The sequence below is a fragment of the Schistocerca cancellata genome, chromosome 2 (assembly GCF_023864275.1).
Source record: "Schistocerca cancellata isolate TAMUIC-IGC-003103 chromosome 2, iqSchCanc2.1, whole genome shotgun sequence".
Classification (NCBI taxonomy): Eukaryota; Metazoa; Arthropoda; class Insecta; order Orthoptera; family Acrididae; genus Schistocerca; species Schistocerca cancellata.
Genome location: NC_064627.1, coordinates 786557962 through 786828723, shown reverse-complemented (window position 1 = coordinate 786828723; position 270762 = coordinate 786557962). Strand labels below are relative to the sequence as shown.

The following is a 270762-nucleotide window of genomic DNA, read 5'->3' as shown; positions in this document are numbered from 1 at the left end:
TCTCTGTCTACCTGAGTTCTGGTATGTAGCCATTTTTGATACGCCTTCTTTTTCCTTTTACAGGCTGCCTTGACTGTGTCATTCCACCAAGCTGTTTGGTTCGTCCTACTTTTACACTCTACTGTTCCAAGACATTCTTTAGCCACTTCTAGTACTGTGTCCCTGTACCTTGTCCATTCCTTTTCCAATGACTGTAATTGACTACATTCAACTAACTGGTACCTTTCTGAGATCGCTGTTATGTACTTGTGTCTGATTTCCTTATCCTGAAGTTTCTCCACTCTTATTCTCCTACATATGGACCTGACCTCCTGCACTTTCGGCCTCACAATCCCAATTTCACTGCAGATTAAATAATGATCAGTGTCATCAAAGAATCCCCTGAATACACGTGTGTCCCTCACAGCCTTCCTGAATTCCTGATCTGTTATTATACAGTCAATGACAGGTCTGGTTCCCCTGCCTTCCCAAGTATACTGGTGAATGTTCTTATGTTTAAAAAAGGAGTTTGTGATTACTAAGCCCACTGGCACAGAAATCCAAGAGTTGTTTCCCTTTCCTGTTGGCCTCCATATCCTCTCCAAATTTACCCATAACCTTTTCATACCCTTCTGTTCGATTTCCAATCCTGGCGTTAAAATCACCCATGAGCAGAACACTGTCCTTGTCCTTTACTCTAACAACTACATCACTGAGTGCCTCATAAAATCTATCCATCTTATCTTGATCTGTCCCTTCACAATGCGTATATACTGACACAATCCTAATTTTCTTGATAGACACTGTCAAATCTATCCACATCAGTCGTTCGTTTACATACCTTATTGCAACTACGCTGGGTTCCATTTCTGTCCTGATGTAAAGCCCTACACCCCATTGTGCTATTCCTGATTTTGACTCCTGACAGGTAGACCTTGTATTCTCCCACTTCCTCTTCTTTCTCACCCCTTACCCGAATGTCGCTAACAGCTAAAACGTCCAGCCTCATCTTACCTGCAGCCTCTGCCAGCTCTACCTTCTTCCCAGAGTAGCCCCCATTGATATTAATAGCTCCCCATCTCATTACCATTTGTTTGCCAAGTCGTATCTTAGGAGTCCCTGGTTTGTCAGTTAGGGGTGGGACTCCGTCACCTCCAAAGGTCCGAGGCATTTTGCTCTGATTGTTGCCATCATCATATTTAAAGTACTAGGGAAGCAGGTTGCTAGCCTTACTTGCCCCGAGTCCCATTGGGTTTTACCCCTAACGGTTGAGGGACTAACCGGTGGATTTGGTAGTCTTTGCCGTATGAGCACAAAGGTGACCACGACTCAGAATACGTCCGAGATGCCCAGCCTTATTCCAAAGTAACTGGTATCCAACTGTCGGGATTACTTACTTGGCCACTCATACGTTGCCCATAGTTCATGAACTAGGACATGACTACAGGAACCCACACCATGAACCATGTTTATGACATTTAAATACAAAAATGGCTAATATTTTACAGCTTGCAAAAGAAATGGGCAATGGTTATATCGTGTTTTATTTTAACTAATGTTGGAGTAGACACGCTGTTTAAGGCAGCAGACTCGTTTTGTGGAGGAATCGGGTTCAGCTTTCAGTTCTGTTTTCCAGATTTAGGTCTTGCGTGGATTCTCTAAATCACATGGGACTGCAAGGATGAAGACACCACGTTCATTTCCTGCATCATATTTGTTCAATCCGAACTTTTGCTCCATGTACACTATATGCTCAAAAGTATCCGGACACCCCCAACACCATATGTTTTCATATTAGGTGCATTGTGCTGCCACCTACCGCCAGGTACTTCATATCATATTAGACATCGTGAGAGAGCAGAATGAGGCACTATGCCAAATTCACAGACTTCGAACGTGGTCAGGTGATTGGGTGTCACTTGTGTCATACGTCTGTACGCAAGATTTCCACACTCCTCAACATCAAATGGCTCTGACCACTATGGTAGTAAAAATCTGCTGTCATCAGTCCCCTAGAACTCAGAGCTACTTAAACCTAACTAACCTAACGACATCACACACATCCATGCCCGAGGCAGGATTCGAACGTGCGACCCTACCGGTCGCGCTGTTCCAGATTGAAACGCCTAGAACCACTCGGCCATACCGGCCGGCCTTCAGCATCCCTAGGTACATTGTTTCAGATGTGATAGGTAAGTGGAAACGTGAAGGGACACGTACAGCACAAAAGTGTACAGGATGACCTCGCCTGTTGACTGATGGAGACCGCCGACAGTTGAAGAGGATCGTAATGTGTAATAGGCAGACATCTATCCAGACCGTCACACAGGAATTCCAAAATGCATCAGGATCCACTGCAAGCACTATGGCAGTTAGGCGGGAGGTGAGAAAACTTGGATTTCATGATCGAGCGGCAGCTAATAAGCCACACATAACACCGGTAAATGCCAGACGACGCCTCGCTTGGTGTACGGAGCGTAAACATTGGACGATTGAACAGTGGAAAAACGTTGTGTGGACTGACGATTCACGGTACACAATGTGGCGATCCGATGGCAGGGTGTGGGTATGGCGAATGCCCGGTTACGTCATCTGCCAGCGTTTGTAGTGTCAACGGTAAAATTCGGTGGCGGTGGTGTTATTATAGTGTAGCCGTGTTTTGCATGGAGGGGGCTTGCACCCCTTTTTGTTTTGCGTGGCACTATCACAGAACAGGCATACATTGATGTTTTAAGCACCTTCTTGCTGCCCACTGTTGAAGAGCAATTCGGTGATGGCGATTGCATCTTTCAACACGATCGAGCACCTGTTCAGAATGCACGGCCTGTGGCGGAGTGGTTACACGAACGACAATAACATCCCTGATATGGACTGGCTTGCACAGAGTCCTGATCTGAATTCTATAGAACTCTTTTGGGAGTGCCAGGGCTCACGACCGACATCAGTACGTCTCCTCAGTGCAGCACTCCGTGAAGAATGGGCTGCCATTCCCCAAGAAACCTTCCAGCACCTGACTGAACGTATTCCTGCTAGAGTGGAAGCTGTCATCAGGGCTAAGGGTGGGCCAACTCCATATTGAATTCCGGCATTACCGATGGTGGGTGCCACGAACTTGTAAGTCATTTTCAGCCAGGTATCCGGATACTTTTGATGACATAGTCTATAGTGGCATCGACGTAGATGGGATGTTAATTTATAATTTTCTTTCTTCTTTTATTCCTTCAGAATTTCAACAAGCCCGTTTCAAATTACCACAGCTGTTTCCAATAACTTTAAATCGTCGTAAGTCATCTATCTGTCGTTTTCCTACAACACACGTGTAATTTTCTCGACACTGGAGCAGTCAACAGTTATGATGCTCACAGCAAAATATCATACATACCTTCACACATACATACTGTGGGTAATGTAACTTATGTCTGGAAGGTAATACGTGTGCGATGACAAAGTCTGACATCTTGATCAACAATTATCATTTAGAACACAACGAAGCGGAGTTGGTTATATTAGAAACCCACCTGAAGCAAAATAAGTCGTAAACAAAATATTAAACTGTACCTGTGGATTTAGCGCTGTAAAAACCAACATGACTAAAAGCACTAGTGGCTTTCATTACCACACTAATTTAATTTTATATAAAAATTATTAGTACCCTCGTCAGTTTTGTTAAAACTACTACTACCTCTTATCTGCAGTACCACAGATGTTGGAAAACTTTTATTTTGAACCGTCTTTTATAAATTTCCTACGCTGTGCTCACTCCCAGACGAGTTCTGTTTAATTCCTTCCACTTCCTGTAAGATTTTATCGCAACAACGTTTCATTTCCGCCTTCCCTTGTTTACACTCAGTAGCTTTGGCTTCAATATTTTCATCCAAGCGTTCGATCCTTTCCCTTATGACATTTCCAAATTTCTTTAGTTTTTCGTTTAATTCAAAATCTGTGTCTTTAAACCTCTTTTCACTTCATCTTTAAATTTCCCAAAATCTTTATTTAGTTCTAACTTAGATCAGAAATTTTCTTTTCTAACAAAGCTTCCATTTTCTGTTTACGGTTTTTCAAATTTTGCTCGAGATTTTCTTATGTATCTTATTGTCTCTTCACCCATTCTCTTTTCTGATTCTCTCGTTCCCTTTTGTGCTTCTGAGCCACTAACAGCTTCTACCTCTTTGCTAACAGCTTCTGTCTTTCCGCTATTTTTTTGTGTCCTTCTGTCCGTCTTCCATTTCCTTTTGTTCTTCTTCTGCAACGCAAATATACTTTATATTCCTCCCTTCTCATCTGCTTCTCATCTGATATCTGCTTCTTATTTTATGACTTTCACTTTTCCTACACTCTCCATAACAGGTGCTTTTTCTTTCCTTCCTATTTCCAATATCTGGAAGCTAGCTATACAGTCCTCATATCTAATCATCGTTTTGTAGAGTCAATAACAAAAAAACGATGCGCAATAGAATATACCACCCACTAAATTTCGAATCACTTAGGACTGAAAGATTATGTCAAGACAACGTTATAACAACACTGTCCTGTCAGTACACGGTACCATAACGGTCATAAAATGCCGTTTTACTGTCCTGTCACGGAACTGAGCCATATATGAAGAAAACTGTTCTAAGAGGCCTAATTTATCTCAACATTTGACTTGAATAAACATAACCATGTCAATTTCCATTACTGTAGACTCAAGTGAACCCTATCTCTACTAAAGTTACTAGGGTGATTTGTATCAGAAGATAGGTAGCAAACCAGAAAATATATGTAGTACTTCGCATACAATAGCAAAACAGGTTGTGTTATTGCTCAACTGTAACTACGAAAAACAAATAAACCCGAATTCCTTCCTGGGTGTGCTATAATATGACGATCAGTAGGATGTAGAAATAGTCCTAGTTGTAGACAATTCTCAAATTTCAATTTCCAACTGATTTCGTGCGTTGCTCCAACAGCGCACCAACAGCCTTTTTACTACTGGTCGGCTCTCTTAAACTAATGGCAGAAGCCATCGAACGTGTAACGTATAGCATATAACAGCAAAACATGTAAATATGCCTGTTAAAAACACAACACAAACACATATAGAAACAACAGCTCCAAAAGATACTTCAAAACAAATGCAATAACAATACAATATAATAAAAGAGAAAGATGGAGTTTGCAAATAGCAATGACAAGTGCTAAAAAAAAGATTAAGAACGTCAACACAAGTAATGAACATACACTCCGAAAAAATACATTAATTCATGGAAAAATCAATAGTGGCCAAAGTTCGTTATAAAACAAAAAGAAATGTTACAACTGGGAATGTTAAACTACACACATCAAAAAAAGTTTTGAGTCACCCCGGTTCCCAGAACACCTGAAGATAGACGTTCACTGTGGATATTGTCTCACAGACACAGTCCCTTTGACTGTTCTGAGATGTCACTAAACCCGCCCAAAGATGTAAACAACCATGGATGAGCAGCGCCTATTAGAAGGAGGCTGTCCGACAGCCGATCAGTTCCAGTCATTCCACCAGGAAAGAGGTACACGGCTCGTCTTGTTTGTAGTTCAACCATGCCTAAACGGTCAATACCGCAGCTCGATCGACTCCGCATTGTTACTTTGCGGAAGGAAGGGCTCTCAATAAGGGAAGTGTCTAGGCGTGTCGGAGTGAACCAAAGCGATGTCGTTCGGACATGGAGGAGATACAGAGACACAGAAACTGTTGATGACATTCATCGCTCAGGTCGCCTAAGGGCTACTACTGTAGCGGATGACAGCTACCTACGGATTATGGCTCGGAGGAACCCTGACAGCAACACCACCAGGTTGAATAATGCTTTTCGTGCAGTCACAGGACGTCGTGTTACGACTCAAACTGTGCGCATTGGGCTACATGATGCGCAACTTCATTCCCGACGTCCATGGCGAGGTCCATGTTTGCAACCACGACACTACGCATCGCGGTACAGATGGGCCCATCAACATGCCGAGTGGACAGCTCAGGGGTTGCATCACGTTCTCTTCACCGATGACTGTCGCACGTCGGAGACGTGTTTGGAGGCAACCCGATCAGGCTGAACGCCTTAGACACACTGTCCAGCGGGTGCAGCAACGTGGAGGTTCCCTGCTGTTCTGGGAATGGCATTATGTGGGGCCGACGTGCGTCGCTGGTGGTCATGGAAGGCGCCGTAACAGCTGCACGATACGTGAATGCCATCCTCCGACCGACAGTGCAACCATAAAAAAATGGTTCCAATGGCTCTGAGCACTATGGGACAACATCTGAGGTCCTCAGTCCCCTAGAACTTAGAACAACTGAAACCTAGCTAACCTAAGGACATCACACACATCCATGCCCGAGGCAGGATTTGAACCTGCGACCGTCCAGACAGAAGCCCCTAGAACCGCTCGGCCACACCGGCCGACCTTCAACATCCCTAGGTCCATTGTTTCCGATGTGATAGGTAAGTAGAAACGTGAAGGGACACATACAGCACAAAAGCGTACAGGATAACCTCGCCTGTTGACTGATGGAGACCGCCGACAGTTGAAGAGGATCGTAATGTGTAATAGGCAGACATCTATCCAGACCGTCACACAGGAATTCCAAACTGGTTCAGGATCCACTGCAAGCACTATGGCAGTTAGGCGGGAGGTGAGGCAACTTGGATTTCATGATCGAGAGGCCGCTAATAAGCCACACATCACACCGGTAAATGCCAGACGACGCCTCGCTTAGTGTACGGAGCGTAAACATTGGACAATTGAACAGTGGAAAAACGTTGCCTTGGCAGCTATGAATAGGAATTCACCTCAAATGATATCCATAACAGATGTATTGCAACCGAATTGGAAACTGCTTCCAAAATCTAAACAAGACAGCTATACATGGCTCATCGGTCACTTCACTCTTTACGTATTAAAGGCGTCCGAACATGATGAATTATATACACTTTTATGTTTTCGTGTGGCACTGTCGTCTTAGTTGTACTGGCTGAATGTTGAGTATCCGCTGGTTGGTAAAATTCATATAAGTGTTTAGTCAGCTGGACCTTGACTTTTGTAGAAGTATTTGCATTTCTTGTATTCAGGATCGGCAATTGGTTACAAAATTATCCTATATATGGTTGTATTTTTAACTTCTTCAGCTTGGCATTCGATTACACAAGCTACCACAGGTCGCTACAGACAGATACATTGTAGACAATCTGTTAATGGAAATCCTTGTCGTTCTGTTGGATAACTGTCTATTCATGGTAAAAATATTACATGGCATGTTAAGTATGGGATTCATATGCAGTACAAGAATGCTAGCTTTTTTATTGGAGCGTTAGCTAATGGGCGGAATGAGGAGATGACTATTCATTGACGAATTTCCGTGATGGGTTTTAGCTTTGTCCGCATTGAAACGGATTTACTAACTACGTAACTGGTATCGGATAACTGGTATAGATTAGAGACTGTGTAATATCATGATACTGGAAAACACCTTTCTTATATGCAGTTAGTAATGCTGGCAAAAGCATCAACTTCCTAGCGGTTTTCTTTGCTAGTGTTACTCATAACGAAAATAATTTAATAAGAGGAATACAAAGAATAGCTATATATCTCTAGACAGCTGCCTGTCTTGTTGTTAAAGATATAAATATCTATAAGAGTCAACTTGTCGAGTAGACATAACACATTATCTATTTAGAGCTTGTATGCTGTTCACATGACCATGACGTCGTGTTTCAGTGTGTTAGCTTAGTGGTCTAACTGTACAACAGATAACATTACTTTGAGGCGAAAAAATTAAGGGTTAGCGATATGTACATATACAGATGGCGGTAGTATTGCGTTCACAAGGCATAAAAGGGCGTTCCACTGTCGGAGCTGTCACATGTACACAGGTGATTCATGTGAAAACGTTTCCGACGATTATGACCGGACAACAGGAATTAACAGACGTTGAATGCGGAATGGTAGTCGGATCTAGACGCATGGGGCATTCCACTTGGAAAATCGTTAGGCAATTCAGTATTCCGAGAACCATACCGTCAAGAGTGTGCCGAGAATACCAAATGTTAGGCATTCCCTCTCACAACGAACAATGCTGCGGCCGATGGCCTTCACTTAACGACGGAGAGTAGTGGAGTTTGCATGGAATTGTCAATGCTGAAAGGCCAGTAACACTGCGTGAAATAAACGCAGAAATCAATGTCGGATGTACGTATGACGAACGTATCCGATAGGACAAGGCGGCGAAATTTGCGGTTAATGGGCTATGGCAGTAGATAACGAACGCGGGTTTCTTTGCTAACAGTACGAAATCGCATGCAGCGCCTCTCCTGGGCTTGTGACCATACAGGGCCGGCCGGGTTGGCCGAGCGGTTCTAGGCGCTACAGTGTGGAACTTCGCGACCGCTACGGTCGCAGGTTAGAATCCTGCCTCGGGCATGGATGTGTGTGACGTCCTTTGGTTAGTTAGGTTTAAGTAGTTTTGAGTGCTAGGGGACTGATGACCTCTGAAGTTAAGTCCCACAGTGCTCAGAGCCATTTGAACCATTTTTTTTGACCATACAGGTTGGACCCTAGACGACTGGAAAACCGTGGATGCTCAGATATATCCCGATTTCAGTTGCTAAGAACTGTTCGGGTGCGCCGCAGACCACATGGAGCCATGGATCAAAGTTGTCAACAAGGCACAGTACAAGCAGATATTGGCTCCTTAATTCCGTGGGCTGCTTTTGCATGGAATGGAAATGATTGTGTACGGCAATTTGGAGACCATTTACAGCCATTCATAGATTTCATGTTCCTAAACATGTCACTGCGTCAAAACTGTTCACGATTTGTTTGAGGAATATTCTGGACAGTTCAAGCGAATGATTGAATCTAGAACGCCCGACATTACTCCTATTGAACATTTATGAGACATAATCGGGAGGTCAGTTTGTGCACAAAATCCTGCACCGGCAACACTTTCGCACTTATGAGCGTTTATACAGGAAGCATGACTCAGAATTTCTGCAGGGGACTTCCAGGCACTTCTTGTGTCCATGTCACGTCGAGTTGGTGCACTAGGCCGAGCAAAAGTACGTCCGACACTGTATTAGCAGGTGTCATCTCAGTGTATATGTGTACATGCGCTACAACTCCATCATGCTACGCTAATAACAATACGTACCCGTAAAAATACACTCGATTGCTCACCACGTTCCATCCAGTTTATAATTATTTATGGCATGCATAACACGTTTTGTATTTTCGTGCTGTGTTATATGCAGGAAATACGGGATTTTTTTCGGCAGCCTGTGACACTACCATGTTGGATTAATAGATGTGTGGTACGATTACCATGAGAAAATACACTGCTGGCCGCCGTAAATGCAACACCAAGAAAGACAAGAGGTAGCACAACAAAATTTATTTTGTAGATAACATGTTGACCAAGTATCAAATGATTACGTTTACAGACGTCTGTGACATGTGGTTCCTGCCAGAATCAGTAGCCAGAGTAGCCGCCATTGTTGGAGATCACCGCTGCCACACGTCTCGGCATTGAGTCAAAGAGACGTTGAATGTGTTCCTGGGGTACAGCAGCCCAAGCAGCTTCCACACGTTGCCAAAGATCATCTGGTGTGGCAGCTGGGGATGTAATCTGGGTCACTCGTTGAGCAACCATGGACCGCATGTTTTCTATCGGCGAAAGATCCGGAGAGCGAGCCGGCCAGGGAAGCAATTCAATCTGGTTATTGACGAAGAACCTTTGGACAATGCGTGCCACGTGTGGTTGCGCATTATCCTGTTGAAATATGGCTGTGGCCGAGCCCTGAAGGTAAGGAAGGACAATTGGCTCCAGCACCTCGGATATGTAGCGCCGGCTATTTAAAGTACCGGCAATGCGTACTAGAGGCGTGCGAGAGTAATATCCAATACCGCCCCATACCATAATACCCGGTGCAAGACCAGTGTGGCGGTGCATAATGCAGCTGTCCAACATCCTCTCTCCACGGTGTCTCCACACTCGAATCCGACCATCGTGGTGCTGCAGACAGAAGCGTGCCTCGTCAGTAAAGACAACGTCATTCCATTCTGCCGTCCACATCCGTCTGTCATCACAACATTGGCGACGGAGACGTCTGTGGTTCTGCGTCAATGGTAGACGAAGCAATGGACGTCTTGCGGACAGACTACTCTGCTGTAAACGGCGTCGAATGGTACGCGCAGACACTGGATGATGCGTTACAGACGCAATGTGCTGTGCTATGGTTCGGGATGTCACTGAGCGATCCGTCACGGCCATGCGCACAATTTGCCTATCAGCACGTGCAGTGGTGCACCGAGGTGAATGCGATCGACCACGTCGGTCCGTCGTACCCTCCTGCATCCAACGGTCACATAACCGCATTACAGTTGTTTGGTTTCGTCCAACACGACTAGCGATTTCTGTGTATGATAATCCACAATCTCGGTAAGCCACTATCCTTCCTCTGTCGAACTCGGATACTTGATCAAAAGATGTTCGCTGTTGTCTACGAGGCATAGCTGATCGTCTTGTGAAACAACCACAAGGTAAACATACGTGCCGAACGTACACTCGTCGAAATCGCCAATCCTTAAATGGCGCTATGAGGTGGTGCCACAGGCGCGCGTGATGTGCGTCTGCGCTGAAATTCTAATCAGTTGCATATCTCATCGCTGCAAACTCATGGTGCAAATTTCACTTGATTCGGATGCTTCCTTCAGGGTGTTGCATTTACGGTGGCCAGCAGTGTATGAAGAAAGTCTATTTTTACTGTGGGAGAGGTAAACCATTCCACTGGTTACGTATACGCATGCCCAAACAACTTACTCTATCAGTGTGGAGAGCTGGGAGGATACCCGACAGTTATTTAAACAAATCTTCGGTAAACAGAAAAATAATTATGGTCACCCACCGGCAACCTACGTTTTATTATGCATGAAACAACAGTGCTACAACGGCGGAAGCTGAGAGGAAAATCACTGCTTCTGGTATCGCTGGCATTGTCTCTGAAAGAACAAATGACTCTCAAAAAGTATTCCTGATGAAGAGAAAGTATGAACATCATCTGTCAGTGTTATAAACAATAAAGTGAAGACTGCACAAAGTACTAATAGTGTCTCTAGCCTACGAAGACTTTATACACTACTGGCCATTAAAATTGCTACACCACGAAGATGACATGCTACAGACGCGAAATTTAACCGACAGGAAGAAGATGCTGTGATATGCAAATGATTAGCTTTTCAGAGCATTGACACAAGGTTGGCGCCGGTGGCGACACCTACAACTGCTGACATGAGGAAAGTTTCCAACCGATTTCTCATACACAAACAGCAGTTCACCGGCGTTGCCTCGTGTAAGGAGGAGAAATGCGTACCATCACGTTTTCGACTTTGATAACGGCCTATCGCGATTGATGTTTATCGTATCGCGACATTGATGCTCGCGTTGGTCGAGATCCAATGACTGTTAGCAGAATATGGAATCGGTGGGTTCAGGAGGGTAATACGGAGCGCCGTGCTGGATCCCAAAGGCCTCGAATCACTAGCACTCGAGATGACAGGCATCTTATCCCCATGGCTGCAACCGATCGTGCAGCCACGTCTCGATCGCTGAGTTAACAGATGGGGACGTTTGCAAGACAACAACCATCTGTACGAACAGTTCGACGACGTTTGCAGCAGCATGGACTATCAGCTCGGAGACCATGGCTGAGGTTACCCTTGACGCTGCATCACAGACAGGAGCGCCTGCGATGGTGTACTCAACGACGAACCTGGATGCACGAATGGCGAAACGTCATTTTTTCGGATGAATTCATGTTCTGTTTACAGCATCATGATGGTCGCATCCGTGTTTGGCGACATCGCGGTGAACGCACATTGGAAGCGTGTATTCGTCATCGCCATACTGGCGTATCAGCCAGCGTGATGGTATGGGGTGCCATTGGTTACCCGTCTCGGTCACCTACTGTTCACATTGACGGCACTTTAAACAGACAGCCCTCAACCTACACAGATGTACTGTCCCATCCCTCTCTCAGGCAACATGTCCCCCGGTCTATTGGTCGCCTCCCAGACGCAACTTTTGTATCCACTAGAGGATACCCCAGTCTGGCCACCACCAGCAGAATGCAGTTACTCCATACAGAGAAGAAAAATGGAAGGTATAGAAATTTTGATTTAAACATAAAGTTTCTCCTATTCAGGCTGTTGACCCACCACGAACATTCCCTCTCTCTTCTACAGGGGCATTTTAACTGAACCCAAGACTAAAAATACAGTAGTTGAATTATTTTAACGACTGGAATTGTTAACTCAAGATAAGTGCTCTTTTGTACAGGAGGCGTTCACAAAGGGGTGTTTTTTGCTAATGTAGGTCAGTTTATGTACTGAGAAATATCTGAAGTTAGTAAAAAGGGGAAAGGGCACAAAAATTGGTATTTTGATTTGTTTTACAAGTAATAATTCAATAATGTTTAAGATTTCATGGCAATTTTAGTTAATGACAATGGAAATATATGACCAATCGCAGTGCTGATCGTATGATGGCGTGGAGGTGACGCCAGGGATGGGGGCGATGTATTGAGATGTGCAGAGACAGTGCGAAGACTGCCGAGATGCGACAGCCTGGTACTGACTAGGCTAGTGCACTGGCAACGCCTGGGGACAGTGATGAACAACTACGGCCGAGAACGACAGCGTTAAGGCTGCCGAAGGTAGCTGTCAGGTGCGACAGCCAGGCCTCGCAGGCTACGAGAGTCTGTAAGGCTACATCAAGAGGGCACACCAGAGGATGATGATGATGCTTGGTATGTGGGGCGCTCGGCTGCGTGGTTATCAGCGCCTGTACAAAATCCCAATCTTTACTCAGTCCGATATCGCCACTTTCATGAATAACGATGAAATGAATATCAGGTAATTTTTTTTACAAAGCTGATGGAATTACCTACATCTTCCATAAACTCTTTAGTTCTGCTGTATAACAGTTACAATGTCAAAGGTTTATTGTGAAAAACATTTTACATTGAGGTAGCAAACGTCATGTTGTTGTTGTTGTTGTTGTGGTCTTCAGTCATGAGACTGGTTTGATGCAGCTCTCCATGGTACCCTATCCTGTGCAAGCTTCTTCATCTCCCAGTACTTACTGCAACCTACATCCTTCTGAACCTGCTTAATATATTCATCTCTTGGTCTCCCTCTACGATTTTTACCCTCCACGCTGCCCTCCAATGCTAAATTTGTGATCCCTTGATGCCTCAGGACATGTCCTACCAACCGGTCCCTTCTTCTTGTCAAGTTGTGCCACGAACTCCTCTTCTCCCCAGTTCTGTTCAATACCTCCTCATTAGTTATGTGATCTACCCATCTAATCTTCAGCATTCTTCTGTAGCACCACATTTCGAAAGCTTCTATTCTCTTCTTGTCCAAACTATTTATCGTCCATGTTTCACTTCTATACATCGCTACACTCCATACAAATACTTTCAGAATCGACTTCCTGACACTTAAATCTATACTCGATGTTAACAAATTAGCCTTTTTCAGAACTGCCATTGCCAGTCTACATTTTATATCCTTTCTACTTCGACCATCATCAGTTATTTTGCACCCCAAATAGCTAAACTCCTTTACTACTTTAAGTGTCTAAGATAAGTCGTAGGTTCAGTATTGCCTCACGTGTTCCAATATTTCTACGGAATCCAAACTGATCTTCCCCAAGGTCGGCTTCTACTAGTTTTTCCATTCGTCTGTAAAGAATTCGCATTAGTATTTTGCAGCTGTGACTTATTATACTGATAGTTCGGTAGTTTGCACATCTGTCAACACCGGCTTTCTTTGGGATTGGAATTATTATATTCTTCTTGAAGCCTGAGGGTATTTCGCCTGTCTCATACATCTTGCTCACCAGATGGTAGAGTTTTGTTACGACTGGCTCTCCCAAGGCCGTCAGTAGTTCTAATGGAATGTTGTCTACTCCGGGGGCCTGATAGTTCGGTAGTTTTCACATCTGTCAACACCGGCTTTCTTTGGGATTGGAATTATTATATTCTTCTTGAAGCCTGAGGGTATTTCGCCTGTCTCATACATCTTGCTCACCAGATGGTAAAGTTTTGTTACGACTGGCTCTCCCAAGGCCGTCAGTAGTTCTAATGGAATGTTGTCTACTCCGGGGGCCTTATTTCGACTCAGATCTTTCAGTGCTCTGTCAAACTCTTCCATAGGATTGCGATATGCACATATACGTGTAGCGGTAGTATCGTGTGCACAAGGTGCAAATGGGAATGCATTGGCAGAACTGTCATTTGTACTCAAATGATTCATTTTTCGAAATGATAATGGCCGCACGGCTGGAGTTAACAGACATTGAGTGCGAAATCGTAGTTGGAGCTAGACGCATGGAATGTTCTATTTCGGTAAACGTTAGGGAATTCGATATTCCGAGATCCACAGTGTCAAGAGTATGCCAAGAATACAAAATTTTAATCGTTACATCTCATTAGGGACAACGCAGTGACCAACGGCCTTCACTCAACAACCCAGGGCAGTGGCTTTGGCGTAGAGTTGTCAGTACTAACAGACAAGCAACTATATGTGTGATAACTGCAGAAATCAATGTGGGACGTGAGACGAACATATCCTAAGGACAGAGCGTCGAAATTTAGCTTTAATGTCCTGTGGCAGCAGACAACCGACGCGAGTGCCTTTGCTAACAGCACGACATCGCCTGCAGCACCTCTCCTGGGCTCGTGACCATATCGGTTGGATCCCAGACGATTGGAAGACCGAGCCCTGCTCAGATGAGTCCCGATTTCAGTTGGTAAGAGCTGATAGTAGTGTGGGAGTATGACGCAGACCCCACGAAGCCATGGCTCCAAGTTGTGGGCAAAGCACTGTGCAAAGTGGTGGTGGTGGTTCCATAATGGTGTGGGCTGTGTTTACATGGAATAAACTAGGTCATCTGGTCTGGAAATGGCTATGTTTAGCTACACGAAGACCATTTACAGCTATTCATAGACTTCACGTTTCCAGACAACGACGGAATTTTTATGTATGACAATGCGCCATGCCATCGGATCATAATTGTTAGCAATTGGTTTGAAGAACATTCTGGACAATTCGAGAGAATGATTTGGCCACCAGATCGAACAACACGAATCCTATCGAGCATTCATGGGACATAATCGATACGTCGTTTCGTGCACAAAATCCTGCACCAGCAACGCTTTCACAATTATGGACAGCTATAGAGGCAGCATGGCCCAATACTTCCGCAGGGCACTTCCAACGACTTGTTGAGTCCATGTCACGTCATGTTGCTGCCCTACGACGGGGAAACTGAGGTCCGACATGGCACCCTATGACCTTTGTCACCACAGTGTAAACCGACTATCTATTCAAGTGTGCTCTAAAATGTACTACTCCAGTCACCAAAATATTTTAACACATTTTTAAAAATTAGTTCACTTAGTTATTTCCAGTATGGTTCATGTTGTTGTTGTGGTCTTCAGTCCTGAGACTGGTTTGATGCAGCTCTCCATGCTAATCTATCCTGTGCAAGCTCCTTCATCTCCCAGAACCTACTTCAACCTACATCCTTCTGAATCTGCTTAGTGTACTCATCTCTCGGTCTCCCTCTACGATTTTTACCCTCCACGCTGACCTCCAAAACTAAATTGGTGATCCCTCGATGTCTCGATGTGCCACAAACTTCTCTTCTCCCCAGTCCTATTCAGTACCTCCTCATTAGTTACGTGATTTACCCATCTAATCTCCAACATTCTTCTGTAGCACCACATTTCGAAAGCTTCTACTCTCTTCTTGTTCAAACTATTTATTGTCCATCTTTCACTTCCATACATGGCTACGCTCCATACAAATACTTTCAGAAACGACTTCCTGACACTTAAATCTATATTCGATGTTAACAAATTTCTCTTCTTCAGAAACGCTTTCCTTGCCATTGCCAGTCTACATTTTATATCCTTTCTACTACGACCATCATCAGTTATTTTGCTCCCCAAATAGCAAAACTCCTTTACTACTTTAAGTGTCTCATTTCCTAATCTAATTCCCTCAGCATCACCCGACTTAAGTCGACTACATTCCATTATCCTTGTTTTGCTTTTGTTGATGTTACAATGTCATCGGCGAACCTCAGAGTTTTTATTTCTTCTCCCTGGATTTTAATACCTACTCCAAATTTTTCTTTTGTTTCCTTCACTGCTTGCTCAATATACAGACTGAATAACATCGGGGAGAGGCTACAACCCTGTCTCACTCCCTTCCCAACCATTGCTTCCCTTTCATGTCCCTCGACCCTTATAACTGCCATCTGGTATCAGTAAAAATTGTAAATAGTCTTTCGCTCCCTGTATTTTACCCCTGCCACCTTTAGAATTTGAAAGAGAGTATTCCAGTCAACATTGTCAAAAGCTTTCTCTAAGTTTACAAACGCTAGAAACGTAGGTTTGCCTTTCCTTAAACGAGGTCGGCTTCTACCAGTTTTTCCATTCGTCTGTAAATAATTCGTGTTAGCATTTTGCAGCTGTGACTTATTAAACTGATAGTTCGGTAATTTTCACATCTGTCAACATCTGCTTTCTTTGGGATTGGTATTATTATATTCTTCTTGAAGTGTGAGGGTATTTCGCCTGTCTCGTATATCTTGCTCACCAGATAGTAGTTCTGTTACGACTGGCTCTCCCAAGGCCGTCAGTAGTTCTAATGGAATGTTGTCTACTCCCGGGGCCTTGTTTCGACTCAGGTCTTTCAGTGCTCTGTCAAACTCCGTTTTTAAGCTGTTTGTATTCCTTTTTGCCTGCTTCATTTACTGCATTTTTATATTTTCTCCTTTCATCAATTAAATTCAATATTTCTTCTGTTACCCAAGGGTTTCTACTAGCCCTCGTCTTTTTACCTACTTGATCCTCTGCTGCCTTCACTATTTCATCTCTCAGAGCTACCCATTCTTCTTCTACTGTATTTCTTTCCCCGATTCCTGTCAATTGTTCCCTTATGCTCTCCCTGAAACTCTATACAACCTCTGGTTCTTTCAGTTTATCCAGGTCCCATCTCCTTAAATTCCCACCTTTTTGCAGTTTCTTCAGTTTTAATCTACAGGTCATAACCAATAGATTGTGGTCAGAGTCCACATCTTCCCCTGGAAATGTCCTACAATTTGAAACCTGGTTCCTAAATCTCTGTCTCACCATTATATAATCTATCTTATACCTTTTAGTATCTCCAGGATTCATCCATGTATACGACTTCCTTTTATGATTCTTGAACCAAGTGTTAGCAATGATTAAGTTACGCTCTGTGCAAAATTCTAACGGACGGCTTCCTCTTTCATTTCTTAGCCCCAATCCATATTCACCTACAATGTTCCCTTTTCCTACTGTCGAATTCCAGTCACCCATGACTATTAAATTTTCGTCTCCCTTCGCTACCAGAATAATTTCTTTTATCTCATCATACATTTCTTCAATTTCTTCGTCATCTGCAGAGCTAGTTGGCATATAAACTTGTACTACTGTAGTAGGCATGGGCTTCGTGTCTGTCTTGGCCACTATAATACGTTCACTATGCTGTTTGTAGTAACTTACCCGCACTCCCATTTTTTTATTCATTATTAAACCTACTCCTGCATTACCCCTATTTGATTTTGTATTTATAATCCTGTATTCACCTGACCAGAAGTCTTGTTCGTCCTGCGACGAACTTCACTAATTCCCACTATATCTAACTTTAACCTATCCATTTCCCTTTTTAAATTTTCTAACCTACCTGCCCGATCAAGGGATCTGACATTCCGACTTTGATAAAGGTCGGATTGTAGCCTATCGCGATTGCAGTTTATCGTATCGCGACATTCCTCCTCACGTTGGTCGAGATCCAATGACTGTTAGCAGAATATGGAATCGGTGGGTTCAGGAGGGTAATACGGATCGCCGTGCTTGATCTCAACGGTCTCGTATCACTAGCAGTCGAGATGACACTCATCTTCTCCGCATGGCTGTAACGGATCGTGCAGCCACGTCTCGATCCTTGAGTCAACAGATGGGGACGTTCGCAAGACAACAACCATCTGCACGAACAGTTCGACGACGTTTGCAGCAGCATGGACTATCAGCTCGGAGACCGTGGCTGCAGTTACCCTTGACGCTGCATTACAGACAGGAGCGCCTGCGATGGTGAACTCAACGACGAACCTGTGTGCACGAATGGCAAAACGTAATTTTTTCGGATGAATCCAGGTTCTGTTTACAGTATCATTATGGTCCCATCCGTGTTTGGCGACATCGCGGTAAACGCACATTGGAAGCGAGGATTCGTCATCGCCATACTGGCGTATCACCCGGCGTGATAGTATGGGGTGCCACTGGTTACACGTCTCGGTCACCTCTTGTTCGCATTGACGGCACTTTGAACAGTGGACGTTACATTTCAGATGTGTTACGACCCGTGATTCTGCCCTTCATTCAATCCCTGCCTAACCCTAATTTCAGCAGGATAATGCACGAGCGCATGTTGCAGGTCCTGTACGGGCCTTTCTGGATACAGAAAATGTTCCACTGCTGCTCTGGCCATTATATTCTCCAGATCTCTCACACACTGAAAACGTCTGGTTAATGGTGGCCGAGCAACTAGCTTGTCACAATACGCCAGTCACTACTCTTGATTAACTGTGGTATCGTGCTGAAGCTGCATGGGCAGCTGTACCTGTACACGCCATCCAAGCTCTGTTTGACTCAATGCCTAGGCGTATCAAGACCGTTATTACGGCCAGAGGTGGTTGTTCTGGGTACTGATTTCTCACGATCTATGCACCCAAATTGGGTGAAAATGTAATCACACGTCAATTCTAGTATAATATATTTGTCCAACGAATACCCGTTTATCATCTGCATTTCTTCTTGGTGTAGTAATTTTAATGGCCAGTAGTGTATAATAGGAAACTCATTACTACAAGACAGTGACAATTCCAGTGCTCGCAAATACCAGTTGCATTCTGGAGTATTAATCCGTAACGACGATAATATTATTGGAAATTGGCGTATGTATATTCCTGAGCGATATCTTGCTAAGTTCATTAGAGTTACGCACTACGTATGCAGACATTTTGGAACAGAGAAATGCAGCGAGAAAATAATGCTTCATTCTCACTACCCCAACCTGAAAAGACACGTGCAACTGTTGCTCAGAACTTGCTAGTTGTGTCAAAAGCCTAAACCAATCAATCGGTGTAGTAGTATTTTATTACGCCCCGTAGTACCAAGAGCTCCATTACAGCTGATATCTTATGCCATTTGTGGGCCCCCTCCCGACAGAAAGAGGAGGTTCGAAATGCATGTTACCTGTAAATGATTTGTTCTCAAAGTACTTTTAGCTGTATCCGCTGTCAGCCACAGCATCGCCCATAATCGGAAAGTCCGTGCGATCAGATTCCCCTCAAGTAGGAAAGCCTACCGCCATACTAACTAAAGATGCCTCATTTTCGCTGGTTGTAAATGGAAAGAATTTTTAAAGGCACGAGGGGTTAAACGAGTTCTCGTATTATTATTTCAACAGGAAGCGAGTACTGTCGAGAAAATTTTTAGGAAAACTAAACGGATTATCCGCTCATATGCTGAAAAACAGCAAACAAAATGGATAGAATATGTGCCCATGTTTGAAAACATTTTCAGTCATCTTCCTCATTCCTCCGCAGAGGTAATTTTGATCAAACCTGAGTCAAAAGAATGGATAAATCCACTTCCTAAGATAACAGGACTTGTTTATGACAGAATAAAAATTAAGCGCTGTTTTAGCAGTGCTAAAGAACAGCACTGAAAGACGGAACATTAAGTATGATAAACGATTAGGAGAAACAATGCATTGTAAAGTAGGAGATAATCTCATCCGAAGGCCTCCTTATCAAGAAAAATAAGAAATGGAAAAGTCTGTATAACGAGCCTTATGAAATTGTAAGCATTCCCCATGGGGAAAGTTATTTAGTCATTCACCCTAACACTAGAATCGTAAAAGGAGTGTATCCCTATAAGACATTAAAAAATATTTTGAATAATTTCTACTACCTTAAAGAGATGCATGGAAATACGTATTTTAAATTAATATTAAATTAATTAATAATTGAAGACAAATAGATATTTTCAGAAGTTAATTTTTTCAATTAGATTAGAAGTTTATTTTTCAATTTTCAAACTAATTTTTTTGTATTTGAAATACAATCATTTTATTAACATAAATAATTTCAGGTCACTGACAAGCAGGCGCAGTTCTCAATCCTTGCAGAAGGAATTAATTCTAGTTAATATTCTGTATTAAGAAAACAAGGTTTCAGTTATTTTTGAATTGTTGAGCAAACTGTAATGCTTTTTTTTTATTTGGCCTTTGAGTGTGTACTCAATTTAGCCATCGACAACACATAGTGACAATGTACACATAATTGAATAAACAAATACAGAAATGCATATTTACAAGAATAAAAAGCTTAACTGTTACAGGTTTGTACATAATGTTTTAAAAATTGAATTGAATTGAATTGGAAAATAATTAAAAGTGCTTTGGCTTACAATTCACACCAATTCTGAAATATCTTCATCAGCAAGACATATTTATAATTTACGTACACCATTAAAACCTACAGATTGTGACCAGTACTCTTGATGAAGTTAACTATCACTTTATATAGACGAACGTCCTTAGTACACAAAAGAGAAGAAGCTGATTGAGGAAGATGGCGGCCCATACTCAGTAATGTCTTCAGAAAGACGAACCGTTCACGGTCAAATTTGGGGCACATAAATAAGATGTGGTTGACATCAGCTTCCGACTCAGGATCACACTCACATATGTTCTTTAGATGTAATAATATTGATTAGTGAGCAGCGACTTGTTCTGGAGTGAAATATAATTTTCGAACAAGCTGTTCCTCATAGAAACGATCTGAGTGATGCAAAATTTTGCATGAGAATCCGTTCGCGGAATTCGAAAGACTTGCCACGAATATTAGCGTCCTGAGACAATCGATAAACTTAGGTACTTTATCATGTCATAACATGTACTGGATTATTTGTTGTTTTCCTTTTGTGAAGATTGTATTCTGGTGAATGTTACGTCGCCCAAGACGCTATTCTTCACTAAGAAATGAAAATGGAGTGTCTTACTTTCCGGTCAGACTGTGCTTGCAGCGACTGTGAAATGTTTTAGTGCGACACAATTAAAATCTAAATAAATATTCGTTTGTTTCGTATCTGACTGTGCTGACAGTGATCGTGAGAAGAGTAGTAAGAAGCAAAGACTCGTTTAATTGACTTGTAATATACAATCCTAATATACAAGGCCAATGAAATGAGTGACGGTGTTTCATGAATAATCACGATGTGACTGAAATGTGCTGCAATTAGACTCGTTTGCGGGAGAAAGAGACTCCGCGAAAGCAAGGAACAAGTTGTTAAGTGCACAATGACAATGACAATGACAGAAAACTGACACCAATGACCTTTTAGTGTCTGAACAGGTAATTGTAAACTATTTTGAGTGTTTCTAATTGGGTCCTTTCAATTATTTTGTAAATGACCGGACTTGAACGTGAATGCGGCTTGAAGGGGGGTTCGGGGGGGGGGGGGCAGGGAAGTTAGTTGCTGCCGGATCCAAGAGAAACGGGCCTGTCGGGCTTATATCTCTCATCGTCGACCACATACCTAACAGGTTGCAACACCCCGGGATGCAGACACAGACATGTTGGCCTAGGGCTATCGAAGTATCAAGACGCCGTTCTTAAAATAAGAAAATGATTGTAAAATGGTATTATTAAAAAACATGTACCAATATTTGTCAAATACTTAAACGAGCTCTAGTTTTAGGAGCAACTATAACTAGAAAATGAAATATTTAGTGAGCTATCTCATTAATCTCTAGTAATGTAATTAATGACTTACCAATAATATAGTACATTAAATATTTGAGATCCTTCCAATCAGTCGAAACACTTAAGACTTAACAAAAATTTGAAATTATTTACTGAGATAACCTGTTAGGCTCTTACTTAAACTGTCTTGAGATATTTAGGTCTTTGAGTACGCTAACATAGTTGAAATATTTATTGAGTATTACAGTTAACTTTAAAAAATATTTTCATTAAACGATTTAAGTTTTTTACGCAGATAAGGGGCAGGAGAAACTTCGGGTCCAATTAGCAGTAAGTTACTTACTAAAAGTCTTTCAGTTCAGATTTATGTTGTAAACCGTTTAATTGGGAGCTTGGTTGGACTTTTTGGACTTTGATTGTGGAGTAAGCTTCTACATACACACACAGCCGAAGTCTCTGGGAGGGGGTGAGGGGGGGGGAGGGCTGTCTAGCCACTCTCACCATTTCGTTCAACGTTAGAGAAATATTGTAGTAATTCTTTCTTTCATGATAATTTATAATTGGCGTTGTTTGAAATATTTAAGTAAAAATTTTAATTAAAAGGAAGTAAAATGACTAAGAACATGAAGTGGTAAGAGAAAAAAACCTATACTACCGTAATTTGTTTTTGCCTATATTTGCACGTAACCATCGTTGTTAGCTCATAATTATTCCGATTCCCGTCCTGTGACTGCAGTTATTACTGTTGTTGCATTTGCTAATATTGCGTTCTCTTTAAAGCACTGAAAATATAGCAAATTGTTTTAAAAAATATACCGATTTTTTTACCTGCCTTGAATCTGAGTAATTTTCATCATCCGACGATATAGTTTCAGAGGCTTGAATTTATTTAAAGACAGAGAAAGATAGATACTTTACTGATAAGAACTGAAGATTTATGCTAACTGACGTTAAATGGAATTATCAAGTGAAAAAACGGTTCAAATGGCTGTGAGCACTATGGGACTTAACTGCTGTGGTCATCAGGACCCTAGATTGGTTCAAATGGCTCTGAGCACTATGGAACTTAACATCCATGGTCATCAGTCCCCTAGAACTTAGAACTACTTAAACCTAACTAACCTAAGGACATCACACACGTCCATGCCCGAGGCAGGATTCGAACCTGTGACCGTAGCGGTCGCGCGGTTCCAGACTGTAGCGCCTAGAACCGCTCGGCCACTTCGGCTAGCTTATCAAGTGAAAAGTAAAAGGTGAAATTAATTGCATTTTAGTGTGAATGTTTGCAAAAGTTAACAGTATTTGTAACTACATTCAAGCGTTAGTATAAAAGTTCAATATTTATAACTACTTTCAAGCGGTCGTATAAAATTTCGATACTACAGACTATAGAAATCTCTGGTCCGACGTAATTTTGAACTACCTGGAATATTTTGATAATTTGTTAATGAATAGTTATTGGGCTATCTGAAGAACAAAAGAGGAAAGATAATAAACTTTGCAAACGTGTAATTAAAACTCAGACTCAGCAGTGCCGACCAGATAATTACTTTGATGCAGCCTCTTCTGTAGCAGGTGTTATAAACAGTTCACTACTATCTCACGCAGTGACTACCAACTATTTATATTAAATTTAAACGAGTTGTATCTTCTTGAAGCGAGGTGTTGGTTCTTAATCTGTGTTCTTGTAAGCGACCAGAGTATAACACCTGAACTGGAACTTCGTTGCCGTGTTACTCAAATAAAATAAGAACTATCATACACCGGCACCACTATGTACGATTTACGTCCAGATCTGCACAAAAACGACGCGACAGCCCAAGAGAACCACATATTAAAGTATGTAAAGTCTAGACAAGACCATGACAACGCAGTACCAACTTCAGGACCTTCTGATAGCTACAGATCAATGGGAAAAGCATTACCAAATCTCATAAGAGTTATTCAAGGAAATTTGAAAAGTGCAATAAAGTTGAAAATCGCTAAATTAGACTTGCTAAAAGACAGGATTAAACTTTTAGGACATTACATTTCAGGGGGAGGAACAAAGGCAGAGCCAGAAAAATATCAGGGCAATTATACAAAAGCTGTCTATGAATAATAAGACGCAATTAAAATCAAATTTATTCCAGAGAAAGCTTTCAATGACACTTACTGATGATGCTACGTAAGAAGAATAGAATTTGGCTGGAATTTCAACTAGTATTTGAAAATGAACTTAAACTAATAAAATAACACTGAGCTTACTGGACATGAGATTACCGTTTCGCCTAACAACAGAAGCCAGTGATTACGCAGTCAAGAAGTCATCTTTTTCAAGAAATTTAATGGAAGGTAGTGAAACAGTAGGAAGCAATAGCATTTGGCAGCCACTGTCTAACCAGTAGAGAACAGATTTATATTATCAGTGAAAAGGAAGCTTTAGCAATTGCCTGCGGTCTGAAAAATTGATTTATTATGCTTACAATCATCACACTATAGCAGCTACAAATCTCAAGGCCTTAATGTACCTCAAGGAAAGCACATTACTGCATGGGAAGTTGATCAGATGTTATTTATTTGTACAAAAGTTTGATGTGCCATGTCAGAGGGGAACATCAAGTACTACCAGACGCTAGTAGAGGGGCAAGACATATTTTGGCGCACTTTGTTAGCGCAGATTGCCTGCATCAGGGACAGGCATGCACTCAGGGGTAAACCAATTGTTCTCGTTTGGTTGACAGGTCCTTAACCAGTTGTTCTCGTGTGACGAGGCCTCCCATCAGGTAGCCAACTCACCTGGTGCAAGTCTTTCGATTTGACGCCACTTCGGCGACTTGCACGTCGATGGGGATGAAATCATGGTGATTAGGACAAGACAACACCCAGTCCCTGAGCGGAGAAAATCTCCAACACAGCCGGGAATCGAACCCGGGCCATTGCGATTGACAGTCCATCGCAGTGACCATGCAGCCACCGGGGGCGGACCCTTAACCTATTGTTCTGTTAAGTGGTTTTTCATGTCACTGCACTTAACCTATTGTTCCTCCATCCCCTCCTACCCTGCTCCACCCCTCAGGAAGAACCCCCCCTTCTCGATACTAAAGGTCTGAGGTACCTATTGTTCTGTTAGGTACTTTTCCATGTCACAGCCCTTAACCTATTATTCCCCCGCACCCTCCCCATCCCCCCTCACTGATAGAGGTACACTTTCAGGTCTGAGTTATTGGAATAGCCCCCCCCCCATCACTACTATCAGTTTGATTGACTACTTAATTATGTTGATCAATTAATTAACCTCTGCTCAACAGGTAAAGCCCCCTCTCCTTCTACCCTCCCCTTCCTCAGAAAAATGGTGGGAAGTTCAAATTCCAACAGGATAATGCTCCACACCATGGTTATCTATACTAGCCTAAGAAAACTGCGGCAAGATAGGTCACTTGGGTTACCCCTACTAACGTAAGTCACCTGACCACCACCTCTTTCTACGAACTGGCGCCAAATTTGAATTTTGCCAGTAAAGATACAATTCCTGTATCTCTACTAAGCTAAGAAAATGGCGCGAAAGGAAGGACACTTGGACTACCTTCAAACACCCGACCACCACCTTCTCATAAGGATTCGTGGGGAAGGACTTGACCAGTGCTGGACATAAGTCTTTATTTTGCATGCACCAGTCTTTATTTAAGCAATTTCATGCAGCACAGCCATCCAGTGTGTTCGCCACGAGATCTGGACTCAAACAGACCTAGTACACAGTACCACCACCAGATGGTGCTGTAGTCCATCCCGTTACATAATCCAAGATGGCGACCATGACATCAGCTGATGATGCAAGTACTATTATCTTAGATGGCGGCAAACAGTGTGTTCACCACGAAGTCTGGACCTAGTACACAGTACCACCAGCAGAGGGTGCTGTCTTCCATTTCATAACATAAACTAAGATGGTGGTGGGAAATGACAGGACAATGACTCTGCCTGTGCTGGACATGAGACTTTACTTTGCAGGCAGTGTCTCCACCATGAGATCTAGGCTCCAACTGACGTAGTACACAGTACTGCCACCAGAGGGTGCTGTTGTCCCTTCTGTGATGTAACAAGATGATGGTCTGGAGGGGAAAATGGAGTGAAAATGACTTAGCCAGCGCTGGGCTTCTGGATAGAGCAAGGAAGGAGTGTATTTTTTTAATTTTTAAACAATTTATTTAGGGATGGAGTATATTTATTACACGCCACACAGCCTACAGACCTGTAAACTACTCCTAAATAACACTCTGCAGACAACGCAAACAACTCCTAATTTAACGAAATAATTTCAGTACAGACCTGCAAACTGCTCCTAAATAAAGCAGTACACAAATCTGTAGAAAAAAATCAACTCATAAACTGTTCAAATAATGGATAGCGCAGCCTACAGACAAGATTGCAAAATAATGGAACAGACATGCAATCAACACACACAAGCACTGTCCAGCACTCCATGTCCAGTAGAGTGCACAGGAGGCTAGCGACAGCCCCCGCAAAGAGTGACGGAGCTGTCAGCTGTCAAACTACACACAGGTGCCCTCAGGCATGAAGCGGCGACATCCCTTTCATACTTGTTAGTTGAGAAATTCCTCTCCATATACATGATCACCTAGGCGCTGTTGATTACATGACCAGACGCGCGCGCCATCACAGCTGCGAGCTGCAGCTGGGTGTGCAGGTGAAAGCTGCTTCTGTTTTGGAGTATACAGTCACTGTTACACTGACATCACAGAACTCCAAAGCACGCTCACACCTCTGGGAGACACCTCTGGGCAGCACTTTTCTTTACTGTTGATGACAGAATATCGCAGGTTACTTCCCCCTAGAGATACTAATGGAACATACGAGCTGCATCCAGCAGTGCGTACCCACCCTAGCATGACTGACACCTCGCTGCGAAACGTCCGTGTGGTGATTCGCCATCTAAAAGTTTCTCAATGTTATTCTGATGTCACTTGGCTCTGTAAAAATTGAGAGCATAGTCGACCTCTTGGGAATTGTATAGTGTCACAAAAATAGTTAACATTCGCTTTTGTAGGAGTTTTCGTGATGTCCTATCTTGTATGTACGGAAATTCTTGCCCTAACAGAACCTGTTTACGAAAATAGCGCAGAATAACATCGAATGCATTATCCCAGCTCTCCTGGTGTGATACCCTTCCTGCTTGCAATATACGCAAATGTTCTCACCGTTATATAGAGGCTCCTATATCCCAGCACAAAGGATGTGAATGAATCTAGACTTTCAGCGGTAAAATTATTTTGCACAGATCGCTAAATTGCATTGACAGTTAAACCAGCAAAGTTGTCTACAGACCATCAAATACATACGAGACTCACAAGAATATTGGAAGCCAGGAAGATATTTACCAGTGTAACTACAGTTAAATATTACGATTGTTGTTACAATCTGACACCGATCGATGTACAAGAAATGTGTCCTCCTGACAACTGTGCTTCTGGAACCAATCTCAGTATCCATAACGCACATAATTTTCCAAGTAAAAACTCTCTTTCATACCATCACAGTTATCGATGTGCTGAATCTATATGTCCCTCACGATAGGACAAACAGTCATCCTCTCTAGTCATGCCACAACATAAACCACAGTAACTTTACAATGCAATATATACACATTTTACACAACATAGCCATAGTAACTTTAGAATACAATATGTACACACTTTTACACAAAGAGTGGAGTTATCTTTTACATTTGTACAGCTCCAGAAAAAATTATGGTATGCCTACATTCACACCGGCTATATGTCACGAAGCTCCTCAGTCCTAGGGAAGCACTGTCAGCCTTTCCTCTCTTTCTTCAGGCGTTCCATTTAGCGGCAATGAACTACTTTACACTGATCACCATATTGCACCGACAACTAAACCTTGCAAATTGTCATACATATAATCAAACATGGAAAGACTGTTACTCATTACGGTGCTCTCCCACTGAGGACAGGAGTTGAATGTTAGAGTGTGAAACCGATCTCCAACCCAGCAATATATCACCGTGCACCATGTTGATGTAGTAAATAAACGTTACACATCCTCAGCCATACAAAATCTTCCCTTTTACATCAGAGCATCCTCAGCAGACCGAACTGTTCTACAAATTCAGGATCGCTCCCCATCGGCACAAACACATTACTGTTTCTGCTCCAAACCTGCTTCCTTGCTTGCTCGCTTTTCTACGCACATCTCCAGATTCGGGGATTACAAGAACACACGTATTTTTGCATGGTTCGCCGTAATATTGTACCATTTTCACGGTACTTCTTGGTGTCAAGCACTAGGCAGCATCCTACCGATCGCTGGCGCAACATAATTCCCAAGATATAGACTGAAAATTATATCTCTACAAACACCAAACTTTAGGGAGGTGCAGCATGCTGTAAACCACTGAGTAGTTAGAACGAAATAGAGTAAACTGATATTTCCACTCTCGAATACCGATGTCAGTGATGTAACAGATTCCAAATCATCCCTTTAATTTACAAGCCATCTAAGGTCATTCCCATGCCTAGAGAACAGGCAAACGTGAAATGTGCAGAAACAGTCAACCGACCAATTTACATGGGAGGGAATAACGGTCCAGCGCCAGTGCACCTCCATACACAATATTCTCAAATTTCCAGTTGATCACGAAAGCCGCCCAACACATACTAAGTATTAGTTCGCTATTCGGTCGTCTAGACGATGGCAAAGTTAACCATGATACATTTCTACACTCCAACAGGTCTCTGCATGCGGACGGCTGCTGCCGTTAACGGGAAATGTTAATTCCCATCACAGGCCATGTATACACGGAATCATTGTAGAAAACTGGTCACATATATATTTTATCATTATATTCACAATTAAATTATATGATCGCAGTCTCAATTCAACGGCATTCGACAATGAGCGATGTATCGGAAATACACCCAGCTGAAGGCAGTAGCTCTGGAAATGGAAATATCTGTACCTTACTTACGACTGGAAATGGTCATCTTTACACATGTCGGAACACAAACACATACATTATAAGCCTGATGCTTATTTGTGAACATAGCCACGCACCCCTCACTATTGCTAAGTATAATACTTCACCAATAAATGATTCCAAGCGATGCAAAATAATACTGACCGAAAAGTAACGATGGGTGGGCATGTGCCTTAGGTTAATCTTGCGAATGCTACCCCTGTGTCTTAGAAAGAAGGAAATAATCAGCCAGATGTTAAAAAAAAACCGATCGCAACAACTACTGTATGTTACCATCCAAAGTGGTCTTGGTTCTATACGTGCACACAAGTATATATGTTAAAAGCTATACCCGCTTCACAAATCGAGATGCGCCATTACCTCCGAATGAGGTGGTATTTTCTGGACAAATACCATGATGGTGATTGTAGGAATATGTATTATCAGACCAACACGTACCCTACGATACAACATCATGATAAAATCATCGCATTTTGGAAGTGATTCGGCTAAGGAACGTGGTATGTATGCAGTATCTGCGTCTCCCTCACACTGCACTAGCTAGATAATTCTATAGTATTTGTAGCGCATTCTATTTCAATACCATATCAGAGGTCCCGGAATATATCCACCGACTTACAGGTGATAACCCACCCTCCCATGAACCATGGACCTTGACGTTGGTGGGGAGGCTTGCATGCCTCAGCGATACAGATAGCCGTACTGTAGGTGCAACCACAACGGAGGGGTATCTGTTGAGAGGCCAGACAAACGTGTGGTTCCTGAAGAGGGGCAGCAGCCTTTTCAGTAGTTGCAGAGGCAGCAGTCTGGGAGATTGACTGATCTAGCCTTGTAACACTAACCAAAACGGCATTGCTGTGCTGATACTGTGAACGGCTGAAAGCCAGGGGAAACTACAGCCGTAATTTTTCCCGAGGGCATGCATCTTTATTGTATGGTTAAATGATGATGGCGTCCTCTTGGGTAAAATATTCCGGAGGTAAAATAGTCCTCCATTCGGATCCCCGGGCGGGGACTACTCAATAGGATGTCGTTATCAGGAGAAAGAAACTGGCATTCTCCGGATCAGAGCGTGGAATGTCAGATCCCTTAATTGGGCAGGTAGGTTAGAAAATTTAAAAAGGGAAATGGATAGGTTAAAGTTAGACACTGTGGGAATTAGTGAAGTTCGGTGGCAGGAGAAACAAGACTTCTGGTCAGGTGAATACAGGGTTATAAATACAAAATCAAATAGGGATAACGTAGTCCCCTAGAACTTAGAAGTACTTAAACCATACTAACCTAAGGACATCACACACATCCACGCCCGAGGCAGGATTCGAACCTGCGACCGTAGCAGTCGCGCGGTTCCGGACTGAAGCGCCTAGAAGCGCTCGACCCCGGCGGCCGGCTTAATTGATGAAAGGAGAAAATATAAAACTGCAGTAAATGAAGCAGGCAAAAAGAAATACAAACATCTCAAAAATGAGATCGACAGGAAGTGCAAAATGGGTAAGCACGGATGGCTAGAGGACAATTGTAAGGATATAGAGGCTTATCTCACTAGGGGCGAGATAGATACTGCCTAAAGGAAAATTAAAGAGACCTTTGGAGATAAGAGAACCACTTGTATGAATATCAAGAGCTCAGATGGAAACCCAGTTCTAAGCAAAGGGAAAGCAGAAAGGTTGAAGGAGTATATAGAGGGTCTATACAAGGGCGATGTGCTTGAGCACAATATTATGGAAATGGAAGAGGATGTAGATGAAGATGAAAAGGGAGATATGATACTGCGTGAAGAGTTTGACAGAGCACTGAAAGACCTGAGTCGAAAGAAGGCCCCGAGAGTAGACAACATTCCATTAGAACTACTGACAGACTTGGGAGAGCCAGTCCTGACAAAAGTCTACCATCTGGTGAGCACGATGTATGGAGACAGGTGATATACCCTCTGACTTCAAGAAGAATATAATAATTCCAATCCCAAAAAAACAGGTGTTGACAGATGTGAAAATTACCGAACCATCAGTTTAATAAGTCACAGCTGTAAAATACTAACGCAAATTATTTACAGACGAACGGAAAAACTGGTAGAAGCCGACCTCGGAGAAGATCAGTTTGGATTCCGTAGAAATGTTGGAACACGTGAGGCAATACTGACCTTACGACCTATCTTAGAAGAAAGATTAAGGAAAGGGAAACCTACGTTTCTAGCATTTGTAGGCTTAGAGAAAGCTTTTGACAATGTTGACTGGAATACTCTCTTTCAAATTCTAAAGGTGGCAGGGGTAAAATACAGGGAGCGAAAGGCTATTTACAATTTGTACAGAAACCAGATGGCAGTTATAAGGGTCGAGGGACATGAAAGGGAAGCAGTGATTGGGGAGGGCGTGAGACAGGTTCGTAGCCCTCCCCAATGTTATTCAATCTGTATATTGAGCAAGCAGTGAAGGAAACAAAAGAAAAATTTGGAGTAGGTATTAAAATCCATGGAGAAGAAATAAAAACTTTGAGGTTCGTCGATGACATTGTAATTCTGTCAGAGACAGCAAAGGACTTGGAAGAGCGGTTGAACGGAATGGATAGTGTCTTGAAAGGAGGATATAAGACGAACATCAACAATAGCAAAACAAGGATCATGGAATGTAGTCGAACTAAGTCGGGTGATGCTGAGGGAATTAGATTAGGAAATGTGACACTTAAAGTAGTAAAGGAGTTTTGCTATTTGGGGAGCAAAATAACTGACGATGGTCGAAGTAGAAAGGATATAAAATGTAGACTACCAATGGCAAGGAAAGCGTTTCTGAAGAAGAGAAATTTGTTAACATCGAGCATAGATTTAAGTGTCAGGAAGTCGTTTCTGGAAGTATTTGTATGGAGTGTAGCCATGTATGGAAGTGAAACATGAACGATAAATAGTTTGGACAAGAAGAGAACAGAAGCTTTCGAAATGTGGTGCTACAGAAGAATGCTGAATATTAGATGGGTAGATCACATAACTAATGAGGAGGTATTGAACAGGATAGGGAAGAAGAGAAGTTTGTGTCACAACTTGACTAGAAGAAGGGATCGGTTGGTAGGACATGTTCTGAGGCACAAGGGATCACCAATTTAGTATTGGAGGGCAGCGTGGAGGGTAAAAATCGTAGAGGGAGACCAAGAGATGAATACACTAAGCAGATGCAGAAGGATGTAGGTTGCAGTAGGTACTGGGAGATGAAGAAGCTTGCAGAGGATAGAGTAGCATGGAGTTACGCTATCCGCTAGAAATCATGTCCATGATTTGAAATCAGGTCTTTCCATTCAAACACATACCTGCGATGGATCCTATTGACATTTCCTTTAATGATTACAAACATTACACAATCACATTTCTGGCACTGCCATATCTCGAAACGAGTCACCTTTCCTGAATCTAGCTGCTACAGTAAAACTGCATCGTGGTTGTAGCAACCCCCTACGCATCATGCAACTGATCCCATTTCTACAACTTTCCGCATGTGATTGTTCCAATTTAAGTCGAAACTGTGCAGAAGTCGGAGTAAGATATGTTCACCACCTAATGATCTGGCATTAAATAATGTCTCTAAGCAGTTTTTATTTCAATTCACTGTTAGCAGTTAATAAAGGTCTCAGCATAAATGGTTAAATCAACACACTTTGTTATGAGATAACTACGTAATGTTCTGGCATTAAAATAGCTTTTTACAAGAACGCAAATTTAATTTGAGCTGTTATGGAGAAGAACTGTTGAATGGTATGTTGAAAACTTACTTGAATTTACTAATGTTTATCGGTGGAAATTAGAACTGACAACTCGCAGAAATGTATTTTTGGTTGACAGTGCGCAATGTGATTGCTGAGATGTGCGTGCTGCAGCTTCCTACCTATTACAAGACCTCTGATGTCGATGCACCGTTGTCTCGTCGATCGCTGAACCATCTACATACTCCATAATAAACTTAACCTATTTCAGTTGGCCGGGACAGGCCAATCGAGGTAGTATAATATTAAAAACACAAGATGATTTCCAGAAAACAACAGTTGACGGCTGGCCAAGTATCCACCCTGAAGTGCATTCCGCTCGTTCATTTTTCACAACGCTGAAACTAAATTGTATAGGAACTTCGCCCTCATATAAATTTAAGATACAGTTTTGGGCATACGGAGCCAGCCCGTACACAGTTCAACGTCTGAAGTGACGACTGTCGGTCTCACTTGGAGTGTTCAGCTTCACTCGTAATTGCAACTCTACATAACTCACTATCGTTGGTCAGCTGTCTCATAGAAGCACTTTCCAAAGATATTAATTTTTTTATAACAAGTCGAAGCTCCTGGGATTACAAAAAAATTACATAACACACGGGAACAGCGTTAAACAAAAAATAATAACACTGATTCTACATAGTACATTAAATCGCATACGTACATAGAAAATCATAAACCTAGATAAGTAACGGTAACACAAAAAAGAAAAAATCATACAAGTGAATTGGTAAGTTAAGGGATGAGGAGGTTCTTCGCCGGCCGCCGTGATCTCGTGGTTCTAGGCGCTCAGTCCGGAACCGCGCGACTGCTACGGTCGCAGGTTCGAATCCTGCCTCGGGCATGGATGTGTGTGATGTCCTTAGGTTAGTTAGGTTTAAGTAGTTCTAAGTTCTAGGGGACTGATGATCACAGATGTTAAGTCCCATAGTGCTCAGAGCCATTTGAACCATTTTTTGAGGTTCTTCGCAAAATCTGAGAAGGAAGGAATATATCGAAAACACTGACAAGGGGAAGGGACAGAATGATAAGACTTATCAGGGAATAACCTTGCCGGTTATAGATGGAACTGTAGAGAGTAAACACAGTAGGGATGACAGAGATTTAAATAATCTAACAAATAATTTAGGACGTAAGGTGCAAGTGCTACTCCGGGGTGAAGTGGTCGGTCTGGGAGAAGAATCTGTGGCGGGCTGCATCAAACTAGTCAGAACACTATTGACCCCTAAAAAATAAAAACGCTGGGCTTCTTTCCCCAATTGCGACCTTCAGCACACTCACTTTTGTATAGTGTTTCGTCACTGATAACGATAAGCATTCGACATTCCAGGGAAAGAAACCCCTGAATTGGCTAGCGACTAGGGATGTTGGCAGTCGACGATGACGTCGGTGAGATTTCCTGATATTTTGGTGACCGCCTTTCATGGTGGATTATCATCCGTGACGACCTCACCTCCATAGTTCGCCTCCTCGCTTAGTTTTCCTGAATTCGCCAGCTAGGCGAGCTGCTGGTACCTCTGTACATCGACGGAGATCGGCTACGGTATGTTGGGGAACAATGTCGTCCTTGCTAAGGCTGTGGATTCCGTACCACAGGTCGGCTATAATCGCCTGCAATCGACTGGCGAGAATAGGATTCTTGTCATGATTGACGTCTTGCAGCGTAATAGTAGTGAACACTCGTCTTCCCTCTGTCCAGTAGTGTACAATGATTCCAGGATTCCCACAGTGATAACATACCACAGTTTTGCTCTCCTTTCTCCAAAAGTGTTTCGGTGGGGAACTGTAGTTGGCGGTGGAATTGGCTGTACCTGAGTGGGTCGGATGCTGGGTTATCGTTTTATGGTCACAGGTATAAGTTCCAGTTCGATGAGACCATTTCTAATGGCGCTTTCGACTAGTGTTTTACTTTGGTGTCAAAAATCGATACACCACTTCTTCGACATTCCGTGTTATCTCCTTGCGTAGGAGGCGATATTCACAGCTGGCATCTCTTGTAAACTTGGACCGACATTCCCGGATTCCATACACTCTGTACCCCTTTCCATACAATCTGGCGTAAGAGAGAGGCGAGCTCATAGTGGTCTTCCACGATTGTCATAGGGACGACACTCGGCTGTCGGTCCAACATCCTTCTTTCGACTCTTTTTTCTGATGCATGTCCTCGATTAGCTGGCATCACTTGATGAATTACTCTGCTGTTGTGGCAATCTTTAACAGATGACCTTGGCATATGTCTTCTGCGACTCCTTTCATCAACTATGAGATTTTATCGGCTCCTGTCATATTCGGATTTACGATGTGACATAGAGCCAAAACATTCTGTATGTACGACTTTGTCGTTCCCCCATGAGGTTGGGACATGTTCTTCAACTGTTCTTCCGCTAATCTGACTTACTTCAGATTGTCACCGAAAGTTTTCTTCGGTTTGAGCCGTAATTTGTCCCAGCTACTGCACTTCTCTTCGTTGTTCTCTATTCACTGCTGGGCTGTGCTATCGAAGTGAAACTACCCCTTTGTGTACAACGTTATGTCATCTTGCCGCCGTATTTGGCGACTCTGTAGAATCATTTCAGGCATTTCCTTGGGTGCAGACACGCATCTCTGGAAAACATCGATGGGTGTCTGATGAGCTGCTGACTTACTTCTGTTTCAGAATCCATCTGTCTCCTGAATATACAGATCTTACGAATGATGTACTGCTTGTATTGCGGTTGCTGTCCGTGTCAACGACAGCCTTTATGTTGATTGGTTGGAAACACGGCGATGTTTATGTTTTGAAGTATCCGGCGTCTCCACCAAACAATGTCGCATCGAAACCGCAATCACGTACAAATCCGAAGATAGCGTCGTCAATGAAGCCCAATTTTTAGAACTGAAGGCATGTCTATTATTTTGACACCAACTTACAGCCAAAACTGAGCTCCTGGATGGTGACTGCAGCTATTTATACAAACGTCGAATATTCCAGTGTATATAAAAAACAGTACAAACACAAGATAATTCATTAGCATTCCAGACATGATAAATACTATGTAACAAATAATAGATGGTCGTCGGGTATGAACCTAAGCACGCTATCCACTATGCGACACTACATGGGTTTCTTTCTTTTTTTCAAAGCTGCAGAGAAACTTTTACGGTAAGATCTTTTTCTTCTTAAGATAATGAACTTTCTTCTCATGTGAAGTAAATGCTTATTCGCCTAAGTTACAGTCATGACCCTTGGTAAGGTAAAAATATTACATGCATACGTAGTCTTGCTTGTTTAGAAATAATATTAGGTCTATAACTTTGCTTCCACCGTTTTGCAATAGATAGCAGTAGCGGCAAGTGGATTTCGGGTGGTTGGTCATAGGTGTAATGCAATAAACTTAGGCATCTGTAAACATAATGCCATAAAAATATTAGTCGATTTGTGATAGCATCAAAAGGTTATTCTCGATTAAGTACGTCAACTTACGTACCCATTTCTCGCCATCTGCGGTAAGTTTTAACTGTCTGCTTTAATGTGAAGAAATCTGCGGCCGTGGCTCTTAAAATACTGGGTAAGACCAATCGTGAGGGAACTATTAGTGGAAGAACGTGCAGAGAATGTTTTAAACGGCTTAAGAACGGTGATTTTGATGTCGAAGACCGGCATGGTGATGAAAGACGGAACGTTTTCGTAGCGAAGTAGACGAAGAAAGTTACAGGTCATCATTATCGAAAGCAATTGATGCGTTCGAGACCCGCACTGAAACACAAACGGCTACAATACAGCGACAGACACGTAAAGGTAATTTTGCAGCAGGTCAGTGCTCGACCCCATGTCGCAAAATCCCTCAAAATATACATGGAAACGTTGAAATGAGGAGTCCTATGGTCCAAATGGCTCTGAGCACTATGGGACTTAACTGCTGAGGTCATCAGTCCCCTAGAACTTAGAACCGTAGCGGTCGCGCGGTTCCAGACTGTAACGCCTAGAACCGCTCGGCCACTTCGGCCGGCTGAGAAGTCCTATCCCTCCCGCCGTATTTTCCATACGTTGCTCTCTCTGACTACCATCTTTTTTCTACCAGTGGCATACAGCCTGGCTGACCGGCACTTCCGATCATATGAACAAGGGCAAAATTGAGTCGATTCATGGATCCCCACAAAAGACACCCAGTTCTTCCGCCACGGGATTCGTATGCTATCCGAAAGATGGGAGAATGTAGTGGCCAGTAATGTTCAATACTATGAATCATAATTTTTTGTACGTTTTTCACAACAAAGCACCGAACTTCGAGAAATAAAGGTGGAAGCAAAGTTGTAGACCTAGTAGCTTCTGTTAAATTGGAATTCACATGTGAGAACAAAGGTGTATGTGTGTGATGTTTTTTTTTGTTTGTTTTTTTTTGTGCCTATCTGAAAGGAAAGGAGAAGCTGGCTAGGAGAGTGTAGGACTCGCGCCCTGAGTGTTCCGTACAAACTTAATTATGTATATGGACGATTCATCCATTCTAGGAATCGAGAATCTCGACCATTTTTGCTTATTGTGGACGTTAATAATGGCAAGGAATTCCAATAATTTCAAGGATGTTCAATTTCAGTAATGTAAATATGACACAAAATCGTGCAGGAGGCACGCGAGTATTATTATTTTAATCAGTAGGCTGATTGGGTCGCGATGGTAACAGTCTGCGAATATTTGTTTCACGTACAATTTGAAACGCCATATCTACGTGCAGTAATCGCTTCTCGATATCTGATGATGGATAAATTCTGGAACGTCTCATATGAGCGATACAATCATTCCTTGCCTGAGGTTTGAGTGTTATCACCGCGATCCAGTCCGCCTGAGTACAGAAATACAATTTTTTTTTATTTCAAGTTTGACATCGGATAACAAAAGACAAAAGACATATTTTTTCGTGTGATATCATTACAAATTAACAGTTTTTTTATTTTTTCCTTTACTTGTAATGTGAAACCTTGCTTCTTGGTAAATTTCGTAATTCTAGGCCACTGGGAAGTATCCTATAGGTTGTGATAAGGGAGTTTGCGAGTATCAAAGTATGTGACCAAAATGGCTGCAGATTTTGGTTGCATTGACTTAGGAGCTTACATTTATTACACCGCCAAGGGGTTTGTGAAATAAATTTGAACTTAATATGTCCACCGTTCCTGCAAAAATGGGGAGTTAACACACGGACAAACACGGATTCAGATGAGAAATAACCGAAACATTTTTTTCGTGTGATGTAATTACAAATTTACAGTTTAGAATTTTTTCCTCTTGGCTGTTCTTTGAAACCTCGATTCTTGCCAAATTCACGATTGTAGGCCAACGGGAAGAACCATACAGGTTTTGATGAGTGAGTTTGCGAATATAAAAAATGTGACATAAACAGACATATCTTTTGAGAGCACTGAATTACAAGATTCCCTTTTTTACACCGCCATGGAGCCGTAGACTTTAGTATTTGACATTAATTTCAGCTCGATACACCTAGCCTTTCCCAAGAAAAATGGGTGTTGACTGACGGACGAAAAGACAGACAGCCAAATAAGAAATGACAAAAAAAAAAGTTCTTGCTTGATGTAATTACAAATCTACAGTTTTCGGATCTTTTCCTTTAGTTGTACTTTGAAACCTTCTTTTTTAACAAATTTCGTGATTCTAGTCCAACGGAAACTGCCGTATAGGTTTTGATGAGTGAGCTTGTGAGTATTAAAATATATGACATAAATGGCCGTACCTTTAAATTCATTGACTTAGAAGCCTTAAACTTTTACATTGTGAAGGGACCACAGTCCTTAATATGTGACGTAAATTTCAACTAGATACACCTGTTCGTTCCTGAGAAAAAAGGAGTTTTTTAACAGTCGGATAGACGGACAACAAAGCGAGGCACGGAACCCAAAAAAGTACTCGGAACAAATAGCCTTAAAAGAAATACTTGCTAAAACATTTCTTGATGGTATGGAACATAGACTTAAAATTTCTGGGTTAACTCTATCTTTCCTTGGTTGCAAACATCTAGTGCACTGAAAGCGAGAATCGAGGAAAAAATTTGGATTGTTTTATTGTACTAACGTTTCAACCAAATCCTTTTCTTCCAATATTACTGCGAAAGGTAATCCTGAAAATAATGTTTGTAGGTTTGGACGTGTTTAATACGTAATGCGTGAAGTGATTAATGAGCCAGGTGTAGCTGTTTCGTTTAGATTCTGGAAATAGTTTCCAATGCGGCTCCAATAGTACTGTTATGGATCTCATCTGAGATGAGGTCATATTTATAGCTGCCAGCTTTTTCCGACTCCAGTTCTAGATGCGAAAGAAGATTCGTCATAAGAAAGGATTTTTATTTTCTTATAACACTATCGTAATATTTGTGCTGGGTGAATATCGTGTATCTGCTGGTTGGTGTAATTCAAACAAGCGTTAAGTGATATTTTTTCCGCACTGAAAATCCTTTTCACTGGTTTCAAATAGATTACAATTGCTTGTATCTTTTATGCTTTTTCAAGACACCTACCTTGTAGGATTTTCAGTAATTCCAAAAGACATCTTTAAAGTCTTTAAGCTTGAGATAAACCAAACTGCTGTTAGTAAGATTTACTTTGTAAGGATTTGTGAAGGCAATGTAAATAGTGAGTGACAACTTTTTTCTCTTCTATTTTTTCTTCGGCTTCTTTTTACTCTCTGCATATATCTTTGGTGGTTTAGATTAAATTTTATTTTGTTTTATATTACAAAATGTAACTATAGTTCTCCTTATTTATGTCGCTACATGAACCTCTCATTAACTGAGATGGCAAAACATTCCGTTTATTTTTTACCTTCTTTGTAATACTTTACTTAATTGCACCATGTAAAACGAAATGTATTCTGTAGAATCGTTGTATGAAGTTGATGTGAGAGTAATATCTATAGTTGCAGTACAACAGGGAGTGTCAGTGAGTGGGTACAGTGATGGGTAAGAGGAGGAGGGTGTTTGCGGTGTAACGCGCTACCGCCTCGTCGGATTGAAGCATACGCAAATTTTGCAATCGAGTTTTTGTTTTTCGGACTTTGTTTGAACTAGAAATTGATCTGAATGTTATGAAAGAAAATGTTATACTGTCTGAATACAGCGAGCTTCCCGGAGTGCCGTAAAGAGCAGTGATGGTGCACACACAGGCGTGAACGGTGATTGTCGTGATTGTCATTTTTATAACTACATAATTTGAATCTCACTGAGTTACGCAAACACTTGTACTTTAATATTCTTATTTCAATGGCATTTTAATTAACTGCGTGATAAAACATTAACCATCATTGTGGAAACATTCAAACTCTTCATCACATGTGAAAATGGTTCAACAGAACTGTGTCTACGGGATAGTGATAAATATAAGTGGACGAACTGTAGCTTCATGACCAGTGAATTGAAGTGAGTTTTACGTGGTTTCAAAACTGTGTACTAAACGTTAATGCCTGTTTCCTGTATACAAGAGACGTTAAGTCATGTAGGCCTATATACAAACTTCGTTCTACATAGAAACAATTACATTCGCCTAGTTTGTGACCAAAGAAATGCCACAGAGGATAAAATCACCGCCAGTAGAATCATATACTAAGCAAGAGAGTATAACCGCCGCAACACACAACTGATGGAGCTACTGTAAATATGCCAACACCATCGATGAGCCGCTGTGATCATCACAATGCACCGGTCATGAAGAGGTCAGCTGTTCACTCAATTAACTCTAAAAAATAGTTTAACATTTTCAGTTGTCATTTCTTTACTTTTGTAACGAACTTCCTTCATCATTGGTTTTTCTGTGAATAAATGTCCTTTTAGCCCTCCCGCTTGGCCGTGCGGTGTAACGCACGGCTTTCCGGGCGGGAAAGAGTGCCTGGTCCCCGGCACGAATCCGCCCGGCGGATTTGTGTCGAGGTCCGGTGAACCGGCCAGTCTGTGGATGGCTTTTAGGCGGTTTTCCATCTGCCTCGGCGAATGCGGGCTGGTTCCCCTTATTCCGCCTCAGTTACATTATGTCGGCGATTGCTGCGCAAACAAGTTCTCCACGTACGCGTACACCACCATTGCTCTACCAAGCAAACATAGGGATTACACTCTTCTGGTGTGAGACGTTCCCTGGGGAGTCCACCGGGGGCCGATCCGCACAATAACCCTGGGTTCGGTATGGGGCGGCGGAGGGGTGAAGTGGACTGCGGTAGTCGTCGTGGGGTTGTGAACCACTGCGGCTGCGGCGGGGACGGAGCCTCTCCGTCGTTTCTAGGTACCCAGTTAACATACAATACATACAATACAATGTACTTTTTCGGAAATAGTATTCATCATTAGTATTGACATTACTGATCTTTCTGTTAGCACTAATTATTGCTATTCACCCACTCTGTCTTTCTCTTTTATTTTATACTAGCTGTTATTGGATGTGTTTTATGTAGTGAGCCAGTCATTAAATTAGAACCAGATATCAAAAGAGGAGTAAATGAGAAGGCAAGTGCACAAAATATGTTGGCATTGCTGTTAACGAAAATGGAAGAAGGGCAGAAGAAAATGGAAAAATGACAGAAGGACAGAAGGAAATGTGTGGAAACAGGTTGAAGCTTTTAGTGCATCACAAAACGGAATGAGAGAATAAGAAAAGGGAATGCGTGAAGAGGCAAAAAGATACATTAAATCTTTAGCAAAACTTGAAAGAAGTTAAACAAGATTGGAATATTCGTTGGAAAAGAAACTTTCTGATCTAAAGTAAGAGCTAATAATAGTTTTTTAGAAATTTAAAAATGAAGTGAAAGAGATATTTAGAAGAACAGATTTTGAATTAAGAGAAAAATGAAATAAATTCGATAATGTCATAAAGAAAAGGGTAGAGCACCTGGATAAAGAAAACGAGGCCCAAGCTACTAAGTGCAAAAAAGGGAAAACAGAGTATTGAAGGCTAACGATCAAATTTTCCATGAAGTGGATTGAATTAAAGAGATCACTTCTTGGATTGAGAACAGCACAGGAAATTTGGAAAAGACAGTTCAGAATAAAAATTTTGCAACGCACCAGGTGGTAGTGCAGATACGAGGTAGTTGTAATTTTAACTCAACTGATGAGGGGTCTAATAATTTTTATAGAACGATGAACTAGTCTAATGTGAAAACTATGTATTGATGCTTTTGGTCGTATTGGCTTGTGTAGTGCTACGTCTGCAGGTGTCGTTTAAATACGTATTATTTTGTTTAGGTCTTTTATTGCATCAAATGAGTGTCTAATAAAATCAGTTGTGCTTCGTTCTATTCGAAAGGATAATCGTTGATCGAAATGTCCGATTTTTGCGTCGCACACGTCTTACCTTCCAGACATAAGTATGTATGAAGTCGCATGTGTATATGTATGTATGTGCGCAGTTTTGCCGTCTGAACACATAACTCATCACTACTCAAATGTCGCGAAAAATACATGTGTGATATAGCGACACGACAGTTCGACGACTTATATTGATTTGAAGTTATTCTAAACATATGCGTGAATACACAACAGATTTATTGAAATTACGAATGAATAAGAAGAGAGAGAAAATTAGAGTTTCTACATTCCGTCTACGTCGCTGTCATTATACGTGGAGTAGTATTTCGGACTGGACAAGCACGATGCAGGAAATGTAACGTGGCGTCTTCATCGTTGCAGTCACTTTTACGCGATTAGGAAAAAACAAGGAAGAAATAAATCTGGATAACAGAACGGAGATTCCAACCCCATCCCTCCAGAACACCGTTCCATTGCCTTAAACAGTGTGTCCACTCAAACAATAGTAAAAAAAAGATACGCCATAACCATTAACCGTTTACTATGCAAGCTGTAGAATATTTTCCATATTTGTATTTAGATGTCATAGGAACTAGTAATTTTTGCTCTGGTATAAAAGAACAAATGGGACATTTTGCAAAAAAATTGTAATCTAGATAAGTTTTAAACAAAATTACCCGCTTCTTCTCACGTAATTTACGTAAAACATTCTGTACTCACATAAACCAGTTATTACCATTTCTCACAACTTTTAGTTCTCATTTTCTGCATCTTCACCTTTCATGTCTTTTGTCCACTTTCTTCATTAGCACCTGAAATTAATCTACTCATTCTTTGTGTCAAATAATTTCCATCGGGGTCTCAGTAACATTCATTAATTTACTTGCTTATCACAAAATGAAACTGAAATTAATAGTCAAATTTATTTGATTTCTGAAATGTGTAATTGGCGGAGCCAGTAAATACCAAGTGTATAACATCGTACAAGTATCACTTCAAACTCTTTGTCCCTGCAGCGATTGTTTAACAGTAATGGGAACCTCATTGCCAGGAAGATCATTTGATACCGCTCTTCGGAACTGTTAGAGGGCATCTGAGCCAGGCACTCTCTCTGCTGTGCTACGACATAACAGTAAAACTCAGCTTGCCTTCAATAACACAGTTCGCACGAAATAAATCCAGCTCTCCATCAGTCACTGAGATCAGTGGCAGCTATCACTTCCTCAATAGACGCTCGGATACTCTTACTGAGATACAACGTTGAAGCAAAATATCTAAGACACACGACGGTCTAGAGAAGAAAGTGACGTACTAGGATTCACAGCATTGTAATTTGTTCTTCTTCCAAGTCTTCCTGTAGACCATGTACTTCGTTGTAGCTCTGAAAAAAAGAAGAAGTACTTTTATAGGTGTAGATCTCACAAATGTTAAGAATACACCGATTAAGACTCTCACCTGCTTCGCAACACTTCTTAGCTGTTCTGCCATCGCAGTGCCCGTTTCCTCTACAAGTCTGGACAGGAAGCCAGATGGATTTCTCAGCAGTATATGTGGATGGTCGTATTCCTGGAATATGAAATCATTTCATTATACAAATTCTGACAAGGTGGAAGCAATAAAGCGTTGACTGAAGAGACCAGCAGTATTTGACGCATTTGTTTCACGAAACAAGATGGGAATGCAAATTTGATGATGGAAGAATTATTTTGATAAGGCAAAATCACACAGTCGAAAACTAATCCGTCTAGAATAGTCTGGCTATTTGTGATATCTACCGACATAAGTCCAGCGGAAACGTTTTCTTTCTGATTTTATACAAGAAGCACATGACCTTTTACACTTCGTTATCGATAATTTGGATGTTGCTGTGTAATATTTTTGGTGCCGTGCCATTCATTAAAATATAAATTAAAGGTACTATACACATACCTCAATATTAACAACCACAAACTTATGGTAAATGTGTACATTTCTGCTATAGCGGTGTCCAATACCTGTTACACTATTGTCCCATATATAGACCCGATGCAGACTTAATGTTTAATGGACTGTTGACACACACACTAGAAACCAAATGTTCAAATGTGTGTGAAATTTTATGGGGCTTAACTGCTAAGGTCATCAGTCCCTAAACTTACACACTACTTAACCTAAATTATCCTAAGGACAAACGCACACATCCATGCCCGAGCGAGGACTCGAACCTCCGCTGGGACTAGCCACGCAGTCCATGACTGCAGCGCCCGAGACCGCTCGGCTAATGCCGCGCGGCGCAGCGAATTGTAGTACACAGCTCCGGGTTATTATCGACTACAGTCTGCACGTTAGGCAAATCATGTGACGCTGAAAGGGAAGTCGACTACTGTCATATCTGACAAAACTAGCCATAGTGCGGGACCACCACGATTAATCCGTCACTGCTAAAACTGTACATGTTGGTGTTCCCACATCCACACACATACATCGTAAGGCACGGTACTGTGTTGGACAGTTCATACCAACATCAGTGAATATCTACCCTACTCCTTTCGTGCATGATTGGAACGAGCGAAAAACGATTGTCTGTATGTCTCGGACGCACACTAATCTATGTTATTCGCATGATCGCTGCATGACATATAGACTATGACAGAGACAGCACAACTGTTGCGTGGTTTTTGTTGAATAATGGTTCTGTAGCCAACAGGTTTCAGGGTTCCACGAGAGAGAGTTCGCCTTTTCTTCGAAAGATTTCTACTTGAGCTCCATTAGGATCTTCGTTACAGTTTCGTATGACACGTTACAGTCACAATAGTGCATTTCTGATGTGAAATCTTGACATGTCTGCTGTCAAGGCTTTTTGAAAGGTATTCCAAATTTTGACATTTGTCTCCACAACCATCTCGTACTTGATTTCCTTAGGTTCATCACATTTTTCCAGGAACCTCCCATAAAATTTAAATTTTCTGCCAGTATTTCCTGTTACCGAATTTACGAGTTCATCCTTTTCCATGTCTGTTATTAAGGCTACTCCTAAATGGGATCTCAAAGTTTGCCATCGAGCCGTGTGCGCGCCACGTACATCGAGTATCGATAGCTGCGGCTCTGCTTTTCAAGTTTTTGGAGCTGTCCAGGAACGAGACCACACCATCCCGCGAGCTGGCGGGACGATGGATAGTCTTGTTCCGATTTAAGGCCGTGCGCTGGCAATTTAGGGAGGCACCTGAATTGACTGACTGAGGCGCTCGGTGCCGTTGGTGAGCCGCACCCCCCGTGCCTTGTTTTCCCTGTCTGTTTACGGCTGAGTATGAAGGAAATTATCGTCTGGCCTCGGTTTCGTTGCTGTCAGTCAGGGGTCCGGATTCGAGCAGCCTAGCACCTTACATCTTCGCGGCGCTAAGTGCAGCAGGTAATTGTCTTATTGTCTCAAAGCAGTGCGAATGTTAATGGTTAAGGTCTGATTCAGAATTATCTTAAGGTTTGTGACTGTTCCTCAAAATTTCGTGCTTTCCGGCTTCTTGGTTACGAGCAAGTTGTGCTATCTGGCCGTTTTGCAAGGCAACTTAAGTTGACAAATTTTTTTGCCGTACTTGCTAATACTACGCAGTGTCAGTCGTTGTGTGGCTGTGAAAGAATTTAAACGTCAGGTTAAGCGTACGAGTATTCGGCTATCATGGTTTATGTGACGTACGATGTTTTTCGATGCTTTCTTCTGTGATATGTCCATCCAGTAGCAACTGGTATTTAATTTCTGTGCTTAAATCTCGTTTCAAGAGCACCATGCCCATGATCGGTACGCCCTATGGTATATATACAACTACACTATACTCTACAAGCCACCTAATGTTGTGCAGCAGAGGGTACTTGTGCAGATAACTGAGCCCCCTGACATGTTCTACTCGCGAAGGTGCATGGGAACAATGATTATCGGTAAGCCTCCGGATTAGCTCTAATTTCTCGAAGGGAGATGGGTCTGTCGTTTGGTATGTAACATGTGTCTTTCTACTTTTTTGTGTGTTGTTCTGTTTTATGTCCGTCAGTAGTACATTGCTGCGTGGCTTTCATTTCCTATTCTAGGGGCCTACCACCGTGGTAATTGCGCTGTTCGGTGTTTTTTGTGAGCGGCAGATGTGTTAATGAAGTTTATTATGTTGCAGGCAGTATTTAGGATCAATGTCACAAGTGGATTGTACTGTCTTAGACAAAAAAACTGACCGCCGGCCGGCCGCCACAGAGACTAAGTCCGAGTCGTTCACTTAAAGTGGCCAATAAAACTGACCGCCCCTGACAACTCTTTAAGTCCGGCCATCTGCACAATCTGGTTGGAGTGAGCCTGTGGTCTTGCGGTAATCGTCGTACAGTCTAACCTTAGAGTCGCGTGTTCGCGTCCACCTGATTTTCTTTTTTTTTTTAACCACATTTCGGTCTAAGCTTATGAGTCTGATTGAACACCGAAGACAGTTCGCTTAACAATCTACCGACCCGCAATAACAAGTATTCCAGAAACAACTCCGCAGGACAGCTCGTGGCTGCGTCGCGATCATAACAGCTTACGCTTGGGCGTTTCCTCGCGCTGCAGCGGCTACCGGCCACCGGCCAGACGCCACACGCCGCCTGAAATCCGGCGCCGCCAATGTGAAAACGGCGCCACGCTGTCAGTGTATGTATCAATGCCATTTTCGAATTTGAAGTTCTAGTTAGTATCTTGCAGTTAAGCATTGGATTTTGCATACCTGAAAATCATGAACTACGGTTAAGCATTGTAAAATTGAGTCGCAAGTGGAAAAAGGTGTAACATCTGCAACACAATGTTTACTTTGGTATAACAGAGGGGTGAATGTAGAGGAGGCAGCTAGAAAGATTTGAACTGTGTTTGGAGCGAGTGCTTTTGGGAAAAATACGCCAGAAAAAGATATTCTTGTTTCAACAAAGATCGTTCTGGCATGAATGATTTTCCACATTAAGGAAGTCTCGACTACTGATATATGTGACAGATTACCATTTTACCATCATGCGACATTTGCATTCAACAGGCAAAGTTCAGAAGTCTGGTGTAAGAGTACTGCATGCTCTAATTCGAAACAACAAAAATCAACGGAGTGACTATTATTGAACGTCATCAGGTCGCTCATTGAGCATTCCTTTTCAGTACTGTTACTGGTGACGTGTTATGATGCCTTTATCGTTAACTTCCTAAGAAGAAATAAAGGCTGAGCCCCACCAAATGACGTAGACTAGAGCAAAGAGTAGAATGAACATAATGTTTTACATTCGATAGCTCCAAAAGTGTGTTTTGGACTACAAATTCTGCCCCAAGGGGTGTGTGCAACACAGCTGGAATTTGTTGTCAACAATTGAGACACCTTTCGGTCGCAGTGTAAGAAAGTCGAGCAACAAAACTACATCATCTTTGCTACTGCATGATAACTCACTCTGTTGATTTGAGAAACAAAACTATCCAGGAGATTGATAGGAAAGTCGACTCTCAGACACTTGTATTGTTAGGGAAGTCCTCTCTCAAGCACTTGTCCCTCTCGTCATGTATTCGTAAAATATTACCTTTGCCGCTCTTGATCGATCAACCGTCAAGGCAATTCATTTCTAGACGAAAATACTCTTAAAACTACTACGGTTTAACGACCTCGTTAAAACAAGTAGGTGTCTACGGGCGTTGAATTTGTAAACAACTGTTGCATTGTCAGATTGTTTTAGATATCGTGAAAGAAAATTCAGCTGCTGATTAATTTCTCTTTGATGATTACTGTTTGCGTTTAGAAAAAAAATGGAAAATGCAAATAAAATATTCATTTTATTAATACAAATTAAATTCAGCTTACTACATAAAAATCACGACAGCAGTCTATCTTAATAAAGCATTAAGTTCAAAAATGGTTCAAAGGGCTCTGAGCACTATGGGACTTGACTTCTGAGGTCATCAGTCCCCTAGAACTTAGAACTAGTTAAACCTAACTAACCTAAAGACATCACATACGTCCATGCCCGAGGCAGAATTCGAACCTGCAACCGTAGTGGTCGCGCGGTTCCAGACTGTAGCGATGCATTAAGTGTCTGTAAGACGATTGATCCTATTTTAACACGAATTAGTAGGATATTACCGACTTTTGACTTCGAAAAGATCTGTATTTACTTTATTCCCTGTATCATTCGCACATCTTATGAAAATGTGACATTTCATAGATAAAATTATGTATTAACAACAACAAAAAATATGTCGGCAGAAAACAATAGTGGTATTATGAAACTGGCATTACCGTAAGGTTTTCGCTCTGACACTAAGGGTTACTGTAAGTAGCAGGACGAATTTTGCTCGAGCGTCATCTTACGATTCCCTTATTGAGTTTGTATCTGCCTGCTTGTAGCTCTACTACAAAAGAATTAAAAATCTGGCTTTCAGCGAGTCTAGAAAGGCGAACGACAGCAGCTTGCACCTGGTAGCCAAGCATGTTACCTGAGAAATGGTATTTTCCTAAAGTGGGAAGACATTCTTTTGTGGTTGAATTGTTGGCAAATATCAATCAGACGTGTGCCGTTGGTCTAAGCGTTTCGGTGTGTTGAATTTGTACCAATGTTTTTCTACAGGTTTTTTCTGTCCCAAATAGAGAGTTGAAGTCTCTCATTAGTATTTTCACGTCATCTTGGTGAATTTTGCTCATAGTATTTTCGAGTGTGTTCCAGAATTTTTCAACATTTTTGGTGTTTTTCTTATTTTAGATGTTGGTGGGGGCATGTGCATTGATGAGTGTATATTTTTTACTGGGGCTCTGAATGAGCATAGTCCTAAGTCGATTGTTGATGGCTGTGATTTCTTTGACAGAGCTGATGATAGATCTGTGTTCGAGAAAAGCAACGCCGAAGATTGGTACGCCTTTCGCTACCTTTTGTTGTATTTTGGTCTTGAAGATGAAATGGTTTCCGTAATGAAAGGTTTCATTGTCAGTTAGTTGTGGTTCTTGAAGAGCAATGATGAGAATTTTTTGTCGGTTGATTTATTATGTGAGATTATTTAGTTTCCGTATTTGGATCAATGTATCGATGTTTAGTTATAAAAAAAAGTTCTTATGTGTGTGAAATCTTATGGGACTTAACTGCGAAGGTCATCAGTCCCTAAGCTTACACACTACTTAACCTAAATTATCCTAAGGACAAACACACACACACACCCATGCCCGAGGGAGGACTCGAACCTCCACCGGGACCAACCGAACAGTCCATGACTGCTGCGCCTAAGACCGCTCGGCTAATCCCGCGCGGCGTGTAGTTTTCAAATTCATGTTTTCTGCATGTAGGGAAATTTACAGGAGATCTTCAATATTCTCTGCCGTGCTAACCTGGACTCCCCAGAATCCGAAATTCCAACTGCCGCCTGTCGACAGCCGGGTTGTGTACCACCTGGGGTATAGTTAACTTTGCTTGCACAGTTCATGTTTGCTTGTGTTTCATTGGTTTGGCTGGGTGATTCCAGGACCGGACAGGACCAGAGGGTGTTGAATCCTTTGGAAGCAAATATTTTCAGCCGAGCTCATTGAGCTAACAGACGGTGACCAGAGTAGCGGTGGTTTTCACTCAAACGTGTCTGGATTTTGAGTTCAACTCACTGAGTAGCCGTTCAGGATTGTGTTAGTATTTGGTTCACCCGAAGTATTTGATTTCCTCGGTACCACCCATATGGGGGAGGGTTTCCCCTGTCGGCCCCATGGGATTTTTATTATTATTATTATTGTCATTATGTCATCAGCAAATCCGATATGGTGCATCTTCCCACCACTGAAATAGATGTGCATTGTTCGATTCAGTATTTCCGTCACATAAATGTGGGTTATAATTACATGACATTGCTGCTAGTAGACATATTTCTCACTTTTCCTTAGGCAGTTCCTACCTGTTACTCCATCATAGGAATTTATATGCGCAGCATTGTTGCAATACAGACGTTCAAATTATCCGATTTCTGTAATTTCATTTCGATACCAGATCGTTCTAATCGGATACAGACAGTCAGGCTTAATGTGGATATCCAAATACGACTCTCATCATTTGATAGACTGGGTAAACCACATTCTTAATGGGACAGTTGAATCTAGATCACTTATTTATGACAGGGCCTGAATTCTTAAACACTGTGGAAAATAATAATACAATGTGCTTATTACTAATATGTTATTTAAATATGAATATATGAACGAACGAGATAACAGTTTATTTACACGAGCAGAGCCCCATCCATCATAGCAAAGCAGTGCGAGATTGGTTTCAGGGCCAAGAGAGGATAAAGCTGTTGTCGTTTGTTCCACGATCACCGAACATTAACGAGATAGAGAATATGTGGGCAGAGGTAACAAGGTCATTGCCATGTGGATCTACAAATGCAAGTGACCTTTGGACGAATATAGAAAACGTATGGTGGGAAGTAAACCATCACGCTACACTGTCGACGTCTTGATGAAATCAATGCCCCTACGCCTTCGAGAAATCTTACGTAATGATCGTGAGTGGGTTGGTTAGTAAAAGTATACTCGTCCACAAAACCCATGTGGAAAATTATCAGATAGTCGGTCAAGCTTTGATTTGTCGCAGTTATTTAGATACAAGTCCATTTGCTTTCAGTCTCCTCCTTACAATTCTTGCAATGCAAGGTAATTGAAAAATCTCACCCACTCGACGCCAACTAAGGAATTGACTGGTGCATGTGTTGTTCAACACACAGTAGTTGTCACCCTCACTGGAATCAATGACTGTTTGTGTGTGTGTGTGTGTGTGTGTGTGTTTTCGTGTTCACACACAATCTGAATCAATACTATTAACATTAGAGAGACAACCAACAATAAATATTGCATCAAATATGACTGTATTTTAATGCGATGGGAAGTGAGAAACTGAATTTTTACCCTACCCACGACCTGCATATTACGTTAAGTAAGATGTATTAACTACATAGTATCGTTAGCAGAGACAGTGCGCTCGTGTTTGTTTCGAGGCTCCCGACAAGTGCAGCGACTAGCAGTGTCCAATGCCGCCGCGATTTGTTTATGTTGGCTGGGCGTGGACACTGCAGCAGACGCTTCGCCATAAACAGAAAGAAATCACCTTGGCTCTGACTGCAGTGAGCGGATATCACTGCCTGCGTGTTCTTATAGTAACCAACGTGAGACTCTACTCACAGGTGCCACGGAGCAATTGCAACGGGTATCATGTCATTAGTCATCAGAATATTAACCAGTGATGAAATGTCCACTCTATTTGAATCCCAAGAAAATAGGAACCTTCTCACAAAGGAATGTGAGGTGTTATCAAAATGTATCCACCATACAAAAATTAACTGCAGGGCTTTCATGTATGCAGTAGTAACACACAAGGAAATATTATGTCTTGGAGGCGTATATTTCATTTCATCTTCTCATATTAACGCCCTTGTTTTAGTATGAAGTGAGAAAATAAACATGAAAAACTAAAGTTCCTGAGAAGCATATCGCCGGCCGCGGTGGTCTAGCGGTTCTAGGCGCTCAGTCCGGAGCCGCGCGACAGCTACGGTCGCAGGTTCGAATCCTGCCTCGGGCATGGATGTGTGTGATGTTCTTAGGTTAGTTAGGTTTAAGTAGTTCTAAGTTCTAGGGGACTGACGATCATAGATGTTAAGTCCCATAGTGCTCAGAGCCATTTGAACCATTTTTTAGAAGCGTATCAATCATTTCCTTTTCTCATATCATAACTTTTATTTTAGTATGAAGTAAAAAAAAATAAACAGTTTAAGGTTGTGAAGCATAATATGACACCAGATTTTTATCGTAGACGCTATCGGAAACGCAAAAAGCAGGGAGCTGTCCAATCTTTTGTCCAAAAGTCTGTCTCCTTTCATGCATTACTCCTGCTAGCAGATTCTTATTTAAGGACTTGTGGGCATCAAGTTCTTCAGCAGAACAAGCCATGTTATTGTGCTAATTACGGTATGGAAAAAATGCAACAAAGACGATTTCCCCCCCTAAAACAGTGGGTATATTTGCAAATGTCTGTATTCAGCAATGACTGCCAGCTGCCACAACACTTCACAGAATCCATGCGGCAGGCAACACAACTGTGCGTGCACTTCAGACTTCATTCAGTAAGACGTCAGGAGATGGATGGAAACGTCAAATTAACGTCGCTTTCCGAGTCGTATTCAATCGAGAATGAGGTGTTATTAAAGTAGTTGAGCGTTCTAGTAATTACACTTTTGTAATTCACATATGAGTATTCCGATAGCCAAAAGAACCCGTTAGTGTGAAACTATCGTGAACTGCATTAATATCAAACTGCAAGAACTTGAGACAATACGTGGACTCTTCTCTTCGCTGGGTGACCTATTACTGTTATTTAGGATTCTCTCCGCCCTAGACGTAATGCAAATGGAACTTCAGAGGCGCATTCCGCTATTCTTGACAAACATCAGCAACTTGTAATCACTGCGAGTTACAACTGCGTGATGATATGGCTCAGGGTGTCAGTAGTTGTGGTGGTGTTATGCTGTCAAACTGCTTACAGTAACGTTAATGGTGGCCCACATAATTTCGCGCTGACTACCTACTTAAGTAAAGATAGTGTTGTGGCGTCGTCGCTTCTCTTTATTTGGCCTCAGCTTGAGTAATCCGATTTAACGAACATAGTACTCCACTAGCGGGCTGCTAATGATACAGTATGACTACAGAGGTCATCGTGCGGCTATTACATTAATTCTGCAATGAATTGCTTAACAAATATTACCCTCAGCTATGCAGCTGGAATGACTCATTACACAGGTACTCTATGTTTCACTTGGTTGAGGGATCAGTTCTTTGCAATCCTGTTTATACTGTTCGTAAATTCTTGTATACTTCACAAATGGTTCAAATGGCTCTGAGCACTAAGGGACTTAACTTCTGAGGTCATTAGTCCACTATAACTTAGACCTACTTAAACCTAGCTAACCTAATGACATCAGACAGGATTCGAACCTGGGACCGTAGCGGTCGCGCGGTTCCAGACTGTAGCGCCTAGAACCGCTCGGCCACCCACCCCGGCCGGTATACTTGTATACTGACCATTCGTTATTTGACTAAATATGAACTACAATGTGATTCGCATATATATGACATGGGTTAGCGTCGCCACAAAGCAATGACTAAGGGTTGGATGCCGTTCAAGTCCCGTTACAATGATGGCAAGACAAATGTTCGCAAATCACCTCTATTGCCTCAAAAACATTTGCATCTTAAATATCGAAGGACCGACGTCCACACTGTCACAGCGCGTTGAAATACAGCTAAGACGGCAGATGAATATTTGTGACCGACTGGGCTTCGAACCTGGACCTCCTGCTTACTAGATAGACATGCTGATCACTACACTATTATTTTTTTTAAAAGTTTGAGAAGACTTTCAGCACCAGGTAGGCGGAGGCAAAGAGGGCAGGGGTCGAAGATCCGAGGCCTGGCCTCAATGCCTCCCCCATACCTGTCACTGTGCAGCTGCATTATTCCCATGTATTCCATGTTTGCACCCATGTATACCTTTAAATTGTGGAACAAAATTGAAGTAGTAATTAAGGTAAAAAAAATTACAGATTGCCGCCTCCAAAGGCGTGCGTTCCTTGTAGAACATAACTTATAACAGTGAAAAGTGTGACGGAAAAATACATAACAAATATTCATTCAGAAATATATTCACAATTTAAGTTATTATGCCATTAACCACAATCCGAGTTGGAGTCTCTCTTCAGTTACAGATAACCACTGCGCACCTACAGCCATCAACAATCGACTTAGGACTATGCACATTCAGAGCCCCAGTAAAAATTATACACTCATCAATGCACATGCCCCCACCAACATCTAAAATAAGAAAAACACCAAAAATGTCGAAAACTTCTGGAACACACTCGAAAATACTATGAGCAAAATTCACCAAGATGACGTGAAAATACTAATGAGAGACTTCAACTCTCTATTTGGGACAGAAAAAACCTGTAGAAAAATCATTGGTACAAATTCAACACACCGAAACGCTTAGACCAACGGCACACGTCTGATTGATATTTGCCAACAATTCAACCACAAAAGAATGTCTTCCTACTTTAGGAAAATACCATTTCTCAGGTAACATGCTTGGCTACCAGGTGCAAGCTGCTGTCGTTCGCCTTTCTAGACTCGCTGAAAGCCAGATTTTTAATTCTTTTGTAGTAGAGCTACAAGCAGGCAGATACAAACTCAATAAGGGAATCGTAAGATGACGCTCGAGCAAAATTCGTCCTGCTACTTACAGTAACCCTTAGTGTCAGAGCGAAAACCTTACGGTACTGCCAATTTCATAAAGCCACTTTTGTTTTCTGCGACATATTTTTTGTTGTTGTTAATACATAATTTTATCTATGAGATGCCACATTTTCATAAGAGGTGCGAATGATACAGGAAATGAAGTAAATACAGATCTTTTCGAAGTCAAAAGTCGGTAATATCCTACTAATTCATGTTAAAATAGGATCAATCGTCTTACAGACACTTAATGCATCGCTAGTCTGGAACCGCGCGACCACTACGGTTGCAGGTTCGAATTCTGCCTCGGGCATGGACGTATGTGATGTCTTTAGGTTAGTTAGGTTTAACTAGTTCTAAGTTCTAGGGGACTGATGACCTCAGAAGTTAAGTCCCATAGTGCTCAGAGCCCTTTGAACCATTTTTGAACTTAATGCTTTATTAAGATAGACTGCTGTCGTGATTTTTATGTAGTAAGCTGAATTTAATTTGTATTAATAAAATGAATATTTTATTTGAATTTTCCATTTTTTTTTCTAAACGCAAACAGTAATCATCAAAGAGAAATTAATCAGCAGCTGAATTTTCTTTCACGATATCTAAAACAATCTGACAATGCAACAGTTGTTTACAAATTCAACGCCCGTAGACACCTACTTGTTTTAACGAGGTCGTTAAACCGTAGTAGTTTTAAGAGTATTTTCGTCTAGAAATGAATTGCCTTGACGGTTGATCGATCAAGAGCGGCAAAGGTAATATTTTACGAATACATGACGAGAGGGACAAGTGCTTGAGAGAGGACTTCCCTAACAATACAAGTGTCTGAGAGTCGACTTTCCTATCAATCTCCTGGATAGTTTTGTTTCTCAAATCAACAGAGTGAGTTATCATGCAGTAGCAAAGATGATGTAGTTTTGTTGCTCGACTTTCTTACACTGCGACCGAAAGGTGTCTCAATTGTTGACAACAAATTCCAGCTGTGTTGCACACACCCCTTGGGGCAGAATTTGTAGTCCAAAACACACTTTTGGAGCTATCGAATGTAAAACATTATGTTCATTCTACTCTTTGCTCTAGTCTACGTCTTTTGGTGGGGCTCAGCCTTTATTTCTTCTTAGGAAGTTAACGATAAAGGCATCATAACACGTCACCAGTAACAGTACTGAAAAGGAATGCTCAATGAGCGACCTGATGACGTTCAATAATAGTCACTCCGTTGATTTTTGTTGTTTCGAATTAGAGCATGCAGTACTCTTACACCAGACTTCTGAACTTTGCCTGTTGAATGCAAATGTCGCATGATGGTAAAATGGTAATCTGTCACATATATCAGTAGTCGAGACTTCCTTAATGTGGAAAATCATTCATGCCAGAACGATCTTTGTTGAAACAAGAATATCTTTTTCTGGCGTATTTTTCCCAAAAGCACTCGCTCCAAACACAGTTCAAATCTTTCTAGCTGCCTCCTCTACATTCACCCCTCTGTTATACCAATGTAAATATTGTGTTGCAGATGTTACACCTTTTTCCACTTGCGACTCAATTTTACAATGCTTAACCGTAGTTCATGATTTTCAGGTATGCAAAATCCAATGCTTAACTGCAAGATACTAACTAGAACTTCAAATTCGAAAATGGCATTGATACATACACTGACAGCGTGGCGCCGTTTCCACATTGGCGGCGCCGGATTTCAGGCGGCGTGTGGCGTCTGGCCGGTGGCCGGTAGCCGCTGCAGCGCGAGGAAACGCCCAAGCGTAAGCTGTTATGATCGCGACGCAGCCACGAGCTGTCCTGCGGAGTTGTTTCTGGAATACTTGTTATTGCGGGTCGGTAGATTGTTAAGCGAACTGTCTTCGGTGTTCAATCAGACTCATAAGCTTAGACCGAAATGTGGTTAAAAAAAAAAGAAAATCAGGTGGACGCGAACACGCGACTCTAAGGTTAGACTGTACGACGATTACCGCAAGACCACAGGCTCACTCCAACCATGTCATCCTGGAAGTAGACAACACTTCCTCCTAACACTTCCGCATCTTACAGTGTTGCCAGATTGTGCAGATGGCCGGACTTAAAGAGTTGTCAGGGGCGGTCAGTTTTATTGGCCACTTTAAGTGAACGACTCGGACTTAGTCTCTGTGGCGGCCAGCCGGCGGTCAGTTTTTTTGTCTAAGACTGTACATGTGTGATATTGTATCATCTCTCTGCCCAATAAGTCCTGTTCATGTTCACGAGCTATTGCTTTAAGACATTGGATCATCAGGTCTATTTTCTCATTGATTTGTGTAGTTGGCCTGCGGAGTAAAATTATATGCCTCATTATAATTTGGTAAGTGATTATTACCTTTTATTCATTTTGATTAAGTTGATACTTGCGCTGTTAATTGGTAGTGTTTGCCTGGTGTTTTTGTTTTTAGTGCAAGCTTTCTGGTGTTCCCATTTGTAATATTCCAAACTTGTACTCCGTTGACTAGAAGCACTTGTGAATGAGCACCATATAATTCTTTTATTAAAGTGTTACGAAAATTTTCACCTTCACCGTGTGTAATTCTGTTATGAGTGTTTCCCAGATTTTATTTTCCATGGGTACGTTTTTTTCTACAGCATATCATTCTGACACTAAATCTTTGCATTCATATTGGCGTCTATTAATGTAAGGACTTTGTATTTCACCCCGGTTACCTGTGGTAACTTTAACTGATTTTTCTAATGGTGATTAAATTGTTAAATATCCAAAGCGTAAATCAGGATGCATGGGTACAATGTACATTTATGTAATCTATGTTGGATGCTTTTGATTTTAATCTCGTCTTGTACGTTAACCCTAGTATTTTGTACTTTACAGTTCACTAGAACCTCGAATCAGAGGTCGGCCGTGGTGGTCTAGCGGTTCTGGCGCTGCGCTGCAGTCCGGAACCGCAGGACTGCTATGGTCGCAGGTTCGAATCCTGCCTCGGGCATGGGTGTGTGTGATGTCCTTAGGTTAGTTAGGTTTAAGTAGTTCTAAGTTCTAGGGGATTTATGACCTAAGATGTTGAGTCCCATAGTGCTCAGAGCCATTTGAACCATTTTTTTCGAATAAGAGAAACTATAATCGTTTTTTTCATGTAGCACAAACAGTTCTTAAACATTGGGTGCCTCAACTCATTTGTTTGATGTATGCACTTGAAAGTTAATAAATCAGTCGTGCAGTACTGTCATTTTCTGGATTGCCACTCAAGTGGATATTCCAGGATTAAGAGTATGCTAATACGTTTTTTTCTCATTATTTGACTTTAAGCATTTTTATTATTAACGTAACCGACCCACAATTGAAAGAGTTACCCGTTACCTGTATTGCATTTTTATTTCTTACTACTTAGTTGATCGTGTTGTAATAACATTTGTTCGTTTAATATTGTTTATAGTCTCTAACTCCAGTAACTTCCTACTACCCCAACTCGCTCCGTTCCTTTTCAACCACCACTCTTGTAATCGAGTACTATCAGGACATTTCTTATTTTTTGGAGTAATTATCTACTATTTGTCCACATTTAAAGAGAGCTGCAATTCATCACACTAAGCAGAAACACAGTATAAGGCGTTCTGCACTTGATTATAATCATCCAGCGATGCTACGGTACCGCAAATTTCAGCATCCACAGTGAACAATCTGTTGGTCCTACTGACCCTATCTGACGAATCGTTAGTGCGTACCGAGAAAGCTTTCGATGGTCTCATTCCTGCTCATCACTTTCAATCCAGGATAAAATAGTTTAATGAATTAGTTACATATCCTTCGAACAAATCCGGTGAATTTGGAATCCACCGACAAAAGTTTCGAGGTTTTGTTGTGAAGTTTTCTGTGTATTTCGTACAAGGGATCGGTGGTGCCAGGTGGCTTGTTATAAAGTAACTGCTTTCCGCTGGATTTATTATTATAATTTATATTTGTATTTGTTTTCCACTGAAAACATCGGCAAAATACCTTATGTAATTGACTCACGGTACCTACTATTGTCTACAGAAAGGCCCCATTATTTTTAACCCTCGACCTCTCATTAAGTAATATTTGTTTTTCCAGCAGCTTAGTTATATATTAACAGTGATATTTGGATGTATGGATAAGTTTACTAAGGAAGAGATGGCTGACATGCAATTCGTGTATAGGTGCAATGAATCCAGTGAAAGACGGCCACGGTACACACATAAAAAAAATTTGGCATCACCCGTGTTCGCAGAACTCCTGAAGATAGACGTTGACTGTGGATAAGTCCATTTGTCTGTTCAGAGATGTCACTAAACCCTCGCCGGCCGCTGTGGACGAGCGGTTCTAGGCACTTAAGTCCGGAACCGCGTGGTTGCTACGGTCGCAGGTTAGAATCCTGCCTCGCGCATGGACGTGTTTGATGTCCTTAGGTTAGTTAGGTTTAAGTAGTTCTAAGTCTAGTGGAATGATGACCTCAGATGTTAAGTCCCATAGTGTTTAGAGCTACTAAACCCTCCCAAAGCCGAGCGGTTCTAGGCGCTACAGTCTGGAACCGCGTGACCGCTACGGTCGCAGCTTCGAATCCTGCCTCGGGCATGGATGTGTGTGATGTCCTTAGGTTACTTAGGTTTAAGTAGTTCTAAGTTCTAGGGGCCTGATGACCACAGCAGTTAACTCCCATAGTTCTCAGGGCCATTTGAACCAGCCCGCCCGAAGATGCATGAGCAGCTCCTGTTAGACGGAGGGGGTCCAACAGCCGATCAGTTCCAGTCATTCCACTAGGAAGGAGGTACACGGCTCGTGTTTTCTGTAGTTCAGCCATGCCTAAACGTTCATTACCGCGGTTCGATCGTGTCCGTGTTGTTACTTTGTACCAGGAAGGGCTCTCAACAAGGGAAGTGTCCAGGCGTCTCGGAGTGAACCAAAGCGATGTTGTTGAGACATGGCGGAGAGACAGAGAGATAGGAACTGTTGACGACATGCCTCGCTCAGGCCGCCCAAGGCGTACTACTGCAGTGGGTGACCGCTGCCTACGAATTATGGCTCGAAGGAACCCTGACAGCAGCGCCACCATGTTGAATAATGGTTTCCATGCAGCCACAGGACGTTGTGTTATGACTGAAATTGTGCGCAATAGGCTGCATGATGCGCAACTTCACTCCCGATTTCCACGGCGAGATCCATCTTTGCAACCACGACACCGTGCACAGCGGTACAGATAGGCCCGACAACATGCCGAATGGATCGCTGGCGTCACGTTGACTTCACCGATGAGTGTCGCATATGCCTTCAACCACATAATCGTCGGAGACTTGTTTGGAGGCAACCCGGTCGGGCTGAACGCTTTAGACACTGTCCAGCGAGTGCAGCAAGGTGGAGGTTCCCTGTTGTTTTGGGGTGACATTATGTGGGGCCGACGTACGCTGCTGATGGTCATAGAAGTGAATGCTATCCTCCGACCGTCAGTGTAACCATATCGGCAGCATATTGGCAAGGCATTCGTCTTCATCGACGACAGTTCGCGCCCTAATCGTCGACATCTTGTGAATGACTTCCTTCAGAATAAGGACACTGCTCGACTAGAGTGGCCAGCATATTATCCATATATGAACCCTATCGAACATGCTTGGGATAGATTGAAAAGGGGTGTTTATGGACGACGTGACCCACCGAGCACTCTAAGGGATCTACATCGAATCGCCGTTGAGGAGTGGGACAATCTGCACCTACAGTGCCTTGATGAACTTGTGGATAGTATGCCACGACGAATACAGGCATGCATTAGTGCAAGTGGACGTGCTACTGGGTCTGGACCACCACCTCTGAAGGTCTCACTGTATGGTGGTACAACATGCAATGTGGGGTTTTCATGAGCAATAAAACAGGCGGAAATGATGTTTATGTTGATCTATTTTCCAATTTTCTGTACAGGTTCCGGAACCGAGGTGATGTAGCTGTACGCAGAACAGTTACCGCATCGCTGGCAGCCACATCACTGCTCTTCTGCAGCTGAGAGCCGTGAAGGTATTTTTGGTGAATTAAAGGTGACTGGGATTACAAACCGAACAAATCATAATTGTATTATTACTCTATAAAGAGTCACCGGAAATCACGAGTCCTATCTACTGAAATACTCAGAAAATACGCCAGAGCAACCTCTGAATTTAGCGCTGGAAATCGGGTTCGCGCTAGAGGTATGTGGAGATATTCCTTATCGCCTTATCTTCATAATCGGACGATAATGTGGTGCCGTGTCGGACGCCTTTCGGAAATCTTCGAAGGCGGAATCTGCCCTTTTATGTCCACATACTATAAAGGCTATTAAAAAGTTTCCGTTCGATGGCCATACAGAATCGGTATACCAATAAGGCAAAATGGTCGTGAGCATTGAGGCCATCATCCCACCGACGTACCAAGTTGAAGAAACCCGTTTGGAAAGCACTGTGTCTTGTTGTGTGAAGAAGCCCTTAACCGCCTGCTGCGCATACTCGTCCGTCAGGAATCGTTGACATTTGAAGGCGTTTTCTTAAGGGACCGAATACGTGACAATCATATGAGCAGAGATAAGGAGTATGGGGCGGATGCTCGAGTATCTCGCACTTGCCTTGGCGTGCGTTATCATGCAGCTGCAGAACGCTTTGTGCACAATTTTCCCGATTTTCGACAGGCATTCTGCCCCACATACATACTTTGTTCTCCAATGGATGTCTACCAGTGTTTGTTCTTAGACAGCCAAGAAAAGAATAACAGCACATTGGTCCTCTTTGGATGCATTTGGCATTAAAGTCACCATAGTTCACTTTTTCGCATTTACTGCACGCACGATGGAAATACATGAATGTCACACTAATCCCTTGTCTGCATGTAGTTGTATGTCGGAGCATCCTAGTCGCGCTATATTGCATATACGCTGCAGCAACGGTATGAGATGGAAATTTTTTGATCGCCCTACATTTGCAAGATATTGTGCGTGAATAAAGCGAGCTGTGTTTCGAACGAGTAGTTTTACCTGAACACTTACTGAATGATTGAGGGATTCTTCTTTCCCTCAAGGAATCTCATAGCTCATAAAATCCTCTAGCGACGTGCACCAGAAGTGTTAGTGATATTTGTCTTTAATTCTGCCCAAGTGTACTGTTACGCTTCTATAAGAAAGGCCCTGCTGTTTTTCCAGTCATACAGGGTCACTCGCTGTGCGAGATTATCAATAAACCTGAACTAAGGAAAGGGTCGATTCCGCATAGTGTTTAACTAAAAATTTAATAGAAATTCATTCATTATAGGATACATTGTTGTTTGATATAGTTTCCACGTACAAATTTTGTACGCAGAGTCATAACGAAATCGTACAGATCTCTGAAATTCCTGCGGAACTTCGCCGGGAAGTATGTCTTTTTATTAAGCAAACAGCCCTGAAAAAGGAAATGATTTAGACTTAGGTTTCTAGAATGATGAGGAACGTGGGAATCAGTTTACCACGAAATATTATTTTCACAGTAGAGTCTGGGTTGCTTGTCCATTACACTACGACGAAAAATTTTGTGAAGTAATTTTTTCATAATTTCTAAGCTAACCATATATTACTAGGCTGTTTTATAAGGGCGGCCACCACTGTCATTTCGTGATTCAGGGCTGCATACGATAAAGGTTCTGCTATGCATCTGGTGGGATTGCAGAGGCATCCTGTGGTACGAAATTATTCCGAATGAGACTATCACTTCCGAGAATCTGCAGGCAGTCATTGAAGAGAAACGACCGGTGTTTGGACATGATACCGTGTTTCACCACAGTGCCAGACAACATACCTCTATGGTGACCCATCAAAACCTGCTTTCTTTTGAGTGGGACGTGTTATTCCAACCGCCAGGCATTGCCAGGCATTGCCCTTTCAATCTTTTCCTTTCCCTGCAGAATTTCCTCAGTGGCAAACGCATCACTTGTTGTATATTGTGCACGATCTTGTATGTGAAGTGTGTAAGCAGACAGGTTGGCAACCACTCTGTCGTAGCTGCGTCGCGGGGAGATATACTCCCAGGCGTTTTTTGTGACTGCACTGCAACGAAAAGCGAGCGAACTTAAGCCAAAATAAAATCTTCAAAAAAGACGTGTTCAGTGCCCGAATGGTTAACATCACTTTTCCCCTTCCATTTCTGTTGTTAGTAATTTGAGATATGATATCACACAGATTATTTCGCTAGTTTAATAGCGACTTGTTGAGCCATAATTCTAAAAAGGTCCTGAGTAAAGGTCTCAAAATATGTCAGATTTCCGTAGGCTCCGATTTGGTTCCTACGGTGATAGTGTAGAACCGTATCGGATGCCTTCCGCAAATCAAGGAGCGCGGTATGGAGTGGATGACGCTACCTACTCTCTTCTTGGTCTCATTGGCATTCAGAGAGAGTTGGGTTTTATTTCTTCACTGCTTCCTTAAGTAGGTAGCAGATGTAATTCTAGAGAGCCTACATACAGGGAGATACTGGCCAGTTCTCTTTACACCACCGGTAATACACACAGAGGCCGCTATTTTCTTGCCTCATTTCCCCTATAGACTACCACAAGACCTGGGTTTACTCTCACATTACAGCATAAATTCTAGCATGTTATTTAATATATGAGTATTGTATGTTTAATGTGGAGTACAATATAATAGCCATTTGATACATTGTTCCGCTAAAAATGTGAATCGACGAGGAAAAAAGGAATTTAATTTGTATTACTTTAGACATTCTGAAGCGATTTCAGGATTTCCTGCTTGGATATTCTTCGTTGAATTTGGTGGCCTCTATACAGATTTTTCCTTCCCAGCTTAATAAATTTTAGATGAGATCATTGCGGATCTAGAAACTATGTCTCATATCGCAATGATGAACTAAGTCTGATATTGTAATGATGTTTAGAAACGCCAAAGAATGAAAGAATGGAGAAACGATCAACCAATCATTGAGATTTAGCCGAAGGCCACTCTCTCTCTCTACGTAACCTTTCTGTGTAGGCATACAGTTAGATGCATCTGTCTGACGAAATTCCTTGATGACATGAATGACCTGCACCTATTTTCTGTCGTAGCTGCAGTGAAGTAAGATCGAGAGGAACAAATACTTTCACATAACTTTTGTCGAATCGTAAAAATATCATCAGCTCCAGTTTCATGCCCTCAGGTGAGTGATTTCAGTTTATTTTCTTTTCCGCGATCACTTGACTCAGAATCTTTATTGTACACATCGCACCATGAGTGCAACAGAAATCTGTATTAAGATCATTCCCACTGAAACAGTTTCGGAAGACCGAATTCAGTATTCGGATTTCTCTCTGCCATCTTATGTTTCGTTGCCAGTATGAGAACGGAGCGATAGCATATGTGGCTTCGATTAATACAGACTGTTCGGATTTTCATCACATCGATCGCCAAAACATTGCTTTCGAATTCATTGGGTACCTCTCGTACTGTGTACCTCTCGCATTGCTCTCCTGACGCTCATTCTTGTGTTGGTCCAGATTTTGTCTCTCAATATCGCTCTGACTATTTAAATCTGTGATAAAGCTTTCCTTAGCCTCGTAGTTAGTTTTTACCATGGCTGTTGACCTCACAGCTAAGGTCGACACATATATATGTCTAAAGTATATTGAACTGTGCTTTCTACTTTTATCTATTAATTCTCCACATTTTTCCCAGATATGAATGTTTCGCGTTGACTGAAAAGATAATCTGCACTCTGTGCACCTAAGATCATATTCCCCGTGGGAAATCCGGCAACATGAGGACCATTTACAGTATTTCTTAAATCCTTTTTTTTACAGGTATGTGTTATTTTATGCAATTACATATTTAGAGCCGGTCACTGTGGCCGAAGGGTTCTAGGCGCTTCAGTCGGGAACCGCGCTGCTGCTAACGTCGCAGGTTCGAATCCTGCCTCGGGCATGGATGTGTGTGATGTCCTTAGGTTAGTTAGGTTTAAAAAGGTCTAAGTTCTAGGGGACTGATGACCTCAGATGTTAAGTCCCATAGTGCTCAGAGCCATTTGATCCATTTTTGGAAAACACACTGGGGTGACCCAATAGCGATTTGAACCTCGTATACCATCGCCATTCCCTCAGTAACTTTCCAGAATCGTAAGTACGTATGATTTCTAAAGTCTGAGTCCATCTAGACTATAGAGTAATACAATTTCGGTGTTGAAAGTAACTTTATCAAGACGGTTTAAACATTGTACATCACTTATTATAAAAGGTACGTCATTCTACGAGTTGTTGCACCTAAGGAACCAAATAAAAACGCAAAAATATCTTTCCATCACATCCCTATAAGGAAAATATGCATTGTGGTATTCTTTATGACAATTAATAGCGGTTTGATGTAACTGGCGCATAAGTATCTAGCAGAATTAAATCTGTTTATCATTAGATTAGATTAGATTAGATTTACTTTCATTCCAATTGATCCGTAGTGAGGAGGTCCTCCAGGATGTGGAACATGTCAGAAAAACAACAAAACATGACAAATATTTACAACTAAAACAAATAAGCTAATGTACCATTCCACAGGCCCCAAGTGGAATGATCGTCATTTTTTAATGAACACTAAGAGTCATTTTACAAATACTATTGCACTGAATTTGAAATAAAAAAGTTTTTTATTTATTTATAAGGTAAGAAACATGTAATACAACTACTGTAATACTTATTTACAATGAACACCTTACTGCACTGAAATGGTGCAGAAGTTAGATTATACTTACACACTTACACACACACAAGCACACACACAAACACACAAATTTTCAGTGAACACATTACTGCACTGAAATTGTGCAGAAGTTATGTTGTACTTATATACAAATCAGTTGGTTTTACTAAGAAATTCATCAATGGAGTAGAAGGAGTTGGCCACCAATAAATCCTTTAGGCTTCTCTTAAACTGAATTTCACTGGTTGTTAAGCTTTTTATGGCTGCTGGCAAGTTATTGAAAATGTGTGTTCCTGAATAATGCACACCTTTTTGTACAAGACTAAGTGACTTTAAATCCTTGTGAAGATTATTCTTATTTCTAGTATTGATTCCATGAATTGAGCTGTTGGTTTGAAAGAGTGATATATTTTTAATGACAAATTTCATTAAGGAATAAATATATTGGGAAGCTGTAGTTAGTATCCCTAGTTCCCTAAACAGGCTTCTGCAGGATGTTCTTGAGTTCACACCACATATAATTCTTACTGCACGTTTTTGTGCCCGGAAAACTTTAGCTTGGCTTGATGAATTACCCCAGAAAATAATCCCATATGACATTATGGAATGAAAGTAAGCATAGTATGCCAGCTTTTTCATTTTTATATCCCCTATGTCTGACAAAATTCGCATTGCAAACAGAGATTTGTTAAGACGCTTCAGCAGTTCTGTGGTGTGCTCCTCCCAGTTGAATTTATTATCAAGCTGTAATCCCAAGAATTTAACACTGTCCACTTCTTCTATCTTCTTGTCGTCATATGTTAGACATATACTCTTGGGACACCCCTTACAAGTTCTGAACTGCATGTAGTGTGTCTTTTCAAAGTTTAGTGACAAAGAATTGGCTAGGAACCAGTGATTAATGTCCACAAATATTTTATTGGCTGATCTTTCTAAGACTACACTTGATTTGCTATTTATTGCAATGTTTGTATCATCAGCAAACAAAACAAACTTGGCATCTGGTAATGTTACTGATGAAAGGTCATTGATATACACAAGAAAAAGTAAGGGCCCCAAAATGGAACCTTGTGGGACCCCACATGTAATTAGTTCCCAGTTGGATGATGCCTGATAGCTTGATACATGTCTCTTTCCTAATAACACCCTTTGTTTCCTGCCAGAGATATAAGATTTGAACCATTTTGCAGCATTTCCTGTTACACTATAATATTCTAGTTTACTTAAAAGGATATTGTGATTTACACAGTCAAATGCCTTTGACAGATCACAAAATATACCAGTTGCCTGCAATTTTTTGTCTAACGAATTAAGTACATTTTCACCGTAAGTGTAGATAGCCTTCTCAATATCAGAACCTTTTAGAAATCCAAACTGTGACTTTGACAGTATGTTATTTGAGATAAGATGGTTATAAAGACGACTGTACATTACTTTTTCGAAAATTTTTGAGAATGCTGGCAACAGTGAAATTGGACGGAAATTTGATGCTATTTCTTTATCTCCCTTCTTAAACAGTGGCTTAACTTCAGCATATTTCAGCCATTCAGGAAATATTCCACTGATAAACGACTGGTTACACAGATAGCTTAATATGTTTCTTAGCTCAGAATCACATTCTTTAATTAACTTTGTTGATATTTCATCATACCCACTAGATGTTTTTGATTTTAAAGATTTTATGATGGACATTATTTCTGTTGGGGTAGTGAGGGTCAAATTCATATTATGGAAGTTACTTGAAATGTCTGGTCTAAGGTAATCCATAGCAGCATCTACCGAACCTGACAACCCCATCTTTTCAGATATTGACTACTGTATTAGTTAATTCAGGATAGCTTACCACCATAGTTCCTGCATCCATCACGAGGACCTTATCTGAATCCATAATGGTGTTAAGTCTGTGGGCTATGGTCAGCACTGTACAGTGCTTGAACTTCCTACGGATAGTAGCCTGGATAAGCGCGTCGGTCCTGCAACAAACATTTGCAAATTTACACTGCTCTTTTGTTTACAAGATAACGCTGACATATTTCTAATTTGAGGAAGAGCTCATGTTACCGTAGTTGTATCCTCACTCCTAAGAGTACTTTGAATCACATCTCCACTTTACTCAATTGTATAACATTCTCTTCATATGAGCGTACCTATTGCAATCTGTACTAACATTAACTTGATTACTGTAGTCAAGCCCGTAGTAATTTTTACATTTTCTCAGAAGTCCCCATTCCCCAAACACACACACATACTGCATACTTCCCTCGATAACAGAATTAAATGTTTCTCGAAACCTGAAAACGTATCCTCTAAACCGGTCCTTTCTTTTAGTCTTCGTTTAGTTGTGCGTCAAATTTCTTCTCTCCCCGATTCTACTCAGTATCTCCCAATTAGTTATCCGACCTACCCAACTGCTGGCCAGAATTCTTCTGTAGCACACGTTTGAAAAAGCTTTATTCTCTTCTTGTTTGTATAGTTTATTGCCCACGTTTCACTTCTGTGCGAAGTTACTGTCCAGTTACCTTTGTGTTAGATGCGAAGATATTTCTCTTTTTTTAGAAAACTCATCTTGCTATTGCAAGTCTACATACACTATCTGATCAAAACAAACCGCATATCTGTTAGTGGACACTAATAACGGTTGTGCTTACCATTCGCCTTTATGGCGGCTTGAATTCGGCAGGTGACACTTTCAATGAAACATCCGAATGTCTTTGCAGGAAGGTAGCATCTAGTTCTTGCTCAAGAGCTGAAACCAGAGAAAACAGTGATATGCTCTGGAGCGAAGTCAACGTTCTACTACAGCCCATAAGTGTTCAGTTCGGAACCCTGGAGAGACCAGTCCACTTAGGAAGGTTGTTATCCACATTGCCTCAAAGACGCTGCTTCACGACAGGATGTATTATCAAGCTGATACAATCGTCGTCTCAGAACAATTCCTCTACGGTACGCAGTACAGAACTTTGTAAAATCTGTTCTTATATTTTCGCATTTAGCGTTGCCTTAAGAAATAGCTGACGTCATGTGGTTTGCAAGCACCCTCCGCTGTGCTCGACTGTCCCTGTCCGCCAGTACAAGAGGTGTGCCTGCTCTTGATTTAGCTTTCGACTTTCCCTAGCGTCTCCACTCCACAATCACGTCACGAACATTCGACTTGGGTGGCTTTACATGGGTTGAAATGTCCCTGATGGCTTTATTGTGCAGGTGACATCCAAAGACTAGTTCGTGTACGAAATCACTTAACATTCTACTGTTACTGCTTCTTCACTAACAACATAATACTCCACCTTCTCCTTTTACACTGGTGGTTCACCTCTCTTGACATTTAGTGGTGAATTCTGCATTACATAGTGGATTCCGGATAGTTTCGATCGGACAGTGTGATACACCACTTTCACTTCCAACATCGTCGGTTATGTTATCCAAATATCAAACCTCGTCTGCTATTTCTTGTGCCCCATTTCTTAATCTGATTCCAGAATAATGTCTTGAGTTAATTCGAATACATTCCATTGCACTTGCTATATACAAATACACTACTGGCAATTACAATTGCTACACCAAGAAGAAATGCAGATGATAAACGGGTATTCGTTGGACAAATATATTATACTAGAGCTGACATGTGATTACATTTTCACTCAATTTGGGTGCATAGATCCTGAGAAATCAGTACCCAGAAGAACCACCTCTGGTCGTAATAACGGCCTTGATACGCCTGGGCATTGAGTCAAACAGAGCTTGGATGGCGTGTACAGGTACAGCTGCCCATGTAAATACTCACTCTGGATCGACGTTTGCGGTGGCTTCATCGAGCACCAGGATCCTGTTGTTCCTCAGAATGGCCCTCGCCAGACACACCAGCTGCCTCTGGCCCACGCTGAAGTTACTGCCACCTTCTGTCACCCGGAAGTCCAGTGTCTGTATGCTCGACTTGAGCTCCACCTGTGAAATTACAGGATAAGATGGAACTACCTGAAAAATATATATTAATACGTCTATAGTTCGAGTTGAAAAGATATCAATGATTCGATTCCCTAGTGACATTGCTGCCCTCTGTAAAAGTGAGGGAAGATATCCAAGACCTGTTGGATTAGATGAACAGTCTACATATTACAGAATAGTGACCGAGAGAAAACGAAAGAATATCTAATGTATTGAGACACAGCAGAACGATACTAGAGACAAAATTAGCATCTAAAGTGGGCACTATATGGTAGAAGAATTTAAGTTCTGAGACTTGGAAGCAAAATAAAACAAGAAGGATATAAGAAGCAGAGCATCACAGACAAAGAAAGCAATCCTCATTAATAGAACTTCACTAGTATGAAATATAGACGCTAAGCTGAGACAGAAATAACTGGGAATGTACGTCTGGAGCGAGACTTTTAACGGATGTGAATTGTGGACTGTGGAAAAATCTGGAAAGAAGTGAATCGAAGCGTTTCAGATGTGGTATTACTGAAGGATGCTTATAATTAACTGAACAGATAAGAAATGTGGATTTCCTGCAGAATTGAGCAGAAGAAGATGAAACAGAGCAAATCGGTTAAGAGAAGTAGGAAAAGTGTTAAGACGTCATGGAAAAGCTACCTTTAAGAGATCTCTAGAAGGCTAGAACTGTGTGGGAAGAAAAGGCTGGAAAGTTATACACAATAAATAAATGAGTATGTGTGGTGTAAATTCTACTCTGAGTGAAGAGACTGGCACAAAACACGTAATCGTAGCTAGCCCCAACACCTAGTCAAAAGACTGAGGATAGCCCCCATTCTTCAAAAATAATTATGACGTCATGGAAGTCTCTGTCCGCAGATCCACCTGTCCTGCCACAAAGAGCGTGCAAGCTTGTGACCTCCACGACCTGTGTTGAGCTGTGTGCGTCCGAGACCTTGTCATCTATTCGTGGTTCCACAGTACTTTAACCATAGCACATCGCTTCTCACGACAGTAGCATTAGAACAGCCAACCAACTTCTTTTCCGAGATACTTGTTCCAGGTCACGAAATTCCGCTCTTTTTCAAAATCGCTTATGTCATTTGCTTTTCTCCATTTGCGGTCTGTATCGTCACTAGAATGTCTCTCCATTCGTCTCTGCTACGCGTATATATGCCAAGGTGATGGAAGTCAGGGGATAGCGATATGAACATCTACAGACATATAAAATGGCAGTGTATTGGCGGAGCTGCATATGTACTCAGGTGTCTCATGTGAAAAGATTTCCGACGTGATTATAGCCGCACGACTGTGATCAACAGAGTTTGAACGCGGAATGGTAGTTGAAACTAGACGCATGGGAAATTCCACTTCGGAAATAGTAGGGAATTCAATATTCGGAGATCGACAGCGTCAATATCGTGCCGAGAATATATAATTTAAGGCATTGCCTCTCATCACAGACAATGCAGTTATCGACGGCCTTCACTTAACTACCGAGAGCGGCGGCGTTGGCGTAGAGTTCTCAGTATGAACAGACAAGCAATACTGCGTGAAATATTCGTAGAAACCAATGTGCGACGAACGACGAACGCTCAATTTGGAGAGTGCTGAAAAAGTTAGCGTTAACGGTCTATGCCAGCGGACGAACGGCGCGAGTGCCTTTGCTAACAGCACATCTCCTGCAGCGCCTCTCCTGGGCTCGTGACCGCGTCGGTTGGATGCTTGACGACTGTAAAACCGTGGCTTGGTCAGATGAGTCCCGATTTCAGTTGGCAAGAGCTGATGGTACGGTTCGAGTGTGGCGTAGATCACACGCAGCAGTCGACCCAAGTTGTGAGCAAGGCACTGTGCAAGCAGTTGGTGGTTGAATAATGGTGTGGGCTGTGTTTGTATGGAATGGAGAGGATCCTCTGGTCCAACTGAACAGATCATTGACTGGAAGTGATTATATTCGGCTACTTGGAGACCATTTGCATTCATGGACTTTAAGTTCCCAAACAACGATGAAATGTGTGTATGGACAATATTACGCCACGTCACCGGACCATGATTGTTCCCGGTTGCTTTGAAGAACATTCTGGACAAAATCAGCGAATGATTTGGCGCCCAGATTTTCCTATCTGTATCCCATCGAACAGTTGTCGAACGTAATCGGGAGGTCAGTTCGGGCTCGAAATTTTGCACCGGCAATGCCTTCGCAATTATGGACGGCATGGCTTAATATTTCTGCTGAGGACTTCTAACGATTTATTGAGTCCATGCCAAGTCGAGTTGCTACGCTCCCCCAGTCAAAAGCAGGTCCGACAAGATATTAGGAGATATCCCATGACTTTTGTCAGTGTATTTTCCTTGCCGTGCCATGTGCCCACAGGGCCACCAGGCTGCACTCAGTCTCGCAGTGTACAATGATCGGAATGTTTTGGTTCAGCAGAGTATTTGTGGTGACCGGCCCGCCCTGTACATGAATTAGAAATGATTCTTTCTCACTTACTGAGTTACTGATTCTTTTTCTCAAATACGTCTATGCAAATATAGACGCAGACGTGCATAGAGAATACGAGGGCATTTCGAAAAGTAAAGATACAATGGCTCGCAGTCCTTAAATAGAACATTTATTTAGAAAACGTGACATCTTATAAACTGGATTATTTCTTATTTTTCGACATAATCACCCTTGTTATCCAAACATTTTTTAAGTCGGTGCACAAGCTTTTGTATCGCACAGTCATAGAAGGTTGCCACCTGTTGTCGGAACCACATTTCAACTTCATCTTTGATCTCTTCATCGTCGTGGAATGATTTTCCACCAAGATGTGACTTCAGATAACGGTAGACATGGAAGTCGGTGGGCTCATGGTCCGGGCTGTATGGCGGATGGTCCAATACGCCCCATTTGAATTGTTTGAGTAGCGCTTTGGTTACGAGCGCTGTGTGAGGCCAAGAGTTGTCATGAAGCAAGCAGACTCCACTTGTCAGCATTCCCCTGCGTTTGTTTTGAATTGCCGTTCGAAGACGTTTCAAAGTCTGGCAATATGCAGCAGCATTAATTGTCGTTCCAGGAGGCATAAATTCCAACAGCAGAATGCCTTGAATGTCCCAAAAACAGAAGCCATGATTTTCTGCGCTGAAATCGACGTTTTACATTTCTTGGCTTTTGGTGAATTCGAATGGCGCCATTGCATTGATTGTTGCTTGGATTCAGGTGTATGGTGATAAACCCACGTCTCGTCACCTGTTACAATCTGATCAAGGAACTCATCACCTGCTTCAGCATAGCGTGTGAGGAAGTTGAGTGCAAAGCCCATCCTTTTCTTTTTGTGTTCTTCCGTTAACAGTTTTGGAACCCAGTGCGCACACAATTTCCTGTACCCTAACTTGACAGTCACAACGTCATAAAGAGTTGTCATTGACACGTCCAGTATGATCTGATGCAATTCTTTCAATGTGAGACGTCTATTCGCACGAATTGCTTCCTCCATTCTCCGAAGAAGGGCATCAGAGATCACAGATGGCCGACCTGTTCTTTGTTCGTCATGATCATCGGTCCTACCTTCAGAGAAATGACGACACCATTTCGATACATTTTGTCGATTCATAATGTTCCCATAAACAGAAACAATTTCTTTGTGAATATCCACTGGTCGCTGACCTTTTGCATGAAGAAAACGTATGACGGTGCGCACTTCGTATTTGGCGGGATTCTGAATCGGCGCAGCCATTTTAAACACGACCCACTGCAACCAGAAGCAACGTTCAACTGCCGAACGAGCGTGAGGAGAAAGCTAACGGTTCAAGGTTGCCACGGTTCAGTGTTTGCCAACTTGCTCCCCAAAACTTTTCTGTTCCTCTGGCGTACGGTGCATCTTTACTTTCCGAAATACCCTAGTATTTACGCATAGAGGTATCAGAAATGACGTGGTGATATCCTCTGCGGTAATTATGCCATTTATACATCTATCATATTTCTTCTCCGTTCGTCCTTTCTTTTAATGCAGGAGTTGTTTATCTAATAGATTACGCCCAGTGCGTGTGAGACGGTTTTCGAAGTTTATCGATGAATCAAAATCTTCTTGGCTTACCAACGGCCACCTTCTGAAGTGATGCTCTTAGCAGTCCGAGAAGATTTTATTGTGAGGTTGACTAAGTTAGGTGGGCGAAGTAAGGCCAGGCAGGCCAATGCCCATCTGTGGTAAAAGTACGCTAGAGAACTTCTAAATGGCTGCACCTACTTGATTATGAAGTATCTCTGGTCACCTAACGTGAGGTTGTTCCTTCTAGCAGATTTCAGTGTAATCATATGTTAACTTGTCAGTCTGGCCTACACGTCGTTGTAATTTCTGTCACAAAGTTTCTTGGATAAATCACAGGTCCTAGTTGTATTATTCAATTTGTTTATGCACGCCTTCAAAGCTTATTTAACACTATTCACTGTGTAATGTATTAACACTTAGTCATTTAGACATCAAGTCATGATGCCATACTCTGATGGCCTTATTTACTTTCATGTCTCAGCTTCCTCAGTATGTTAATTACTTGAGAATGTGTAGGAATTAAAGAATTTCAGAGTTTTTTCACAGTATTAATATACTATTCCATGAGCCTCCTTCGCTGACTCCTGATTATGTTGTCAATAGCTCGAATCCATGTAGTCTCATTACGTCCTTCTTTCGCATATTTTAATTTTTCTAAGGCCTATAAACTGATTCTAAATAATTGGATACAATAAAATATTTCAGTAAACATTTTTTATTATTTTTAGTGGTAAACAATGAATCCGGAAACGTGCAGCAGAGGCGAGCTCTGTGGTCAACGGAGCAGGCCGAGTTAACTTCACTTGCTACTATTGATTGCGTGTAGGTGATGAAAGCATCAAGAAAATTTCATATTTGCAGACTGACACTTCGCAACAACAGTATTTTTCTCAAATAGCCGGAAGGAACATAGGAAGACATTGTATTCTAAGTATAGAGCAAGAAAGGGAACTACGTCACAGAATTTTTCGACTGGCAAATGTTGGACGCCTATCGCAATCAATATTTTCAAACGCAGTTTCACCTTCTGTGTAGAGAACAAAATTCCAAACCGTTTCAAAAAAATGCAAATAAAATAGGATGCTACTGGATGGAACTGTTTCTAAAATGTCATCAAGAAATAGGACGCTGTAGGACGCAAAATCTAAATACCGGAATGGTTCGAAACCGAACTGACTACTTTATCAAACTAAAACAACTAATAGATCGAAGCGGTATAGCTGATAAACCTCATCTGCTATACAGTATCGATGAGAAAGGTTTTTAGACCAACATTGCACCACCAGCAAGTGGCGCTCCGCAAAAAGGAGCTTCACGAACTCTCTTGGTAGCTCCAGAACACGCTGAGAATGCCATGGTTGTTACATGTGGAAACGCTTTGTGACGTTATATTTCCCCCATGCTTTTGTTCAGGAGGCAGAGACTGAGACCAGAGTGGGAGGAGAACTTCTTCCTGGCAGCAAAGCTGTGCTGACGCCCACGGGGAGTATGACCAACGACGTTCCCACATATCGGCTCGACCACTTTTCACAGTACAAGAAGAATGTCGATGAAACATAACTTGTTTTTGAAGGGCTTTCTTCACACCGTGACACTGGATTTGATCCTGCAGCGGAAAGACAAAACATTACTCTTTTTAGCCTCCCGAATATTACCACCCACGAATTGCAACAGATAGATGAACCAGTCTTTAAATTCTTTGAGACGTATTGGAATGATAAAGTGCACAAGAACTGAGTGTCTCATCCAGAACATTAAAAGAGCGCAGCTGCATTTTGGAAAATATTTTCTGGTGTTTCGGATAGACCAATGACTGCTGGGTTCAAAGAAACAGCGGTATTTGCATATAATCCAGATATTACTTCGAAAGTTGCATTCGCTCCCTCAGCTTTGTTCGAGATCTCGCCCGACATTTCTGGCAACACTTCTCCGCCATCCACACCTGCTGCACCGTCTCACCAATTACCCAATGCAAGTGGGGAGACTCCTCATTATTCAAATTCTTCTGCTTTAAATGCTCCCCAAATTTCTCTAAGAGCAGTCCTGTCCACACCTAAAATGAAGCAGCAAAAAACATCCAGATTTCAAGCCTTGACTTCCAGTGCGTGGAAGTTGTGAAGCCCCTTGCTTGGTGGCAAGCAGATCTGCAGGTGCAAAGAAGTCGATGCCGATCAAAAAATAATTTCCAGGAATCCCTCTCAACCAAAGCGCCAATCTACGAAATTCATCTGTGACCTGGTATTTTTTTGTTTTTGAGGAGCATCTTGTAGCTGATGAGAGGCTTTGCGTTCAGTGAAACGCTTATCTTCGTCTGTTGAACAGCCTAAGAAACTGGCAAACCTGTCTAACATCATGTAGAGCGCCCGCGAGCACGCAGAAGTGCCACAACACAACGTGGCACTGTCTCGACTAATGTCTGAAGTAATGCTGTAAGCAATTGACCCCAGGAATCCTTCACGGCTGTCCATAAATCCGTAAGAGTACGAGGCGGTGGAGATCGTTTCTGAACAGCATACCAGATATGCTCAACAATGTTCACGTCTGGGAAGTTTGGTGGGCAGAAGAATTGTTTAAACTCAGAAGAATGTTCCTGGAGTCACTCTGTAGCAATTCTGTACGTTTGGGGTGTCGCATTCTCCTGCTGGAATTGACCAAGTCCGTCGGAATGTACAATGGACGTGAATGGATGTAGGTGATCAGACAGAATGCTTTCATAAGTCTCACCTGTCAGAGTAGTATTTAGACGTATCAGGGGTCCCATATCACTCCAACGGCACACGCCACACACCATTACAGAGCCTCCACCAGCTTGAACAGTCCCCTGCTGACATGCGGGGTCCATGGATTCATGAGGTTGTCTCCATACGCGTACACGTCCATCCACTTGATACAATTTGAAACGAGACTTGTGCGACTACGCAACATGTTTCCAGTCATTAACAGTCCACTGTCGGTGTTGACGAGTCCAGGTGAGGCGTAAAGCTTTGTGTCGTGCAGTCATCAAGGTACACGAGTGGGCCTTAGGCTCCGAGAGCCCATATCGATGATGTTTCGTTGAATGGTTCGCGCGCTGGGCCCAGCATCGAAATCTGCAGCAATTTGCGGAAGGGCTGCACTTCTGTCACGTTGATCGATTCTCTACAGTCTTCGCTCGTCCCATTACTGCAGGATCTTCTTCCGGCCGCAGCGATGTCGGAGATTTGATATTTTACCGGATTCCTGATATTCACGGTACACTCGTGAAAACGTCGTACGGGAAAATCCCCACTTCATCGCTGCCTCGGAGACGCTGTGTTCCATCGCTCGTGCGCCAACTACAACACCACGTTAAAACTCAGATAAACCTTGATACCTTGCCACTGTAGCAGTAGTGACCAATCTAACAACTGCGCCAATCGCTTTTTGTCTTTAAACTTCCAGAACGCTGTAGAAATAACACCACTGGTCGGAACGACGCCAAATGGCAACGGAATATTATCGGAGAAGGGGGAAAACGTATGGCAGAAGAAAAAAATAGTGTGAAAGTTGATCAATATGTCAGAACACGTAAATGAAAACACTTGTCATGCGCGCGACCCATTGAAGTTGGTATAAACACGCCGGGCACACGGCTTTTCCTCCTTTCGCGTCTGCTACGTTCGCCATTACTGTCTCAATGTAGGACAGCGCTCTGCTTGTAAAGCCGTATTACAAGAATGATGACTGTGCACGCGTTTCTCTGCAGACGTTCCGGACACTGAGGGGTTTGATGTACGATGACTGCCGTGGGTCTGGAGAAAATGATTCGGAAATTCGAAAAGACGGGTTCTTTTGGTGTGCAACCTGGCAGCGGGAGGAAACGAATTGATTCGACGTCAGTGGAAGCAGTGGCCACAGCAATACAGGAGGAGACGAGTGGTGGTGAGCAAACGTGCACCGAGAATTGCCCGAACTTTGGACATACCCGTGAGCACGGTGTGTAAAATCCTACGAAACATCCTTCTTTGCTAGCCATTCAAAATTACCCAAGTGCACGAGTTGCTTCCTGTTGACCTGCCAGCAAGAGAGACCTTTGCTTTAGAATTTCTTGCTCGCATGTAAGTGGACAATGATCGGCCGTGGAAGATTTTGTGGACAGGCGAAGGTCAAGCCCACTTACATCTGACAGGGTATGTCAATACACAGAATTGTCGAATATGGGCAACGGAAAACCCACACGCAAATCAACCAGTACCACTTCATCCCGAAAAGGTCCCTGTGTGGTGCGGGTGTACGGCATCATTTATCATAGGGCCAAATATTTTCGAAGAGACAGGTGCTTCCGGTCCTTTTACCTGTACCGTCACTGGTAAGCGCTATGAATGTCTTTCGCGCAGCAACGTCATTTCAACTCTCCAACAGCGTGGATGTGTGCGTGGGATCATTTTTATGCAATATGACGCATCTCCGCACATTGCAAATCCAGTTAATCGGCTGATGAAGCGCCATTTTGGAAGCGCTAGAATTATCAGCCGCCGTTGACCTACAGCCTGGCCGTCCAGATCACCTGATCTTATTCCGTGTAACTTCTGACTGTGGGGGTATCTGAAAGATGTTGTGTTCTTTGATCCTATAGCAAACTTAGCTGCATTGAAGGCACGCATTCCGCTCCAGATTCTGGACGTGACCCCGGAAACACTTCGATCAGATACGAAACATACTGTTTTTCGATTTCAACTTGTTACAGGGAACGGTGGACAGCATACTGAACATGTTTTGTTTGCACCGATTTGATTTTTATTTATGCTTTTTATGCGGTTTTTGGCCTTTGGACAATTTAAAATTGTCTTTTCCCATCCGATGTGATAAGACCTTGTCGTGCTAGATGGGCTTACGTGACTAACAGTATCACACGCCAACACTGAGTAGTTAATTTTATTTAACTTCAGACCTACACCTTACGCATTTGTAGTCGACAACTATTAAATTATGATGCATACAGCGCCATCTATTGTTACATTTTGTACCTATTTATTTCTCTTCTAGCATACGTTTTCCCATCTTCTCCGATAATATTCCGTTGCAATTTGACCTCTTTCTGACCAGTGGTGTTTTTTCTACAGCGGTTTGAAACTTTAACTATAATCACCCCGTACGTCTTGCCATGCTGTTATTGGTATTACTTTATTTCACAAACATTACTCAGGGGGTGCTAACTGTTGTTGTTGTTGTGGTCTTCAGTCCTGAGACTGGTTTGATGCAGCTCTCCATGCTACTCTATCCTGTGCAAGCTTCTTCATCTCCCAGTACCTACCGCAACCTACATCCTTCTGAATCTGCTTAGTGTATTCATCTCTTGGTCTCCCTCTACGATTTTTACCCTCCACACTGCCATACAATACTAAATTGGTGATCCCTTGATGCCTCAGAACATGTCCTATCAACCGATCCCTTCTTCTAGTTAAGGTGTGCCACAAACTTCTGTTCTCCCCAATCCTATTCAATACTTCCTCATTAGTTATGTGATCTACCCACCTAATCTTCAGCATTCTTCTGTACCACCACATTTCAAAAGCTTCTATTCTCTTCTTGTCCAAACTATTTATCGTCCAATGTTTCACTTCCATACATGGCTACACTCCATACAAATACTTTCAGAAACGACTTCCTGACACTTAAATCTACACTCGATGTTAACAAATTTCTCTTCTTCATAAGCGCTTTCCTTGCCATTGCCAGTCTACATTTTACATCCTCTCTTCTTCGGCCATCATCAGTTATTTTGCTCCCCAAATAGCAAAACTCCTTTACTACTTTAAGCGTCTCATTTCCTAATCTAATTCCTGCAGCATCACCCGACTTAATTCGACTACATTCCATTATGATCGTTTTGCTTTTGTTGATGTTCATCTTATATCCTCCTTTCAAGACACTATCCATTCCGTTCAACTGCTCTTCCAAGTCCTTTGCTGTCTCTGACAGAATTACAATGTCATCGGCGAACCTCAAAGTTTTTATTTCTTCTGCAGATTTTAATACCTACTCCGAATTTTTCTTTTGTTTCCTTCATTGCTTGCTCAATATACAGATTGAATAACATCGGGGAGAGGCTACAACCCTGTCTCACTCCCTTCCCAACCTCTCCTTCCCTTTCATGTCCCTCGACTCTTATAACTGCCATCTGGTTTCTGTATAAATTGTAAATTGACTCTCGCTGCCTATATTTTACCCCTGCCACCTTCAGAATTTGAAAGAGAGTATTCCAGTCAACATTGTCAAAAGCTTTCTCTAAGTCTACAAATGCTAGAAACGTAGGTTAGCCTTTCCTTAATATATCTTCTAAGATAAGTCGTAGGGTCAGTATTGCCTCACGTGTTCCAACATTTCTACGGAATCCAAACTGATCTTCCACGAGGTCGGCTTCTACTAGTTTTTCCATTCGTCTGTAAAGAATTCGTGTTAGTATTTTGCAACTGTGACTTATTAAACTGATAGTTCGGTAATTTTCTCATCTGTCAACACTTGCTTTCTTTGGGATTGGAATTATTATATTCTTCTTGAAGTCTGAGGGTATTTCGCCTGTCTCATACATTTTGCTCACCAGATTGTAGAGTTTTGTCAGGACTGGCTCTCCCAAGGCTGTCAGTAGTTCTAATGGAATGTTGTCTACTCCCGGCGCCTTGTTTCGACTCAGGTCTTTCAGTGCTCTGTCAAACTGTTCACGCAGTATCGTATCTCCCATTTCATCTTCATCTACATCCTCTTCCATTTCCATAATATTGTCCTCAAGCCCATCGCCCTTGTATAGACCCTCTATATACTCCTTCCACCTTCCTGCTTTCTCTTCTTTGCTTAGAACTGGGTTTCCATCTGAGCTCTTAATATTCATGCAAGTGGTTCTCTTTTCTCCAAAGGTCTCTTTAATTTTCCTGTAAGCAGTATCTATCTTATCCCTAGTGAGATAAGCCCCTACATCCTTACATTTGTCCTCTAGCCATACCTGCTTAGCCATTTTGCACTTCCTGTCGATCTCATTTTTGAGACGTTTGTATTCCTTTTTGCCTGCTTCATTTACTGCATTTTTATATCTTCTCCTTGTGCTCGCTGTAGATAAATGTAATGTGAATCCATTTCTTCTAGGTGTTCTCTTCAAGAATTTGGAAGTCCTGCAAACCAACGAGGAGCACTAAGGCTTGAGGCACTAGAATCAGATTTAAGAAAGGAATGGTTCAAATGCTTAACTACTGAAGAAAGAGAAGGGTGATTTGGTTTACCGTCGTCATTAGAGACGGAGTGTAAGCTCCAAGTGTGGAAGGCTGGGGAAGCATATCGGCAAGGCCCTCTTTTTTAAAAAAAAAAAAAAAAAAAAAAAAAAAAAAAAAAAAAAAAAGATCCGGGCGTTCTAATTCAGTGATGTAGGGGAACCATGGAAACCCTTAATCTGGGTAGTTCGACCGGGATTTGAACTATCGTCCTACAGAATACGAGTCCCGTACCTGTCCTTTGCACAATTTTTCTGGGTACTTGGCTGACCACGCATATTTTTGTGTTCAATGGTCTCTGTAAACTCCTGCAAACGACTGTTTGAGTGATGGTTGCTTTGAGTAGCCCAGACTGATTTTCTTCCCTAACGTTGTCCAATCAATGATAATGTACCTCGTCTCTTTGACCATGTCATCGACAGGACGTTGAACTCAAGACTTTGAGTTGCAGAATATAATCAAAGCATTATTTCATTGACATTTACATGAATATACGTTAGACATGTTCAGTAAATTTACATATAGGGCCTCACCTCTTCAAGCACATCCCAAAGTTTTCCATCTTCAAACTCTGAAAACGGGTCAAGGTTGAAGCGGAGAGTCTCTGAGAAGAGCACAGGTTCCTGTGGTATAATGGAGATGTGTTTCCGCAAGTCGTGCAGTCCCAGAGAGCTGGTGTCCACATCATCAATCAGAATGGCTCCCTCTATAGGGGCCAGCCGGAAGAGAGCGGAGATAAGGGACGACTTCCCTGCTCCTGTTCGACCGACGATGCCAACCTAGACAGATATCGAAGATGTAGGAGCTACGTAAAGACATACACACGACAATTTCTGATCTGATTAAGAACGTCTAGCAAAACCTTATGGGTAGGGTGAATCGTGAAATTGAGGTTCTTGAGAACTGGAGGGTCTGTTGGGCTGTATTTGAGATACATCTTCTGGAAGACGACCTGTCCTCGCTGTGGCCATGAGGTAGGTGGTTTCTTGTCTGAAACAAGCAAGTTAATCGTAGAGAGAGGTAGACAGAGTTCAGTATGTTCATTCGTTTCCGGTAGTCATTCGAAAGTGCTTGAACTTGTGGAAGCAAATTTATGCATGATTTACATAACATCAGGGCACTTAGATTCGTGACATTTTTAACTGTCTGAGTGTTGACTGTGATCGTAAGCCACCGCAGCCAAGAAATAAATGCAGCAAATTGATCCATGTGTCCTGTATTTGTAGAACCACAGTTATAATCGAAAAGCAACTAGATCGTGCACTGTGCCATTCTTAAGAAAGTGCCTGTGAAATTCAGTTTATTATCAAACCTCAGATTAGTTATTGTCATCCAAAGAGAGTCAGTTTTGAGGGAACAAAAATCGACTTAAGTATTTCAAAGTGTAATGGACAATAGCGGTTGTGACCGTGACAGATGTTTGTCGGAATATAATTTGTTTACTGTCTGTATTGATGTTGTCGACGATTCAGCAGTACTGTCTAATCTTCCCTATTACTTTCCTTGTCAAAAGAGAACTGTTATAATGTGTGGTCAGAGTTTTTGTAATGAAGTTCATTTTACGACTGCTGAGGGAACCGGTAACTCAGCTGGAAACACGAATCAAGCACTCACAGAAATTCTGCATTGCTATCTTTTTAGAATTCACCATTTTTGGTGGTGTAAAATGTTTAGTTATTTCTTTTCCATATGAGTTCCTTGTACCCATTCTACAGGGTGACTTTTTCCACCGTGTACAAAGTCTAGGGACTGATCGATGAGAGGATACGGAACAAAAAAGATCTAATGGACTTCTATCCGGAAATGCATGATTTCCATGCTGCAGACCGTTAATTCAGTCATACTTAGTTACAGAGACTGCGGTCTAATACGTGCTATACCATGGAGCCACAGTTATAGTAGGTGTCTGAAATGGTTTCCATGTCCAACTCATGCATGTAGGCGCCTTAACCTGTTCTGTCTCACACTTTCACATCGGCCAGGCTGCATCCGAACAGTGTCAAAGGCAACTCCAGTATCTGGAATGGGCTCTACATGCAATATACTTTTAAGGTGGCCCCATGATCAGAAATCGAACGAGTTCAGATCCGGTGAACGAGCAGGTCATGGAACTGCCCCCCTCGTCTGATCCACCGACCAGGCAAGACACGATGAGATGCATCCGGACGTTAACGGCGAAGTGGGCTGGAGCACCATGTGTAGTGTCCACATAACCCTTCGAATAATCAATGGCACTTCTTCCAGCAGGAGAGGAAAAGTCACCGGTAAGAAACGCCGATAGTTCCGGATTGTTGCGCGACGTGCCAGGAACACTGGTCCCAAAATACGATCGCCAATTGTCTCGCCCCACACATTCCAGCTGCAAGGAAGGTCATGACCCGGTGTCACCATACCATTAGGGTTCTGCATACTATTGCACAGATGACTGTTACGAAAGTTGAAGATACCATTCCGCGTAAAGATGGCCTTATCTGTGAATGGAATGGATTAAACAAATCCCGGAATCGTGGTTGCCTGGTGAAGAAACCAGTGACAAAACTACTCCCGATGTGGAATGTCTGTCGCTATTAAGCCCTGCACACTCTGTAAGTGATAAGGGTAGTAATAATTGTCATGGAGAATGTTCCACACGGTCGTCTGGCTTCCCCTGTACTGGCGGGCCAACTGCCTGGTACTGACACGGCGGTTGCCTTCCGCAATGTTAATCATATTTTCCTCCAAGTCTGGTGCCCTAACATTTCGGGTACGTCCTTCATAATTTCCTGCTTCCTGAAACGACCCTGTCTCAGACAACGGCGAAACATTGTTGCAAGCATTGAATGCTGTGGTTGTTGTCTGTGGGGATAGGTCTCCTGATACAAACTTGCAGCCCATCACCCGTTGCCTTTTGCCTTTCTGTAAATAAACACCATGTCGGCAAGCTCTCGATTGGAATAAGGAGCCATTGTGTACAACACTGTATCACATCCACTACAAGCCGAGTCAACAGGAGAAGTGAATCGGACACAATATTACCAAACACTGTGGTAGGAGAGGGCGCCAGTGCATGACATATGAAGAACAGTACCACCCTCCAAGAAGAAACCATGCATACTGTAACTGTGACTGCATGGTACAGCGCTTATTGGACTGCAGTCCCTGTAACAAAATATTACTGAATAAATGGTGTTTAGTATGAAACGTATGCATTTCTGGACGTAAGTTCATTAGATCTTTTTTGTTTTGCATCCTATTATCGATCAATCTCTAGAGCTTGTACACAGTGGAAAAAATCACTCTGTATAATTTCTCTGCCGTCTTGTACTATTTATTTATGTAACGTGATCAGATTAGGACCTTCAGGCTCTCTCTTACATCGGATCAGGACTTCCTACATACATGATATTTTTATATTATAGTTGCTTAAGAAATAATAATAATTTCAATGGGGCAAATAGTAATAAAAATGATCTGAATGTGTGTAGAGAGTACATGATTAAGTAGTTCTGACTTAGAACTAACAAAAGTTAACACTGACAGCACTTCTACTACTATTGCCGCTGTCACTAATAATAATAATAATAATAATAATAATAATAATAATAATAAGAGGGTAATCCCGAAAGTAAGGTCTCCTACTTTTTTATAATTACATAGACCTGTTTATTTCTACAATGGTTTACATCAGTTTACAGCTTGAACATTTAGCTATTTTTCGACGCCGGCCGCGGTGGTCTAGCGGTTCTGGCGCTGCAGTCCGGAACCGCGGGACTGCTACGGTCGCAGGTTCGAATCCTGCCTCGGGCATGGGTGTGTGTGATGTCCTTAGGTTAGTTAGGTTTAAGTAGTTCTAAGTTCTAGGGGACTTATGACCTAAGATGTTGAGTCCCATAGTGCTCAGAGCCATATTTTTCGACATAATCACCAAATCTGCCGATGCATTCTGTAGACGCTGTGGCAGTTTTTGTGTGCCCATATCATACCAGCTCGCCACCACGCTGTTCAGAAAGTTATGAACGTCTTCTTTCACCTCGTCGTCGGAAATGAATCGCTGGGGCCACAATTAACACCGAAAGGTACTGTGACACTCTGAAAAAACTCAAACGCGCTATTCAGAACCGGAGAAGAGGAATGTTGAGCATGGGCGTACACATTCTCCATGACAACACTCGCCCACACATCACTCGGCAAACCGTTGCTCTCCTGCAACAGTTTCAGTGAAACATAATCACCCACCCACCCTATAGTCCTGATTTGGCGCCCAGTGACACGGGCATTCAAAAACTTCCACAGGGTCTACAAAAATCCATCGACAGAAATGGTGATTATGTCGAAAAGTAGCTAAATGTTCAAGCTGTAAACTGATGTAAACCATTGTAGAAGTAAACAGCTGTATGTACTTACAGAAGAATATGAGATCTTACTTTTGTGATTACCCTCGTAATAATAATAATAATTATAATAATAATAATAATAATAACAATAATAGTGATGATAATGATAGTGATAGCGGAAGATACAAAAAGTTCTTATAGGCGTACAAAAGATTTATATGATATACAAAATTCTCAGGAAGAAAAAGTAAGGTAAATTGCACCATATAAGAGCACTGCGAATGAGAAGGGTTGGATAGAAGGATTTAGTGAGGTAATGATTCCATACAGGAACAAAATTAGTCATTATCGTTGCTTTACAGATATGTCATTAACTGTCTTTAAAGCTGGAGATGTTCAGTTCTCTGATGTAATGAGGGAGGTCATTCCAGAATCGGATTCCTGATTCTAAAAAGGACTTAGAGAAAGCGGCTGAGTGACTGAGTTGGGCAGAAGTGCTTTAATCAGAACGAATGTTTCTATCATGTTCAGACCAGAGCGTTAAGGTCGATGAGAGATATGAGATGCTTTGTACGTTGATAAGACAGCAGAGGAGACAGGGTGTGTGGAAATCCCTGCGCTCGTGTCCATGTAGTCAGCACATGAAACAAATAACTAAAATGTACCACTATACCATTCCCGAAGGATGTTCATCCAACTCCTATACACTGATGAGCCAAATCATTCTGACCATCTGCTTAACAGCTTGTATGTTAGTCTTTGGAACGTAATGCGTAACTGATTCTGCGTATCAGGGACTCGATGGTTTGTTGGTAGCTTCGTGGAGGTATGTGGCATTAAATGTCTACGCGCGGATCAGGTAATTAACGTAAATAACAGGTCGTTGATTTACCTACGCTGTGATGGCGCCCGATAACGATCCAGATGGGTTCCGTAGGATTTATATCAGGCGAATTTTGGTGCCGTGACACATCGTGAGTTCACTATAATGCTCATCAAACCACTGTAGGACGGTTCCGGCTTCGAGACTTCGACAATTATACTTCCTGAAAGATGACATCGCTGTTGAGGAAGACATCAAGCATAAAAGGATGCAGGTGGTTCGCAGTTGCCAGTATGCCATCGATTATTACAAACGTCTAACGCAAGCCCAGTAGAAAGTCTCCGGTAACATAACAATGCTCTCACCAGCCTGCGTCCATGGCGCGCTGCACGTTTCGAGCCGCCGTTCAACTCGATAACTGCATTTGTGGAGACGACCAGCGATCAAGTGTAGCAAAAATGTGACTCACCCGAAAAGCCGACACGTTTACATCGATCGACGTTCGAATCTCGATGGTCCCGTACCCACTGCAATCGTAACTGACGATGTCGTTGGGTCAACTTGTAAACATGTCGGCGTGGTCTGCTCAGGAGCTCTATGATCAACAACGGAAGATGAACGGCGTGCATCAAAATTGTGCTCTTTCGGCAGAGACGCCACAGATCACCACCTATCATACCTTGCAGAGCAGACAAGCCTCCGAACCCCACGCTCTGTGAAGAGTCGTGGACGTCCAACCACCTTAGCGCCTAGTGGTCGTTTCTCTGTCCTTCTACCTCATTGCGCAATCCTCAAGACAGTAGCACGTGAACATTCTACCAGCAGCGCGGTTAGCTTGCAACGGGTCTTGTAGTGTGGCTAAGTATGCCCAGCATCTTTTCTTATTAAGTAAGTATTTTGGTCATCTAAATCGTTGCTTTAAATTGAACCAATCGAGGTGTTGTGTTTATTTTAAGATTTCAATTTGTCGTTTAGTTTGGTAAACACTTCTGGGTAAATTAAAAGCCTTGTCTTTAAATCCGGTAACTACGCCAAGCTCTGATGTTATCAAAGGCCAAGATATCTTGTTCACGTCGCTGATTATTATAAGTACTTAACAGTTTTTGTGTTAAGCAGGAGCTTTTACTACTACGTGAGGAAACTGTTGATGTAAGGCCAAACTAACAACTTTGCAGGTGGGAATGTACGAGTGGTGCCACCCGATTGCCCAGTTTAAAATTAACCCGCCACATAAACGGTGTAGTTCTCGTAACGCCCCGATTGATGTTCACTTATTATAAAAGGGATTGGTCTACGTGCAATTGTATTCTTTATCTTTCAAGTGATTTAATATTTTGATAATTGCGAATATTTGTTTCTTTATTGTAAAGTTTACCTAAAGACATGAAAGCTTTGAAAGTGTTCAGACCGATGTTTTAATCTACTGTAGATTTATTTAAATTTTTTTGGGCTTAATTCAAGGCCTTGCGTCAATATAAATTTAAACTGTCATGGTTCTGCAGTAAAAGAAAGCTTTGTCTAGAGTTCAATAAATGTAATGAGAATTAAATCGACACCCTAGCTGCAAACAGGCGTTGATATACATCATTGGGGACATGTTGCTCCCCGGGGAGAGAGCAAGGGATAAGTCCCTGCGAGCACACTATCCACTGTGCCGTCGGTGGCTCAGATGGACAGCCTGCCGCCGGCAGTGCTGCGAGGCGGTCACGCGGCAGAGCGCAGCGGCGAGGCGCGCACCGTGTGTTTGTGTTTACTTCGGCCGCTGTAAGTGCCGTTTTTCCATTCTAGACCACCATCGCGTTGATACACATCATTGGGGACATGCTGAGAATGTGTGCCCCGACCGGGACTCGAACCAAGTATTTCCTGCTTACATGGCAGACACTCTATCCATTTTTTTTTCGTCATGCTGACCACTCAGCTACCGTTTTTTTTTTTTAATTGAACAAACTAACAGTACATATGCAAATGATTGTTAGTTAAACAAAAATATTAGAAAAACATTAAATATAACATATTCTGTCTTTTTATTTTTTTGTCGATGCATCAGAACGTGGATAAGGGTAGGCATGGCACATCCCAACTTTGACGGGGGTCAAGGAAGACGCTGCGGAGATAACTGGCAAATGTTTGTCGGTAAGATGGTTTTCGGGTGAGGGTTCTATGCGCGGTCACAACTTGGTACCAGAAGTCAAGGACTGATGCGGACCACTCTTAAAGAGATATTTTAAAGCCTGTCCTCGAAACCAGATGGGTGTATGGTGCTTAGCAAGAGGGTAGTGAAATGTCTGGGGCAACAACAAGAAATCTGGGGTTACCGTCGTTGACGGGGCACGGAGGTAAAGGCCCACAATTCGTTGGATGAGGAACCAAACGTTTCGTTTGAGAGGGCACGTAAGACGATGCTCGTCGGTGTCTTCGAGCTGACAGTCAGGTTAGAGTGGGGAGGTGGCCAGTCCTATGCGATAAAGTCGACTATTAGTCGGGAATTTTCCATAGACTAAAACATACCAGAGTGCAGACACAGACGACGGTAAAAAGGGTGCATGCGCTCACCCTCAGTCCGTTCGCCAGTTAATGTCAGGTTGCTGAAGCAGCATGGGGTAGCAAGGGGTGGACAGCATAAACAAACGATAATAATCTTTTGTACGGGGAGGACGGGTGACTGGAAATCGGCCCGAACGTAGCTGAGTTGTATGAAACAGTTGGTGACATGGTGCAATAATGGAGAAATAGCTGCCACATTGATAGGTGGATCGAGAGAAGCTGGTCGGAGGATATCTGAGAGACTGCTTGTTAAGGACGGGACCGGCCCCCGCCAGTGCCGCAACAGAGTGTGGACAAAGAGTGCACAAGATCGTGCCCGCACGTTGACGAGTCCGAGGCCACCTTCTGCAGGAGGAAGTGTTAGAGTGTTGTAGCCGTCTTTGAAAAGTGCCCCTGCTGACACGAAATATCCAAAGGCTGATTGGATGCGGCGGCCAAGGAGTAACGGCATTGGGAGGATTTGGGCGACGTGTACCAGTTTAGGGCCGACATACATGTTGACATAGGACACACGATGGAGTTGGTTTAAGTTACGATGCACTTGACCGCGGACATGGTGCCGAATCGACTGCAAAAGCCACAGGTAAGCGAGGGCCACTGTGCGCTGTGTGCAGCTCGTAAATTCGATACCCAAGTAACGAAGGGTGGTAGTGACTGGGAGTGGGATCGGCACCATAACCGGGAGGCCGCGCCCAATGTGCATCATAGTCGATTTACGGACATTAAGAATGCTACCAGAAAGACGTCCATACTGATGGATCCATTGGATGGCGTCACTGAGTTCCGTGGAGGAGCAGGTGAGATGAGGAGGTCGTCGATATAAGCCCTGCAGTGAAAGGTGCAGTCACGCAAAGTGAGACCCTGCAGTCTACAGGTAAGACGAGTCATGAGGGGCTGAAGTGCAATGGTATATAGTAAAGTAGCCATAGGGCATCCTTGACGCACAGAGTGGCGTATAGGAGTCGGTCCTACAAGTCTCCCATTGACTTGTACCATCGAGACCACGGGAAGTAGTAACTGGCGAATGGCATCGACAAAGAGTAATGGGAACCCCATACGTGTCGCCACCATGAGGAGGAATGGGTGTCGAACGCTATCAAAGGCATTCGAGAAATCGATGGATACCAGTGCTGCACGAAGGCGACAAACTGCTGCCAGCGCGATGAGGTCACGACATTCTCCTAGTGCTGTTTGTGAGGTGGCCCACAAACACGTGCTGTCTGCTCCGGTGAAAGGCCCGTAGGTAAGACGGTGCGTATGCGCGCTGCTAAGAGGCCTGCAGCCATTAATGTAAGGGGTCGATATGCAGAGACAGGCACAGGTAGAAGGATGCCAGTGACGAATTCAGGTGGAATTGGGAAGGACGGAGTAAAGAGTTCCATAATCATTTCCGTCCAGCGAGGAAGCATTAACGTGGTGAACGCCGGGTAAAACTCCACGGGGAGACCATCCAGCCCTGGTGATTTGTTCTTGGCCCCCTTGTTGATCGCTTCTACCACTTCTTCTGCGGTGATTGCAGACATCATGGACGTTGACTCCGCTACGGTGAGGGTCCGGTCAGGGAATGACGGAGATTATCAGGAATTGGTGTTGCCATAGGTTCGTCGTCATAAAATTGGCGATAATGTTCAGCAAATGCAGACAAAATGCTTCAAATGGCTCTGAGCACTATGGGACTGAACTTCTGAGGTCATCAGTCCCCTAGAACTTAGAACTACTTAAACCTAACTAACCTAAGAACATCACACACATCCATGCCCGAAGCAGGATTCGAACCTGCGTCTGTAGCGGTCGTGCGGTTCCAGACTGTAGCGCCTAGCACCGCTCGGCCACCCGGCCGGCCAAAGGCAGACAAGACTGCCGCCTGTGTTGTGTGGCGATCACCGTCGGAGGTCGTGATGTTGGGGACAAAAAGTCGACGTCGACGACGATGGTCGGATGCGGCATGGATTGTGGATGGCGTTTCGTCGTGGAGGAGGTCCTGTCGTCAGGAACGCACCAGGACATCATACAGTCGTGCACGTTGGAGAAACAGGAGAAACAGCTTTAGTACGCTGTCGTTCCCTACTGGTTTCAGGTGATGGAGGGAGCGCATCGAGCTCACGGAGGACGGCGTAGTGAAAATTTGTGGTGTCTCGATGCCATGCTGCTGTTTCCTTGCCACATTGCATGTAAGACCTTTCTGATCGCACATTGGCGCCACCAATGGAACGTGGATGTGTACTGCGGGAGGCGTCTTTCGCAACACGCCCATGTAGTGGCAGTACAATGTCGGCAGTGTGGATCATTAAGGAGGGAGGTATTAAGCTTCCAGTAAACTCCGCTGCGCCATACTGACTGAGGTGGCAGAGACAGGGAACAAATGACGGCGTAATAGTCCGAACATGCAAGGGGTCATCGTTCTGCTTTGGAGACTTCGTTGCCTAGGTGGGCAGAGACATAAAAGCGGTCCAGTCTGCTCGCAGAACGTGCTGTATAATGGGTAAAACCGAGGGAATTGCCATGAATTTTGTTCCAAACGTCCACTAGATGAAAATCTTCGATTATGGTGGGCAGCGCCGGTCATGGCGAATAACCAGGCATTTGCTCCGGCGGATGGAAGACGCAGTTGACATCGCCTCCCATGATAAGGCGATCATACCGCCAAGAAAACAGGGGCGCCACGTCATGTCCCAAAAATGTGGACCGCTGCCGTCGGTTCGTGGAGATAGACGGAGTGTAGATATTGATGACGCGCCTGTCGAAGATGGTAACAGCCACGCCCCTACCAGAGGGAAGGAATGTCGTGTCCGTGAGTGGGATTCCTTCGCCCACTCCACGCCCTGACTGATCACATGTGGACGTGTATGAGCCGTTGCCGTAGACCGGTGGTAGTGTGGCAACGCGTACTTCCTGAAGAAGGGCGACGTCGACATCAGAGGCCCATGTCACATAGAAGCTTAGCTTGGGTGCGGTGCCGATCATGTTGATGTTCAGTGTTGCGAACAGGCTCGTTTGTTTTAGTGGTGGTGGGCGCGCATCTACCATCACCAAGGGAAGTATGAGCAGGGCACCGACAGGCAGTCCCGTCCCATCTGCTGCAGTGCCTCGCTTTTGATGTTAACAGGTAGGCAGCCTCGCCCGGGGGGGGGGGGGGGGGGGGGCAAGTCATCCAGAGGAGAGGGCGTATCTTCCTCGACGTCGTCGGCCCATGCTCCTGTGCCGTGGGTCTGTCCAATGTCCATGGGAACTGCATCGTGGTGAGAGAGATCTGGAGCTGTCGGGAGGGAGACAGGCGTCTGAATCTGTGCACCGATCGTTTCATTGTGCGTGGCGACCTCCATAATGGTCTACTCCTGCGAAACGTCTTGTTCATCGTGAAAGCTGTCCGCTGACCTCTCCGTGAAAATGTCGGCTGGTTGGATGTCGTCTTCGTCGTCTTGGGTAGCGACGCTTTAAGAGCCCGTGGGTGAACGGCGGCGGCGTTTGCGCCTACGTGGCGAGCGTTGTTTGCGCACGTGTTCCTTAGTGTCGGACGACGGCAAGGAGGAGCGTCCACCTGGTTCGAAGGCGTCGATGGGTATAATGAAATTGTCAAACAGGTGTTGTGAAGAAGTACTGGTCTCCTCAGCGTCCGGTGCAGGAGCCTGTTCGGCGGCAAGGTTGTCAGGTGGGACGTCTGCGCCGTCCGTAAGTAATGGGTCCATGGGAGGTGCCGATCGGAGGGACCGGGCGACGGACTGGACAAAACTGTAGACGTGGCGAGAGCCGCTGCGTAAGTGACCGGTAGGGCGGTCAGCATGGGTGTGACTGACGCCTCCGATAACGGGAGCTGCGCGACACGTCGTTGAATGCATTCAGACCGTAGGTGACCTTCTTTCCCGCAACCGGAACAGGGCCGAGGTTGGCCGTCGTACATTATAATGGCATGGCAGCCTCCGATACGTAGATAGGAAGGCACGTGTTTCTGCAACTCGATGCGGACCTGTCTAACACCGTTTAAAACGGGATAGGTTTGAAATTGTACCCATCGTTCGGCAACATATTCCAGAACGTTGCCATAGGAACGGAGCGGCTCGATGACGATGGCTGCAGGTAGTTCGAACGGCAGTTCGAAGATCCTTATCGTCCGTGTGCCGAGACCTGCGTGATCGACGGTAACGGGTCCGACGTTGCCGTCGGAATGACAGAAGCGCAATCCACGTTTTGCCTCTTGAAGCACCTTGTCGCACGCCGCATCGTTGATCATTTTGACGTAGACGGTACTGCTAACTATGGACAAGTGGATACCAATTAGATCCGTTGGTGTTATTTTAACTTCATCGCGAATAAATCGTTCTACCTCCAGGGCCTTGGGTCGGGCGAAATCGGAACAAAAGTTGAAACGTAATGTCTTCTTCCGATAGTTGTGCGCCATGGTGGTCTACAAGGAAAACGGCACTTACAGCAGCCGAAGTAAACACAAACACGCGGTGCGCGCCTCGCCTGCTGCGCTCTGCCGCATGACCACCTCGCAGCACTGCCGGCGGCAGACAGTCGTCCATATGAGCCACCGACGGCACAGAGGATAGTGTGCCTGCAGGGACTTATCCGAATCTTGCTCGCTCTCCGGGGAGAAACATGTCCCCAATGATGTATATCAACGCCTGTTTGCAGCTAGGGTGTCGATTTAACTATCATTTCATTCTAGAGAAGCTGCACGGTCATCAATGGTATCTGTTCTTTTGGGAACAGATACTACCTTCATATATAGTTAAATTATGGCTACCCGGCCATTGATCTTCTTGTGCGAACGCACACGCTATGTCCCAACTCGTACCGGACTTGGTCAGTACCGTTTCAGCCGCGCTAGCAAGTGGGCGCTGTTAACTGCTGCGCTGCACTTCAGTGTTTACATCGCTGTACTTGTGCTTCGCCGAGTGCTGTCCGTCCGTTAATCTCCGTGTTCGTTCATATTCCTTATGATCTGATCGCTCTTTCTCGTCTTGCTGCTGCTAATTGGAATTCCGGTTGTTTAACCGAAATTGCGTCGCTGGATTAACTACGGCTACAAACCTCAGGAAGAATACCCTGGTATTTGCTTTTGACGAGAAATCCCGTCCTGTTCGGCCGACATCCGTAGAAATAGATGACTGGATTACACAGGTAATTGGCCTCAATTTTGACCATACCTGGCAACTCGATCAGGAAAAATAGTGTGTTTTTGTCAGGTTAATCAGTGCTGTGACTGTTGATACAATGTTACGAAAGTGGGGCTTTGAAGTAGATTTTGTGCATAGAAATGGTTATAAAAGTAAGGTTTCCATCTACAGAGCGGACATTCATTACAAAAGTTTCGTGTCTTGAATCTTTCCATAGAAATTGAAAGATAAGATTAAGGAAGGTCTTTCAAACTACAGGGACGTTGAATCAATTGCAAATGAAAGATGGTCGTCTCGCTTTAAATTGCAGTGTTTCAACGTGGTCCGCTGTATAGAGATGGACGTTAAGACGAATATTCCGTCTCACATAACTGTTTGTGGGTATAAGGCACAAACTGTTCTTACAGGTCAGGAAGCTACATGTCATATATGTAACGAAACCGGCCACTTCAGACAGGAACGTCTGCGGCGAAGTGTTGTTCTTAAAAGTATCTTGATACAGCGTCAGAAGCTTACCTTAAATGATCTGTTACCAAAGAATAGCGCAGATCAACTGGTTGAGGATGTTAACGCAGCGGGCCAAGCTGATGTCTCCCTTCACGATAACAGTCAAAAAAATGTTCAAATGTGTGTGAAATCTTATGGGACTTAACTGCTAAGGTCATCAGTCCCTAAGCTTACACACTACTTAACCTAAATTATCCTAAGGACAAACACACACACCCATGCCCGAGGGAGGACTCGAACCTCCACCGGTACCAGCCGCACAGTCCATGACTGCAGCGCCCAGACCGCTCGGCTAATCCCGCGCGGCGATAACAGTCAGTTTCCTCCGTTAAGAACAAAGGGAAACCCTGTTACCACTATTCGTGAAACTGAAATGCAACCGGAAAAACGATCTCTCGAGACAACTGATAGTTGTTCAGAGGACGAGCTGTCCTGTCCAACTCCCTCACTTCGCAAGGAAAAACAGCACGACGAGGAGGTAGAGGAACCGGAAGGCAAAATGCGAATGGAAACTGATGAACAGAAAGATAATACACTTACGGTACCAGAAAATGAAGGGGGTGTAATCAATATTAATTTGCAATAAACAGCAAGTGCAGTAGCCGATTGCAAAGATCAGCAGCTATCTGTTAATAAACAAATTCAGGGAGAGGTTGCAAAACTGTAGTCTTCATTTGTTTCCCTCGATCAAGAAGTAAGTGATATTAATAAAGAACGAAGAAGTGGTGGCCAAACTGAAATCACGGTAAACACCTCAGGGCAGGCGGCGGCAACAGTAATTGTGAAAGCGTCTGCTGCTGCTCCAGATGAACCGCGAAGTAAAATACCGACGCAACCAAATGAAAATGTAGCTCGTAACCAAGGGAAGGGAAAATCCGGAAAGGCCGACCGAAGCCCAAAGAATGTTTGGTCCGAAACGATCCTACACGAATCACTGGAGGAAAAATTAGAAAGTTTACCAGTAAATCAGTCTGTTTTCGGTACAAGAGAAAACATCAGAAGTAGAAAAACACGAGACAGTAACTAATAAACTGACTGAAGTGTTATCCAATGTTCAGCCTTCCGAGAAAACTGTTATAGCTTAACTGAACCATGAACCACAGGAAACTAAATTAGTTCATCAAAACAACTGCATAGTGACAGCGCAGTCACGCAATCTTATTATGTCACCACTATAAACATAAATAAAATAACATCCGGTTTGAAATTATCGGTACTTAAGGAATTTTTGTACGAATCCGCGACTGATATTGCCCTATTACAAGAAGTTCTAATTTTGGATTTAGTAATTCCCGGTTATGACAGTTACATAAATGTGTCTCACGAAACAAATGTTGGAACAGCTGATTTGGTGAGGGAAGGAATTACAGTAAGCGAGATGGAACGACTGGAATCCGGAAGGGCAATAGGACTAAATATCTATGATGTGACTATCATCAACTTGTATGCCCCTTCAGGAAGTTCGCACAGAGCTGTCAGGGCACGTTTCTTCAAATATGACCTGATATACTCGTTAAGGAAAACTCCAAGACAGTTAATATTTGGAGATGATTGTAATTGTGTTTCAAATCGAAAAGACCAGTTGCCTAATTTTAATTTCTCAAGTGAGCTAAAACAACTAGTTATTGGTTTAGAATTAAAGGATATATGGGAAATCAAATACCGCTCCATTGTTGAGTTCACTCATCTCACGCCAACATCACGTAGCAGGATTGCTAGATTATATATTTATAAAAATCTTGAAACTTCCGTGACAAAAGTAGAAACCATTCCTACGTACTTTTCAGACCATTCAAATTTCTCAGCTTGCATAAATCTAACAAGACAGCCACTTCGCCGATTCAAGAATCTGTGCAATTTGAACACTTCCTTGTTAGTAAATCATGATTCAGAAGACTTGATTAAAGAAACATGGGCAATATACCTGCGTGCTCATAGTAGATATGCCACTGCTATCGACTGGTGGGTTAAAATGGCGAAGCCAAAGTTGAGGAAGGTTCTTATTCAATACAGTGCAAAGAGCGCAAGAGAAGTGAAACGCACTATAGAATATTAATATTCCGTTTTGAGATATCTATATGATAAAGTCTCAGCAAGTTCCTCAATTCGGATAACAGACACCAAAAAGTCAAAGCCAAGTTACTTAATATCAAGAGAAGTCAAATGGAAGGGTTGAAAATAAAATCGAAGGCAAATTCTGTGTCAGAAATGAAACTACTTCCCTATATCATTTAGTGAAGCATACTAAAAACGGGAGAAGGACTTTTATCGATGAAATTCGAACAAAAAACGGTACGATTCTCAGAACCCAGTAGGGTATCATGGACGAGATTTATCGCTATTACTGCGAGCTATATTCTGGACATCAAACTAGTGATGCTTCCTTGGAAGAATTCCTTGACATCCTAGCCCCCCGGCAGACAGAAGATGACAGCGAAAATTTTCTCGAGGTTGTCATTGAAGAGGACGTGTATGAGACTCTGTGCACCTTACCAGCAAAAAAATCCCCATGACTGGAAGGCGTGCCAGCAGTCTTACATCCGTTACTGGCCAATAGTAGGTGCGAAAATCACGGATATTGTAAATGAGATTATTCAGGGTAAAATGATTCCGGCTGAGTTTAAGGAGAGTAAAATTGTTCTGGTGCCAAAAAACAATGGAAACAAAGATTTAAAAAATTTTCGCCCAATTTCACTGCTGAACTCTGATTATAAATTAGTAGCTAGAATAGTAAACAAGAGAATTTCATGCCTTACAGATAAAATTGTTAGTCAACACCAGAACTATGCGCAAGGCAGAACCATTTTTCAAAATCTATCAGAATTCAGAGATATCATTGCAATAACTTCTGTAACAAACATAAAGTGTGCTTTATTTTTTTTAGATTTTTATAAAGCGTTCGATGTTGTAAATCATGAATATCTTCTACAGACATTGAAGAAAATAGGTTTCAACGATAGGGTCATACAGTTGATTAAGAACATAGCAACTGGAATAAATGCTAAAACAGCGGTGAATTGTCAACAATCCAGGCCTATGCAAATACAACGAGGTGTTCCTCAAGGAAGTCCTTTGTCCATGTCGCTCTCCGCCATTTCGCCATGCTAGATTAAAAGGCTTAACATTATCAGGACACAACACAGTTATAAGAGCCTATGCTGACGATATAGGGGCCATTAGAAGGAATAATGACGAGGTAACCACTCTAGCAACAGTGATTGATTCGTACTGTAGAGTATCTAGAGCCAATGCAAACGAAAAAAAAGTAAGATGTTAATTCTCAGAGGTTTTGATAATATCAACGTCGAGTGGGCAAAACTAGTCCGACAACATAAAACACTTGGGATCACCCTGACAGCATGCCCTATGGAAATGACGGCTTTAAATTGGAAAGTTGCAGCAGATAAAGTGCAAGGAGCCATTGTAGAGAATTTAACTCTATATATGAACCAGGTTCAAAGAACACAGTATATCAACTCATGCATCCTTGCTAAAGCTTATTATACCGCCCAGCTGTTTCCAATACCTAGAATGATAGCGAGGAGAATAATGTCCAATATCACCAACTTTTTTGTGGAGAAGTGAAGTGTTCAGAGTACCTGCTAAAGTAGCCACTTTATATCCAAAAATTGGTGAACTAGGATTAACTGATATAACGGATAAAGCCTCTGCACTTTTTATCAAAAGGCAAGTTAGTTTAATGAGAGAGAAAGCATAATAAGCCAACTCTTCGAGATCATTAAACCTCGAAGCTTGCTTCCCCCGATTGACGTGCAGAATATCAACAGTCGTTTATAGCATGTGAGGATTTTCTACGTTCAGTTTAGTTATGAAAGTGTCGAACTCAGGCAGTCACGACATTTAACATGAAGAGCCACAATGCGGGAACGAAAGAAAAGCGAAGGAAAGATTCAAACAGATCGACAGTTTCCTAACATTGAGTGGGATAGATTTGGAAAAACATTAGTTCTAATGTGCTCACGTCTAATGTAAAAACGTCATGGTACAAAACAGTTAACAACATAGTTAGCACCAATGAAAGACTGTGCACAATCGGACTCTGTAAAACAAATTTAGGTCAACAATGTCGTCTATTTGACACAATAATTCATAGGTATACTTACAGTGATCACATGAATAGTTGGAATTGGATCCAGGAACAAATAGCTCTGATTACAACGACATACCCTGAGTATATATCGCTGTCATTGATACACAGGCCTGAAGCACGCTATTTCCCAGAGGCAAAAAATAACGCTGTGTACTGGCTGCTGGGAAATTTTGTTAATTACGTCCTTAACAAATTAGGATCCGAGAGCATCATAGAGATCAAGGTACACATGATGTGTGAATATCACAAAACTAGAAGCTATTCGAATCACAAGAAAAAGTTCAGTAATATGTTAAAAATTATATTTGAAAGAATGGGCATTAGTTGACCTTAAGGATATTATTTAAAATTATACTGTACATTTTTAGTGTGTGCTGTTTCTACTTCAGAGAGTAGTTTTTGAAATTTTATAAGCTAATGTACAGAACTTATTTTACAGTCAGATTGTGTGTCTAATAGTGTCAAAACACAAAACATTAAAGCTGTATTATTGGTTTATATTAGAAATATGGAAATTGACAGTTTTTATGGAAATGTCCTTATCGATTGGTTAAAGATTAACATTCAATTAATGTTCAGAAAGTGTAGTTGGAAGGCTAGTCAACTTTATAATATCTCCTTTCCACCATTCTCAAGTATTTTAGAAATTGTATAATATGTTTATTAAATTGTTTGTATGTGCGATGGGCAAAAATCTTCCATATTTTGTATTTGGTGACTTCTATACATTTGTGTGAAACGCTCATAGCTAGTCTGACTTAGCTGAGAAGGTTAAAGATCAGTTTTTACCCTTAACCTGTCTCTCAGAGAGACTACGTCCTTGTGTACATTAATATAAAAATTATCCCACCAACTTGCTGATATCCTTCATAACGAACTATTTATGCTTCTGTAAAGATTGGAGCACCTGTAATTCAAAGTGCAGATTTTATTTCTTGATGTTTGAAGTTCGAATGCCTTTTTTCTTAAAAAAAAGGCTTTTCTTGCTGTTTAACTTAATTCTTTCTGGTAATTTAGTCAGTAACACAATCTTAATCATTTCATGTATAACATGTGTACATGGTCAGTATATGTACTTAGTATGTATTTGGAATGTGTAATATTGTTTTTTTAATAAATGTTTTGTATGAAAAAAGATGGATAGAGCGCTGCCATGTAAGCAGGAGATTCCAGGTTCGAGTCGCGGTTGGGGTACACATTTTCAAAATGTCCCCGATCATGTATATCAACGCCTGTTTGCAGCTAGGGTGTCGCTTTAAGTATCATTTCATCTAGAGAAGCTGCAGGGTCATCGAGGGTACCTTTACTTTCGGGAACAGATACTACCTTCATATATGTTCAATAAATGTCATTAATTGTGATTTGAGACTAAAAGTTTGGGTATCCAGTAAAATAAATAAGTTTTTTGAAATAAGATTTTTATCCCAGCATGTCTTCCACTCCGCAACCTTGGAGCTACTTGTTCGGTTCATAATTACTATTTGGCTGATTAATATTGTATGGAACAATTTAAATTGTAATATTTTGTAAAGTACCGGACCACAACTATTTAACTGAGCTTTATTTATTGTGAATATTGTATATTTATATGAAAACCACACAATATTTGACAACACATTTATAACTTAAGGAAAACTGATGCAATATAAGAAATTACAGTGCCAATTAATTGGAAAGAATGCAGCCGGAATTTATGTGTTTATACTGAGTGTGACGTTTCGTTAAGTGAAGTGGATATCAAAATCAATTTTAGGTAGTTACAGGTCCCAGAATCGACGTTAGTACGTTAGTAGATGGAGAGAGAGAGAGAGAGAGAGAGAGAGAGACAGAGAGAGAGAGAGAGAGGACCTACAGGGTGATTCCACGATGATGTTACAAACTTTCAGTGATGATGGAGAAGGTCAAATGTATCAATTTGAGGTAAGGGACCCTGATCAGAAAACGACAAATTGAACATTTTATCTGAAAACCGTTCTGATAGCGATAGCTATGACAGTGGACCTCTTTTACTCCAAGTTTATTCCGTGGTTTGGGAGGAGCTAGTATGGACCAGAAGAAGAAGAAAATGTCCAGGATATATAGGCTCTGAAGTTCATACCTTAGGAGCTATAAGCACTAGTGCTTATTTGCTACTGCTAAATACATCTGTCCTACAGAACAAGTGCCCATAGCTATCAACGTATGTATTTTAGAGCCCATGTTTTTGTCCATACTTCCTCCTCCCAGGATATGGAAACCGAAGCGCTTGCAACAGGAAAGCTCGACTGTTGGAGGTATCAGGACAATTTTCGCTTATAGCTTTCCGCTCGGTTGTTTCCGAAGCACGATTCCTTACCTCGGATTGATACGTTTACCCTTCCTCATCGTCCCTGAAAATGTGTCATATCATCGTGGACTCACCTTGTGTAACACACAAGATGTCTTCTCCATTCTGACTTTACTTACTGAACTGAGAGATATGTACATGCACCTGCCTCACCACAGTAGCAGTTAAATCACTTTCATCGTCGTTTCCTCACCTGGTGCAGACTCCAAAGCAGGTTCAGAAGGGATCTTGGTGTACTCAAGGACTCTCTCAACTGATGTCATCTGGCTGACCACTTCAGTCATTTGCATAATACCATATTGGAGCATACCAGTCAGAATCAGTGATTGTGAAATTGCCAGACCCACACCAGAACCACCGAATGAACCTGCAAATTAATATCTCTGTAAGTAGTAAACATGCAACGTTTTACTGAAAGTTTATTAAATGATATGTGGGAAACTCCTTCGAAATGGTCAGAGGTCTTAAAAAGATGCAAAATTGTTCAAATGTGTATATGGTTATTTCTTTTGTATTTTCTTAGTTACAGACACTTTTCCGTATCAGATGTTTGCTTCGCTTCTGTCTTCTTGTTTGCAGATTTCCAGTTTTTTTACAGATAATTTTTGCTTTTTAAATGTTATCTTCTGATGGCTAAATGAAATGCTCTAAATGTTTACCATGAGCTCTGACACAACCTTCTAAATGACTCATCGTAGATTGCTTTACTCACTTCCATATTGCAGTTGCCTGTTGTATCAGCTGAAATACTTCTTTAACACGCTAGTGAAGAATGTCAACATTCGCAAGAGGTTCTGTATACACTATGTTCCCCAAAATAAAAATCCAGTGTACTGAGGTCAAGAGGAAGTCAAGCTGTTGCTTACTCACGACCTATCGCTTCTATCTGGGAAACGCTCATTTGAAATTGTTGTCGCTTGGGGTGCAAAACTGCAGTTGCGAATGTTGACATTCTTCGCACCACTTTGTCGAAGAAGGATTGCAATATATACAGCAGCACCTGGAATACCCGAGCGAGTAAGACAGTCAGTGATGCAGCCTTTAGGAATTCGTGTTGGAGCTAGTGGTAGACATTTTGAACATTTCATTTAGCCATCAGAAGATAACTCTGAAAAGAAAAAGATATCTCTAGATCCAAGCTGGAAGTCTGCAAACAAATACACAGAAACGGAGGAAACATGCAACAACAAAAATTGTCTGTATCTGAGAAAAAAATGAACATATGTTTATGTGAACCTATATGCTTCTCTTTATGTCCTCTATTCATTCCCCAGAGATTTCTCACCTAGTAGTTAACACCTCATAAACGTGTTTGTGTACGCAGGCTCACAAGAGACAAATTTGGGGAATGATGAAAACACTATCTTATAAAATGATTTCGAACTTCACGGAAGATAGTAGAGCAAATTTTGATTGATCAAAAAAGAAATAAATGAAGTCTGAAGACAAAAAAAGAGCGGAGTATGACAACTGGAATAAGAGCACATCAGTAGCGTGAAAAAACTGATTCACGGAAGGACGTTTTTGAAGTTATATGTCAGATACATAGGGGGTGAACGGAAGTGAAATCTGATGACTTCTGGTGGGATTGCGAAGTAAAGCTGGAATTTTTTAAAATTATAAATAAGAGTGCAATTTGGTAGTTCTTTACGGATAATGAGAAGAAATAGAAAAAGTTGAAACTAGAAACAAGTGAAATGTGATGCTACAGAAAAACTATGTAAACAACTAAGTTAACAAATTAATTCATGAGGAACAAAACACAGAAAAATATGTTGAAAAACATTACCAATATTAGAAAATGGTCAGTGGAACTTGAAGTAAAGCTGCTAGAATTGATGCATTTTGCAGTCGAGTGAACAGTACAAGGGAAATTAGTAAAAAAAACAGGCGATCTGATTTCAACATTCCTTCAACATTGTAATCAACAGAGCTGGAGCACTAGGCTAGACAGGTGAAAGACGTATTTGAGGCAGTGCTCCTGAGAAGACGACAGCCAAATCTCCATGCATAGCGAGGTGAATGTTGGCGAACAGCAGCACAATCGTACGTGCAGTCCATTTCAGAGTCTAAAGTGACTTATAAGCGTAGCAGAAACGGCTACATCAAAGGAAGAAGAGAGTGGTAGCAGCAACGTACAAACTGGCCATTGAACTTCAGTTAAAGCATCTAAGTAGGATAGCCATCTGGCTTCTAGTGATGAGCTGCTCGCAGAATGGGTGCTCCGGCAGACAATGCCTCCTTGCTGGGTAAATACTACCTACACAAACTGGTCATCATCGTCAACTTTCGAAGATACTACAGTAAGCAGATATGTCTTGAAAAAATAGACAAACAACAGGTTCTTGCAAAGGGATGAAATGGCGCCCACTAAGAAATTGATAAATTCATATATATCGATTCCGTTGCATCTGTTCAGGGGTTCAGAGTGAACGTAGAATGTTATCTCCAGGAACGCACGAAACTCAATGATCCCATAGTTATAGCTTATACGAATAACAGCGCACCAGCATGAAATTTGTTTCATTGCATTTATTTTATTTAAACAGTAAGATAAGAAACACATATAGGAGACAATATCTATTTCAACATAATTCGGGAGTGGATTTGCGACATTTAGAAGGAACTATACGGTAAAGAACGTTGTCCTACCTCAAGCAATACAGTAATCGGATCTACTAGTTTAGGAGTGGTTTAATTATTCACCCGAGACATTGTACAGTTGAACAAAAAAGAAAGTGACCGCGATAAACTAATGAAAATTGTGATGAAAAATGGAACAGGAATATGTCGTACCACTGTCGTACCACTGTCTACTCCATGGTGTCACAGAACTGACAATGACAGTAAGGTTGCAAGAAATGGCGTACGACAATTCTTCGCTGTCAATGCAACTGAATATATTATATTTTGCTCATGTACCAAACACGGTGTTCTGATCGCAATCCGATGTAAATTCGGTAATGATTTTTCGTGATTTTTTTTTTACACCAAGTGTATTCATAAGAAAACCAATTGCAAATGTTCCTATTGTTATGCTGGCTTTAGTTAGGAGTAGTTGGTCATAATAGCTTTTCCATTATAAAATTCACATTTGGCGTAAAAAGTAATTTTGAAAAGCAGAACTTTCAGACTGAAAATAAATGTTTTCACATTTCTAGAACATCGGCAAATGTTCTTAGATACGATTCCCTAGATTCCAAAATATGATACAGTTGATTTCTAAAAGTGATATTTCGTTGCCTACGGCCAAGTTACCAGCCACACGCTAGTGAATCGCGGGTACCGTCTTCCAGCAAGACGTCCGCGGTAGGCCACACCTCTAATAGTAAACACAATGCTGAAAAAGAAAACCCTCCAAACCAAAAGGGAGTACACTGAAAGCAGAAGAGCGACAAAGCTATGCCTGTGACCAAAGCGGCGGCAAGCAAAGAAAAAGAGAAGAAGAAGGGGAAAAAAGATTGACGAGACTGAATCTGATTCCGACATCTCTTTGAAGACAGATGACAGCACTGATGATGTCCATCCCTTTGAAGAATCCACACAAGATTGTATTGCTATGACGGACGCAGTACACGTAGGTGCAGAAAATTAAATCTTTGCTAAATTTCGAAGAGGAAAGAGGAATTCGACAGGTACAAATATTTCTGCGCCATATAAAAAGTACCTGAAAATGGCCAAAATGTATGGTTTATGGTTCTAGAGTCTATGGACAAGGACAAAATAGTTTTTAAATTAAATGAAAAAGACTTATGTCTTATTAACAAAAGTGTTGTTACAGTGAATTTGCTGGTTCCTCATATTGCTATTCGGATAGGAAATACCAAATGTGGCTGCTGTTTTGAGTTTAATGGCCCTGCTACTGTTCATGAAACAAAATAAGACAGTGATTCTCTTCTGTGTATGTCTCATATTTTGTACTAATGTAAATATATTGAGTACAATTGCTAAGAGTTCCTACCTATTGTCGATTAACTTTATAAAATTAAAAATAGGAAAAACAAATAAAGAAATTTCTGTACTTCACTCTGACCTATGTATCACGCCACAAATATATCCTATTAACATCCCGCACAGGATAATCCCAGTTACACAAATTTATTGTTGTTCTCATTTTTAAGAGCACGACCTTCTATATTCATTGCAAATAAGTTTCTCATTGTTTTCCATGTTTTCGACCAGCCATATCATGCAGCAGAAGAGAAGTGTTTCACAGTTGCGAAGATGAACGAGTACTCATAGATCTTAATGTATGTTTACCAATGTTTTCCTCTTCGAATGATCATTCCTGTCGTATCCCCGAATATTGACTATTCATCCTGGGACACCCTGTGTAGTAAACTCATGGAGATGTTGAACATGTCCTGTGACATAATAATTTAAGTGGGGCTCTCACCTACAGAAAGGACGAGGAAACTGTAGGTGACGATTGTAACGAAAATGCTGCTGAGGAAGTCCAACCATATTCCAAGAGTTGACCCGTTTGTTACATACAAGAACCATGCAGAGGTATGACGATCCTAAAAAAGAAAACGTTGATTAGTGATTTTGTTATTTCTGTAGAAAGAAAGGCTGTCAAGGGAAAGAGAGGTAACGACAATTAATCCCTGACCATCTAACGTTTCTTCAGTCTCCTGGATTAAATTTCAAACCTCTACGCAATGTCCAGTGAACCGACGGAATGTTACACTCTTGGTGGTGACTCGTACTTAGGACGGTGACGTTATCCCGGCGGCCCCTTAGTGCTTTTCGCGAGTAGTAGTCTGTGTGCAAGCACTGGACTTCGCGCTCTCATTTTCTTACTGTCGCACAACACAAACATGTCTCGACACTTGACACACATCCATTGCATTCACCTACATTCAGCAGATACATTACAGGTACAACTCTCAAACGCCACCTGGAAAGGTTGCCTTGTGCGCGGAATAAGAACACCTTTACCGACTGAGCGGCTGAACAACCATTCGAGGTATCCCAGACAACAAAGTCATACGACTCTTGCAGTCTCGTTTAATACAAAAGATAAGCTGCAGTTGATGTCTCCCAGGAGTACTGTGCTCATCCCTCAACTGTCCGCAAAATTCAGATCACGTTCTTATGGCTGAATAATACGTCGGGTTTCGGAGACAGAAAATGATATTTTCCCTACGATTTTGATTGTTTCACACACCGAGACATGGTCCATTTTCCTTAATTAATGTAAAGCGTCCATGTTGTTCTGTATCTGAGTGAAAACACACAGTATTTTTGGGAGCCATAACTGACTTTCGCATTGCACTGATGTAGAGAATCAGCTTTTACTTGCTTACATTTGAAAAGGATTGCAGCTATGTCTCTTGATGTGAACAGTGCATTAAGGTGAGCCTGTTTAGGAAATAAGATTAAGTAGGATGGATGTAGAGAGGCACAGATGAAAAAAATTCTTTTATTGGGGGCAATCAAACGAAATTGAGACAGATGGAAAACAAGTAATTAAACTGTTTACTGTTTCAAAAGTAACTCTTCTAGCTGTTAATACCTTTATCTGAATGTGCGACATGTCGGTCAATACCTTCATGGAAACATGTTTGCGTTTACCTACGGAACCATGATTGTACCCAGGCGTGCCCCTCTTCGTCCGAAGCAAATCGATGGGCACAAACGTGTTTCTTTTATTTTTTCTTTTCATCGCTCCAAGAACATGAAAATCGCATAGGGAATTATCGGGCCTGTATGGAGGATGTGTAAGGACTTCCCTGCGAAACTTCTGCATCGTACTTGAAGCAACAGCCACACCAGTTCCGGGAAAGTCGTGATGACCTTTTCGTTCGACAGCAAGGACCCGGTGCTAGTTGATTTTGTGTAACACGGTGCCACAATTAATGCAAAGCACTTGGGAACTCCGCAAATACTGAAACGCACCATCAGATCCAAACGCCCAAGAATGTCGGCGGACGGTATCATTCCATTGCGGAATGAAGTCCACCTACACGTCGCCAAGGCTGTTTAGATAACTCTGCAGATGATTCGCAGGGAAGCCCTTATACAACCCCCATTCAGTCCCTATCTCTCCCCAGGAGATTTCCGTATTATTGGAGCCCCGAAGAAAGACACTGGTGGCCGTCGGTCAGCATTGGACGGAAAAGTGAGCCACTAGGCACAACCTTTTGTTCCGTATGCAACAGTAAATGTCTTTACATGAAGGTACGGGGTGGACGGGCCCTGTCTCACAGTGGGATAAAAGCATAATAACTAATGAAGTATACTTTTGAAATAAGCACTGTTTTGGCCTTGTTGCACAATTTTATTATTAATGTTAACTGCTCAACCTAGGTTTCGGATTATAAGCCCATTTGCAAGTAAATTACGGATTCCCAAAGATGGTACTGCACAGATAAACATGATGAGAAGGCAAAGATAATCATCTCAACTTCTTAAGGCATCGATCCATAGCTTAACGTACAATTACGTCAATGACCATTTTTTTAACAAATTACATAGATTATTACACGTTTAGCAATTACACTGCAATGACTTGAATAAAGTTAAACCTCAGCCAAGATACGCTGGGGCCCAAAGTTTCCTTCTATCCTGGAGTTTTGATCTCATCTAAAAGAGTTGAATAATTGAACTTGGTTTGCTCATTTAATAATAGGTGTCGGGATATACACATCTGTCTTTTAATTTCTAACATTTCTAATTGGTTGAGTTTGGACCCCTTTTCCTCTCTGTGTAAGACTTGTACATCTATTACGTATTTCTGGTTATTGTTCAGGCAATGTTCTGCAAAGGCTGAATCACGCTTTTCAATCTCCAGCTTCAGCGGTGTTCTTTAAGTCTGTTGCTGATTGACCTCCTCATCTGGTGCAGATTGACCTCCTCGTTTGATCGCCGGCCGCGGTGGTCTAGCGGTTGAGGCGCTCAGTCCGGAACCGCGCGACTGCTACTGTCGCAGGTTCGAACCCTGCCTCGGGCATGGATGTGTGTGATGTCCTTAGGTTAGTTAGGTTTAAGTAGTTCTAAGTTGTAGGGAACTGATGACCACAAATGTTAAGTCCCATAGTGCTCAGAACCATTTTCTCCTCGTTTGTCCAATGTAGCGAGACTAACACTCACGGCATGTGATTTTTATAAACTCCACTTCTGGTGACAGCTGGTTGTTTGTCCTTTGCATTGAACAAGAAACTACCTATTGCCTGAATAAGATAGAAAAACACAGAGAAACCCTTTGCCTTCAAGATGTTACTTATGCTATTTGATGTTTTCCCTATAAAAGGTTATATCCACCATTTCTTTTCCAGTTCGTCTGTGTTTTTCACTGGGGACAGTAGGGACCTGGCTTGCTTCTTTATCTTTTTCTCTAAAATATTATCAGTGGTGTTGGAGTAATATTCATTATTTGTGGCTATTGTTTCTATTCGGTTAAGTTCCTGATCAAAGACTTCTTGGGACATGGGGATAGTTTTTTTAGTTGAGTTGAGTTTTAGTTATGTCTTGTTCTGTAGATCATCTTCCTGATAATTTTATCGATATGATGTGGAACAAGGCAGATTACAAGACACAAATACACATGAATAGTGTTAATATTACTAAAATTTTTAGTTCTACAAATGCAACTAGATTTAGAGGTACTTTTTTTACCAGTTCTGAAACAGAAACTCGACCATGGAATAGAAGGAGTTGTGCAAAAGGAATGATTTGAAGCTAGATTTAAAACTTTATCTGCTACCTGCCACACACTTTATGTTTTTGGGAAAATGATCAAAGATTTTTGTTGCTGAATAATATACTCCTTTTTGAGAAACTGACGCCGGCCGCGGTGGTCTAGCGGTTCTAGGCGCGCAGTCCGGAACCGCACGACTGCTACGGTCGCAGGTTCGAATCCTGCCTCGGGCATGGATGTGTGTGATGCCCTTAGGTTAGATAGGTTTAAGTAGTTCTAAGTTCTAGGGGACTGATGACCACAGATGTTAAGTCCCATAGTGCTCACAGCCATTTGAACCATTTTTGAGAAACTGACAGCTTCAATAACGGATAGGAGACGGTGGATCATGTGATGGAATGCTGTATGTTTGTAGGTTGTAGGATGTTGGGAGGAAGCTAGGATGAAAGTGTCTGTGAAGGAATCTTTCTGCTAAATTTTAAATGTATGGTTACTGTCCTCTATCTTTAAGCTAACGTCCAGGAAATTTATGCTGGCCCCCACAACTCTATGCTGACCTTTATGTTAGTGTGCCAGTGGTTCATATTTTCCACAAATTTATGGAGTTGTCTATTAGAACCTTTCCACATACAAAGAATATTACCTACATAGCTGTACCAATACACAACATGTTTTGACAGTGGTTCTCTCTAAGAAAACCAGTCTCTCACTTGTCCATGAACATTTCTGCTAGTAAGGGGGATAAAGATGAGCTCATTGCCAGACCATCTGCTTGCTGATAATAGCTCCTTTGAAACCAGAAATAATTTTGATTTAAACAACATTCCGCTCCACTAGCAGCGCTCAGCTGCCCTTCTGGATTTATGTTGTATGAATACAATAACTGCGACACAATATCTACACAGCCTTTCACTGGAATACGTGTGAACAAGCTATTCGCTTCAAAACAGACTAATTTTGCATTTATTGGAACTGTAACATCTGTTAACTTGTTAATTAAATCTAAACTATTCTTACTACTATATTTTCCCTCGAAGTTCAGTTTCTTCTTCAAGATGGCGTTGATTCTCCTGGCAACCTTATGCACTGGAGCTTGAATTGCAGGTACCACAGGACGGATTGGCACTTATGGTTTGTGGAACTTCAGTAAATCATACTGCTGTGGTGCCCTAGGGTTCATTTCCAGCATGCTCTTACAGGTATATTCAGAAAAGATGTTGGAGCAGTTATTTACTACCTGCTTAGCCTGATCATTGTAGCTAACTGTTGAGTTTCTCTGTAGTTTTTGTAGCTGCACTGACTGGAAAAAATCCTCTACTTCGCTCGCATTATCTGTTTAGTTTAACAGCACTACAGCCCCTCCTTTATCTACCATAGTCTGGCAATGGGCTCACCTTTATCCTCCTTACTAGAAGAAATGATCATGGACAGTTGGGAGACTGATTTTCTGAGAGAACCACTGACAAGACATGTTATGTATTAGTACAGATATGTAGAAGATATTCTTTGTATGTTCGAAGGTTCCAATAGACAACTCCACAAATTTATAAACGTAAAAAGATGAAGAAGCCAGCTAGGTCCTTACTGTACCCAATGAAAAACACAGACGAACTGGAAAAGAAATGGTGCAGATTACCTTATATAGGGAAAACATCAAATAGCATAAGTAACATCTTGAAGGCAAAGGGTTTCTCTGTGTTTTTCTATGCTACTCAGACAATAGGTAGTTTCTTGTTCAATGCAAAAGACAAACAACCAGCTATCACCAGAAGTGGAGTTTATAAAATCACATGCAGTGTCAGTCTCGCTACATTGGACAGACGAGGAGGTCAATCTGTACCAAGCTTAAAGAACACCACGAAAGCTGGAGATCGAGAAACGTGATTCAGCCTTTGCAGAACATTGCCTGAACAGTAACCAGAAATACATAATAGATGAGCTCAGAACCCCAGGATAGAAGCAAAACTTTGGGCCCCGGTCCATCATAGTTAAAAAGTTCTTGGCTGAGGCATAACTTTACTCAGGTCACTGTAGTGTAATTGTTGAACGTTTAATAATGTATGTAATTTGTTAAAACATGGTCATTGACGTAATTGTGTATTAAGCTATGGATCGATACCTTAAGAAGTTGATATGAATATCTTTGCCTTGTCATTATGTTTATCTGTGCATTATTATCTTTGGTAATCAGTAATGTACTTGCAAATGGGCTTATAACCCCAAACCTAGGTCGTGCAGTTACATCGATAATGAAATTGTGAAACAAGGCCAATAAGTGTTTGTTTAGTTAAGTTACAATGTTTCACCAAAAATCCATAGTTGATTGAATTAAAATGACTTTTGAAATAATAAACTGTTTCCTTACTTTTCTACATCTGTCTCGTTTTCATTTGAGTGACCAATATATAAAAGAATGCGATGTTGATATGGAAAAGATAAAGATGTTCCTGGAAACGTACTCCTGGAAATCAGCAGCGTGTGGAAGTGAAAAATATACTGTCGGAAGCACAGAGAAGACGAAAGTGGAAGCATATGCAGTGTAACGCTATCGAACAATGTTAAAACTTATGTGGACATGAAAATTGCGAAATGAAGAACTAGTAAAGGAAGGGGGAAGATTTCTATGAAAGACCGTTACCAGGAAAAGAGAACTGTAATTGGGATATATCCCGTGGCTACTATGAATACACTGTCTGAAAAAACAAGTGAAGCACCAGACGGGGAGGAGGAAACAAAATGATTCTTAACGGTTCGAGGAGGGATGTCCAGTTATTTCAGCGATTACAATGTCGAATAAAATTGACAAAGGTCTTCGCAGTATGATCCTACGTATCTGTTTAGATTAGATTAGATTAGATTTACTTTCATTCCAATTGATCCGTAGTGAGGAGGTCCTCCAGGATGTGGAACATGTCAGAAAAACAACAATACATGACAAATATTTACAACTAAAACTAATAAGTTAATGTACCATTCCACAGGTCCGAAGTGGAATGATCGTCATTTTTTAATGAACACTAAGAGTCATTCTACAAATACTAATGCACTGAATTTAAAATAAAAAAGTTTTTTATTTATTTATAAGGTAATAAACATGTAATACAACTACTGTAATACTTGTTTACAATGAACACATTACTGCACTGAAGTGGTGCAGAAGCTAGATTACACACACACACACACACACACACACACACACACAAATTTTCAATGAACACATTACTGCACTGAAATTGTGCAGAAGTTATGTTGTACTTATATACAAGTCAGTTGGTTTTACTAAGAAATTCATCAATGGAGTAGAAGGAGTTGGCCACCAATAAATCCTTTACGCTTCTCTTAAACTGAATTTCATTGGTTGTTAAGCTTTTTATGGCTGCTGGCAAGTTATTGAAAATGTGTGTTCCTGAATAATGCACACCTTTTTGTACTAGACTAAGTGACTTTAAATCCTTGTGAAGATTATTCTTATTCCTAGTATTGATTCCATGAATTGAGCTGTTGGTTTGAAAAAGTGATATATTTTTAATGACAAATTTCATTACGGAATAAATATATTGGGAAGCAGTAGTTAGTATCCCTAGTTCCCTAAACAGGCTTCTGCTGGATGTTCTTGAGTTCACACCACATATAATTCTTACTGCACGTTTTTGTACTCGGAAAACTTTAGCTTGGCTTGGTGAATTACCCCCAAAAATAATCCCATATGACATTATGGAATGAAAGTAAGCATAGTATGCCAGCTTTTTCATTTTTATATCCCCTATGTCTGACAAAATTCGCATTGCAAACAGAGATTTGTTAAGACGCTTCAGCAGTTCTGTGGTGTGCTCCTCCCAGTTGAATTTATTATCAAGCTGTAATCTCAAGAATTTAACACTGTCCACTTCTTCTATCTTCTTGTCATCGTGTGTTAGACATATACTCTTGGGACACCCCTTACAAGTTCTGAACTGCATGTAGTGTGTTTTTTCAAAGTTTAGTGACAAAGAATTGGCTAGGAACCAGTGATTAATGTCCACAAATATTTTATTGGCTGATCTTTCTAAGACTACACTGGATTTGCTATTTATTGCAATGTTTGTATCATCGGCAAACAAAACAAACTTGGCATCTGGTAATGTTACTGATGAAAGGTCATTGATATACACAAGAAAAAGTAAGGGCCCCAAAATGGAACCTTGTGGGACCCCACATGTAATTAGTTCCCAGTTGGATGATGCCTGATAGCTTGATACATGTCTCTTTCCTAATAACACCCTTTGTTTCCTGCCAGAGATATAGGATTTGAACCATTTTGCAGCGTTTCCTGTTGCACTATAATATTCTAATTTACTTAAAAGGATATTGTGATTTACACAGTCAAATGCCTTTGACAGATCACAAAATATACCAGTTGCCTGCAATTTTTTGTCTAATGAATTAAGCACATTTTCACTGTAAGTGTAGATAGCCTTCTCAATATCAGAACCTTTTAGAAATCCAAACTGTGACTTTGACAGTATGTTATTTGAGATAAGATGGTTATAAAGATGACTGTACATTACTTTTCCGAAAATTTTTGAGAATGCTGGCAACAGTGAAATTGGTCGGAAATTTGATGCTATTTCTTCTTAAACAGTGGCTTAACTTCAGCATATTTCAGCTATTCAGGAAATATTCCACTGATAAACGACTTGTTACACAGATAGCTTAATATGTTACTTAGCTCAGAATCACATTCTTTAATTAACTTTGTTGATATTTCATCATACCCACTAGATGTTTTTGATTTTAAAGATTTTATGATGGACATTATTTCTGTTGGGGTAGTGAGGGTCAAATTCATATTATGGAAGTTACTTGAAATGTCTGGTCTAAGGTAATCCATAGCAGCATCTACCGAACCTGACAACCCCATCTTTTCAGTAACAGTTATAAAATGTTTGTTAAAAAGTTCTGCAACACTATACACATCTGTCACCAATGTATCATTTACTCTTAATGCTATTTGTTCCTCTTCATGTCTGGTTCTACCAGTCTCCTCCTTCACTATATCCCATACTGTCTTTATTCTGTTATCTGATATGACTATCTTTTGCTTGTAATATATTTGCTTTGACATCCGTATTACAGTCTTTAATATTTTGCAGTATTTCTTATAATGTGCTATAGCATCAACATTGGAAATGTTTCAGATTGACAGATACAGTTTTCTTTTTGTTTTACAAGATACCCCTATTCCTCGAGTAATCCATGGCTTCTTTGTAGACTTTGCTCTAACCTTGGTAAGTTTTGGGGGAAAGCAGTGTTCGAATAAGGTAAGCACTTTATTAGCAAAAATGTTATATTTTTCATTCATGCCATGAATTTGCACCCCATTTGGCATGGATGCATGCATTGAGTTGGGTGTGGAGGTTGCTATAAAGTCGTTGAATGACTTCCTGAGGCAAGATGGCCCACAGCTGTTATTACTGATCCTTGATAGCCTGGATAGTGGGACTGGTACAGAGTTGACATCCGAGATAGTCCAACTCGTGTTCTGTCGGAGACAGATTGGGGCTCTTGGTGGGCATAGAAGTACACCAACATTACACATAGAATTCTTAGACAAATATGCCATGAGTGGACGAGCACTTATCTGTTGAAAAATGGCAACACGATACAGCCTCATGGGATGTGACCCCCAGGGTATCTGTGTCTACCCTTATGCTGTCAGAGTTCCCTCAGTCACTGCCAGCTGCGACTATAACTCATACCTGGTAGTTGCTCATACTGTGACATCAGGAGTAACACCGCTTGTATGACCAAGGCATTTGTTCTATGAGACCTCTTCCAGGTCGCTGCCATATTCCCGACTATGGTCATCCGGGACTGAGCAGAACCGCAAATTATCACTGAACACAATGTGATGTCATTCACAAGTAGAGTCCATGCTCTCTAGTCACACAAAACACAGCCATGTTTGTTGTGGCCTTAATGACAACCTACGCATGGGACTGTATTTCCTAGATATGCAATTGGTAGCCTCTGACAATGGTGCAGGATGACACAGAAAGTACTTGGGGGTGCGTTACATGTTTTCGGATGGTACGGGAAGATATGATGGGGTTGTGATGTACTTGGTGCACAATGCAGCTATCCTTTATTATGGTTCTCAGGTGTGATCGGCTGGAACCTTGATGACGAGCATGCCTGCCCTCACATCCCCATCCCATCCATCGTCAGGCCGCTGTCCCATTCGAACGCTCCACAGATCTGGGCACAGAACTATTCACCCAACTGGCCAAGTGGAGCCCCACAACAAGGCTGCTTCACACTCTCTCAGGAGCTGATAACTCTGTCTCACACTAACGCGAAATCTCAGGTTCCTTCACAGTGATCTTTCAACATCTTATGCTCCTCAAGCCTCTTATGTACCCTACCAGGCCTGATAACAATACTAAACACGAACAGCGCTAGTGTACTCTGGTGGCCCTTCTACCCATCACGGAGAACCCCAACTCTAATCATTGACATACATGCCGATGGTGTGTACGTATACGAAGTTTCTTCGACATCCGACCACGCCTTCTGGGTCCTTCACTTTTCGTATCAGGTAATGTAGTATACTAGGCGCTGGAAGGAAAACACAGTGACAAAATAATGCAATTAGACAAAACTACAACACACATGACGCATTGTGTAGGATAAGTTTAGTAACTACGTAGAGAACAAAAGATTATCATAAAGTAGGAATCTACGAATAATAGCTTCAAACCAGCCAAAAGAATTCTGCTTTTCTAATAAATAAAACTCGGGTAAATGTCTCTTAGATGTATGTTTCAGTCATAATCTTCGTTTTTACGACAATGTTATCAAGTACGAGAGTTTAGAATCCTGTCTTCACAACAGCTAGGGATCACCGCAACCGCAATTTTTAATTTGCGGTCTAGGAGATCCCCGACGTCCTCTTAAACCCAGTGCCTCGAAATCGGGTTTAACATATGGTGAGAGACGATTTTTCATTTTATCCAGGAGACTGAAATGAGTAGGTCACAGAAAATTCTAACTGGATCTGCGTCCTTAGCCAGTGGTATTCTTTTCACAGAAGTAGCAGCGTGGTTCAAGAATTCTGCTTGAAACTAGCTGCTATAGTTCTCCATGAAAGGGTTGGCATGTAATGCAGCTCTACTCACACCATTGAGGAAATAAATATTCAGTAAAAAATAAATGTTCAGAAGTACCCGTCAACATCATTCTTCGAATCTTCAGAAAATATGTAAAATGTATTAGCCTATGCCTCAAACTACACATAATCGGCTGTATAAGGCGGCACTCACCTGGTGGGAGTCGAATTCCTTTCTGACGATGTCCTGAATCCCTGATGCTCTAATTGTGGCCAACCCATTAAGAGTGTCGGAGAGGTGAGAGAATACGGGGCTCCTCCCTGAAACGTTACATCACACATACAATGCGAGAAATGTTTTCGCAGACGAATCGCTAACGCCAGATTGCTGATTCATAGTTATTACAAAACTTTTATACTGTAACCTATAGTTAATATCTGAATGTCAACAAACTGCATTTTTTTCACTGTCTTCCACTTTCGCTTTGTTCTCCTACGGCAACTGACTAGTATCCATAACAGACACTAGTGAGCAATCACTAATCACGACATTGCTAGACAATGCCAAATTGAGTTATGATCACTCTTGCTATCTATCAAATGTTTTGCGACTGTTAGTGGCTTTGTGTGGTAGATGTGTATGGGACAGTGGTTGAGAGTGGAATAAGTTTCAATTTAAATAGATGCCACTGTACGAGAGACACATTTCAATACAAATACCACATGCACTTTAACTGCTAATTCTATGTACACATCTGGGAGGACACTGGTTGTTATACATTATGCAGCATGACAGTAACGTAATTTTACTGTCAATCTACAGGAACGTTAAATTATTGTTAATATAATGAATAATATGTTGCAGACGACTGTCGGTTGTCACGGGATAAACAAAATGCCGATTCGTAATAAACTAATGCTTGTTGAACAAATCAGAAATGGTTCAAATGGCTCTAAGCACTATGGGACTTAACATCTAAGGACATCAGTCCCCTAGACTTAGAACTACTTAAACCTAACTAACCTAAGGACATCACACACATTCCGAGGCAGGATTCGAACCTGATACCGTAGCAGCAGCGTGGTTCCGGGCTGAAGCGCCTAGAACCGCTCGGAGACAGCGGCCGGCCACTAATCACAGTTTGTTTCATGCTTAACCTTAAGAACGATACTTTTTTACCAAGAGATAACGGGGGAATCCTTTAATGAAACTACAGACTATCATTGTTATTGTTGTTGTGGTCTTCAGTCCTGAGACTGGTTTGATGCAGCTCTCCATGCTACTCTATCTTGTGCAAGCTTCTTCATCTCCCAGTACCTACTGCAACCTACATCCTACTGAATCTGCTTAGTGTATTCATCTCTTGGTCTCCCCCTACGATTTTTACCCTCCACGCTGCCCTACAATACTAAATTGGTGATCCCTTGATGCCTCAGAACGTGTCCTACTAACCGATCCCTTCTTCTGGTCAAGTTGTGCCACAAACTTCTCTTCTCCCCAATCCTATTCAATACTTCCTCATTAGTTATGCGATCTCCCCATTCTAATCTTCAGCATTCTTCTGTAGCACCACATTTCAAAAGCTTCTATTCTCTTCTTGTCCAAACTATTTACCGTCCATGTTTCACTTCCATACATGGCTACACTCCATACAAATACTTTCAGTAATGACTTCCTGACACTTAAATCTATACTCGATGTTAACAAATTTCCCTTCTTCAGAAACGCTTTCCTTGCCATTGCCAGTCTACATTTTATATCCTCTCTACTTCGGCCATCATCAGTTATTTTGCTCCCCAAATAGCAAAACTCCTTTACTACTTTAAGTGTCTCATTTCCTAATCTAATACCCTCAACATCACCCGACTTAATTCGAATACATTCCATTATCCTCGTTTTGCTTTTGTTGATGTTCATCCTATATCCTCCCTCCAAGACACCATCCATTCCGTTCAACTGCTCTTCCAAGTCCTTTGCTGTCTCTGACAGAATCACAATGTCATCGGCGAACCTCAATGTTTTTATATCTTCTCCATGTATTTTAATGCCTACGCCGAACTTTTCTTTTGTTTCCTTTACTGCTTGCTCAATATACAGATTGAATAACATCGGGGAGAGGCTACAACCCTGTCTTACTCCCTTCCCAACCACTGCTTCCCTTTCATGTCCCTCGACTCTTATAAATGCCATCTGGTTTCTGTACAAATTGTAAATAGCCATTCGCTCCCTGTATTTTACCCCTGCTACCTTTAGAATCAGAAAGAGAGTATTCCAGTCAACATTGTCAAAAGCTTTCTCTAAGTCTACAAATGCTAGAAACGTAGGTTTGCCTTTCCTTAATCTTTCTTCTAAGATAAGTCGTAAGGTCAGTATTGCCTCACGTGTTCCAGTATTTCTACGGAATCCAAACTGATCTTCCCCGAGGTCGGCTTCTACTAGTTTTTCCATTCGTCTGTAAAGAGTACGTGTTGGTATTTTGCAGCTGTGGCTTATTAAACTGATTGTTCGGTAATTTTCACATCTGTCAACACCTGCTTTCTTTAGGATTGGAATTATTATATTCTTCTTGAAGTCTGAGGGTATTTCGCCTGTTTCATACATCTTGCTCACCAGATGGTAGAGTTTTGTCTGGACTGGCTCTCCCAAGGCTGTCAGTAGTTCCAATGGAATGTTGTCTACTCCGGGGGCCTTGTTTCGACTCAGGTCTTTCAGTGCTCTGTCAAACTCTTCGCGCAGTATCATATCTCCCATTTCATCTTCATGTACATCCTCTTCCATTTCCATAATATTGTCCTCAAGTAAATCGCCCTTGTATAGACCCTCTATATACTCCTTCCACTTTTCTGCTTTCCCTTCTTTGCTTAGAACTGGGTTTCCATCTGAGCTCTTGATGTTCATACAAGTGGTTCTCTTATCTCCAAAGGTCTCTTTAATTTTCCTGTAGGCAGTATCTATCTTACCCCTAGTGAGATAAGCCTCAACATCCTTACATTTGTGCTCTAGCCATCCCTGCTTAGCCATTTTGCACTTCTTGTCGATCTCATTTTTGAGACGTTTGTATTCCTTTTTGCCTGCTTCATTTACTGCATTTTTATATTTTCTCCTTTCATCAATTAAATTCAATATTTCTTCTGTTACCCAAGGATTTCTACTAGCCCTCGTCTTTTTACCTACTTGATCCTCTGCTGCCTTCACTACTTCATCCCTCAGAGCTACCCATTCTTCTTCTACTGTATTTCTTTCCCCCATTCCTGTCAATTGTTCCCTTATGCTCTCCCTGAAACTCTGTACAACCTCTGGTTCTTTCAGTTTATCCAGGTCCCATCTCCTTAAATTTCCACCTTTTTGCAGTTTCTTCAGACTATCATTGTTGTCTTTAAATACATTTCTTCAAGTTTTTAGAAAGAAACAAGGCACAAAGAAAATTTTGAAAGTTTCCTGCTAGTTTCGATTGATATTTTTTGCTCATTAGAATTTTCTTTCCGTGAGTTGCGGCATTTATATCTGCAGTATTTTGTGTGATTCTTATATGGTCAGATTCGATTGATCGAAATAAGCTCTTTGTGCAATCTCTTTGAGTGTTGTAAGGGTACCATTATCAATACCATTACCAAGTAACCGATTACACACACCTCCTTCCGTTAGATATCTCATCACTGGCCTGTATGTAACGGTTCGCACCAACAGGCGGGTAGTCACCACTTTTTGTCGAAGCTTGCCCTAGTATAAAGATTTGGTTTTCTCTTGTCTTTTTGAATGTAAATTTGGAGAGAAATGTTGGGAAGTGTAAGGTTTAGTCATGATTCCACCACGACCAGACGAGTTTGTAAGCACACACCCCATACGCAGAATGTACGCCGACCAGCGCTGGTCGTTGCGGTCACAAGGCTGCAGTACAGTTACTCATTTCATTGATCGTAAAATCTTTGTTTCAAGTAGTAGCACCACTAAGCTGTGAAATTTGTATATTATGACAGCAGATTCAAAGAAGTACTAAGTTTAAATTCATGTAAGTCAGATGCATTGTTAAGAAGTACCAAAATCTGTTCATGTAAGTAAGGTGCGTTATTACAAATACTTAGGAACAGGATTATTTTGTTCTAAATACCGGACTTAAAACTGAATGACGCACGGTCAAATTTATTTCTTTAGAAGCAGATATCAAATCCTTGAAGGAATTCATCAGACATTCAACTGGAGGGGAGTAGTGTGGTATTTCAAATGTCCACACACGTGTCAGACGACAATTAATAAAATAATAACTCCAACCGTAATTTCGAAGGTTTTCATAGCAATAATTCATGTTCAGATTTACGTTAATATTCTTCATCATGGTGTAATGGAACAAGATGAGTCGCTCACCCCTTGTTAAATGGAAGGTGATCATACGAGCGAAAATTCTCTCTTCAATTTGTCAGTGCTATAGATTCAAACTTGTCATTCTATTCTGAATTGTAAAAATGTTACACTGCTTGGAATTAAAAGCCGAAACCAAACAAGCTGTTCAGTTTTTCGTCAGTTTCTTAGCGGATCGTTATTATTATATAATGCTCCTATGCAAAATCCCTTTTTATTTGCGTTTAGATTACCTGTGTGTCTGTGACTATTCTACGAAATGTCAGATGGATTTTTCCAATCGTTTCTGGGGCATAACGGTTGGTACTAAAAGTTCTTGGCAGATTAAAACTCAAAGTTCGTACCTTTTTTCTTTTGCAGGCAAATGCTCTACTGACTGAGCTACCCAAGCAGGACTCAGAATCTGTCCTTATAGTTTTACTACCTCCAGTACCTCGTCTCCTATCTTCCAAACTTCACAGAAGCTCTCCTGTGAAACTAGCACTCCTGGAAGAAAGGATATTGTGGAGACATGGCTGCTCATTGGAGTAGTTCAGTTCTTACATACCCCCTTCGCTCCACACACACACACACACACACACACACACACACACACACACACACACACACAAACACAACTTACACTTCGTATTAAAAATGTGGAATTAGAGTGGACATTTATTACGACAAAAACTATTGACTTGTGTGAAAAAACTCGATACTTACGGACACCCTCCAGTCTCTTAATATTTCTCCCAGTCGTCATGAAGAGTCTTGCCACATAAACGAATAACGCTCCGACGATTGCCATGGGAACAATAAGAACGTAGTTCACAACCAGGACCATTGCCAGAATTCCGAAGAGCACCAGGTAAATCTGAAACGAGAGAATGGATACTGATTTCCTTCATACAAGGTCGTTTGGAATATCTCAAAAGTTTGGAGATCTCGACGCTCAATAATCGCGCCGTTCCTAACAAGCCATTTGGTGGAATGAAGCGGTTCTACATCGAAAAGCAACTGATTTAAGTTTGATTAATGATGCACAGCCGACCTGTTGTCTACATTTTCTCTTCAGAATACTTCGACAATCGATCCAGTCGTCTTCTTCAAGGGATGAGAGCAATGTTATTAAATACACATGCTGCAAGGATTCCAGCTAGGAAAATGGAACCAAAATCCCCGAAAGTACTTCACGTGCTGATCATTTAATTATCACAGCATGGGAGCTGGGTGCAGCAGACACGTTGGTACTCGACAATAAAACGATGTTAAAAATAAACACATGTGTTATGTTGCATGTCCAAAGGAACTGTGCATCGTAATTCAGAATAACATAGGCACTGCAATATTTTATTTACCAGCCGACACTGGGAAAGCGACTTTCAAGTGAAAGGTCTCACCTGTAGGGAATATACATAATGGATGTACGAGTTCACGTCGTAGACACAGAACTGACAACATATGGAAGTTTTGGTGTGGCCGTGAGTCGTTCACAGATAGTCAAATGGTATGGTGACCGCTCGCGATAATCAGGAAATTCAGCTATGAATCCCGATCATGCACAAATTTTCACTCTCGTCATTCCATTCTGTAGCTGATGGTTGTTCGTACCCACAACTGATAATTCATTTTATGCATGTCATAAGCTGCGGCAGGCCAAAATTTATGGCATACTGAATTACCTCATTCTGACAACGATCCTTTCAAAAGTGGATGAAGACAAGAAGATTTAGGTTACCTTCTTGCAACTGGCGTCTAAATTTTGAGCGATAGCCGCGCGGGGTAGCCGCGCGGACTCGGGCGCCTTGTCACGGTCCGTGCGGCTCCCCCCGTCGGAGGTTCGAGTCCTCCCTCGGGCATGGGTGTGTGTGTTGTCCATAGCGTAAGTTAGTTTAAGTTAGATTAAGTAGTGTGTAGGCTTAGGAACCGATGACCTCAGCAGTTTGGTCCCGTAAGACCTTACCACAAATTTCCAAAAAATATTTTCAGCGATAGTGTGATATGGCCAAAAAGCAAAAAAAAAAAAAAAAAAAAGTGCTCTGAGCACTAAGGGACTTAACATCTGTGGTCATCAGTCCCCTATAACTTAGAACTACTTAAACCTAACTAACCTAAGGACATCACACACATCCATGCCCGAGGCAGGATTCGAACCTGCGACCGTAGCAGTCGCGCGGTTCCGGACTGAGCGCCTAGAACCCAAAAAGCAATACACTTGCCTTTTATCCGTTATACTTTGCAATAGCAAATGCTGCCAGACTATGGTTACAACAGTGATGTCACCTCTAAGCGGCCCTTACCTGTAATACATGCTGAAGCGGGAAAGGTAGACACCCTGTAACTTTCATCAGCATACCTACGACTTCACCATATGTCCACTGCACTTCTGCATACCTAGGGGGACTAGCAATCTTTTCTTCCAGAAATGATAGTCCCGCTAAGTATGTGAAGAATTTTGTTACTTCTAAGATTCCGTCGTACATTTCAATGATATCATATAAGCCGCAAGTTTCAGATCTATACACACTACTCGCGGGCGCAGCCCAACTGTGCTTTCCAAGTTTCATCAGTCATATAAAACACCGAAGTTGTTTAAGCGAGACAGCCCCTTGCTTTTAAGGTACCATCATACACAAGGTGTTTCAAAAGTGCTTTTACAAACTTTGAGGACGGGTTCCTTACACCAAAAGAAGAAGAAAATGTCTAGTATACATGGACTCTAAAATGCATACGTTATGAGCTATGAGCACTTGATCTCTTCACTGCTGTGGAACACATCTCTTCTACTCAGCATGTGCTCATATCTCTTATGGTTTGCGTTTTAAGGCCCACGTTTGGATTTCAGAGATAAATTTTCTTGGTGGACGTGTGTGATTCTTATCGAGCGATAGAATGAAATTCGAGGAATTGTTCCCGTCACATTAATATTATTATTATTATTATTAATAATATTATATCTCCATTGATAAATATATTCAAATTACTGAAACAAAATTACGAAAAATACCTGAATCATCATGATCAAAAACTGCGGTAGGAGTTCATCGGTAGATCCCATATCCTTAGAGAACCTGTTGAGAACTCGTCCAGATGGATTCGTGTCGAAGAATCGCATAGGCGCCCGGAGGATGCAGTTGAACATCGTGTTGTGCATGTTTCGCGAAGCCCGCATACACATTTTGAAGAAGGCAATGGATCGGATCTGTGTGAGCAGGATGCAGCCCACCACCAGACCTCCGAACAGTTCCAGGAAGAACTCACTGGGCGGAAGTGACTCCAGCTCCTCTGACAACGTCTGGTTGCTGCCACCGGCCGCCTCCAGTTGCATCTGGAGAGAGGTCCTCAGTACCTCCGTGTTAGACCTGTGCACATCAGCAGTATTACAGTTACCGAATGTTCCAACCACATTACATGTTACGAAGAATTAATAACGGAAAAGATTTCACATTAACATATTAACTGAGTGTACAAGTTAGGGATACATCCTCTAATTCAGTGCTTTACTGGACAGTGCTCTAATCAAATGTTCTACACACCAACAGCTCTCTGAACAATATGATGTTTCAGATTACCACTGCATATGACTTGCTTTTCGAAACTACACAGAAAACCTTGCAACCAACGAGTATTCAATTCAGCGTATAGAATCTATGAGACCGGAGACGTACGACGAGGCTTTCAGAGGCATACCAACCACACATTTCCGATGATAACAATTACAGTTAAGTGCATGAAGTACTATACATTCAGCATGACCGTTTAAGCATAAAAATTGCTGAACAGAAATAAATATGGGTGGTTGGAGAAGAAAATTAATGATCTGTTACATGACGATCAGATTGACTACAGGAAAGGTAAAGCAGCAGTCCTGACGACATATAAAAAGCGTTCGGCAATGCAAAGTGGTTCAAGATATTTCACAGTCTACGTAAAACAGCAGTACAAGCTATAAGAAACCAAGATGAAACAATAATAATGAGAAGTCAGGAGACAAGATTTCGAAGTAAACAGAATGAATGTAGTCTGTGCCCCCTATTACTGAATATTCACTGATCAGCCAAAACGTTACGACCATTGCCCACCGCGACTTTGGATGCTACGTGGTGGCGTTGTGAGCACTTGACGTGGTAGCAAGAGTACGTGGGTGGGGGATCACTCTGGCGAAGATATGGGCATGTGCCTATTGTAACAACATACTGACAGATTGATAATCTGTGTATATGTCGAGCTAATGAAAAGTATAACTAAGGTATGCAAAGAAGTTGTATATAATACGTGGTATATACACAGGGTATATACACTCCTGGAAATGGAAAAAAGAACACATTGACACCGGTGTGTCAGACCCACCATACTTGCTCCGGACACTGCGAGAGGGCTGTACAAGCAATGATCACACGCACGGCACAGCGGACACACCAGGAACCGCGGTGTTGGCCGTCGAATGGCGCTAGCTGCGCAGCATTTGTGCACCGCCGCCGTCAGTGTCAGCCAGTTTGCCGTAGCATACGGAGCTCCATCGCAGTCTTTAACACTGGTAGAATGCCGCGACAGCGTGGACGTGAACCGTATGTGCAGTTGACGGACTTTGAGCGAGGGCGTATAGTGGGCATGCGGGAGGCCGGGTGGACGTACCGCCGAATTGCTCAACACGTGGGGCGTGAGGTCTCCACAGTACATCGATGTTGTCGCCAGTGGTCGGCGGAAGGTGCACGTGCCCGTCGACCTGGGACCGGACCGCAGCGACGCACGGATGCACGCCAAGACCGTAGGATCCTACGCAGTGCCGTAGGGGACCGCACCGCCACTTCCCAGCAAATTAGGGACACTGTTGCTCCTGGGGTATCGGCGAGGACCATTCGCAACCGTCTCCATGAAGCTGGGCTACGGTCCCGCACACCGTTAGGCCGTCTTCCGCTCACGCCCCAACATCGTGCAGCCCGCCTCCAGTGGTGTCGCGACAGGCGTGAATGGAGGGACGAATGGAGACGTGTCGTCTTCAGCGATGAGAGTCGCTTCTGCCTTGGTGCCAATGATGGTCGTATGCGTGTTTGGCGCCGTGCAGGTGAGCGCCACAATCAGGACTGCATACGACCGAGGCACACAGGGCCAACACCCGGCATCATGGTGTGGGGAGCGATCTCCTACACTGGCCGTACACCACTGGTGATCGTCGAGGGGACACTGAATAGTGCACGGTACATCCAAACCGTCATCGAACCCATCGTTCTACCATTCCTAGACCGGCAAGGGAACTTGCTGTTCCAACAGGACAATGCACGTCCGCATATATCCCGTGCCACCCAACGTGCTCTAGAAGGTGTAAGTCAACTACCCTGGCCAGCAAGATCTCCGGATCTGTCCCCCATTGAGCATGTTTGGGACTGGATGAAGCGTCGTCTCACGCGGTCTGCACGTCCAGCACGAACGCTGGTCCAACTGAGGCGCCAGGTGGAAATGGCATGGCAAGCCGTTCCACAGGACTACATCCAGCATCTCTACGATCGTCTCCATGGGAGAATAGCAGCCTGCATTGCTGCGAAAGGTGGATATACACTGTACTAGTGCCGACATTGTGCATGCTCTGTTGCCTGTGTCTATGTGCCTGTGGTTCTGTCAGTGTGATCATGTGATGTATCTGACCCCAGGAATGTGTCAATAAAGTTTCCCCTTCCTGGGACAATGAATTCACGGTGTTCTTATTTCAATTTCCAGGAGTGTAGTTCTAACATCTAAAAGGTTTGGGCTAATTTTATATTTTATAAGACATATTATGTAACTAAAGTAATGTCTATTTTTCAATGCAAGCTGCTCATTCAACATATCTTTTGATTTAGGCAGGAATGTTTATATATTTGGAAAAAAAATGATGTGCCGTATCTACCAGTAATTATTGGGCGGCATACTGTTGTGTGCGATAAATACAGGTCATCTAAATTGTCAGGTGAGTTTCTGCAGTTAATGAAGGAAACAAATGTCAATGTCTCGTAATATGATAATTGCGTGTAGACATTACATTATCGTGAAACTGGTTCATTTGACTTTCCTCTACATTATTTCTATACGGCGTCAAGTAAAATCCTTCTGTATCAATGAAAAATTCCTGGTGGCTGCTCCAACACCATAGAAAGAGAGGACAAAACATGCCTAACGTAATTTGTACAAAAGTAATGCTGTACACTTATCATGTTTCGCGAAACTGAGTACGTTTGTTGTAGATAACATAAACCATTTGATATTTAGAGTACTATTTGCAATTTCTTACCAAAACGTTACCACATAGTCCGAACCGCTGGTGATAATTTGTGCGATGATTATCATGAGAGCCACAGTAAACAACAGGCAGACGCCACCAGCTGCCCGGAAATACTGCCACACGGTTTGCCACCTGAAGTTCTCATGCATCATTTTTTCGCTGTTGTCCTGCTCCGCTGGATCTCTGTGTAGTTTACCGGTTTCGTCCAACAAAACGCTCTGAAAAAAAGATAATTTTTGTTAATTTCTGTCAGCGATGTAACTTCATTGACAGAGACCAACTGAGTTTCAAATTACTGGGAAAGAATCCGTTCAAATGTTGTCCGTGAAACCATCATAAACCTTCAAGGGTGCTCTCTTTCACTTATAAGTGCGCTATGTGCTAATAAGTACTATGTCTGCTAAAGTGCAACAAACACTCTTTATTACACAGTAAAGGCGAATGAACGATTATTATCTGTGATTTCACAAAACCAGTCTGTGCCAAGTCGTCGTAAAGCTATGGACACATACCAAGAAAAGAATTCAGATCGTCCATGGTCATCCAAGTGTATCAACATCAGTACATTATCAATCCAAAAAGTTGTCCAAGTGAGATCAAATAAGCAGCCGAGTCACGTATGCACAGCGTCATCATGATATAAATTCATGTTGGTAAGGCAACCGATTTTACTTCCAGCAAGACGTGAGAGGTCAGGCCTATGTGAATACTCGTGGGTATAGCTTTTCCACTGTAGGTGAGATCTTTAGCAGTTTATGTCAGAGATATCGATCTCCTGCGTGTTGCTGGGCCAACAGGCATGCCATCTTGTAAGCATCTTCATTTGTGTTATCCCCCATTCGTTTGAAATCCCAGTTGGTAGCAAGATGATCACTCAGCAGTGATCATCATCTTTTGTCAGCATCAGTACTCCCTTCACCATTTGGAAGACATTTTTGAGACAAAAGTATGTGCTTAGTTCTGTAACAGGGTTCCAGCCAACCTTGGTGACTATCTCATAACTTATTTCAGAATAGGGTTGTCAACCGTATCCTTTGCAATTACAATCGCTGTGAGAGGAAAATCTTCCAGTTATGTACGAATGCATGCTTTCGCGACAATATCCGTTAATAAAACATTCTCGGGTTTCAAGCCGCGTCAAGCGGTTTACTGCCCACGAACTTTCGACAGGGATCTCCTCTGCCATTGTCAAGTGGATGACAGTGGCAAAGGATATCTCTGCCGAAAGCTCGTGGTCAGTAAACCACTTGACGTGGCTTGAAACCCGAGAATGTTTCATTAATCTTCTAGTTAATTTGTAGGATATCATCAATTTGGAAATACAGTCTTTCCTGAGGGTCAGATGTGGAGTCTGGTAGTCAGGGTGACCTGGATAGACTATCAGCATTTGCATGTTGTGTTGTAGACCGTTAATGAATTGTGTAGGTCCTGAGAAGAAAAGGGAGCCGCGTTGGAGGTGTTAGGTTATTTTTCCAGGAAGTTGTAAGTTAGGGAGAAACAATAAAATCAGCGATTTATGGTCAATAATAACGTGAAATTTTGGATAATAGAGAAATAAATGGAATTTCTGAATGCGAAAACGGTCGCAAGGGCTTCTGTTCAGATTTGGGAGAACTTTAATTGGGCTGAAGTTAAGGTTTTACGGATGTGTGATGGGTACCCTTCTTACTCACATTTAGTCTGGCAATCTGGGTGGCATTTGGTATGCATTTGGCATGGTAACTGATCTTCCCCAAAAATAACTGAATGTCTTTTAACTTGGTGGTCGCTTGAAATTTTTTGCTGGCTTCCACAAGTTGCTGTGTTTTTCAAGCCATTTTCGGCTCAGTGTGTGCCACTGAGTACTCCTATTGTTCATGAAAGAATTCACAATTTTTTTGATTGCACTTTAGTCCATTTTATATAGTTTCTGGAACAGTACACATTAGTTCGAAAATGTTAGTATCTTGTAGTGGTATTTATATCGTCCTCAAAGTTTTCTGCATTCAGAATCAGCTGCTCCAAAAAAGCGTTGGAAAATTTATGGTGCATTAGCAAATTTGAGTGGCAACCTTTTATATCCCAACATTTCAAACTGGATCTTGTTCATTATGTTTACCATTGCTCAGGCGGTAGTTTCAGGTGTGGTTCGGATAAATCAATTTTGGAGAAGTACTGGTCAGCTGATAGCTTTGACATGAGCTCTTCTGGTTTTAGGATGGGATGGACGTCAATCTCTGACTATGCTCTTATGGATGCTTTAAATCACGACGAATACTGAGGAACCATTTGGTCTGTGTAAAACTACCAATAATGTTGTCCATTGTCTTAATGTGACGCGTGTGAGGCTCTCTTGTTGCAGCAGACCATCTGATTTAGGTCCCCTCGAAATGTTACTGGCACTGGTCTAGCTCTAAAGTAGCGAGGTGCAGAAGAAAACATCAGAATGTGAGCCACGCAGTTAGCACTCCCTGGTGAAAATAAATCTGAAAACTCAGTGTACAGTGCACCAAGATCATCAAATGACACAGTGTTGAGGTTGTGTACTAGTATAAACAAAAAATGCCCAAAAATAACCTGTGCCTGTGGTGATGGCAAAACTAAGAAAATAATCTAACGGCTAACCTTCTTGAACAATGCCTTTACTGTGCATTTGCCATACAAGCTTTTGCGTTGCTTGCTATAGGACTGTAACATTTGTGATGTCGGCTGAAGACAATGGATTGGTGCAGATTGGTGGAAAACCAGTCTCGGTCTTGATTTCCCAGTTTATGATAGAAACTAGCGAACAGGTATCGAAAATAATTTTATTAATTGGCAGTTGATCGTTAATGGGGCAGAAAACTTCGGCGGCTTTGCAATGAAAGGGTTAAGCTGTGGCTGTAGCGTGTTGACACTGAGGTGGCTTTGTTGATACAATACAGCGCGGACTTTGAAAATTTCCACCCACGTATCATTGTTTACAGCACTGCGTACAGCGCATTTCCTGATGAACACCGAGTGCCTGTATGTTTGGAAAAACAATCTGGATAGCCTGGAACCTGCGTCCTCCTGTTGTTATAGGGAGGATGGGCATAGAGAAACTAAGGAGACTGCTGCTGCTGCTGATTTGTTCGGTGGACTTTGTCCCTAAATGGATGTTGGGTTTGAATACCAAATCTGATGACGAAGAGGATCGAGGTGACTTCTGATCACGCCTAAGGCGTCGTGATTAGGAATGCGTTTTCTGCTTGCAGTGTTTTCCAAACTACGGATTTCTGTCCATTACAAATCCTGAAGTTTAATGAGAGGATGTAACATGTGTAGAAAAAACATAATCTGTTTTTTGTGGATTAGCAGACTGCAGAAAAATACACTATTTAGCAGCGTCAGTTGTGCTGCTCGCCTGGAAGTGGAACTTCAGACGTCTGTAGTATGAATCCCATTCTGAATGAAATACCGCGAATGGTGATTATGGCTGCTGTTTTTGCGTGGTGAGCCGCAGTAGTGCAAGCTAATACTCTTCCATAATTTTCACATTCGCTTGCATTTAAAGTTGAAGCTGTTGCTTTTGTGTCTGTTCCTATTGTGCCTACTGTTGGATTTGAAGATGCAACTGTTACCGCTATAGTTTAATGAATTTTGGATCCATGATCACTGAATTTAGTCTGTTGTCGCATCACTCACGATTAGTTCGAGTCCTCGTCACTAAAACTGCGCCTGTTAAGGTGCAACAAACACTCTTTGTTACACAAGACTGGTACGAAATTATCACTTGACCACAAACATTTCCGTGCTATCGTATGGTGGTAGACATATATCAAGAGAAGAATCATATAGTCCATGGTCACACAAGTCCCTCAGAATCCGAACATTCGCAGGCCAGAGAGTTGTCGAGGTGAGATCCAATAAGCATTTCGGTCACATATGCACAGCGTCAGCGAGGTAGCGGTACGGAGTTCATGCTGGCAAGGCATCTGATTTTATTTTCTACATGACGTCAGACTGCCCAGGTGACTGCTTATAGGCATGAAATTAGATTTATATTAATAACCCCAGCTGTTAAAATGTGTGCCCCGATCGGGACTCGAATCTGGGCTCTCCTGCTTACATGGTAAACGCTCTATCCACCTGAGCCACCGGGGGCACAGAGGATAGTGCGACTCCAGGGACTATCTCGTGCACGCCTCCCGCGAGACCCACATTCTCACCTTGTATGTCCACACACTACATCCGTAGTGTCCCACCCCAACACACTCATTACTCGTGGAAGAGATTCTTACCAAGTCCCGTAAGAGTTCGGGGAATATGTGTTCATCCGCACAGAAGAAGAAGGTCATGGCCGGTATTGCCAGAACTATATACTTATATGGATATGGTGTCTATCCATATAAGCTTATAGGCAGCTCTTATCGACTGCAGGTGAAGTGTTCGGCAGCACATATAGCAGGCTATCGACCCCTCTGAGGACACAGATTTAGCAATAAGAAGATCAAAAAATATTTGTGTCTCTCAATGCGAAAAGTTTCAGCTTACTCCATCAACTCAGTGGCAGCGAAAGAGCAATTTCACACAAGCTGATTCCAGCACTCCACCAGAGACGCGCAATATGTGATATGCTGCGCACAGAAATAACACTAACATTGCTGATATCTGTACTTACGAAATAGATTCAATTTGTAGCGGGTGCCTTAAATCACGACCCACTTAAATCGATGCACTTATGTATACATTCCTTCTACAGCTGCAAATATTTTCACGTTTGTGTGAGAGGCTTCGCATGATATCAGCCGCGATTGTCTTCTGGCGGACAGAAGTGTAGTAAGCAGCTCGTCGATGGCCTCTGAGTTCCTCGAGTTTGATGGAACTTGTCTCAGAGCAAGGATACAAGTCAAGGCAAAAACAAAAAAAGCGTCTATCAATACAACAGGAAATATGGCTCCTTAGAAGAAGTGGGAGCAACCTGCTCTATTTTTCCTCAGTATTCGTAAACTGTGGTAGATTTCATTTTCGAAGCAATGCTTAGGCCGCCACTGGATGAGTCAAATGAAAGAATAACTCCAACGAGAGATGGATATTCGTATCCCGATGTGCAAAAATTTTAATTAAATCCTACTCGATACATTACATATCCTTTTTATTTAAGATAAATTTCACGTGTCCCAAGGGGGAAAGTTCTGTTAATGAGACGGTGTGGAAGAGAAAATAGTCCACCATGCTTCATAACACTGTGAATTTAGCGGCGTATTTTTCTTGCTTTTCTGTATAATTGTCAAGGACATATGTAAAGGGCTTCATGTGATAAAACTACTCATATGGGTATTCTGTCTTTCTTAATGTCGTCTTTCCTTATACAGTAGTAGTAAAGTTTCACTGTCATGTAATGTACTAATATGAAACATTTTAGTAGGGCCGTTGAAACCAGCATTTGTTCTGAATTTGGCCGACGATGAACAATAAATTAACAGTCTTTTGGCGAGAAATGTCGTCTTTCCTAAAAAAGACTGTATATCGTTTCTTAAATGAAGGAGATATTTTTATTCTACTAGAAAACAGAGTCACTTTTTTTCTAAACTATGTTGACTAGCGCGAAAGGGAGACTAATTTTCAGCAGTCATTCCTGAAAAACAACATGTTGTACGGAACCCTTTCTGTATTTTAAAGGAGGTTTATTTATCCATAGCCGAGGGAGACAAGGGCTCAATAGGACCAAGCCTATCAAATCACAACAGTGTGGTGCTCAAACCAACCTTCAGATTGATGACAGCTCTTTAGCCGCTTGCAGGTGAATATGAAATAATTTTCCTAAGCTTATGTGCTGTTAATTTGTATTATGTCGTATAGTCAAAGGATGTTTCACAGACAGTATTTTAGAATATGATCGCTAGTCTCTAAACTCACTGAGAAATAAGAAAGAAGCAAAAATCTAGTAGCTGAGAGAAACTTATATATTTAAGTGTATAAGGCTCCCAAAACCCCGTTTAGAATGAGGAAATTTATACAAAATCTACTATTACGTGAAGTCCAACGATTTACTGTGATGGCTACATGTACGATAGAAGATTGCATTTGAAGACTAGGGTGCTTGTGTCTAACTATTTATGGCACAATAAACAATGAATTAAGAAAAATAATTTCGTGTTCAACCATCTGTATTATTGTAGAGTAAATAGAGTTTGTGTATTTGTGAAATAATTTCCAAGTTTTAAATGAAATTTGTTTACCGTGTCAGTTACAGTTATGGCCAAATAATTATTCATTCGGTGACTCTGTGACTGGCCATTATATATTTCGCAACGTGCCAAAATTTTGTGGTAGCCGTTAAGGGTAAACTTGTCACGTGAATTCATTACAGAATAATCTGCAGAACTATGCATGGTTAATAATGTTGTGATTGTAAAATATTTTGTTATATTTTTAAGTTATTATATCTGTAATGATGCAGTGAGCACGAGGTGAGAAAGAAGGTTGCTAATTCTGTTGAGATGAGAGTTTCAGCCAAGCAACATTCTGTGTGGCAAAGATCATATTAACCCGCCGCTTGCCGCTGTTCGAAGTTTCAACGGCCTACGGCTTCAATTTACTAATTGTTAAAAGTGATAATAACGCTGTTCGCTTATTCGTTCTTAATGATTCCTCAATATTTTTACGTGGTTTTAATAATCAATACAGTTTTGGTACGGGAACAGCTTGGATTAGGTTGGAGACTGATTATCTGACCATGGTTGAACTTGGTGGTTCAAAGGGGTAAGTGAGCGACAGTGCTGAACTTCCAGTGAAGTCCTGGCGATAGAGATATTCCATGCCAGTTCTGCTGGGATCAGCCGAGATTAAGAGTTATAGGTTTCGTTGTTTGAGTTCGAACACGAATCGAAGGAGTCTTATACATCTACATCTACATGATTACTCTGCAATTCACGTTTAAGTGCTTGGCAGAGGGTTCATCGAACCACAATCATACTATCTCTCTACCATTCTACTCCCGAACAGCGCGCTGGAAAAACGAACACCTAAACCTTTCTGTTCGAGCTCTGATTTCTCTTATTTTATTTTGATGATCATTCCTACCTATGTAGGTTGGGCTCAACAAAATATTTTCGCATTCGGAAGAGAAAGTTGGTGACTGAAATTTCGTAAATAGATCTCGCCGCGACGAAAAACGTCTTTGCTTTAATAACTTCCATTCCAACTCGTGTATCATATCTGCCACACTCTCTCCCCTATTACGTGATAATACAAAACGAGCTGCCCTTTTTTGCACCCTTTCGATGTCCTCCATCAATCCCACCTGGTAAGGATCCCACACCGCGCAGCAATATTCTAACAGAGGACGAACGAGTGTAGTGTAAGCTGTCTCTTTAGTAGACTTGTTGCATCTTCTAAGTGTCCTGCCAATGAAACGCAACCTTTGGCTCGCCTTCCCCACAATATTATCTATGTGGTCTTTCCAACTCAAGTTGTTCGTCATTTTAACACCCAGGTACTTAGTTGAATTGACAGCCTTGAGAATTGTACTATTTATCGAGTAATCGAATTCCAACAGATTTCTTTTGAAACTCATGTGGATCACCTCACACTTTTCGTTATTTAGCGTCAACTTCCACCAGCCACACCATAGAGCAATCTTTTCTAAATCGCTTTGCAACTGATACTGGTCTTCGGATGACCTTACTAGACGGTAAATTACAGCATCATCTGCGAACAACCTAAGAGAACTGCTCAGATTGTCACCCAGGTCATTTTAACAGTACATTGTACAGTACATTAGTAATTGCAAGGCGTAGATAAACAGTTGAATCCAACGGGATTTTGTTGGAGAGATATCCGTATGTTAGCGAATCAACTGCTATGTGTAGATTTTATTAGTGGGATTAGTAATCAGTGAGAAGTCCGATATAGTGTTCTGGTGTAGTGGAATAGCGGTCTGGCCCAGAGTTCTCTCGTGGAGAAGAGCAATTCCTGAATGGATTGCAGAGATTGGTTGTGTGGAAACTACATTGATTGCATAGAGAGACGAGTCATTCGCGTTCGATGTTAAAGGTCTACACTGTTCACTTCTGTTACTGAACTATACGTTCATAGTGCAGCGTAAATAGCCCTAAAGAGTGACAAGATTTTAAGCTGTTATTATTTTCTTTGGATACGGAAAGGAGCCATTAAAACAAGCTACGTTCAGTGTTATTAGCTTCTTAGCAGAAAATCTATGGCGAGTGTCCGAATGTTAATAGGATAGATAGTCAGAAGCCACCGCTTTATGAGAAAGAGATATTGGTTGCCTACGTTCAATGTAGGGCTAAAGGGTGGTGGCGACATTTTTTTAGATATTGGTTAATTTTTTTCTCTGGTGTACATGGATACACGAGCACAGCGACGAAAGATTGTACTATAACGATAAGAAATAGAGATGTTGTATGCGAAAAAGTTAAATCCACAGCTTCTGATTTAGAATTTTTTTCCAAATAATATAATTCCAAGATCAATTAAGTTTCGATGCTGAAAAGAGAAAGGGTAAAATTATAGAAGAAATAATAAGAAGATAGTATAGTTTCAGTTTTCAACTAACGGGGTGCCAGTTAGTGGGTAAAGTATATTAGCATTCTATATTGAGGATAATTTCAGTATAAAGAAAAGAAACAGTACAGAAGTAGCTTTCACATCTGTTGTCGAGTAGCTGGTTTTGCTTAAAAATTATAAAAGACAAAATTAACATAAATAAGAAGAATAGCGTGAGACCACTTCCTATTACGAGTAATAAGTGAATAATACGTACTGGGTCAAACGAAGTACGAATTTTAAATACTGACTTTCGGCAAAAAATATTAAATGAAGTGCAAATAGTGTATCATTGACTTTGTAGAGAAAAAGTATTATTTACTTGTTTATCCCCAATGTTATTCAATCTGTATAATGAGCAAACAATAAAGGAAACAAAAGAAAAGTTCGGAGTAGGTATTAAAATCCATGGAGAAGAAATAAAAACTTTGAGGTTCGCTGATGAGATTGTAATTCTGTCAGAGACAGCAAGGAACTTGGAAGAGCAGTTGAACGGAATGGACAGTGTCTTGAAAGGAGGGTATAAGATGAACATCAACAAAAGCAAAACGAGGGTAATGGAATGTAGTCAAATTAAGTCGGGTGATGCTGAGGGAATTAGATTAGGAAATGAGACACTTAAAGTAGTAAAAGAGTTTTCCTATTTGGGGAGCAAAATAACTGATGATGATGGTCGAAGTAGAGAGGATATAAAATGTAGACTAGCAATGGCAAGGAAAGCGTTTCTGAAGAAGAGAAATTTGTTAACATCGAGTGTAGATTTAAATGTCAGGAAGTCGTTTCTTAAAGTATTTGTATGGAGTGTAGCCATGTATGGAAGTGAAACGTTGACGATAAATAGTTTAGACAAGAAGAGAATAGAAGCTTTCGAAATGTGGTGCTACAGAAGAATGCTGAAGATTAGATCGGTAGATCACATAACTAATGAGGAGGTATTGAATAGAATTGGCGAGAAGAGGAGTTTGTGGCACAACTTGACTAGAAGAAGGGATCGGTTGGTAGGACATGTTATGAGACATCGAGGGATCACCAATTTAGTATTGGAGGGCAGCGTGGAGGGTAAAAATCGTAGAAGGAGACCAAGAGATGAATACACTAAGCAGATTCAGAAGGATGTAGGCTGCAGTAGGTACTGGGAGATGATGAAGCTTGCACAGGATAGAGTAGCATGGAGAGCTGCATGTAACCAGTCTCAGGACTGAAGACCACAACAACAACAACAACAATTTTGTTTCCACGCTCGGTATAATGACCGGCAGGGGTTAGTAGTTAACTAGCAGGAGTGTAATTTGTAATGAGAATATAGTTTTATCGTGTTGATACGAGGGCGTGCTGGAAGGTAATGCCTCCGAATTTTTTATGTAAAAACAAAAAAAACGTTATAAACATTTTACACCTTTCTTGTTCATGTTTACATATTTTCAGGCCTCTGATACTAGAGGGCTCCGAATTATAGTGTGTAACACGGCGGTGCGTAACCTAACTATGTCAGTGCGTGAGAAGCAGCGAGGAGTAATCGAGTAATCAATTTTGATTCGAAGAGTTCGTCCACGCAAGGTGCACCCTCCCCTTCAGCATGACAACGTCACACCACATACGAACGCTGCAACATCGGCAACAATTCGAGGCCTTGGGTTCACTGGCACTGATCATTCCCGGAGAGTCCCGATTTGGACTCATCAAATTTTCATCTGTTCTCAGAAATTGAGGAACACTTTCGAGGATTTCGCTTTGATAGTATGAAGTGGTGCAAGCAGAGGTGAGGTTGTGTCTGCGTCAACAAAGACAAACATTCTACAGTGACGACATGAACAAATAGGTCTGACGTTGAGGGAAGTGCGTTAGTCTCCAGCATGACTATGTTAAAAATCAAATATGTAGACTAAATATGTAGAATGTTAATAACGTTTGGCTGGCTCTGAGCACTATGGGACTTAACATCTATGGTCATCAGTCCCCTAGAACTTAGAACTACTTAAACCTAACTAACCTAAGGACAGCACACAACACCCAGCCATCACGAGGCAGAGAAAATCCCTGACCCCGCCTGGAATCGAACCCGGGAACCCGGGCGTGGGAAGCGAGAACGCTACCGCACGACCACGAGATGCGGGCAATAACGTTTGCTCCATTTAAAAAGATTTGAGAGTTGACACATAAAAATTCGGAAGAATTAGTTTTCAGCACATCCTCGTATTTTCAAAAGTTATCTTAAACAAACAAAAATCTCTATATCACTTGATATATAGAATCTCTTAGTTCACAACGTAGTCTTCATAAGTAAAACGAGTATACGCATTAACAATCCAGTTAGCGGTTTGATAAGAAAAATGGACTCATGAGCTAAGATCTTTTTTTTCACAGAGAATGCATTTTTTATTCAGTGTGCCTTTGACGTTTCATGCTAATATGTGATAATGAGTGGCAGGTTGACTGATACATATGCTTACTATACTAAAGAAGAAAGTAAAATGTCCATCTACATAACAATATATTATTAAGTAATAGAGGAACTGAACGATCAATAATGTACGGACGATGTTTTAAGCATCAGAACTGGAATTTCTGATCACACATCCGCTTCAGATAGAGTTGTTCTGACGAGCGTTTAGCAGAGTCCGTATTGGGAAGAAGGGACGGACTTCACCCAGCTGGTTGTACTCACTGTTGCTTCACACACTGAAGTATAAAATTTTGACCTGTGTTTGTGCGGTTTTTTAAGGTTTAAAGTATAGTAACTGAGATTTTGCAAAGTGAAAGGGCTTACCATTTGTGTATCATACCATTTTCTCATCAGTATCAATAATAATTCATGTTATTCAAGGTAATCAAGAATTTGTATCCTAGTGCCCACCTTTTATGGCGAAATCCACTGATTGGTAATTCTAGTAATGCACTACCAAACAATTAGGTCGAAAGAAATTTTACAGTCGTTGGTAAGGTGACTGACCTACGCGTAACATCGATACTTCTCGACTTGCTAAATGATTCTATGCCAGCAATGAAGGAAGCGGTTCGTCCCAGAAGACGAACCGGCCTGTTTGGACGTTATACGTCAAGGTTCTGCCACAACCGTTTCCATCGCAGATTGGGAACCTGATGAAACCGGATAACTTGTCATTTCGGGTATGTCACCGGTTTCTTGTGTCTTGTTGGCTCAAAATTCCCGCACTCTACCTCGCCATACCCGCCACGCTTTCCCAGAGATACTTAATCTCCAAGGGAACTGTTCCTTCCTTTGCACATGGTGATTAACATTTGTCATCTACGTAATGGAAGGAACGACTAAGTTTGTACCTCGGGAATGGATGTGTGTGATGTCCTTAGGTTAGTTAGGTTTAAGTAGTTCTAAGTTCTAGGGGACTGATGACCTTAGAAGTTAAGTCCCATGGTGCTCAGAGCCATTTGAACCATTTTTTTGACTAAGTTTGTATCCGTTCCATAAAGAGGTTCGCCGTCACCGGTGACGACGTACTACCCATATTCGCTCCCTTAGTTTGTTCAAAGTACTGTTCCCTATATTAGAAGTAAGTCGTTGTCACTAGTGTAAACGCCTGAACAGCCCCATCATTAGAGTTCATCCTTCAATCACTAGGTTTCAGTGGGTCCTTTAGTGCCCCCGTATCCTAACATCTCAAGGACATAAATTAGATGCAGATTTAACCTTAGATGCTTTAAACTTTCTCAGTATAGCTCTCATGAAAAGCAAAATCTTGATAATTTCCCAAATTTCACAGTTGACATCTCCGAGTAGAAAATAAACGGAAGTAAGTGATTGATTCATAATCATGTTGTGCCTATAAAGCCAGTACTTACCACTTCCGACAACGTAGATATCTGCCGGTCGAACATATTTGCATAGGCTCTTTGAGATCCAACACGTTTTGAACGTCTTAAGTTGCTTTGTACGTCCTGTAAGAGAGAGTAGTATTTTTGAGGAAGTATGTAATACCAGAAAAGTGTTTTAAATTTTGCAGATTAATAGTGTTACCTGCATAGACTTCCTGGTACTCCTTTGTCGATCAATACTGAATTCTTCTGTTTCAACTTCCTCTTCCACACTTGACATCAGTTTGGAAAAGCTGACGCCACTCTGGAGAATCTCTTCAAAATTTCCTTGATGCTCGACGATCCCCTGTGAAGCAAAACTTTTTTGACGTAAATAGAGCAACGAGCAGCTGCCGTTAAAGTGTAAAAGGAGATCAACGCACCTTATTCAGTATCACAATGTTGTCTGCCCCCTGGAGGTACTGCAACTGGTGAGTGACCAAAATTCTTGTCTTCCCACTTAAATAAGAGTTAATGCATTCGTCAAAGAGATGTTTCCCGACATGTGTGTCGACAGCAGAAAGGGGGTCATCGAGCAGGTAAATGTCTGCCTCCCGATAAACAGCCCTGTGAAAATGAAATGCTAAGTAATGATTGCCGTGCTACCATACTTGTAATTATAGAATTAAATATTTCAAATGACGAAAGGAGAAGCATTTTAGTCTTAAACTGTATCAATATTTCTGCTACACTATGCCGAGGACTTCATTTCATTTCTTAGTAATACTGGATATCGACGAGTGAGTACCTTCGAATTCTACCACATCATATTTCAGCAGTTTCTTAAAGGTATTACAAACGTTTTGCAAATGTTAGTAAAAACCACGAGTGTCTAAAAAATAGTGTGAAATGTAAATATTGTTTTTAACCGCTAGGTACCTGTTACAGCCAACGGCCTTGCCGCAGTGCCGAAACCGGTTCCCGTCAGATTACCGAAGTTAAGCACTGTTGGGCTTGGCCAGCACTTGGATGGATGACCATCCTGTCTGCCAAGCGCTGTTGGCAAGCGGGGTGCACTCAGCTCTTGTGAGGCGAACTGAGGAGCTGCTTGACTGAGAAGTAGCGGCTCCAGTCTCGTAAAATAACATATGGTTTGCAGAGCGCTATGCTGACCATATACCCCTCCATATCCACATACAGTGACAGCTATGGGCTGTTCGGACGGAGTTTAGTTTTAGATACCTATTATAAAGCTTTGACATATGTCGTTACCATAGACAGCTGCGTGCTGGTGTGTCTTCTATGCATGCAACACGAGATGATGAACTCTGGTGACCGTCCTGTGCAAAGTTAAGCACAGTACGCGATTTTTGTGTGACTGCACGAGAATGATGATACACATCTGTTACAGATGCACTGAAAATGGTCCATGCCAGAGACTCATACATCTGAATAAGGACGATTTTAAAACAGTCTTTTGGAATGTTTCCCTAAATCGTACAACTGCGCCACCTGCTAATGGCAGCATGTTTTGAATTAACCGCGTTTGAAATTGAAATGATAAATGAGTGCTAGAATGCGAGACAGACGTAATCCACACACCTGTGGAACTGATATACTTCGAGTTTTGCGTTTGTCCCTAAAGTTTGAAAGTGAACATCTTTTTGGTTCGTAAACAGTCAATTACAGCCCAAAGAATATGAGAAAATTAAAATCGTCTTGTAATATATATTTTTATCCGAAAAATTTCAGCTCCTACTCGCCAAATCTAAAAAGAAATGTAAAAAATGGGTTACTTTTACAACAGTCTCATTTTCATCAATTACTTGTTTCAAATGCAGTTGAATTCGTATTTACTTCAATACGAAATTTTTGTTGCATTTAAGGATTACTAATAGTGTCTGGGGTTCCAGTTACACCAAATCTAAACTTCCATCTGTACCGAAATCCACACTTTCAGCCGTCTGTATCCTCCTCCTCCTAGCTCTTTGCATCTTGAATGTCTGGTTGAAGAGCACGGTGCACAGCATGATGGTTTTCAGGGATTTAAAGAAGTAGGGACATCAAGTCCTTGTCTTTTGAAGCAGCAATCTTTCTGCTCAAAAATGGTTCGAATGGCACTGAGCACTATGGGACTTTAATGTCTGAGGTCATCAGTCCCCTAGAACTTAGCACTACTTAACCCTAACTAACCTGAGAACATCACACACTTCCATGCCTGAGGCAGGATTCGAACCTGCGACCGTAGCGGTCGCGCGGCTCCAGACTGAAGCGCCTAGAACTGCTCGGCCACTGCGGCCGGCAATCTTTCTGCCATCAGGATATAAGCACACCGCATTTTGTAAGAGTGAATAAGATGTGATCCGACTGAAATTTGATTCTATACTGTGTCTCCACGGTCGTCCAGTCCTTTTGGTCAAAACCTCAATTTCCTAGTAGTATTTTTTTTAATTGTATAATGCCAGGCGTGTAGGTCTCCATTTACATGACACAAGTTTTGCGAAATTTCTTCTTCTGTCCAGATGTCCACATGCGTTTCTTAGCTAAATTTGGAGCTGACGCCTGTGAATCTCGAAAATCTTCCCCAGTAATCCTCTGCACACAGAAATGTCCCTTCACTGGGACCTTTTATACCAGTGTGTATCAGTCCCCTGGAGTAAAGGCATAGACCGTTCTTCTAATTTATTTCCCAGTAACGCCAGAGTAAATGTTAGAAGGCAAAAGTATATGTCCAGAAGAAATTAAAAATATTCTGCGGAATGAAAAACTCCAGTCATTACTAGGGTATAGCGTGTCAGTTATAATGTCTTATCCTTGTGTTATTCTTGTTTTATGCTGAGTAGGACGTCGTTATCAGGAGAAACAAAGCTGGCATTCTACGGAGTGTCTTAAACGGGCAGGTAGATTAGAAAATTTAAAGAGGGAAATGGATAGGTTAAAGTTAGTTATAATGGGAATTAGTGAAGTTCGGTGGCAGAAGGAACAAGACTTCTGGTCAGGTGAATACAGGGCTATAAATACAAAATCAAATAGCGATAATGCAGGAGTAGGTTTGATAATGAATAAAAAATAGCAGCGCGAGTAAGCTACTACGAACAGCGTAGTGAACGTATTATTGTAACCAAGATAGACACAAAGCCCACTCCTACCACAGTAGTGCAAGTTTATATGCCAACTAGCTCCGCAGATGACAGAGAGATTGAAGACATGTATGATGAGATAAAAGAAATTATTTAGTTAGTGAAGGGAGACGAAAATTTAATAGTCGTGTGGGGTCAGGAATTCGATAGGGAGGAAACGTAGTAGGTGAATATGGAATGGGGATAAGGAATGAAAGAGGAAGCCACCTGGTAGAATTTTTCACAGAGCATAACTTAATCATAGCTAACACTTGGTTTAAGAATCATGAAAGAAGGTTGTATACGTGGAAGAGGCCGGGAGACACTGGAAGGTTTCAGATAGATCATATAATGTTAAGACAGAGATTTAGGAACCAGGATTTAAATTGCAAGACATTTTCAGGGGTAGATGTGAACTCTGACCACAATCTATTGATTCAGAATTGTAGATAAAAACTGAAGAAACTGCAAAAAGGGGGGAATTTAAGGAGATGGGACCTGAATAAACAGAAAGAACCAGAAGTTGTAGAGAGTTTCAGAGAGAGCATTAGGGAACGTTGGACAAGAACGGGGAAAGAAATACAGTACAAGAAGAATAGGTAGCTTTGAGAGATGAAGTACTGAAGGCAGCAGAGGTAAAAAGACGAGGACTAGTAGAAATCCGTGGGTAACGGAAGAGATATTGAGTTTAATTGATGAAAGGAGAAAATATAAAAATGCAGTAAATGAAGCAGACAAAAAGGAATACAAACATCTCAAAAATGTGATCGGTAGGAAGTGCAAAATGGCTAATCAGGGATGGCTAGACGACAAATGTAAGGAGGTAGAGGCATATATCATTAGGGGTAAGATAGATACTACCTACAGGAAAAATAAAAGAGACCTTTGGAGAAAAGAGAACCACTCGTTTGAACGTCAAGAGCTGTGATGGAAAACCACTTCTAAGCAAGGAAGGGAAAGCAGAAAGGTGGAAGGAGTATATAGAGGGTCTGTACAAGGGCGATGTACTTGAGGGCAATATTATGGAAATGGAAGAGGACGTAGATGAAGATAAAATAGGAGATAATGATACTGCCCGAAGAATGTGACAGAGCACTGAAAGATCCAAGTCGAAACAAGGCCCCAGGAGTAGACAACATTCTTTTAGAACTACTGAGAGCTTTGGGAGAGCCAGTCCTGACAAAACTCTACCATCTGGTGAGCAAGATGTGTGAGACAGGTGAAATACCCTCAGACTTTAAGAAGAATATAATAATACCAGCCCCAAAAAAGCAGGTGTTGACAGGTGCGAAAATTACCGAACTATCTGTTTAATAAGTCACGGTTCCAAAATACTCACATGTATTCTTTACAGACGAATAAAAAAACTGGTAGAAGACGACCTCGGGGAAGACCAGTTTGGATTCCGTAGAAATTTTGGAAAACATGAGGCAATACTGACCCTACGAATTATCTTAGAAGATAGATTAAGGAAAGGCAAACACATTTTTCTAGCATTTATAGACTTATAGAAGCTTTTGACAACGTTGAATGGAATACACTCTTTCAAATTATGAAGGTAGCAGGGGTAAAATACAGTGAGCGAAAGGCTATTTACATTTTGTACAGAAATCAGATGTCAGTTATAAGAGTCGAGGAGCATGAAAGGGAAGCAGTGGTTGGGAATTGAGTTAGACAAGTTTGTAGCTTTCAGGATGTCGCAAATATATCAGAAAATGTTTTCACAAAAATCCTTACTGAAATAACGTTCGTATTCTTCATGCAATATGCATACGGTAATTATTTTTTATTACCACTGTTAGAAACTCTACTCTTTCCATACACTATGTTTACCATGCAGAAGCCAGCATAAAAAGCAGTTCGCTAATTATAGTTCATAAATTGCCTGTTGACTTCTGTCTCCGGTTCTTCGGCCGACGTTTGTTTGATGATTTTTCTAACGTTTCACCAGCACGGGTGGCTGGCATTGGCAAAGCTTCACCCTCCATTCACTGCTATTGGTGGACTGGACTCGACCTCGTGCCAACTTCCAGGGAATCCAGGATCCGCTCACCTTGAGGGCTTCTTCTTTCTTGTTGAAGCTATGATCATGTTCGTGTGTTTCTATAGCTTCCCTGAACAAGCGAGTGCGGCAGTCCTTCTGTACAGCTAGAACTTCCGTGATAGACAATTTTACTATGTGGTCGTCGGTCTCACACAGCGCGAGCTCTACCACGGACGGTTTATCCTCCTACCCCAACTTGCAATGCCACTTATGTTCGGTGATCTTGACACAGATTGATCGTAGAGTCATTCCAACACAGACTTTTCCTCATGCACGTCGCATGAGGTACATTCCCGATATTGCAAGTGGGTCCCTCTGCTGCTTATAGTTCCCTAATTTATAAAACTCAGCGAAGAGATTATCCTTATCATTAACTATAAGTGTGAGATATTCGCAACTGTTGACTTCACAGCTCAATCGGGACTGCTATCCTGCTCCTTTGCTGGAACAGACTTGATACTTTTTTCACTCACGTAGTCTTGTCCCAAGTTTCTTCGTCCTTATAACTATCTTTTCTTCCAGTCACCTTCGTTTCTTGCACGTTTTCTGGATTTCGCACATCTGTTAGACACAGAGTCTCCTTCAACGTCAGTCACGACGTCCACATCAAAACATGTGACTGCAGCCGCGTATGTTATTGGCTACCACTAGCTGACGTAATACTGTTACCTTTTGACTTAGCTCCCTCTCATACTACAGACTTGCAATTCAGTAGCATCCCAAAATCTTTCATTTGTACAGTCTGAGAGTATGGGTGGATGATAATTATTCATATTCTGTGGGGTAACAAATATATAACAGTAATATCTAAATAATGTCCATAACTTATTTTTTAACAATTTGTTGGTTAACTCTCTCTTGTACTGTAGCACACAAGTTGCGCAAGATGTATGGGTCGTTTAGAATATATATGTCAGAGATTACACAAGAATTCGGGTTTCCTAGTTCAGACGTGTCTCGTCCGACTCTTCAATAGCATAGAGACGTGTCCATACGCGTAAATCACCACACTTTATTACAAATAATATATCTCAATTTCCACCCAATAACTCAATACATTGTAACAACACCAGGAATAAGAACCATCTCCATAAAGACCTAGAATCTCTTACTTTGGCCCAAAAGGTGTCCAACATTCAGGAAGACACATTTTCAATAAATTGCCAGCAACCATAAAAAAAACTGGTTTCAGATAAAGCACGGTTCAATCAGGGTTTGAAAGACTTTTTGATGGGCAACTCTTTCTTCTCTATAGATGAATATCTTAACAAAATGGCTCTGAGCACTATGGGACTTAACTACTATGGTCATCAGTCCCCTAGAACTTAGAACTACTTAAACCTAACTAACCTAAGGACAGCACACAACACCCAGTCATCACAGAATATCTTAACAGGTACGGTTAGAACAGCTTAAGTAAAAATGTCTGTTAGATTTCAGTTTTGGCAGCACTTGGTCACAACAGTCAAGATTAGGCTTTTTGTGTATGATAAATTTATTAAAAGTGCGTAACAATGTTTCATTCTGACAGTGTATTAATTTTGTAAATATTACAGATCCATTTACTTCAACGTATTCACGTATTTTGACAATCTCCTGACAAATGGTCAGGGTAATAAGTATTATATTCAAGTGTTTTATGTTATACTTTCTAACATGTTCCACACCCACGAGAATGGTCTTATTTTCGGGTCTATGGAACGAAAACTGAATTTAACCTGATCCAAACAGGACGACCACAAGAGTTTGAAGAACGGACATCATGTCGCCCCCGCAGAGCCATACGCGGTTGGTCGACGATCTATTGGTAATCACGTCACCGTCAATTTGAATGTGAGCGTCGTTCTTACAGATCTGTACAGAGACAAAATATGCACGACCAACAACGCATCAAGCGCCTATCCGTGACTTTTCTCTATTCAGTGTATGTGTACACCGACACAGAGAAAGTGGACAACTTAACTTTAAGTAATCTGTGAACAGCCACCAGAGACCCACCGCTTACCCTCCGCTCTCAAGCCGCATCTGAAAGTGATCCCTTTTACGCTCACTTGCGTCTAGTCATCGAACAGTAGCAGCTCGATGTCCTTGGTCAGGACACCCACCTCTTGCGTCCTCTGGCACCTCTTCCCGTTCTACGTACCTGGCGAGGTTGACCCTGGCCCTCTGCCCGCCGCTGAGTGTGATGCCCTTCTCTCCCACCAGCGTCTTGTCCCCGTACGGCAGCAGCTCAAAGTCCTTGGACAGGGCGCACACCTCCACCACCTTCTTGTACTTCTTCTTGTCGTAAGGCTGTCCGAACAGGATGTTCTGCCTCACAGTGCCCACGAATATCCACGGCTCCTGGCTCGCATATGATATCTTCCCTCCGATCTTGAGCTTTCCAGATGTTGGTGACAGCTCGTTGATAAGCAGATACAACAGGGAGCTCTGAAAAGAAAAAGAGAGGAGAATTAATTCGCCATTCTTTTTATGCGATCTTTCGATCTCAGTTTGCCATTCCATGAATTGAAATTATTTATCCCACCCCCAATAAATATTATAAGACCATTACTGATCATCCGCTTGCTGGTATGCTTCTTACTTATCTTTCCATTTATTTACTATTACACCAACAGGTGAACGAGTTACATTACCGTATGTACCTTCACAGTGTGCCAGAATAGGACAGTAAATATCAGTTTTGTGTTACGTTTTTAATGAGGTTATGTGTACGTGAATGGGACATCATGATATGTTTTCGAGCACGTGTTGTGGAATGAATAAAGGAATATGAGTTATTACTTGAAGAAATATGTACAGTTCATATCATTGTGACGAACAAAGCTGCAAGAAAATCATTCACGTTGGTCAATGTTCCCCTGGTATCTAAACAACATTTGCTTGATACTTTTTTTTGTTTTTGGCCAAAATTATTTGGGGTGTTCAAGATAAATGGGACAGCGTGTGTAATAGTATAAGCCACACAAACATTTATGGATGGCAAATGTGTAAAAGGTTAGGTTATTTCGACATGTTTCTAAACTGTGTTACTTGCAGGAAGCAACTGTCACGTTGCACTTCAGATGTAGTCTAGCGTGCATACTCAATGAAACATGCAAACGTCCTGCTCCTCTCTGTCTATATATGTCTCAAAGCACAGCGTGTGTAGGGCTAAAGCCTTACAAGAAAAACTGATAGAGAGCACATAGCTTATGTTATAGACAAGTGGAATAAAAATTATGTAATCCGTAAACGAACATTGCCATTTAGCAGAGAAAGTTTTTTTATTTTTCTTAATTGCCGTTTCTAAACTTTCCCTGCACCATAGAAGCAATTGTAGGCCGTGTTCCACAGTTTGCCTTTTTTCTTACCAAGCACTGTACATTCTTGTAAATACGAGGAGCACTCGATATGCAATGCAACATTTTTTTCCTTGGCCAGTTATGTTTAGAAAATGCAGGGTTTGTTGTGGGACAATGTGTAATATTCTTGCTTTAGCCCATAATGGTTTCATGAGGCTCCAGTAGGTGGTGGCTCTTTCCGTAGCCTTCAAGATGGCGTCTGTAACGGAGGTGCCTTCCAAGCGGCAGTGAAAAAAAGAATGAGTCGTTGGACGAGGCGTCTGTCATCATCGCAACGAGGTCAGGCAAACCTGTCCAGTCTCCCTCGTGCCGGCCGGCCGCACGCACCTGTGACGCCTGCGTGTTCGTCTCCAGAAAAATCCAAATGAATTTCTGCTTCTCCATGACAACGCAAGGTCTCACACAAGTCTGCGCAACCGAGAGAAACTCAGAAAACTTAATTGGACTGTTCTTCTCCATCCCCCATACAGCCCGGATATCGCACCTTCCGACTATTGGCCCTATTAGGCTTGGGCACCGTGGGTAGCGGTAAGTGGATGGTGGGGCGGTTACTGATGCAGCAAGACGTCGACCAGTAGAGTGGTACCATGCCGGTGTGCAGGACCTTCCAGTAGGGTGGCGTTGGGTCGTCACATTGATTGTAGATTATGTTGAAAAATAGGGTTTTGTAGCAAAACTAGCGGGAAACAATATGGTGTACTGAAATCCTAAATAAAACGTACCTCCATTCAGAAAAGAAAATGCACACTACCGGCTATTAAAATTGCTACACCAAGAAGAAATGCAGATGATAACCGGGTATTCATTGGACAAATATATTATACTAGAACTGATATGTGGTTACATTTTCACGCAATTTGGGTGCACAGATCCTGAGAAATCAGTACCCAGAACAACCACCTCTGGCCGTAATAACGGCCTTGATACGCCTGGGCAATGAATCAAACAGAGCTTGGATGGTGTGTACAGGTACAGGAGCTGCCCATGCAAGTTCAACACGATACCACAGTTCCTCAAGAGTAGTGACTGGCGTATTGCGACGAGCCAGTTGCTCGGCCACCATTGACCAGACGTTTTCAATTGGTGAGAGATCTGGATAATGTGATGGCCAGGGCAGCAGGCGAACATTTTCTGTATCCAGAAAGGCCCGTACAGGACCTGCAACATGCGATCGTTCATTATCCTGCTGAAATGTAGGGTTTCGCAGGGATCGAATGAAGGGTATAGCCATGGGTCGTAACACATTTGAAATGTAACGTCCACTGTTGGAAGTGCCGTCAATGCGAACAAGAGGTGACCGAGACGTGGAACCAATGGCACCGCATACCATCAAGCCGGGTGATACGCCGGTATGGCGATGACGAATACACGCTTCCAATGTGCGTTCACCGCGATGTCGCCAAACACGGATGCGACCATCATGGTGCTGTAAACAGAACCTGGATTCATCCGAAAAAATGACATTTTGCCATTGGTGCATCCAGGTACGTCGTTGAGTATACCATCGCAGGCGCTCCTGTCTGTTTCTAAAGGTAACCGCAGCCATGGTCTCCCAGCTGATGGTCCATGCTGCTGCAAACGTCGTCGAACTGTTCGTGCAGATGGTTGTTGTCTTCCAAACGTCCCCATCTGTTAACTCAGGGATCGAGACGTGGCTGCACGAACCATTACAGCCATGCGGATAAAATGCCTGTCATCTCGACTCCTAGTGATACGAGGCCGTTGGGATTGAGCACGGCGTTCCGTATCACCCTGCTGAACCCACTGGTTCCATATTCTGCTAACAGTTATTGGATCTCGACCAACGCGAGCAGCAATGTCGCGATACGATTAAATCGCGATAGGCTACAATCGGACCTTTATCAAACTCGGAAACGTGATGGTACGCATTTCTCGTCCTCACACGAGGCATCACAACAACGTTTCACCAGGCAACGCCGGTCAACTGCTGTTTGTCTATGAGAAATCGGTTGGAAACGTTCCCCATGTAAGCAAGTTGTAGGTGTCGCCACCGGCGCCAACTTTGTGTGATTGCTCTGAAAAGCTAATCATTTGCAATATCATAGCATCTTCTTCCTGTCGGTTAAATTTCTTGTCTGCAGCACGTTATCTTCCTGGTGTAGCAATTTTAATGGCCAGTAGTGTATTTCATTACTTATTGGAAGTCCCTCGTAAAATTGTATTGTTTATAAATAATTGCTTCTGCGCCACCAAAATAAAATGAATCCAATGTTCATTACCTTTCCACACCCAACAGGTCCCACAATGGCACATAGCGTGCCTGGTAAGACGTTGAGGTTTATGGACGAAAGAGATGGGCTGGCGCCGTCCCATGTGGCTGACGCCTCCTGTAAGGATACCTCTCCTTTAGCGGCTCCTCCGCTCCTGTCCTCTACAGTCGCCTCCGGCTTCACAAGGAACTCCTGTAGACAAAAAGGAAACGCAAAGGTTTTCATAGAACTTGAAAAAAAGGAAGGTGCTGCGACACTAGAAATTGGAGTCTAATCGGAAGAAAGGAAAATAGAAAAGAAAAAGACTTAGCAGTCACTGCAGAACCACATAAAAATTTCCCCACAAACATGTGAGGAAACATTGGCCATAGGGGCACGATGGCCAACATATTATTTCGCTAAACTGCCGTTAGACTACGCATCCACAAGGAGCTTGATCGGAACATTACTGTTGTTTGCGAGCACAAAAATGGGTCAGTGCATTTAGGTTTGTATAACAAGGAAGATCATGTGTTTTATAATTTCTTGTTGCTGAAAGTACATTTAGCTTACTCAAGATTTTCTTGTGCGTGTGCGCTTACTAAGTAAGTAACTACAACGATTACAGTCCATAGATTTAGTATTATTTTGACAGTAAATCTTTAAAACGTTTTCGTCAACGATCTAAAATAGTTCCAATATGGCAATGGGGCTCAATGCCCCACTTAAATAAGGGCAGCCGCCCCACAGGGCTAACCTGCCCCACTGTCCTATAAGTAAGTGTGTCGCTGACCGGGATAAGTAAACCCAGTTGTTTCTAAGTGAACGGAGACGAGGCCATTGTGGGATCAGCGCGGACCCCACGGTATCCTTTATAAAAGTCCTCTTTCTAGTAGAAACGTGGGGACTGCATTAGAGAAAAATTCTTTTTGTAGGCTTTTCACCTGCTACTGCATGCATGTATTGCCTTCTGATTGGCCTCTTTCTTTCATAGAAAAATGGAGTGCTTTTATAAGGACGAAGATGGTCTAAACGGCAACGAGATGAACCGTGTAGTATTGATGATGATCCTTAAGAGTTGTGTAGTGAAGTGGAAGACAATGTCGAAATTCATGATGTCGAAATTCATGATGTCCTCTCTGAGGATGAAACCTCAAACCCAAATCGTTTTTCACCAGCTCAGCCTTCCTCATCCTCTGACGATGACTGTAGAACTCTCGATTTGGGGAAAGACTAAACAACTATTTAGAAAACACGACTCTACCGTCCCAGGAGATGCTAAAGTTGCTGTCACCGAGGTGGACTTATTTTCACAGTTTATAATCAACGCAATGGTTGAGGCATTGTCCGTTACACCAACGAAGAAATAACCCAAATGACATCTACATCTGAACCTGGTCAGTCATTCATGGGACTCACGAATGCAATTGAACTGAAGGCTTTGGCTGGTCTCTTGTTCCTCTCAGGAGTGCTGAAAGATTCAAAGCTACGTCTTGATGGCATGTATAGTCGGAGGATTGGCACCGCAGTTTTTCGTTGTGCGATGTCAGAGATATGATTGAAATTTTTGTTGCGGGGATTGAGATATGACTCAGAAGCCAACCGTGAACAAAGCCGTGAATAAGGAAAACAAAACGATAAATTCGCTCCTTTCAGAGAATTGTGGAAAACCCGACAAATAGGTTTTAAAACTAATATCTGGTTGTGACGTAAGGGCGTTTTATTTCCACGATGGGATCTCGTACACTGCAGAAGGCATCGTAGAACAAAAGAAAGATTCATTAGTGCCAAACCAATACGTACTGAATCTAACGGAAAAGTTGAATGGCAGTCATCGCAACATCACCGTTGGTAACAGGTTCTACTCATAGGAATTAGTAGAACAGCTACAAAGAAAGAAACTAACACTGGTAGGAACCCTCCTGAAAAATAAGAAAGAGATTCTATCTTCCTTCATCTCAACGAAGGAGATACCACCGAGCAGTTCAAGGCTCCTGTTTCAGTCTGACAAGATGATGGCTGCTTTCAATGAGAAACCGAAAGATATACGATATTTCGTCTACCATTCATGATGAAGGCGAGGTAAGTCCAGTATCTGGAAAACCGGAAATTGATGGATTTCACAACGTGTCAAAAGGAGTGTAGACGAGTATGACAAACTTTGCCACAATTACTCAAAGAAAAGAACAAAAAGGAGAACTTTGTACTGGTATTTTTGGCTCTGAACTTTGTACTGATATTTTTGGCTCTTGTTTCTGGCTGGACTTCCCACTTGTCTATTTTGCTTCTGTAGATGTTACGGTCTGCAGTGTCCCGCATTGTGAGCTGAGCACCAGTAAGGTCTCTTCGTACTTGTTCGGCCCATGTCATACATTTAAGGTTTTCAGTGGCTGTGAGTATCTGGCGTGTGAGTCTATACACAAGGATTCAGTGTCCATAGAATTTAAGGCGTCTTTTTCTAAGTCAGTAGCAATATTCGAATTTTGCTCTGTAGTTTTGTTGGTTTGCAGTCTATATCCAACTTCAGTTTTTCGTGGTCCAAGAATTTTCCTAATAACCTTTCGTTCTTTTTTTTCGTAGATTTTGTAATAGCATCTTGTTATGGAGTGACAAGGTTTTTGCTGCGTCTCGGGTTTAATCCAGTGCGTTAGAGCCTGATTTATGCATGCATGGACATGCACTTTTTTGTTGTAAAGATGGTGTGTTCGACCATAGGCTCATTTTAGTCTCTGTGCTCGAGTTTATTGAGACTATTTATCTAGTCCAGTGGGTTCCATTATTTCCCCCAGGTGCCGGCCACTGTGGCCATGCGGTTCTAGGCGCTTCAGTCCGGAACCGCGCTGTTGCTACGGTCGCAGGTTCGGATCCTGCCTCAGGCACAGATGTGTGTGATGTCCTTAGGTTAGTTAGATTTAAGTAGTTCTAAGTCTAGGGGACTGATGACCTCAGATGTTAAGTTCCATAGTGCTTAGAGCCATTGGAACCATTTTTTCACCCAGATATTTAAAATGTGGAACTCTGTTTATCCGTCCATATTTTGTGGTGAGGTTCTGTGTGTTTAAGAGCGTACACATAAATTCCATTTTCTCAAAAGAAATTTGCAAGCCAAACTTCTCGGCTAATTCCTCGAGTATTTCTATTTGATGTATTGCATTTTGTTCATTGTCTGTCAAAATTGAAAGGTCATCGTATTTTTATTATATTTTTCATTTTATTTGTGAAGGCTAAACGGAGTTTTGTTATGAGACTGAACAAGTGGGTATGAATAATACCACTACAGTGGAAACGGTGATTCATTTCTTTAGTTTATATTGGATGTCAAATTTCTGTTTTATTTTGGTTTACCCGGCCACTGTGGCCGAGCGGTTCTAGGCGCTTCAGTTCGGAACCCTGCTGCTGCTACGGTCGCAGATTCGAATCCTGCCTCGGGCATGGATGTGTGTGATGTCCTTAGCTTAGTTAGGTTAAAGAAGTTTTAAGTCTAGGGGACTGATGACCTCAGGTGTAAAGTCCCATAGTGCTTAGTGCCATTTGAACCATTTTGGTTTATTTATTTATCTATTTTTTTTCAGTGAAGCTACTAAGCGACAACTATTTTACACGTTGCAGTGTGACAGTGCTGTTAGCAATTTATTTTGTAGATGGGTACGAATATTTTCTGTAGAATGTTTAAAATAATATTTGTATAACCTGAAGAATACGATTATGTTGCTGTTTTATGTTACTGATTGGTTTATTTCTCCTAAGCATGCCACCATCCTCCCACAGCAACTTCTATGCAGTGCAACTGGGTAAGGTCCGTGAAGAACCCACTGTGCCTCATGTGTTCTGTCCCCCCCAATGTACCATCGGAGGGTTAACATTAATAGGCCTGACATAGTTGACGACTAGATCATATCCAATGTCATTTTTATGTAAGCAAATTGTGTCCTGCACTGATTTTAAATCTGTAACATCAATGGGTTTCTTTTTCTCCCTTCCTTCCAAAACTCGTAACTTACTTTTAAGTATTCAACTAAAACGATTGTTATATAAAATTGAAATTATTAGTTATGGAGCATTGAGGACATACTTTTTCAAGTGCTTATCTTTGAATGTGGTCCTTTTTTTTTACTCGTTTTCATTCTTCCGATTTGTTTTTGGAGTGGTTCGAAATAATAAAAAGAAAACTGAAAGAGGATGTGTTTCAAAAGCAAGTACGAAATTAGAAATGACAGAAGGAAAACGGCTTGAATGATCGGTTAGGGGAAGTGAGCAAAGAGTTTAACAGTAACAGAAAAACTTTATAGGAGGTGCTGTAACAAACTAGAAGATTTAGAACCTTCTGAAACAGCAACAAATTATGGAATGGATATGGCTTCACAAAAAGGCTTCAGGTGGCATATATCTCTGATTTGTTCTGCTTTATTTAATATTTTCACTATTTCAATAGCAACACCGAATATAATGGAAAAACTAAGCTCGCTAATAATTTTCCGAAAGCTTTATTTAGTCAAGGATTATTTAAATATATAGATAAGAGAAATTAATTTTTCCAGGTATTTGAACCTGAATAGCAAAATATGTTTGAAGAGTGCCTTAATAAAGCTAGAGCCTTCCAGCTACAGAAGTTATCCAAATCCCTTACAGCTATGCAGTTGTCTGTCAATTTGATATGGTGGGACCTGGATATCAGGATTTCTGGAACAACAACCGACATTCTTCATTCAAATTCCTTAGGCAACGCTAGTTTGCCACGCTGTACTATATTCAACAAGCCGACACAGACTTTTTTTGACAAACTGAACAATGTATTGCTAAGACTGAAACTGACCCCTGGTGACATCTGGAATATACGTAGTTACGAAAATGGTACAGATTGAAAAGCTGAGGTCTGCCATACAGTTCTAAAACTTTACGTGCTTCCAGTCTTCCTTGTTGGTTGATTGAAGGTTCGATGCCGTCGATCGAGGAGGTGGCGACAGTCACTCATTGTCGGCCGTCGCTGTTGCAGAAGCTGGATGTTGGCGCGCCTTCTTCTCGACACGGCCACCAGACGAAACGGGCCCTTGATGTGCTCCAGCTAATGCTTCCCGTCCGCGACACCATGTCAGAAACTATCATCGCGAGTCGAGCGCAATTATATGCTGCCAAACCCCGAAAGCGCGGCAGCTCGCGGGAGCGTCACACAACACACCTGCTCCACTGCACTACCCCAGCCAGAATCCTCTCTGCTCTGCCCGCGCTCCACGCGGCAGAGTTAACACTACCAAAGATCCTACACACTTTGATTCTTCACACGACCTATCGATGTAACCGTTCGATAGCAGTTTTCCCTAGGCAAGACCCAGCGTAAAAATACAAATAATATTTACGAAACAAACCAATTATACATCGACATAAATGCATAAATATATATATACAAATAGTAAAACAATTACAATATGTAAAGACACAGAAATGTCATATATTCAGGTAACAAAAATAAGGAAAACAAATTTATAGTACAATAGATGGAAATAGGAGGATATGCATTTCTGGCGTTACACGTGGCTGTCCCTTGGTTCGGCTCACTACCTGTGTCACCCAAGTGATCGAGGGCAGACCGACCCCCTGGAGGTTTCTGAGTGCCGTTGTCTTTACTGTCTTTCTCATCGGTGCTTAATTGTCTGTTTATAATCTATCATAGCCAATGATTTAAAAAAATTCTTGGTTTTACTGTGTTTAATGTAAACCAAAGGCCTTCAGCCGCGTATAAGAAAGTTTGAATTCCGGCAAGTGGATATTTGCTGAAAGGTTATTGCCGTTGTGTTTTGGTTCTTTTTGCGCGGTTTCAGCTACTTCACGCTTAAGGTTTATGGTTATATTTTTTTTTAATTTTGGAAAATTAATTGTGGTGCTTCAGCCGCTTGGAATCTTATTCTTAACATTACCTTTCAACCTTAAACATTGGAGACTTCTGTCCTTAAAGGTTTATGGTATTTTGAATTTTGGAAAATCGACTGTGGGCCTTCAGCCGCTTAAAACCTTATTCTTAAAATTACCCTTTAAGAAAAACATTGCGGCCGATATATATATATATATATATATATATATATATATATATATATATATATATATATATATAATTTTATTTGTAATTTTAACTGCGTGCTTTCAGTCACTGTTGTTGACTTTTAATCTTTCTTGTTTGGAGGCCTTCAGCCGTGAAGGAATTGGAGTTTGAAACTCGTAGTTGTAAAAGTTCGGCTATGTGCCACTTTGGTTGTAAAAGTGTTATTAAATTACAATAAATCACAGTTTTCAGTGAAACTGGCCGAGAACTTATTTGGCCCCTTTGCACAATCCTAATCATCTGTTCTGCCCTGCGGGTTTAGCGGGCTTCTCAAAACGCTTAAAAAATAAGCTGGAAGAAATCATAAAAATAAGTAGGCCAGCCTGCCCTGGTCTCTGGTACTTTTAATGAAAAAAATTCACAAAGGTAGCCAATATTGCCCGCTTATGGAGTGATGCTCTTCTCAGAAGTAACCAATTCTGTCTGTTGGTGGAGAAAGTTTTACTGCTGGTCTTAACATACTGCACATTTTCGCGTACGACTATCATGGGTTTATCCCATGTATGTATAGGTCACTGAAGACAACCTTGCTGGCGGCGAGGCAAGGTGCCTGATAAACGTTTAGGAAGGCGCGTCCTGCCCTAAGGCTCGCAATGATCCAAGTAGGCAGCGGCGTATCTCCGTTGTGTCTAATGGAATGCTAGCGTTAAACTCTATTTATGAAGATCCATTAAGTTAGGCAGCCACCTTGGTTCTCTTTGAGAGAACAAGACAGTGTGCTAGCATTCTTTCCTTCCATCCACTACAACACAAACACGACGCTACTCTACACAAGCAACCATCACAGGCATCCATACGAGACTGGTCCACAAATAATACTTCATAACCCGCTGAAGCAAAATGCCAGCGAACCACGACCACTACGTTACAGACCACGATGGTGCTTCGGGATTCCAGAATCTGTCCCAACAGTCACTTCCTAACTTTACTGTTGTTGCTGTTGTTGTTTATTGCGTCTGACTGGATGTATGTTAAGGCCCCACACCAATAAATATGTATCTACAGAACATAAACAAATTAAAAATGTATAGTGTGATAAAGTACACCAATAGCACTAATAACAGAAATGATAAGACACAACGAAAATGCTTAAAGTGTAAGTGCTCATAAATATCCAGAGGTGTCAAAAGTCATGGGATACCTCTTAATATCGCGTCGGATCTCCTTGTGCCCGGCTTGGTACAGCAGATCGACGTGGCATGGACTCCACAAGTCGTTGGAAAACCCATACAAAAATATTCTACCATGCTACCTCTGTAGCTGTCTATAAATGCAAAAGTGTTCCCAGTGCAGTATATTACGCACGAACTGACTTCTCGATTATGTCCCATGTATGTCCTGTGGGATTCGTGTCGGGCGCTCTGGTGTGGCCAAATCATTCGCCCAAATTCTCCAGAATGTTCTTCAAACCAACAGCCAACGATTGTGGCATGGCATATTGTCATAAACGATAATTTCGTCGTTGTTTGGGAATCTGAAGTCCATGAATGGCACCAAATGATCTTCAAGTAGCCGAACATAACCGAGGATCCAGTCCACACACAGCCCATACCATTATGGAGCCACCACCAGTTGCACAGTGCCTTGTTGACAACTTGGCTCCATGGCTTTGTGGGATCTGCGACACAGTCGAATCCTCATCAGCTCTCACCAACTGAAATCTGAACTCATCTAACCAGGCTGCGGTTCTCCAGTCCTCTAGGGTCTAACCGATATGGTCACGAGAGGAAGAGGGGCGCTGCAGGCGATGCCATGTTGTTAGTAAAGATATTTGCGTCGGTCATCCGCTGTCATAGACTATTAACGCCAAATTTCGCCGCACTGCCCTAACCGATACGTTCGTAGTACGTCCCACACTGATTTCTACTGGTATTTCAGCCAGTGTTGCTCGTCTGTTAGCACCGACAATCCATGCAAAAACCAAGGCCATCGGTCACTGCGTTGTCCATATTGAGAGGCAATGCCTGAAATTTGGTATTCTCGGCACATTCTTGACACTATGGATCTCGGAATACTGAGTTTCGTAACGACTTTCGAAATGGAATGTCCAATGCGTCTAGCTCCAACTGCCATTCCGCGTTCAGAGTCTGTTAATTCTGGTCGTGTGCCCACAGTCACGTCTGAACCTTTAACAAATGACAGTTCCGGCACTGCACTGCTCCTCTGCATCTTGTTTACGCAATACTACCGCCATCTGTATGTGTGCATATAGCAACACCGTGACTTTTTGTCACCTCAGTGTGTAACAACAAATACAAATAGCTATTAAATAGTAAATATGCAGTAGTCAACTGTTAGAATGAATAACGGTAACCAACAAAATGTTTCATCTCAGTACGCTACAAAGGGGACGGGAAGTGAAATTTGATGAGGTGCACGATACTTTTAGCTCCAGTACCTCTAACTGAATGCAGGCCACCAACAGCATTGTAGGGCTCTGTTACGGTAGAAGAACATGATGAATTCTTGCAGCACTTGGTATGCAGAGGAGATCTTTCTCGCTAGTAGGGAACTTAAGCGTTATGGAGAAGCACAACATCTATTTGCAAGTTTAATGCTCGTCATCTACTCTCAGAGGATGGATGCTGCTACTATACAGCCGAGCAGTAAGTTTAACCGGAGACCCGGATCCTTGAAACCTAGGTACTCAGAAAGTGGCCCTGAGAATCCTCCTAAAATGTTATTGGAGTATTTCATGTTCACGCTGTACATGTGAGGTGCTTCACCACAGTGTTTATCTCAAACAAAGCATAACAGCTGGTTCTAGATGAAAATTTGGTAACGTTTGACTGAAGAATTAACGATACTCGTGTTGAATCAGTTATGTCACACAATTACCTAAGAGCTCCAGTGTGGAAGGAGATAGTTTGGTTCGCACGATACTTGAAAAGTCCGTATGTCTATGCTTATACCCAAAGTCTTGAAATCGTTTCCCTTCCAGGGTAGCACAGTGCTGACTGTTATACAGTTGTGTGATTTACGAATGCACGCCAGAAAAATATCTGAGTTTTAGGTGGGAAGCTTAGAAAGAAAGATACTGCTTTTACTGAGAAAACCAACTGTTACACTGTAGGGTAAGGCCGACGACGTACCGCTCCCGTGTCGATTGTAGGGATGTCTTCGATAACCGACGTATTACAGGACTGCAAATCATTATTTATCTCCTCGCCCATCCTTCAAAGGAACAGAAAGGTTGTATGGTTCAGCTGAGAGAATATTCCTCAGTAATCTCTCTCGTGAACCTTAAAGTTTTAGGAACTATAGGAAACAGAAAAAGTAGAAAGAGTACTTTGTAAATCTCTGGTTTCATTTACGACCCTCTGACTAGTGAAACGACATGACAGTGATAAATATAAATATATACGCGAGTCATTTTAAAGTAATAAAATAAAACTTCGCTGCAAATGTAAGTATTTATACACTATCAGACCAAAGTATCCGGTGTGTGCTGTCCTTAGGTTAGTTAGGTTTAAGTAGTTCTAAGTTCTAGGGGACTTATGATCACAGCAGTTGAGTCCCATAGTGCTCAGAGCCATTTTTAGCCAAAGTATCCGGACACCCCTATTCAATGTGGAGTTGACCACTAGATGTTACGAGAGGTGGAGCCGTTGGTATAAAGGGAGGCAGGGAGTATTGGGATAAGCAGTAACAGATGTATGAGTGGGTGAGGAGATCTCAGTGACTTCGAACGTGGACTAATCATCGGATGTTAATGGCTCTGAGCACTATGGGACGTAACTTCTGAGGTCATCAGTCCTCTAGAGCTTAGAAATACTTAAACCTAACTAACCTAAGGACATCACACACATCCATGCCTGAGGCAGATTTCCACACTGTAGCGCCTAGAACCGCTCGACCACTCCAGACGGCATCAGATGTTATCTAACAAATCCATCAGGAAAATTTCAGCCCAATATTGGTGATGAGATTGTGAAGTGAAAACGCGAAGACCAACCACAGTTAAACCAAGATCGCACATATCTCATGTACTGACGACATTGGTCGTCAAGCAGTGCGGATGGTGCTTGAAAAAAATCGCATACAAACATTGGAAGGAATCATTCGTCTTACGCCAGATACCGTTCTTTTTCGGTTACTTGCAGGGAAAGCAGGTTGAAGATCAGTTAAGCAGCATCATACGGAAACTAAGGATGGCCTACAGATTTCGGGGTATTCTCTTAACAAAGGTGTTTCATGTTGCTGTACACTCTATGATGGCAAACTGAAGATTTATCTTCCTTAGGAACTAATTCCAGCTGCAATAAAACAATTTCACCGATCCCTGCATGGATGCAGGATTTAACAAAACCACCATAAAAAAGCATCTGAATTGGAGGATCTGGAACAATTCTCATTTTTTCTTCTGTCTCAGTTCTTCAGTTGTAATTAAATTAGATGTTTCGATCGGTGTTGGTCATCTTCGGATATAAGAGAATGGTTGCAGCACATTTCAGACAGCTTAGGGTTGGCCCAGATAATGAGGATGCTGAACAACGTACTCCTTAATTTAGTGGGTCCTTCCCCCTCCAGATGCTCCTTTTCAAGAGTGGGGTTGGAAAGATTGGACCATGTGTGCACTCATATCGATTCTGATGGCTGGTTGAACGTCTCTGGTTTCGTTCCCTAGCGATGACCTTTCAGGCATCTCACTAGGGTCAGCCTTGTGGCCGGCCGCAGTGGTCAAGTGGTTCTAGGCACTGCAGTCTGGAACTACGCGACCGCTACGGTCGCAGGTTCGAATCCTGCCTCGGGCATGGATGTGTGTGATGTCCTTAGGTTAGTTGGGTTTAAGTAGTTCTAAGTTCTAGGGGACTGATGACCTGAGATGTTAAGTCCGATAGTGCTCAGAGTCATTTGAAACTTTTTTTTTTTTCAGCCTTGTGGCTTGAAGGGATTTTAACGGCATGTACGTCTTTGTGTGGAATCTTGTATTATGGATTAAGAGAAACCAATGACGTAGCCGCATTCGTCCCCCTGCTGGTCCGGGGTAAGAATAGGCCCGAAGTATTCCTGCCTGTCGTAAGAGGTGACTAAAAGGAGTTTCAACCGTTTCAGCCTTCCATGTAATGGTCCCCCTTGGGGTTTGACCTCCAATTTTCAAAATTCTACAGAAGTACGAGCCTTTTGGGGAAGGACGCCTTACGTGGTGTACCACTGGTCCTCAGTGCACTAAGACCTTGGCACTCAGCATTGTACTGGCGTTGTAACCATACCCACTATTCCTCAAATTGGGCCTAAACGCCTGATGGGTTGTACAAGTTACGCCCATAGTGCGTCCCCATCTGCACCTACGATCCTGATGGACTTTCCATGGCACCAGAAATCCAGCACGGTAGCCAGCCCGTTGTGGTGGGGTCGTCATGTACCCTCTAGGTTGTAGCCCCCTGACAACATAGGGATCGTACTGCCGATACCTGAGCTGCACCCTCCCCACGTCGGCCAAGGAGTAGATGCCTGTCTCCTTGGGGCATCAGGACTCACGGCAACGGTCATCCTGCCAGGTGGCCCTTGCTGAGGCTGGGTGGCACCCGTGGGGAGAGCCCCTGGTCGGAGTGGGTGGTATCAGGGCGGACGTTTCGCAGATGAAACGTCAACACGTATCAGGTCGCTCTGCGGCCGAGTCTTTCAAAAGAAAAGGCACTGTCTCCAGTTCTGGTTCTCCTGCCATTTCCTCCTTGGCCACTCCCTGGGATGAGGGACAGGCCCGCCGGCTTGGGGCGAAGTACTTCCCCCGCTATTTGGTCTGTTCTCGAACCGATGGGGGGACGTTCGCCACCTCCAAGCCCATGTTCTTTGTTCAGCACATTGAAGACATCTTCGGAGAAATCGAGGCTCTCAGTAAGATGCGTTCGGGGTCCGTTCTTATAAAGACCACCTCCGCCACACAGTCGGCGGCGCTCCAGGCGTGCAACCGCCTCGGGGACATCCCAGTGTCCATTGTCCCGCATCTGGCACTAAATAGGACGCAGGGGGTTATTTTTCATCGGGACCTCCTGCTGCAATCTGATGAGGAGCTCAGGGCCAACCAGGAGCGCCGAGGCGTGCATTTCGTCCAGCGAGTCCAGCGCGGCCCCAAAGACCGTCGCATCGACACTGGGGCCTTTATCCTCGCCTTCGAGGGGGACGTTCTCCCGAAGAAGGTAAAGGTGATGTGCTACTGGTGCGACGTGCGACCTTACGTCCCGCCTCCTATGCGCTGCTTTCGCTGTTTGCGCTTTAGGCACATGTCGTCACGGTGTGAGACTGAGCCCCTTTGTGGCGATTGTGGACGTCCTCTTCGTGAGGAACATACATGCACCCCACCACCTCGGTGCGTTAATTGTTCTGGCATCCACTCGCCTAGATCCTCAGACTGCCCCGCATATCAGAAGAAGAAGAAGATACAAGAACTCAAAACTTTGGATCGTCTCTCTTATTCTGAGGCCAGGAAGAAGTATGACTGCCTCCATCGCGTGCCGTTGACCACTTCGTTTGCCTCAGTTGCGTCCACTCCTTCTGCAGTATCCTCACCCCTATCCTGTCCCCCCTCTGCCTCCTCCCCCCATCTGGGGTCTCTGCCTCCGCCTCCCAAATCCCTCCCTTCCAAATCCTCCTCCCCCGTGGCCTCCGCCCACTCTGCCCCAGGGGCCACCCTTCCTCCTCCTTCTCCTCCCCCCCCCCCCGCCGCCTGAGAAGCGATCCTCTTCTCCGATCCTCTTCTCAGGCGTCCATCGGGGAAACGTTCGCGACCCCAGCTTCCGAGGTCCAGCGTTCCAAAACGGACCCCACGCGTGAGGACCTTCTTCGCGTCCAGCCCACCATCCCTGTGCCTCCTCGGACTTCCAAGAAGGCCTCCAAGAAGAAGTCTCTCTCCCCCTCTCCACCCCGGCGCGTTTCGTCTGACGCTCCATCTGTGAGTCGCTGCTCCCGGCCGTCCTCAGTTTCGCCAGGACTCTCTGCTGCCAGGCGCTCAGCTGGCCTCTCGTCGGCAAATGATGCTGCCCCTCCTACACCACCAGGGACAGCGGCCGCAGCTGGCGACGACTCGATGGAACAGGATCCGCCTCCCGCCGGTTGTAGCGTTGTTCCCTCGAAACCTGGCCCTCCGCGGCCGTCGAGGTGACCAGCTCTTCCCCCGTCTCGTTCCCCCTCTTCTTTGACTAGCGATGGCCTTGTTACATTGGAACATAAGAGGTATTCGCTCTAATCGGGAGGAATTACAACTGCTCCTCCGCCTGCACTGTCCGCTCGTCCTTGGTCTCCAGGAAACCAAGTTGCGCCCGACTGACCGTATTGCCTTTACCCACTATACCTCGGAGCGGTATGACCTCACCCCTGTGGACGGTATCCCAGCTCATGGTGGGGTCATGTTGCTCGTTCGGGACGATGTCCATTACCATCCCATCCCATTGACCACCCCACTCCAAGCAATAGCTGTCTGTATTACTCTTTCTGCTTTTACTTTTTCCGTTTGTACCATCTACACTCCATCGTCATCCGCAGTTAGTCGGGCTGACATGATGCACCAGATTGTTCAGCTTCCTCCGCCGTATTTATTGTTCGGCGACTTCAATGCTCATCATCCCCTTTGGGGCTCTCCTGCATCCTGTCAAAGAGGCTCACTCTTGGCGGATGTCTTCAACCATCTCAATCTTGTCTGTCACAATACTGGCACCCCAACTTTCCTCTCGGACTCTACTCATACCTACTCCCACTTGGACCTCTCGATCTGTTCTACCACTCTTGCCCGTCGGTTCGAGTGGTATGTCCTTTCTGACACAAAAATGGCTCTGAGCACTATGGGACTTAACTGCTAAGGTCATCAGTCCCCTAGAACTTAGAACTACTTAAACCTAACTAACCTAAGGACATCACACACATCCATTCCCGAGGCAGGATTCGAACCTGCGACCGTAGCGGTTTTCTGACACCTATTCGAGCGACCACTTCCCCTGTGTCGTTCGTCTCCTGCACCACACCCCATCCCCACGTCCTTCTAGCTGGAACATACCAAAAGCCGACTGGGGTCTTTACTCCTCCCTGGCGAACTTTCCGGACCACGATTTTCTCAGTTGTGACAGTCAGGTCGAATACCTCACGGCTGTTATCATCAATGCTGCCGAACGTTCCATTCCTCGTACTGCCTCTTCTTCACAGCGCGTTTCTGTCCCCTGGTGGAATGAGGCTTGTAGAGACGCTATCCGTGCTCGACGACGTGCTTTACGCACCTTTCGCCGCCATCCTACGTTGGCGAATTGTATTGGATACAAACGACTCCGAGCGCATTGCCGTAGAGTCATCAAAGACAGCAAAAAAGCTTGTTGGGCCTCTTTCACCAGCTCCTTTAACAGTTTTACTCCCTCTTCTGTCGTCTGGGGTAGCCTGCGCCGGCTGTCGGGCATTAAGGCCCACTCCTCGGTACCTGGCCTGACCTGAGGTAATGAGGTCCTTGTTGATCCTGTGGCTGTCTCCAACGCCTTCGGCCGGTTTTTCGCGGAGGTTTCAAGCTCCGCCCATTACCATCCTGCCTTCCTTCCCAGGAAAGAGGCAGAAGAGGCTCGGCGACCTTTCTTCCACTCGCTGAATCTGGAAACTTATAATGCCCCCTTTACTATGCGGGAACTCGAACGTGCGCTTGCACTGTCCCAGCCCTCTGCTCCGGGGCCAGATGGCATTCACGTTCAGATGCTGGCACACCTTTCTCCAGCGGGCAAAAGCTTCCTTCTTCGTACCTACAATCGCGTCTGGACCGAAGGTCAGGTCCCCATGCGTTGGCGTGACGCTGTCGTTGTTCCTATACCCAAACCCGGGAAGGATAGACACCTGCCTTCTAGTTACCGCCCCATTTCTCTTACAAGCTGTGTCTGTAAGGTGATGGAGCGCATGGTTAATGCTCGGTTAATCTGGATTCTTGAATCTCGACGGCTACTTACCAATGTCCAATGCGGCTTTCGTCGCCGCCGCTCCGCTGTTGACCACCTTGTGACCTTGTCGACATTCATCATGAACAACTTTTTGCGAAGGCGCCAAACGGTAGCCGTGTTCTTCGATTTGGAGAAGGCTTATGATACCTGTTGGAGAGGAGGTATCCTCCGCACTATGCACAGGTGGGACCTAATGGTCGCCTGCCCCTTTTTATTGATTCCTTTTTAACGGATCGAAAGTTCAGGGTACGTGTGGGTTCCGTATTGTCCGACGTCTTCCTCCAGGAGAACGGAGTGCCTCAGGGCTCCGTCTTGAGCGTAGCCCTTTTTGCCATCGCGATCAATCCAATTATGGATTGCATTCCACCTAATGTCTCAGGCTCTCTCTTTGTCGATGACTTCGCGATCTACTGCAGTGCCCAGAGAACATGCCTCCTGGAGCGCTGCCTTCAGCGTTGTCTAGACAGCCTATACTCATGGAGCGTGGCAAATGGCTTCCGGTTCTCTGAAGAGAAGACGGTTTGTATCAACTTTTGGCGATATAAAGCGTTCCTTCCGCCATCCTTACATCTCGGTCCCGTTGTTCTCCCATTCGTGGAAACAACTAAGTTTCTAGGGCTCACGTTGGACAGGAAACTGTGTTGGTCTCCGCATGTCTCTTATTTGGCGACCCGTTGTACACGATCCCTTAATGTCCTCAGAGTTCTTAGTGATTCATCTTGGGGAGCGGATCGCACTGTCCTGCTTCGCTTGTATCGGTCCATAGTCCGATCGAAGCTGGATTATGGGAGCTTCGTCTACTCGTCTGCTCGGCCATCCCTCTTACGCCGTCTCAACTCCATCCACCATCGGGAGTTACGTCTTGCAACCGGAGCCTTCTACACTAGTCCTGTCGAGAGTCTTTATGCTGAAGCTGCCGAATTACCATTGACCTACCGGCGCGACGTACTGCTGTGTCGGTATGCCTGCTGGCTGTTGTCTATGCCCGACCACCCCTCTTACCAGTCCTTCTTTGCCGATTCTCTCGACCATCAGTACAGGTTGTATGTGTCTGCCCTGCTGCCCCCCGGAGTACGCTTCCGTCGCCTGCTTCGACAATTGGATTTTGCCCTCCCTACCACCTTCAGAGAGGGTGAGAGCCCGACACCACCTTGGCTCCAGGCTCCGGTTCATATTTATCTCGACCTCAGCTCACTCCCAAAGGAGGGTACTCCGGCTGCAGTGTATTGCTCACGGTTTGTCGAACTTCGTGCTCGACTTGTCGGTCACACCTTTATTTACACCGATGGCTCCAAAACTGACGATGGTGTCGGCTGTGCCTTTGTCGTCGGGGCCGCCACCTTTAAATACCGGCTCCTCGACCAGCTTTATGGCCGAGTTTTTTGCTCTCCATCAGGCCGTACAGTATGCCCGCCGCCACCGCCATTCATCGTATGTACTCTGACTCACTCAGTGCTCTTCAGAGCCTTGGAGCTCCCTATCCGGTCCATCCCTTGGTTCAACGGATACAGCAGTCCCTCCATTCTTTCGCTGATAATGGTTCTCCTGTCCGCTTTCTGTGGGTTCCCGGACATGTAGGAGTTCCTGGGAATGAGGCTGCGGATGCTGCGGCCAAGGCTGCAGTCCTCCTACCTCGGCCAGCCTCCCATTGTGTCCCATCATCTGACATTCGTGGGGATGTTTGTAAGAGGCTTGTGTCGTTGTGGTGGGATGCTTGGTCAGCCCTCAAGGAAACAAGCTCCGGGCAGTAAAATCGCTCCCAACTGCTTGGACAACCTCCTCCCGACCATCTCGGCGAGAGGAGGTCCTTCTGACCAGGTTGCGGATTGGGCATTGCCGGTTTAGCCACCGATACCTGCTCTCCGGTGACCCAGCCCCGCAGTGCCCTTGTGGTCAGGCATTAACAGTGCGCCATGTTTTATTGTCGTGTCCTCGCTTTAGTCAATCTCGTGTTGTCCTGTCCCTGCCATCTACTTTACCGGATATTTTAGCTGATGACGCTGGAGCAGCTGCTCGTGTTCTGCGTTTTATAACTTTGACTGGCTTGTCCAAAGACATCTAACTTTTTTACTTATTTTATCTGCATCTTTGTCCAGCCTTTCTGGTGTTCCCCCTCCCCTTGAGTTTTACTAGATTCCCTGTGCTCTAATAACTGTGACTGGGCGCTAATGACCTCAGTAGTTGAGCGCCCTTAAACCCCACAAAAAAAAAGTAGCCGCATTCGGGCTTTTAAATGAATGCAAGGACGACAGGTGAAAATTTGCGGCGGACGGGGACTCGAACCGAGAGTTCCTGCTGAACGCAAGCGATCGCCTTGACCGCCTCTGCTATCCTGGCACACTTTCCATCCGATCCAAATTTTCATCCTGTCGTACGGAAGTAGTATCGCTGACAATTCTCCTCCTGCTGGCATCCTGGTTCCCACAGGAGGTCGAACGTAGCGTACGTCCACACTAAAATTGTAATTTTAAGAGCTGTTGTCCTCACAGACATGGAGAGATACACGCGCATATATACAGGGTGTTCAAAGAACGTGTCGAATACTTTGATAGGTGTTAGTACTCATGAATCCGGAAACGCATACTTTCCGAGATAAACACGTGTTTATAGGAAGGGCTGTGCGACGCCTGGTTGCGGATATCAGCGTAGTCGTTGCATTGGCGCTGTGTCAAACGTGTCGGCAGGGTACTATGTCTTACTCACAGTAAGTCTGCAGTCAGTTGTGTAGTTCGAGTCGCGTTGTAGGCTGTGTTAGTTTTCGCATTGTTTCTGTCCCTTATTGTTCAGTACTGTTAACCCTGGTACGTATCGTGGTCGTTTACCTTCTTCCAAACTGTGTTTACTGTTATCGCTGTGTTTTTACGTACAAGTGGTGTAGCACATTTACATTTTCTCTCTTCCACCAGTTGTAAGCAATGGAAGGCCAAATAGCAGATATGATGATATTCCATGGTTTAGCAAATGTAGCTTGTGAGCCCGTGCCTTCTACGCTGAAAAATATCCACAGTGCAGAGTACTCTCTGATAAGCTATTCAGCAGACTTTTGCAGCATCTGAGGGACGCAGGTATTCTTGCACCTCGGAAAGCCCTGCACAGTCCGCACACCTGGCGTGGAGGAGCGTATACTCTGCTCGGTGGAAGAGACCTCTGGGACCAGTGGGCAACGATTAGAAGCAGCAGACTTGTCTCACTCTTTTATGTGGGAGGCACTTCATGAACAGTTGCTGTACCCATTTCATCTACAACGCGTTCAGGCCCTAAGGCCACAAGATCATCATGGCAGGCGTTGGTTCTGTCAACGGCTGTTGTAGAAGTGTGCCGCAGATTCACTGTTCACATCCAAGATTTTATTTACCGATGAGGCAGGGTTCACAACAAACGATGTTGTGAATTTCCGCAACCAGTAGTTATGTACAGATGTAAATCCCCAACCAATTCAAGAAAAAGTGCATCAACATCGATTCTCAATCAGCGTATGGGCAGGCGTACTTGGCGACAGATTAATAAGACCATACGTGCTACATTTACGTCTGCATCTACATGGTTACTCTGCAATTCACACTTAAGTGCCTGGCAGAGGGTTCATCGAACCATTTTCATACTACGTCTCTACCATTCCACTCTCGAATGGCGCGTTGCAAACAGGAACACCTAAATCTTTCCGTTAGAGCTCTCATTTCTCTTATTTTATTATGATGATCGTTTCTCCCTACGTAGGTGGCTGTCAAAAAAATATTTTCGCATTCGGAAGAGAACTTTGGTGATAGAAATTTCGTAAATAGATCTCGCAGCAAAGAAGACCGCCTTTGTTTCAGTGACTGCCAGCCCAACTCGCGTATCATATCAGTGACACTCTCACCCCCATTGCGGGATAACACGAAACGAGCTGCCCTTTTTTCAACTTTTTCGATGTCCTCCGTCAATCCTACCTGGTAAGGATCCCATACCGCGCAGCAATATTCCAGCAGAGGACGGAAAAGTGTAATGTAGGCTGTCTCTTTAGTGGGTTTGTCGCATCTTTAGAAGATGCCAACAAAGGGCAGTCTTTGTTTTGGCTTCCCCACAATATTATCTATGTGGTCTTTCCAATTTAAGTTGCTCGTAATTGTAATTTCTAGGTATTCAGTCGAATTGACAGCCCTTAGACTTGTGCGATTTATCGTATACCCAAAATTTATCGGATTTCTTTTACTTCACATGTGGATGACCTCGCACATTTCTTTGATTAGTGCCAATTGCCACTTTTCTCACCATACAGAAATTCTCTCTAGATCATTTGGTAATTGCAATTGATCGTCTGATGATTTTACTAGACGGTAAATTACAGCGTCATCTGCAAACAATCTAAGGGGACTGCTCACATTATCACCTAGATCCTTTATGTAAATCAGGAACAGCAGAGGGCCTATGACACTACCTTTCGGAATGCCAGATATCACTTCTGTTCTAGTCGATGATTTACCGTCTATCACTACGAACTGTAACTTCTCTGAGAGGAGATCACGAATCCAGTCACACAACTGAGACGATACTCCATATGCACACAGTTTGATTAATAGTCCCTTGTGAGGAACGGTATCAAAAGCCTTCTGGAAATCTAGGAATATGGAATCGATCTGAGATCCATTGTCGACAACACTCATTACTTCATGGGAATAAAGAGCTAGCTGCGTTGCACAAGAACGATATTTTCTGAATCCGTGTTGGTTATGCATCAATAAGTCATTTTATTCAAGGTGATTCATAAAGTTAGAGTACAGTATATGCTCCAAAATCCTACTGCGAATTGAGGTCTGTAATTCAATGGGTTACTCCTACTTCCTTTCTTGAATATTGGTGTGACCTGTGCTACTTTCCAGTCTTTAGGAATAGACCATTCGTCAAGTGAGCGGTTGTATATGATTGCTAAGAAAGGCGCTATTGTGTCTGCAAACTCTGAAAGGAACCTGGTTGGTATATCATCTGGATCGGAAGACTTGCCTTTCTTAAATGATTTGAGTTGTTTCGCAACACCTAAGGTATCTGCATTTATGTCACTCTTGCTAATAGCTGTTCTGGTTTCGAATTCTGGAATATTTACTTAGTCTTCTCTCGTGAAGGAATTACGGAAAATTGTATTTAGTAACTCCGCTTTAGTGCCACCATCATTGGTAACGTTTCCATCTCTATCTCGCAGTAACGGTATTTACTATTTTTTTACATACGCCCAGAATCTCTTTGGGTTTTCTACCATATTTTGAGACAATGTTTCATTGTGGAAATTATTAAAGGCATCTCTCATTGACGTCCCCACAATGATTAAATGGGGGGGGGGGGGGCACTGTCTGGACTTTCTCAAAAAGTATTGCCTATCTTCCTGGAGGCTACGCCATTGCAGCAACGATAAAAATGTGGCTTATGCATGATGGGCACCAGCTCACTTTCGCCACAATGTGCTCGAACATCCGTCGCAGACATTTCAGGACCACTGGATTGGCTCGTTCCCCAGACTTCAATCCCCTAGACTTTCGGTTATGCGGATTCTTAAAGGTATTGGACAACGCCATGCCAGTCAACGATGTGTGGATACTACACGGTCCCGTCTTCAATGCGTGCCAGAAGGTACAACAACAACAGGGTATACTTCAAAAGGTGCTTCATTCCTTCCTCTGGAGGGCAGTGGGGTGCATTGTCGGCATTCGTTATGCTGGACGGCAAAGGGATGCATTGTCGTGAATGGATGCCACGGTGAACACTTCTGTAAGCACGTGTTTATCACAGAAAGTATGCATTTCCGGACGCATGTTATTGGGATTATTTTTCTTGTTTCGATGAGTAATACCATCTCTCTAAGTATTCGACATTTTTTTGAACACCCTGTATATACGTAGTGTCAGTTTTGTTGGATACGTTCGAAAAAACAGACGCCAGTCACATGTATAGGGTGTTCGGAAATTCCCTTTACAAACTTCTACGACTTGTAAAGAGAAGCGAGTACATAAAATTTTGAATAGGAACCAATGTCCAGAAATGGACAGTTTCCGTTCTACGACGGTTTCAGTTCCGATGTGTAACGCGTCCTCGTCTGCTGAGAAAAAGACAAAAGCCTTAGAGTTGATAGTCCTGGTATGCAGCAGGGTATAAAGGTTGAGGTGCACTTCTATGGACTACTTCTTTTGTGGTCGTTTGCAAAGTTTAATTTACGAGACTCCTGTAGAGACAGCTGAAGATATGCTGGCACGAGTTCTGGCTACTGCACCAGAAATTGAAGAGACACCAGGTGGAATGGAGAGTGTTTACCATAACATGCTTCGTAGGTACAATGTCTATAGCAGCGTTGGTGGTCGCCACATCGAGCCATTGTTGTAATGCATCAGTACTGTACGGTGCGTACTGTATTCTGGGTTATTTTTTGTTTTGGAATAACGTAAACATTTAATGTTTAAGCGTTAATACAAACAAATGTGCTTAAGTGATAAATAGATGTTTAGTTATGTTTCCTTGCGAATTGTTACCTAATAACTGTACTGTGTCACGCGTAGTTCAATTCCTCGAGCAGATGTGGATGAGTTAAACATCTGAACTGAAAACGTGGTAGAACGGAAATGGTATGTTTCCGAACATGAGATCCTGTTCAAAATATTCTGCACTCACTCCCCTCTACAAGTCTTAGAGGTTCGTAACAGGAGTATTGTTATATACCTTTGAGTATTATCTTGCTAGTTGTTCCGCATACTATGAGGGCTCACTCGCCGAGGGTGAAGGTATGGTCGCCATGTCGTGGTTAGCGGCTGTTTAGCATAGAGAGTGTACCAACATCATTTGGAGAATTATTGTTTCTCTATGTCTTTGCGAATGCGGGTTGTGTGTTCTGAGTCGGCCAGTTCTCATTTCTGCTGCTTTGGTTGACTGACGTGGTCCTGCCAGCATTCCTTGTGCCTCCGGGATCCGGCATGGAAATAAATGATGAGCATTTCTTTTTCGTGTGATTTAGTGTTGGATGCGTTCTTCGGAATCCCCTGTTCTTTGCTGAGCCCTGTTAACAGAAACTTGCGTTGACGCCTATAGCGTGTGTAGCTCTCGCTCGCGACCGTTATTTGGCCTAGGTTTTCAAAATGGATCAGCATCCACGGTCCTTGGAATATGCCCGAGTTACACTCCTGTAAATTGAAATAAGAACACCGTGAATTGATTGTCCCAGGAAGGGGAAACTTTATTGACACATTCCTGGGGTCAGATACATCACATGATCACACTGAAAGAACCACAGGCACATAGACACAGGCAACAGAGCATGCACAATGTCGGCACTAGTACAGTGTATATCCACCTTTCGCAGCAATGCAGGCTGCTATTCTCCCATGGAGACGATCGTAGAGATGCTGGATGTAGTCCTGTGGAACGGCTTGCCATGCCATTTCCACCTGGCGCCTCAGTTGGACCAGCGTTCGTGCTGGACGTGCAGACCGCGTGAGACGACGCTTCATCCAGTCCCAAACATGCTCAATGGGGGACAGATCCGGAGATCTTGCTGGCCAGGGTAGTTGACTTACACCTTCTAGAGCACGTTGGGTGACACGGGATACATGCGGACGTGCATTGTCCTGTTGGAACAGCAAGTTCCCTTGCCGGTCTAGGGATGGTAGAACGATGGGTTCGATGACGGTTTGGATGTACCGTGCACTATTCAGTGTCCCCTCGACGATCACCAGTGGTGTACGGCCAGTGTAGGAGATCGCTCCCCACACCATGATGCCGGGTGTTGGCCCTGTGTGCCTCGGTCGTATGCATTCCTGATTGTGGCGCTCACCTGCACGGCGCCAAACACGCATACGACCATCATTGGCACCAAGGCAGAAGCGACTCTCATCGCTGAAGACGACACGTCTCCATTCGTCCCTCCATTCACGCCTGTCGCGACACCACTGGAGGCGGGCTGCACGATGTTGGGGCGTGAGCGGAAGACGGCCTAACGGTGTGCGGGACCGTAGCCCAGCTTCATGGAGACGGTTGCGAATGGTCCTCGCCGATACCCCAGGAGCAACAGTGTCCCTAATTTGGTGGGAAGTGGCGGTGCGGTCCCCTACGGCACTGCGTAGGATCCTACGGTCTTGGCGTGCATCCGTGCGTCGCTGCGGTCCGGTCCCAGGTCGACGGGCACGTGCACCTTCCGCCGACCACTGGCGACAACATCGATGTACTGTGGAGACCTCACGCCCCACGTGTTGAGCAATTCGGCGGTACGTCCACCCGGCCTCCCGCATGCCCACTATACGCCCTCGCTCAAAGTCCGTCAACTGCACATACGGTTCACGTCCACGCTGTCGCGGCATGCTACCAGTGTTAAAGACTGCGATGGAGCTCCGTATGCCACGGCAAACTGGCTGACACTGACGGCGGCGGTGCACAAATGCTGCGCAGCTAGCGCCATTCGACGGCCAACACCGCGGTTCCTGGTGTGTCCGCTGTGCCGTGCGTGTGATCATTGCTTGTACAGCCCTCTCGCAGTGTCCGGAGCAAGTATGGTGGGTCTGACACACCGGTGTCAATGTGTTCTTTTTTCCATTTCCAGGAGTGTATTTTGAAACACTTTTAAAGGGGATCAAAATGTGGCCGGTTGTAGTTCCACTACTACTTGACTAAATACATAGTCTATTTCCTTAAAATCAGCAGTTTACCTGTTCTGAATGTTTAGAGGTTAAAACTTTGTGCTATCTTCTGAACACGCTACTGTCACATTAATGTGACCATCGACTATGTTCGACGTCAACGTGGAATAACCACTCACAGATGGTAGGTGACAGTACTTGGTGTGGAGGTTCTATTAAAATGCGTCTGGTGGAAGCGGAAGAAATGTGCTTTCGTTATCTTAATCCGGAAACAGATTGATTTATCTGACGCCCAAAGGGGCACGACGATTGTGTTTTGGGCCAAGGTTGGAAGGATTTCCGAAACGCGTAAGCTTGTAAACCGTTCGTGTACCGCCTTGGTTAAAATAAACGCTATCAAAAACCGGCGCCGAGGCAGTTGTGGCGTACCTTGGGCCACCGACAGGGAAGAGCAACTGCTGCAGAGATGTGTTGTCGGAGTCTTTCGTGACGGCATACATAAATAAAACGTTCTCGGTTCTCAAGCAGCGTCAATCCAAATAAATCCTCGAGCTTTCGATGACCATCTCCGCCATCGTCGTCAGGAGTTCACTCACTGCTACGGTTTCTCGCTTATATAGGCATGATATCATCAGCAGCCAATCAGGAAGACCCAATGTGGCGCTCGCGCGTAAGCCGACCCGGGCAGCTAATAAAGCTATTGCCCGTGGCAGCATCAGTGAGGTCAGGAGGCGCCAGGGGCAGACGCCACGACCGAGCGAGGTGGCGCAGTGGTTAAACACTGGACTCGCATTCGGGAGGACGACGGTTCAATCCCGCGCCCGGCCATCCTGATTTAGGTTTTCCGTGATTTCCCTAAATCGCTTCAGGCAAATGCCGGGATGGTTCCTTTCAAAGGGCACGACCGACTTCCTTCCCCGTCCTTCCCTAACCCGATGAGACTGATGATCTCGCTGTCTGGTCCCCTTCCCCAAAAACCAACCAACGAGCCAACCAGCTGACGCCACGTTAAAAATTGCCGCTCCCTCGTCGCACATCTGTATTTGCTTTCTTTCGAGGTCCAACGCCAGCCCCCATGCCCTGCTGAGTCTGTACCCCTGGTCTCTGTTGAAATTGCAGAGATGCATGTGGGCGAATAGACGTGCATCTGTTGAATAACTGACTGCCCGGATAAGCCAAGAAGCTAGCAACAGAGTCTTCTCAACAACAGTTCAGCGAACGTTACTGCGTATGGGTCTCCTTAGCAGGCGCCCTGTTCATGCATCCACGCTGACGTCTGTTTAGGAATTTGGACGTTAATACGATAACTACGTCCACTGAATGGTGACACATAGCTTTTCAGATGAGTAACGTTTTATGCTCCATCGAAGACAGATCGTCTGGAAGCAGACATTGTGACAGCTGTCGTTGGAAGGGTACAAGCTGGAAGAGGAGCATTATAGTCTGGGGAATGTTTGCGTGTCATTTCCTAAGTGATCTTCTCATTGTAGAAAACAAAATGGATCGGCACAAGAATGCACCTACCTTCGGGACCGCGCCCACCCTTACGTACAGTTTGTTATTCCTTGCCACGATGCGTCTACCAGCAGACAATGCACCGTGTCACACAGCTCACAGTGTACGTGCGTTGTTCGAAGGGCACCAGGATGAAGATACTGAACCCCACTGGCCACCAAACTCCCAGGATTTAAGCCCAATCGTGAATCTGTGGGACCACCACGATCGGACAGTTAGCGCCATGGATTATCAACCGAAAATCCTGTCGCAGCTGCCCACGGCACTGGATTCGACATGCCTTCACGTCCCTTGCGGTAACTTCCAGAACCTCACTGACTCCCTTCGTGCGCGTCTCGCAGCCGTCCGCAGTGCAAACGATGGTTGCTCAGACTTTCGACAGGTGGTCACATTAATGTGATGGGACAGTGTATTTAAAGCTCCCATGTGTTGATTCCTTAGAGTTATATCTACATATCATTATGAATGATCAAGTATTTAAATTGTTAAGAAAAATGTACCTTAAATTGCCTCTTTACTTCTGTGGGCTAAAGAGCAAAGTTTGTCTTCAGAATTAGACTTTCACTCTGCAGCGGATTGTGCGCTGATATGAAACCTCCTGGCAGATTAAAACTGTGTGCCCGACCGAGACTCGAACTCGGTACCTTTGCCTTGCGCAGGCAAGTGCTCTACAAGCTGAGCTACCGAAGCGCGACTCACGGCCGGTCCTCAGGGCTTTAGTTCTGCCAGTATTTCGTCTCCTACCTTCCAAACTTTACAGAAGCTCTCCTGCTAACCATCCAGAACCAGCACTCCTGAACGAAAGGATATTGCGGAGACATGGCTTAGCCACAGCCTGGGGGATGTTTCCAGAATGAGATTTTCACTCTGCAGCGGAGTGTGCGCTGATATGAAACTTTCTGGCAGATTAATATTCTTTCTTTCAGGAGTGCTAGTCTGCATGGTTCGCAGGAGAGCTTCTGTATAGTTTGGATGGTAAGAGACGAGATACTGGCAGAAGTAAAGCTGTGAGGACCGGGCGTGAGTCGTGCTTCGGCAGCTCAGATGCTAGAGCACTTGCCCGAGAAAGGCAAAGGTCCCGAGTTCGAGTCTCGGTCGGGCACACAGTTTTAATCTCTCAGAAAGTTTCAAAGTTTGTCTTGTTTTGAGGGAAGCACCCACATCCTATCTAGAATTTATACCCGTTACATGATTCTGAAGTGTATCCCACATATGTTTTAGTGACTGAGCTGATCCTAACAATTGTTCGGTGCTTGATCTGAGCTGAAGTCGGTATAACCTTACCTTGGCTAATTTATCAAATTTCAGCACGCTACTAACTATGCTGTCAATCTGTCAATTCCAGCGTTCCTTTCTGCTTTGTGGTAATTTGATCATTTAAAAATTTTCGTACCTTCATAACTTCAGTTGTCTTAGAGAATTTAAAAGACTGTGTGAGTTAAATATTTATGGAATATTAAAGAATTTGTGTTTAAATTTCAATGGTGGTTATTCTAATGTCTGGATTAAAAGTTCCTAGAAATTTGTTTTGAAATTGTAAGTATCTCTCACTGTGGTTCTTTGTTGGATTGTATTTTGAACGCATACTTTCAAATTTATGACATAGTATTACCCAAAATAATTTTTTCCTGCATCATTGTTAATAACCTTGAAGGCTTCTGGGGCAAGTTCTTAAATGTTTCCTAGTTTGGAGAAACCAAATTAGTTATAACTTGAGTATAAAAAAAGATAATAATGAAAGTATAATGTATTCCAGTCTTGTACGCTCATCACTATAGTACTCCCAGACCCCCGCATATTACGAAGTTCACTGTTAACGAATAAATGGACAGAAAACTATTAGTATTTCCTGTCGATCTTAAGAAATACAGAGACTTGGAAAACTGACTATTACTGACGTGGGACAACACTAATATAAGCTATCTGCTACCTTTAACGAAAGTTCAGGCAAGTATTTTTTTAAAAGTACAGCAACAGCCTAAGGTGTACGCTTTTAAGAGCTCTAATAGTAATAATGCATGTTTCAATTTCGAAATACCGTTTGTACACTTTGATGCAAAAACAGTGTACTGACACAACTGATCATAATGTCCTTGAACCCAGCCATACTTATATGGAATGTGACAAAGATTTTGGTCTCTCAGAAAAGCAAATAAACGCTTCAAATATGTGTTTGTTTACCAAGAGAGCGTGGAAGCAGTGAAGTAGGTCATCAGAAAGGGCTTCGTAGTGGAAATGAAAACAGAAAAATTTCCTTCGATTGAAACCGTGGATGCCACAGCAGAGGATAAAGTTTCTAAAGAAATAGAAGCAAACAAAATACAATGGAGGAATACCAGGTGCATCTGAATAAGCAAAGAAAACCCTTTAATAATGCAGTTCCAGTATTTATTTAACCACGATCTTCGATTTATACCGTAGAAGCGGAGTTTAGGGGGCCCAATACAGGTCTGCCATCAATATTTCTTCTGTAACTTTTGCATAAAGACAAGTTTGAAATAAAATTTGAGAAATAGGAAAATCTTAAGGAGATGTAGAACTACATCCCTCGCCTTTATCATGTGTTCTGTAACAATATATACGATTCCCAAACAGCTTTTACCATGAGCATAAGAAGAGGGAACGGAGAAAGAAGAGAACGTGGTCAAAGAAGGGGACGAGGGACACTGAAAAAAGTACAATACGGGTACAATGGTATTATGAGTGTTGTTCAGGAAAGATATTCTCCAATAAATACCATAGAAGGAAATGGTTATGATTCTGTAGACACAGACTGTGAGGGGTTTATAGGAAGTGGCTACGAATAATCTGTCATCTGTGTTGGAACCACACCAATATATTTCCATTTCGGTATTTTAATTTTATTTGATATTTGCCTATTGTTTTTCAGCTCGTTATATTTATTTCACTTTACCTACTCACAAATCCTGTTTTATAATTAACATCTATTGTACTGTATATATATCAAGTGTATCGTACCAAAATATCTTCAAAATACAGCACAGTAATTAAAATGCTTTTCTCTTGTACCTCTTTTTCTCTAAAAAGCTTTAAGACGCAAGGAGTATAAGTACTTTTAATGCATCATGAAAAGCAATGCAGGGGCACGACGATCTCTAACCATACCTACAACAATATACGTACCAACTGACCATTGGCAAAAAAATTTGATGTTTCGATAGTAGCTCATGTAATTTATAAACACATTTAACTCTGGCAGTCATTTACTCAGTTTGCTTCACCAAGCCCTCGTACCACCTGCGTCCGCAGCTCGTGGTCGTGCGGTAGCGTTCTCGCTTCCCGCGTCCGGGTTCCCGGGTTCGATTCCCGGCGGGGTCAGGGATTTTCTCTGCCTCGTGATGACTGGGTGTTTTGTGACGTCCTTAGGTTAGTTAGGTTTAAGTAGTTGTAAGTTCTAGGGGACTGATGACCATAGATGTTAAGTCCCATAGTGTTCAGAGCCATTTGTACCACCTGCACTATCAGCCCATCTACACTCCTGGAAATTGAAATAAGAACACCGTGAATTCATTGTCCCAGGAAGGGGAAACTTTATTGACACATTCCTGGGGTCAGATACATCACATGATCACACTGACAGAACCACAGGCACATAGACACAGGCAACAGAGCATGCACAATGTCGGCACTAGTACAGTGTATATCCACCTTTCGCAGCAATGCAGGCTGCTATTCTCCCATGGAGACGATCGTAGAGATGCTGGATGTAGTCCTGTGGAACGGCTTGCCATGCCATTTCCACCTGGCGCCTCAGTTGGACCAGCGTTCGTGCTGGACGTGCAGACCGCGTGAGACGACGCTTCATCCAGTCCCAAACATGCTCAATGGGGGACAGATCCGGAGATCTTGCTGGCCAGGGTAGTTGACTTACACCTTCTAGAGCACGTTGGGTGGCACGGGATACATACGGACGTGCATTGTCCTGTTGGAACAGCAAGTTCCCTTGCCGGTCTAGGAATGGTAGAACGATGGGTTCGATAACGGTTTGGATGTACCGTGCACTATTCAGTGTCCCCTCGACGATCACCAGTGGTGTACGGCCAGTGTAGGAGATCGCTCCCCACACCATGATGCCAGGTGTTGGCCCTGTGTGCCTCGGTCGTATGCAGTCCTGATTGTGGCGCTCACCTGCACGGCGCCAAACACGCATACGACCATCATTGGCACCAAGGCAGAAGCGACTCTCATCGCTGAAGAGGACACGTCTCCATTCGTCCCTCCATTCACGCCTGTCGCGACACCACTGGAGGCGGGCTGCACGATGTTGGGGCGTGAGCGGAAGACGGCCTAACGGTGTGCGGGACCGTAGCCCAGCTTCATGGAGACGGTTGCGAATGGTCCTCGCCGGTACCCCAGGAGCAACAGTGTCCCTAATTTGCTGGGAAGTGGCGGTGCGGTCCCCTACGACACTGTGTAGGATCCTACAGTCTTGGCGTGCATCCGTGCGTCGCTGCGGTCCGGTCCCAGGTCGACGGGCACGTGCACCTTCCGCCGACCACTGGCGACAACATCGATGTACTGTGGAGACCTCGCGCCCAACGTGTTGAGCAATTCGGCGGTACGTCCACCCGGCTTCCCGCATGCCCACTATACGCCCTCGCTCAAAGTCCGTCAACTGCACATACGGTTCACGTCCACTCTGTCGCGGCATGCTACCAGTGTTAAAGACTGCGATGGAGCTCCGTATGCCACGGCAAACTGGCTGACACTGACGGCGGCGGTGCACAAATGCTGCGCAGCTAGCGCCATTCGACGGCCAACACCGCGGTTCCTGGTGTGTCCGCTGTGCCGTGCGTGTGATCATTGCTTGTACAGCCCTCTCGCAGTGTCCGGAGCAAGGATGGTGGGTCTGACACACCGGTGTCAATGTGTTCTTTTTTCAATTTCCAGGAGTGTATTACGAATAACACATGAGATATAATTGCATAGGCGTCCGTGGCCAGACTCAAAAGATAAACGTTTTCTGAGTACGGTACCGTGTCACTATCACTGCACTGGAGAAACCAACGTTTCGGCTTCAGTTACAGTGGCCTCCTTCAGGTTGGACTGGTATCGTAGACGTAGAAGAAAGCCACTGCAACCATAGTCGAAAGGTTGGTTTCTCCAGTACAGTTTTTATCATTATGACGTGTACCGTGCTCAGAAAACTTCTATGTCAATACATGAGATATGTCCCAATCCGGCAATGGATATGCCACATGCATCATGATCTCGGTTTGTGACGACAAATGTCAGAATTTATTCTTACTTGTATGCGCTGCACTGAGATTCTAGCTTCTTGTATAGCCGCTATGCCCATCGGGAACATGATTGCCAGTGCTCCGTTAAGGACGTTGTAGTACTGAGCCATTGAGAATATCTGCAACACAGCAGACAAAGGATGTAGTCATGTGATATGCAGGTGTGGAACAGAAATGGGAAAAACTGTAGATGACCTGACCTGGTCAGGACCGGCGATGCGACCCATTAGGAAGTAGGCGACGAGTGTGACCAGCAGCGAAGACCTCTCGATGAAGACGGCAGACGCCAGCAAGAAACTCCGCAGGTAGGCTGCATGCAGTAGCTTGTGGATCTCAGATCTGGTGTAACACACGGAATGATATTGCTTCATTAAAATTGAAACACGAAGTGTAAAAGAACGGAACAATTTCTTTGAAAAACTTTTATGGACGCTGGTTTGGGAAATGAACTAGGTTAGTCATAGAAATGCGAGCCCCAGATTTAGGGGCAGAGTTATTCTTTATAAGAAACGCGACCTGGTGGAACAGGCCGTGTGACTGCAGATTTAGTGCTGCCAAGGAGAAGCGCTGCTAACTAGGGAGAGGTATGGGGGCCGCTGTATAACATCCGGTACGCACCTAACAAACACCAGATTAACTCAAAAATTGAGGCCACGAATAATCATAATCCACAAGTAGGAAAGTCTTAGCACAAAATTAACCAAGAAACTTCCAAATAGGAATTTACTAATAGAGAGAGAAAATTTATAAGTTGCTGAGTACCTGGCATATCCCGGTATGTATTTATTATAATCTTCTACTTGTCCATCTCCTCCTTTACTGCCTCTCTGTCGATCTCCTCCACTTCCTGTGCCCACCTCCCCCAACCACCTCCCACCCTCTCACCATATTTTTACCCCTCTCTCTGTCCAACTCCTCCTTTCTACTCCTCTCCTTCTTTGCCTCCTCCTTTCTGCCTCCGTCTGTTCCTCGCCCCTCTCCCTGTTCATCGCCTGTTCTCCTCCTCTCTCTGCCCATCTCTTTCTCTAGCCATTCGCTGTCCATTTCCCCCTCCTCTCTCTGTTCATCTCATCTTCCCCCTCTCTCTGCTTATTGGTTTCTCGCTCTATCTATTTTCGCCCACTGTCTATGTCTATTTCCTCCTCTCTCTGTTCTCTGTCCATTTCCTTCTATCCTCTCTCTGTCAAATACCCTCCCGCTCTCTCTGACCATCCTCTCCTCCCACATATATGTCCCTCTCCTCCTTCCCCCTCTTTTATCTAGCCATCTTCTCCTTCATCCTTCTCTCTTCAAGTTATTGGTTTCGACCCCAAAAATAGGCTGGTAATAGGCCCAAAGTATTTCTTTCCAGATGCTAACTAATACGTGTAATAAAGTTAGTTGAAATCTTTCCAGGGGTTTAGGATGAGATTGTTACCCATGCCTTTGTCTCAAATATACTTTACATATATTTAATATATTTTACGCGAGTTTGTGCACTATTTCACCTGCATCTCTAGCGAATTTTGGCCTGTATTTTCATTTCACGCAACTCAATGTTTATGACGTATTTCTTGAACTATGTGCTGCACAGTGATACAATTTTGCAGTGATATATGTGGCCACCGTCTGCAAAATCTGCTGTGAATAGAATTAGGAGGAACGGAGTAATAAATGTAAACGTCCCACATGATCAGATAATTTTTCAAGCATCTCAGTGTTTATGACGTCATATCTCCTTAACTGTGTGCCGTGCAATGATATGTTTCTGTAGGTACATTCAGCGGCATATGTGGATACTGTCTGCGAAACGTGTTGCGAATGGTGGTAATAGAAACTAAGCAATAAATTCAAACGTCTTTCATGATGCGATGGTTTTTCATGCATCTCATGGGTTATGAAGTAATATCTTCCGAACTGTGTGTCGCAGAGTGATGTAATCGTACTTATACATTTAGTGATATATGTAAATATTGCCTACAAAATGTGTCGCGAATACAGTTACTGGTAAAGAAGTAATAAACTGAAACGTCATGCTTCATGCGGCAGTTTTATTGCATGAAAAATCTGAAATTATGTGTAAAGTCTGCTGCATTTAAGGCTCTCATTCTCAAATATTGGATGACTGAAAGTATGGGTATCAGCACGTTGTGGGCTACACTGCTTTTTCACTTCAGCTGTCGCCCCTTTGATTGGTAGCTGTTTCTTATCCCCACAGCGATTATATCCAGAGAGTAAGTGATAAATGTTGCGAGTTTGGTTGAAATTGGTTCAGTGGTTTAGGAGGAGATGTGGAAGAGACATACATACGTATGTTACGTAAAAATAGATAAAAAATGAGTCTAGATATGAATTGCAATACGGTTGAATCCACAGGTTTTGCAGTGATTACTATTTAAAGTAAAATGATAAGAACTGACATATTTTAATTGTTTCGAGTATGTCATAAAGTTTCATGAACTGAATCAGTATAAATCTTGAGTAGTTCAAAGACATGTTTGTAAAGCAAATGTCGTGTGACTAGGGCCTCCCGTCGGATAGACCGTTCGCCAGGTGCAAGTCTTTCGATTTGACGCCACTTCGGAGACTTGCGCGTCGATGGGGATGAAATGATTATGTGTAGGACAACACAACACCCAGTCCCTGAGCAGATAAAATCTCCGACCCAGCCGGGAATCGAACCCGCACGTTTAGGATTGATATTCTGTCGCACTGATCACTCAACTACCGGGAGCGGACTTTGTAAATTTACACGGTTTTACTTGTTATCCTGAGCTTCATAGTACAGACAGATTAGTTAATACAGAATGTCCTTCATGAAGGATACTGTAAAATTATATTAGCGTTCTTCAGCATCCAGAAATAGTGGGATAGGCTTATGTAAGTTTTATCTTACAACACTAACTGTAAAATGCTGAAAGGTGTACCAGGCCGTTCCCACGCACAAGGTTCTGTTCTGTTGAAGCTATACTGATTATCACCAGATACAAAAGGAAAAGCAGCTACTAATTTCCAAATCTGATTTGAGTGAATTTTTGTTGCATGACACACCATTACCATTGAAATTACTGAAATCCGTGTACGGTTTCATAAGGTATGACAGTATTCATTTCTTGGACGGAAATTAGTAATTATTCATCGTATTTTCTGTTCTGTTAGTTACGGAATTACACTCACTTCCTGGCCAGTGCGACGAGCTTGGCGAAGGGCTTCTCCCAGGCGTACATCTTGACCACCTGTATCCCCTGCACCAGCTCGTTCATCATCCTCATTCTCTCGTCGGTCCTGACGGCGACACGCTTCCGGAAACGTGCTGACAGTCGACCCATGTACGCTGCGAACAGACCATATTAGCATCCTACAGGACACCATTTTCACATTGTTTAACAAAAGAATATTAATTGTAATATATTATCCATATTCATATTGCTCATTAATACAAATAATATTGCGTCGTCTTGAAGACTTTTTCTACGTTTGACACCTACCGTACGATGCTCAGAAGAAAGGACTCAGTGTACTATTGCTGTAACCCATATCCTTTTTTTAATTCTCACGTGGTGCACTGGAAAAACTAAATCGTGCTAGTCCGTATAACATGCATTTCTCTTAATTTACTAATAATAAACCAATATATTTGAAGAAAGCTGTAATATGTTTCTTGACTAACTCGGGTACTCTCGTTCAGAAGGTATTAAATTTTGTGGAATTTACGCCTCTGGGTGAAGGAAGCAACAGCTCAGCTAAGGAGCGACAGACGATATTTTCGAGCGTGACATGTAAGACAATGAATTCACGGTTTCGAGAGGGGCTGACAATGTACTGCTATCTATTTCAACCTCTCCCTTCATCTCACCTCATTATCAACCAGAAACACGACATTAAGCTCTGCGCACCATCATCATACTGCCCCACAGTTAAGTAACAGCACCCGAGCTTGGCGAAAGAAAGGCATGGCCGCGTTGGAATAAACAAAAACTTTTCTGAAACTTCCTGACAGATTAAAACTGTTTGCCCGACCGAGACTCGAAATGGGGACTTTTGCCTTTCGCGGGCAAGTGCTCTACCAACTGAGCTACCCACGCAAGACTCACGACCTCTCCTCAGAGCTCTAATTCCGCCAGTGCCTCGTCTCCTTGCCCGCGAAAGGCCAAGGTCCCGAGTTCGAGTCTCGGTCCGGCACACAGTTTTAGTCTGCCAGGAAGTTTCATATCAGCGTACACTCCACTGCAGAGTGAAAATTTCATTCTTAAAAGCTTTTCTATTATGCATCTGCACAATCGCTCCACGCCTTCCATCAATAATATCATAAGCGCTCTCGTTTTCGATGTACTCTCATTAGATACTACAAGGAGACAAATTTACCTCAGATGTACAGGCGAAATACAGTCCACGAAGATTACTCCGCACTCACCAAAGGTGGATGAAACCAAGCATATAAACGTGTCTGCGCTCCCATTAGAATGCGACTAGATGTCTCAAACGTGGCTCTTGACATATTTGGTACGCACCACCAGCAGGCATTAGAAGCAGCTGAACGACATGGCGTGTACGAACATCACCCTGTGTCGGGCAGACACTGCTTTCTGATTTCCTAAATGGAGCTCCATGCCAGAAACTGGGGACTAGTGCAGCAGGGGATACAACCCGTCGGCTTTGAACAATGTCACAAGTCGCCAGAGAGCATGTATTACAGAGATGAAAGAGCTGAGGAGAATGTTGAGAAACAAAGGAATGCGAGAGAGATAAACATTGATCTTGTCAAAAGCATAAGTGTTTTTTGACTTTTAAAAAAAAAATCTCACGAGATAGAATAAACTGATCCTACTTTATTAAGCAATATCTTGTCAAAAGCCGAGAAGCGATTGTTCTTAATGTTCTAGCTCCCTTCAGTACGTAATGTTTTTTGACTTTTTAAAAAAAAAATCTCACGAGATAGAATAAACTGATCCTACTTTATTAAGCAGCTCCCTTCAGTACCTAATAAGTGTTTTTTGGCTTTAAAAAAAATCTCACGAGATGGAATAAACTGATCCTACTTTATTAAGCAATATCTTCTCAAAAGCCGAGAAGCGATTCTTCTTAGTGTTCTAGCTCCCTTCAGTACATAATAAGTTTTTTGGCTTTTTAAAAAAAAAATCTCACGAGATAGAATAAACTGATCCTACTTCATTAAGCAATCAGTAAAGAAACTTTTAGATTTACATTCAATTATTTTAATGATAGTGCTTATTAGAACATAGAACTGCTTTATTATCTATGCCTCGAAGTGAAGACATTACGATCTATGACTAAGGAATGACGTCATTGTTCAAAGCCGACGGGTTGTATCCCCTGCTGCACTAGACCCAGAAACTGTATAGAAAAGTGATTTTCAAAGTAACTACTCTACCGCCCTGAGTGATACATTTTATTTCAGAAAGGTTCCTCTCATTTCACGTAACTATAACTTCTGCATGAATGAATGTAGAAACCTGGGGTAAATTTCGACTTAGGCATAGGGCTACAAAGTTTATATTGTCAAAAGAACGATGCAGCTTTACAAGAGGATAATATTTGCACAAATGCACATATAAACTTGGACTACTTTTTACAACTACGTTGAGGATCATACTTCTTACTTACCTTTCATAAATATTCTATGAGTGTTCCACTGTCGCAGTACGGCAAATTTACTGTTGCAAGCATGTCTACAGCTATTGCATTCACTGGTTTTGTTATTCGGTGACACTCAAATTTGTTGAAAGGGAAGGGAAATACAATAATTCACAAACCGTACAAAAAAATCACATGCACTATTCGGCCAACAAGATCAGAGACTGATTTTATTCCTGGCTTATAAGAGATGTCAGTGCAGTAACTATGGTAACGGCTTGAACTAGCACCTGTAAACAACAAACGTGCATTCTATCAGTCAGCTGTCAGAAGGCAGGGTCTAGTAGTGGACATGCGGCAGTAGTCCGTCAGTAAAGGAAGAACATCTCTAAATCAAGCGTTCAAAACATTCTCCGTAATGTTTTGAAGAAAAAATAAGTGTGTGCTAAGCTCGATGCTCACACATTCACTCCTGAACAAATCCTACGTCTCGTGGACGCCTAGCACGACTTAAGAGAAACGCATAACGCGGACATTTCATTTTTGGAAAAAAATAATCACGCCTGACGAGACTCGGTGATATCAAGACGAACCTACCTCACAACTATGAAGTGCAGACATTTACATGTAGGGGCAATGCTTTGAAGATATAATCGACATTCAAGCCGATGCGACATGTGAGTCGAACATTATTACACAGAAGGGCTTTCCTGTCAGATTCACATGATTGTGTGAAAGTTCTCAGCGTTATACAAAAGTCGGAGGTGACTACATCTACATCTACAGCTACATATACATCTACGTGATTACTCTGTGATTCACAATTAAGTGCCTGGTAGAGAATTCATCGAACCACGTTCAAGCCATTTCTCCATCGGTCCATTCTCGAACAGCGTTCTGGAAATGCGGACGCACTAATCTTTCTGTACGAGCGCTGTTTTATCTTATTATGATGATCATTCCGTCCTATGTAGGTGGCGCGAAAAAAACATTTCTGCACTCTGAGGAAAAAGTTGGTGATTTCATGAGAAAATCCTACCGCAACAAAAATCCCCCAATTCGCATATCATATCCGGGACACTCTCTCCCCTATTTCGCTGTAATAAAAAACGAACTGCCCTTCTTTGAACTTTTTCAGCGTCATCCGTCAGTCCTATCTGAAGCGTATCCCACATCACACAGCAATTCTCCATAAGAGGTGGACAAGTGTAGTGTGAGGAATCTCTTCAGTAGACCTGTTGCATTGTCTAAGTGTTCTGCAAATAAATCAACATTGTCCATGTGATCGTTCCTATTTAAGTTATTCGTGATTGTAATCCTAAATATTTAGTTGATTTCGCAGCGTTTAGATTTGTGTGTTTTTCTTGTATATTTCGCACCAACATATCTTGTCTAAATTATTTGTTTTGATCATCTTACGATTTTATAAGACGGTAAAAGGCTCCATCATCTGCAAAAAATCTAAGAGGTCTGCTCAGATTGGCTCCTAAATTGTTTATGTAGTTTAGGAACAGCGGAGGGCCTATAACATTTCCTTGGAGAACGCCAGATATTACTTCTTTTTTACGCGATGATTTTCCGTCATTTACTAAAACTGAGAACCTTCTGACAGAAAACCACTAATGGAGTAGCAGAACTGAGAAGCAATTAGATTAGAAGTCGCTTGTGAGGAACGGTGTCAAAAGCCTTCTGGAAATCTAAAAATATGGAATCAATTTTACATCCCTTGTCGATAGCACCCATTCATACGCGAGAAGAAAGGGCTAGTTGAGTTTCACAAAAACGATATTTTCTGAATCCGTATTGGCTGTTTATCAATAAGTCATTTCTTCAACGTAACCAACAGTGTTAGTACACAGTATATGTCCCAAAATTCTACGGCAAATCGACGTTAGCGATATGGGTTTGTAATTCAGCGGACTACTCTTGTTTCCTTTCTTGAGTATTGGTATGACTTGTGCAACTTTCTGGTCTTTAGGTAAGAAATTTTCCACGAGCGAGCGGTTGTATATCATTGTTAAGCATAGAGCTATTGTATCAGAATACTCTGAAAGGAATCTGATCGGTATACAAATTGGGTCGGAGGCCTTGCCTTTATTATGTGATTTAAGCTGTTTCGTCACACCCAGAATATCTACTTCTGAGTTACTCATGATGGCAGTTGTTCTCGGTTGGAATTCTGGAATATTTACATCATCTTCCTTGGTGAAGGAATTCTAGAAAACTGTGTTTAGTAGCTCTGCTTTAATGGCACTTTCTTTTATGAATCCGGTCTCGAAACTTTTTGGACTGATGGTGTAGCGTATGATCAGTCCACTTTGGAGGCGAATGGCGCAGTGCGAGATCCGAGCGTCCCAAACGGCCGATCCACGGCTGAGACAGTTCATTATTAAGAAACGCTCTCACAAGCAGCTGTTAGCGTGGTGATGCTCCGTCTAGATTACAAAAGAGCTTTCGGCTTGTTCTAGCTATTGCGGGAAAAACTAGTTCTCCACATATCCTCGTACGTGGTCCCTGTAACAGTACATAAAGCTGCCCTCAAGAAACCCCGCAAAACACATGAGACTTCAGAGAGTCTCCTTCTGCCGATTAGGATATGCGGCTGCCCTGTTTCCCGCATTCCTATGTAATGGCAGTTCATTTTTCCACTTAAATCGAATGGAGCCTCATCACCGAACACTAAATGTAAAAGGATACTGCTGTTTCCCGTCTCTATGTCCGGAATGAATTTACAAAACCCTGCATCTTGATGTTTACCGCCATCATAAAGGGCTTGTTGAATACTCTCTACGCCTTGAACGAGAACCAATGTCTTGGATATGTTTTCGCTATAGCCAAATACTTCGAGCTGTGCACTGCGGAACGTACGACGAAAACCACGTCGTCCGTCTGTAACTGAACTGCAGCTGCTGAAGCGGAGAAAGCGAAAAACATTTTGTTCCTGTTTTAGCACTATCTCGAATGGACGCACAATGGGTAATTAATGAGCGATAGAGCTAGCTGCACCAGGAGACCGCTACAGACAACCATATGAGCGACAATTTACAAGTTGCGCCAAGGTAACGTTTTAGTCTGGATGCGTAAATTGCTCCTAGTTCATATTTTCATTTAGCTTGAAGATGTAGTCTTGAGAAATGCAATGAATTCTTTTGAACCACCACGTTTAATCATTTTGAGCATTTAGTTAATGAAATTATAATGAAATGTAGACCTTTAGCTGCTTGCAGGCATTGATAAATATCAACGGGGTCAGTTGAAAAATGTGTACCCCGCCCGGAATTAGAAAGCGTAACCTCCTGCTTACATGACAGACGCTCTAAACGACTGAGCCACCTAAGACACAGACGACACTGCGACTGCAGAGACATATCTCTGGCACGCTCCCTGTGAGACCCACACTTTCCAACTTTCTGTCCACACACTACATTTGTAGTTCCCCTGCCCACCATACTCATTACTCGTGGTAGTCAGTCTACCGATTCCCGTAACAGTTCGGGCAATGTGTGTGCATCCGCACTGAAGAAGGTCGTTGGCCGGTAAGCCTCGTCTATATGAAGATGGTATATGTTCTTTCGGACATGTCCGAAAGTGCAGATGCACTCACATTGTTCAAACTCTTAAGGGAATCGGTAGATTGACTACCGCGAGTAATGAATATGGTGGGCAGGGGCACTACAAATGTAGTGTGTGGACAGAAAGTTGGAAGTATGGGTCTCACGGGGAGCGTGCGAGAGATAAGTCCCTGCAGTCGCGCTGTCGTGTGTGTTCTCGGTGGCTCAGTCGGTTAGAGCATCTGCCCTGTAAGCTGGAGATCCCCGTTGATATTTATCAAGGCCTGTAAGCAGCTAAAGGTCTGGATTTCATTATAATTTCATTCTTCTAGAGCTGCAAGATCTCCAATGGTATCTGTACAGATACCAGCCTCATTTAGTTAACGTCTGAATCCATGCAGTGTACCTGAAAGCAATGGGATGGGACAGGTCTTAGCCAAAGTATTCCGTTAGGAAGAGTACGAAACTGTTTCAGCTATTATTACACCAGTAAGACCAGCTGATTTTTGGAATTGTTGCATCAAAAAATCTAGTTTACTGGACGATAACAGTATCTCATTTAACTTACTTTGTGGTGGAACCGTCATGATGATGACATAAACGACACCAGCGAAGGCCGCCCAGGACACGGAGCGGTACAAGAAGTACGTGACGATCGCCAGCTGCAGAAATGAGATCCACAGCCAGTTAGCGCTCATCGAAGCGACGTCGAAGCGGGCCACGTCGTTGGACATGAGGTTAATCACCTGCCCCGTCGCTGTCACGTCCATGGACTGCTTGTTGATGCGGAGTACCTGGGGCACAAGACAGTAGCGTGTTTTGTTCCAGACGGTCTCCCACAAGTTAGTACCTCCAGCATTTCCTTAAATGCCGTAGGTTAGTGTTTCGACAACTCAGAAAGTTCAGATTTAAATTAATAGTCGCCTGGAAACCTGAAGCCGATAAAGCAGGTCCTACAATGGTGAGCCAGGCATTGGTACCACCTGATTAATAGTGTGTTGGTCGATCTTTCACAGTCAGTACGGCAAGGACTTTAAGGATTCTCTATTGATTTTCAGGAAGTTTGTGTGCCAAATGTCTACCCAAAGATCATGCAATTTCCGTAAATTCCGGGCCGGTGGTTCGTGGCTAGCGGGCCAAATGTGTTCCATTCGGTTCCGATCAGGCGCAGCGGGTGCCCAAGAAGACGGCAAACCATCTCAGCATGATCCTGAGCTCGTGACACGGTTATCCTAAAAAGAGTCCACTGCCATCGGGGGAGCGATAAAGCACGACGGGCTGAACGTGACCCGCAGTGATGTTCATGTAGACCACAGACGTCATGGTGTATTTGATTACCACCACAGAGCCGGCCGAAGTGTCCGAGCGGTTCTAGGCGCTACAGTTTGGAACCGCGCGACCGCTACGGTCGCAGGTTCGAATCCTGCCTCGGGCATGGATGTGTGTGCTGTCCTTGGGTTAGTTAGGTTTAAGTAGTTCTAAGTTCTAGGGGACTCATGACCACAGCAGTTAAGCCCCATAGTGCTCAGAGCCATTTGAACCATTTTTGAACCACCACAGATCCCATGAAAGCCATCTGAATGTCCTGTATAGCGTCGCCCTATGCCCGTGACGTGGTGATAGTTCAAGCGCCGTTCATAACGCCGTATCCAGACACGACCATCGATTTGGTGCAACAAGTAAAATTATTCATCTGACCAGGCATAAAGTTTCTATTGATCTACAGTCCTATCTCTAATGCTTCAGTCCGACTGTATTCGTAATTGAAGATCTGCTTGGTTCAACATAGGGACACGTAGGGTTCGTCTAACGAAGCTCCACATTCATCAATATGTACAGAACAGTGTGCTCCGAAATACTTGTGCCTGCACCAACAGGGTACACTGTCATTAGGCCTGTCATCGGTCGCTACGTGTCCTCCCTAACTGAGCGAACAAGACTCCAACCTCTACGATCTGTAGTCAGGCGTGTACGTCCAGCACCTTGTAGCTTACTCGTGGACTCACCATTCTACAGCCACTTTTCATACTTGCTGAAGACAGAAGCAAGCGAACAATCGACTATATTTGCCGTTACCAGGCTGCTCGCTTTGGAGGCGCCGGGACATAAGAATCTGGTCTTTATCAGAGTCGTTTATGTCAGTGGATTTCCACTTTTCTGGCCCTTATCGTCGTCGGTATGATTCCCCAGTCCTTTCCGCTTCGCTTATGTGCTTTCCTTACCGTATCACGCGCCAGCGACGTCAACAGACTACATGCACTCTCGGGCTAGGCAACAGACATAATGATTTGGCTCATCAGTTTACACGTGGTGACAAAAGTCATGGGTTAGTGGAACAAACATATTCAGATTGCGGTAGCATAGTATACATAAGGTATAAAAACCGGTGCTTTGGCGGAGCTGTCATTTGTAATCAGGTAATTCATATAGTAAGTAGGCTGTTTAGGTTTTTATGTTGGTGACGCCACGTAGAGCTCTGTATGAAAATCACTGACTGTGCTGTGTGCAGTCAGTGGCAGGTTGGATTCATTGTTGGAATATTCGCTTGTGTAGTGTTGGGCTGTTGCTTGTGAACAGTGCGTAGCGTTGCGCAGTTGGATGTGAGCCGCCAGCAGTGGTGGATGTGGGGAGAGAGATGGCAGAGTTTTGAGAGCGGACGATCTGGATGTGTGTCCGTCAGAAAAAGGAAATTTGTAAGACTGGATGTCATGAACTGATACATATATTATGACTTTTGAACACTATTAAGGTAAATATATTGTTTATTCTCTATCAGAATCTTTCATTTGCTAACTATGCCTATGCCTATGCCTATGCCTTCAGTAGTTAGAATCTTTCATTTAGTTGGCAGTATTGGCGCTCGCTGTATTGCAGTAGTTCGAGTAACGAAGATTTTTGTGAGGTAAGTGATTCATGAAAGGTATAGGTTATTGTCAGTCAGGGCCATTCTTTTGTAGGGATTATTGAAAGTCAGATTGCGTTGCGCTAAAAAAAAATAAAAATAAAAATAAAAAATAAAAATAAAAATAAAAATAAAATAAAAGAAATAATATTGTGTGTCAGTTTAGTGATGATCAGAATAAGTAAAGAGAGAAATGTCTGAGTACGTTCAGTTTTGCTCAGCTGTTTGAAAATCAAATAACGTAAGAGGTTTATCAGTACTGTCATATATATTTTTTCTAAGGGGGCGTTACAATATGAACAACTTTCCGACGTGATTATGGCCGCACGACGGGAATTAACAGACTTTGAACGCGGATTGGTAGTTGGAATTGGACGCATGTGACATTCCATTTGGGAAATCGTTTGCGGAATTCAGTATTACGAGTTCCTCAGTGTCAACTGTGTGCCGAGGGTACCAAATTTGTTGATTAAAACAAGGAACAATGAGCGATTGTGCCGTTAGATTTGTACTAAGCATCTAAATCAGTGTTTATAAGCTAGACTTTTCTTCTGTACCAATGGAATTCAAACACGGAATTCAAACCCCATTAGCGTGGACTAGATTTAAGTTCTTCATGCATTGCATTAAATGTTTCGACCAAATGCTGATAAGATTAATTGCACGAAATATACAAAAATTCTTCTCCAATCCATCCCTTCTGTCGTGACTGAACATAAGTCTTGCGAAGCACTGTCAAACTCCGATTATAATACTCCATCTCCTATGAGCTCCAACCCACTTTCTCTTCTCTCCCTCTAGAAGAGACTATCATTGCACTCTAGCCATCTATTGTGCCGGGTGATCAAAAAGTCAGTATAAATTTGGAAACTGAATAAATCACGGAATAATGTAGGTAGAGAGGTACAAATAGACACATATGCTTGGAATGACATGGGGTTTTATTAGAATAAAAAAATACAAAAGTTCAAAAATGTCCGACAGATGCCGCTTCATCTGATCAGCATAGCAATAATTAGCACAACAAAGTAAGACAAAGCGAATATGATGTTCTTTACAGGAAATGCTCAATATGTCCACCATCATTCCTCAAAAATAGCTGTAGTCGAGGAATAGTGTTGTGAACAGCACTGTAAAGCATGTCCGGAGTTATGGCGAGGCATTGGCGTCGGATGTTGTCTTTCAGCATCCCTAGAGATGTCGGTCGATCACGATACACTTGCGACGTCAGGTAACCACAAAGCCAATAATCGCACGGACTGAGGTCTGGGGACCTGGGAGGCCAAGCATGACGAAAGTGGCGGCTCAGCACACGATCATCACCAAACGACACGCGCAAGAGATCTTTCACGCGTCTAGCAATACTTTGTTTTTTTTTTTTTTGTTCTAATAAAACCCCATGTCATTCCAAGCATGTGTGTGTCAGTTTTTACCTCTTTATCTACATTATTCTGTGGTTTATTAAGTTTTCAAATTTATACTGACTTTTTGACCACCCGGTATGTCTAGAATCCCTCTGCACTTTGCTTGTAAAGTCGCCGAACGTTACTTTGACTTCTCTACTTGGTGAATCCTTGTGATGACCATTTCTATGTCCTCGTATTTTAATTTTTTTCCCGCAATTTTTTCGCACTTACGTCTGAGCCGTACCAGCACGTTCCTGGAAATCGATAGCAGGGAGACTTGCCACAAGTACACCACTGCCTTAGTTGTCTGTGGCCAAGGAGGAAGTGGAGCAACATCAGCTAGCGCGGCTGTCAGTGTGAAGTCTGCCTATGAACGAGGAATGGAACACGTTGTCCGCTCTAGCGCCATGGTTAGTAGCCAGCCTGTCCTGGAGCTGTAACCGCGACCGCTGAGCTATAACCCAGTCCTGAGCTGTGTGCATCTAGTACAAGTTGTCTGTTTGCCAATTCTCGGTGCCGTGCATGGAGCTCGCATGGTGTTGTGGAGTAACTGGTATGGGTGCAAGCAGTTAGCCTGTCATTACCTCGCTATCGTGTCCGAATACGAGGCCTGGATGGACGCTGCGTAGTCACCAGCAATGAGTACAAGCTCTTACTTCCAATAAGAAATGACGAACTGACATTTGTCCAGTAAAACCACCAGTATCTTCGACTCCCCCATTCCCATGTTCCGTGCCATTTCAACTCCGTTGCGCGTCCTTTTGATTTTACTGCTATGTGGATTACTTATGTGATGTCCGTTCTGTTTCTGAAAATTTTTGTATTTCCATCTTTCATCGATCGGTTGAGATACACTAATGGATCAAAACTACCTGGACACCCCCAAACACATACGTTTCTTTTATGTTACGTGCATTGTGCTGCCACCTACTGCCAGGTACTCAATATCAGCGACCTCTGTAATCATTAGGCATCGTGAGAGAGCAGAATGGGGCGCTCAGCGCAACTCACGGACTTCGAACATGGTCAAGCGATTGGGTGTCATTTGTCATACGTGTGTACGCAAGATTTCCGCACTCCTAAACATCCCTATGTCCACTGTTTCCGATGTGATAGTGAAGTGGAAACGTGAAGGGACACGTACAGCACAAAAGCGTAAAGGCCGACCGCGTCTGTTGACTGACAGAGACCGCCGACAGTTGAAGAGAGTCCTAATGTGTAATAGGCAGACATCTATCCAGACCATCACACAGGAATTCCAAATTGCATCAGGACCCACTGCAGGTACTATGACAGTTAGGCAGGAGGTGAGAAAACATGGATTTCATGGTCGAACGGCTGCTCATAAAATCACGTCGGTAAATGCCAAATGACACCTCACTTGGTGTAAGGAGCATAAACATTGGACGATTGAATAGCGGAAAAACGTTGTGAGGAGTGACCAATCACGGTACACAGTGTGGCGATCCGATGGCAGAGTGTGGGTGTGGTGAATGCCCGGTGAACGTCATCTGCCTGCGTGTGTAGTGCCAACAGTAAAATTCAGAGGCGGTGGTGTTATGGTGCGGTCGTATTTTTCATGGACGGGGCTTGCATCCCTAGTTATTTAGCGTGGCACTATCACAGCACAGGCCTACACGCTTCTTGCTTCCCACTGTTGAAGAGCAATACGGGGATGGCGATTGCATCTTTCAACACGATCGAGCACCTGTTCATAATGCACGGCCTGTGGTGCAGTGGTTACAGGACAATAATATCCTGGCGGAGGTTAGAGTCCTCCCTCGGGCATGGGTGTGTGTGTTTGTTCTTAGGATAATTCAGGTTAAGTAGTGTGTAAGCTCAGGGACTAATGACCTTAGCAGTTAAGTCCCATAAGTTTTCACACACATTTGAACATTTTGAACAATAATATCACTGTAATGGACTGGCCTGCACAGAGTCCTGACATGAATCCTATAGAACACCTTTGGGATGTTTTGGAACCCCGATTTCGTTCCAGGGCTCACCGACCGACATCAACACCTCTCCTCAGTGCAGCACTCCGTGAAGAATGGGCTGCCACTCCCAAAGATACCTTCCAGCACCTGATTGAACGTATGCCTGCTGTCATCAAGGCTAAGGGTGGACCAACACCATACTGAATTCCAACATTAGCGATGGAGTGAGCCACGAACTTGTAAGTCATTTTCAGCCAGGTGTCCGGATACCTTTGATCACATAGTGTATGTCTTCTGTTACTAAACGTCTCTTGTAACTATTGTCCAACTACCTATATTTTCTATCTAAATTATGTGATAGCTCATTTCATGGATTTCCATTCCTCTTCATGTTAAGTACCAACCGCGTTACTCGTTACCACAGCATGTAAAGCTTTGAAAACCAATTCACATCATTTCCTAATTCATCATTATACCTCTTTATTATATATAGACTCAGCCCTCCTGATGATTTTCTTATACTTCAGCCTATCTTCATCATTACTAAACCAATACTCGAGTCTACATCTGACCTTGAACACGCCAAAAATTCCATTATTTCATTTGGCAAACTCTGACTTTCCGTGAAGTAATCCAACTACGCGTTTTGTTCTTTTCCATGTACCGTGTATACCTTCTCCTCTTGTGATATTTGAACTGTATATTTATCATTTCGAACTGAAATGTATTGAAAAAGTCAACAATGCCTAAGAGAAAAGTCAATAAACCAATTTCGTTCATTAGGTGCACCAGAGTTCAATCCCCATATCAGACATTCTGAAATGAGTTTGTGTACACAATAGCCACATCGATACCTCTCTTCGATGTAACAAATGATCCAATGCACGACCCCAAAAGCTAATTACGTGAGTGTCTTCGAGAGTGCAAGCTATCACGCAACTGAAGGTGGGTTAAGCCTGTTTTAGCTGTCAGGACGACACATTTACTCATGATAAGCTACGATGGTAGTTTCATGTGAATCATGTGGATTCTCAGGCACTAATGTTTTACGATTTCTTTCTATAAAACCGTGTGGTGCTCACCTTCCGGTACAGAAGAGCGCAGCAAGCCACCCTGACCCTCATGCCGACATATGTGGTAAGCATGTTGTAGTGATGGTAACAGAACATCTTCAGGAAATTGATGATCACCATCAGGCTTGCGTAGATGTAGGCTTGTTCTTCTGTGATAGTGCTGCCTGGATTGAAGTATTGAATAGTGAATCCCAGAAGTAGCGGCTGAGCGACTCTGCAACGGAAACATTAATGACAAAATAAATTGGATGCAAGGTGTTCAGCTGTGGAGACTATGAATAAATTATGACTGTGTTTAAAATGATGTGCTCAATTCTAGAATTTAAATCCTTAGAGTGAGCGTAAATGTCGTTTTCCGGAAAGAAGTATCGAACCGTTGACACTAAATTCACAGCTCTTTGAAATATTTTAATCGATGAAAACCACAACAGTTGCGTCAAAACGATTTATTAATCACAACTAGTTTCATGACATTGCAATCACATCTTCAGATGATAAACTGCGGACGTAAAGAAGATTCAAAAATTAGAACTATCTTGAATACGATGTACCTAGTACATACAGTGTTGATCAACAAGTGGAGAATACGGACCTATCGAGACATAGTAGTCTCAAAATCTCCGTAATAGTAAGTTACAGAAGTCCCATATCTTCCTGCACAAAACTGGCGTAATAAAGTACGCAACTGTTACCAGTAAAGTAACCAGAGGAACAGCGGCAGAACATATCCATTGAAACAATTTTTTTAAAATAAGAACCAACATCATGACGATGGAAAGAACACCTACCGCCCCCTTCCCCCTCCCAACCTCAACAGGTTTCCCGAAAACATACGCTACGTCTTCTCGGGAACAGCACCCAGCGCACTAGTGCAACATACTAGTTGAGTGTCCGGCTTTGCCCAACTGCCTGGTATGTGTTTATTCCAATCTTCTATTAATCCGGCTCTTTCTTCCCCCTCTCTCTGCCCATCTGCTCCTCCCCCTCTCCCTGTTCACCTCTCCCACCCCCACTCTCTGTCCACCATCTCCTTTCACCTCTCTGTCCATCTCTTCCTGCAACATTCTCTCTCCAAGTTGTCACTCCGATCCAAATAGGAGGATGCTAGTTCTTTCTCCCACAGTACTTCTTTCCATACGGTATGTATAAGGAGTACTCAAAAAGAAAAGAGCCAGAGGCATAATTACAGAAACCAGTACCTGTACGTTAGAAGTACTGACCCTGGCTGTTGAGACACTTGTCCCACTGTGACACAAGGCGGTGGAAGGCTGTATCATGAAGTTCCTGGGGCTGCGATGTAACCAGTTCTGCACGTACAGCTGGTGAATTGTTTGCCCTCAGAGACATTTTAAGTGGACCAAAAGTGGCATAATTACAGGGAGAGGGTGGCTGAGAACCTCCCACTTAAATTTCTGCAGGAGTGCCGCGACTGTGTTGGCCGTATGAGGCTTGCACTGTCGTGGAGCAGAATGACCCCACGGTTGAGATTGTCTGGTTATTTTGATTTGAACCCTTGCCAAAGGGTGGACAAGGTTTGTGAGTAACGCTGGGCATTCACTGTTGTCCCGTCCTGCAGGAAGTGAATCAGTAGGGGGCCATCTTGGTCAAAGAAGAACGTCAGCATAACCTTTCCTGCACTAGTGTGGACGACGACGTCCAGCTGTACGTGCGGAGCTGGTTAATATCGCAGCCCCGGGAATTTTATGAGACATCCATTCAGCGCCTTGTATCACAGTGGGACAAGTGTCTCAACAGCCAGGTTCAATACTTCTAACACGTACTGGTTTCTGTAATTATGCCTCCGGTTCGTTTCTTTTTGAACGCCCCTTATAATAAAATCGTTTTTGGGGTTACGGAGGAGCTTCTCGTCCAAGCTTAGCCCAAGTACACACATGTCACATGTCTTTCACGTATATTTAACGTATTTCACTCGTATTTTCACACATATTTCACCTCTGACTCTAGCGAATTTCACCCTACAGTTTAGTTTTTTAGCAACTCGGGGTTTAAGACGTCTTATCTCCTCAATAATTTTGCAGGTACGTCCATTGGTGTATGTAGATACTGTCTATAACAAGCGTTACAGATAGAGTTAGTAGCATAGAAGTCATAAATTTAAAGACCATACCTGACGCGGCAGTTTCACTCCATGAACAGCGAAAATGTAGTAAGCATTTGGCTGGAGAAGTGCCAGCGAGAAATAGTTTCGTAAAGGTTTGAAATTGTGCAAAGTTGACAGCAAGTCGCTAAGGGTTCCCATTCTCAAGAACTGGATGAATAGCTGTAGTCTGGCTGTTTGCGCGCCGAGCGATACGCTCCTTTTCCATCCTCCCCCTCCCTCCCCCCCCCCCAACCTACCCCTTTGGGAGTTATACGGTTCTTTCTCCCCCCACCTCTCCCCCTGTGATTTCCAGAAAGTAAGTTATATGTGTACCACTTTTGGTCAAATCGATCCATTGGCTTAGGAGGAGTTGAGCAACATACTTAGATACAAACATACATTCACTTTTATGAGATGTATGGATCAGCGAGCTGCGTCCTCGGATGAACGCTTAGCAGCGCATGCACGGAGCAAGAGAAGTCGTTATAGCTAGCCAGAGGCCACAACATATGAAAATGGTCGACAAGCTGCCAAACCACACTGATATATACATACGTAAAAGCACCACAAGGTAATGAACTCCTCCACGAAAATCAACAACCAATATAGCCGGTCTTAACAGCATTACACTTAACAAAAAGATACATAATACCATTACAAAGTCATACTAGAATCTATATTATATGCCACAGTGTGAAATAGTGCACATCAGTTGTCCAAAAAGGTAAAGAATGAAGGCCAACAAAACGCAAAAATTCAGAGGTAAAAGATCTGATATCTTAAAAAATCATATAGCATTTGTTATCTTAAAAAATGCAACAACTTCAGAAATTTTTAATGGTGCTAGAACTACAAGGAGGAACCAAAATGAACACACGATAACAGATTTATATCACAATAACATGACAAACGTCTAACCACTGTAGGTGGATAGAACGAAGCCACGAAAGGGAGAGGAAGCCAGTAAGATACTTGTGTCAACAACTGTGACTCGTGTGCGTGCGAGGTGGCGCAGTGGTTAGCACACTGGACTCGCATTCGGGAGGACGACGGTTCAATCCCGTCTCCAGCCATCCTGCTTTAGGTTTTCCGTGATTTCCCTAAATCGTTTCAGGCAAATGCCGGGTTGGTTCCTTTGAAAGGGTACGGCCGAGTTCCTTCCCAATCCCTCCCTAACCCGAGCTTGCGCTCCGTCTCTAATGACCTCGTTGTCGACGGGACGTTAAACACTAACCACCAATTGTGTGCGTTTTGTGTATCCACTCAAAATATGCCAAAAAGGAATGAAGAAGTAATTCTATCTGCCTATTAAGGGTAAATCCGCATATCCGCAAATCCAAGGAATAGAAAAGCAACTGGAATCACTCAACAGAGGAAAGTCCACTGGACCTGACGGGATACAAATTCGATTCTACACAGAGTACGCGAAAGAACTTGCCCCCCTTCTTACAGCCGTGTACCGCAAGTCTCTAGAGGAAAGGAAGGTTCCAAATGATTGGAAAAGAGCACAGGTAGTCCCAGTCTTCAAGAAGGGTCGTCGAGCAGATGCGCAAAACTATAGACCTATATCTCTGACGTCGATCTGTTGTAGAATTTTAGAACATGTTTTTTGCTCGAGTATCATGTCGTTTTTGGAAACTCAGAATCTACTATGTAGGAATCAACATGGATTCCGGAAACAGCGATCGTGTGAGACCCAACTCGCTTTATTTGTTCATGAGACCCAGAAAATATTAGATACAGGCTCCCAGGTAGATGCTATTTTTCTTGACTTCCGGAAGGCGTTCGATACAGTTCCGCACTGTCGCCTGATGAAGTAAGAGCCTACGGAATATCAGACCAGCTGTGTGGCTGGATTGAAGAGTTTTTAGCAAACAGAACACAGCATGTTGTTATCAACGGAGAGACGTCTACAGACGTTAAAGTAACCTCTGGCGTGCCACAGGGGAGTGTTATGGGACCATTGCTTTTCACAATATATATAAATGACCTAGTAGATCGTGTCAGAAGTTCCATGCGGCTTTTCGCGGATGATGCTGTAGTATACAGAGAAGTTGCAGCATTAGAAAATTGTAGCGAAATGCAGGAAGATCTGCAGCGGATAGGCACTTGGTGCAGGGAGTGGCAACTGACCCTTAACATAGACAAATGTAATGTATTGCGAATACATAGAAAGAAGGATCCTTTATTGTATGATTATATGATAGCGGAACAAACACTGGTAGCAGTTACTTCTGTAAAATATCTGGGAGTATGCGTGCGGAACGATTTGAAGTGGAATGATCATATAAAATTAATTGTTGGTAAGGCGGGTACCAGGTTGAGATTCATTGGGAGAGTCCTTAGAAAATGTAGTCCATCAACAAAGGAGGTGGCTTACAAAACACTCGTTCGACCTATACTTGAGTATTGCTCGTCAGTGTGGGATCTGTACCAGATCGGGTTGACGGAGGAGATAGAGAAGATCCAAAGGAGAGCGGCGCGTTTCGTCACAGGGTTATTTGGTAACCGTGATAGCATTTCGGAGATGTTTAACAAACTCAAGTGGCAGACTCTGCAAGAGAGGCGCTCTGCATCGCGGTGTGGCTTGCTCGCCAGATTTCGAGAGGGTGCGTTTCTGGATGAGGTATCGAATATATTGCTTTCCCCTACTTATACCTCCCGAGGAGATCACGAATGTAAAATTAGAGAGATTAGAGCGCGCACGGAGGCTTTCAGACAGTCGTTCTTCCCGCGAACCATACGCGACTGGAACAGGAAAGGGAGGTAATGACAGTGGCACGTAAAGTGCCCTCCGCCACACACCGTTGGGTGGCATGCGGAGTATAAATGTAGATGTAGATGTAGATGTAGTTTTAAGGCATTTCATTATTTTCACTTCTTCTAAAATGTTAAGCAGGCGCCCCTTAGCTGCCTTATGTAAATATTTTGGAGTTTCAGAAACGTTTGCAATGCAGTGCCCGTAGCTCGTAAATGTGGATTGCGTGCCGTTTTCGAGCTCGCCTCATCAAATAGGTTTTTTTTTTAAATCAACATTAAAACTTCTCCCCGTCTGACCAACGTATTTTACTAAGGCATAGTCAGAACAACTACTATAAACCTCCACAAGAATGGGTCTGATCCCGATGTATCCTCGTATCTAACGGAGATAGCAAGAATTTTTGGTGTGAAAAAGGGTACAATGTTCTTTGCACGCAGTTCTTTGCCATCTACTTCAGACATTCTACCAAAATCTATGAAAAGTGTGAAGTGTAGTGAATAACTTTTAATTCCCTGTGGAAGGCTTCCTGGCTAAGTCGTACTCTGTGCAGGCTTTGGAGTAACACCCTGAGTGCGGCAATTTTATAAGAGTGGAGGTGATTCTAATCATCACGGATGACTAAGTCAGTACTGGTCCTTTCCTTGCAACCAAATATAAAATTTAATCGGGACTCCATCCGTTGTAACAACATCAAAGTAAGGGATTTTTCCCTGGACTACTATCTTGCCTAGTGAACTGAATATACCAGGTGCAGAAATACGAAATCAGAATCTCCCTATAGATGGTGCTAGGCGTCAGTGTAGGGCCCTTGAGACTGCGTCTGCAGTGCCGTCTGCTTCCTGTAACGGCTGACGAATGTCAGCATACAGTAACCCAAGTTCTGTACATCGGTATCTGTTTCAAACTCGCAGACATGTCGAGTTCTGTGTCTACGATCTACCATTTTCGGACAGCATTGATTTTCTGTTTTCATTTGAAGAAAACTGCCGCAGAATCCCATCGAATGCTTGTCGAAGTTTTCGGCGAACATGCTCTTGGGAAAACAATGTTTCGAGTGATTCAAAATATTCAAAAGTGGTGATTTTGACGTGAGAAACGACGAGCGCGGGAAATCACCGAAAAAGTTAAAAAAAATATGGTTCAAATGGCTCTGAGCACTATGGTACTTAACATCTGAGGTCATCAGTCCCCTCGATTTAGAACTACTTAAACCTAACTAAACTAAGGACATCTCACACATCCATGGCCGAGGCAGGATTCGAACCTGTGACCGTAGCAGCAGCGCGGTTCCGGACTGAAGCGCCTAGAACCGCTCTGCCAAAGCGGCAGGCCGAAAAAATTTGACGAAAACAAATTGCACGCCTTATTGGATGAAGATGATGCTCAAACTCAGCAGGGGCTCGCGTAACAACTGAATGTGGCGCAGAAAGCCGTTTCTCCTCGGTTGAAAACTATGGAAAAGATACAGAAAGTGAGAAAATGGGTTTCGCATGAACTGAATGAAAGGCAGCAAGCAGATCGAAAGAACATTTGTGAAATTCTGATCGCCAGATACAAAAGAAAGTCGTCACTCAACTGAATAGCGTCAAGTGATGAAAAATGGATATATTTTGATAATTCTAAGCGCCGAAAATCATGGGTGAATCCAAGCAAACCAGCAAACCAACATTCCAGTCATCAACAGTCAGCCTGCATAAGTGGCCGAACGGTTCTAGGCGTTACAGTCTGGAACCGCGCGACTTCTACGGTCGCAGGTTCGAATCATGCCTCGGGCATGGATGTGTGTGATGTCCTTAGGTTAGTTAGGTTTAAGTAGTTCTAAGTTCTAGGGGACTGATGACCTCAGAAGTTAAGGCCCATAGTGCTCAGAGCCATTTCAACCATCAACAGTCCACTGTTGGTGTTGGGCCCAGGTGAGGCGTAAAGCTTGTCGTGCAGTCATCAAAGCTACACGAGTGGGCCTTCGACTCCGAAAGCCAATTCGATGATGTTTCGTTGAATGGTTCGCACGCTGACAGTTATTGATGGCCCTGCATTGAAATCTGCAGCAGTTTGCGGAAGGACTGCACTTCTGTCACGTTGAACGATTCTCTTCATTCGTCGTTGGTGGAGCTTTTTGCGGCTGCAGCGATGTCGGAGATCTGATGTTTTACCGGAGTCCTGATATTCACGGTACATTCGTGAAATGGTCGTAAGGGAAAATCCCCACTTCATCGCTGTCTCGGAAGTGCTGTGCCCCGTCGCTCGTACGCCGACCATTACACAACGTTTAAACTCGCTTAAATATTGATTACCTGCCACTGTAGCAGCAATAAGCGACCTAACACTGCGCCAGACAATTTTTGTCTTATGTAGGCGTTGCCGACCGCAGCGCCGTATTCTGCCTGTTTACATATCTATGTATTTGAATACGCATGCCTATATCAAGTTTCTTTGTATTCGAGCATCGGCTTCGGACGATTAGAAACATAACCATTTAGTTAGCAGTTCCCTACAAACTTTACGCTATTAATACACATGGGTTTTTCCTCTATTAAAAAATCATTATTTTTAACTATGTTGACGATTAAATCTTGAGACCTGTGAATGTTTTATTACTAATAGAAGTGTGTTACCATTATAATTACAAATAATGAAATAGCACGTTCATATACACGAAACAGCAGTAGTAATATGTGTTTTAGGAAATTCTTTGTCATTACTAGAAACATACATGTTATTTAAATTGAATTTTTTGGTCCAAACATTTAGTTATCTTACCTGAGGATTAGAAGGTCAAACAGCTCACATACACCGTAGATGAAATACCGCAACCAGAAAGTTCGAAAAATTGCTCTCGCTAAACTAGGCTTGGTGCCCTTTTCCTTTGCACGAATAAGTTCCTCATCCCATGATCTGAAACCAAGAGTATTCACATAAGTTAAGAAAGAGTTCTGTGGTTACCAGCATGAAGAATCGTGAAACGAATGAGACCCACAGCTGAGTATCTAGCGACATGTAAAGAGGAACTTACTTTTGCAACCTGTCTCCCAGTTTATCCGTGGCATCCCTGTCCAGTCTGTCAAATAGATCGTCTTCTGTTAGGTTTCGTTTCCACACAGTTTTCCGCATCCACCTGGGTCGCAATTCAGATAGTTTCAAATCAAAGTTTCGTTTAAGAATAGCAACAAACAAATAGTAGCGAATTGAAGAAATCCGAAATTGAGATCTACACTAGATGCAGACAGATGAGATATACACATTCTTTCCCGGAGGTCGTGGTTGGGTAAGGAAGAGCTTCGGTCACAAAATACCACTTACATTGTCTAAACTGATATAACAATGACGACCCCATAGAGAACCGGAGAAGAACCAGGAAAAAAAGAAAAAAGTGTACTGCGCTGACAGGAAGAATAGGACTTCTGGTAATGTGAGTGCAGGATTACCAACGAAACTTCAAATGCACCGACGGAAAAAAAGATAGTGACACCAAGAAATTATTAATGTAGAGTATTGAAATTTCTGGAATACATTTTTCTAGGTAACGTAGTTAAGTGGTTAACGTTGCAAGATAAGGTTATGTAGGCATTAGATAAGCCACTGCAAACGTAAAATATTGTTACATTAATAATGTTGAATGCAAGCATGCCAACGTACACTTACTTTGTTTTTCAGGAGCCGGATGTCAGTTTGTGCCTGTTGCACCTGTCGGTGAATACAGGGACAGTTAATGCTATTTGTGGATGACGCTGGAGTTGGCATCCGATGACGTCCAGTATGTGCTCCATTGGAGACATAACTGGTGCACGAGCAGGCCAAGACAATATGTCGACAATGTGCAGAGCATACTGGGCTACAATAGCGGTATATGGGAGAGCGTCAGCCTGTTGGAAAACATGCCCTTGAAATGCGTTTCCTGAATGGCAGCAGAGCAGGTCGAATTATTAGATTGTACAAATTTGCAGTCATGATGCGTGGTGTGACCACGAGAGTGCTCCTGCTGTCATACGAATCGCACCTCAAGTCATAACTCCAGGTGTAGGTCCAGTGAGTCCAGCACACGGACAGGTTGCTTTAAGGCCATCAACTGGCCTCCTCCTAACCAACGGCATCACCGGCGCCGGGGAAAAACTAACTTTCATTGGATAATACAACAGACCTCCAACCTGCCCTCCAATGAGCTCTGGCTTGAAGTACTGAAGCCGCAAACGGCTTTGGTTGCGGGACAATGGAATGCGCGCTACAAGGTATCGGGCTTGGAGTTCGTTGTGTCCCTGTGGTACCAACTACTGCTCAAGTTTCTGCTGCAGATGGAGTACGATGCGCCAGTGCCATATTCCGAAGACGACGGTCTTCCCTCTAGACAGTGTCACGTGATAGTCCGTAGCCTGGTCTCATAGCGACTGTACATTTTCGTGATCACCACTGCCAACAATCATGTAGAGAGGCTACACTACTGCCATGTATTTCCTTAGCATCGTAGAAGAAACAGTTTCTCTTAGCTGTATTGCACGACCTCGTTTAAACTCAGTGAGGTCTTGATAACGGCGTCTTTGTCGCCTTAAAGGCAACAAGACTAACATCAACTCACCACATCCAGTCTCAAAAGTAATTGTTTCTCACGATTTTCACAATGTGTATTTAAAGCAAGCTCGATTTTCATTCTCATAGTGCGGCTGGCGCGAAATCTGAACAGACAACACCTTCCAGATACAAGACCACGCCTAGCAACTTTCGTTTATGTCGCACAACTCCTTCTTGGTGCTGCGATTTTTTTCCGTCAATGTGGAATAGTGTTGCAGCGGTCCCAATTATGAACAAGAAAGCAGAGATGCGGAGGACTACTGTGAACAACATAGCTGCTGATTATCGTAGCCAAAACCCAAACAACGACTCTGCACAGTAGTAAAAGCATACATGCCAACTAGAGCCGCAGATGTGAAAATGATTGAAAAAGGATATACGTAAAGTGGTAAAAGAAGCTACTCAGTATATGAAGAGATACGATGATTGGGAACTGTTATTCGATAGCGCGGAAAGGAAGTGAAGAATAAATATAAGAGAATATGGTCTGGAGGGACGGAACGAAAGATTAAAATTATGGTCGATTTTTGCACAGATCACGACTTAAGTGAGATTAATCTTGTCTGTGGCTTATTCAATAACCTATTTCCTCTTTATATGGAAACCATATATGCCTTGAGCTTGATATTAGAAATTATTAGCAACTGCCAGCTGCTCCTAGCACTTGCAGTAACTAACTCGTAACAAATACTACTACCACCACGGAGACCATGCAACCTTCATTCTTTACTGTACTAACCAAGCCGTGTATCTGAAAACAACTGAGACACACATATCAAAAAAGTTTTGCATCACCTCGGTTCCGAGAGTTCCGGAACATATACAGAAAACTGGAGTAGGGATCAACATAAACATCATTTCTCCCCATTTTATTGCTCATGAAAACTACACATTGCATGTTGTACCACCATACGGCGAGACCTTCAGAGGTGGTGGTCCAGACTGCTGTATACACCGCATGCATTGATGCATGCTTGTGCTCGTCGTGGCATACTATCCACAAGTTCATCAAGGCACTGTTGGTCCAGTCTGCCCTCAACGACGATTCGGCGTAGATCCCTCAGAGTGGTCGGTGGGTCACGTCGTCCATAAACAGCCCTTTTCGATCTATCCGAGGCATGTTCGATAGGGTTCATATCTGAAGAACATGCTGGCCACTCTAGTCGAGCGATGTCGTTATCTTGAAGAAAGTCATTGACAAAATGTGCACAACGGAGGCGCGAATTGTCGTCCATGAGGGCGAATGCCTCGCCAATATGCTGCCGATATGGTTGCACTATCGGTCGGAGGACGGCATTCACGTATCGTACAGCCGTTACGGCGCCTTAATCGATCACCAGCAGATTACGTCGGCCACACATAACGCCACTCCAAAACATCAGGGTACCTCCACCTTGCTGCACTCGCTGGAAAATGTGTCTCCGTCGATTGTCTGGTTGAAGGCATATGGGACACTCATCGGAGAAGAGACCGTGATGCAGTCTTGAGCGGTCCATTCGGCATGTTGTTGGGCGCATCTGTACCGCGCTGCAAAGATGGACATCGCCATGGGCGTCGGGAGTGAAGTTGCGCAACATGCAGCCTATCGCGCACAGTATTAGTCGTAACACGGTGTCCTGTGGCTGCACGAAAAGCATTATTCAACATTGTGGCGTTGCTGTCAAGGTTCCTCCGAGCCATTATCCGTAGGTAGCTGTCATCCACTGCAGTAGTAGCCCTTGGGCGACCTGAGTGAGGCATGTCATCGACAGTTTCTGTCTCTCCGTATCTCCTCCACGTCCGAACAACATCGCTTTGGTTCACTGCGAAGCGCCTGAACACTTACCTTGTTGAGAGCCCTTCCAGGCACAAAGTAACAATGCGAACGCGGTCGAACCGCGGTATTGACCGTCTAGGCATGGTTGAACTACAGACAGCGCGAGCCGTGTACCTTTGGAATGAGCGTGTACCTTGTGGAATGACTTGAACTGATCGGCTGTCGGACTCCCTCCGACTAATAGGCGCTGCTCATGCATGGTTGTTTACATATTTGGGCGGTTTTAGTGACGTCTCTGGACATTCAAAGGGACTGTGTTTTGCTACAATATCCACAATCAACGTCTATCTTCAGGAGTTCTGGGAACCGGGATGACGCGAGACTTTTTTTGATGTGTGTATTTACCATCTCCCTCTGCTTCCCTGGACTTATTGAACTAACCCTTGCAAGAGCGCCTCCAAATACAAATCTCAAGCTGCGTCAATAGCCGCCCATAGGGAATAGTACGCCCATTACTAGTTTCTAAATACCTCAACATCTTCACATTATGAACTTTAGAAACGTAAGCACTTGAGTAAAATACGTGGAACAATGAACAACAAAACAGGATGATTTTGAAAAAAAAAATTAGAAAAACCTGAAGAACGAAAGAAAATTAATTTGATTTTTTTGCAAATAAAGTAATGTAAATGGGACAAAACCAGGATGAGTAGCTCCATCTGCGATGTCAGATAGTGAGCACCATCAGAATATCGTCAATAAAGCGAATTTAGAGGACTGGTAATAGGTAAAAAGGAAGTGTATAACGATGTAAGCTTTGGACAATACATCAGGAAAAACAACGCTTGTGACGACGAGTCATTGGTGGCAGATCCACACCAGAAGCATCAGGAGAGACATCATGTCAGCTGCACCCATCTGAAACATACCTGGCTGTATGAGCTACAGCCCAGGAAAATGAAGAGAATGCACAGATTGTATTACTATGCTGAAAGTAGTGTTTTGTTGGAATACTTTCTACCACTCTCTATAATTCTTTATAGTTACTCATCTTTCTCATTCTCAGTTGAATCTTCAGTCGGTGCATGAACATTTATGAATATCATTGCTGGAAGTGGCAACAAAACGACTATTCACGTTGGTGTGTAGAATATGAGTCTGGCGATATACCATTTGACTTTCGGAAAAGCATCATCCACACAATTCCGAAGACGGCAAGAGCTGACAAGTGCGAGAATTATCGCACAATCAGCTTAACAGCTCACGCATCGAAGCTGCTTACAAGAATAATATACAGAAGAATGGAAAAGAAAATTGAGAATGCGCTAGGTGACGATCAGTTTGGCTTTAGGAAAAGTAAAGGGACGAGAGAGGCAATTCTGACGTTACGGCTAATGATGGAAACAAGGCTAAAGAAAAATCAAGACACTTTCATAGGATTTGTCGACCTGGAAAAAGCGTTCGACAATATAAAATGGTGCAAGCTGTTCGAGATTCTGAAAAAAGTAGGGGTAAGCTATAGGGAGAGAAGGGTCATACACAATATGTACAACAACCAAGAGGGAATAATAAGAGTGGACGATCAAGAACGAAGTGCTCGTATTAAGAAGGGTGTAAGACAAGGCTGTAGCCTTTCGCCCCTACTCTTCAATCTGTACATCGAGGAAGCAATGATGGAAATAAAAGAAAGGTTCAGGAGTGGAATTAAAATACAAGGTGAAAGGATATCAATGATACGATTCGCTGATGTCATTGCTATCCTGAGTGAAAGTGAAGAAGAATTAAATGATCTGCTGAACGGAATGAACAGTCTAATGAGTACACAGTATGGTTTGAGAGTAAATCGGAGAAAGACGAAGGTAATGAGAAGTAGCAGAAATGAGAACAGTGAGAAACTTAACATCAGGATTGATGGTCATGAAGTCAATGAAGTTAAGGAATTCTGCTACCTAGGCAGTAAAATAACCAATGACGTACGGAGCAAGGAGGACATCAAAAGCAAACTCGCTATGGCAAAAAAGGCATTTCTGGCCAAGAGAAGTCTACTAATATCAAATACCGGCCTTAATTTGAGGAAGAAATTTCTGAGGATGTACGTCTGGAGTACAGCATTGTATGGTAGTGAAACATGGACTGTGGGAAAACCGGAACAGAAGAGAAGCGAAGCATTTGAGATGTGGTGCTATAGACGAATGTTGAAAATTAGGTAGACTGATAAGGTAAGGAATGAGGAGGTTCTACGCAGAATCGGAGAGGAAAGGAATATGTGGAACACACTGATAAGGAGAAGGGACAGGATGATAGGACATCTGCTAAGACATGAGGGAATGACTTCCATGGTACTAGAGGGAGCTGTAGAGGGCAAAAACTGTAGAGGAAGACAGAGATTGGAATACGTCAAGCAAATAATTGAGGACCTAGGTTGAAAGTGCTACTCTGAGATGAAGAGGTTAGCACAGGAAAGGAATTCGTGGCTGGCCGCATCAAACCAGTCAGTAGACTGATGACCAAAAAAAAAAAAAAAAAAAAAAAAAAAAAAATCGTAATATAAGAATTATCCTAGGGGACTTTAATGGAAAAATAGGTATAGAGGATATGTTCATCCCCACAATAGGAAAACATAGCAAGCACTCGACCACAAACGAAAATGGATTAAAAATGAACGACTTTGCACTTTCAAAGAATATGAGAATTTGGTCGACGATGTTCCCTCACAAACAAATACACAAAGGTTCATGGGGCTCTCCAGATGGCAAAACAGTAAATCAGATTGACCATGTTATGACAGATTAACGTTGCACTTCATTTATAAGAGATGTAAGTTCGTACAGAGGAGCTGAAATTGACTCAGATCATTTCCTAGTGGTAGGAAAGATGAAAATCAAAATAATTTGGAATCAACAACCAAAAGCCACACCAAAAAGTAATTCAGACATCGAACGACTGAAGGAACTGTCTGTTAAAGAAGCCTATGCGACTGAAATAAATAACCGATTTACAGCATTGCAAGAAGCTGAGGAGGAAAATAGTGTCGAGAAGGCTTGGGAAAGAATAAAGACAGTAGTAACAGATGCAGCAGAAAAAACACTGGTCAGGAAAAAGAAAACGAAGAAACAGAAATGGTTCAAAAAAAATTGACAGAGAGCAGTGGAAAAGAGGAAAAAACCCAGGATGCTGTGGCTGCATAATAAGGAGAGTGAAGTCAAGAGAGAGAGACCTTGAAGGCGGTTAGAAGAGAAACAGCAAGAGTTCTACGAACAGAGAAAAGCAAATATCTAACTGGAGTTCTAGAATCTATAGAAATGGAAGGTAGGAATGGAAACTCAAAGAATTTGTTTCAGCATACAAAGAAAAGTAGGAGAGGTTACCAAAAGTCAAAACTTATTCATAAAAGATAAAAATCAAAATATGCTAACACAGCTGGAAGATATCCTAGGAAGATGGAAAGAGTATTTCACAGAAATGTTAAGTAGCAGTGACCCGCACATAGCCTTCAATTACCCAATGTCTGAGAGTGACAGCATTAATAATGACAAACGTAGAATCACAGAACAGGAAGTGATCCACACAATTCAAAAGCTGAAAAACAACAAGGCAGCAGGCGAGGACCAGATATCAGCAAAGATGATAAAAGAGGACGGAAGCAAACTACACAAAGAAATTTATAACCTTATCACAATGATATAGAAAACTGAAACACTGCCTGAAGATTGGAAAACTGCTATAATTTGTCCCATACACAAGAAAGGAAACAGAATGGAATGGGGAAATTACAGAGGGATCAGTTTGCTGAACATAACACACGAAATCCTGTCAATGATCGTTCTGGAAAAGCTTAAACCATACGCAGGAAACATTATTTAAGATTACCAGGTTAGATTACGAACAAACCATTCCATAACTGATAATTTGTTTACTATACGAGAGACCTTTGAGAAATACTGGGAATTTAACAAAAACATTCCCTGTCTCTTAATTGACTTCCAGGGGCCTATGACAGCATCCACAGAAGTAGCCTCTACAACACATTACGATAATTTAGTATACCCAGTAAAATCATTAGATAATACAATTATGCATGGATGGCTCCCAGGTAGCAGTGAAGTTAAGAGGATCTATATCCCCCACCTTTCCAATTAAAACAGGATTATGACAAGGAGACGTTGTTTCATGTGTCCTCTTCAACCTTGCATTAGAGAAAGTGGTTCGGGAGAGTAATATACATCTATACAATGGTCTCCGATTCGAACACAGTGAAGTAAAACTCCTGGCTTATGCAGATGATATATTGTTGCTGAGTGAAACTGAGGAACTGAAAGACATGTACAGATCTCTCTGTCACAGTGCCAGCCGAAACAGAATATATGGAAATAGTCGAGTCATATACCCAAATCCTTACTTTGAAATTGACCAACATTCTAAATTCACAAAAGTTCTTCAGTTTAAGTACCTTGGATCACGTTTCAAGAGTAAAAATATCATAACAATCGATATAAAACAAAGAATAGCCTCAGGGTCACGATGAATGTACTCACTAAGCAACCCACCCAAAACTAAAGCTGGACGCTTGCAAAGAATGAAAGAGAAAGACTGAATGTTTTCGAAACAAAGGTAATGAGAAAAATCGGAGGGCCTAAGTTGGAGAATGGCGTATGGAGAATTCGAAAGAACAATGAAATTTGTTAGTCAATGAATCAACCCACTATCATCTAGAAATTAAAAAGTAGCAGACTGCAATGGGCTGGACATGTGGCTAGAATGGAAAACAACAGAATCACCAAGAAAGCATTTGAAGGCACTGTCCAGGCAACAATACCATTGGGCCGACCTCTACAAGATGGAAAGATGACATAGAGAAGGACATCGCAGCATTAGGAATTTCTGCAGGGTGGAAAGAGAATGCAGATGGTGAAAGGAGATCGTTGATGCAGATCGTGGTCTACACGGCCTGTGATCGCTGAGGAGAAGAAGAAGAAGAAGTAGTAGTAGTGTTTTGTAAGACAGGAGGGCGATAGTATCTCACAAGAAACATACTCCGCGAAAACGCCAATTTAATTTGTGTATTGTTGTGTATTACTCGACAAAGCATCCGTTATTAGTACGCTTGCACGATGAAGACGGTTCGAGTCTTCATCCAGTCATAAAGACAAATTGTGGGTTGGTTATTTCGAGAAGGGCACGGCCGACTTCCTTCCCCAGCTTTTCGTTATCCGAGCTTGTGCTCCATCTCTACTGGCCGCGCTGTTGTCGGGACGTTAGACTCGAAACTTCCTTCCTTCGTTCGGACCGTAACAGGAACGAACTTCGTCACGTGACTAAACGCAGTCACGTTCCGCTGGTATCCGTCGCTACTCCCAAGCCAAGCATGGAAATCGATCGCAGCAAATGTATTCATGAGCACCGCTTCAGTCATGGACTGTGTGGCTGATCCCGGCGGAGGTTCGAGTCCTCCCTCGGGCATGGGTGTGTGTGTTTGTCCTTAGGATAATTTAGGTTAAGTAGTGTGTAAGCTTAGGGACTGATGATCTTAGCAGTTAAGGTCCATAAGATTTCACACACATTTGAACATTTTTTAACATGAGCACCGCGATGAGCCTCATAGACGAAGGCCTAGAAGCACTACATATGTTGAACGTGTCATCTACTTTTTCCCTGTACACATAAATATGCACACCTACACAAACATTATACTTTAATATTTTTCTCTGGGATCTATTTCCCAGAATTAAAATAAATGTAGTTATCATTCCCTGGTCCTCCCCACCATTTTTGGGATGTTTTCTTTGACTGTAAGGAAAATCCTGGAACTGGCTATCCGCTTCCAAATGTCCCCAACTGGGATTCCCTCTGACCCACTTTCAGGCTGCAGTGACATTTGGCTGTGAAATATTCCAGGGTTGTTGGACAACTTCTGCGTGGGATGGGTCATGACACATTGCCTTCACGAGGGAGCTGGCAGCTGGTAGCTTAGGCAACCAGCATTAACAGTCGAAACGTTTTATTAACACTAATGCGACTACGCAAGTAGACTCTGGGCGGCGGCAGCGGCCACGCATCGTCACAACACATGGTGAGGACGGCACCTTGATGTGACCAGCTAACTGCCACTGAGCCGTGACGTCGGTGCCCAGGTATGCTAACTCCGGAAGCTTACACAGCTGCGTTGGTCCCCGTTAAGGGCACACGGCCATTCGCGGATAGACTGCCATGTTGCGTCCGCGGGAAGCTTGTCTCCCGTGGTAGTCTGGCAACTGTGAGTGACAGCGCGTGGCGTCTGCGCGCACACACCAGCACGGAAGAGTGGGCAGCTGCACCCCTCAAGTCCCATTCCGCTACCCTCCAGGGGAGCAATTTGGTTGCTGAGGCAGTGAACCAAGAAGTGGCTTGCTGGTGGAGAAGTGCCAAGCTCAAGAAGGACTTGACACTAAGAGAAAGTGCGACAGTGCAGTCCGAAACTGGTAGCAGCTGCATGCTGTCCCATTTCCCCTGGTGTCTCTTTTATCCCCATAAGCGCTGCTGAAATGTGTACTCCTCTATTAAAATTAATGGTTTCTTATACTGGCTCGCTAGCCACTGGTTGTTCTAACACACTGTTCGCAGTCGCACTCAGGACAACAAATTCTGATCTGGTGGTCCTAAGAAAGCCGCGTTTAAGTGCTGCGTCGCATTTTTGCAATGCTTGAGGTAGTTGCTGCAGCCGGCAGACCAACACTTTGGCGCCCTGTGGCTTCCTTCATCTACTGTGGCTCGACTGCTAGCTTCTGCGGCAACTCCTAAGCAATAATTGGAGTGATACAGCTGAAAAGAAACGCAACTCATTAATGAGCCAGATTTCAACAGTCCACTCGGGTAATTGGAGCAGGGGGAAAAAACCCGATAAGACGGACAATGAAGTAAATGAAACGGGACGGAATGTGCTCGTAAAATGTTTACGAGTATGTTTAGTAACTACTGTAGTTACTGTGCAAAATTTGGCAAGAGGAACACAATGCTGAGAGGAGTGGGATTCAATAACTTACCCAAAGCAGGAAGAGGAAGCAAACAACAAACAGTAAACATACTGTTGATGATTTGGATAAATATAGCAAAAGCTCTGTGATGTTTGGAACAATATAAAGAAAAACAATCTTTGCGAAAATATGACAATTTTTTGCAGCACAGAACTTCAATGGCAGCAAGAAGATTCTGAAATATATTGTGTCTGAGATTTCGTTTCACAACGAGTCATCATGTACGGATGGGACAACAAAATTTCATATCTTTATTTGAAAATATTAAGGATCAGAACTGAAGCACACAGTGTTTTATTCAGACGAAGTATGAATTTATACGTATTATAAATTGAATAAATGTTGTCACAGTGATATTGGGTGAGAGGTGATGTTAAGAAAAGTGTCAGCAGATATATAATTGTTGCGCTACATAGGGCGTTGGCGTGTACACGTGCACCAGATATACTGAAGGTCTTGAGTTCACTTTATCGAATAATGTTACCAGGTCATAGCATAAAATGACAATAGCCTACAGCCGAGCTTGCTGCACAACAGCGCCAAATACACTGATACTTTAAAAAAAAAAAAAAAAAAAAATTGAAACGAGAAGAAACTGCACGTTCTCAAAAGGTATTTCAGTAATTTCAAAACAAAGTCAAATTTAAAAAGAACTTGGCTATATGAGTTCACTTATTAGTACTACGTCCCACCCCCAGTGTGCTGGATACATACACTGATTCATTTGGGCAGGGTGTCATTATTAAAGCCAAAGAGAGCTACTTCTCTAAGGGCGACGAGAAAGAAATAGAGCTGCGCGAGCGCGCGCACGCGCACGCGCAATGACGAGCCAAAACATTATACACTAGTGCAAGTCTGTATATTTTGACGTAATATTGCATAGGACATGGATGCCAAACCCAAGGCAACCTGACGAGAAATGTCCATATGTCTCTCGCTACGGAGGAACCACAATGTGAAGCAGACACTGGAACATATGGAGATCTGAGTCGGCTCTGGAAGCATACTCAGGTAGCACAAATTGTTAAAGTGGCTGCTCGCGACAAGCGGAAAATCCCAGTTCGAGTGCCGCTCCGGCGTAAATGTTCATACGTTTCCAGTAAATAGTATGAACATTTACGCAGCACGGAAAGTCATAACCACTGATCATTGTGAGACAGGATGGCAGCTGCGGGAATGTGGTGTAAGCGGATCAGAGATGAATCATTCTAGCGACGATACGACCCACAAATGGCAAAATCCACTTACGTAAGCGACTTCGGCAAAGGGCAGATTGTTTCGGCCTGAGGCTTGCGAATGAGCGCACTGAACTTGGGGATTCGCAGATGGGCCGTACACTTTGTCATGTTGACCCAACTACATTGTTAATTACGACTGCAGTGGGCACAAGATGCTCGAGGTTGGACCTTTGACCAATGGCAATGTGTCGTCTGGTCCGATGAATCAGGATTATTGTTGGAAATGAGCATCTGGCGTCATTGACCGGGAGGCCCCTTACGGGGCAGATCTGGCCTTGGTGGAGGTCTTTTCACATTCGACACCACATTGGGCGACCTGAGCGCCGGATGGGGATGAAATGATGATGAAGGCAACACAGCAACCAGTCCCTGAGCGGAGAAAATCCCCGACCCAGCCGGGAATCGAACCCGGGCCCGTAGGACGGCAATCCGTCACGCTGACCATTCAGCTATGGGGGCGGACGAGGATTATTGTTGCAACAGGTCGATTGTCGCGTCCAGGTAAACGAATGTTCGACACGTGCACAGGACCATGGGCGCGGACCACTAGGGGTAGTATTATTTAATAAGAGAGATTCACGTGACCTTTCATGGCACCTGTGGTAGTAATCGAAGGTACCATGACAAATATGGACTACATGAACATTACTCCGGGCCACATCCCTTAATGTTTGATGTCTTTCACGACGGCAGAGGCTCCTTACAGCAGGGTAACTACCGTGCGACAAGGCCGAACTCGTGATAGAGTGATTAGAGAAGAATGATCGTGAACTCACTCATGTTTCTCCGGAAACTTACCAAGCTCTTGTCGAATCTACACCAAGCAGAACCGCTGCTGTATGGCGTTCCAAAGTTGGATAAGCACTTTATTAAGCAATTTATCACAATGCTTTGACTCATCACAGAATAAAACCGGTTAAAAAATTAGAAACACCATTTTTGTATAAACGCAAGTGTCAGATTTCGAATTCCACTCTAATATCCCTCAAATCTAGAACTACATCTCCTTGTACATGTATACTCTGTAATTCACAATTAAGTGCCCGGCAGAAGGTTCATCGAATCCCCTTAAGCTACTTCTGTACCGTTCCACTCTCCAAGAGCGCTCGGGAAAAAAACGAACACACTAATCTTTCCGCTAAAACTCTGATTTCTCTTACTTTACTATGATGACCATTTTTCGTTGCATCCTCGGGAACCGAAAATTGTTTCCGTATTTGGAGGAGAAAGTTCAAAAAATGGCTCAAATGGCTCTGAACACTATGGAACTTCTGAGGTCATCAGCCCCCTAGAACTTAGAACTACTTATACTTAACTAACCTAAGGACATCATACACATCCATGCCCGAGGCAAGATTCGAACTTGCGACCATAGCGGTCTCGCGGTTCCAGACTGTAGCGCCTAGAACCGCACGGCCACTCCGGCCGGTGGAGAAAGTTAGTGATTGAAATCTGATAAGGAGAACCTGCCACAACGAAAAACGCCTCTGTCTTAATGATTGCCACTCCAAATCGTGTATCGTATCCGTGGCACTCTCCTCCCCCCCCCCCCTCCCCACTACTTTGCGATAATACAAAACAAACTTTGAATTCCTACCAGATACGGATCCCACACAGTACAGTAGTACTCCAGAAGACGGCGAACAATCGTAGTGTAAGCAGTCTCTTTAGCAGGCATGTTGCATTTTCTAAGTGTTTTGCCAATAAATCACAGTATTTCATTCGCTTTCCCCAAAACATTACCTATGTGGTCATTCCAATTTCAGTTATTTGTAACTGCAATGGTGAAGTATTTAGTTGAATTCACAGCTTATAAATTTGTGTGGTTTATCGCCTAACCGAAATTTAGCGGAGTCCTTTTAATGTTCATGCGGATTGCACTTTTCATTATTTAGAGCCGGTTGCCATATTTTGCATCAGACAGATATCTTGTCTGAGTTATTCTGCAATTAGTTTTGATCACCTGACGGCTTTACACGACAGTAAATGACAGCATCATCTGCAAAAAATGTTAGAGGGCTGCTCAGATGGTTTCCTAAATCATTTGTACAGATCATTAACAACAGAAGGTCTATAACATTTCTTTGGGGAACGGCGGCCACTACTTCTGTTTTACTCGATGACTTTCCATCAGTTGCTACGAACTGCGACTTTTCTGATAGAAATCACGAATCCAGTCACACAACTCTGACGGCACTCCATAAGCACATAGTCCGATTATAAGCCACTTGAGAGGGACAGTATCCAAAACTTTTGGAAATCTAGAAATACGGAATTAATTGCAGATCTCCTGTTGATAGCACTCATTACTTCGTGAGAATATAGAACTATCTGTGTTCACAGTATCCACATTTTCTAAATCCGTGTTGGCTTTTTGCCAGAAAATAATTTTGTTCAGTGTAATTCATAATGTTCGAACGCAGTGTATGTTCCAAAATCCTACAACAAATCGACGTTAGTGATATGAGTCTGTAATTTAGCGGATTATTCGTATTTCTTCTCTTGTGTATAGGTGTGACTTATTTAACTTTCCAGTCTTTAGGTACGGATCTTTCGACGAGCGAGCAGTAGTACATGATTGCTAAGTATGGAGCCACTGTATCAGCATACCGTGAAAGGAACCTGACTGGTATACAATCTGGGCTGGAGGACTTGCCTTTATGATTGATTTAAGCAACTACGCTACACCGAAAGTATTTACTTGTAAGTCACTCATGTTGGCACTTCTTCATTCGAATTCTGGAAATTTCATCTTCTTTGGTGGAATAATTTCGAAATAGCGTGTTTTGTGACTCTGCTTTAGAGGTACTGTCATCAGTTATCGCGCAGTCTGCTGTCTTACCGCTGCTGTACTTTGCATACGATCACTGCAGTATCTCTTTGGGGTTTCTGCCTGATTGCGAGACAAAAATTCGTTGTGGAAACTCTTGAAAGCATCCGGCAATGAAGTTCGCGCTAAACTTCGAGCCTCTGTAAAACTTTACCAATCTTGGAGATCGTGCGTTCTTTTAAATTTGGTGTGTCCTTTTCGTTACTTCTGCAACGGTTTTCTGACCTGTTTTGTGTACCATGGGCGCTCTGTACGTCTTCTATTAATTTATTTGATATACATCTCTCAATCGACTTGCATACTATTTCTCTGAAGTCAAAGCATATCTGGTCTACGCTAACTTAGACTGGAAGGAGCGGAGACTGCCCCTTAGGAAGGCGTCAAGTCAATTTTTATCTGCTTCTTCAGATAGACGTATTTTGCGTTTACTTTGATGGGTTTGGATGTTACATATTCAGTCTCGCTGCAACAGCCTTGTGCTGACTAATCTCTGTATTCATTATAAAGCTCACTATTTGATCCGGAAAATTTGTTGCTAAGAGATCAAGTAGTTTTCGCAACCATTTACACATCGAGTGGGCTCTTCAAGTAATTGTTCAAAACAGGTTTCTGAGAAATCATTCAGTATGATTTCGTACGACATTTTACGCCTACCACCGACTTTAAGGATATATTTTCGCCAACTAACCGAGGGGAGATTCAAGTTACCACTTACTATAATTGTATGAGTGGAATACATATTTGAATATAACTGTTTAAAAACTGTATAATCTGAGTCGGGGGTCGGTAAAAGAAAGCAATTATTAATTTATTCCGTTGTCACGAATAACACTACCCATTCTAACTCACAAGATCTATCTACTTCAGTTTCACTAAAAGATAAAGTACTTCTGGCAGCAATCAACGCTCCACCATCGACTGTATTTAGTCTATACTTTGCGAACACGTATTAATGTGTCAATAAGTTTAGAGTTGTTAACTGTGTAAAAATAGTGTTAATTATATGCACTTCGTGATATTGCAATATTAATGATATTGAAACACAATACTTTTTGAAATCTATGCCTACAAATGGACTGGGTTTAATAAATAACAAGAAGAAATAGTGCAAGCTACCGAATATTAAATGACGGAAATTTACTGACGTAGAAATAATATTCCTTTCCTCGTCGTGAGAAATATGAAGCAATTTTGATAGCTTTTACATGTCATAATACGGAATACTAGAAGCAAGCATAGTGACTACTGAGGGCGTCATGCATCCATAGATGGTGGTTGTTCTAGCGGACAGAAGTTTATTTCTTTTGTTGCTGATTTCTGAGAACATTTCCCGAGATACTAAAGAGTAGTGGGCTTTCATCGAGCTTTGAAGTCCGCTGTGCTATGAAACCATTCTAAATGAAATCATAACCTCACAGAACGCACCCTTATAGACGTCTTGTGAAATGATTTATGAGGAAGATTGTGTCGATACTAAAAAGACTCTGACTTAAGAACTCGAATTTATTTGTAAGTAGATGGAAAGCTATATTAGAAATAGTACAAAATGTGGCTGTCGATTTAATTTCTCATTTGATGTCGCTACCGGAGCAGCTGGCAGTGGGTGGTTTACACTCGCCATCGTTCGCTGTGAGAATGCTTCGCTACCCGGACTGGAATCTTTCGCCGACCGAGATGTCATCGCTTACAAGATCTGGCATTGTGGAATCGACCCAAAGACTCAATCTAGACCTAGTTTTGTTTATAGTAATATGACATTTATTTCGTATACTCGTTCCTGTCGTAAAGTTAGTAATGATGAGAAAATACATGTATGGATTAAAGGACTTGGTGTACTTGCTGAAAATGTAACTGTTACTGGACATATTACATTGCACTATAATTATTAATAAAGTGTGATCCTTGACTCCTGTGATTGGGGGCGCCAGCCGAGAACCGCTAGATGTACATCTGGTAGTCGGGGGCTCAAGGATGCAACAGTTCGAAAAAATTCGAAAACAGTGCCGCAGTGCCCGCTGAGCGCCTAGCCAGCCGGTGACGCAACCCGCATGGCTCGGCGCCAGGCCTGTGCAGCAGCAGACGCGCGCTGTCAGTGAGACTACAGCGCGCGTACGCTCTAACGCTCTCCCGCTGGTACGCGCAGAGTCTAAGTCCGTTATCAGTCGCGTTACGCAACCAAGGTCAGCCGCTCTCTATATAAGCGGGCAGTGCACGCCAGCGGAACCATTCCGCTTAATAAGAAGCTTCAGTGATCGAAGTCATTGGTTACAAGCTGTGGAAGGCAAATTGTACATGTCTGTCAGAGATAGGAAAGAATATGGCGGTAAAATATGGGCATCTTTCATAAAATTAGCATACTGTCGATACACCTCATGTTGGCAAGGATTTATTGTGAATCCCTACTTCGTAAAACGTTATTAACATTTTTCTCATTAATTAAGTACCAGTATCGCTGGAAAGTACATTGACAATTGATAACTGTTAATTGTGTGATTTTACATAGTTAGGCAACAAAAATAATTGCTAATTACGTTAGGCTTGTAAAATTGTGTGTTTCAGTTGTCTTCGTGAAAATAAGAGTGGAAGAAATATCGTCCCTATTACAACAATATAATAGTTTGACCGGAGTTACCAATATATATGTGTTGCGTTTGCTTCATTGACCCATTGTACAGTGACTGAGTGTGATGTTCAACGCTCATGATTTCAGTGAGTTGTTAAAATCTCACAGCTATTATTATAATCAATGCCCAGATGAAAATAAACAAAACCCACTGCTAGCTAACCCTCAGTGGTCTCGCATTTAGGAAAGCTCCGAAGTAGGAAGGGAGAAGGTGCCTTGGAGTGACTGAAGGAAGGTAGCAGTATGGCTAAGGAACTAAGTTAAAACTACCAAAAATTTAAGGCAAATGTTGAACTCGCAGTAGAGGAACGACTTCACTAAAATTATTGCCTATAAGTAAAGCCAATATTAACAACATTATTCACATACATAAAACTGCTACTAAAATTAATAATACAAGTTAAAATCACACTAAATATTCGAAAAACACAGAATTGGATAGGCCTTGAAGCCAGCCGCAGAATGACCATAATTACAACGTTGATGAACATGTACAGAAGTTGTTACAAATAGTTTATTGAACGTTTCATTCACTAGGGCCAAAGGTGCACTAAATATTATCAGCAGCGTGAACTGTTTACACTGTTATACAATTGTCCTGATGTTACTTAATTAAAATTGTGGCAATATAATGTTTGTAAGATGGTCATTTGAGTAGTGTGGTGATGAAGGGCCGTGGGCTTTGGTATTCCGTCTTTCAGCGTGCAATACTTTAATAAAACGAATAATTTTGATATGTATAAAATCTAATATTGTAAGATCAGAATGCAAATTAATCTTAAATATATGTCATATATACTCCCAGTGTATGTATGTTAATATGATTAGCTTTGAGTATGGTGACCGAACTGAATTTTGCTACACTGAATTAGGCAGTGGGTCATGTGATCAAGTTTTTAAACAGGCAGCCAGAGGAAACTTGATAGCCTTTTCATCTTCAGCGTTTAGCTTGGTAGGAGTGGTTTCTGGTAACGTTATGTGTCCAGAAAACCACTTTGGTTTAAGTGTTGCTCAAGCCTTGCTGTGATTTGGTCCAGTTCAGAAGTGTTTTGCGTTCATCAGCTCAGGACTTGGAAAAGTCTTTGACTCTGGTCAGTACTGGGCGTACAATCTTGTCTGGGCTACCAGTGAGTGCCTATTTCTTCAGTGGTTATTTTGCGCTGATTGACCTTTAACATTTTGTTGCATTTTAAGTGATGTGATACTTGACTCCTTGGCTCAGTTTATGTTCGTCAGTGCTGACGAATGTTCTATTTGCATTGTAAAATCAAATATTTCAGCTATTTATGTTGTGATCAGTAACTACCTAAGCGAGGCCACCACTCTGAACAGAATTCTGTGTCATTTGAATGAATGCGTTGTTAATACTAATCGTTTGGTCAAAAAAGATTCAAATGGCTCTTAACACTATAGGACTTAACATCTGAGGTCATCAGTCCCCTAAAACTTAGAACTACTTAAACCTAACTAACCTAAGGACATCACACAATTCCATGCTCGAGGCAGGATTCGAACCTACGACCGTAGCAGTCGCGCGGTTCCAGATTGAAGCGCCTATAACCGCTCGCCCACTGCGGCCGGCAATCGTTTGGTCGCGGGTCACATTGCAATTCTACGGGATCACTTCCTGAATATTTTCTCTCTTATAATTCGCAGTTATTTATCAACTAGATTATGTGTTTCAGTAATCTGTCTATCCTTAAATAAGGAGTGTCATAATTTATCATCATTGTTATACGCTTAGAGCAACCGTACAAGACCTAACAGATGCGCCACATCCAGCTTTAAGGTCGTGTATTCGCCCTCTGTTGCTTAGGTAGCAATGAATTAATGCTGATGGTGCCTAATTTCTTATCTTTAATGTTTTATCAAGCCCCAGTACAGTCGAAATTCTTTCGTCTAGAACGGGATTAAAACAGCTGTAGCTAGTACTAGTTGCAATTCAGTTGGCTCGTGCAGTGTAGGATAGCACTTTTCATTCATTCCAAGACTTATTTCAGGATTGAGTGTCCCACTATATGTTTCGCCATTTTGACAATAGACTATTAGTATGGGTGCTTTGAGCTTTATATACTACAGTAGCAGTAACCGTAGCAGTAGCAGCATTGCACTGTTAGGTGAGTGAGCACATGTTGTTGTAGCACTGGGCACACTGTATACGTGACGCCACAGCATGTTTACAGGGTCTCGAGCCGCCGCCTTTCTGTGCTGCTGTCCCTGGGAGACAAGTCTTGCTGCAGCACTGCCTTATCAGCAGCCATCTGTCCACTTCGCCGCCTGTTCATACAGCAGTCGCTTGGCCGCTGAGTCTAAGACGCCATCTGTCTGGTGCAGAATCTTCGCATGGCCGCCTCATTCACGAGACTGCCTGCCCACATTGTAGGCCCCACATGGTCACCGCATCCACGTAGCTGCCTGTACGCATCACAGTCATCGCTTCGCCACCAAGTCCAGTCTGCCGCTTGTCCATTATGTAGTCTCCGTGCTGCAGCTTCTCAGCTCCACCGCACCTACACGCCATCATCTGACCATACCACAGCTGTCGCAGAGCCTCCGAGTCGTCGCCGACGACTGGCTGTGCTGCAGCATTCATTCGCCTGTCCATGCCACAGCATCTCTGTACCCCACTCTCAAGACATCAGGGACTTCGATAACACTGAATGTAGAGCAACAGAGGCAGCGTACAATTTTATTACCAAACGTGTATATATATAGGATGGACTATTTTAATCCATAATGGGGAATGCTTTGAAATGGAGATGAGATATAGCAAAATGTTTCAGATAAAAGTTGTAGGGGCAAAGAGGTCATGCATTGCTAATAATGTCCATGATCTTGGACGTAATTTTCAAGATGATTTGGAGGTTAAAGTGATTTTTTAAAATGGTAACCCTAATATTTGATTCAAGATCTGAAAAGAGTGGCTACTTCAATGAAGGCCAAATAAGCAAATAGGTTTTTAGTTGTGGTAGGGATTAATTTAACATAGAGGAGGATACAGCAATATACGATGTTAGATACTGGAAGGGGCATCCTGAGGAATGAGAGGCAAAGGAACTTATTTAGCGACTTGTAAATCAATGATCCATGTTTTATTTATGTATGTTCTGTCTTGCAAATGCCATAATAACCTGTATACACTGTGATGTATTTACTTTTGTCAACAAACACGTTAATTAAAACTTCAGGTTCAGATCTCTGTTTGCTGTATCCAAATTCGATGTCACAAGTACAGGTTTGTATGAAGCAGAACTCAACCTTGGAATGACTTTCGATATTACATTTAATTGATAATGATACATTACCGTTATACGCTTCCAAGCTGCATCTAACATTGTATTTTGCTGTATCCCTCCTCCAGTCTAAATTATGCCCTACTATAACTAAATTTTGGTTATTTGACCTTCATTAAATAGCTGTGATCTTGAGTAATGTAGCAATTTATAAGCAAAATTTACCGCTCTTTTCAAATCTTGAATCAAGTATTAGGATTCTCATTTAAAAAAAAACACTTTAAAATCAAATTACCTTCAAAATTAAGTTCAACGTCAAGGCCATTAAAGAAATGTATGACCCTGTTTGTCTTACAACTTTTACCTAAATATTTTGCTATATCTCATCTACATCCCGAGTTATGTCAAATTATGGATAAAAACGTTCCACCCTATATATATCTGCACAATCCCAAACCCCTCCTGTGTTAAAAAACGTTAAATTGGAGTTAAGAAATGGTTTGGGATTGTGCAGATGTTTGCATTCCTTTGTATACAGTTTTATGTCCTATTTTCTTTGTAAGACTTATTTGAGAATTAAGCACAGTGAACGCATGATGATGCATGGTAGGGTTTGAGTAGCCTGATCACTTGGGAGTTATGGGTCAGCTTATCTGAGAAATCACTTATTTACAAATTATATTTTATTTGATAGGCTAAGGCTTGGATGGCTACAGATGCACGATACTCTTGGATGTGCCCAAGTGAATTGAAGAAGGACTGCATTCGCACTGAGGCAAGGTGAAGACTGTGTTAAGTGCAATAGAAGTGTATTGTGCTTAACGAGACGGTCGTGGACATGTTAAAAGTGCATGATTACATATTGGTTGCAAACCCTTAAATGAATGAAATGAACTTTTATTCATGACAACTAAATGATTGAGTAATTTGGTTTATATATAGGGTGTTTGTTTTAACTTGACAAAACTAAATATCTTGTAAACGACGCATCGTACGAAATAAATGTTGTAGGTGAATACAGTTGTTTCCCATTCGTGATATATGGCACTGTAATCATCAAATATGAAGTGTGTCTGTTTTCACAATTAAGAATCAGAGCCTTTTAGTTTACATTTCATTCACGATGTAAATATAAACCTTTGTGTTCTAACGATTGATATTCATGTTCAAACGTTACTTGAGCGTTGCAAATTTGACAGTACAGCACAAATATTATGGATAGACATTGCCATTTTTGGAAAAAAAGCTGCTTCTCTGGTAACGTTGTTTCTGTTCACTACAGGGTTGATTGTATTGAGTCCGCAAACGATCAGAATGGTTTATTTTGGTAGCCATCCTCGAACCCCACCAACAGGGTGACTGATTTCGGTGTTTATTTCTATAAAACCGAAGTAGCTCTCGCCCTGGTCGCTACGTGGCTACCTGCGGAATACAAACCACGACGATTGTAATAAGAGAAAATGTTAATGAAGTGATAGTGACTGGCGCATCCACCATGAATACTTACCGAAATTGAGCACTCCAATGGTTAGAGGCAACGGGACCCTCCGAAATCAAGCGTTAAGTTGGGAACAGGAAACCAGAACATCCAAGTCGTTGTTCCTGAATCACACCTAAGTAGTTTATAAGTAGACATTGAAACGACTGACCATGCTGTACTGTACAATCAAATTTGCAACTTTGAAATAAATTTCGGAAGTAAATATCTAAGAAGTTTGCAATTACATCGTCAATGAAATGTAAAATCAAATGAGTCGATTCGTAATTGCAACAACATGCACACTTGATATTTTCCGATTCCAGCGCCGTCTTCGACGAATGGGAAACAATGGTTTGGTGAACTCTACGTATTTTTTGGTGCAGAATCTGAATACATTCATCCATACAAGCTACGAAAATGGATGTACGTATGTATGTCCCTCATCTCCTCCTAAACCACTGGACTGATTTTAAGCAGTCTTGGTACACGTATCATTTACTGTCTGGAAAGCATCCCTGTGGTGGTGAGAATACCCCACCAGTCGTAGGGTAGGGGATGAAGGAGGAGGTGAAAAAGCAGTGCAGCGTACGACACAGAATACCCATACTTTAGTTAAACCACTTATTGAGAATGAGAGTCCTTAGAGACTTGCAACAAACTTTATACATATTTTCAAACCTTTGCAAATCTTTTTCTCTCTAACAACCCCCATAAAATTATGGAAGGAAAAAAGTTTATTGCTTACTAAATTTTAGCTTTTCATACAAAAAACTACCACATGAAGCATCACGTTTTAATTTATTGATCCTCTATTACTAATTGTATTCGTGACACATTTTGTAGGGAGTATTCACAAATAGCACTGGATGTACTAGAAAAATTTCATCACTGTACGACACTTGATTCAAAATATAAAACTTCATAAACAACTACATCTACATTTATACTCCTCAAGCCACCCAACGGTGTGTGGTGGAGGGCACTTTACGTGCCTCTGTCATTACCTCCCTTTCCTGTTCCAGTCGCGTATGGTTTGCGGGAATAACAACTGCCGGAAAGCCTCCGTGCGCACTCGAATCTTTCTAATTTTACATTCGTGATCTCCTCGTGAGGTATAAGTAGAGGGAAACAATATATTCGATACCTCATCCAGAAACGCACCCTCTCGAAACCTGGACAGCAAGCTACACGGCGATGCAGAGCGCCTCTCTTGCAGAGTCTGCCATTTGAGTTTGCTAAACATCTCCGTAACGTTATCACGCTTATCAAATAACTCTGTGACGAAACGCGCCGCTCTTCTTTGGATCTTTTCTATCTCCCCTGTCAACCCGACCTGGTACGGACCCCACACAGATGAACAATACTCAGGTATAGGTCGAAATAGTGTTTTGTAAGCTACCTACTTTGCTGATGGACTACATTTTCTAAGGACTCTCCCAATGAATCTCAACCTGACACCCGCCTTACCAACAATTAATTTTATATGATCATTCCACTTCAAATAGTTCCGTACGCATACTCCCAGATATTTTACAGAAGTAATTTCTACCAGTGTTTGTTCCGCTCTCATATAATCATACAATAAAGGATCCTTCTTTCTACGTATTCGCAATACATTACATTTGTCTATGTTAAGGGTCAGTTGCCACTCCCTGCACCAAGTGCCCATCCGCTGCAAATCTTCCTGCATTTCGCTGCAATTTCCTAAAACTATCGCATCATGCAAAAACTTTGAATTTATTACTTCATTCCTATAAACTCTATTCACAGCACATTTCGTAGACAGTATCCACGTATGCTCTGAGTGTTCCTACAAAAATATTTCATTGTACGACACAGTTCAGAACTCATGACGTCAGATGACGTCAGATACTGAGGCGGGTGTTAAACTGCCGCATCATGAGTGACGTTTTAATTTATTACTTCTTTACCAGTAATTCTGTCACAACACAGACAGTAGGCACTAACACAGGAACCGCGAACCACGACTCTCCCAACCGCAATTCTGCGCGTGGTCTAAACATACATACACTACTGGCCATTAAAATTGCTACACCAAAAAGAAATGAAGATGGTAAACGGATATTCATTGGACAGATATATTATACTAGAACGGCCATGTGATTACATTTTCATGAAATTTGGGTGCATAGATGCTGAGAAATCAGTACCCAGAACAACCACCACTGGCCGTAATAACGGCCTTGATACTCCTGGGCATTGAGTCAAACAGAGCTTGGATGGCGTGTACAGGTACAACTGCTCATGCAGCTTAAACACGATACCACAGTTCATCAAGAGTAGTGACTGGCGTATTGTAACTAGCCAGTTGATCGGCCACCATTGACCAGACGTTTTCAATTGGTGAGAGATCTGGAGAATGTGATGGCCAGAGCAGCAGTTGAACATTTTCTGTATCCAGAAAGGCCCGTACAGGACCTGCAACATGCGGTCGTGCATTATCCTGTTGAAATGTAGGGTTTCGCAGGGATCCAATAAAGGGTAGAGCCACGGGTCGTAACACATCTGAAATGTAACGTCCGCTGTTCAAAGTGCCGTCAATGCGAACAAGAGGTGACTGAGACGTGTAACCAATGGCACCGCATACCATCAAGCCGGGTGATACGCCAGTATGGCGATGACGAATACACGCTTCCGATGTGCGTTCGCCGCGATGTTGCCAAACACGGATGCGACCATCATGATGGTGTAAACAGAACCTGGATTCATCCGAAAAAATGACGTTTTGCCATTTGTGCACCCAGGTTCGTCGTTGAGTACACCATCGCAGGTGCTCCTGTCTGTGATGCAGCGTCAAAGGTAACCGTAGCCATGGTCTCCTAGCTGATAGTCCATGTTGCTGCAAACGTCTTCGAACTGTTCGTGCGGATGGGTGTTGTCTTGCAAACGTCCCCATCTTTTGACTCAGGGATCGAAACGTGGCTGCACGATCCGTTACAGCCATGCGGATAAGATGCATGTCATCTCGACTGCTAGTGATACGAGGCCGTTGCGATCCAGCACGGCGTTCCGTATTACCCTCCTGAATCCACCGATTCCGTATACTGCTAACAGTCATTGAATCTCGATCAACGCGAGCAGCATTGTCGCGATACGATAAACCGCAATCGCGATAGGCTACAATCCGACCTTTATCAAAGTCGGAAACGTGATGGTACGCATTCCTCCTCCTTACGCGAGGCATCACAACAACGTTTCACCAGGCAACGGCGGTCAACTGCTGTTTCCGTATTAGAAATCCGTTAGGAACTTTCCTCATGTCAGCACGTAGTAGGTGTCGCCACCGGCGCCAATCTTGTGTCAACGCTCTGAAAAGCTAATCATTTGCATAACACAGCATCTTCTTCCTGTCGGTTAAATTTCGCGTCTGTAGCACGTCATCTTCGTGGTGTAGCAATTTTAATGGCCAGTAGTGTATTTATCTTCTAGTTTTGTCCGATCATAAGTTACTTTCGCATTTCACGATAAACAGTTCCACACTCCAAAGGAGTAGATACTCCATCCACTGCTTTATTCTGCCCAACTTCAGCGCATTACAAGTTACCTCACGTGTATGACTTCGGAGTATATCCACCTTCCACTTTCGAAGACACTGTCTGCCATAAGCAGGTAAAAGCAGTGCGGCTGGCAGCGAGTGCATGTGGTCTGGGTGTCGAGAGAGAATGGCGACTTCGTCTACACCGCTGTCTAATGCCACTTCCTCAAATAAAGATCGCCCAAGCCGAGAAAAGACTGCACAAGGGCCACGAAGTTTCAGTGGTACTGTACGTGCGTGCCCGCTCGTGCTACATTGTGGAAGAACCACACTCAAAGGGAGCCGTGGCTCGCTGACCACTGACAGAACCGAATGTTCAAAATGGCCAAATGTGTGTGAATTCCTAAGGGACGAAACTGCTGAGTTCATCGGTCCCTAGACTCACACACTACTTAAACTAACTTATGCTAACAACAACACACACACACATGCCCGAGAGTGGACTCGAACCTCCGGCCGGAGGGCAGCGAAATTCGTGACATGGCGCCTTAGACCGCGGGGCCACTCCGCGGGGCTAAATGAACTGAAGGTAACACCAAACAGCGAATCGTCTACGCCTGTCACTCTGCGACACCAGCAGCCTTAGATCTCGTTCACATGTAGTTCGGTAAGCTCATTGAGTTGTAGATCCAGGTTTGAACGCCTCAATTAAATGAACGCTCCATTACCGGAATGGCCCAACTGAACACGGTCGGTTGTGGACAGAGTGTTGCACCCACCCCTAAAACACTAAACACTTTTAGTTCCCTAACTAAAATTGATAAAAATTTTAGTTAAACTGAACAAGTCAGGGGTTTTAATTACTTAAAGAAGAAGTCAGTTATAAATTTGACAAGGATTTTTAAAATAAATTACCCACGATCCAGGAAATATGCAGTCCAATAAATAGAACCTTAAAACTAAAACCGGTAAAGAAACACGAACGAAGTTCTACAAGTCCTCGGCTGTGCCTGCTTTCGCCCATGGATCTGAAACGTCGATGTTGAAAACAGCTGATGAAAACAAGATACGGAAAATGAGATGCTCAAGAGGAATAAAAGGATGTAGACTTTCAGGTAAAATTGCAAACGAAAAAGTAAGGGAAGAATAAGGAATAAATCCTTTGGGAGCTAAAATTGTGAGCTATAGAAATGACTGGAGACAATATGTTGACAGAATGCCGAAGGAGAGGATCCCAAGTAGAGTGTTGTAATATAGGCCTAAGGAAGGAAAATATATGGGAAAGCCGGAATAAGCAACATTGCCTTATTCATTGGGTGCAGAAGAAGGAGAAGGATAATTGTTTTGTACATAGTTAAATATACCAGTTACAAGACGTGAAAGTTATAGTCCATGTAAAAAATTACAACACGTTGCTGAAATCATTATAGCGTCCATTGAGATTACAAGAACTCATTAAAAATGTGCTCCTCATCGACCTAATGTTTGCATATAATAATATCTGCTACACTTCTCAAAGAGAAGTGGGAAGAGTCATGCTGTCGGTAAATCCTACAAAAATGTAAAGCCACAGAGTTTAGAACCTTAATTGCTTACCATACGAAGAGTTTAGAAATGACGTTCGCAGTAGCCTTTAGAACATTAATTGTTCAAATGTGTGTGAAATCTTATGGGACTTAACTGCTAAGGTCACCAGTCCCTAAGCTTACACACTACTTAACCTAAATTATCCTAAGGACAAACACACACACCCATGCCCAAGGGAGGTCTCGAAACTCCGCCGGGACCAGCCGCACAGCCCATGACTGTAGCGCCTGAGACCGCTCGGCAGAACATTAATTGCTTAAACGATAATTGCTTACCATACGAAGAGTTTAGAAATGGGGTTAGCCGTAGCCTTTGGATTGGGGTTGGATTTGTAGACCTTAGAATCCATGGTACTAGTCTTGCTTCACTCCGTGCCGTCGTCAGTCACGTCACAGAACTTATATCCAACTTGCAGCATATATCACCTACACAGCCCGCATTCAGGCACTGGCTATTCACCACTGTAGATCTGCCACAAATTAGGACCGCAGGAACACACACTAACTACAGAAAAGTTGCACAATGTCCCAGTGAGGCTTCAAGTTGCATCGTCACGCTCTCTTAAGAGCCTGTGTTCTTATCAGACTGGCAGACCCAGAGGTTGAGCATTGTATCCGACGTCACCTGTTTGCGGAGCTTTGCTCTGGGCGGTTGTACATAACGGCGCGGTAGCATTCCTGCTTTTAGCGTCTGCTTTTGATCCTCACCTTTTACCGCATCGAAGCTGAGTACAAATGTTTACGTAACACCGCGAGTGGGAGCTGTTTATGCACAGTCAGTTGCTGATAATGGGGCAAAACCATTATCGTTGTGAACGGATTTATGCGCTTACCGCTTCACGGAAACAATTTAAGTACTTCAGAATAATGATCCAGACAATGCAGTACACATATTCTATGTATAAATTCGCGAACTCAAATCTACTCGAGTTTGAAAGTTACAGTACCGACTACGAATACAACTGTATACAAAAACCGGATTTTTGTTGTCCAGAGTTGAAACATATATCCGCTCTATAAAACGTAGCAGAATATGAACTGTCTGAAGAGCTACTCAATGTCATAAAAAAAGTGTAGTAACGATAATGCACTTTTGTGTCGCATCTTATTTGTGGAATTTCATATTTCATGGTAAATGGAAAACAAATTTGAGCCTGCATGAAATACACTACTGGCCATTAAAATCGCTACACCACGAAGACGACGTGCTACAGACGCTAAATTTAACTGACAGGAAGAAGATGCTGAGATATGCAGATGATTCGCTTTTCAGAGCACTCACACAAGGTTGGCGCCGGTGACGACATCTACAACGTGCTGATATGAGGAAAGTTTCCAACCGATTTCTCATACAAAAACAGCAGTTGACCGCCGTTGCCTGGTGAAACGTTGTTGTGATGCCTCGTGTAAGGAGGAGAAATGATACCATCACGTTTCCGACTTTGACAAAGGTCTGATTGAAGCCTATCGTGATTGCGGTTTATCGTATCGCGACATTGCTGCTCGCATTGGTCGAGATCCAATAACTGTTAACAGAATATGGAATCGATGGGTTCAGGAGGGTAATACGGAACGCCGTGCTGGATCCCAACGGCCTCGTATCACTAGCAGTCGAGATGACAGGCATCTTATCCACATGGCTGTAACAGAACGTGCAGCCACGTCTCGATCCCTGAATCAACACATGGGACGTTTGCAAGACAACAACCATCTGCACGAACAGCTCAACGGCGTTTGCAGCATCATGGACTATCACCTAGGAGACCATGGCTGCGGCTACTCTTGACGCTGCATCACAGACAGGAGCGCCTGCTATGGTGTACTCAACGACAAACCTGGGTGCACGAATGGCAAAACGTCATTTTTCCGAATGAATCCAGGTTCTGTGTACAGCATCATGATGGTCGCATCCGTGTTTGGCGACATCGCGGTGAACGCACATTGGAAGCGTGTATTCGTCATCGCCATACTGGCGTATCACCCGGCTTGATGGTATGAGGTGCCATTGGTTACAGGTCTCGATCACTTCTCGTTCGCATTGACGGCACTTTGAACAGCGGACGTTACATTTCAGATGTGTTATGACCCGTGACTCTACCTTTCATCCGATCCCTGCGAAACTCTACATTTCAACAGGATAATGCAAGACCGCATGTTGCAGGTCGTGTACGAGCCTTTCTGGATACAGAAAATGTTCGACTGCTGGCCTGGCCAGCACATTCTCCAGTGAAAACGTCTCGTCAATGGTGGCCGATCAACTGGCTCGTCACAATACGCCAGTCACTACTCTTGATGAACTGTAGTATCGTGTTGAAGCTACATGGGCAGCTCCTGTACCTGTACACGCCATCCAAGCTCTGTTTGACTCAATGCCCAGGCGTATCAAGGCCGTTATTACGGCCAGAGGTGGTAGTCCAGGGTACTGGTTTCTCAGGATCTATGCACCCAACTGCGTGAAAATGTAATTACATGTCAGTTCTGGTATAATACATTTCTCCGATGAATATCCGTTTATCATCTGCATTTCTTCTTGGCGTAGCAATTTGAATGGCTAATAACGTATCTGTAATTGTCTCGCACCTGATATAAATCACATTGTAGGATTTATGTTGTGTGCAATTAATTTAACACAGGTTTCTACATCTCCATCTACATGGAACTCTGCAAATCACATTTAAGTGCCTGGCTGAGGGTTCGTCGTGCCACCTTCACAATTCTCTATTATTCAAATCTCACACAGAAGAAAGTTCACTGGACCTGACGGGATACTAATTCGATTCTACACAGAGTACGCAAAAGAACTTGTCCCCCTTCTAACAGCCGTGTACCGTAAGTCTCTAGAGGAACGGAAGGAAAAGAGCAGAGATAGTTCCAGTTTTCAAGAAGGGTCGTCGAGCAGATGCTCAAAACTATAGACCTATATCTCTAACATCGATCTGTTGTAGAATTATAGAACTTGTTTTTTGCTCGCGTATCATGTCATTTCTGGAAACCCAGAATCTAATCTGTAGGAATCAGCATGGATTCCGGAAACAGCGATCGTGTGAGACCCAACTCGCTTTATTTGTTCATGAGACCCAGAAAACATTAGATACAGGCTCCCAGGAAGATGGCATTTTCCTTGGCTTCCGGAAGGCGTTCGATGCAGTTCCGCACTGTCGCCTGATAAAGAAAGTAAGAGCCTACGGAATATCAGACCAGCTGTGCGGCTGGGTTGAAGAGTTTTTAGCAAACAGAACACAGCACGTTGTTCTGAATGGAGAGACGTGTACTGACGTTAAAGTAACCTCTGGCGTGCCACAGGGGAGTGTTGCGGGACCACTGCTTTTCACAATATGTAAATGACCTAGTAGACAGTGCCGGAAGTTCCATGCGGTTTTTCGCGGATGATGCTGTAGTGTACAGAGAAGTTGCGGCATTAGAAAATTGCAGCTAAATGCAGGAAGATCTGCAGCGCAGCGAATATGCACTTGGTGCAGGGAGTGGTAACTGACCCTTAACATTGACAAATGTAACCTATTGCGAATACATAGAAAGAAGGATCCTTTATTGTATGATTATATGATAGCGGAACAAACACTGGTAGCAGTTACTTCTGTACAATATTTGGGAGTATGCGTACGGAACGATTTGATGTGGAATGATCATATAAAATTTATTGTTGGTAAGGCGGGTGCCAGGTTGAGATTCATTGGGGGGGGGGGGGGGTCCTTAGAAAATGTAGTCCATCAACAAAGAAGATGGTTTACAAAACACTCGTTCGACCTATACTTGAGTATTGCTCATCAGTGTGGGATCCGTACCAGGTCGGGTTGACAGAGGAGATAGAGAAGATCCAAAGAAGGGCGGCGCATTTCGTCACAGGCTATTTGGTAAGCGTGGTAGCGTTACGGAGATGTTTAGCAAAGTCAAGTTTCAGACTCTGCAAGAGAGGCGTTCTGCATCGCGTTGTAGCTTGCTGTCCAGGTTTCGAGAGAGTGCGTTTCTGGATGAGGTATCGAATATATTGCTTCCCCCTACTTATACCTCCCGAGGAGATCACGAATGTAAAATTAGAGAGATTCGAGCGCGCACGGAGGCTTTCCGGCAGTCGTTCTTCCAGTGAACCATACGCGACTGGAACAGGAAAGGGAGGTAATGACAATGGCACGTAAAGTGCCCTCCGCCTCACACCGTTGGGTGGCTTGCGGAGTATAAATGTAGATGTAGATGTAGATGCTGTTTGTGGATGACGCTAGACTTTTCTTCCGATGATGTCCCATTTGTGCTCGATTGGAGACAGATCTGGTGACCGAACAGGCCAAGTTAACATATCGACACTCTGTAGAGCATGTTGGATTACAACAGAGGTTATGTGGGCGAGAATTATCCTACTGGAAACCACTCCCTTGAATGCTGTTCATGGATGGCAGAACAACAGTTCGAATCATCCTGTTGACGTACAGGTTTGGAGGAAGGATGCGTGGCACAACGACAAGAGTGCCATACGAAGTGCAAGTAGGCTGTTTATGTTTTCTTATTGCTAACGCCAAGTAGCGCTTGTAAGTAGGCTGTTTATGTTTTCTTATTGGCAACGTTACGTAGCGCTCTGTATGAAAATCACTGGCTGTGCTATGTGCAGTCTGTGGTTGGTTTGCATTGTTGTCTGCCATTGTAGTGTTGGGCAGCTGGATGTGAACAGCACGTAGCGTTGCGCAGTTGGAGGTGAGCCGCCGGCAGTGGTGGATGTGGGGAAGTGAGATGGCGGATTTTTGGGAGCGGATGATCTGTACGTGTGTCCATCAGAAACAGTACATTTGTAAGACTGGATGTCATGAACCGCTATATATATTATGATTTTTGAACACTATTAAGGTAAATACATTGTTTGTTCTCTATCAAAATCTTTCATTTGCTAACTATGCTTATCAGTAGTTAGTGCCTTCAGTAGTTTGAATCTTTTATTTAGCTGGCAGTAGTGGCGCTGACTGTATTGCAATAGTGCGAGTAACGAAGATTTTTGTGAGGTAATTGATTTGTGAAAGGTATAGGTTAATGTTAGTCAGGGCCATTCTTTTGTAGGGATTATTGAAAGTCAGATTGCGTTGCGCTAAAAATATTGTGTGTTAGTTTAGTATTGATCGGAATAGGTAAAGAGCGAAATGTCTGAGTACGTTCAGTTCTACTCGGCTGTTTGAAAATCAAATAATGTAAGAGCTTTACCAGCACAGTAATTCATAAACTTTTCTAAGGGGACGTTTCAGAAGTCGCACCCCAGACCAGAGCTCCAGGTGTAGGTGCAGCATGTCTTGCACGCAGATAGGTCGATTGCAGACCTCCTAACCAACACACTGCCATCACTGGCACCGAGGCACAATCAGCTTTCATCAGAAAACACAACAGACCTCCACGATGCCCTCCAGTCTGCTGTCGCTTGACACCACTGAAGTCGCAAATGGCGGCGGTTAGGGGTCAGTGGAAAGTACGCTACAGGACGTCTGGCTCGGAAGTTTCCTTGAAGTAACCGATTTGTAACAGTTCATTCTGTCACTGTGGTGCCAACTGCAGCTCAGATTGCAGCTGCAGATTCAGTACGAGGCGCCAGGGCCATAGGCGGAACATGATGGTCTTCCGTCACGGTAATGCCACGTGGCCGTCCAGAGTCCGGTCATCTTGCTACCGTACATTCTCGTGACCACAGCTGGCAGCAATCACATACAGCGGCTAAGTTCCTGCCAAGTCTCTCTGCATTATCGCTGAAGGAATATCCAGTTTCTCGTAGTCCTCGTTCCAACACACGGCCTCATACAAACACACTGAGGTGTTGACACTGGCGATTTTGGTGCCTTAAACGCATCAAAACTAACATTAACTCACCACTTCCAAACCCTAAGGTAACTAACGCTCACGATCATTGCAGCGTATACAGCATCTGTGTCCTTATAGTGCTGTTACCAGCGCCACTCTTATGCGACTGATGCGAAATATCAATTGACATAACCTTTCTGATGTAGAAACAAACCTATCAACTTTCGTTTATGTCGCGCAACACCGTCTTTTTTTCGCCAGTGTTTTTAGTCGAATTGACAGTCATTAAGTTCGTGTGACTTGTGGTGTAGCTTTAAAGCTGTTAGTCAAAATGGCAACTTTCAGGCTACTCGTTCTTCTAATTCTGCATCACAAGCATGTTGCGAAAATGTTCTGTGCCAAGTGATTCATTACTTCAGGGATGACATTCTTTGACCATTCGAGTAATGGCATGTCTGCTAGGCTATACTTTGGATGCAGCAGGTACAAGTCAACCACAGACCTGCACTGACCGCATGTGGTGTTAGCGACTTCTGTTCAAAGAGCTACAAACCACTATGCTCCTATGTCCAACCGGTTTTGTGTGTGTGGCTGTGGTTCTGATTGTGTTCTTGCTGTGGCATCCACGTGCTTGCTACGGACGAGTGGTGTGCTAGGTCTCTTTGAGGTTCTTTCTGGTGCCCATTAAAATTCAACGAGCAACAGGAAGTGTGGTAAGGTGGTGGCATGCATTTAGCAGCTTGGTGTGGTATTTGCCTGCAGTATTTTCAGATGTGTAAGTGTGACTTCGCTTGTTTTCAGTTTTAACTTTCGTTTGTCACTGAGGTACATACTGATGCACATAGATCATCCACACGGTAGGTGTATTGACTACATCACATTCTTGTTTATTTAAATGACTTCAAAATTTTTTTTATGTATCTAGAATGTTTCTTTGTCCAATTATTTCTTGTATTGATACCTTGTATACCATGTGGTCCACGTCCAGAGAATTGTAATGCTTCTCGTATTAATAGTTATGTATTGAATCTTAATAATCAGGGATTTAACTGATGTTCTTGTGAGCTGTTTTTATTTCCGTGTCACTTATGAAATTCACGTCTGAAAATTGATTGTTTACATGCCTCGGTATCCATTTTCCAATTTTCACTTAATTGTAAGTATGAACTTTAATCACAGTTTCGCTTGCAATAGGAAGATCAGTCAGTCCAATCCAAAGCTGCAAGTAACATAAGCTTTTTTAAAACTTCAGCCAACAGAAATCTTTTTCTATTCGGTGCATGCTTTACATTTTAGAAAGTAAGTGGCGGTGCAGAGATTCCGAAACTGCTTGCCGCTTATCGGATTATGTTTGACGCGGTTGTTATGCATCTTTACATTTCAGGTTTTGTTCGGCAAGGTGTTGGAATAACAGAAGCAGCTACCCGTCCTCATTGACATGATCTACATATAAGGAAGATCAATTCTTCATATCCGAGTTAGATTGTGAAATTTCTAGGTGGAACTAAGACGTTGAATTTCAGTCAAGTATTCATTTATACCAGCAGTTCTTTCCGTTGTGCAAAGCAAGTGTCGCTACTCCAATTTATGTTTAAGAAATGTGGTCAACTTGCGTTATTTCTTGGTTCAAAGTTTTATGCAAAAAGGGACACGGATTCAGAGCACTTTTCGAAAGACTTATTTTAATGTTCTCAGATAGTTCCAAAAGAGAGAAAAAGTGGCTTACAAACTACAATTTAAAGCAAGCTTTTTATTAGTTTTTATTGTTTAGTGGTGGCTAAGCTATTTTCCGTGACATAATTTTTCCCAGCGGTTCTGCGAATTATACATCAGAGTTACTGACGAGGTGGAAAAACAGCAGAGAGAGGTTGTGTGAGAAAAGCTATGCGGCGCGTCTTGAGTCGCACCTGGTATCTCAGCTGGTGTCAACAGTAGGCACCATAGGCAAGGGTCCGTGTGCAGGTGCAACACACTGTCTAAATTATCAATGAAATTCGCCAACAGCCGTGTAATTGAGATGTTATTCTAATTTGTTTTGACTATCAGTTTCGGCATTCCACTATGCCGTCTTCAGACCCCACATCCATCTCTCAAAAATAAATGATACCGAGAGATGCAAATGGGGCCTGAAGCTGGCATAGTGGAATGCCGAAGCTGGTAGTCAAAATAAAATAGAATAACATCTCTATTACATGGCTGTTGGCAAATTTCATTGATAACTGCTTGACCTGCTGATGTTCCCTGCCCATGATGGATCAACAGACACTGCATATTCGACGCTGCTTCGTGAAGTATTAATCATGAATATTCTAAATAGCAACCCAGGCACAGCTTGCTCTACGATGTAGCTGAACTATGCGACAAATTCTGCGCGGAAATCCAGAACATTTCTGCTAATTGCCCACACCAGCTTACGTTCTTAGAGCTTTAGTCTCTTGCTCAGCATAAGCATTTTCGTTAACGCCATGCGAATATCACCGAAGTGCAGCCCAACTTGCTGGCTGCTATTCCGATAGAATAACAAACAAAATCATATAAGAATTAAAAGTGTTATGCACATATAAAAATGAATGAGAGTAGCCCCTCAAAGGGAAGAGACTGTAGAATTTTAGCTTATCCAAATAGTAAGGGTTGCTGCTGCTAACGAATTCAAGCAGAGCATTTTCTGCAGCAATTGTATGTGACACGTTAAAAGTTGCGGCACCAACTTCAACTTGTCAGACATAACAACTTTGTGAAGAAGCTTCCTGCTGGATGAAACTGCGTGCCGGTGGCGAAGGTATTGGCGCGAGTAAAGCTGTGACAGGAAGTCATGGATCATGCTCGCACGAAAGGCAAAGGTCCTGGGGTCGAGACTCGGTCCAGCAAAAAGGTTCCAATCTCTGAGGTTGTTAAAGAACTGGTTCTGGTGTTCAGCCAAGCTGTTGTTTCTATTTCATGTACAGATCAGCATAGTTGACAGTCTGGTTGGACCCATCTAGCGAGTACACATAACAGCACAGCTCGCAGAAGACGAGTGAGTCGGTCGTATAAATACTGTGCATAGAATGGAGACAACTCGATCGAACACCCGGAAGTATACCATTAATCAATCACGCCGAGAAAACCTAAGAGATCACACGCCAAGAAATTTCAAATCAGTGCACACTCTATTGAAGAGTGAAAATTTATTCTGTAAACTTCATTATTTATGTGTTTCTCGCCTACTGTTCTTTTACACAATGAAATCTGCCGCGAAGCAAACTTACGATCCACTAAAGATGTTGCACAAAAAATGTAATAATGAGCGACATGGGTTTCCAGGGGGTTTGGAGGTCAGGCAGAGTCCTCACTGGGGGCATAAAAACCCATGGGAGTACAATGAGGTGACATATACAGATCGTGGCAGTACCTGTACACAACGTATGAAAGGGCAGTGCATCCGTGGAGCTGTCATTTGTTCCTGGATGATTCATGTGAAAGGCCTTTCGAAGTGGTTACGGCCGCACGACGGGGATTAACAGGCTTTGAACGCGGAATGGTAGTTTGAGCTAGACGCATGGGACATTCCATGTCGGAAATTGTTAGGGACTTCAATATTCCGAAATCCGCCGTGTTAGGAGTGTGCCGAGAATACCAGATTTCAAGCGTTACCTCTCAGCAAGAACAACGCAGTGGCCGATGGCTTTCACCTAAAGACCGAGAGCAACGGCGTTTGCGTAGAGTTTTCAGCGGTAACAAAAAAGCGACTCTGTGTGAAATAACCGCAGAAATCAATGTGGGACGCACGGCGAACGTATTCATTAGGACTGTGCGGCGAAATTTAATGTTATTGGGCTAGGGTACAAGACGAACGGCGCGAGGACCTTTGCTACCACCGCGACATCGCCTGCTGCGATTCTCCTGAGCTCGTGCCCATAGCGGTTGGACCCTACAAGACTGTAAAACCGTGGCCTGGTCAGCTGAGTTCCGATTTCAGTTGGTAAGAGTTGAGTGCAGGGTTAGAGTGTGGCGCAGACCCCACGAAGCCACGTACCCAAGTTGTCAACAAGGCTCTGTGTAAGTTGGTGGTGGCTCCCTAATGGTGTGGGCTGCGTTTACATGGAATGGACTGGGTCCTCTGGCCCAACTGAACCGATCACTGACTTGAAGAGCTTAAATTCGGCTGCTTCGAGACCGTTTGCAGCCATTCAACGATGTTATTTTTATGGGCAACCATACGCCATGTAACTGGGCTACAATTGTTCGCGATTGATTTGAAGAACATTTTGGACAATTCGAGAGAGTGATGTGGCCACCCAAATCGTCCGACGTGAATCTCATCGAACACTTTTACGGGACATGATCAGGTGGTCAGTTAGTGCGCAAAATCCTGCACCGGCAACACTTTCGCAATTATGGACGTCAATAAAGGGAGCATTGCTCGGTATTTATGCATGGGACTTCCAACGACTTGTTGAGCGCTTCACACGTGGAGTTGCTGCACTTGGCTGGGAAACAGGACGCCCGACCCGATATTAGTAGGTACCTCATGTCCTTTGCGACCACAGTGTAAATTCAGAGCGTCTGTCACTCTGTTGGACGTCAGCATTTATAGCCAGTTTCTTCGGGACTATTTCATGTGCGTTTACCATCCCTTGAGCTCACTGGACGTATCTTGTCAGTACGTGACAACTAGTAGTTACGCTGCCTTGTATCCCACCCTCTGGTTGTCGCCGTCGCTAATAAGATGTAGACTGCTTCACGGTTAAGCTGCTCCTCCACTCACAATGTACAAATTCTGCAAAGACACTCTTCGTTTTCCGCTGCACTCCCAAATACCCTCTGCGTTTCTACTGAATTCGAGCTATGCAATTTAGTGTTGTCGGATTCTTGCCATATCCAATGGCCCCTTCAAGACTACAGTGCTTCACAGTACGTGCACGAGTATCCTAACCGCTGTGGCATGCATCTGTACTTCTTGCCGGAGCTGCAAACGTGGGTGAGCTCCGTCTACTCCTCAGCGCGGCCAAAACGGTAGGATTCGTCCGGGATTTCAACCTGGGACCTCCTTCACCCAAAGCAGGAATCGTACCACCTTTTTTTCTTGAATTTTTCTCTCCTGATTCTTGGAACCCAGAATCGACAACATATCAAGAATGAGAACCGGCTATGAGAAATGCAGAAAAAGTATGCTCCCGTACTGGGAATCTAATCCGCGCGTCCTGGGTGAAAGGCAGGTGTCCTAGCCATTTTTATCCACTTTTTTGTTTCCTTGAAAACCTTAAGTACTTATGTGAAATTAATGTCTTCTTAAAAGTTAATAATTCGTGAGAGATGCTTGTCAATACTAGGGACGTGGAGGCAAAGTGGGCCTGACCCCAATACCTCCGCCATACCTGTCACTCCCTTATCTTTCTTTTGGGCATTTATACAACAATTTCCTTATCACTGCAACTCTTTTTTCCCTATGAAACGAATTCTCCTCTTTTTCTACAAAATGGTAATGGACTCCTACTTGAGAATAAAATAAATTTATAGTATTGCAACTGAATCTTTTTCCCCTTACTTCTCTCTTTTATGTTCTATAATTCTTGTGAAGAAAAAACAAAAAATTAAAATATAAAAGGCAAATATAAATTCTTTCTTGACACGTAAATTAGCAACACAATCTTATAATATTCTTCGGGACTATAGTTTTTATACTACCCCATTTTTTAAATTACAGTTCTCAGCATATTACCATATTTTTCTTTTGATCCACATATCTACTAGTTTTGTTGTATACACACTGCAAGCATACCCTGAAATTTGTGATGGTGTCGGATTCAATGGTGTGAATGGCGTAATTTTCCAGTAACTAGTACACAGCGTTATCCTTTATCTCCGCGAAATGATATTGTTGTGGTCTTTGTAGCAGTGATGTTGTAATGTTTTCAGCTATTTGCTGTTTGACCCAATTCCAAATATTTACATTTTCACTGTGTGCTTATCTATGTATTATTGTGTCAATTAAATGTTATCGTTGACATAGATTTGTTTGGTTGAAGCCGATTTCATAGAGCCTTTCGTTGGTACGAACTATATTATTAACGGCTTTATGTCAATCCGTTTTTATTTCAAATGATAGGACATTATACTAATGTTTTCCAAAATAACAGTCCAATGTATGTCTGGAAACTGTCTCTCTACTACATTTCATCGTTCACATTTCTTCTCTACCCGCAAAATATCTCTTGATGTTATATGTCGTAACTGTGTAACCTCGTCGCTAAAATAGCTGATTTCAATATAAAGCGCTCTCACGTGTTGTAGGCGATTGTTTATTCTTTGAACATCAATAAGAGGAGTCATACTATGAGGATTTACAATTTCAAGAAGTTGGCTTGTAATACTTTCCGACGCTTCGCTAATTATATTTATTTGTCTGTTGACGAACAGTGCAGAGGCTTTGTTTGTGATATTTTTTGGTCCTAATGCACCATTTCTGGGATCTAACGTGGCTACTTTGGCGATTACTCTAATCGCTTCTCCTTTCCTCAGAAAAATTGTGGTTTTGGGCATTATTTTCCTTGCTATCATGTTGGTTACTGGAAAATGTTGAGCAATATAATAAGCTCTAGCTAGAACACACGTGTTTATGTACTTAAACCTCTGAACTTGGCTCATATTTCGTGACAAATTTTCCATTATAGTGCCTTGTACTTTTTCTACTGCATCTTTCCATTTTGAAGAACTCATTTTCATTATGCATGCGGACAGTGTTGTTCCAAGTGCCTTACGATAGACGCATGATAGACTTTTCCCATCTATATTTAGTCGCTCATAGCCCCTCAGACATAAAATTTTAGTTTCCTTTTCAATTGCGTTTTCTCCAAATGCGCGACAGTAAGTTTGATTCGTGGCTGTTGGCGTGGCTACATCATCGTTATTTCTTATCAGTTCTCCTACAGGGTGTTTCAAAAATGACCGGTATATTTGAAACGGCAATAAAAACTAAACGAGCAGCGATAGAAATACACCGTTTGTTGCAATATGCTTGGGACAACAAAAACATTTTCAGGCAGACAAACTTTCGAAATTACAGTAGTTACAATTTTCAACAACAGATGGCGCTGCGGTCTGGGAAACTCCATAGTACGATATTTTCCACATATCCACCATGCGTAGCAATAATATGGCGTAGTCTCTGAATGAAATTACCCGAAACCTTTGACAACGTGTCTGGCGGAATGGCTTCACATGCAGATGAGATTTACTGCTTCAGCTGTTCAATTGTTTCTGGATTCTGGCGGTACACCTGGTCTTTCAAGTGTCCCCACAGAAAGAAGTCACAGGGGTTCATGTCTGGCGAATAGGGAGGCCAATCCACGCCGCCTCCTGTATGTTTCGGATAGCCCAAAGCAATCACACGATCATCGAAATATTCATTCAGGAAATTAAAGACGTCGGCCGTGCGATGTGGCCGGGCACCATCTTGCATAAACCATGAGGTGTTCGCAGTGTCGTCTAAGGCAGTTTGTACCGCCACAAATTCACGAAGAATGTCCAGATAGCGTGATGCAGTAATCGTTTCGGATCTGAAAAATGGGCCAATGATTCCTTTGGAAGAAATGGCGGCCCAGACCAGTACTTTTTGAGGATGCAGGGACGATGGGACTGCAACATGGGGCTTTTCGGTTCCCCATATGCGTCAGTTCTGTTTATTGACGAAGCTGTCCAGGTAAAAATAAGCTTCGTCAGTAAACCAAATGCTGCCCACATGCATATCACGCGTCATCAATCCTGTGCACTATATCGTTAGCGAATGTCTCTCGTGCAGCAATGGTAGCGGCGCTGAGGGGTTGCCGCGTTTGAATTTTGTACGGATAGAGGTGTAAACTCTGGCGCACGAGACGATACGTTGACGTTGGCGTCATTCGGACCGCAGCTGCAACACGGCGAACGCAAACCCGAGGCCGCTGTTGGATCACCTGCTGCACTAGCTGCGCGTTGCCCTCTGTGGTTGCCGTACGCGGTCGCCCTACCTTTCCAGCACGTTCATCTGTCACGTTCCCAGTCCGTTGAAATTTTTGCAAACAGATCCTTTATTGTATCGCTTTTTGGTCCTTTGGTTACATTAAACCTCCGTTGAAAACTTCGTCTTGTTGCAACAACACTGTGTTCTAGGCGGTGGAATTCCAACACCAGAAAAATCCTCTGTTCGAAGGAATAAACCATGTTGTCTACAGCACACTTGCACGTTGTGAACAGCACACGCTTACAGCAGAAAGACGACGTACAGAATGGCGCACCCACAGACTGCGTTGTCTTCTATATCTTTCACATCACTTGCAGCGCCATCTGTTGTTGAAAATTGTAACTATTGTAATTTCGAAAGTTTGTCTGCCTGAAAATGTACTGTTGTCCCAAGCATATTGCAACAAACGGTGTATTTCTATCGCTGCTCGTTTAGTTTTTATTGCCGTTTCAAATATACCGGTCATTTTTGAAACACCCTGTATATCGTCAGCTTAAGCTCTTATAACTGTTTTCCGCACTGCTTGCGTTATCCCTATTAATTTACCACGAATTCGATGAAGAAAGGGGTCCAGTGAAATGGCCAATACGCACATGGAGAGAGGACTTGCCTGAGGGACACTGCGACGTACATGGAACTGTCTTGTCGTTTGCCAGTTAACCACTGTTCTTGCGTTTACTCCTGTCACCGTGTTTTTTTATCACGTGTAAGGCTCGTTCATGGAAACCTAGTAACTTTTTAACGTCTTTAGGAGGTAGAGAGTGATAATTACTGAACTATATGAAATAAAATCTTCATAACTTCTGAACGGTTTGCTTTAGGACGTTCAAATTGCACGGTTGGCCGCGGGGCATGATGGAAGTAGAATGCGCTGTATGGTTTGGTTTAGCGACGAAGCCCACTTTCATCTGGATGGGGTCCTCAATAAGCAAAATTGGCACATTTAGGGAACTGAGAATCCGAATTTCACGATCTAGAAGTATCTTCCGGGTGACTGTGTGATTTGCAATTTCCAGTCACGGAATAATCGGTGCGATATTCCTTGATGGCCCTGTGACTGCCGAACAGTACGTGAAGGTTTTGGAAGGTTATTCCATTGCCATTATCAGAAGTGACCCTGATTTCGATGTGACATGGTTCATGAAAGACGGAGCTCGAGCCCATCAAAGCAGGAGAGTGTTTGATGTCCTGGAGGAGCACTTTTTGGGACCGCATACCGATTCTGGGGTACCCAGAGGTCACTGGTATGGGTCTCGATTGGCCGCCATATTCTCCGAATCTGAACACATGCGACTTACTTTTGTGGGGCAATATTAAAGAAAATGTGTACAGCAATAAACCCAAAGCCATTTCTGAGCTGAAAATAGCCATCAAGAGGTCACTGACAGCAACAACCTTCCGACGTTCCAGCGGGTCATACAGAATTTCGCTATTCGTCTGCGTCACATCATCGCCAATGATGGCAAACATATCGAACATGTCATAACCTAAATCCGACTATCTGTAGTGAAGTTTACACGTTGAATAGAGGGTGTGCACGCCATAGTTTGTAAATAATTTATGTTTTTTTCATACAGTTCAGGAATTGTCACCCTTTCTATGTGACTCACTAGATCAAAGGCTTTATGGAAATCTAGGAAAATCAGGGCACTTTTAACGTTAGTGACAGAATTTTGAAATATGGGTTTGCCTACTGCATAATTTTGATAAGTTTGTTTCCTAAAGATGAAATTATCTTGGTTAAAATCCTAGATTTTTTAAAAAAGATCTGCATTGAGCAGCGAAATAGGGCGAAAGTTATTGAAGTCTTCGTTACCTTTATTTTTCGGTCCAAGAGTAATTTACCTCTTTTTAAATTCAGTCGGTATCATTTTGCCATGAATAACCTCATTTACAGTCTCAGTAATTTTCCCACCCAGTATTAACCAGTAACGGACACATTTGGTGTTGAGGATTTTTTCAGTGGTGAGTTGCACAGAGTCTCTTAGACGTCATCTTTATTGGGTTCCGAAAGTAATTTTTTTTTTTTGATATTTTCCTTCAGCTGTGGCATTATGGTGTCGAGGAAATCATCAAGAGACTCCTCTCAAGTTGGACGTTCAGAATATAGTTTATTATAGTAATGACAGACTTCATTCAGTATCTCTTTCCGGATTCTGAGAATTGTGACATTTTTATGCGTACTTCGTTCATAGTGTCCTTCTTTTTTAGCTTGCATCAAAGGATGATACAGTGAGGTCGTTTCGTCCTCTGCTACTGAATTTGCCTTGGCTTTTATTTTTAATCCTTTAAGTTTCTTCCTTTTGATGATTAGTAATTTTGCTTTAATTTTTCTATTGCCCGCCAGACGAAGGTTGCACCCAGATGTTTCATCACATAGCACTCTCAGTACTGAATAATAAAACTCCATGATGTTTTTAAGATCCCTGGCTCTCTGAGCGCTATATTGCCTGATTATCTTCCTCAGTTTTGGCTCTGTCATTTTTATCCACTAAGATACAGTAAGTGCATGTCTATTAAGCGCACGCAGGCATATTGGTCTTCTAACTCACTGTGCCGTAATAAGTAGACATTTAAATTCCACTACTTACTGAATCTACGAAATGACTGTGTTCTCAAATTCACCCAGGAATATTCAAATCCGAAATCACAACTTTCTGTAGCAATGTTATATCAGTCCCGAAGTCATATAAAAATTCCTTTATCGCTGCTATTTTTAATTCCGAGTGTATTTTATTTATGTTGATACAGGGTGTTTCAAAAATGACCGGTATATTTGAAATGGCAATAAAAACTAAACGAGTAGCGATAGAAATACACCGTTTGTTGCAATATGCTTGGGACAGCAGTACATTTTTAGGCGGACAAACTTTCGAAATTACAGTAGTTACAATTTTCAACAACAGATGGCGCTGCAAGTGATGTGAAAGATATAGAAGACAACGCAGTCTGTGGGTGCGCCATTCTGTACGTCGTCTTTCTGCTGTAAGCATGTGCTGTTCACAACGTGCAAGTGTGCTGTAGACAACATGGTTTATTCCTTAGAACAGAGGATTTTTCTGGTGTTGGAATTCCACCGCCTAGAACACAGTGTTGTTGCAACAAGACGAAGTTTTCAGCGGAGGTTTAATGTAACCAAAGGACCGAAAAGCGATACAATAAAGGATCTGTTTGAAAAATTTCAACGGACTGGGAACGTGATGGATGAACGTGCTGGAAAGGTAGGGCGAATGCGTACGGCAACCACAGAGGGCAACGCGCAGCTAGTGCAGCAGGTGATCCAACAGCGGCCTCGGGTTTCCGTTCGCCGTGTTGCAGCTGCGGTCCAAATGACGCCAACGTCCACGTATCGTCTCATGCTCCGGAGTTTACACCTCTATCCATACAAAATTCAAACGCGGCAACCCCTCAACGCCGCTACCATTGCTGCACGAGAGACATTCGCTAACGATATAGTGCACAGGATTGATGACGGCGATATGCATGTGGGCAGCATTTGGTTTACTGACGAAGCTTATTTTTACCTGGACGGCTTCGTCAATAAACAGAACTGGCGCATATGGGGAACCGAAAAGCCCCATGTTGCAGTCCCATCGTCCCTGCATCCTCAAAAAGTACTGGTCTGGGCCGCCATTTCTTCCAAAGGAATCATTGGCCAATTTTTCAGATCCGAAACGATTACTGCATCACGCTATCTGGACATTCTTCGTGAATTTGTGGCGGTACAAACTGCCTTAGACGACACTGCGAACACCTCGTGGTTTATGCAAGATGGTGCCCGGCCACATCGCACGGCCGACGTCTTTAATTTCCTGAATGAATATTTCGATGATCGTGTGATTGCTTTGGGCTATCCGAAACATACAGGAGGCGGCGTGGATTGGCCTCCCTATTCGCCAGACATGAACCCCTGTGACTTCTTTCTGTGGGGACACTTGAAAGACCAGGTGTACCGCCAGAATCCAGAAACAATTGAACAGCTGAAGCAGTAAATCTCATCTGCATGTGAAGCCATTCCGCCAGACACGTTGTCAAAGGTTTCGGGTAATTTCATTCAGAGACTACGCCATATTATTGCTACGCATGGTGGATATGTGGAAAATATCGTACTATAGAGTTTCCCAGACCGCAGCGCCATCTGTTGTCGAAAATTGTAACTACTGTAATTTCGAAAGTTTGTCTGCCTGAAAATGTACTGTTGTCCCAAGCATATTGCAACAAACGGTGTATTTCTATCGCTGCTCGTTTAGTTTTTATTGCCGTTTCAAATATACCGGTCATTTTTGAAACACCCTGTACTAGTGATAGAATAATATTGTATCATTGCACTACCACTTTCTGGTTGTTCTGACAGTGAATAATTTGTAGTTACATGCGACTAAATTGTTAACTGGTTTTCACAGAAATATTGGTCAAGGTATTACATCCCATTAAGAGGTTGCAAGTTATGTTACTGTTTCTTTCTAATACTGAGATTTTCCTCCTGTATCATTAAGATGTTTTTATTTCTTGAAAATCCTCGGGATGTTCTTTCATTGACTCGTGACTGACAGTTCCACAACGCACACTTTTTGGTTTCGTGTCGCCCTTCCCGCTCTTGAACTTCTTTTGATTGTGAGAAACAATGGTACTCGATGGTGGCTTAGTCTTTCGTCATGGAGCATCTAGAGGTCCCGTGGCGAATTTCGTAATGTCCTGTTGTGACACCGGTCCTCTTGTGATATCTGTGATTACGTTGTGGCCTGTACTTTCTAGTTCTTTCTTGTTTTGAGTTACTTCCTGAGAATTGCATATTACTAGATGCATCTCCATCTTCACTGTCTTCTGCCGACAACTGTCAGGTGGCTCATGGTGTAGAGTTTTTGTTTGCAGATCGCAAGCAACAGGGGTCTCAAGATTTTTCTTTGTTGCTATAGGCGGAAAATTGTTAGTATCATGAAGAGGTACATCAGAATGGCTAGCAAGCCATTACTGCATTAGTTTCCTCAGTAACATGGGCAGAAGTATTATTTGACAGAATATCACCCAATGTCAGTTTCTAGCCTTGCATTAAGTTGCTTTCTAGTACAAAAACCTGACACGGACTATCCTGTCGAAAGTTGCCGGATTCGTTACAGACATGAGAGGTTTGTACCTGGTCAGACTACGGTATTTGCCCCTTACAGCCACTTAGAGCTATATGTGATGGAGTATCCGTCTTAATGTCTGTTTCTACAGAACAGATCCTACTCAAATATTTCGTTCTGTAGTGGCGAGGCAATCGTTCATTGTTAACAGATTTAACATGTCCAGACTTGGAAAGCGCATCCTTCATTCAATCATTATCAGTTTCGGTTGGTAGGTTCGTAACACGAACAGTTGTGTAAACAATGTCAGTTCTCCAGATGCTAACATTCCTTTTCGAGCCATCTCAGTGAAAATTCTACTTCGACAACCCACTTTATTAAAAGATTTTCTGTTGTCATAGGACTCTCAAACTTGACAAACATACAGTATTGTTTTGGTTGATATCTTTTTGCAATAAAGACTGAGTGAAACGCCGTTATCTGGTACGGAAAGAGGGAGCAGGTCATGATGCTAGCGAAGACTCGTGCACGAGCATTTCCGATGGCTACTTGCGCTCTTGCTTTTGATGGCATCCAGACAGTCAAAGGTCTTGTCGATCGGCTGTCTCGTGTGCAACGAAAAGAAATCTCAGACAATCACTAGTGCACAACTACTAGCGACTCATCCTGTCATTTCCATGGTGCACCCTTTCATAGATGTCCAGCGTCTTCCGAATGTTCGAGGAATCTCATGTGCCGTCAACGGAACACAAACAATAAATCTCTATGCTCCATCAGGCTCAACTAATCGACACAGGCGTTCCTTGTTTTCTAAAGACGAGCTACCAAGGCCTATCAGTAGGGGAACAAAGAGAGAGCTGGGACAAGATGCATTTTTGCCAAATTTATTGAAGATGTTGGATTTCCCCAGATGGTTGCCCCACTCCTCTCTGTGGGGGTAGATCTGTGGACATTGCATTGTTGATGTCACCATCCCCACTCCTTCCCCCTCCACCACTTCCTTCCCCATCATCCTCCCCCGAATTCACTTGGGAATTGGAGGGGAAAAGGCTTTATTTCTGAAAGCATTATTCTGCCATTGGATTGACCTCTCGCTGCCTCCACTCTCTGCTGCCCCCACCCCACCCCCACTTTATCTTATCATGTGTGTTTATGTTCACCACAGAGTTTTAAAGACCTACTGCTCCACTCCACAACACCGGTAGCAGAGGGTGCTCGAAACTGTCTTACAGCTAGACTTCCTCCACCTCCCACCCCCCACCTCCCAAACTTCCCACCACCATCTGCCCCTACTTTTGCCAGTTGTATGTCTGTTAATGTTCACCTTTCCTAGTCCACAGTTCCACTCCAAATTGGTGGGAATCTGTCCCAGCAAACTATCACTGAGGTGCAGGAAGAGTTGCCTCCCAGAGATCTTCAATTGTATACCTGCTGAGAAACTTGTACCCAGATACACGGTAAGAAGGGATAGGGCAGCAAACTATCACTGAAGCGTGGGAAGAAAAATGCGTACAACCACAACTGACAGAAAATGTTTTACTGCTCTAATTACACAACAAAATTGTGGTAAAAGAACCACCACTCATAAACAATGGATCATAATACAACACACGCGCTGTGAATTGAGAAATATCATTGTAATAACACAGCCATCGCAAGAGCCAACCCCAAAAGATATCGCCAGGAGAGAGTAGCAGCAACTGCACATGTGTTCACCTCGATGTGTGGATACAGACCTCCCCTCCTCACTCCCTCTCCATGCCCCCCTAGGTAGGGAAACCAGTTTTCCAGGTCTTTTATAACGGATCACTGATGATACTTGTACACAAAGAGATGCAACTGCTGGCAGTGATATACTGTTTCTGGTCTGCAGAAATCAGTCACAGATGGACAAAAGACTCAAGAACAGGATGCTTTGTGCAAGCTGTAAACGTATTTCTTAGAAAGACTGGCGCCTAATAAATCAATAACAAAATACTGGACTATTAATATTGGACAAATAACTGAACAATCAACATTCTGAATATGCCAGCACTGTCTGGAACTGGTCCTCGGCTAAGCAGTCTCATATAGGAAAAACACTGAAATAATATGTCCTATGTAAATGACATACACACAGGTCTTTATACTAGTCATCTCACTGTGCACTGATCCACTCACTGCTCCATTACAGGTGGAGAGCAGTGCCCACACTCACTACCTCTGCCACTGCATGCATTTTAGCCTGTTATTGGCTCTGAGCTCTATGGGATTTAACATCTGAGGTCATCAGTCCCCTAGAACTTAGAACTACTTAAACCTAAGTAACCTCACGTCCATGCCCGAGGCAGGACCTCAGTGGTAGCGCGGTTCCAGACTGAAGCGCCTAGAACCGCTCGGCCACAACGGCTGGCCTTAGCCTGTCATTGATCATGTTTATTCTGCTTCTTCAGGCAATCCGTCCAAAGGCTGTCTATTAGAGGATGCAGATGTTCCACTGTACTTAACAACAGCTTAGTGTATGCGTGTGTGTGTATGTGTGTGTGTGTGTGTGTGTGTGTGTGTTTGTGTGTGTGTTCTTTTATACTGAGGGAGAATGACATTTCTGCTGGACTGACGGAGAAGGAATAAATGAAGGAATAAATGATGGAGAAATTTTACACAGGTCACTTTCTCCTAATGGAGTAATACACTACGTGTCTGCCTAAAGTGTTGCTGTTCTTAAAAACTCAATTGCTGTAATGTCAGCTCATTTACTGAAAAAAAAGTGACTGAATAAACATGAACACTCATCTACTGTTTCTTATGCTTGGTACTACAAATATTGCCTAACATTATGTGCAGGGTGTAGTCTTATACTTTTAAAACGAATATTGTAACAGTTTAAATAGTGGACATAATGCATGTAATACTCTCCAGGTCAATAAGTGTGAACTCACTCTGCAGGTGTGATTCTTATGCTTGCTGCAACAAAACTGTACTGACAGACCTCATCTCACATTGTGTAAAGAGTGTAGTCTTACACTTCTAAGAGGACAGTGCTAACAGTGGATATAGTACTAACATCAACGAAAGTATTGGGGCAAGGGGTTCCGGCTCAAAGTACCGTTGTCCAAGATGGCGGCCATGACGTCATTCAAGATGGCGGCGATGATGTCATCCAATATGGCGGCTGTGACATCATCCAAGATAGCGGATTTTAGTGGAAAGTTTGAATTTTGGTGGGAAGATAGGTCAGTTGGGCTGTCTCCACTAACTTAACCCTCTTCCTCTCCCCTCCCCGATAAACATGGTGGGAAGATCAAATTTCAACAGGATAATGCATCACACTACAGTTATCTCTACTAACCTAAGAAAATCGCAGGAAGATAGCTCACTTGGGCTACCCCCACTAACCTAAGTCACCTGACCGCCACCTCTTCCCAGAAACTGGCGCCAAGTTTGAATTTGGCTGTAAAGATAGATCAACTGGGCTGTCTCTACTAACCTGAGAAAATCGAGAGAAGATAGGTCACTTGGACTACCTCCACTAACCTGAGTCACTTGACCGCCAACTCCTCCTAGGGATTCGTGGGAAAAGGACTCGGGCCTGCACTGGGCTGCTGGAAGGAGGAAGGAGTGTACTTCATTTATTAGGGATGGAGTATATTTATCACAGTGACACAGAACACACGCTCTGACATGCCACACAGCATACAGACCCGCAAACTACTCCTAAATAACTCATGTATAATGCTCTACACATGCGCTTGCTAATTGTAAACTCTCAAAATAACGCATTGCACAGTCTGCAGACATGCAAACCACTCATAAATAATGCAATACATTTATGTCCAAAGAGCCAAAGAACTCGTAAATTTGCCACGTAGCGCTCTGTATGAAAATCACTGGCTGTACTGTGTGCAGTCTGTGGCTAGTTTGCATTGTTGTCTGCCATTGTAGTGTTGGGCAGCGGCAGCTGGATGTGAACAGCGCGTAGCGTTGCACAGTTGGAGGTGAGCCGCCAGCAGTGGTGGATGTGGGGAGAGAGATGGCGGAGTTTTGTAATTTGTCATGAACTGCTATATATATTATGACTATTAAGGTAAATACATTGTTTGTTCTCTATTAATATCTTTCATTTGCTAACTATCCCTATCAGTAGTTAGTGCCTTCCGTAGTTTGAATCTTTTATTTAGCTGGCAGTAGTGGTGCTCGCTGTATTGCAGGAGTTCGAGTAATGAAGATTTTTGTGAGGTAAGTGATTTCTGAAAGGTGTAGTTTAATGTTACTCAGGGCCATTCTTTTGCAGGGATCTTTGATAGTCAGATTGCGTTGCGCTAAAAATATTGTGTGTCACTTTAGTGAATGTTTGAGTACGTTCAGTTTTGCTCAGCTGTTTGAAAAGCAAATAGTGTAAGAGGTTTATAAGCACAGTCTTGTATAAATTGTTCAAAGGGGACGTTTCAAATTGTCAAAATAATAATCCATCTAGAAGACTCTGCAAACATGCCTGTTAATAGTCAACTGTCGAAATCATGCACCAGTCTCTATTTGAACAATTAGAGGCAGCACCACCAGCCAGTGTGTTCGCCACAAGGTCCGCACTCAACTGACTTAGTACACACAACCACAAGCAAAGGGCGCTGTCGTCCAAGATGAGAGACATAACATCAGCTGATGATGCGAGTACCATCATCCAAGATGGCGGGAAACAGTGTGCTCGCCATGAGGTCCGGACTCAAACTGACCTAGTGCACAGTACTGTCACTAGAGCATGCTCCCATTACGTAATCCAAGATCGTCGTTTGCAATATGTGAAAGTCCCGCCAGCTCCTCCCTACCTGCAGTCAAGCGCTGAGAGAGAGATGCTGCAATGCTTTCTCTCTCATGCGATTCTAATGGAACATGCACCACGTGTATAGCTCGCAAGCACGAGAATGCTGATGTCATGGCCTCTAGCCCGCATGTGTGTACTGACGACAGAGATCGTCTTCTAGAAGTATGCTAGCGATTCTAATGGAACACATGTGACACATTGCGCATCTAACGTATGAATTATCTAAGTACTTAATTCCAATCCAATTTTATTGATATTCGATAACTGAATGTATCACTTGGAGATTCAGTGATCAAATGAGAAGTTCGAGGTTTTCCCACTAGAAGTGCAGTCATCATTCATTCGTGATGTAACACCCCCCCCCCCTCCCCTATTGGCTACTGCATCAGTGACGTGATTCGATGTCATAGAAGCTATATAAGCCAAGCCACAACCGAACTCGCCATCAGTCTGCTTCTGTACTTCTACCAGTTTCTCAGAGGTCAGTCGTTTGTACTTTCATCATCATCGTGAAACGTACTAACAGCAGCAGCAGCAGCGGCAAGCGCGGCCGAGGAGATGAAAATCAATTACCTGGTAAGTACTTTTTCGGTGTTCAAATATCTGTTAGAGTCACAGTCCACAGACTGTTGTGTCCTTTAACGGATTGTCTTTGTGTTCAAATGTCTGTTTGGGCCACAGTCCATAAACTGCTGCACCCTTTCATGGATTCTGTGACTGTGTTATATGTTTTCTGTGTTTGTCAAATATCTGTTTCAGCCACAGTCCACAAACTGCTGCGCCCTTTAACAGATTGCGTGGGCGTGCGTGCGTGCGTGTGTGTGTGTGTGTGTGTGTGTGTGTGCGTATGTGAGTGCTACAGAGACTTTTTTCTATACTGGATATTATGCTCAGTCTTTACCGTCTTTCTAGAATTCATCCCTAGCATGTTAACTGAGCTAGCCCATCAGCTAGAGGTAGAGAGGGCTGGAGCACAGCGCGAATGTAAGTACATTTGTAAAACGGAGCTCTTAGATGAAATAATTTCATGTAATATATATTGGTTTTCTACATTGAGCTGTCTGAGACATATTCCTTTCTTTTCTTTCTAGATATTTCTATGCATAGGGAGGGAGTCGCCGAGGGTGTCATGCAAGTAAAGCAAGGCAGGGGTGAAATCCCTGATTGCGTTCATGAGATGACGGCCGCTGCAGATGAAGAATAATCCGAAAAGCGCTAGTGTTTCAGATGGCTCTGAGCACTACGGAACTTAACATCTGAGGTCATCAGTCCCCTAGAACATAGAACTACTTAAACCTAACTAACCTAAGGACATCACACACATCCACGCCTGAGGCAGGATTCGAACCTGCAGGCCGTAGCAGTCGCGCAGTACCAGACTGAAGTGCCTAGAACCGCTCGGTCACAACGGCCGGCGCAAGTGTATGACCCTTTTAGATGAGGCGGAGAAGAGACCTCACTGAATGTGCTGATGAGTTGCTCAAGCCATGGAGCCAGAGTGGAGAAGGTGAATATTGTTTAACTTTATCATTACAGCAAATAATTACCATTATTTAGTATTATTATTTATTGTTTTCAATGTAGATCATTAAACTTATTTTTTATATTTGTGTTACAGGCGTATCACACGAAGTACGTTGTGTATCTAGAGCGGTGCTTGCGGGGGTGGGGATTGGCCACACACCACAGACACACAGTGCAGTGTATAGCACCAATGACAGCTGCGCGGAAGGTGCAGCAGCACCTGGCCCTTCACCACTGCAAGCCCTCCGGCGCCCATGGGCATCTCAGCCAGCAGCAGAAGAAGAAGGGCATGTATCTTTCACCTCACCAGTCGGTAATTGGGAAATCAGACCCCAGGAACCATCACCGCACCCCAGTTGTTCCCACCAACCATCACCGTCTCCGCCTCCTCAGACAGTTCGCCCCTGCCATCAGTGAAAGATGTATGTACCACGACACGTACCCCTCCCTACAGCTGACGCATCCTCACCAGCCCCTCATTGATGGAGTGGACTCCTAGTTGAAGTAGTAGTAATAGTAATTTTGATTATTCTATAGCTAGCGCTAGCGCTCTCCCCTGTCCTAGTGATAGTGAAGGACATCAGAATAATAGTATAATGATCTCTCGAGAAAGCAGTTGCTTGGGCTACTTAGGGACTTATCTCATTCACAAAGATTGAGAATCCAGGAGGGAAGTATCGCGACCCTGTCGGGTTTTTAGAAGGGTGCCTCCCTGTCTTGGAGACCAAGCTCCTCAAAGTACTAAACTATCCGAGATTTAACGCTATTAAATGCCACGCAGTACTATGCTGCGAGCTGAATCACCCACCTAAACATCCAGGTGATGCAGAGGGATGCAGAGGCTACAACTCTGCACTATGTATGGGGTGATAACAGCATTATTTCTCGGAGCACATCCATTGCTGAGTGGTATCATGAGTCCCCTTGAGCGCTATTATGGCCCTATTTTCCGAGATGGAAGTACGTGGGTCCACTGGGTCGACTAAAGCACTCAGCAATATACCACACCTTGATATCCATATACATGTCCATGATCCGGTAAATGGAGGGTCTAGCTATATCATGCTCTCTAAAGATATAGCTAACACGAAGGCGTGCATTAACGTCGAAAATCGATATGATAATGCTTGTTTTGCATGGTTAATCCTGGCTTGTGAGAGAAATTACAAGAAACATTCGCAGCGTCCAAACATCTTATAATTTTGATGATATAGAGTTCGCCGTATGGATCTAGGACATACCTAAATTTGAGGCACAGAATACAGGAATATCGGTTCACGTTTATGGCATGGAGAAGAATAATGAGAAGTCAGATGAGTAAGACAACCCCTCCACTCCTCAAAATTTACAGGTGAGCCTAATCACCATGTAAACTTCCACCTCCTCTCTGAAGGTGATAATTATCACTATGTTCAGATCAAAGACATGTCCCAACTCCTTTTCCAGTTAAATAACAAACAGTGTAAAAAGCATATTTGTTTAAGGTGTCTGAATTATTTTTCATCAGACGAGTTACTAGCGACACATCTCTTAGATTGTGCTTCCAAGGACCCTGTATGTTATTATGCCCACAGAGGAAAGTAACTTCATTAAATTTCAAAATGTTCACCACCGCAGCGATGTCCTTTTGTAGTGTACGCTGACTTTGAATGCCTGCTGGCTCCTCCCACTGTGAAGGGAACTCCTTAGCCTCACATACAACCTTCACACAAAAGCAAGTACCGTATGTGGCAGCATTCAAAGTTGTATGCGGATATGATTCTAAACTTAACCACTATGAGTCTTATGTCGGGGATGATGAGTGGTTACTCACTGAGCCCAAAAAAATTTCATGGGAAGTTGATAAGCTCTATAGCACCAATATTCCCATGACCAAATCAAAGGAAGATGATAATTTGTATGAAAAGGTGGTTAATTGTCATATTTGTGGGATGCCGTTAGATAGGAAACCGGGAACTCCCCGTAGATATCATTGTCATCTTATGGGAAAGTTCTGCGGTGCAGCTTATAACACACGCAATTTGAAGTATAAGTTACCATAGCACGTACCTGTCTTTTATCACAATTTGAGAAGGTACGACGCTCGTTTTCTCGTTGAGCACTTGTCTAATTTCGGTATGAAGAATGATCAGGTCAATGTCCTGCCTGAAAGTGTTGAGAAGTACATTTTTTTCTCAAAATAAATGATGTCAAAAATTACACTCTGCTTCCTTGACTCTTTAGGCTTTATGCAGACTTCACTCCAGAAACTCTTTTAAACTCTACCTCTGAATAATATGCATATTACTCGATCTGCATTTCCTGATGAGGAAAAGTTCCAACTTGTGACTAGGAAAGGAGTTTTCCCATGCGAGTATGTTGATAGTATGGCAAAACTTAATGAAACCTGGCTTCCCGACATATCTGCATTTACCTCTCACAGGCGATGCCATAACTACAGCAGCTATGAGCATGCCGTCAATGTCTCGTGGGAATTCATTATCCCTAATTTGGGAGAATATGCAAGACCATACATGGTCACAGACGTGCATTTGCTAGCAGATGTTTTCGAAAAGTTCCACATTGTATGCATGGTCACATACTCTCTGGAACCCGCCTTTTATTACACGGCATCAGGGTTCTCCTGGGACGCTATGCTCAAAGAAACAGGGCGCAGCATCGAACTTTTGACTGATGCTGCAATGCTTCTATTTTTTGAGTGCGGGATCCGTGGGGGACTTCGTCAACGTGTCCACAAGCATGCCAAGGCAAATAACCCACGGATGGGTGTTAGATTTAGCACATCGATTTACATTATGTACTCAGATGTGAACAACTTATATGGGCACACCATGATGCAACCACTGCTGGTTGGTGGGTTTCGATGAACTGAAGGGATTAGATGGAAAAATAATGGGTCTTCTGACCGATTCTGATTTGGGGTATGTGCTTGAGGCAGACATCACATATCTTAATAATTTGCATGGAGAGACAAGTGACTTGCCATTATGTCCAGAGCAACAAATTCTGCAAGGAAGCACCATCCCTAAAGTGTTGACTACTGCTGGAGATAAGCAGAGGTATATTATTCATTATTGTAATACCCAGCAGTGCCTCAGCTTAGGGATGAAGCATGTTAGAATCACCCAGGCTATCTCCTTCAATCAATCTCCCTGGTTGAAGGAGCATATTGAACTAAATACCGAAAAGAGGGCGGTAGCAAGTAATGATTTTGAAAAAGATTTTTATAAATTAATGAACAAATCCACTTTCAGGAAAACTATGCAGAATGTAAGAGATGAACGCGATATTTTGATTAGAACGGCATGCGACTGATGTTGTGAAGTGAGAAAGTGTACTGCCAGGCCAAATTTTAAGTGTGCCACCATCTTCAACGAAAACTTTGTTGCTGTAGAGATGTCAAAGACTGCAGTTGAGTTTATGAAGCCTATTTATTTGAAGATGTGCATAATGGATATCTCCAAATTCTACATTTACCGCCTGCACTACGAGTTTGCAAGACCTCATTACATAGGACCAAAGTTGCTTTATATGGATACAGACATCTGGTTCAAGAACTAGGATCCATATGAATTAGGTGCCATGTTAGGGAATTCGACGTGTCTTCTTATGAGGCCAATAATCGTTACGGTATTGTTCTTAAGAACAAGAAGTTTATCAGTCTCATGAAAGATGAGGAGAATGGTTTACCGATTGTAGAATTTGTGTGATTGAGGTCCAAAATGTTGCGTATTGTACAATAGAAGGGGGCACCCAGAGGCAGGCAAAGGGTGTTAGACGTGTGGCATCTGCGCTCTCATGGTTGAAGACTATTTGCAGTGCCTGTATGGTCGCAGCATTCAAGGCAATGCTCCACACATCATTCGGCAAACTAGTATTCGATTGTGAAGTCACGAAGTGTGCACTGTACTGCAATCTAAAGACGGGTTGTCTCCTTATGACGATAAAAGAGTTATTTTTGAGGATGGGGCGGAAACCCTCCCACACTCACACTATTTTCTTGAAGTGAAGGTAGGGGTGGGAGACTCTGATTGAGAGATAGAGATAGAATGGGTGTGTGAATGGGGTGGGGTGAGTTTATGTATCAAATAGTATGGCTGTTTTATCATAGTGTAATTATTGGTTGTGTGTGTGATGTGTGGTGTGAGCATGTGTGCGTATGTTGGAGTGAAAGAATATGTATGGATCTGCATGTGTATGTGTGTGTGTGTGTGTAAAATATGTATGAATGTGTAAATACATCTAGTTTTATATATATAAGCGCCATGTGCTGACAAAAAATAAATACATAAATTATTTCCTGATATATATAAGCACCATGTCCTGGAAAATAAAAAAGACGAAGACAGATTTTTGCATGCGTTCTATTTAGCGACGAAGTGTCATTCACCAACAGCAATTACATAAACCTGCATAATATGCACTATTGGGCAACGAAAAATCCACGATGACTGCTACAAGTGGAACATCAGCGACCTTGGCGGGTTAATGTATGGTGCGGCATTATGGGAGGAAGGATAATTGGTCCCCATTTTATCGATAGCAATCTAAATGGTGCAATGTATGCTGATTTCCTACGTAATGTTCTACCGATGCTACTACAAGATGTTTCACTGTATGACAGAATGGCGGTATACTTCCAACATGATGGATGTCTGGCACATAGCTTGCATGCGGTTGACGTTGTATTCAATAGCATATTTCATGACAGGTGGATTGTTCGTCGAAGTACCATACTATGGCCTGCACGTTCACCGGATCTGACCTCCCCGGATTACTTTCTGTGGGAAAAGTTGAAGGATATTTGCTATTGTGAACCACCGACAATGCCTGAAAACATGCGTCAGTGCATTTTCAATGCGTGTGTAAACATTATGGAAGGCGAACTACTCGCTATTGACAGGAATCTCGTTACACGTATTGCCAAATGCACTGAGTTTGACGGACATCATTTTGAGCATTTATTGCATTAATGTGGTATTTACAGGTAATCACGCTGTAACAGCATGCGTTCTCAGGAATGATAAGTCCACAAAGGTACATGTATCACATAGGAACAACCGAAATAAAATGTTCAAATGTACCTACGTTCTGTATTTTAATATCAAAATCCTACCTGTTACCAACTGTTTGTCTAAAATTGTTAGCTATATGTTTGTTACTATTACAGCGTCATCTATCACAAAGCGGAGAAAGTGGTCCAAATAAAACATTTATATTTCTTTACGAACTACACGAATTTGCAATAAAGAATGGGGGCCCTATTTTAAAAAACGTAGTTGATATCCGTTTGACCTATGGCAGCGCCATCTAGTGGGCCAACCGTGGGGCCATCTGGTTTCGCCCTTCAAGCTAGATGAGTTTCATTCTTTTTAGTTTTTTCGTTTGACACTTATTTCGTGAGATATTTGGCCCAGTCACTATCAATGGACCACCCTGTATAACCACAATGTGCTGAAAAAAAATAATGTTATTGTCTCTCTATCGTTATTCATGTGTGAGTGCGCGTGCACGCGCGCGTGTGTGTGGATGTGTGTGTGTGTGTGTGTGTGTGTGTGTGTGTGTGTGTAAACAGAGTAATGTTTAAGCTTCACCTACTGCTAGCCATCCAGTCAAAGTAGTTTTATTTCAATCCAAATAATTTTTTTCTTTCGTACAGCTGATGGGCTTGATGCTTTGGACCCACCCAATTAATTTTTATTATTAAAGTACTTCTGCAGTCTGTGGTGGAAAATGTCTAGAGCCACCCAGTTCAAAAAAGATATTGTTAAATGTTGTTATTAAAGTTTTTCAATGATAAATGTATATTTCAAACATATGTATAGAAATTGTCTCCTTAAGTTGGAGCCACCTAATTAATTAATTATTTCATTGAAAATGTCTACTTAAAAAGAACTATAGCCATCTAGTTAAGTGGGAGAACGTCAATTCACAGAACAGCTCGGTTCAGTATAGTCTGTTCCGATGGCATTTCATTAGTAATTAGTTTTAAGTACGGCTCTATAAGGAAAAAAAAAAATATTCCCTTCGAGGAATCTCCAACACATATTGGGTTAGAGTAGTAATAAGTTAAAAGTATCTCTGCATTGAATGGAACTGTATAGTGTATCTCAAGGACTCTATATATATATATATATATATATATATATATATATATATATATATATATATACACTCCTGGAAATTGAAATAAGAACACCGTGAATTCATTGTCCCAGGAAGGGGAAACTTTATTGACACATTCCTGGGGTCAGATACATCACATGATCACACTGACAGAACCACAGGCACATAGACACAGGCAACAGAGCATGCACAATGTCGGCACTAGTACAGTGTATATCCACCTTTCGCAGCAATGCAGGCTGCTATTCTCCCATGGAGACGATCGTAGAGATGCTGGATGTAGTCCTGTGGAACGGCTTGCCATGCCATTTCCACCTGGCGCCTCAGTTGGACCAGCGTTCGTGCTGGACGTGCAGACCGCGTGAGACGACGCTTCATCCAGTCCCAAACATGCTCAATGGGGGACAGATCCGGAGATCTTGCTGGCCAGGATAGTTGACTTACACCTTCTAGAGCACGTTGGGTGGCACGGGATACATGCGGACGTGCATTGTCCTGTTGGAACAGCAAGTTCCCTTGCCGGTCTAGGAATGGTAGAACGATGGGTTCGATGACGGTTTGGATGTACCGTGCACTATTCAGTGTCCCCACGACGATCACCAGTGGTGTACGGCCAGTGTAGGAGATCGCTCCCCACACCATGATGCCGGGTGTTGGCCCTGTGTGCGTCGGTCGTATGCAGTCCTGATTGTGGCGCTCACCTGCACGGCGCCAAACACGCATACGACCATCATTGGCACCAAGGCAGAAGCGACTCTCATCGCTGAAGACGACACGTCTCCATTCGTCCGTCCATTCACGCCTGTCGCGACACCACTGGAGGCGGGCTGCACGATGTTGGGGCGTGAGCGGAAGACGGCCTAACGGTGTGCGGGACCGTAGCCCAGCTTCATGGAGACGGTTGTTAATGGTCCTCGCCGATACCCCAGGAGCAACAGTGTCCCTAATTTGCTGGGAAGTGGCGGTGCGGTCCCCTACGGCACTGCGTAGGATCCTACGGTCTTGGCGTGCATCCGTGCGTCCGGTCCCAGGTCGACGGGCACGTGCACCTTCCGCCGACCACTGGCGACAACATCGATGTACTGTGGAGACCTCACGCCCCACGTGTTGAGCAATTCGGCGGTACGTCCACCCGGCCTCCTGCATGCCCACTATACGCCCTCGCTCAAAGTCCGTCAACTGCACATACGGTTCACGTCCACGCTGTCGCGGCATGCTACCAGTGTTAAAGACTGCGATGGAGCTCCGTATGCCACGGCAAACTGGCTGACACTGACGGCGGCGGTGCACAAATGATGCGCAGCTAGCGCCATTCGACGGCCAACACCGCGGTTCGTGGTGTGTCCGCTGTGCCGTGCGTGTGATCATTGCTTGTACAGCCCTCTCGCAGTGTCCGGAGCAAGTATGGTAGGTCTGACACACCGGTGTCAATGTGTTCTTTTTTCCATTTCCAGGAGTGTATATATTGCACATCACGAACTAAATTGTAGTCTCGAGAATTGAACTGAAATGAATAAAGGAAAAAAATTCGTTACCTTACATCACTGTTGTTATTTTAACAGAACCTAATCATTATTTTTTTTGCTAAAACATACCTGTGAACATTCTGCAGTCACATCTGCATTGCACGTGCGTATCTACAAGATGTAGCGCCGTTAACACACACATTTTCAGAGAATTCACTGCAGGCGATGGGTGAGGAATGTGAAAGCGTACCTATTAATAGCACAGGTAGCGCTACTGCCCAGTTGGAAGTGCGTAAGGCTGTGGTAAGTGAGTCACTCACAGTTCCAGTGGAATGCAGGTATAGATGGAAGCAGGTATAGTACCATGGATAAACTTACATGCTAAGGACGTAGGTCTCCAAATTAAAGTATACAAGGATTGTCAGGGAAAAATTGATTTATTTCTCATACTACTTAAAAGTAATTTTACATTTGCATAAGCAGATACAGTAGCACTTTTCTGATACATGTTCTTGAGTTGATGGATACAAGGATAGCCATAGAATTCCAGGTCTTGAATAGAAGCAAATTTAAAGATTCTCTGCATCCATGAGATGTAACCCTTCCCCTTCACGTAGATGACGGTGTCTATGTGATCGAATAACTTAAGCAGAGTCACCATATCTTTATGGGGTATACTGGGATCATTCCAGTGAATTCGGTGGTACAAATGTATTAACCACTTTGCACTATTCCATGTCTTAGCGCACCTCACATGCCTGAAAGACCTTATTGATGCAATGATTGCTGAGAATGTCCCTATTATTCCAGCATGTTGTCTGTACACTACAAATGCAGTGTCTTTAAATACGAACTGTCTATGCTCACCATCATAGAACCCCTGAGTGTCAACAGTGATGTTCACACCATGAGACATCATTGTGAAATGCTGTAGGTATGCCACAGCACCAAATCATTTATACACCTCGTTGCACAACGCTGGTGAGTGGGCAGTAGTTGATCACATGGTCATGTAGAACTAGAGCATATGCAGCAGTGTGTTCTGGGAAATTTGTGGATGATTAAAATTCAGTATATTACCTCTTCTGCAATTAGGTTGAATCTAGGTGTCTCTAGATAGGTGGAGGTTGTAATAGCCCATGTATGTCTGCTCGCAGTCGGTAACACTGGGTACTCGAAAATCTCCCATGAGCGAAATATCAGTAGCAGAAATGTACCTGAATTCAGAACTTTTAAAAGATTCAAATGTATCTCGTCTGATACACTGATGTGAGGCATTTTCCATATTATCTTGCTGATTGTGATTATATTCTCCTCTTGAGCTCTTTTAACATATGATTTATTGTCCATCGCATTCTGCACCAAAATGAGTTCGTGTTTAGCGTTCACAGTAATCTGTCTCATGTCCTCAAAGTAGCCCATAAGCATTTTTAGAGGTATGCATGCAGTAAATCACTTTTACTCTGCAACTGTTCTATCCTCTGGATCGTTTATGAATCATCCTGCATTTTCTAAATTACGCAAACCTGCAGGTGATGCCGAAACTTATGTTTTAGGGGTTGATGTTATGCCAACGTTGCACGTACAGTCGATCTCAGACCCATTGAGTTCATAGCATATCTCTTGGAACAGGAATGCTGAAGCATTAAGTGTCAGCTTGGATCCCACTGTATTGCTGCCGTTAGTTTTTTTGAATCACCCCTCTAGATATATGAAACTCTTGCATGGAAGCATGAGTGCATCTTGGTTCTGGATGACAATCCTGATTTCATCCTTCTTGTTAAATGTGGTTGAAGCATAAGGTTTATGAGAGAAGTATTCCTGATGTATAATTGTCTCATCATACTCTACTGGACTGGTTATTTGAGTGATGAAATGGAATAAAACAGCCAGATGTCTTGGGTATTGGTAGAATTCGAAGTGCTTTAGCTGATCCTCTTCTTCTTCTTCTTCTTCCCGCATCTTTCTGCTTCAGTGCGTTTTTAGCTGCATACATCGCTGTCAGGATACAGTTCTTCAAAAAGCTCTGCTTCACGCCCTTGTCCTCCTTCTTGTTTAGAGCACAACGTACGTCATTCATAATTCGCTTGAAATTCATCACTCCTAAACACAACTTAATTTTTCTATTCATGGTTTTATCAACTGAAAATGCTGCGATGCATTGACCTATACTTATATCCTTTTTCTCCATATCGCCTTAGCCTTATCAGCTAAAATCCTATCTGCAATGTGACGACTTGATAGATCTTTATTTGCAGCGTATGCAATGTCACGTTCCATGCACGCTTCATCGAACAGATTAACCCCCTTATCACCTCGCGCCAAGCGTTTTTGAAGCTTTGTCCCTGGTCCACAGTAGCTACAACAAGGGATGTGTAATGCCACCGGCAGTTTGTGTAGAATACCACCACCTCCTCTAATGTGTCTCCTAGCACACATGTTATGCTTCAGTGGTGGCTGTGGACTATGCACGCCCATTATATAGCAAATCGTCAGCATCAATCTAGCTGTTTTGCATAGCACGAAAACCAAGCCATTTGACTAGTGCTTTATTTCCCCAACATCTTATGACTCTCTCCACCAGAAAAACATCCGGTTCTGAGCTTTTCTGCAACTCCTCAGTGTAGAAGCAGCTTGCAATTTCTTCTTCACCTTTACTGCCACGTGGGATTAGCCGAACGGTCTAAGGCGCTGCAGTCATGGGCTGTGCAGCTGATCCCGGCGGAGGTTCGAGTCCTCCCTCGTGCATGGGTGTGTGTGTTTGTCCTCAGGATAATTTAGGTTAAGTAGTGTGTAAGCTTAGGGACTGATGACCTTAGCAGTTAAGTCCCATAAGATTTCACACACATTTGAACATTTCACCTTTACTATACTTCAATATATAAGTTCTAGGATTCGTTCGTTGCACCTCTGAAACTGTTAATATCTCAGTTGACCAGTTCAGTAGGTATGATTTCTCAAATGCCGACTTGTGTTTTGGGATATGCACCAAACCGCCTACATTAAAGTTCTGTTTGCGTGGAGTCAACATTTTTATGCGATAGTACATTGTATCCATGAGTCCATTATAACAAACATCGATTGGTCTCATTTTTATTGTGCTATGTTTGGTTCGATTATACTGAGCAATTATTTCCTGGTGGATATTTGTCCATTTGTATTAGCTGTTAAGGTTAAAAAACATCCACACTCGACCGTTTATTGTTCTGTTCAGACGCTCCACGATACGTGCCTTCAGGTGAGGGAATGATGAATAGTGATGTATAGTGTACCGCTGCATCACGGTCTTGAAATACCTATTATAGAACTCCCAACCATGATCTGTTCGGAGGTTGTCTGGGCATCGATTCGTCCCTGTCTGTAGCAAACGCTCAAAAACATCAGCGATATTTCTACCAGTTTTTGTTTTGACTGATAATGCCCAGGAAAATTTGTAGTATGTATCAATAACCATTAAAATATATATGAATCCATTATTCTCATGTGAATATTCCCTCATATCTACAAGATCAGCTTGCCACAAGTCATCCAGGCCTTTAATCATAACATGCCTACGAGGGTATGTTTTGTGTGCTGGTTTGTGCAGTTCTCGAACTACTGTCTCCATACTTATTCGATTATCCCTCTCTCTAGAAGCTGCGAGGTTATTGAAACAACATCATTCGAATGAGCTGTATTACCTGCAGCAGCTGATGCCATGAGCAGCTGTAGTCGACCTATCAGCTCGTTGGGGTCGTCATAATATACATACTGCGGGATTCGATTGTTCACTGCTTTATGCTCAATGTCAATACCATCACCGCTGCTGCTGCTGATGTTGTTGTTTTCGCCTTCGTGTATTAGTTTTATAATGGTTTTATAGTTCTTGTTGCTCAGGCTTTTCGTGATCTTCTGTACACCAGTCATGTGCAGTATTTCACGGTACGTTTCCCTATCATTAACTGAATAATTTATAGGTTTTTGGTAGGTCTTAGGAAAATAAGATTTATTAAGCCGGGTGTTCTCTCAAACCATCTGTCACTAATCTGTATTGTGTCATCAGGTGCTGTTATAGGATGCATACCCAACATGTATGGTCTTCCCCTGCTAACGCCGAATGCCCTACGTACGAGGTGCATTCAAGTTCTAAGGTCTCCGATTTTTTTTCTCTGGACTGGAAAGAGATAGATACATGCACATTGTTTTAAAATGAGGCCGCGTTCATTGTCAATATGTCCCAGAGATGGCAGCACCGTACGGCAGATGAAATTTTACCGCCAGCGGCGAGAATGAGAACTGAGATATATGAAACTCTTGCATGGAAGCATGAGTGCATCTTGGTTCTGGATGACAATCCTGATTTCATCCTTCTTGTTAAATGTGGTTGAAGCATAAGGTTTATGAGAGAAGTATTCCTGATGTATAATTGTCTCATCATACTCTACTGGACTGGTTATTTGAGTGATGACATCATTGCACAGCTTCAGGCCAACTGACTTAAGAAACTCGTGGTTCGCATGTGTTATCACTTTGGTGTTTGGTAGCGAAGTAGCATGCTGTGGATTACATGCACTTGCTTCATACCGTACGCCCATCTTGCCTTAAATGTAATCTTACAATGATTTCCTCACCACAAAAGTCAACAAGTTGATTATTCTGGTCCACAATAAGCAGCTCCAAATTGTCCAATGTCTGAATTGTCAGTAGAAGGTATATTGCATTGGCAGGAGTCTCAACAATCTTATACCCCATTGCAACTGAGGGGAAGACTCCGTAAATAGTGTGAATCAGACTATCGTTGCGATTGGAGTTCATTGCAAAATTACACTCAACACGGATTGTGCTGACGGGGAGTATGTCCACAGTCTGATCGACTTGTAAAATTTACTTGGATCCTTCTTCAAAACTTGCCTTTTTGTGAAACACAGCAGGCGCCCTATTAAACCTTTCTGGTTAAAGTCAATCGATGCATTTACAGTCCTCATTTCAGATTTAAGTGTATTGATGTTTGCACGTAGTTAAATACCTTTCACAGACTCTTTTAAGACTTGGTTTAAATCGATGATATCGTATGCACCTGGTTCTATATCCACAATATCTTTTTCACCATTAATATCCAGATGCAGTTTATTGTTAGTCTCAGTGATATTTGGGATGCTGTAGTAAGTCTCCAGTCCAATCAATGCAATACTCCATTCACCAATGCTCAAATCAATTGGCGGGAAGTAATTTGCATGCAATACAGATGATCGACCATTTAACGTCAAAGTGTACGACATTGCATCTGAACCTTGACTGATGAATGAATGCGTCTTCTTCTTCTTCTTTGTGAATGTCAAGAGACACATAATGACTAGATGTCCACAGAGGTGTGTATTAAAGTCCTGATAGAGTCGATAATTGTAGAGCACACGTCTTCTGTGAGTGAAGTATTGTTGCAATTCTTCTGGTGGTTGCAGGTCACCAAATGAGTCGAGACAGTAGACGGTATCCACATTTTTCATAACATATTATACCCAGTGGGTGCTGAGGCCTCCAGCAACATCTAAATTCGCAATACCGCATTCGCCATTTTTCCACATAGTCTTCAGTAATGTATCCTGCATAAATACACCACGGAATATTGGTATCTTGAATTTGGCTCTAACAAACTTAAGAAGATCTGTATTTGTGAGTGGTCGATCTGGTAGGACCGCTAATGAGCTTTTTTTAATTATCAATAGACCAAGCCCTTTCCTGTACGGTTTCAAGTATAGTCCTTTCCCAATGGCTGCAGCTTCCATCATGCGGTTGTGTCTTCTTGCCTCTTCTAACTGTGCTTGGGAGTTTTACGCATTCTTGACCATTCGAGCAATAGCTGCAGCACCACCAGAGAGGAAACCTACCGCCGAGAGCTTGGAGAGGGCTGGGATGAGAAATGGAATAAAACAGCCAGATGTCTTGGGTATTGGTAGAATTCGAAGTGCTTTAGCTGATCCTCTTCTTCTTCTTCTTCTTCCCGCATCTTTCTGCTTCAGTGCGTTTTTAGCTGCATACATCGCTGTCAGGATACAGTTCTTCAAAAAGCTCTGCTTCACGCCCTTGTCCTCCTTCTTGTTTAGAGCACAACGTACGTCATTCATAATTCGCTTGAAATTCATCACTCCTAAACACAACTTAATTTTTCTATTCATGGTTTTATCAACTGAAAATGCTGCGATGCATTGACCTATACTTATATCCTTTTTCTCCATATCGCCTTAGCCTTATCAGCTAAAATCCTATCTGCAATGTGACGACTTGATAGATCTTTATTTGCAGCGTATGCAATGTCACGTTCCATGCACGCTTCATCGAACAGATTAACCCCCTTATCACCTCGCGCCAAGCGTTTTTGAAGCTTTGTCCCTGGTCCACAGTAGCTACAACAAGGGATGTGTAATGCCACCGGCAGTTTGTGTAGAATACCACCACCTCCTCTAATGTGTCTCCTAGCACACATGTTATGCTTCAGTGGTGGCTGTGGACTATGCACGCCCATTATATAGCAAATCGTCAGCATCAATCTAGCTGTTTTGCATAGCACGAAAACCAAGCCATTTGACTAGTGCTTTATTTCCCCAACATCTTATGACTCTCTCCACCAGAAAAACATCCGGTTCTGAGCTTTTCTGCAACTCCTCAGTGTAGAAGCAGCTTGCAATTTCTTCTTCACCTTTACTGCCACGTGGGATTAGCCGAACGGTCTAAGGCGCTGCAGTCATGGGCTGTGCAGCTGATCCCGGCGGAGGTTCGAGTCCTCCCTCGTGCATGGGTGTGTGTGTTTGTCCTCAGGATAATTTAGGTTAAGTAGTGTGTAAGCTTAGGGACTGATGACCTTAGCAGTTAAGTCCCATAAGATTTCACACACATTTGAACATTTCACCTTTACTATACTTCAATATATAAGTTCTAGGATTCGTTCGTTGCACCTCTGAAACTGTTAATATCTCAGTTGACCAGTTCAGTAGGTATGATTTCTCAAATGCCGACTTGTGTTTTGGGATATGCACCAAACCGCCTACATTAAAGTTCTGTTTGCGTGGAGTCAACATTTTTATGCGATAGTACATTGTATCCATGAGTCCATTATAACAAACATCGATTGGTCTCATTTTTATTGTGCTATGTTTGGTTCGATTATACTGAGCAATTATTTCCTGGTGGATATTTGTCCATTTGTATTAGCTGTTAAGGTTAAAAAACATCCACACTCGACCGTTTATTGTTCTGTTCAGACGCTCCACGATACGTGCCTTCAGGTGAGGGAATGATGAATAGTGATGTATAGTGTACCGCTGCATCACGGTCTTGAAATACCTATTATAGAACTCCCAACCATGATCTGTTCGGAGGTTGTCTGGGCATCGATTCGTCCCTGTCTGTAGCAAACGCTCAAAAACATCAGCGATATTTCTACCAGTTTTTGTTTTGACTGATAATGCCCAGGAAAATTTGTAGTATGTATCAATAACCATTAAAATATATATGAATCCATTATTCTCATGTGAATATTCCCTCATATCTACAAGATCAGCTTGCCACAAGTCATCCAGGCCTTTAATCATAACATGCCTACGAGGGTATGTTTTGTGTGCTGGTTTGTGCAGTTCTCGAACTACTGTCTCCATACTTATTCGATTATCCCTCTCTCTAGAAGCTGCGAGGTTATTGAAACAACATCATTCGAATGAGCTGTATTACCTGCAGCAGCTGATGCCATGAGCAGCTGTAGTCGACCTATCAGCTCGTTGGGGTCGTCATAATATACATACTGCGGGATTCGATTGTTCACTGCTTTATGCTCAATGTCAATACCATCACCGCTGCTGCTGCTGATGTTGTTGTTTTCGCCTTCGTGTATTAGTTTTATAATGGTTTTATAGTTCTTGTTGCTCAGGCTTTTCGTGATCTTCTGTACACCAGTCATGTGCAGTATTTCACGGTACGTTTCCCTATCATTAACTGAATAATTTATAGGTTTTTGGTAGGTCTTAGGAAAATAAGATTTATTAAGCCGGGTGTTCTCTCAAACCATCTGTCACTAATCTGTATTGTGTCATCAGGTGCTGTTATAGGATGCATACCCAACATGTATGGTCTTCCCCTGCTAACGCCGAATGCCCTACGTACGAGGTGCATTCAAGTTCTAAGGTCTCCGATTTTTTTTCTCTGGACTGGAAAGAGATAGATACATGCACATTGTTTTAAAATGAGGCCGCGTTCATTGTCAATATGTCCCAGAGATGGCAGCACCGTACGGCAGATGAAATTTTACCGCCAGCGGCGAGAATGAGAACTGTTTTAAATACTTCAAATGGCGACGTTTTCCTTACTTGAACAGCATGCAATCGTTCGTTTTCTGAATTTGCGTGATGTGAAACCAATTGAAATTCATCGATAGTTGAAGGCGACATGTGGTGATGGAGTTATGGATGTGTCGAAAGTGCATTCGTGGGTGCGACAGTTTAATGAAGGCAGAACATCATGTGACAACAAACCGAAACAAC

The 270762-nt window shown here is 42.8% G+C and overlaps 1 protein-coding gene across 1 annotated transcript; it reads right to left on the bottom strand.

Moving 5' to 3' along the window:
- Window positions 1-42880: 42880 nt before the first annotated feature.
- On the bottom strand, window positions 42881-221976 carry LOC126158699 (ATP-binding cassette sub-family C member 4-like). The gene is made up of 23 exons (XM_049916462.1): window positions 221897-221976; window positions 202456-202590; window positions 194843-195047; window positions 188084-188309; window positions 181547-181703; window positions 178591-178729; window positions 178399-178509; window positions 148060-148242; window positions 144619-144905; window positions 137756-137939; window positions 137536-137679; window positions 125043-125251; window positions 121785-122139; window positions 119501-119651; window positions 114653-114759; window positions 104106-104229; window positions 99903-100076; window positions 80825-80952; window positions 80496-80741; window positions 68560-68720; window positions 66622-66751; window positions 43322-43432; window positions 42881-43247 (listed from the first exon to the last, which is right to left on the bottom strand). The coding sequence occupies exons 1-23, from the start codon at window positions 221974-221976 to the stop codon at window positions 43185-43187; spliced, it is 3810 nt and encodes a 1269-aa protein (XP_049772419.1). The 3' UTR covers window positions 42881-43184.
- Between the last annotated feature and the right edge of the window lie 48786 nt (window positions 221977-270762).

Bases quoted from the DNA above. Each gene is read 5' to 3' on its own strand.
- LOC126158699 (XM_049916462.1), bottom strand. From the start codon at position 221,976: ATGGCTGCTGATAAGGCAGTGCTGCAGCAAGACTTGTCTCCCAGGGAC. The intron at 195,048-202,455 runs GTAAGATAACTA...TTTCCGTTGCAG, and splicing joins TTTGACCTTCTAATCCTCAG to AGTCGCTCAGCCGCTACTTC. The intron at 122,140-125,042 runs GTAAGAAATTGC...TGATGTGCACAG, and splicing joins GACTATGTGGTAACGTTTTG to GTCTAACACGGAGGTACTGA.